This window comes from Tamandua tetradactyla, chromosome 7 (assembly GCF_023851605.1).
Source record: "Tamandua tetradactyla isolate mTamTet1 chromosome 7, mTamTet1.pri, whole genome shotgun sequence".
In the NCBI taxonomy this organism is placed as follows: Eukaryota; Metazoa; Chordata; class Mammalia; order Pilosa; family Myrmecophagidae; genus Tamandua; species Tamandua tetradactyla.
The window spans coordinates 138,217,555-138,424,464 of NC_135333.1; the positions used below are offsets into that span (position 1 = coordinate 138,217,555).

At 37.7% G+C, this 206,910-nt stretch overlaps 2 protein-coding genes, 2 long non-coding RNA genes, 1 other non-coding gene and 1 pseudogene across 12 annotated transcripts; 4 read left to right on the forward strand and 2 right to left on the reverse strand.

The window, feature by feature from the left end:
• Positions 1-1,300: 1,300 nt before the first annotated feature.
• On the reverse strand, positions 1,301-42,981 carry BEST3 (bestrophin 3). 2 transcript variants are annotated; one of them, XM_077111403.1, is made up of 10 exons: positions 42,794-42,981; positions 41,017-41,184; positions 37,590-37,684; positions 36,883-37,116; positions 24,633-24,787; positions 23,360-23,437; positions 23,097-23,249; positions 20,218-20,298; positions 18,819-18,970; positions 1,301-4,466 (listed from the first exon to the last, which is right to left on the reverse strand). In XM_077111403.1, the coding sequence occupies exons 2-10, from the start codon at positions 41,166-41,168 to the stop codon at positions 3,518-3,520; spliced, it is 2,049 nt and encodes a 682-aa protein (XP_076967518.1). In that variant the 5' UTR covers positions 41,169-41,184; positions 42,794-42,981; the 3' UTR covers positions 1,301-3,517. The 2 variants fall into 2 exon arrangements, with proteins under 2 accessions (XP_076967518.1, XP_076967519.1); XM_077111404.1 differs by lacking the exons at positions 23,097-23,249; positions 23,360-23,437.
• On the forward strand, positions 24,361-33,215 carry LOC143642694 (uncharacterized). The gene is made up of 3 exons (XR_013155795.1): positions 24,361-24,520; positions 26,291-26,347; positions 32,999-33,215. It is a non-coding gene; the product is annotated as an uncharacterized LOC143642694 (long non-coding RNA).
• Positions 42,982-66,220: 23,239 nt separating the features above from the next.
• On the forward strand, positions 66,221-66,323 carry LOC143642962 (U6 spliceosomal RNA). The gene has a single exon (XR_013156020.1). It is a non-coding gene; the product is annotated as a U6 spliceosomal RNA (small nuclear RNA).
• Positions 66,324-68,873: 2,550 nt separating this feature from the next.
• On the reverse strand, positions 68,874-78,856 carry LOC143642697 (uncharacterized). 2 transcript variants are annotated; one of them, XR_013155797.1, is made up of 2 exons: positions 78,620-78,856; positions 68,874-69,085 (listed from the first exon to the last, which is right to left on the reverse strand). It is a non-coding gene; the product is annotated as an uncharacterized LOC143642697 (long non-coding RNA). The 2 variants fall into 2 exon arrangements; XR_013155796.1 differs by having other exon boundaries at positions 78,282-78,856.
• Positions 78,841-163,357, forward strand: RAB3IP (RAB3A interacting protein). Of its 6 annotated transcripts, none has more exons than XM_077111406.1 (11): positions 78,841-79,019; positions 94,768-95,043; positions 95,783-96,041; positions 141,208-141,303; positions 149,172-149,249; positions 149,568-149,771; positions 153,722-153,850; positions 155,109-155,221; positions 160,565-160,664; positions 160,751-160,820; positions 163,120-163,357. In XM_077111406.1, the coding sequence occupies exons 2-11, from the start codon at positions 94,793-94,795 to the stop codon at positions 163,200-163,202; spliced, it is 1,383 nt and encodes a 460-aa protein (XP_076967521.1). In that variant the 5' UTR covers positions 78,841-79,019; positions 94,768-94,792; the 3' UTR covers positions 163,203-163,357. The 6 variants fall into 6 exon arrangements, with proteins under 6 accessions (XP_076967521.1, XP_076967520.1, XP_076967522.1 ...); XM_077111405.1 differs by lacking the exon at positions 78,841-79,019 and adding an exon at positions 79,168-79,836; XM_077111407.1 differs by lacking the exons at positions 78,841-79,019; positions 94,768-95,043 and adding an exon at positions 148,055-148,172 and having other exon boundaries at positions 95,910-96,041.
• A 5,193-nt stretch (positions 163,358-168,550) lies between these two features.
• On the forward strand, positions 168,551-171,487 carry LOC143642696 (splicing factor C9orf78 pseudogene; annotated as a pseudogene).
• The last annotated feature ends 35,423 nt before the right edge of the window (positions 171,488-206,910 follow it).

The following is a 206,910-nucleotide window of genomic DNA, read 5'->3' on the forward strand; positions in this document are numbered from 1 at the left end:
GAACAAAGTCCCTTTTCTGAAGCTCTTGCTGAATCCATGGGAACATCAAGCCCCAAGCATGCCTGTAATCCATGTGGTGCTGTCTGGGCTCCCAGCCTTTTCACATAAACTCTTTTAATACTCATACTTGCTCAGTGAAACAATCCAGAGAAGGCCCTATTTTATGGATAAGAGATTCAGAAGAACAAGGACTTGTTCAAGGTTTATGAACTTGAACAGCTAAGAACTTGAATGCTGGTCTTGTAGTATTAATTCCACTACATTACATGGCTACCTGGCCTCAGCTGGCTCTCAAGAGAGTTGATTTTATTATAAGATCTCAGAAAAATGATGGAGGATTGAATCAATTTTTCTGGAGAAGGAGGAATCTAGAAGGGAAAAATATTGAAAAGGAAGGGATATATATTTGACTCTTTTCTTTAAACTGATGATAAGTTTTACATTTCTATGTTCCTTTTTACAAAATATTTTCCACAGCTTTAGGCTGAAAGTGGATGCTGAAAGCCTGGAGTGGTGGAGGTGATGAGCCAAGAAGCAGATACAAGAACAAAGGAGGAGGAGAGAGCAAACTGCTTCATTCTGCTTGGGGCCAGTCATCCCTAAATTCTCGGACAACAGACATGAGGTTCATGGGCCTTTACCCAGATGAACTCTGGGTTCCCCCAGCTCTTCCAAAGGGAAGAGCAGAGGATACAACAAAAGTGACTTGGCCTCTTGGACTTGTGGGATTACTTGAATGCAGAGCTGAAACAAGTCTGCTCTTGGAATTGACAAGGCAAGCCATGGCTGGGCCACAGTGGCTCAGCAGGCAGAATTCTCACCTGCCATGCTGGAGACCTGGGTTCAATTCCCAGTGTCTACCTATGCAAAAAAAAAAAAAAAAAAAAAGCAAATCACTTAAAAAAGCAAAGCCACCAGACCCTGTGACCACTCATCAAGAGCTCAGGAGAATATAGGCTAGAATACAGACAATGAAATCAGGGAAATGAGAAGAAATCATTTTTTCTTTGGAATTCCCATTTACATTGGGTAAACATTAATTTTAGAATGAATAGAGAATTTCTTCATCTGCTCTGGGCAATTGCTGGTTCAAATTCATAGGTGAGTTCAACCACATGGGCTCAGTAAATGAGTCATTATTCAATTTTCAGAGCAAGGAGAAAATGGGAGGCAGACTTCAGATTTTGAGGAAATATTGAGGAAATTAGCTCTCTGGACAAAGGTGCAAAAGGAAGGGATATGCAGAGATAAATGAACAACCTCCTAGTCTTTCACAAAATGTATGATTGTATTTGTGCATACTTTGTCTCGTTGGATTTAGGAATAGAGATTATCTTTGAAAAGCTGCTAAGTAGAAACTTACTAGAATTTGAGCAACTGATGGAGCCAAAGACAAGAAATATAGGGACTTAAGTTGAAATACCCAAGGAAACAATACTAAGGCTAATGATTGGGAGAAGGTTAGGGTTGCCGTCCTCGGTGCCTTCCCAGGAGCTAAGAATATGGACCAACATAGAATACTATTAATACATAGCACTTGACTATTACATCATTCAATCCTTGAGGAAAGTCAGTAAAAGTAAATGTTACTGCTATTTTGCAGTAGAGATGATCCAGTTGGAGGTGAAGTCCTATGAAAATGTGCCTCCTAACATTTTATATCAGGTGGAATTGGGAGGGAAAGGGAAGATCCCTCCAATTTTCTTTGGTCATGAAGAATGAAGAGGACCATGACTGGGGCTCAAAAGTTGGAGCAAACCCTCCTCTATGAATGCATAAAAGCCACAGGGAGGCTTAAGCAAGCAGGACCCAGAGAGGCTGCCAAGGCTAGAGAGATTTAGCAGGAACCTGGAATTTGGACATGGCTCCCCTGGGGAAATCTTTGGAATTCTGGGTAAATTTCTGGAAGACTGAGGGCCTTATAAACCTGGGTTTGAAGCCTAGTTCTAGCGCATTTCCTGCTGATGTGATTTTAGGCTAATTACTTGACTTTTCCAAAGTTTCTATTTTCATCATTAAAAAAGATGGACATAGGGTTAGGGTGCACGGGTGGTTCAATGGTAGAATGCTCACCTTCCATGCAGGAGCCCAGGATTTGATTCCCATACCATGCACCAAATAAATAAATAAATAAAATGGAGGTAGGATAGGATTTCTGTGAGGATTAGTGAGATTATTTGTGAATCTGGAGCATGGTGAGCACTCAATGAATGGTAGCGATTATTATTATTTTATTTGATAAGTCATATATATTCAAGCTTCATCATATGACAGAGATATTGAGAGCAGCATTCATAAGACATGATTTCTAGACAAGGGAAGCCTCAAACTAAAAGCTTTCCCAAGGCTCCTTGGAGGGAGTTAGTCAATGTCCAATCTCCATCATGCAGTCCTGGACCCCCTTAATATTCCAGCTCCAGTGTCCTACCTCGTCCCAAACAACCTAGTAGACATAGTAACTGGTCCCACGTTGTAACATGATTGGGATTTTTGATTAAGAGTCCGAGTTAAACAAATTTAAGCCATGTTATCCTTTGGTTCCATAGCATTTGGTTATGTAAGTATCGTGCCCACTTGGCTTGTTTTCGCCAATGTTTAAGTCCAAAGACTGGAAGCAGAAAGAAATGGCAATGGCTGCCAAGGGTATGGTTTGATCTCTTCCACTTCCACTCCCCTTCCATGCAAGGCTGGAGGTGTGTGAAGTTGGATTTGCTGACATCTTTGATTTAGTCTGTGAGAGGCTTTGCAAATGCCGTATATTTTGAAAACTATAGCAAGAAGTAAGCAACATAGTTGGTAAGAGAAAAACAGTATAACCAGAACTTAACCTGAAGGTAGGACAGCTTACTCCCTAGAGAAGAAGCAAGACTAGGGAGAAGGGAAGGGAAAAAGGATGAGAGAATAAAGGGGGAAGAAAGAAAAATAAGGACCTGAATGTAGAGAAGGAAATTGAAGAAAGAGGACTCTTTCTCTTGCTGATGAACCTGAAAAATTAGGAAATGATAAATAATAATAGTTATTAAAGAAGGAGTGAGATAGTTAGGAAGCCCCAAAGAATCTTATTAGAGAGGGGCCTTTTAGACATTATCTAATCCATCTCTCTTATAGTGCAAGAAAAGAAGAAGCAGCACAAAGAAATAGAGAGTTTCTGTGGGGGGGGGGGGGGGTGGCCTCAGATTCCTTAGGCAAAACAAGGGGATTGGACAAGGATCTATGAGGTCCTCTCCAAAGCTAACAGTCTATGAGTTTATAAGTTATATACGCATTTTAAAGATTCCTTATTCGCTTAAGATATGGAACTGTGGTCTGTGTATCTTCTATGAGAACCACTTTGTGATGGATGATGAAAATATGTTTGATTGTCTCAGTTCTCATAAAGTTAGGAGCATAATGCCCTTCAAAGTTCTAAGTAGCTTATACAGTGTGATAGATGTATTTTTAAATTCTGTCTTCCTGAGCAGACCTCCAGGTATGCTCTGGGACCAGGACTGAACTTTTGGGAAAGTAAGAATCTAGTCTAGAACCAGGTCTTAGAACTTTCTGGCATTCCTCCAGGAGATTTCTCAGTTTGCTTGCTGCTGAACTCTAAGATATCTGTTTCCTTGGTGTCTAGGTTTTCCATCAAATACAGAATATCAGGGGAGACTTGAGAGTCAGCCACAATGTTGATTCCACTAGTCTCTGAAGATGTTTCTGTATCAAGTAAAAGAACAGGCTCAGGAATGGTGGGATCTGAATTTAGGCTTGTCAGGTTAGTGTCACTAGACTCCAGGAATCCTGGAAGGCTCCACTTTTTCGAGATGCTGTCATTATCATAAGAGTGTTTCTCAGAAGCAAAACTGGGTGTGCTTCCTTTAGCTTTGGCTGAAAGACTCCCGGGACTGGGGACCCTAGGAGGTGTCCCGTTTTCCAAGGAGGGCAGAATAGAGCCTGTGGGGTCCTCCTGCTCCTCAGTCCTGCTTGGCCGAACCCCAGTAAACTCATAGTTCAAGAGGGACTCAAGGGATTCACGCTGGAGGCCATCTGGATTGGACACTGGCACTTCGGCTGCTGTGATCAACACCTCAGGGACCTGTGGCATTTTGATGGGGGAAGCCTTTGTACTGGACTGTGGGGTCAGGCTCTGTAAAGTGCTTGCCCGGCTGGTTTCCCTGATCGTGGACAGGTTCCCCATGCTGGAATGCAGCTTGGGGCTCTCCTCCAGAGAGTAGGACTGTCTCCAGCTGGGTGAGGCACGGTGGGGGTTTCTCGGCACATCCAGAAGATCCCTAGCTGGGCTGAGGTCGCCCGGAGGGAAGAAGGTGGAGCTGTCGCTGGCCTGCCTCCCATAGGTTCTCCTCCTGGGGCTGGAGGGGTGTTCGTGGGCACTCAAGAACCTCTTCACTCTCCTTATCACGGAATGCCGATGGACTTGCTTCTCATAATCCCACAGCCACTCCTCTCCCGGGAAGTCAGACCCAGATTGCCTGAAACACACAGTGACAAAATATAGGCAAAGCAGCTCTAGGGGACTGCCTTAGAAGGTAGGATATCAAAGCTAAGAGACGAGTTTGGTATTTCCTCATTTAAGCTTTTGAAATGAAGGGGCAATTAAGGATTTGCGATAAAATATTTTTGGTCACAGAACTCTTTTACACTCTTAAAAATTATTGAGGACCTCAAAGAGATTTGTTTATGTGGGTTATATCTATTGATATTTACAGCATTAGAAATTATAACTGAGACATTTCAAAAACATAAGAATGTACAAGCACATTTTTCTTTAGCTGTTAAGTAATGACATCGCATATCATGTAGCTGCTGGAATACTCCACTGTACACTTATGAAAGAATGACAGTGAAAAAGGCAAATAACATTTTAGTGTTGTTAACCTTATGGACCCCCTGAAAGGGTCACCGGGAACCCCAGGGGTCCCCAGACCAAACTTTAAGAATCACTGATCTGGAGACTTTGACATTAAAAAGAAGAAAGATAGTGAATGCTTTTCTCCCTTGTTATAGGTGAAGTAAAGTCATATTTCCCCAGGATCCACAAACTCCCCCAAAGCAATGGATCATAGCTAGATTCAAAAGAGAATCAGCTGGTATTTGTTGACTATGTCATAGGGGCCACCTAAGCCCCTGACATGTATGAACTCATTCAATTATCACAGCAATTTTCTGAGTTGGTATTCTTCTTCTCACTTAACAGATGGGAAACTGAGCCCATTAAAGGGGCCTACACAGCTGGTGAAGGGCCAAACCAGGAGGTCTGATTTCAAACCCTTGTTTTTACTTACTATGAAATAACATCCACTACATAGGTGCTGAGTGATAAGCCAGACCCCAGGAGCAGAATAATGAAAATACAGTTCTTGTCCAGGGGAAACTTGGGAGTATTGACAAGAAAACAATTCTGGCCAATGCTTTGCATTTTTGTCTGCCCAACTACAATTAAGGAAGAAGAAATATGCACTTTGAGGAAAGAACATATTCATTGAGGCAGTGTGGACTCACGTTGTTATTGGGATCTACTTGTGATTAAGTTTCATGAATTTGCTGCTGCCAAGAATTTTCCCTGTTGAACTTTTAACATTTAAAGACCAAAAGATTTAATTCTGCCTTTTTAATCTCCTCATTAAGGCTGAAATAACGTGGATGATTGAGGCTATTTGGTAGTAAAGTCTACTCCTACCTCAGGTTACTGGTAGTCTCACATCTCTGTGAACTTACAGTCTTAATGAAGTTCAAAGAGCTACTTAAGCCTTGTGTTTAGACTACAAGTCCTTCTCAAGCTGGCTCTTGGTGCAACAGTGATCAGGTGATCACTGCCCAATGTTCATATTGACATGGTGGTGAGAAGACGCTTTCACTATGCCAGGTTCATTTTATGTGACATAAAGAAAAAGTTGGGACAGTATAATGGTGTAACCTGAAAGGGCAAAATAAGCAGCTTAATAAAACGCTCCTCCATGTTTATGAATAAAAGATGGATGATGGAGAGAAGTAACTGGCTACGTGTCATGGATGGAGTTCGATTACAGCCACGTGCCGTTATTCTAAACCCAGCAGTGCCCTTGGCTATCAGATAACCTTCTGGCCCACCCTCCACTGTGCAGGGCTCAGATTCTGTTACACTGACTTGACAAATGCAGACTCATGCTTCAGTGGACTCGGTGACCCTGCTTGTTGGATGTCATTAGGTCAAATCTCCAGCCACACTTTACAGGAATCCATTTAGTTAGGGAGGACTCAGGAGAAGGGACACACCCATTTGGATTGCCACGCTGGCTGTGCTCTGGGAATACAGAGTTGGCAATCTCTTTCTATGGAGCAGGTATCTGTCCTCCATCTGGGACTTTGAATATTTATTCGGCATTTGTTTACCTCCACTACTTCTTCTAAATCATACAAACTTGTAAGAAAGACAAACTACTGAAAATCCAGGAAAAAAATGTTTGTATTATTATTATTACTCCAAAACTTTGTGAATCTTAGGAAAAACGTTGTAACTATGCACCAGTGTGGTGGATCTGTACATCCAGTTGGGGCAAGAGGAAAAGGCCCTGCTTTACAGGCTGCAGAAATACTTAAGTTGGAAAGAGCAGACTGCAGAAAGGCTAGTGTTCTACTGATTCATTTCCTGAAATTCGGCAGGTCTGCTAATGAGACCTTGTTGCACCTTCCTGCATTGTGAGATTGTGGTGTGGACACATGAGATTTATCCATTTATTTGCCCAACTAAATTTATTGAGCATCTTCAGTGGACATTAAGAACTGTATAAGTCCTAAAGGAATTTATCATTCAAAAGGAAAGCTATGGTATGTACATCAAATTCTACATATGGGGAAAAGAAAGTTTTTGAGCCAGGCTCTGGTGCTGAGTAGGAATTAAATAAGTAGAGAAAGCTCGAGAATTCCAGGTGGAAGAAGTCACTTGAGCCAGTAAGGCAGCAGGAAAGCTTAGGATGTTTGTTGGGAAAGGCAAATACACGAATTTGTGCGGAATGCACAGAGCAGTGTCAGGCATAGGCTGTAAAGTAGCCTTATATTGTGTTTTGGAGGGCTTATATACCAGGTAAGGTGTTTGGACTTTATCTTGGAGGCAGTGGGAAGCTATGAATTGTCTTTGAGAAGGGCAGACACAATTAGAGTTGGGTCTTTCTGGTAGTAGGGCCAAGCTGAAGTGGAGGTGGGTGCTTCTACCAAACCTACCACCCATACATAGGATCCTTCATCAATGTACACCCATCAGAGATGAGGGCTGTACAGGTGCTCTCTCATGAAAGCTGGCACTCTGCCAAATTTGGGGAAGGTGATGGTCATCATAATCATCAGATGATGTACTCCTTCATTTGGGTAGGGGGATCAGACCAGACCTTACTCCATTACTTGGTAGCCTGTGGTTCTTGAGCAGGTCAACTAACCAATCTACAAACCAATCTCTTCATGTACAAATTGGGGATACTATCTATCTTTAAGGATGGCTTACAGGATTGAATGAGAGAAGGTACAAGGATGGAATCTTTCTGGCTATTACCAGTCATGGTACCCACATATGGTATTCTTGAATCCCTTCTCCTTGATCCTTGGGCAGCTAAAAGACGCTAGAGTAGAAAATAGTCACTCTTTTTCAATAAATTGCTAGAAAGATTGATGTGTGATTTGCCTATTTGGAAATCTCAAGCTACATGAAAAGCTGTGTTGATGAATTTTGTCACTCAGAGATGGTTTGGATAAGAAATGTCACTTGGGATCTTTATGCATCTTTTGTCAGAAACTGAGTCTTTGGAAGAGTGCTCCGAGAACTGTGACCTGGCGGGCACATAAAACTGGGGGGCAGTTTTATGTATCTCATGCTGATGTGATGAACAATGCCTTCCAGGTCTTTATAGCAAATGAAAGAGCAGTAGTAAAACTTCCCAGCATGATGAACTTAATGACCTTTCTTCTAAATGTTTCGGTGATGGATGATTTCATTACCAACACACAATGCCCACTCCTCTTTTCTCTGACAGTCATGGTTCCCAATATATCAGCAGAAACTGTGCTTCAAGAACAGAATGGTTTAAAGCTTATATCACACTGAATAGAATACCTAAAAAATATATTTCCCAACTGGGAGGTTTGGATGCAACTTTCAGGTCCTCTTACACTTACAGATCTTCCTTATTTGATTTTTAAAATAAACACTTAGTACAGGGGCAGCATGATCCTGAGGCCCAAATATAATGCCACATAAAATGTACAAAAACAGTTATATCAGAAATACGATATGATAGGACTTATGCCATCTGCTAGGTAAGCTTTCAAAAGCTATATCGTATGTTCTGAAACTCATTTGGACTTAGATGGGCAAGTAAATAGAGATAGGAGGTATCCATGGGAAGTACCATGCACCCAGAACTCTCTAGAAGATGAAATTTGAGAATTGCCTCAGTGGTGCTGAAAGTGATTTATTTTGAGAGCTTTCAGAGCCAGGAGAGCTGCTGCCCAGGCTGACACCAACTAGCTGTGTAACCTTATGAGACCCAACCTCTCTGTGACTTAGCAGCATACTTTGTAAAGTGGTGATTACAATGTTTGTTTAGCAGTTCAAGTACGGTAATATAGATGGTAAAGCTTTGAAGAGAAGAAAATACCAAAAGGATGCTATCAATGACTGACAAACTTTCAGAGGTGGCTTTCCAAATCATCAAGCCTCAAGCTTCAAAAGTGGCGTTTTAAAAATGATAATACACCTAGGATTTGCCTCTTAACAAGTAATACCTCAGAAGGGATGACAGCCATTTAAGGGTAAGACGAAGACACTGGGTTTAATAGAGAGGAAATAGGATGAGGAAAATCTGGGTTTTTAGAAGGCAGATAGGGCTGATCAGTCTCAGGAGTTTCTGAGACAGCACTGCACTGACTTTGTGGTTGAATATTAGGGGTTTTTTTTGCACCGCTTGCCAGAGATTACCAAACCCTGCAATGTACATTTACTGCCCAGTATAAATAATCAATACAGAAACATGGGAAAAATGAAAGTGAGAAAGGTTGTGCCACATATTGAGCTATTTTTGAAAGGTAGGAGAAGAGTAGACAGGAGAAAGAAGCAAGTTTGTCAGGCTAATCCAGCTGGCTGGTTATCATTGGGTCGAGAAGGAGCAAGAGTAGGTATTATTTCTGTATGTCAAACTGATGTCTGGATTGCAATGGGTTCTTGTTTTCATCTCAAGTTTTACAAAAACAATGTTCAAATGTTCACATATCTTTTGAGTGTCTATAAAGCCACCAATTTCATAGCATCCCTTCCCAGTAACAAATATTGGAGGGCCCGAGTAGCAGTGATTTCACTAAGGACTCCTTAAAAGATGTTGGGCCATGCAGGAGACCCAAGTTCAATTCCTGGCGCATGCACCTCCCCCCCAGAAATGTTTGGTCTGTTCAGGGCTGCAGAAGAGCCCCTTTCACTCCTGTTGCCATAACAAAGAAGACTCTGGAGACAGGACTGCCTAAGGTGTCAGCAACCTTTCAGACTTCCTTGGAGTGTGTCTCAAAGGGAAAGGTCAAAATAGCCCTGAGTACTTGAGATTTAATGCATTGATTTTCAAAGCAAACTTTTTGCAAAACAACCCCTGTTGTTGCCAGTGTGATTGGGTAAAAAAAACAAAAAAACAAAACTTCAGAAGACTGTTGTTTCTGAAGCTCTTTCTCTTTTCCATTTAAAGTAGTCTTTAACAACTTAAGTTCAAATCATAAAAGGTCATTTTCACTGAACTGAAATGAAGAATTTAGGAAAACTATACTTAATATGATGATTTCTACTTTTCATGACAGAGTTATTGTTTTCAAATTGCTAATGTACTCAAAGTCAGGCGACTACCTCAGAGGGAGCCAATAATTCGCCTGAAAATCTCTTGGGCTGAGGTGCATGTAGAGGGGCAATTATTGATGGGCAAAGCAAAATGTACTCTTCAAAACAGTCAGCGTTGAATGCTGTTATTTTTAACCTTTTGCACTGCAGAATCACCTTCAAAGCTGTAGCCAAGGATTTATAAGACAGGCAAGGTAATTCTCAAACTGAGGCACAGGGCTGAGGGGTTGAGAGGAAAATCCAGTGCGGCAGAAAGTCGAATCCACAATCTCTCCCCTCCACTCCTTCTCGGGTGCATAGTTTCAAGCTCCTGGCATATTGTGGGGGGAACCCTTAGTGCAGAAAGCTGCACCCAGACCTGCTGGCCCTCCCTCTGCTTCTCTGTGGCCAGATCTGATGGTGTGGATCAAAGACTGTGGCAATTTTGGCTTAAGAATTGTCCTGGTACACATTTTAAGGGGCATAGCCAGCCTCCTACTATCCCTGGTTATGCCCACCCAGCCCTTGCTGGATGATGCAAAAAAGAAATTGTGGCCCATAGTGGGGGTTCATACTTAATGTCCCCCTCATTCTTTTTAAAAATAATGTTGTATTTATCAGCATTTTGCTAGAAAAGGAGATTGAGCCATGTGTACCTCTGAGAAGTTTTAAAGGTGAAAACGGAATGCCGATGGTAATTCCACATTGGCATTTAAAAGAATCCCTGAGTAAATTCTAAAATTATGAATTTAATGTACCTTCCTCTCCTTGGAAGTTTCCATCTCTCCTTCCTTTATGGCATAGTAAATGAAAATCAATGTTCCAAGAATACCCTTTTGTTAAAGTTAGAGATTCAAAATTTGAGATATTTTTGGTTGCTTTTAACACAGCATGCACTAGTATACATCACACCATATATTTTCTTATAAAGCTAAAATATTTGAATGTAGTTGGCTAAGAAAATATTTCTGAATAAATCATCAATCTAGATAAGCATATTTAAACACATTTTGATACAGTTCTTGCTCAAATACATACTTTGCTATATTTGAACAAATATCACCTAGAATATATCTGACTTACTGTACAATCCTAAAAGCTTTGTGCACTCTAAATATATACACTCATAATTGCAAGAAAGCAACTGTATTATTACTATATCTTCTTAGAACTTTTGGAATAATGATAGATAAGTAGAAGTCATTATTCCAGCTAAGGGGTTAAAGTTTCACAGTACCAAAAAAATAAATTAAACTCTTGACTGAAAGGAGTTTATAAAATATTAATTTATTTTATAAAATTTGCATATTTCTCCTCTTTACTAAGTAGATTCTTAATTGACTTCATAGCCACAGTCCTCAAGACCTCTATGAATGTGAAGACACTTTGACATAGTTTTTGAGTCACAGCAGAAAAGCCCAATGAGACAGTGCTCTTTAAACGGGATTATAGTCAGAAGTTGAAAAGCCACAGGCTTGGCACATGGCTCTGAGAGGAGGACAGTTGGAGAAAGCTGTTCACCTCTAGTGACACATTTGAGAGATCATTTCTTGAGCAACTACAGAATTTCAAATTCTTTAGTGCTTAGGGACACATCGTTTTTTAGGCCCTTCCTATGCCCTGAGGGGGTTATTGCTGCTTTAGTTGGCTGTTTTGATTTTCAAGTCAAGATTAATGGTAGATATGAAACATCAGGTCTTTACTTCCCATGTGTTCCATTCCTCAGAGTCTTGAAAGTTTGTGTTAATGGCTAATCCCAAGTATTTAACAAATAATAAGAATTTGGAGATGACCCATAATGGTATACCCTGAAGACAAGCATTCTGTCTCAAGCCAGCTCTGGCAGGCTAGACCTGGACTTGGCTTGTTTGTTTGCTTGCTTGCTTTTCAATAATTTTTATTTTCAGCAACACTGGCTTGAATTTCAGTATTCTAGGCTTGTTTTGGTAAAGTCGTGTTTATCAAGCATGAGTTTTTACTATTGCCCCAAGAAGACCCATTTTCATTTTAGGGTTTGGGTGTGTTTTCTTTCCATGCCTCTCATGAACAACTCTTCTTTTGACTTCTTTTGACTCTGCTTTTAAAACAGCTGATCAGAGAGCATTCCATATTATGACAAAAGAACAAACGGAACAGATTCAACTGAAATGCTCTCTGGGATGATAATAGGAAAAAAGTTCAATAGGCAAGAATGTTTTCATTGCTCAGTTAACTCATAGGATGGCTTTTTAAGTGGCAGTATTGGCTCTACAATAATTATCACTATTTATTAAATGCTCAAGACTGGTGTATTTATGGAAGCATTGCTGGGTGCTCAGTTCAGATCTTCAACTGGTCTTTTTTCATTCAGTGCACTGATTTAAAGTTGATTTTTAACATGCACCACACAAAGATTGGGAGACGGAACTTTAGCATTGTTTTAATGTTACAACTTAAAGCCTGTCATTCTAAAACAGGAGCTTTTTTTTTGTTCTCAGATTGGACAGAGAAAGACTGGTCTCATTAAAACTTTCTTTGAATTGAGACATGATTATAATGAACGGTGGTGAGAACGTTGCTCCCTGCATCACTAGACGTCTCCCCAAGCCTGCAGTTTGCTGTCTTACACCCATCTCCACCTCTTCCCTCCGGCTCAGGCACTGAGGCCTGCCTTCTCATGACAGCCCCAGCCCCTTGCCATCACTCTCTGCCTCCTCCAGGACCTTGCTCTGTCAATCTCCCTTGCCCTGGTGTCTTCCCCGCTTCTTCTCCAGTGGGCGCTCCTTTCTGCCAGCCTTTTTTTCCCTCCTTCCTTTTTTCAGAGCAAGAAGAGTTATCCATTTATTTCTTTCTTACATGTGGCTTCATCCTATAAAGGATTTGGGGAGGCTTACAAAATTACACACAATGCAGTAATATGGTATAAAATGAGGCTAAAATAGTAGAGCTAAAATAAGGAACAACTATAAGATGAGACCAGAAGATACAATACCTTAAAAGACATGCCAAGAGCCCACAGAATTGCAAATCTGGTTTTGAGTTTCTCTTCAGACAAAATTATAAAATTCATAGTCCATAAAATGAGCTGTATTAGAGTGGCCCAGAAGAGGCAAAGCTGAGATAAATTTTTTCCTTGGTCCTCTGATAATGAAAGGGATGCTAAGTCATAGAGGGGACCATACTGCAGTAAATACCACAGGGAGTCTTAAAGGATCTGTTTGTACAAGACTGGGACACAACAGCAAAGTGGAATTCAGTATAAATGGTAAAATAATTCTAGGGAATGGTGCTAGGGTGGCGGGAGGAAGATTCCTCTTTGCATGCAATCATGCTCAAGATCCTCTCATCCTTATAAAACCAATATCCCAACACTGTAAAACAAAGCAAGTAAACAATATGCCATTACTCCCATCCAAAAACAAAAGCAAAAGCCTTCTTTGTTTCATTGTCCCTTGCTGAGTATTGTCTGGCCTATCTCCCTTCCCCTAATTCAGACTTCTCAAAACAGTGATTCATGGGGAAGAGATCAAGACTGCCAGTATAAACTTGAAAAAAAGTATTTTTTTTTATTATGTAAAAGGTAAAATACACACAAAAATAGAAAGAAAACTATAATAAGCCACCAATATACCCATCACCCAGTGACAGTTTATGAATTAAGGAATTATTGCATTTTTTTTTTTGGTTTTGTTTCTGCTTTTCAGGCATGCATGGTACTATGGTTGTATTTGCTTCATAATTGTCCAGTGGTTGGGGAGGGTAAGGATGGGTAGAGATGTGGATGAAGCAAGAATGGCCATGACTTGATAATGGAAGATGGATGATGGGTATATGAAGGTTTATTACAGTTTTCTCTCTATTTTTGTGTGTGCTTGAGCTTTCCTGTAATAAAAAGCATTTTTAAAAAAGTTTACACTATTCTCCTCTCCTTACCTCCCTATCACTTTTCAATCTAGTGTAATTTAGCTTCTGCCCCTACCTCTCTCACTTAAGTCTCCAATGACCTTCAAAATGCAAACTCTTACAGACAATTTTCAGACATTACCTTGAAACTGTACACCCTTTGCTTCTAGGACAGGGCATCCTCTGTATTTTCTTCCTGCATCTGTATTGACCATTTCTGCACTATTTCATGGTGTCCTTTTCCTCTGACTGTCCTTTAGGTGTATTCTACCCTTTGTCTTCTACTCATTTGATACTGTTCCTGGATACCCTCATCTATTCTTACAGTTCTAAACACCTCTAAATCGGTAACAGGTAGATGCATCTTGTATATTCACCACCTGCTGGCCAACGCCATGGGAATTGCCCTCAGATACCTTAAATTCAACAGGAGCAAAATGGAGCTCATTACCTTTCCCCTAGAGCAGCTCATACCCGTACACATCTATCATCCGTAGTTCATTACCATTCATCCAGTCATTCTTAATTCCTTCGTCCTGGACTCTGCCCTTCTGCCCCCTTCACTGTCTATATCCCTAGTAACGCCACCCGCGTTCAGACCCTTCGCCTCACCTGTCACACTATACCACTAGGCTGTTGGCTGGTCTCTCTGGCTGTAGTCTTATTCCCAGAAATCCATTTTCAGTCGGCTGTCAGGCTAACCTATCTAAAACACAAATGTGACTATCTTATTCAATAGCTTTGGATAAAGACTGAAGTACTTTACCCAGCTTATAAAACCCTCCATAATCTGCCCTTGCCTCATTTCTTGGCACTTCTGCTTTTCATACCACATCATTCCCTTGAATACACTATTTGTCATTCTTTTTGTCTTTGCTCAAATTGGCCTAGAATGTACTGTAGCTGAATATCTCCATTCCTATCTGTGTGTGTGCTCCTAACTCATTATTTTTAAAAAATTATTTAAATCAAAATAGAATTTTATCTTTTCTTATTTATATCATTGATATACCAAGGTCCATTTCTTTTTAGAGCAGCTGTAGGTTTACAGGAAAATAATGCAGAAAGTAGAGTTCCCATATATGCCACACATAGTTTTCCCTATTATTAACATTTTGCATTAGCTAACTCATTCTTTAAGATGCACACTGGAATCCAACTCCAAGAAGCCAGGTGAGGCTGAGTGTGTCTTCATCTCCACTGTGTTCCCAGAAGACTCTGAGAAGTTCTCTATTCCTTTATTTACTATGTTGTATTACTACTTGCCTTCCTCATCACATCTCTGAGCTTAAGAGCTTTTTTGTTTTGTTTTGCCTGCCTTTAGAATCTGGCACAGACTCTACCACACAGTAAGCCCTGAAGAAAATTTTAGCTGAATAAATGATTGACTACATCCCATATATGAAGGTACAAGAGAAAACAGGGTATTTTAAATTTGTACTTGAGATTAAAAAGGGGAAAATTTTACTTATTTTCAATAATGTGTTTTTGGGAAATGAGCTGAAAATGGGCCAATGTATTGATCATGTTTCTGAATATAGAGAACAAAGAAATTGTCTCTAAGGAATTTCCTTGTTACGTAGAAATGAATGGTGTGCTGATTGTGAAAGGGAATATGTGGCAGAGTAATTACTCAGGTTGCCCTTGGGTAGTTCTTTTGATAACTTATTGAAGGGCATTGCCTTGACTTTAGAATTTCTGGGTCATAGCAATTGTGACTACAAAACTGAAACGTTGGGTGAGCAACGGTGGCTCAATGGCAGAGTTCTCACCTGCTATGCTAGAGACGGGTGTTCGGTTCCTGGTGCCTGCCCATGTTAAAAAAAAAAAGTGAAACGTTGATATGAAAAGATAAGGGAAATTTGATCCCTGAATTAAATATGCTAGGAACATACACCCTAAACAGAATATGAAAGAAAAAAACATACTCATCCAGAAAAGGACTTTATATGCAGATCAAGCAGGAAGAACTTTTCTGAAACATTTGCTTTCTTACTAGATTGGCATCTGGTTTCCATGCCAATGTAAAGAGCTCACTCACTGGATTAGTCATTATCAACAAAACAAGAAAACTGTGTGATACAACAATCCTTACTTTTCCTTTGCAGAGAGCCTCAGTCAGATAGCTCACTTGACACTGACCTTGTATTTAGTTAGTGAACAATTCAATGCTTAAGGAATAGCTTTTATGATTTTGGAGGACATCTGTTGTTTTTGCCACCCAAACAAAACCAGTCACCCTTCCCCAGTAATAGTACCTAGTAACAGATGTTTCTTAAAGAATCCACTTGGTTGGTTGGGCTGACCACACTCCTTGGTCCAAAGATGGGCATAGAAACCAGTCTTGGTCAATGGAAATATTGCATCTATCATTGATAGTGATTCAACTGTCCTGAACCTGACAGTGGTTCAGGAGTGGGCAAGTTGGCCAAGCTTGTCCAATCACAGAAAATTAGACTCAAATCCAGTATTTTGGTTTTAAGGTTTGGAAACAAGATATACTTTTTTTTTTTGTAAGAGTTGCTGAGAATGTAGGCTGTAAGCCTGGAGTTTTAGGCTGCCATCTTGCCGTTTTGCCATTGGGAGGGGAGGCCTCCCTCAAAACTGAGCCAGGGTAGAGATAAGCCAGAGAGATGGAGAGACCACTAGTGAGTCCTACTGATATTCTCTGAGCCCTTAGATCCAGCCATGCCCCAAATTAGTCCAGTTTTTCACTGTGACCTATAAATCCCTTTTTGTTTAAGTTAGCTTGAGTTTGATTTTCTGACACAGGCAACCAGAAACATCTGATTCAGTATTACAATCCTGGGAAGAATTGATAGTAATGGGCCAAAGATGAATTCTTGTGAATGTTTGGTTTCCACAAGCCTATATTCCTCTAGTGATTTTTTTTTTCTGGATTGTGCAGCCCCCCTTTAGGACTCTGCATTCACACAGAAAGTCAAGATCAAGTGAGCTTTTATCTACTTGTTTCTCTCATTGATTAATTCTAACACAGTCCAGTTAAATATCTTACAAAAATTTCCCATAATGGACTCTGATCTTGACCTGTGTCTTTCCCATAAAGACAGTAAATAGGCCATCTTAATTAGAGGAGTTCTCTCTGATAACTGATCTTTTTATTTTTGCTGCATTCTTAAATACCATGTATCTTGATTTTCTCTTAGTTGTTTCATTTTCCATTCTCAATTTCTCATGTTAGTTTAATACAATATTCAACCTTTCTTTGCCTTTGACATCTAAAAAATAAGAGACCTGTACTAGTTGATAACAATAATAATGCTTTATAGCTACATAATACATTAAAATCTCAAGAGTGTTTTTATGTTTACAATTTCATTTAATCATCCCAATTGTCTTTTAAGGTAGGTATTCTTTGCAAAGTCTTTTAAATCACTAACTTCTATATTTATTTATTTAGAAATAGGAGAAACACATTTTAATATTTTATAAAGAACATGGACAATTATTTGGAGTGCAAAATTATAATAGGATAAAAATAAAGATCATGATAAAAATATTGAGGTCAAAAAGGAGTCATTTTCACCATCATGGAAAAACAACTAAATGAACATTAGAAATAGTGCATCCAAAGCGTTTGCAGTTTACACAGAGTCATCACAATGATTCCCTGACCCTATCAATGGTGCTTGTATCTTTTCTTTTACAAGGTAGATCTTCAAATTCTTTTCCTTAATAAATGGTGTGAGTAGGGAGGAGGATAAAGCATATTTAATTATCTAAAAATAAATTCTCAGAAGACCATTTTTCATTTTCAAAATTGAGATGGTTGCCAGATGTATGCGAAGCTCTTCCTTTGCAGAACACATCTTTTTTTTTTTTTTTTTGGAATCGAAAGGAAATTATATTTATGGAGACATAGGCTGGGGTAGTGATGAGTACACTGACCTGGAAGACGTCCTGCATGGAAGTGTTCAGTCTTAGAAGCATACCTAGAACAATTCTAGCCTGTAGTAGGCAACCTCCTCTAAACCATGAATTGAGAGTTACAAGGCAAATCTCTTAGCTCCTATATCTTTCTCATCGTTAGCACAACTCCTGAAATTCCACTTTCAATCATTCTTTCCTTTGGGTCTTAAAGGACTCCCAGCCTCAAAGGTAACTTTATTTAAGAGGGCCACATGCCATTATTTATGAGCATTTGGAGACTTCTGGCTAAGAGCAAAGCCTTGAAGGAGTGGGATTCAAGTTTAGGTATCCGGAGAACAGGGAAAGAGGGCAGAGTACTTCAGGAGGAAAGAAAGTTCACAAAAAGGCAATTACAGGACACTAACCCACTTCACAAATCTGCTTATAGCTGGCCTCAGGGAGCAAGGAGGCCCATCTTTGCCAGAAGTTATAAGAACATCTTACAAAAGTTTTCACTTTTTCTACAAAAAAAAAAATTTTTTTTGGTTCTTCTCATTTTTCTAAATTTGTCCATGCTCTTCTCTTTAAGTTACTTAGAAACTGCCTTCAGCAGATATACTTGAGCTACCCCCATATTCACACATTTCTCCAAAATAAAAAAAGTTATCATATTTAATGAAATTATTCAAAAACTTGTGCATAATTTACTTCAGGTCTCAGTCCATTTATTTAAGGCTCATAGAACATATGTCAAAAGTACCCAACAGAGACTGCCATATATTCTAAATGTAGTTAGACTGAATTAAAATCTTAGAGAAAATTTTTGATAAAATTTTTCCTGGTCCTCAAGATTAGCTTACTTCCAAATACTAACACAATGTCTGCATATGATATGTGCTCAGTAGTATATTTAATCATGGTCATTTATGCTTCAAACGGGGGCTGGGGGGAAGGATCATTTCAAAACTCTTGGAAAAGTTTGCCATAAGAATGGAAGAAAGGCGAAATGCAAATTATACCCAAAACACAAAAACAAACAAACAAAAAACACAAGTCATACCTAAACTAGAAATTACAATCTCTTTACTCACTAAGCCTATTAAAAAATGCCTAAGTTTTGAAAAACCTACCATTATAAGATAATAGTGGAGAGCTGTCATGAAAGTAACTTCAAGAGCAGGGCATAAAAAGATCAGAACAGTGATCAGCTTTTTTCCTAAATATTGAAGATTTAAAAAAATGGACTTACGCCATTTGAACTGTTGACCCCAGAAATGAGGGTATGCAATAGTCAGCAGCTGCCAGGGTGTATGGAGGCCGAGCAGCAGAATCGTCCCAGTAAATATCCTTCTGCATCTTGGGTAAGCTCATGTGCATTTCATCCACAGCTAAAAGAGAGACCTGAAATCATTGTTATATTGTTAGAATAATTCAGATGTGAATTGTGTAAAGGAAAAGAGTACGTCCCTGTGGGTGGATGGAACTTGGAATGGCATAGGATCCAGTCTAAATAAGTGAATAAACAAGTTGTTTTACTGCAGAAGAACCCTTGACCATGTGGGTAAATGGCTGTAAAACTACCCACACTTGGTTCAAGCCAAACGCCTCCAAGCAGAGCTGTGTCTTATCTGGAGGGAAGAGGCACATTTTCCTTCTTTGCTCAAAGTCTTTGCATTGTCTGGTGGCCACCTAGTGTAACCACAGAATGCCAGATGTTACAGGAAGGTAAAGATTCTCAATATCCATTCTGCTAACCCTATGAACACATTTATACTCCATTGCATTTCTTATGTACCCTGATATTTTGTTTGTTTGTTTTTTGCTTGGAAAAGCATTGCAACAAGCCTATACCAGTATACCAGTCTCCCCTCTTGACTTTGACAAACTGATGTGGAAATGTGTTGTGAATTCTCTGGGAATCCAAGTTTTACAAAGTGAGTGACCAAGGCATTCCTCTTCCCCCCTAATGAACGCACAGCATGCTCCCTGGTGAAATGTCTGAACCTCTTTAAGAGTTGAGTAAGGGCTCGAAACAAATAAACAAGGTGAAGGCCCCAGTGGTTCTCCAAGAGGAGAAGGCTCTGGGGAGAGTCTTGTTCAAACGGAAAGTGCCCTCACTCTGGTTCTTTGCGAAAAGCCTCTCTAGCATAGTACTTCAGGATAAGGGGTTGGGGACCATTTGGTACGATTTAGGTAGACCTGAAAACACAGGCAGGCTTGGCCCACGCTCCTGGTGCTCAGTTGCTGGACTGCTGACTGCAAGGATCAAAATGGTATGAGTTGGGAACTCACATCAGATTGAGTCCAGCTGCCGTTTTATGTCATTAACCTCTATGTGGCAATAGAAAATAGATTGAAGAATGAATTAAAATATTGCTCTGTACTGAGATGGAAGACTGGATAAAGGCCACAAAGAAAATTGTCCTGACAGTCTACTTCCATGGAACTAAATTTCACAGGAATTAGGATCCAAGATCTGAAGGGCTACAAAAGGATCTGAGACAGCATATTGAACAGCCAAATTTCTTTCATTTATTGCTAAAGCTCTGAAGTTCAGGGTCCTGAATTCACTGTCTGTTTAGATTTAAAACATCGTGAGTGATTTTTTTTTGTTTAATGCTTGCAAAGGAAAGAAAAGGTCCTCTAACCTGCAAATTTCTATCAATGCACCAGTTAGTTTCAAAGTCATCATCATCTTCTCCAAAAGGATTGATAAGCTGCTCAGCTACCTGTAGTTGAAAATATAGAATAAAGCTGTCATGAGTCTTATGAAGACTAAAAGGGAGATTGAAAACGAGTCCTGTTTCACTCTCTGCTTTCTTGTGTCAGAAACTGATAATTATCAGCAACTGGGAGTCAACTCTCAAACTACAAATAATGCACCCTTTGCAGGCAAGCTGTCCAAATGGATCTGTCTTTAACAGGTAAAAATGTAGACCCTATGCAGGAGAAGCCATGCACTGCCCAGGAGCCAAATTATTGCTTTTCCAGTATACATCAAGCCAATGATTTTTGAAGGAGCACCGATTACAAACACAGCGCTGTTCTAGGACTTTTAAGGGGGTACATAGTCTCTGCTCTCAGGGAATTTACAAGGACTCAGATGATGAGACAAAGTGTAAACATGGGGAAGGTTAAATAGCAAAGAAAGACTTAAATCATTGTTAAAGAAGATTATAGAAAGAGTTTTCACAATTACTGGACATACCTGCTAAATGAATGCCTCAGAGAGCTAGTAAGTCATAAAGCTGGAATTTGACTCATACTTATTCTTTCCTTAAAGGCTTTACTATTCAAGAGAAAGTTAGTTCTTCTGCTGGGAAAAGTGGATGTAGCTTCTTTACCACATATCTTCTAATATTTGGTCAGTATGAAATATTCTTACCATGTTCCTAAATTGAATAGTGTACTTGATAAAAGCTTTATATGCCAATTATGACTCACCTGTCATTCTTATTTTAGAATAATTCCCTTTGATTTTTATTATCTTGGTGTGTGTATGGGTGTGTGTATATGTGAATTTATATTGGGCCAGATGCAAAAACTTAAAAGTGCATGGAAATAAAGGCACCATCTGATTAGTTGAGTTTCTAGAGTCTGAGAAACTCAGACTAAGTAGAAAGTCCACTGTTTAAAACAGAGCTCATTTGGGGACTCAAGGCAAACCACTTAGAGCACTGGTTCTGGATCAAGGCTTCATATGAAAATCACTTCAGGAGTCATAAAACAAATGGCTGGGCCCCATCCCCTGAGAGATTCTGACTCGATTGTTGTGGGCTTAACCCAGGCATCAGTATTGTTTAAAATTCCCAGGAGATTTTAATGAGCAGCTAGGGTTGAGAACCACTGAACTAGAGGAGTGCATCTCCCTTATTATTGTCCTTTACAAATGGCAAAAACATTTTTAACCGGATGAAGGCAAGGCCTTGTGTCCCCAGTCAGCTGGCCTCACTGTGATAGCAGATATCCATGTCAAATTCCTTTTCTTGTCTGGTATTGCTTAAATTTGGGGAACCACTGGCTGGGTCCTGAAAATATTTTTGTTATATCCAGACTTTTACTTTAATGGGATCAGTCCCATAAGGTTAAGATGGTTTTTCTTTACGTTGAACGATTTAAAAATATCAGAATTGTCAAAATCAGACTACCGGGTAGAAATCGAGACACAATGTGTTGGTGCTGGAAAACACACTTAGGGTTAGCTACCTCTTAATGGAGTTAAGATGGTCTCTTTTCATATTTTGTCTTTTAAAAATATTTTATAAGTGAAAAGGATATTAATATTTTAGAAAGCATGTCATGAGGAAGGAGCCATTAATTGTTCCTTCCAGGCTGACTGAGAACCTCACACAAAGCAAAGAATAGAAGCTCAGCACAACTTGGAGGAAAAGACAGAATAATTGAGCATTTGGGCCAATTGTGGAGATTTTATGTTTATAAAGGCAGTATCTTCTTTTTCCTCTTACGAGAAATGAGAGCTATTAGTCTCTCTTGTGTGTTCTCTCTCCTAAATGGGTAAAAATAATTACGAATCACTGTCATCTGGTTAAAAATGTTTTTGCCATTTATAAAAGACATGCCTTTATATTTTGGAGCATAATTTGAAATGCCAACATATTTATTTTTCCTGGTTAAGATTCAAACCAATAAGAGTAAAGGCATCTGTAAGGAAAAGGCTGACCCAACCTGGCTGGTTAGAAGGTTTTATGAAATCTGTCTTCATACTGTCATTAAATTTCAAGTAATGAAGCCATTGTCTTTTTTTTTTTTCTGTCACATACTTCTCTTTCAGAAGTTCACAAAAAAATAAATAACACAATGGAAGGATCAGGCCTCTGCTATGCAAACACACAAATGGGGGTAAAGGGGTAATAGGAAGGAGGGTAGGTGGTAGTCAGTGGGGGTGGGAACAAATAAAATTCTACACTGATAATTGGACAGGCTGTTTTCACTACTCGGATCTGTTTTTAATTTCCTGACAAACCAAATGTCATCATAATCTTGGTGTTTCTGGTTTTGATCCTGATTAATGCTTTTCTCAGTCTCAGCTCTGGTTTGGAAAACGGGATGCATTTAATACGGTGTGACAGCTAGTAGAATTTCAGGAAGCTGCAAATAACACGGCTGAATGGGACCAAGATACAATATTAATGCTTAAGTCTGATATTCATTTTTGCTTTTACTCTGCCTAGCTGCTAATTGTGGTATTAAACATAAGTGCAAGGTACAGTGTGGTGCTTTAATTACATTGTTGTAATCCTAATGGGAGCTCACAAATGCTTTAAAAAAATCAATAAGCCACAAAAGTGTATCCTTGTAATCTCTTCGCATTAAAGAGCTACTCCGATTGTGGCGATACGGTACTTACTACATCCCTGTCATCTTAATGCCTGAGCTATTACACGTTAGAGCCACATTTGACTCACTTCTGAATGATTTGCTAGAGACTCAGTAAAGGAGGAGCATGGGGAGATAGGGAACGGGACAGATGACAGAGCGGGTCTTAGGCACCGAAACTGCTGGCTACCTTGAGCCATCCTGCATAGAAGAAGAACTGTAGGAGAGTAAAGATTGGAATGTAAAGATCTAAGTCATGCCCTGCGTAGCCTCTGGTGGGGTCCAAAAACTGGCGTCCAATGAGACACGCAAAGAAGAAGGTGTAGACGGCGAGAGTGACCACCTGGAAGACAGAGGAACCGGAGTGAGAACACAAGGCTGGCTGCCCACTGCAAGCTGGAGAGTCAAGGTGGGCAAGTGGAAATCAAAAATCAGGTGCAAAGTATTTGATACCTGGGTGTAAACCAGCGGAATCCCAACCCAGTCATAACCGAATAAGAGGCTGCACCAAGAACGATACCGGTTCATTTCCTAGTCCAGAAACAGATAAAGCACGATTTAATAAAAGGATGGGTGTGGTAATAGAGATTTACTGCAATTCAGAACGTGGGCCTGTCTTTTATGGATATGCCTGTAAAATGGTTGTGCTGACTGTAAGGTGGGTAAATTGGTTCTGAAGACGATTCCAAGATGAACAATCTGAATATGACAAGCAATGAACATTATTGAACGATGTTCAAAAGGATGAATACATTTGGACATATTTTAAAAATATTAAAATATGTCAGGACTTTATAGAAATATGTCCTGCTATCTCCGCAGTTTCTGACGTATATATTGGTTCAAAGAGGTGATGGAAAGGCAGTGGTTAATATTTTAAATAAGTCATTTCTAGGCATTTTAGTAAATAATGTGGAGAGCAAATTATATTTCTCTCTTTTTTAAATATGCTTAAATAGACCTTAGAAAAAAAGGTTTATATCATAAAACTTTTCCCCTACAAATGGAACTTTAGAATGCTTTTATTGACAGGAAATCTATCTCTGTTTGAAGGAGGGAGTATTGGGTTCATTGATTTCCCCCCTTATTGAACAGTTACTATCTAAGACTGGGGAGAATATAGTTCATGTTACTTTGGGAGCTATTTTAAAATCATTCATTCCTTTTGGCTAATCCAGGAAGAAAGCTGTGACGGCAGAAATATATCTGGACCTCACATAAATGCTTGAAGACCAATTTGGTTCTCAGATGAGTCCAGGGTTATTCCTTTTAGGGAAAATATCTGCATTTGCTGGAGTATCTGAAAAGCTGGATTGACCTCGGAATATTCTTGAATTAGGGAAAATGACTGGGGAGGCCTAGTTTTATTCCAGCTTTTACTAGGATCCTGGAGCAAGGGATGGCAAATACACAGCACATAGGTCATATCCTTCTTAGCCCTTGGCAGATACTGCAAGTTAATTGAAGAGCACTTTCCTACAGAGCTTATTACAAAGCACAGTTCTGTTTAAAACAGGGTTGCCGAGCAACTGCTGCCAACCGATCAGAGTTAAACCTTGTGAGCCATCTCTGTCCTGCAAAGTGGGGGATTCTGAGACCAGCTCCATCTTTCAGGTCATTTTGGAACAAGGGCTGAAAGAAGCAGACTCCTAGTCTCATCTGTTCTATGCAGGTCCCTCTTGGTCTCTAACTAGCATCTTTTCCTGATGGTTTATGAGGCACTTACAGTCATCAATGATTGCAGATCAACACTGTCTCTGATTCTACCTTCATTCCGGGCTTTGGCTGCGAGATTTCCGAACCATATGAATGGAACCCAATATTTCAGATGAGGGGATTTGAGGCGGTCAAATAATTTTCTTTCATCTGCTGTCATGAAACCTTTGCATAAAAGAAAAATAATGAAATTATACAGACTTAGTTTAGCACGAATACATTACTAATGCATTTAGTGCATACCATGTGAACAAATAATGGGGGGGGGGGATACTGAAGAAATATATAATAGAGGTTCCTGTCTTGACTAGTTTATACTTGTATTAGAGATAAGTTATCTGTCAATGCATAAGGCAATGCGTAGTCATGTGTGAAAATGCAAATTGGCAATCCCCGGCAGAGAGGGCCAGTAAGAAATAAGGAGACATTTAATGTGGACTAGAAAAGTTGGCGAAGTTTTTTTTTCTCCCTAGGTTTTGGTTTACTCATCTAAAATTGGGAACAATAGTATTTAGAATTGTTAGGATTAAAAGGATAAAATATGTTTATAAAGTGCTTCCCATAACGCTGAACACGGGAGTCACAGGACTTTTCGTCCTGATTTCTCTTTTAAGTCCTACTGAAGCAGTTTCTCTTCTCTGAAGGCTTTCTCGATTCCTCTCTTTCCCCTGAGATTTCTCCCTCTTAAGCTCCCATTGTGGTATTATCTCTTGGCTTATATTATAGTAATATTGTTTATAAATGTTTCCCCTATCAAGACTCTTTGGAGGGACAAAGAGCATAAATGTTTTCATAGTCTCCCAGCATTTTGCATATGCTTTAAATATGCTTCTTTAACGTAATATGCATGTGTATTAAATGTGCAGGATGTATGCTTGTCACTACCTGACCCTCAGTTTTCTCATCAGTATAAAAGAGAAATGAAAAGACCTATTTCACAGCGATGTGGTGGAATTACCTGAGATGATGAACATATATCAAGAGGTTAGCACAATGCTTAGCACATACTTAGTACTCAATAGGGCTAAGGCATAACATATTATGTTAAACTTGGACCATCCCTCACCCCTGCACCCACCAATGAAAGAGGAGATTTGTCAAAGAGGAGAAAAAGAATAAGATAACAGGTCTACTTAATAGACATTTATTGACTATCTACTATGTAACAGGGTTTATCCAGAAAAACAAACATTTTAACAGCTTACAGTTAACTCTTCACCTTTTAGTTTTCAAAAGTTGGAATCAGTCATTTAAATAGTATAAAAATCCAAAAGCATCAAAGGAATATTAACAGGCAAAGTACAGCTCATTTTCCCCAATATAGTGTTTATCCCTGGAGGAAATTACTATGACCAGTTTATTGTGCATCTTTCCAGATAAATCCCATGGATTTCCATATAGACACAGTTTAAAGAAAACATAAATGGCTTTGAACTACATACGTATCTGCCATTTGCATCTTTTTTCAATTATATCTTGGGGATCTTTTTCTATTGATATATACAAAGGAGCTGCATTCTTTTTTATGGCTGAATACTAGTCAATTGCATATCATATTTCATTTAGCAACCTCTTTTGACAAACATTTAAGTTGTTTTTAAGTTTTTGCTATTACAAATAATGCTGCCAAGACCATCCTTGATCTTTTCTTTTCTTTTGAGTAAGCAGGTAGAAAATTTAAGTACACGTGGAAGAAGGCATTCAGGCACTCTCGGAAGGAAAGAGGTGAGAGGCAAGAGGTCTATCCTCGATCTTTTAAAGTGGACTTTTAAATGATTAATATTAATTATGCATTCTGAATTAGAAGAAATTTAGAAATTCTTATTTCTAAAACTGATTTTTGTTAGCTATTAATTTGGAATTACTTCTGTCTCAGAAATACAAATATTTGCTCCTGAAATTCTGATGACATTCATATGAAAATCAACTTTTGACTTAATGTAACACCTTTTAGCTAATATATATATCCAATCAGTTTACAAATCTGAGTATTCTGTGTAAAGTAATCTCTCCTTGCTATGTAGTCTGAGTGTTGTAGGTTGAATTATGTACCCAACAAAAGATATTCTTAGTTTTAATCTGCTTTCCCGTGGGTGTGAGCTTCTTCATAAATAGGACATTTTGAAGATTTTTTGCATAGTTAAGGTGTGGCCAGCTGAATCGGGGTGAGCCTTCACCACCTTACTTTAGGCCTGTGCGTGCTTTGTGTCTTACTTGGGCCTTGTACAGAGAAGAAACCAGAAGCCAGAGATCAGAGAAGACCACATAGGAATAAGCCAGAGGCTAGTGGAAACCAAAAGAGCAACACAAGGAGAGAGAAAGATTGCCATGACGGGAGGCAGAGCTGCAAGGAACCCCAAAGCTTGTGTGGCAAGCCAGCACTAAAACACTGCAGACTTTGAAGAGAAAGCAAGCCTTCCAGCACCTGGATTTTGGACTTCTAGTCTTCCAGGGGGCCAATGAATTCCTGTTGCTTAAGTCAACCTGTTTTGTGGTATTTATTACAGCAGCCTGTCAGGCTAAGACACCAAGTTTTATTTAAGAGCATTGTTATAACAGAAACGATGTCAAAACACAAGTGGGATGTGTCCACCTTGAGACTCATGGACTCAAAGAGCTTTGGAGTGACCTAAATCTTTGACATGACCTAGGACAGTGTTTTTGGGAATAAGGTCCATGGACCACAGATATCTGAATCACCTGTCATACCTGTTAAACATGGAGAGAGCTGGAGTCCCACTCTGGCCAATTAAGTTAGACTCAATAGGGTAGGAGTTCTCGGCCTTGGTCTTTAGACTCTCCTGTGGGGACCTTTGGAAAATACTGGGCCTTATCCCCAGAGAGTGAGTCAATTGGTCTAGGATGAGGTCAGGATCCTTTTAAATCTTCCTGGGTGATTTAATGGAATTGGGTCCAGGCAGTTGCATATTCACAACTGTAGGAAAATTTGACATACAGCAATGTTTGAATATTGCTGCCCTACTGAATGAAGACCATTTGTTTAAGACTTGAAATAAACAGTTATAAATGCTAAGCCAATATTTAGCCACGGAAGACTGGTTTGAGAAGATAATACTTAGATTTTTTGTACTACCTCAGAAGGGTTCTGCCCATGCCTGGAGAATTGAGTTCTTCTCTAGGGAAAAATAAAACTGAGTCTACTATTTCCCTTCTTGTTTCTTAGTGCAATCTCAAAGTTGTTGCATGATCCACATCTGCTCTTTTTTTTTAAGATTTGCAGAATATGATTAAATCTTATTATCAGAAGTTAGTTAACTTGACAGTCTCGGCTTTATGCTTAAAGGTTTGCTACAGCTGTCTTTAATTGGAAGCCTCTTCTCTCATAAGTAATATCAATTTTCTAGTTGTTATATTTTTGGGATTTATAGTGCAATTTTAAAAAATGACCTCACTTATATCCTCGTTACAATCTCTGTCATTTGACCAAAAAAAAAAAAAAAACTGTATCTCTGGTTATTTTTCATTCAGGAATATAGATCAAATTGTGCTAGCAAGTCCTTTCTTGGCTTCTAAACAGAAAGCAAATACGCAGAATAATGGTTTAATTAATGCAAACACTACAGCAAGAGTTAAGTTCTCTTCTGCTTCATGGAGCATGGCCACTGATTGAAAGGGGACATGTAGAGTGAGAAAAGCTGGTGACTTTTAGTTTCCAACTCGAATTTATTGACTACTTTGCTGGGTGCTGTGAAAGATGATGGATCAGACATTCATGTGTCCTCAAAGAGGGTACAGCAGGAACAATTTTTGTTATTTTTCTATAAGGTCACATCTTATCCAAAGTAAACACACATTTGGAAATCAAGAACAGAACAATTGAAATAAAATTTCTAGATTGTTGGTCAAATAACTTACAGAGCATTTGTTATTAAATGGGATGTTATCTTTATCAGTACTTCAGGCCATTTTAACTAAAGACCACTGTTCTTTCTCAGAATATGGTCATTATCCTCATCTCTTAGACTGCATTAACCACAGGTATTGCTTTGTTAGTTTGGCGGTGGTATCAGTTGGCTGGTCCTCCCATCACTGTCTCCCTCCCTTGTCTGTCTCTATGCCATGCTCCCTCAGACCCTACCCACACACCTGGCACTGCCCTTTCATCCTGCTATTGCAGGAGTTTCTCTTGCTATCTATTTTTCTTCCGGTTGGCTCTGCTCTATTGAGTAATTTTCATAGTGCTTATCTCAAAGAACCTCCCTAATATTTCTAATCGGAGTAAAAAATATATTTAGGTATGTGTGTGTATATATATATATATATTTATTTGTATTTACTTGCAACTTGGGTTGTGGGTTCATGGAATAGGATCTGCTACATGAAGGCAAAATTTTATTGCACTCAAGCCTGTTGATCAAATCAAAGGACTAAGTCCTGATAAACAATATTCTTGTCATTGCAGATTTTGCCTGCTCTATAGTTGATCTATTTTTCCTCAGTACACTGAGGCAGATGTCTTTTGCCATTAAAGCAGAGCATGTAAGTGGGGGATCTACTGGCAGAAGAACTAAAATCCTTGCATCTCAAAACTTGGAGGCAAAACAGGCTTGTTGTCAGTTCTTTCTGAAAGAGAAAGTGGTGCCTTGAGATTCTGAGCCCTTCTCAGAGGGTTTAGATTTTTCAGGAAGATTGCAATGTTCCTGGCTCATTTTCATCTCTGTATTTCCCAAATGAATGGATTAAAGCTACCAACTTCAGCTATAGCTGTCCTTCAAATTCAATAGAAGAGATTCATCAATGGGGAAAACCAAGGAGAGGCAAAATGAAATTAAGGGATCAATGGTAACATGTTATGAAAGCATCGTACAGGCAGTATGTCAAACATTTTTTATCATAAACCACAACAAGAAATATGTTGCACATTGTGGTCTACCACACACTCACACACAGACACATTCACTCACTTACTCACATATACCCTCTACTGAAACTAAAATTTAACACAAGTATTGGTCCTTCTACATGATATGCTCTCTGATATGTTCTGTTCTAAGAATGAATGATATTTTCTATTCGATTCGATTCTCTCCTACCCTGTTCTATTAAAAAATGCTGGTTGAATGCCATTAAATGCCCACTAATGAGCTATTATCCACATTTTGAAAAGCCGAGAATAGGATACTGTTGAGTAAAATCAGCATCTGGGATAGTAGTGCTGAATAGCGACGAAGGGACTCCTTTATATTCCTGAGATGAATAAAATATCTGTTTTATTTAACAGCCATAATCTCATTCCTAAATGATACCCAATTTGGTAATTCACTGCTTTCTACACAATGACACATAAGAACTAACATATGCAAAATCAGCTCTCTTAGCTACTGGCCTGCCTGAGTGGCCCCTAGCTTCAACTGCCCTGGGTGAAGAGGTCTCAGGCAATTTACAGATGAAGTTGGAGGAGTCAATGCATGAGCCCCAGTGCAGTGGCTCTCACACTTTGCTACATATTAGAATCATCTGGGAAAACTTTAAAACGCCCCATACCCAAGTTGCACCTGATAACTATCAAAGCCTAATATCTGGGAGTGGGAATCAGACATCAGTATTTCAAAAAGACTCCCCACAATTCCTAGGGCACAGAATCACACAGCAATCTGGCCATTTCAGCATTCTTGGCCAGGGTCAAACATCCAGCTGTACTTCTGGGGAGCTTGTTTAAAATGTGCGTTCTGGGGTCTCTGCCCCAGAGATTTCATTCTACTGGCTGCCTGGGAATCTGCAACTTAAATAAGCATCATTGATAATTTAGTCAATGTGGCCCACAATCATACCTTAAAAAACACTGACTGGGTTAGCCTTGATTTAACTCCTAAAACAGAACTGAGGGGAACTTTCAAGCATTGTCCTACTGAGGCTGCCATTTGTGTCATTAATTTAAAGAGGCTGAGTTCCGCTGTATACTTTATTTCCTATGTAGAGAAGCATACATAGGTGAGTCAAGTTTCACTCACAGGATGAAATTCTATCTGTTCTGGGCTCATCATGTGAGACTAGGGGGGCAAATGACTCAGCCACTAAAGTTCAGCCAACAGAGAAAATACTGGCACAACCGCGAACACCACCATTCCCTTGATCATTTCTCCTGGATCATGAACCCCAGAGCCATGGAATGAGTAAGGAAAAACTTCAATAGAAGACCATCAGGGAGAAAGGCAGTGCTGTACAAAATTCATTTGATTTTACTTAGTGAGAGAAGACCATGGATTAAATTAACTAAATATGTCAGGAAACTTGAGTGGGACTTGCCTTCCAGCCTATGCATGTAAAGTCAGAACTTTTATCTCATGTACCACTCAACAATTGGGGGTTCTCTTGGTTGTATTGATGACCATTAATCATAAGTGCCACTAAAAATTCTGAAGGGTCTCATCAGACTTTATAGTCATAGAAGATGCTAAAAAAAACTTCATGTTAGGATTCCAGGCTTTGAGAAAAATAAAGGGTGCACTTTCCTCAAATTTTACCATCTTTCAGCTACTCATGGGCTGCCAAGCAGAGAAGGAAGATATCTAGTTTACAGAGGAAAAAAATACAATGTAGAAATGTGAAGTTGAGCTACAAATATATTTGTGTTTGCCTCTGAAAAGAGATTAATTATAAGAAAAGATTTGCAATAATTTTTACTGCTCTTTGAGGATGGGGATCACATCCATTCACGCTTACAGCTGGCTGTACTCTCAACACTCAGCACTGCGCCTGGTATATATTCACACTCAATGAATTTCTGTTGAGTGAGCAAGTGCATGACAGATTTAGCATCAGCTTTGAGAATGTCTCTTTTAGAGGAATGCATGTAATTTCTTGTTACCTATTCTTTGTGTCTTTGGTGAGTGATTTTGAAGAGAAGGGTCTTCTCTACCAGATCACTGTGGAACATTAGTGTCTTAATTTCCTAGGGCTGCAGCAACAAAATGCCAAAAACAGGATGACTTTAAACAACAGGAATTTATTGTCTCAAAGTTCTGGAAACTAGAAGTCCAAAATCAAGGTGTCAACAGGGCTTTGCTCTATCTGAAGTCTGTAGGGGAGAATCCTTCCTTCCCTTTTCTAGTTTCTGATGTTTGCTGGTACTCTTTGGCATTCCCTGGCTGTGGGTGCACCACACTGCCTCCTCCATCTTCACATGGCCATCTCCCAGATGCTTGTCTGCTGTCTCCTCTCCCCTTTGTAGAAGGATACTCGGCATATTGGGTTAGGGCCTGCTCTGATTCAGTTTGGCCTCATTTTAACTAATCACATCTTCAAAGACTATTTCCAAATAAGTTCCCATTCATGGAATTGGGCATTAAGATTTGAACACATCTTTTGGGGAGACACAATTCAATTCATAACAACTGGACAAAATGTATTGGTTCAATCAGATACCATAATATAAGCCCACAAGGAAGGCAGTCACTTGAATTGGTAAAGATCTGGAATTGTGCACCTGGCTTGGCTTGGAACGACTGATATCTTCCAGGAATGGCTGGGATTTTCCAGGGCAGGTTTGCAGCCAACAAGCAAAACAACAGAAACTATTTTGCAGCCTCCTGGGTAAATAACTGTTTGATAAACAGAGCAGTTCAGGAAATTTTTAGCATAACTGATATTATTTTGAATTCAATTGGTTGCTATAATTCCATGGTCATGTGAGCAGAATACAAAACTATTCTTTCAATTTGAGAAATTTAAGGTTGACATATTATAGCCCATAACATCAAGCGTGCATTTTGGTCCTTTCATTTCTAAGAATAATGAAACTTGACTGCCCAATTTAAAAGCAAGGACAGTCTAGGGACTGACAGGTGATTGACTTGGTTCATCCAGTCCCAATTAAGTGACTGCCCTATACTTCAGAAGGAGATACAGGTCTTAGTTCTCTCCACCCCCTCAACCATCTCCTTCTGGCCTTACATAGGCAACGGCCCTCCCTGAAGCAAGAAGGAGAAGAAATTGGAGGGAAACTCCCATTACCTCAAAGTCCATTGTTTCTCAGGCACCACCTGCCTCAGGGTCTCCAGGAGCTTATTAAACAACCTGATTCCTGGACCCTGTCCCAAACATACTCAATAAACTCTCTGGAGGTGGTACCCTGGAGTCTGTGTTTTTAGCAATGTTGATCTTAACTTCTAACACCCATGGAAATTTGACAACAAGTACTTTTCCTTACAGGTGGTTTTGTATAGGACAGTCAACTGATAAGAAATTTTATTATGCCCTCAGCATTCCCCCCTTCCTTTTCACGGATGCCTTGAGGGCCCCCCTGTGCTTTACCCGCCAGGTGCCTTGCCCTCGGGCAGAGCAGGTGACCTGGCTCTGGGCTCTAGAGATCTGCCAAACATTTTCTGTCCTCCCTGAACTTCCTGTTCTTCCCAGAAACCTTGGCACAGGCATAGGACAGACAGGGAGTGGCGGAGGCATGTGCTCAGTGGGAGAGCTTGGAAACTGTCCCCACGTGCAGAATCTCTGGGGCAGTCAGCCCTCTGCTGGGAAAAGCAGCAGGAATTTCGGCGAGTCAGCACTCCGCTTCCAAAGACACAGAGGTGTCTACATGTGGGGCAGCTAGGAGGGACCAGGCTTCTGAAGCCCCTCTCCCAGCTTAGAGGGTAGGGGCTTATAACCTTTGCTTGGTGCGGGACAAACATATTCTTGCAGGCACAAGCTGGTCTACTCTCCCTTTTATTGCCTTTCTAGAAAACACAGTGAAATGAAAGAGAGCAAAAGGGACCTTTTCACCACAATAATCAGTGGTGGCCCCAAAGGGCAGCTTTAGTATCCTCATATCTCCAACTTCTCTCCCTCCTCCAGCCACTCCAAAGAAGTAAACAAACAAATTTCAGTCAAAACAATGCTTGTTATGTCCAAGCAGCTCCAATTTATATCGCCTAGACAGTGTCCTCTTTTTCGACTACTGTCCTGAAGTCCTTCTTTGTAATTCTGAAGTTTCTAATATGGCTGTAACGTTGAACCTGTTCCCTTTCTTGGTTGCTGCTATTTTGTCATTTTTAATGAATTACTTGATGGTTGCCAGAGCCTTTTGCCCCAGAAGTGAATAAAAGGGGTTTCAAAAGTAAGCACCCCAGAAAAGAGTCATATCAGTATTTCTCAAACTTCAGTTTATAAAAACCCCACAAAAAACCTAACAACATTAAGAGCCTGTTTAAATGAAGCTTCTGTGTCAGTCTGTCTGAGGTGGGGCCCAGGAATCTGAATTTTAAATAAACAACTTAAGTTATTCAAAATGTAGATGTTCTCTGGGTTTATGAATCACACCTTAAGATAGAAGCTTAAATGAACACCAAGGAGTGAATGACTGATTTAAGATTCCCTTAGAATGGTGGTTGGAGTGCAGCTAATGCTTTGGAAAGGGAAAAGGCTAGATACAGGCAGATGAGATACATTTGCACAAATTTCCCAAGGAGCTATGTACCATGAAAAACTTGGTATCATAAAAAATATATCTAATGGAAACATAGCTTTCACAATGTGACTGTGATTGTGAAAACCTTGCATCTGATGCTCCTTTTATCTACCTTGTCAACAGACGAATAGAACATATGGAATAAAAATAAATAATGGGGGAACAAATGTTAGAATAAATTTAGTTTGAAATGCTAGTGATCAATGAAAGGGAGGGGTAAGGGGTCTGGTATGTATATATATTTTTTCTGTTTTTGTTTTATTTGTCTGAATAGATGCAAATGTTCCAAGAAATGATAATGATGATGAATATGCAACTATATGATGATATTGTGAGTTACTGACTATGTATGTAGAACGGAATGATCAAAATACGAATGTTTGCATTTGTTTGGTGTTTTTTGGTATTTAAAAAAATAAAATAAAATAAATTTAAAAAATATATATATATCTAATGGAAACAAAATCACGTCATTCTCCTAATTGCCGCACCATACCTATTTGCCCTGGAGACCTGAGCATAACTCGGTCCTCTTTGAGCTCATGCTTGACCAGAGGGCATGAAGGTTTCTCCATTGTCAGCCAACCTGGCTTGCTCCTGCTGTGCTTTTAATATGAAGGTGACGCTAAGAGGTTGAAATTTGCTTTGAGAATCAGGCCTGGAGTCCAATTCCTATCAGAATGTACTCCTTTCATTCCAAGGATGCGTCAAGACTAGAGAAATAGCACCTTTCTTCATCCAAGTAAACTAGCTCTCATTCCCAATTTGGAATGGGCCAAACCTTTCTTGTTTATTTCCAATGACACTAGCCCACAGAGATGGTAATTCTTATTGTACTTGATTCTTTAGACATTAGGATAAGAAAATTAAGAAGTAGCATTTATAATAACTTGGTTATTCTGAAGTAGTATTCAACCTTCAAATTTGGAAGGGAGCTGGCAGTTGACTTTTAAAAATTCCCCCCAGTTTTACATCATTGTACATCTGTGAATTGGCAGGCCATTCATTTCCTTCCACCTGAATCTTTAGCCAACACCTCATCACTCCTCACGTTATACTTCAGGTTGAATGGTGGGCTGAATTGTGTCTCCTTAAAAGACATGTTGCAGTCCTAATCCTCAGGACCTCAGGATGTGAAATAGGGTCATTACAGATGGAATTGGGCAAGTTAAAATGAGGTCATACTGGAATTGTGTGGAACCTTAACCCAGCATGACTGGTGTCCTCATAAGAAGGGGAGAAGAGACAGACAAACAGAGAACTTGGCCATGTGGTGGTGGAAGCAGAGACTGGAATGCCAAAGATTGTTGGCCACTGCCTGGAGCCAGGAGAAAGTCATGGAACAGTCTTCTCTACAGGTTTCTGAGGGAGCACAGCCCTACTGCCACGTTGATTTGAGACTTCTAACATTCAGAACTGTGAGACAACAAACATTTGTTATTTTAAGCCACCCAATAAGACAATCTCTAATTATATCACCAACATTCCTTCTTCCTGATTTCCACCTTGACTTCCAAAACCTCCAGGTCAAAGTAGATGGAGAAGACCCGGTCTGTCATATCAACAATGAGTCTTTAAAGTGTCTAAAGAACTATGTTATACTAGATGATTTCCTTAAGAATAGCAAGAACTCACCTAACACTAACAGGTGTCAGACTTTGCTCTAAACATTTTGCAACATTAATTCATTTAATCCTCACAACCAGCCTATATGATCACAACAGCCTTATAAGCCCATGCTACAGATGAGGAAACTGAGGCATATGGCCAGCAAACGGTGGAGTAAGAATTCTAACCCTTACTCTGTACTTTTAATTACTAAGCTTTATTGTCTGATTCAGAGAGCAAAACAAAACAAAGTGAAAAACCAATGAAAAAAAGCCTCTAAAAGCAAATAAGCAAACAAAAAAACTGAAGAAAGCCCTATACTTCACAAAATGGATTCTATTTACAAGAACATTTCAAAAAGGGAGATTGGATACAGCACCATAATTTGAGACTGTACTTAATATCAATCAGAATCATCTCATGGTTTTTCTATGGTCTTTACATTCATTATTAGTACATTGCCCCAAATTACCAGACCTCTTACAGCAACTCAGTCACAATAACTAAGATTTATTTAGCACGTGCCAAACATTATCTCATTTAATCCTCACCATATTGAAGGCTGGTTTAACAGCTTCTTTACTAAATATTAATATACCAAAGAGAACTGCCCTCTGTACATAATTTGCTCTTAGGATTTTGTATCCAGGAGCCCAGACAGAAAGCCTGCATTTACTTTGAGAAACGGGAGAGACAACAGATCCACAAGGATGCAGCTTTTTAAAGTGAAAATCCACATGGCTAGTTCCTACCAGAATCAATTTAGAGAGTGGGACAAGCATTAATTTAGGAGTTCCGAGCCTGAATTAAGTCTGGTTCTTGCACTTAGCTGTGTGACCCAGGGCGGGTCATAAGTTCTCTGAACCCATTTCTTACATATTTCATGGCTTTTTTGTTTTGTTTTTTAGTTCCAAAGGAAATAATATCAATGAAAGTAAATCAACTACAAAGTGCCAGAAAAATGTACGGCACAATGACAGATTATTTTAAATAAACCTGATTATTACTGTATTTACGCAAAGGCAACGTGATTGTCTCCTGCTTCTTCTCCTACCCCCTCAAGTCAGGAGCCATATCTTATCTTTGCCTCTTAAGATTGTTTCTGGCACATAGTAGGTAATCAATAAACGTTTCTTGAATGAATGAATAGATAGAAGGAAGTTTAAAAGGGGTTTGAAGGTCCTCATTTAAGTTGAGAAGAGCCAACGGGAGGAAAAGCCGCTCACAATACCTGCTTCCACCACGTGGTCCATTGTTGGAAACCTTTTGAACACGGCCGTGCTCACCGAGCGGAAGATGAGCAGGGACGTGAGATTGACATAGCGCATCAGCGTTCTTCTGAGCAGGCGCCCATACTCGTCGCTTCCGTGAACGCTGCTGGAAATAAGGAGCATCAGCCTGTCCGGCCAGGGCAGATTCACAAACTGGTTCCACCATCGGTTCACTACCAGAGTAACATAGAACCCTGCAGAACAACAGGAAGTTATAAACCAGTTGCTTTACAGCAGACGCGTCGTTGACACTGACACTTAGCAGAATTTTAGCCTTAACCTGTTTTTGTGTTTTTTTGTTTTGGATTCATACCTTATTATTTTGCCCTCCAGAAAAAAAAAGAAAAGAAAAGTAATCTGTGCCGGTCAATGCCATGGCACTCAGTGAGTGGGTATTAGCGCTCAAAGATGGACTGCAAAAATGGAGTTAGTGAAGAGAAAGCTTAATTTTATCCAATAGCAGATTATTACCTCAAACCTCAAACTTGTTTAGTGTTAATTTAGCGAAAGCAGCCCTGAAGGCAAACCTTATGGGTGATTCTTGTTCTATTGCAAGCAGTGGCTTTTCAGGCATGCCTCTCAACTTGGAAACACTCCCATGCAGTCATCGATGCCATCCTATCGGAGACAGCTGTGTGGCTGCATCCTGCGTGTGACCTATACTTACCAAGCACAAAGGTTACTGGAATTTGTTCAGCATATCTGTCACAGTAAATTGATAAGTTTTCAAAGTAACGTTTTTGGGCTCCTGTAAGTAAGAATCTGGAGCAAAAATAAAATGCACAGCCCTTTATGATATTATACTTCTGCACCTGCTTTGCAAGTGTCATTAAGTGCACACAATTAAGTACAAATAATCTTAGTTTTGTTTTTTTAATGAGCAATCTTTTTTTTTTCCTTTTTACCTGAGCTGATGTGTCTCAAAAGCTTTTTTAAGTGTTTGACGTTTCAAGTACTAAAGTTTTTAGTGCATGAATGTTATTGGCTATTAGGTAATGGGGTTTATTAACCATTTTATTTTTTAAATTTTATATATTTAAATTTTTATGTGATTGATGCAATGGGTTTGAAGCACAATATGTCATAAAAGAGTCCATTTTTCAATTTGTCAGAAATGCTTTTTAAAAAATGAATGTCCTGGCTAAGTGGGTTAGAGTTATTGTTAAGTAATTGTTAAATAATTAACTTGAATTTGACATCTTGATCTTACTTTCTTCTGAATACGCTACTTATCACATTTTTTTTTTTTTTTTTTTTATTAACATGGGCAGGCACCAGGAATCGAACACGGGTTCTCTGGCATGAAAGGCAAGCATTCTTACCTGCTGAGCCACCGTGGCCCGCCCATTAACATATTCTTGATTATATATTTTGTACTTCATGAGATATTGTAAGTGTTTAATTAAAAGCCCACATTTATTTTAAATATAAAATAAAGCAGATTTAACATTTAGAAATGAAAATTTTTTATTATTAAATTTTGTGGCTGTCTGAACACTTAAAGATCTGCCTTAACCTACCATTTTCTGGTATGGTTAAACATAAGCACATTTAATTGGACTACTGCTGATATTTATGTGTTAGAAAGAAGCTTCAGAATCAGAAGAAACGTCTCAGGGCATATTAATAATAATGACCAAAATACAGAAATAGAAAGAACCCTGATGAATTTGCGTAAATCAATGGATGCAGCTTCTCCAAGAGAGGAAAGATGCCCTTGGAAAGATCCATTATAAAATGTGTCAGAGGCCATTTGGGGCCATAGAATTTTGATATAAGAAGCAGATTGAGCAACCAATCAGATTGCAGATAAAGAACTTCTGGGAGCTGGTACTGAAAAAGAAGGTATTTGGGGGATGCGGGTACACTTGGAGTTCCTGCCCCAGCTTTGGAGGAGGTGTCAGCATTACTGAACTCAGAAAAAGCTGCCAAGAGAGGCACCAACTGTTTGCACCAGACTCTCAGGGTCATGCTGATAACAAGTTACAACTAGAATGGGTTCTGATGCTCAAATAGAAATAGTCAAAGAGGACTTACATGTGAAAAGCATGGAATTTAGAGTCAGACAAACTCAGGTTTGAACCTCAGACCTGTCACTTAGAGATTTTGGAAACAGCATATTTTAAATTTCTGAGACTCAGTTTTTTCATTTGTAAATAGGGATAGTAATAATACCTAACATCAGGGATGTTATAAGGATTGAACAATATGATACATATAAAACTTAACCACTTAACATTGCCTCATACCCAGTCAATAATTGCATGCTTGTTACTAATAATTGACCAAAGAAAAAATATTCAGCTAATAGATACAGAAATTTTAATAGCTAGGAAGTACTGCTGAGATTATTTTGTCAAGTACATTAAAAGATAGAAAAATATATAATTATATTAGTGAATTCTGGTTCTGCCTTATGATATTTGTCCATAGCAACTTTTTTTAAAATTTGGGGACATTAGTAAAGATGGGAATCAAACTATGTCTGTATTTTTTAACAGGTATGTTTTACTTTCTTGACAAATTCAGCCTATAGTTCTTGGTGCATTTTTCATCAAGATATGAGTCCAAGACCTATTTTAACAAGGTTTTATAGTTGGACTTTAAAAGAATGAAGGGTAATCTAATGATTATTGTTACGAATGTTTCGACTTTAGAAAAAAATTGTGCATAGCAATTTTGTGAGGTATAAGTATGATATTGGGGGCAAAGTACGAAGTCCTATAGAAAATTTCTGGCTACATTGCAATTATTTTAAGAGCTATACTATTCTAAGCAGCTAGTAGCAGCAGTAAATTCACATTAGTAAAAATAAACTAATAAGAAAATTATCCTGAAATATCATTGTGTCTCCCAACATTTCATATTCTGAAGACTTAGATGATACAAAATAAACTGTCCAAATAATATTATATTTCATAAGACTTCTGGAAAATTATTAGTGGTTTTTAATGAGAATTTCCCTATAAAAAATACTGTGCCAAAATATATATCAATATATACATTTATTTGGAGTGGTAGTTTTGTTGTGTTGCAAATTTTGTGCATATTTTCTCCTGATAAATTAATATTCAGCCTATTTTCCTCTTGATAAATTGATATTCAGCCATATAAATCAATACTCCTTTTCCTCCAAATGGGTCCTGTTGCTGCAAGGAAGAATGCAGGCGAGAACAATGATATACAAATTTGTTAATCTGTAGGCTGAAGAAAAATACACACTGATGTACAGAAAAAAAGTGGAAATGCAGCCTCAAAAATCTTTAGCTTTCCCTTTTCAAGTTTTAGCTTCCTCCAGAGAAGAAATATATGCAAACAATTTTTAATTAAAAAAAACTAATAAAGCTTCCCTTTTGCAATACTGATAAAATTTTATTGACTATAATCTTTAGTCATAAAAGTATTTCTCAGACATGATTTTGCTCAATTTTTTTGTCAATCTAACAGGCACAGATCGTGATGTTATAAAGAATAAGCACCCACCTTTGTGAACATAACATGCCCCTAACTTGGGAGCTATAAAGAAAATAAATTAGTCTTTGGGTCTCTTTTTAAGTTGAAGTACTGATAAGTTTGATGGATACTATCTCGAGTAAGAAGTTGTCATTCCGGGACAAAGAAAGGAGTGTTGCCTAACATACATCATTCACAAGTAGGTTAATTTCACAATGTGGTTCCTACAAGCTGTCAAATCATAAGTCCAAACTATGAGCAACATGGTTGAGAGAGGCACAAATAATTATTCAACCGTGGACTTAACCATCACGTAGTCAGGATCTAAGGAGAAATCTTCCATTTTGTGTCTGTAGCAACATTCTTGAAGCATGGCTACGACACAATGCTGACCAATTAACGTGAGGCTGGAATTAGGATCACCTGAACAAGATAGTTAGCATCTATTTAACATCCTATAAATGGTTAGGTGTGGATTAAAATACCCTGCCCCAAGGAGAAGACGACACCAGAGAGGTTCATGCAAAAAGAGGACTTTACGTAATACAAAAGTCAGTGGCAGCTAAAGAGTTCCGATTTTTGAGGCTGTTTTCTTCCATGATATGTGATGGTCATTTAAGGAGACATGCAAAGGAAAGTACCTGTATACCAAACTTATTGCTGTGTACAGAACAGCGAAAACAATAAATTCCCTGTACAATAGCTTGTAGATGCTGCCTCTCCACTTGAGGAGTAACCTATGAAATCCAAAAAAAGTCGCATTTGCTACTTTACTGGAGTAAGTGACAGTCATCTTGGATAGTTTTTTTCTAGAAAAGCAAGAAGACAAAACACGAGTAAAAAGTAATGTTTAAGATAGAGCATAAATCTGTACGTCAAAGGCAACTCAAGCCAATAACTGGTCAGCCATATCCCCTTAGCCTTTCTCAGGCAGAGAATCCCTTGGTTTGTATGATTTGGAAGTTGGATAGAACCTTCGTCTCAGTGCTGTATCTTTTCACAGAAAAGGGGAAGAAAGAAGACTCTGGGAGGAATAATATTAGACATTCTAAACTTGCCTTAATTGCAAAATATTTTTAGACCATATAGTCATAGTTCAATAGATACTTGAATGAATAAATGAGATAGGCAAAAGATGTTGTAATGTTGTCTATTATATCTTTTCTTAATCCGTGGAAGATTTAGGGTACTTAATATGCTATATTTGATGAATTCAAAAGCAGCTGCCAAAATTATTGTTTGGATCTCTATTTTCTAAAGTATTGTAAAGAGGTATTTCATTCTTGTATTTCCTAAGGGGGAAATTGCGATTTCTCTTAGAAATCAGAAGATATTGTCAGAAAGAATAAAACCCTTCTTGAGAATTTAATCAATGAGAATTTAGTCAATCACCTTTGGTGGTCTTAGTTGGATGTGGGTGTCTCTCTAGAGGAACCTGAGTGCTCAGGTCTGTGCACTTCAAAAGGTAGCCCAACTGTGAGCCACGGTGATATTAGGAAAGTTGTACTTTCCTGATGAAAAAAATCTCATGTAAAGTGTTTAAGGATGGCTCACTTTCAGTTTGGAACCAAGCAATCTGAGATTATTATTTAGGACTCTTTCTACGTTGGTCCATTCCATAGATGTGGGTAGGATGAAAAATGGACCCCAGCCTAGTTTCCAGTGAGTGCTCCAGAATTCCCATCACTTTTCATTGAGACATTTGACACTCACATTTTGAGATAGATGAGCCAAGCTAATACTTGCTTGAAAATCCTGTTCAACTACCCCCTAACATGAAGGATGTGCAGATGAAATGAGATTTCTTTGAAATCTTGGTTTCCTAAAGGACCCAGGAGGAGTCTTATAATACTTTAGGTAGAATTCTACTGAACCCAAGATTTAAAATTTATGGCAGGTTTCTGATATAAGATCGCCTACACGACACATTTTATCACAAACAAGAAAGTGCTCTGTCCTTATTCAGAGCTGGGAAACCAGTCCACCTATAATGTGCCCATTGTCCCTAATAAATGAAACTTTGGAGCTACATTTATAGTATTTCTTAGAATCCCCAAAATAGACTTCGACATTACTGATTTTAATTAAGAAACCAGGGCCTTTTGGCGTAAGAGGCATTATGAAATGATGGGACTCATGCCATATAAAACCAGTCTCATTTTTCCATCTCTTCCTTGTCTATTTGTCTAATTGAATTCAGCCAAAATTGAAAGAGGAGCATAATAAATTAATCCCATTTCATAATTTGTTCTCCTGGGCATAGTTTTTTTTTTTGTTGTTGTTGTTAAGCAAAAGTCCTCAAATAACTTTCCTTTCATTTACTAGTTCACCCTTCTACTTAAACTCTAATTAAAAGCTAGACTCACCTACAGTAGAGGTCAGAATTAAAATGCATAGGTTTACTCTTTGTGCACTGACCTATTTACGTGGTTTGGAGTATCCGACAGGGAAGAAAATCTTCAAAATTCAGACTCTCCCTGAAAGAAGTACCTTCAGGTCGGTGTTGCACTCTCAGTTTCACCCTTCAGTCATGCACAGTCAGATTTTCTTTCTGTTCTGTGTTCACTGAGTGGCCCCAGGGTGTGAGAAGTACAGGGGTTAAATGTTTTTCCACTTGCGGGGGCCTGTTTATGCCAATTTGCCCACTGATGACAGCCATAACCGGGAACTAGCAGAAGCAACAGCTGCTGCGGTTGTTTTTTTTCTAATCTATAATTATAACTCCACCTGCCATCCAAAATTACCCATTTGAATGAGAAGTCGGGTGTGACGTGAAGGCTCTTGGGCCATTTAAGCCCATGGTTTTCATTTTGACTCTACCACGGCATCAAGAAAGAAAGATACATTTTTCCCCTAAAGAATTCCGAAGAGCCTCCACCAGCTAAAAAAAAGGGAATTAGGACAGTCCTTTTGTGCTTAAAATGAAGAATAAATTCTTGTGAAGCCATAAACCAGGGCAGACAAGAATATAAACAGGATTTTCACTCATTTGAGAGGTAGTGAGAATGCTATTTTATTAAAAGCAACAAGTCTGTGTGTTTGAGTGTGCATGTGTCTGTGTGTGTGTGTGTTTTAGAAGAGAAGTATCATGTGATGGCTTGGTGTAGTGGGAAAATGACATACAGATTCATCATATTTGTCATCCTTACAGGGATGGCTAGGAAAATTTTTAAATTATTGAAAATATTTTCTCTTACTTTGACTATGCCTACATATTTTCTTTCTTAAAAGAGGGAGTTGATCAATGGTCTTTAAATAATGGAATAAATAATTTCAGGGTCAATTCCTGGGACCTATCCAACCTTCTTATGTAGCATGTGTATCAAGCATTGCACCTTAAGCTTAAAGAAAATGATTTCAGAAGACATATGTTTTGTGGAGAAAGATTTATAAAAAAATACTTATTTTAAAATAGAGAATATGTACATTTGAAAGTTTTTCTAAGGTATTCTTAAGTTTTATGTACATTTGCATGGTTTCTTTATTAGACTACAAGTATTGTAGAGCAAATACGGACTTGTAGGCATCTTCTTACCCCACTTCTGCTCACAGTTTCAGCACAGAGCCGAGTGTATAAAGGATGTTTAATACTTTTGTTGTTTGATTATCACCTTACTGTGACTATTAAATTTCTTTTAATATATTTGAGGGAATCTGCGAACATTAAAAATACACACACACACACACACACACACACACACACCATCCCACATTTTGTTTTTGGGTTGCCATGAAAAGTGATGGAGAGACCTGTTGTTGCATTTATTAAGTGTTCGCAAGACTAATCAATATTATCTGAATTAAGCTCAAATCTGAACCTTAATGCTTATAAAGTAGAAATGGGGTACTTTTAAAAATTCTCACTCCTCTCTTTCCTATCGGATGGGCAGTGGCTCTACAACTTGACACAATTCCCAGCGAACCTGAGTGCACAACTGGGTCCCCTGCCTTCCTGGAGGGCACTGTGTGCAGTGTTGGCTGCTCTCATTTTTAAGCCATGGTAATTATGTTCATTTCTTCTATCCAGCTGTTTTGAGGAGTGATTAATTAACGCTCGGAGATAAAATTCAAAATGCAAGTTAGTAAAAAATTATTAGATTGCATGAATAAACTCCTATTGTTGACTTCTGAATCTGGCGGTTATTTCTAAATTTGAATTTGAATTTGGTGAATTTCTAATATTCACCAATTAATGCATTGGAGGAGACAAGTCACTGTAGTTTGTTTCGAAATAGCCAACAAGCAACAAATTGTAAAGTTTATTATTCATGTGACTTTTTGAAGGAAACGTTAGTTTCTTGTATACAAATGGAAAGTTTTTTTTCCAGATTCTAGAAGTAGCATAAGCTTATTAAAAAATAGAAATAAAACAACATATAAAGAGCAAAGTGCTATCCTATCATCCCATCTCAGAGGGGTGTTAAACATTTGGATAAAGTTCACTTTTCCAGACTTTTGTAGAGAATATTTCAACTGTAATTAATAGCTAACCATGTAATGGACCCTTACACAAACTCAGGGCTCTATGAAATAAGTGTAGCAGTAGGATTTTCTTTTGTTGCCAAACATCAAGTCCTGATCAACACATTTGTCTTTGATTCCAGTAAACCTCCTGCATCAGGACAATTTGTAAGAAAGAACAAATGCTCATTTCATACCGGTATTCATATACAGGCCTCGAGATAAATCATCCTTTGTTCGTTGAGGGGACAGAAACAACAACAACAGCTTTAGGTAGCTGCTTCCACATTGTAAAAGAGAACCAGCTATTTTTAAAGCCTCATATTAATTTTTTTTTTTCTGCATGGGCAGGCACTGGGAACCGAACTCGGGTCTCCTGCATGGCAGGCGAGAACTCTGCCTGCTGAGCCACCGTGGCCCACCCCCTCACATTAATTTTTAATCGACTTACTCTATTTGATGTGAGAAATCTGTTGCCAAATTTCTTTCAAGTGCTTGGCTGAACGTAGTCAATGTGGGCAAAATTTTGCATTCATATACTAACCACAGACCAGAAATTGCTGTGTTTCTGGAGGATTCAATTCTGAATCCGAGAGTTTTAGACATTAATAAATGGGGAATGAGAATCATAAAAAGTTTTTGACCTTTTGATGGGCGTTGCAGAAAGGTGAGTCTGTGAGAAGGGTTTGTGTGACAGATTGGAGTGAGCAGGGACTGTATAGGAAGGGAATCAGTTTGAAGATTACGATGGTTGTTCTAGTATGAGCTGAGGTGGGAAGTGAGGTGAGTGGAGAACAAGGATGGTTAAGAGAGAGCCATGAGGGAACCTCACCAGTGGGAGGAGAGAAGGAGGAGGGACAGGAGGAGAGGAAGGAGAGGAGGAGAAGGTAAAAGAAATCTGATGTGCTTTTTCTTTTGTCCTTGTGAAAAACAAACGCTTCAGACCAGATACCCCAAATTTGTTCAGGTTACACAGTTTCTGTGGAGCACTGCAATATTTCGATATGTTTTTCCTTGTTTATTTATATGAATTACATTTAAAATTTTCCAAAATTTCCAAACCCAGCAAGCAACAACTCCTGATAAGTTTTATTTGATCCTGCAATGAACTGAGTATGATTAGCTGATCCTCAGTTTTTCTGTTAATTATTGCTGGCATGTATTCATTTTGCTATGTGTTGGGTCTCTCTAGAAAAAGGACAGTAGTCAGTGCCAAAGGTTTAAGAAAAATTAATGGAATAAAACTTTCAAATGAGAACTCAATTTTTTTCCGGATCAGAATAGCAGGGTTCAGTTGATTTGAGAGTCACTCAGTTACCTTTTCTCCTACAGGTAATATTTTTATTGGCACAGTTGGCTTGTAGACTTCTTGAGAACAGGGAATATGCCCTACTCTTCTTGTTTTTCCAATTTACTGGCTGCCATGATGGATGCAGTAACTGTATGGCAATTAACTGACCTGGATGTCACGGGGCTTTCTGATACAGTACATGAGGGTGACAGAGTTCTGTAAAAAAATCAAACCAAAGCTGGGTGGGGAACTTCAATTAATATTTTCTTTTTGATTTCAGGGAAGAAATAGCAATCTCCTAGCACTGGAAGGACCATTGAGTTTAATTACTGCTGATGCTTTAAACTCACAAGAGACTGGATATTTGAGGAGTCATCTTTACTTTCCTTGCATAGAATAGTTGCCATCTCAACAAAACAGAAATGCATTAGTTCAAATTCTGAAGGTTATTTTTTTTCTAATGAAACTTTGTTCTATTTTTGAGATGAAAGCTTAGTCTAGAGAATTATTACTACAGTGCTGGAAGTGTATCCTCTACCGAATAATCAATGACAGTTTTTAAATGGATTTTACCTCTTAGCTCAAATGCATTCCAGATCATTAAGGGAAAAAAAGTGCAACATAGAACCAAATAAAAGTTGGTTTAATTTCACAAGAAAAGTCATGCAAATCCCAGTATATTCATTCTAAACAGCTGTGAAATTCTGTTACTTCACCACCAAAAAGACAGAAGGAAATTCTCCTGGATATCTCATTACTGTTTGGGTAAAGGAGAGATATAGGCAAATAAGAAAACTCTAGGCATAAACACTTGGACAACTCTAAAACACCACTTCTGTGGTAAATGCATGTAGAAAAAATAGTTGGTTTTGGCTTTCTAATATAGTTGATTGAGTATTTCAACATCATTTTAGTTTCTTAAAAGAATAGTTCCTTAAAAGTGGTTACTGCCAGGGAGAGTAGTGAACTTAAGTAAAAGAGTGAGAGTGAGGGAGAAACTTCAGTTTTTGCTCCATATAATTTTATATTTAACAAATAGCCTTATTTTTATATTTAATCATATGTAATGAATATGCAATCATATGTTTGATGGTGACTTCCAGATTTCTATTTCCAGCCAAGATGTTGGTGACTTCCAGATTTTTATTTCCAGCCAAGATGTTTCACCCAAACTCCAGACCCATATGTGACAGCCTCAGACACATCTCAAACCCATGTGTTCACAACTGAACTCTTGACCTTTTCCCTGAAATACATTCCACCTGCAGCCTTTCCCATGTCAGTTCATGAAAATTCCTCTCTACCCAAATGCCAGAACATTGGCATTGTCCTCACCTCCTCTCCTTGTCTCATAGCACAGTTCCATTCTTCCAACAAATCCTGTGGACTCCAACTTCAGTTTATACTCAGAATCTCTGTCATCTCACACTCTCATCTTATCTCCCTGTCTCCACCACTCCTCATCCTCACCAACATCTTCTCTAGAATTACTCTAACAGCTTCCCTACAGGTCTCACTGCTTCTATATTTCCTCCCTCCAGGCTGTTCTAACAAAAGGAGACCGATCTTGCCAAAAGGTAAGGTAGGTAAGGTAAGGTAAGGTAGGGCAAGGTGCTCTTCCCCTTAAAGCCCCACAATGGTAAAAGCCTAAGACCTTAAATGGCCTGCATGTTCTTACATGATTTGCTCCCTGTTTCCTCTCTGGTCTCATTTCCTGTATCTCCACCTATGGACTTCCCTTCAGCCACTCTCTCCTTTCTTTCCTCAAACATGCCCATTCTGTTCCCATCATAGGACCTTGGCAATGACTGTTCCTGCCCTGAGCACTCTTCCTACAGATTTATGAGGGCTTGACTTCCTCACTTGTTTCAAGTCTTTGCTCAAATATCTTTTTTTTTACTGAATTTATTTTAACATTTGTGTCCCCTATTATTTATTTTTATTCCATATATTCTACTCGTCTGTTGACAAGGTAGATAAAAGGACCATCAGACACAAGGTTTTCACAATCACACAGTCACATTGTGAAAGCTATATCATTATACAATCATCATCAAGAAACATGGCTACTGGAACACAGCTCTACATTTTCATGCATTTCCCTCCAGCCTCTCCATTACATCTTGGATAACAAGGTGATTATCTACTTAATGCGCAAGAATAACCTCCAGGATAACCTCTCAATTCTGTTTGGAATCTCACAGCCATTGACACTTTGTCTCATTTCACTCTTCCCCCTTCTTGTCAAGAAGATTTTCTCAATCCCTTGATACTGGGTCTCAGCTCATTCTAGGATTTCTATTCCACGTTGCCAGGAAGGTCCACACCCCTGGGAGTCATGTCCCACGTAGACAGGGGGAGGGTGGTGAGTCTGCTTGCTGTGTTGGCTGGAGAAAGAGGCCACATCTGAGCAACAAAAGAGGTTCTCTTGGGGGTGACTCTTAGGCCTAATTTAAAGTAGGCTTGACCTAGTCTTTGTGGGGTTAAGTTTCCTGTGAACAAGTCCCAAGACTGGGGGCTCAGCCTATAGCTTTGGTTGTCCACACTGCTTGTGAGAATATCAATAATTCAACTTGGGGAGGTTGAATTTTCCCCCGTTCTCACCATTCCCTGAAGGGGACTTTGCAAATACTTTTCCACTCACTGATCAAATCATTCTGGGATTCATCGGGGCGTCACTCTGGACAAACCAATAAAATCTGATGTCCTATCCAAGTTTCCATGTACTTATGTTGTTCAGCCAACTATCTACATAAGTTATATTAGGAGATATAAATTTTGTACCAAATAAACATTTTTTGATTTAGTCTTACACATAAGTTGAAATTTTAAAATATTAATTACCATCTATTTTCAGCATCCTGTAGTAATGACATTCCTTTGTTCTTCCTCATGCAAAAACATTTTTAAATTTGTACATTTAGTCATTATCATTATACACTCTAGGCGTTTCTAGATTTAACCATCTCAATCTTTATCGTCTATCTTTCTTTGTGATTTCATTTATGCCCCCAGCCCTCCTCCCTCTATCATTCTCACATTCAGCTTCATTCAGTGTTTTAACATAATTGTATTACAGTTAGGTAGTGTTGTGCTGTCCATTTCTGAGTTTTTATATTCAGTCCTGTTGCACAATCTGTATCCCTTCAGCTCCAGTTGCCCAATATCTTACCCTATTTCTATGTCCTGATAGTCTCTGTTACCAACAAAATGTTCCAAGTTTATTCACTAATGTCAGTTCATATCAGTGAGACCATACAGTATTTGTCCTTTTGTTTTTGGCTAATCACACTCAGCATAATGTCCTTAAGGTCCATCCATGTTGTTACATACTTCATAACTTTATTCAGTCTTACAGCTGTATAATATTCCATTGTATGTATATGCCAAAGTTTGTTTAGCCACCCATCTATTGATGGACATTTTGGCTGTTTCCATCTCTTGGTAATTGTTAATAATGCTGCTATAAACATTGGTGTGCAAATATCCATTGTGTCCTTGCTGTCATGTCCTTTGAGTAGAGACAGCATATAGATGGGTCTTGTTTTTTAATCCATTCTGCCAGTCTATGTCTTTTGATTGGGGGAGTTTAATCCATTAACATTTAGTGTTATTACTGCATGGGTAGTACTTTCTTCTACTATTTTGCCTTCTGGATTTTATATGTCATATCTAATTTTCCTTCTTTTTACCTTTACTCATAGTCTTCCTTTCTACACTATTCTCCACACCTCTCTCTTCTGTCTTTTCGTATCTGTCTCTAGTGCTCCCTTTAGTATTTCTTGAAGAGCTGGTCTCTTGGTCACAAATTCTCTCAGTGATTTTTTTGTTTGTTTGTTTTTACAATATTTATTAAGATAACAAATTTATAAATTGAAAGATTCAGAGGCACATAGTTTAAAAGGCCAATATCATGGGAATAATGAAGTCAGCACAGGAAAGTAAGAAGATATGAACAGTTATAACCAATACAAGATTTTTTTTTAAAGCCACATATCCAATGAATGCATCATAGGAATCATCCTTCAAATTAACCATGATAAAAAAAAATTCTTTTCACCTACCAAGCCTAGAAAATTCTATTTACAGTGAACTGTCCTGCATTTCATCAGTATTGTTTATTATGGCCTCCTCTATTCTGCCATTTGAAGTACTGAAAACTTTATAGCTATTGTATTTACAAATGCACATAATATTTAGGTGGTGTTCTTTGTTGAGAACAACAGAAATTATAATTAAATCACAATACAAATGTTTTAGTGGTGAAAACACATTTTGTGGAGATAGATGTATGGGAAGAGGTGTATTTAGAATTACGTTGTTTCTGAAGGAATACTAGGCCAATAAGTCTGATAAAACTCAAGGTAGTCAGAAAACAGGTCTTTGTTGATGAAGAACTTAATTTATTTCTGTTTTAACTGGACACACTGGGCTTTCTTCAGTCAACTTTCACCACACTGTATATTTTGGTAACAAACCAAAAGAATGCAAAGAAGCCAATTGTACCTGACCAAGATTTTCAGATGGGCGTTTTCCTTCTGGCGCTTGACAAAAATCAAACACTGTATATTCATAAGGAAGAACAGATTCCACTGAGTCAAGCCTGTTCACAAACAGTTCTATTTCAGCCTGAAAACACTCACCCAATTGTGGAGAAGAAAAGACTTTTTTCATGATCTTGCAAGAACGGACGCTTAACCAAAACGTGGTAACTGGCCCCTCTCAGTGATTTTTTTGTCTGAAAATGTTTTAATTTCTCCCTCATTTTTGAAGGACAATTTTGCTGGATAAAGAAATTTTGGTTGGCAGTTTTTCTCTTTTAATAATTTAAATATATCATCCCACTGTCTTCTTGCCTCCATGGTTTCTGCTGAGAGATCTGTGCATAGTCTTATTGGGCTTCCCTTGTGCATGATGGATTGCTTTTCTCTTGCTGCTTTCAAGATCCTCTCTTTCTGTTTGACCTCTGACATTCTGATTAGTAAATGTCTTGGAGTATGTCTGTTTGGATCTATTCTCTTTGGGGTATGCTGTACTTCTTGGATCTATACTGTTAAGTCTTTCATAAGAGTTGGGAAATTTTCAGGGATAATTTCCTCCATTAGTTTTTCTCCTCCTTTTCCCTTCTCTTCTCCTTCTGGGACACCCACAACACATATATTCATGCACTTCATATTGTCTTTCAGTTCCCTGAGTCCCTGCTCATATTTTCCCATTTTTTCCCCCTATATTTTCTTTTTCTTGCCAGATTTCAGATGTTCCATCCTCCAGTTCAGAAATCCTATGTTCTGTCTCTCGAAATCTACCATTGTAGGTTTCCATTGTTTTTTTCATTTCTTCTACCGTGCCTTTCATTCCCATAAGTCCTGTGATTTGTTTTTTCAGACTTTTGATTTCTTCTTTTTGTTCATTCCTTGCCTTCTTTATATCCTCCCTCAATTCATTGATTTGGTTTTTGATGAGGTTTTCCATGTCTGTTCGTATATTCTGAATTAAATGTTTCAGCACCTGTATCTCATTTGAATTGTTGGTTTGTTCCTTTGACTGGGCTATATCTTCAATTTTCCTAGTGTGATTTGTTATTTTTTGCTGGTGTCTAGGCATTTAATTACCTTAATTAGTTTATTCTGGAGATTGTTTGCACTTCTTTTACCTAGGGTTTTCTTGCTGGATGAATTTGTTGTCTATCTGTTCTTTGACATTCAATTCAGCTTTATCTGGACCTCTAGCTTAAGTTTTGTTTAACAGAAGAGAATTTTTCAGTTCTTGTTTTCTTGTTTCTTGCCCTGCTTGTATGGTGCCTTTTTCCCCCCCCCATACTTAGGAGGGTCTACTTAGGTATTATAGACCACAGCCGGATTTTCCCAGACCAAACTGGCCTCCTATCAGGAGGAAAGAGTCACCTGCGTCGGTTTTCCCTGAGGGTGAGACCCAGCAGGTTGAAAGACTTTCCTGTGAAGTCTCTGGACTCTGTTTTTCTTATCTTGCCCAGTATGTGGTGCTTGTCTGCTTGCAGGTCCCACCAGCATAAAATGATGCAGTACCTTTAATTTTGGCTAGGGGTGTGGTGGAGACAGAGGAAAGGTTGTAGGCTGGTTTTAATGGCTTCAAATTACCAAGCCCTGGTATCGTAATTCCTTGAGAGAGGGATTCCACCTGAGTTGGGCTTCACCCCTCCCCTAGGGAAGGCATAGGCTCCAGACAAGCCCTCATACGAGTTTGTTTCTGCCTATACCTGGGGCAGTTGCAGCCTGAGGAGCCCTGCCACTATATCCAAAGGCAGTCACGCCTTTGTGGAAACACAGCCACAAAAACCTCTGTTTCCTTCTTTTTTTTTTTCCTTTTTCTGTCAGCCCTGCCCCCTTGGTGCTAGGGCAAAAATGAGCAACCTCCGCTTTGACCAGGTTCACCTGAGCTGGGGGTCTATTTTTAGTAGTCAGAATTTGTTAATTAATTCCACAATTGGTGTTTGGTTGGGCTCAGCTCCTGCTGCTGGCAAAGTCTCTTTCCTTTCCCCTCTTGGGAAGCAGCCTGTGGGGTAGGGGCGCCGGCCACCGCGGTTTGGGGAACTTACGGTTCTGGGGGACCCACAGCCGGACCAGCTAGTCCAGATTGGGGTACACTATGTGTTCAGTCACTGACGTGTCCCCAGGAGCTGTTCTGTACTGTGGCTGGTTATTTAGTAGTTGCTCTGGAGGATGAAATAAAATGCGCACATTGTTAAGCTGCCATTGGCCCAGAAGTGAGCAGTAATCTCAAATATCTTCCTAATGAGCCTGACCACCCTGCTTAAAATTGCATACCATGCCCCCCAGCCACCCTTCCTGCAGTATTTCTGATTCCCCCAGTCTGTTCTGCTTTTTCTTTTTATTCATACTTCTTTAATCTATATTATTTATTTCCTTTGAATATATTCTGTAATTTGCATCTTTATTGTGTTTATTGTCTCTTTCTCCCTACTAGAATGGAAGCTCCATGGTGACAGGGAGCCTTCTGGTTTTGCTTACTGATGTGAACAAAGTGTGTGTGTGTTCAAACCTTTTTTTTTTCAAATTTTAATGCAGTTTTACTGATATATATTATATATTCACATACCATGTAACCATCCAAAGTGTATAATCAATGGTTCACAATATCATCACAATTGACTTTTTTTCTTTTTTTGTGAAAAAATAGCATATTTTTCAAAGCACATCACAACAGTTAGTTGTAGAACAGATTTCAGAGTTTGGTAAGTGTCACAATTCGACAATTTTATGTTTTTACTACTAGCTGCTCCAAGACACTGGAGACTAAAAGAAATGTCAATATAATGATTCAATAATCAAACTCCTTTGTTAAACTCTACCTTCTCTATATAACTCTATCATCATTTTTTATCTTTCTCCTACTCTTTAGGGGTATTTGAGCTATGTCCATTCTAACTTTTTCATATTGGAAGGGGTTATCGATAATATGGGATGGGGGGTGGAAATAGTTGATGTTCTGGAGAGGCTGGTCCCTCTAGGTTTCAGGACTTATCTGGTCTAGGAGGTTGTAGGTTTCTGGAAAGTAAGCCTAGTGCATGAAACCTTTGTAAAATCTTGTATAACACCCTAGGTGTCCTTTAAATTTGGCAGGAATGGTTTTGGTTGGGATTTGGTAAACTATGATAGCTAGCAATGTCTAACTGAAGCTTGAGTAAAAGTGGCCCCCAGAGTAGCCTCTAGACTCTATTTGAACTCTCTCAGTCACTGATACCTTATTTGTTATGCTTCTTTTCACTGTTTTGGTCAGGATGGCATTGTCGATTTCATGGTGGCAGGACCAGGGTCATACCTGGGAGTCATCTCCCATGCTGTCAGGGAGACTTTCGCCCCTGGATGTCATTTCTCATGTAGTGGGGAGGGCAATGATTTCACTTACAGAGTTGGACTTACAGAGACAGAGGCCACATATGAGCAGCAAAGAGGTCCTCTGGAAGTAACTCTTTGGCATACTGTGTTAGTTTGCAAGCTGCTGGAATGTGATATACCAGAACTGGAACGGTTTTAAATAGTGGAATTTAATGTTACAAGTTACAGTTCTAATAAGCCCATGAAAGTGTCCAAATTAAGGCATTCCACTCAAGAAAGGCCGATGGGTCTGGAACAGATCTGTCAGCTGGGAAGACACTCTGGTCGATTGCTCTGGGCTCCGTTACTTTCAGCCTTTCTTCCTCTGAGGCTTCCTCACTTTGCTTCTCTGGGGCCTCTTTCATCTCTTGGCTTCCCTTGGCTCTCTCCAGGTTCTGGCTTGCTTGACATATCATGGCAACATCTGCAGGGCTCCAAGCTTCTCCAAACATCTGTGTTCTCCAAAGGTCAGCATCTGTGTCAGCTCTACTCTGAAGTTTCTGTCAGCTCTGTCGTTTCTGTGATTTCTGACTCTCCAAAATATTTCCTCTTTTAAAGGATTCCATTAAACTAACCAAGACCCATTTGGAATGGGTGGAGTCTCATCTCCATCTAATTAAAAGGCCATACCCACAATTGGATGTGTCATATCTTGTAGAGATAATCTGATCAAAGGTTTCCATCTATAGTATTGAATCAGGATTAAAACATGGCTTTTCTGGGATACGTAACACTTTCAAACAGCACACATACCTATAGGTAGGCTAAGTTTCTCTGCTACAAAATTAAGCTTCACGAGAGTAAGCCTCAAGATCAAGGGCTTGGCCGATTTATTTGGGTGTCCCTAATGTTTGACACAATATCAGGAGTTTCACCAATGGTAAAGTTCGATGGTTCCTTTTTTTTTCTCCCATCCCTCAAGGAAATTTGCCATTACTTTTTTATTTATCTGCTTAATATATTCTGCTATGTATCCAAGCATTACATTAAGCTATAAGGATTAAAGGCCCTCAATCGTTTTCAGGTTCCCTGTGTTTGGGTTGTTTAAATGATCTAGACAGGTTGAGTTAGATTATGTGCTACAGAAAATTTAGGTTCTGGATAAAATAAACTTTTCTTTCTTTGGTCTCATAGAGTAGGTAAAGTTAAAAAATATAGACAATGTCTTCCTTACCCCTATATTCTGAATTACCCTAATCTGAACCTGTTCAGCTTTGTTTATATCTCTAAATACCAGGTTATACGTATATAACAAAGCCTCTCAAAATCCAGAAATAACAATTACCGCTCCGGACTAAGTGTGACTGTTATAAGAATTTACAATCTAGGCCTGAATTTTCTTAGAAGTAATCAATGAGACCATACAATATTTGCTCTTTTGTTAATGGCTTATTTTGCCTCACCAAATATCCCACAGGTTCATTCACAATGTTACATGTCTTATAACTTCATTCCTTTTGGTAGCAGCACAATATTCGATCATATCTATACACCATCGTTTGCTTTTCTACTTCTATGTCAATGCCCCAAAGCCTTTCTATTTGAGGCATATTATCAGTTAGTAAGTGTCTTGAATAAATAGATATGAAGTTCTTTAGGTTCTGACCTTGCTCAGGCCAGGCTTCTGAGCCTTACCTTCTAGGCAGATGTCATCTCTCATGCAGTGGTCAAGGGCTGAGAACTTGGGGAGACAAGTGGCACAGTACACTACCCAGTAAGTGGTTTGAAGTGTTCATGATAAGAAAAATACCACCGTATGGGAAATTTTCAAATTACTTCAAAAACACACCATAGCTTACAGAAGCGTTTTGAGGGAAAACTGCTTTTGCTTTTATCTTGCTAATGTTTTGACACCTTGACAGTTTTGAATGTGATGACCCCTTATTGGGAGCCACAGGGGCTCCATCTGTTTTTTCAACATTCTAGGCAGCTCTTCCCCCCAGTGTCTACTACACTGCAAAGCCCCTGAGGCTCACGCTGTTACATGGCTTCCATTACTCTAAAACGGACAGCTATGACAACTGCAAACTTTCCTGATTTTAGTAAAACCCATAACTTTATTTTTAAGGCCAACTGACTTCTTCAAAGAGTAGATTTTATAGTACTGTAGGATCCAAAATATAGGGTATTCTCGTACCCTTTATTTATTTTCAGAGAAGCTTAATAACAGTTTGTTAGCCCTGCTGTATAATAAAAAGCAAATCTACGTTGTTATTTTTAAAAATTGATCAGAACATATAGAAAAGACAAATATAACAGCCCCTAAAGGTGCTTGACTAGTAATTAATGTTGAATGAACCAAAGAATAGTTCCAGAATCTTAAAAAAAAGACCAAAGAATAAAATCTGATCTCTTAATTTAGAATTAGAGTAATATATTATGTTTTTATTTTATATGATACAATGGAATACTTTTTAATGCAAACATCTTTTGCCACTTTACTTATTGTTTATTGCATTAAGCCTGGAGAATTAGTCAATAATTCTAGGTGACCATATTGTGACATCTATTTTTTAGGCATGCTGTTCTAATAATGAAATATATTTTGTGATTTTTAGCAGTAAGACAATTTCATAAATTTAAACTGTACCTCTCAGCTTCAGTAACTCTCTAAATCAGGAAAGTCCTATAGCTTCCCTGTTCTTGGAGTCTATGCTTGGGACTCCTGTCTCTCTGAAATGATGTTCCTTTCTTTATTTTATATGGTATAAAACCACTTGTCACAATTCTCATCAGTATGAGTTCATCTCAGCCCACAGCTAGGAAATATGGTATTTCAAGCTTTTCAATTTTACCTCCTACTTAACAACCAAATTGTGTAGCCACGCTCTCTCATACCCACATGTTCCTCATTCCTACCATCTAATCTTTGTTCGGTTCACCAACCTGGACTATTTCTTATTATTCTCTGTATAAATCCTCCAAGGCTTGGCTCAAGTCCCGTTTTTCTTTCTTTCCCCAACCACTGCAAAGTAAAGCAATCCTTCTGTGCTGGCTATCTCCCATTTGTCTCTCCAGAACCACACTTCACCCATATTTACCCTGTGCTGTGTTCCAGGAGGTTCTCTTGACCTGTGGGTTCTCATTGGGTTGGACTATTGCCATCAATGGCAGAAAACAAGAGAGTGATAAGAGAGAGGTTGGGGTATTTATTTCTGGGGCTCATTCCTTGCTGAGTCAGACAGGCTGAATACATTCCATGACTGAAAGAGACAGCTCCAGTCAGACAGACCTCTCCATACAGTTCTCTGTTTCCTGGTTCAAATAGCTGCTCTCTTCCTTAAATAAAGCTTTTTATCCAGTCTTTTAAAGATGGACATTTGATTTGTTTTCAATATTCTTCTATTAGGAGATAGCAATAAATAACTTGGTATATGTAATTTTTCCCTGGTCAGAGATCAAAGAATAGCTGTAATTGAAGTACTAAAAGGAGGAAGTTGGAAAGGTAGGAGGTGAAAGATTAGAAATAGAATATGAAATTAAGATTATGAAGTTATTGATAATGATAGCTCTCAAGCGTGGCCATATGGGTGAGTGAATGAGGCATGGGGGCGGACAAGGACATTTGAGTTGAACAATTCAAAAATGTGGAGACTAACATTTTGCAAGGGTCATCTAACATATATATTGAAATCACCAGGAGAGAGAAAGATGAGGAGCTAGGAGCTAAAGTCATTGAGAAACATGAGAGAATGACACAGGTGTCAATGGATGACAGCAAAAATAAAAATTATTTGGTGATTTAATTTGATAACGTGAGATTTTAAACTGGGGAACTTTAGGGATGGCTATGAGAAATGTCCGAAAGTGGCAATGATGAGCAATAGGGTGCCTTAGCCCATCCTGACCTAGGTATATGAGGACTGGGAGAAAAAAGAGCCACTTCTGAAGACGATTGCAGGAGAAGCAGCATCCCCCGGGGAGAGCTGGGTTTCTAGAGCAAGGCAATGAATGGACGAAAAGTTCAGAGGAGAGGAGGTGGATAGAGGGGATTTTGTTGATGATGGATGAATTCCAGAAGGCATGCTGGAAGGATTTCAGTAGTTAAATATACAATTTGACAAGCAGTCCTTTTGTGGATGTTTCCACAACTTTTTGTTGCCTAAAGTTCATCTTTTAGTAGTTTCCTTAAGAGGGGCTTGTTCTAGTATGCTAGCTGCCGGAATGCAACACACCAGAGACGGACTGTCTTTCAATAAAAGGGAATTTATTTAGTTAATGTATAGTTCTTCAGAAGAAAGGCAGCTAACTTTCAACTGAGGTTCTTTCTTATGTGGGAAGGCACAGGATCATCTCTGCTGGCCTTCTCTCCAGGCCTCTGCGTTCCAGCAACTTTCCCCAGGGTGATTCCTTTCTGCATCTCCAAAGGCCTGGGCTGGGCTGAGCTGCGAGTGTGAGATGAGGTATGCTGAGCTGCTTGGGCTGTGGTACGTTGAGCTCTCTCACTTAAGCACCAGCCAATTAAATCAAACATCGTTCATTGCAGCAAGCACACCTCCTAGCCGACTGCAGATGTAATCAGCAACAGATGAGGTTCACATGCCATCGGCTCATATCCGCAGCAATGTAAGTAGGCACCTCCACCTGGCCAAGTTGACACCCGAATCTAACTACCACAAGGCTGATAGGAACAATGTTACCTGAGTTTTTGCATATTTCAAACTCTTTATATTTCAAAAATAGTTTGACTAGGTAGAACGTTCCTGTGTCACACTTTCTCTATATGAGCATTTTATGTGTGTTGCTGTAATGTCTTGGAACGGATGCTACTGTGCAGAAATCTAAAGCCAGCTCGACAGGTCTCCCTCATAAGCGAGGCAATTGCTTAATTTTTATGTTTTACAGTTTACAGTGAAGGTGGGAGTAAGGGTGGGAAGAGGCTGATTTCATGAAGTACAATTTCACTTCTCTACTCTACTGTCTCATGAATAGATTGCTTCCAGAAAATGTGGCTTATCCATGTGATTCTTTGTGCAGACTTTTTTGTTCTGCCTTTCTGAATCAAACTTGGGGGACTTTTGTTTCCATCATGCCTTCGAGTTCTGATATTCTGTTTTGCAAATAAAGGTTATAGATTTGTAACTCGGAGTCTGAACCTCACTTTCAGGCATTATTCAGTACTATCTAGCTGGGTCTTCTTGCTGCTGAAATCTGTCTTTGTGCTACTTCTATCTATTTCCTCCCACCCAATTTCTGTTCAATCTTAGCTGCTTTTGGCGACTCCTACGCAAATTCTGGAGTCTGGGTAGTATACTAGTGTCTCAGTATGCAAAATAAAATTGAAATTAGGATTTTTGGATTTTGGGGTGTGGAGTGGTTTTATTCTTTTAGCTCTTGAATGATTTCCAAAGATAGAAAAATAAAATGTTGATATAAGTAGTCATGTTCACAGCAGAAACTCTCCCTAATTCTTTAAAATAATAATGTTCACATTTTAAAGGTAGTAGATCCCTAATCAAAAATTCATGTGTGTATGGTTGAATTCTCTATTGATGATTGTTTTAGACTGCTAGGTTGCTTAAAGCAGATACCATGAAATGGGTTGGCTTTAAACAATAGAAATTTACTAGCTTAAAATTAGAGTTCAGGACAATGTCCAAATCAAGACATCATCAGAGTAATGCTTTCTTCTTGAAGACCAGCTGCCCATGATCTTGGGCTCCTCTCCCACGTGGCAAGATAAATGATGGTGAAGGAGATTGCGACATACCCTAGGCCATATCTTAACTGAAGTAACCTCATGAAAACCTACTTTCAATAGGATTACACCTACAGGAATGGATTAGCAAGAACAAGATTTTCTGGGGTACATACAGTTTCAAACCACCACACTCTACCCTCTGGACCACAAAAAGACATGTTCTTTCTATCTGCAAAATATATTTATTCCATCACAATATCACAAAAGCCTTAAGTCATTTCAGTAGCAGTACTAAGTCCAGTCTCATCAAAATCAGTTTATAGGTGTGGTCTGTCATGGGTCATAATTTCCAAGTGTGTGGACCTGTGAAACTTAGAGAACAAGTTATCTGCTTCCTATATACAAAGGGTAGGCATAGGATAAACATTCCTATTCCCACAGGGAGAAATTAGAAGGAAAACGGAGGCCTTGGGACCCAAACAATTTGAAAAACCTGGAGGGCATATTTCATTAGATTTCAGTCTGAGAATCATCTATACAATGCTTTGTCCTCTGAGCCTGACAGAGTGGCATCTCCACCCTTTCTAAGTACTTGTGTAGTGGCCATGCTCTCCTCAAATACTGGCATGCTGCTTTCCCCAAATCCTGGGGTGAAGATTCCAATCTCGTGAAGCATTGGGATGGTGGCCAGTCTCTCCTCAATCCTCCAGACATCCAAGAAGACTGTGGTGATAACATTCATCCTAAACAACGAGGCGGAAGGCCTGCCCTCTTCAAGTGCCAGGCCACACTCGCCCTTTCTACACTCATGAGTGGGTTTGCTTTCTTGACCCAAGAAGATGTCTTTGGTCCAGACCTCAGCTTCCATGGTCCTGCCCTTGAAGTGATTTTTCCTTCAATCCATCCATTTTCTATTACTTTTAGTCCAGGCTGGCAGTATTTCCATTTAAATAGATCTTATAAAAAAATCTTCTTTGTTTTGCATATAGTCCTCAGAGATCAAAACCATCAGACAAAAGAACTGTTCACAAGTCTTTTCTGAATAACTGCATTTCCAATCCTGACTTGCACTAAGATGGCCGACTGGTTCTGTGTTCAGTTAGTCCCTCGCATGGAGTATTATTCTCTAATGACTTACTTTCCAGAAACTCTAAATTTTCCTAACCATCAATTTCTAGTTTCTTTGTATCCAGGAGTTCAATTCTCAGTTTATCCCTTTCCTCTCACATTTTACTATAAGCTTCAAGGAGAAACCAAGGCTGCACTTTGCACATTTAACTTCAAAATTTCTTCAGCTAAATATCCAACTTCATCGCTCTCAAATTCTGCCTATCTGACATCAGAACTCAAATTTTCCAAGTTTCCTGCCACTTTAAAACAAGGGTCATCTTTATTCCACTTTCTGATAATACATTCCTCATTTGTGTCTAAGGCCTCATTGGAAGTACCTTAAAGTGCCCATATTTCTACCCATAGTCTCTTCAAAGCAATCTGGGCCTTTTCTATAAGCACCTCACAATTCTTGCAGCCTCTACTTATTAAGCAATTCCAAAGCAGTTACCACATTTTTGGTATTTGCAATAGCAGCACCCCACTCCTGGTATCAATGCTGCATTTGTCAGAGTTCTCTAGGGAAACAGAGCCAAGAGGATAAATCTGTAAATATTATGAGATTTTTATAAAAATTATCTCTAGCTACTGTGAGGATGCACAAGTCCAAATTCCATAGGGCAGGTGTGCTGGTTTGAATCTGTGGTGGACTCCAGAAAAGCCATGCCCTTTAATCCTCATTCATTATTACTGGGTGGGAGCATTTTGATTGTTCCCATGGAGATGTGACCCACCCAATTGTGAGTGGTAACTTTTGATCAGATAGCTTCCATGGAGTTGTGACTTCACCCATTAATCCTTTAAAAGAGGAAACATTTTGGAGAGAGCACTTTTGTATAGCCATGAGAAAGACAGCAGATGCTGCCATGTTCGCCATGTGCCCTTCCAGCTGAGAGAGAAACGTTGAACATCATTGGCCTTCTTGAACCAAGGTATCTTTCTCTGGATGCCTTAAATTAGACATTTCCATAGACCTGTTTTAAATGGGACATTTTCTCAGCCTTAGAACTGTAAACTAGCAACTTATTCAATTTCCCTTATTAAAAGCCATTCCGTTTCTGGTACATTGCATTCAGGCAGCTAGCAAACTAGAACAGCAGGCTACGAGCTGGGAACTCTGGTGAAGGTTTTTGATGAATTTCCCAGGAGAAGCTGTCTGTCTGAAGTAGAGATGGAAATTCTCCCTTCTAAATCATCACTACTCCTTTTAAAGCCTCCAATTGACTGTGTAAGAAGACTCCTCTCATTGTTGAAGGCATTCTCCTCAGTTGATTGTAGATATAACTAGTCATAGATGCAATCAACTTACTGATGATTTAAGTCCACATATTGTCCACAATAACAATCAAGCCAGTGCTTGCTTAACCAAACAACTGGACACCATCACCTGGTCAAGTAGACACATGACCCCAATTATCACAATGATATTCAAAAGCTCTGAAATTTTAGAATACTATAAAAGGAATCCTTCAAAATTGGTTAATCAACTGTGTTAATAAAAATGCACAGTCTACCAAAATTAGGGGTGACATATCTCTTGACTAGCCTGTACTCAAAGTCTCTTAATTACAATATACTAGAAATTTCAGGACCCAAAAGACAGGACAATTAATCCTTTATATTATTCATTTACTCCTTATAACCTACCATGGTAAGCTATATTCTCACACTGCTTCTTGCTCTCTGCCTCAAAGGTCAGCTTCTGCAATGATCTAAATCATCTGGGCCTTGAGCTGGCATTGGTCAGCCAGATGCTGATTCCCTGCAGCCAAAAGTATCTGCTAGTCTGGCAGGAATTATTTCACCTGAGCTTGATGTTAGAGCATTTTCAGTCCTAAAAGATATTTAGCTAAGACAGGAACTCATTGATAAATATTGATTATGTCAATGATGAGAGGATTATGTATGAAACTGAGAAGTTCTGGAGAAGTCTGGACTGTATTCAAGAAGTGTATTCGTGAATTTCTACTCCAAATTTTTGCTTCTGATCAGCCTGGATTTCAGCAGTTTCATGAAAGAGAATCATGTAAACTGAAATTTAGGATAATTTTATGATTCATATGTTATTCATTTTTACTTCTCAGATCCTAGTTAAATTGTGTCTTTTTTGATAGGCACAGCTCCCTTTCAGGTCTGTGAAGTTAAATCCTCTTGCAACCAAGCTGCATAGACAGGAGAGCGACTTGGTAATTGAAAAACATCTTGAGGTTTACACATCAAAAGCAGCTGTAGAAACTTAAAATATGATTCATATCATCAAAATATATGTCTTCTGAAACTTGGACTTTATTTCTACTAAAATAGTACTGCAGCTCCTTGAAATCTACCATTCCATTAAGCTCAATGCATTTGCCATTATCTCATTTCTTGAGCCTGGTTTGAGTCTGAGATCTTCACTTCCTAATACAAAAGACTTCCCTTTATCCTGTGGTTTGAGCTCAGTATATTTAGATGTTTCATCAGAACAGCAAGGAAGGAGTCTCTTGGGCTTGTGAATGTTAAATAAATTGGGTCCCTCAGAGCCCTGAATCCTCAGAAGTCCCTGAGCTCAGAACATCTCTTCAACAAGTTTCTATAACGTAGCCCTCTGACTGCATCAAAATAAACCCAAGCTGCATACGTCGCTTTGTCTTTGTTTCAACTGATAATGGTTAAAGGGACAGGCATGAATTATACTCACAGTCAAGATAATTCCCATCTTCGCACCAGAAAAATAATTTTTATGGCAAAATTCAAATTACAAACTCTCCTGACGAATGATGCAAGAAGCATCAGACTTCTCTTTTGTCTTGAATTAGTATAGAAACATTTCCCACTTTTTCATTGCAGGCACCCCACATCTAGTAAACATTCATGTTGATACAAACTCTTAAATTACTCACTGGCAGGATGGCCTTACAAAGTTTCTGTGTTCTGGCTAATTAGGGCCAGTTAGATCTCCTACTGGATATTGCTGCTTTATAGCTCTTTCATTCTATACATATGAACTGTACTTCTTAAATTAAAAAAATATTTTTTACACGTTGTTTAAGTGTATGTGTATGACAATGGTTTTCAAATTTTTTTTTTCCAGCTGGAAGTTCAACATGTAAAGGAAATGAAAGCTACAAACATAAATTTGTAGTTAAAGGGGGCTGAGGATAAAGGAGTATGCTGCTGGCCCATGGTAGATAAAATCCTAAGCTTATCTGAAGCACATTTTGATGAATATCAATTTTGGCAAGTAGTCTATGGATAGTATGAAAAGATGTATTCTTATTCTCTCTTTCTTGTATATATATTTAAATATTTTTATTGTCAAACTTTAACAAACATATAAACATTCTTGACATACAAACATTCTATACATGGTTACAATCCATGACTCACAATATGATCACATAGTTGTGTATTCCTCACCATGATCATTTTTTTGAACATTTGCATCTCTCCAGCAAAAGAAATAAAAAAGAAAAAAGAAAAAACTCATACATATCATACCTCTTATCCCTCCCTCTCATTTTCTACTAGTATTCCAATTTACTCTATTTTAACATTTGTTTCCCTATTATTTATTTATTTTTATCCATATTCTTTCTTGTATATACTTATATAAATTCACAAATATAACGCATTTAATCTATCTTATTACTTTATTTAGGTCTTCTCTATCTTTACTTAGTGTGTGTGTGTGTCTGTGTGTGTGTTTTAGTTTCTTAGGTGCTCAGGCAAATACCATGAAATGGGTTGGGTTAAACAATGGGAATTTATTTGCTCATGGTTTGAAGCTGGGAATAAGTTCAAATCAAGGCATTATCAAAATGGTGCTTTCTTCCCAAAGACTGTGGCATTCTGTGGCAGGCTGCTGGCAATCTTTGGTCCTTAGCTTGTCACATGGTAATGCACATGGCAGCGTCTCCTGCATTCTTCCTTTTCTTCTGGGTTCCACTGATACTCAGCCTCTTGCTTCCTGTGGCTTTTTCTCACTCTGTCTTAATTTCATTCCATTTATAAAGGACTCCAGTAATAGGATTAAGACCCATTCTTATCAGGCCGGCCACACATGAACTGAAGTAACCTCACCGAAAGGTCCTATTTACAATGGATTCACACCCACAGGAATGGATTTAGATTTAAGAACATGTTTTTTTAATTAGAGAAGTTGTAGCACTATGGTTTTTAAACCACTGCAGTGTGCATGTGTGTGTGTGTGCCCTTGTCCTGTCCTGGGTGAGAGAGATAAATAAGCCATGTTTTCTACTCATTTTCTTTTAATTTGTTGTAGCTTTTGCCTTACGAATTTAACTGCTATCTTATGGATATTCATAAGTGTGAGATCCTAATTTTACAGTTCCCACTTTGTTATAAAGTGCCTGCCTTTGGCTCACTTAACAGTTTTTCCTTGAATTAAATTTTGCTTGATATACGATACTCGTTTTCAGGGCAGTGCGACGGTAGCTCAATGGCAGAATTCTTGTCTGCCATGTAGGGGATCCAGGTTTGATTCCCGTGCCTGCCTATGCAAAAAAAAAAAAAAAAAAAAAAAAAGATATTGGCTTTCATTCTGCTTAGCAAGCCTTTTATTTTGGCCTATCTTTATACCTTGTCCTTCCGAAATCACTTTGTTTTCAGTGTATCTTATGTGAATAGCATATACTGGGGTTTGTTTTGCTATCTTATCTGAAATATATTTTCAATTAATTGGTAAGCTTAATCTTTTTACATTTATTGAGTTAAAAGTTGTTTTATTATCTTTTTTGGTTATGCTTTCAATGTGTATTGCTTATTTAATTTTTTTCACTATATGGCCTATATATTCTCTGCATACGTGTCTTTTTGAATTTGGAGGGTATTTTTTTTTGTTCCAGTAGCTATCTTTATAAGTTACACTTAATCTTCTATTTTTTAGATATTATTTAAAGCAGTGAGCAGTACATTTCCTGCTCTTCCACTCCCAATCCCCTAATTATGTTATTTCTCTTAGTGTTTATTCTATTTATTTTTCTCTCAACCTCTATTATTTCATTGCTATATTATCAGAATTTATAATATTTACTTTCTGTTCTATGACTATTATTCTAACATTTGTTTTAGTCTTAGTTCTAGAGACATAGATTCAAAGATCACTGCCAGTTTCTTTTTCAGTTAAGTTTTTTTTTGTGTGTGTGGGCAGGCACAGGGAATCGAACCCAGGTCTCCCGCATGGCAGGCGAGAATTCTGCCACTGAGCCATCATTGCACCGCCCCAGTTTCTTTTTTTTTTTATTATTTCTAAATTCATCTCTTTGTTGGTTGAAGTTCATCTTCTATTAATGTCTTATAAAAGGGCTCATGAAAACCATAGTGCTACAACTTCTATAATTAAAAAAAAACAAACAAATAAAACCCCATATTGCTGGCTAATTCAGAAGTGTTTACCTATTATGTTTGTACTTGAACAAGTTTCACTGATACAAAATCCTTGGATTTAAAAATTCTTTGGATCATGCTTGCTTTGGCAGCACATATACTAAAATTGAAACGATACAGAGAAGATTAGCATAGGCCCTACACAAGGATGACACACAAATTCGTAAAGTGTTCCATATTTAAAAGAAAAAAAATTCTTTGGGTCACGTTTTAATTATTTTTGTTTATAAACATCCTGATCATTTTGCTCCATACCTAAAAGATTTTTTCATTATCTTAGAAATCCAGTAGCTTTATAAATGCTCTCAGTTTGACCTATTTTTTCTTCATTATGACCTTTTAATCTACAGATTTAGATTTTCTTTTCCCTCTGGAACATCTTTCAAAATATGGTACTTGTCTAAATATTTCTGTTCCAATATTTAGATTCTTTTTTTGATGATATATGTTGGATTTCTTTTGTTGTTATCCTATTTACATAATTTCCTCTCTAATTCTTTTAAATAATTTGTTTACTTCCATTAATTTTATTTGGTTTTCTCAATCTGGTATTCCATACCTCCTTTTAAAAAATGTGTTTTTGTTTTGCTTTGTTTTCCTTAACAAGTGTTTTTTCTACTTTTTGCCATTTTCAATGTTACCTTCGTTTTTGAGATAGTTTAATTTTTTTCTCCCACTTCTTTCAATTTATGTTTAAGTTCTTTTTGTGATTTTGCTGCATTTTTGAAAAATTGCATGTGAAGAGAGTGGAGAGTTGAGTTGATCATACCTAGCAGTTAATGCCACATTATCATAATTGATTCATCAAGGCCAGTTTCACTTATATATTTGTTCTTCTTATTCCTATTCCTATCCCTTCATTGACAGGCAACCATTCAGCTGTATTTGGTATGTATTTTCTTATTGGTATGTGTTTGGTAAAATGTGTATTGTTTTTATATGCACTTTTAAATATGCCTACATGTTTATATGTTTTTAAATATGCCTACATTAGATACATATATCTAAATCTGTTTTGTTTTTCACTTAGCACTGTGTTCATCCACATTGCTTTGTGGACCTCTAATTGGTAGTTTCTAATCGTGGCATTATATTCCATGATGTGGACCTGCCACTTTTTTACCTATTCATTCATCTGCTGAATGACCCTGCAATGAATTTCTTCATCCACTTCCCGTCTGAACTTGTATGGGAATTTCTTTGAGATATATACACGAGCAGAATTGCTGAGTTACAGAATATTCAGAAACTTAATTTACAAAGCTTACACAGCCCCTGGCAATGCGTATAGGGTCCTGTAGCCCTACATTTCCACCAACACTTGGCATGATCCCGCTTACTCATGAGTTTGAGCATCTGCATATGCTTATTAACTTTCTGGATTTTCTCTTCCATAAATTGTCTGATCCTCTGCCAATTTTTCAGGTGGTTTTTATGTTCTTTTCTTGTTGGTTTGAAGTGTTACCCCTATATGTTAGAAATCCATCTCTTGTCAGTTTATATACTGTAGACAGAGGGAAACAGGGTCCCTGAATGACCTTGTGGAGAAGAGTATAGACTGGCTAGACTGTTATATGAGAGAGAAATAAATGCTATTTCAGGTTACCATGCTGTGGGGTTTATTTATTCCAGCAGCTTGGTTTTTTTTTTGGAGTGCATGGTCCGGGAATTGAACCCACGTCTCCAGCCTGGCAGGGAAGAATTCTACCACTGAGCTATCCTTGTACTGCCCATTGTTCCAGCAGCTTAGTTTTAACTCTAATACATTCTCATACAAGCAAAGTATGGTTAAGAGAAATATTTAAAATGTCTCTTACAGGAAAAAGCAGTGAAAACATAAGTGGAATGCACACACATCGTGAAGGAGGGAGAAGGACTTTGCCAGCTTGTCTTATTATTGAACACACATATCAAAACATGAATGTCCTTTATGAGTTAGGATCTTTAATACTAAATACAACTGTTTCTGACTGCATTGTTACCACCCTATTCCAATATACTAGTATTTCTCAGCAGGATGATAGCAATTGCTTTCTACTTCATCGACTGCTTCCACTCCTGCCTCCTACATAACTACCAGACAGCTTCTCCTAAACTTTGCTCTGATCCCTCATCAAACCCTTGATGACTTCTCATTACACTTAGGATGCACCCAAGATCCTTACATGACTTATACATTGCTTATGAGTTATATTCATCTCCAAAAGGTGATGATTTAAACAAAGTAAGGGTTTTATTCATTTTTATTTGACAAGAAGTTTGGAATCATCTTTCTGCTCTGCTATTGCTACATGGCTTCTATTTTCAAGGAAGCATTATGATCACATTTTTTTGGAATGTAGATTTTGTATTTTAGAACAGATAAAATTTATCAGAGCCAAGCCTGGTTAACGCTATGTATGATACAAGTAGATGATACTGTTTTCAAAACGAGTTTGGAATTATCACGGACTCATTCCTTACCTTCTATTTGGTTGCAAATGGTTGAAAATCTCAATACAATCTAACTTAGAGAAATTTACTGGTTCCAGGCACAGCTGGATTCAGGAGGTCAATAAATGTCATCAGGACAAACACTGATTTTTCTATCTCTCAGGATTGCCTTCTCCGAATTAGTTACATTTTCAGGCAATTTCTTCATTGGGTGGCAAGAACACTGCTGGCAGCTTCAGACGTACCTTCTTAACAATTCTGGTAGAAAGAGAGATTCACTTTTCCCAACAATTTCCCAAGTCTCAGAATTGATTTTTATTGGTTTTGCTGGAATCATTTGCTTATCACTAAGCCAACTACAAAGGTAGGAGGATTCTCGATTGGTCAGGACTGGGTCACATGTTCAGTCCTGGAGTCAGGGCTGGAATTCAGTTCTACCTGAAACACATGGCCTGACCAAGGTGCTTTCCCAAGTAAAATCATCGTGCTGGTCTCAAAAGGTGAACTGGATCCTAGGGGGAGATAAGATATAGAGATAGTGAAAAATATCAATACACTATTTTCCAGCATCTAATATCTTGTCACAGTAGACAAATTCATCCTTTGAAATGTTTCCCTGTTCCTGTTCTGATAACAGTATAGCTCTTACTATCTCACACGTAGCATCCTATCTAATTTCCTTGCCTCTAGTCATTCCCTCCCCTACCAAACTTCTCCCCTCACTGCAAGTATATTTTTGGTATTGCTACCACACTAATCTTTCTAAAGCATTATTTTAATCATTTCTCTTTCTATCTTACAATCCTTCAGTGACTTTGTCCTGACTACCAAATTCCACATTTTGTAGTCTGGCATTTAAAATCTTCCACAACCTGGCTCCCACATATCATTCCAGGTTTATCTATCCCCCTGTCCTAGTTCCATGGACCAACTAATCTGCATCATGCACCATCACTGAACACACTGGATGTTATCCTGACAATGCCTTGCTGTGTTTTCTATGTTCTTCCCCATGACCATTATCTCTTATCCTAACTCTGGCCTCAAATGATGAACCAGAGATTGCTATCTCCAATATTTGTTCTTCTCTTCTAATTTAGTATTAGAAACTTTAATTTTTAGTTGAGCACATGGCCACTTGGTAGAGACTACACATTTCAACATCCCTGGCAGCTAAATTCTGACAAAAACAGTGAAAGTGCAGTAATGTGTACAACTTCTGCAAGTATCCTTAAATAGATGTGTTCTTTCGTGCCCCTACCTCTTTATTGCTGGATGGAATAAGGTGTGATAGCTGGAGTTTGAGCAGCTATTATGAACCAAATGGTGGAAGGTGCATGTTTAGGATTGTGAAGTCTTTGTCCCTACTGATAATAAAGTCACTACATCAACCCTGGACTGCCTATACTTATATGAGAGGAACAACATTTTGTTTCAAGGTACTGTACTTTGAGTTTTCTGTCATATATCCTAACTGCTATAGATGTCAATTCCTTGACAAAAAGGGATTGATTCTGATAATTATTGGGAAGCCAGTAATAGGAATCCGTTAAAAATATTTCAAGCAAAAAGGGGAAATAATTTCAAGAATACAAGGATGTCACAGAACCATGGACAAAGATGTAATTAAACCTCAGCAATGCACTGGAACCTGGAATTGAAATACTGTGGGGAGGTCAGGAAGTCCTTTCTTTGTGTCTTTTCTCTCTTTTTTCCTCTTGTTGCAGATTATTTACATGCCTAGCATAGAGAAGCAATGAATAAATATTTGTTTAAATGGATGTGTGTGTGTGTGTATGTATGTGTGTGTGAGAGAGAGAGAGGGAGAGAGAGAGAGATGGACGGATAGATGGATAGAGAGGAAGAGGGAGAGGAGGGAGGAAGTAACTGTAAAGCTAATTCCCCAAACATTTCTTTATGTATATATAACTTGTTAAAATGACTCTTTGGAAGGAAACCATACTTTATGAACTCCAAGCTCTTTTGCTACCTTTTCTCTCAGCTGTCCAATTTTTTCAGTTTCTTATTCCAAGAGCATAAAAGGAGCTTGAAATATGGTGTTGTCTGTGATAACTCTAATGAAAAACACTTTAGAGACAACTCTACTTTTGTATCGAGTTGCAGAATCAAGTTTTTATAGGAACGTAAGCACTGGCCCACAAGTAGCTATTTTTGCTGGATAAGAAAATTTTTGTACATTTTTCCCTGTAACCAGCTTTCCCCCGCCCTTTCCATTTGTCATTATTATTCACTGTCTGGGTTACTGCTTTCATCTAATTTTTTCCCATGGACTTTCAAAAAATTTTTATTCTATTACCATATACCTAACTGAACATTTCCTCTTTTAACCATATTCAGATAGATTTCTCAGTGCTGTTAATTATGTTGACATTATTGTGCTCTCATCACACCATCCATTACCAAAGCATTTTCAACATTCCAAAAAGGAAATAGAATTCTTTACATTTTAAGCCTTAACTCTCCATTCCTTATCCTCCCTCATCCTTGGTAATCTAAAGTTTAGATTCTGATTCTATGGGTTTGCTTATTCCAATTATATAATATCAGTGAGATCATACACTATTTGTCCTTTTGTGTCTGGCTTATTTCACTCAACATGATGTCTTCAAGGTTCATCCATGTTGTCACATGTATCAGAACTTCATTACTTTTCACAGCTGAATAATATCCCACTGTATGTATGTAGCACATTTGGTTTATCCATTCATCGGTTGATGGACACTTGGGTTGCTTCCATCTTTTGGCAATTGTGAATAATGCTGTGATGAACATTGGTGTGCAAGTGTCTGTTCAAGTCCCTTCTTTCAATACTTTTGGGTATATACCTAGAAGTGGGAGTGCTGGCTTATGTAGTAATTCTATACTCAACTTACTAAGGAACTGTCAAACTGAGCTTTCACCTTATTTTTGCCCTTGAGGGTTTCTTATGTCCTTGACAGCTCATTGATATGTTTGATAAGCTATTTTATGTGTTTTATACAGCACTTCAAGTTGTTTATGGTGGGAGAATCAACCAGATCTCTAGTCTGTCATGCTGCTAGACAAAGATGTCCAAACTACTTTTTAAGGAGTTTTAAATTCATTTGTTCGTAAGGTATTACCATGCATTCTGAAGACTATGACTCTAACTCTGGTGTGATCTAAGCTCTGCATATGTAAATATGAAGAATAATATCTGTCTACCTATATTAAATTATTTTTTGTACAGGAACTATGATATAATTAATATAAAATCAGGTTGAAACTAGAGAGTACCATGCAAATATACATTTTCCTAACTATGAAGATAAAACAGAGGCAAACAAGCAGTTAGAGTCATAACTAAGAGAAACACCTTAGAAAGGTTAGTTTAAGTTTAGATTTTTAAATCTTAGCAATCATCTTCTTTGCTTTCTGGCCCTAGGTATGGATGGGAAAGCCTTTAGATTTAAAAACTTCAATATAATTTTAATTTGTATCTGACATTAACTGTACAATTTACTTCATTGTCTAATAAAAGGGAAAGAAGGCAAAATCAAGCACACTACAAAATTTTTCTCCCTGTTTTTTTAAATTCTTTTTTATTTTTTTAACTTTTTTATTAATTAAAAAAATTAACAAACAAAACATTAAGATATCATTCCATTCTACATATACAATCAGTAATTCTTAATATCATCACATAGTTGCATATTCATCATTTCTTAGAACATTTGCATCGATTTAGAAAAAGAAATAAAAAGACAACAGAAAAAAATAAAACGATAACAGAGAAAAGATTATACATACCATATCCCGTACCCCTCGCTTTCATTTACCACTAGCATTTCAAATTAAATTTATTTTAACATTTCTTCCCCCTATTATTTATTTTTATTCCATATGTTCTACTCTTCTGTTGATATAGTAGCTAAAAGGAGCCAGCAGACACAAGGTTTTCACATCCATAGAGTCTCATTGTGAAAGCTATATCATTGTTCAGTCATCATCAAGAAACATGGCTACTGGAACACAGCTCTACATTTTCAGGCAGTTCCCTCCAGCCTCTCCGCTACATCTTGAACAACAAGGTGATATCTACTTAATGCATAAGAATAACCTCCAGGATAACCTCTCAGCTCTGTTTGGAATCTCTCAGCCATTGACACTTAGTCTCATTTCACTCTTCCGCCTTTGGTCGAGAAGGTTCTCTCAATCCCTTGATGTTAATTCTCAGCTCATTCTAGGGTTTTTCTCAGTCCCTTGATGCCGACTCTCAGCTCATTCCAGGATCTCTGTCCCACGTTGCCAGGAAGGTCCACATCCCTGGGAGTCATGTCCCATGCAGAGAGGGGGAGGGTGGTGAGACTGCTTGTCATGTTGGCTGGAGAGAGAGGGCACATCTGAGCAACCAAAGAGGCTCTCTTGGGGGTGACTCTTAGGCCTAAATTTTAAGTAGACTTGACCTATCCTTTGTGGGGTTAAGTTTCATATGAACAAACCCCAAGACTGGGGCTCAGCCTATAGCTTTGGTTGTCCATACTGCTTGTGAGAATATCAAGAATTCAACTTGGGGAAGTTAAATATCTCCCCACTCTCACCATTCCCCAAAGGGGGCTTGCAAATACTTTTCTAGTCACAGATCAAAACACTCTGGGATTCATCGGGGCATCACTCTGGACAAACCAACAAAATCTCATGTCCTACCTGAGATTCCAAGTACTTATGACGTTCAATCAAACTATCTACATGAATTATATTAGGAAATGCTCTAGTCAAAATATAAATTTTGTAACAAATAAACATTTTTTGCTTTAGTCTCACACATAAGGTGACATTTTAAAGTATTAATTATCATCTATTTTCAGCACCCTGCAATAATGACATTCCTTTGTTCTTCCTCATGCAAAAACATTTTTAAAATTTGTACATTGTACATTTCACTATTGTTATACACTCTAGGCATTCCTAGATTATACCATCTCGATCTTTACCATCTATCTTTCTTTCTGATCTCATTTATGTCCCCAGCCCTCCTCCCTCTATCATTCTCATATGCAGCTTCATTCAGTGTTTTAACATAATTGTATTACAGTTAGGTAATATTGTGCTGTCCGTTTCTGAGTTTTTATATTCAGTCCTGTTGCACAATCTGTATCCCTTCAGCTCCAATTACCCAATATCTCACCCTCTTTCTATCTCCTGATAGTCTCTGTTACCAAGGAGATATTCCAAGTTTACACTAATGTCAATTCATATCAGTGAGACCATACAGTATTTGTCCTTTTGTTTCTGGCTAATCACACTCAGCATAATGTCCTTAAGGTCCATTCATGTTGTTACATGCTTTATAACTTTATTCTGTCTTACAGCTGCATAATATTCCATCTTATGTAAATGCCACAGTTTGTTTAGTCAACTGTCTGTTGATGGACATTTTGGCTGTTTCCATCTCTTGGTAATTGTTAATAATGCTGCTATAAACATTGATGTGTAAATGTCCATTTGTGTCCTTGGCCTCGTGTCCTTTGAGTAGAGACAACATATAGATGGGTCCTGTTTTTAATCCATTCTGCCAGACTATGTCTTTTGATTGGAGAGTTTAATCCATTAACATTCAGTGTTATTTTACTACAATAGTAGTACTTTCTTCTACTATTTTGCCTTCTGGATTTTATATGTCATATCTAATTTTCCTTCTTTTTACCTTTACTCATAGTCTTCCTTTCTACACTCTTCTCCACACCTCTCTCTTCTGTCTTCGTATCTGTCTCTAGCATTCCCTTTAGTATTTCTTGCAGAGCTGGTCTCTTGGTCACAAATTCTCTCAGTGATTTTTTGTCTGAAAATGTTTTAATTTCTCCCTCATTTTTGAAGGACAGTTTTGCTGGATATAGGATTCTTGGTTGGCAGTTTTTCTCTTTTAATAATTTAAATATATTATCCCACTGTCTTCTCGCCTCCATGGTTTCTGCTGAGAGACCTGCGCATAGTCTTATTGGGCTTCCCTTGTATGTGATGGATTGCTTTTCTCTTGCTGCTTTCAAGATCCTCTCTTTCTCTTTGACCTCTGACATTCTGATTATTAAATGTCTTGGAGTATGTCTATTTGGATCTATTCTCTTTGGGGTACGCTGCACTTCTTGGATCTGTAATTTTAAGTCTTTCATAAGAGTTGGGGAATTTTCAGGGATAATTTCCTCCATTAGTTTTTCTTCTCTTTTTCCCTTCTCTTCTCCTTCTGGGACACCCACAACACGCATATTCATGCGCTTCATATTGTCTTTCAGTTCCCTGAGTCCCTGCTCATATTTTTCCATTTTTTCCCCTATAGTTTCTGTTTCTTGTCGGATTTCAGATGTTCTGTCCTTCAGTTTTGAAATCCTATGTTCTGTCTCTTGAAATCTACCATTGTAGGTTTCCATTGTTTTTTTTCATCTCTTCTACTGTGTCTTTCATTCCCATAAGTTTTGTGATTTGTTTTTACAGACTTTCAGTTTCTTCTTTTTGTTCATTCCTTGCCTTCTTTATATCCTCCCTCAATTCATTGATTTGGTTTTTGATGAGGTTTTCCATGTCTGTTTGTACATTCTGAATGAAATGTTTCAGCTCCTGTATCTCATTTGAATTGTTGGTTTGTTCCTTTGACTGGGCCATATATCCAATTCCTAGTGTGATTTGTTATTTTTTGCTGGCGTCTAGGCACTTAATTACCTTAATTAGTTTATCCTGGAGATTGCTTTCACTTCTTTTACCTAGGGTTTTCTTGCTGGATGAATTTGTTGTCTATCTGTTCTTTGGCATTCCATTCAGCTTTATCTGGACCTTTAGCTTAAGTTTTGTTTAACAGAGGAGAAATTTTCAGTTCTTCTTTTCTTGTTTCTTGCCCTGCTTGTGTGGTGCCTTCCCACCCCCACACACTTAGGAGGGTTTACTTAGATATTATAGACCCCAGCCAGATTTCCCCAGACAAAACTGGCCTCCTAACAGGAGGAAAGAGTCACCTGCATCAGTTTTCCCTGAGGGTGAGACCCAGCAGGTTGAAAGACTTTCCTGTGAAGTCTCTGGACTCTGTGGCACTTGTCTGATTGTGGGTCCCAGCAGCATAAGATGATGCGGTACCTTTAACTTTGGCAGACTCTCCCTGCTGGGGATGTGGTGGAGACAGAGGAGAGGTTGTAGGCTGGTTTTAATGGCTTCAAATTACCAAGCCCTGGTGTCTGAATTCCTTGATGGAGGAATTCCACCTGAGTTGGGCTTCACCCCTCCCCTGGGGAAGGCACAGGCTCCAGACAAGCCCCTAAAAGAGCTCACTTCTGCCTATGCCTAGGGCAGGTGCAGCCTGAAAAGTCCTGCCGCTGTATCCAGAGGCAGTTAAGCCTTTGTAGACACACAGCCACACAAACCTCTGTTTCCTTCTTTTTTTTCCCCCCTTTTTCTGTCAGTCCTGCCCCCTTGGCCCCAGGGCTAAAATGAGCAACCTCCGCTTTGATCAGGTTCACCTATGCTGGGGGCCTATTTTTAGTAGTCAGAATTTGTTAATTAGTTCCACAATTGGCGTTTAATTGTGCCCAGTCCCTGCTGCTGGTAAAGTCCTTTCCTTTCCCCTCTGGGAAGCGGCCTGCTGGGGAGGGGTGCTGGCTGCCGCAGCTTTGGGAACTCACGGTTTGGGGGGGTGCTCGCAGCCGGTCCAGCTGGTCCAGACTGGGGTACGCTGTGTGTCTGGTCACTGACATGGCCCCAGGAGCTGCTCTGTACTGTTTCTGGTTATTTAATAGCTGTTCTGGAGGACGAACTAAAATGCACACGTTGTTAAGCCGCCATCTTGACCCAGCAGTCCACCTCTCCCTGTTTTTAAAGGCAGTGAAGTGACTGTCCCTTTAATGCATGGGTAGGCAACCCAACTTAGGATCCTCACAACACTTCAGACACTTTGCTGATTGAGATTCAGAGTATCTCATATTTTGTAACATATCTTGGACTCTGTGCTGCAAAGACACTGAAGTGTTACTTTTGGGAACTGCACATATTACTCTTCTCATTCTCCAACTGTGCTAGTGTGCAACAGGTAAAGTATGTGAGAGGAAACATCTCTAATTACATTTCAAAGAGCAACGTGCATGGTAGGTGATTTGTAAATAGACCAACATAGAACACAGGCATGTGGGTATTGCTTACTATTTCCTGTAGACTCATAAATGCTTTTGGTCTTATGTAAAACATATCACAGGCCCTGCCCTCTAGATATTTATACACCAAAACAGCACACCCTGTATGTATGCATGTCATTCACTCTTTCTGCCTTTATGAGGCCAGTCCGACTGCATGACAAGCCTTGCAACTATTCTCAAGAAGCTCATAATCTCATTAAGAAATCAGACAAATAAAATTACAATTCTAGGTGATATGTGCTAGAAAGAAGTCAGATGGGGGCACAGAGTAAAAGCCCTAGTCTACCTGGGGTGGGGGTAAGAAAGGTGGATTAGGGCTGGTGACAGGCAACAGGGAAAGGTTCACGATAGAATTGAAGCTTGGGCTGAATAATTAAGGAAAACCAGGAATAGTCAGGTAAGGAAGAGGAAGGGAAACAGGACATAAGAGAAAGGAGTAGCATATGTAAAGGCAGGATGTATGAGAGTCAAGACTGGGGACCCAAGCAGTTTGCTTTATATTGAGATTAACCATATTCAGATAGATTTCTCAGTGCTGTTAATTATGTTGACATTATTGTGCTCTCATCACACCATCCATTACCAAAGCATTTGCAACATTCCAAAAGGAAATAGAATTCTTTACATTTTAAGTCTTAACTCTCCATTCCTTATCCTCCCTCATCCTCCCTCATCAGGGTACAAGGGAGGAATAGAACAGCTTGAGATGAGGTTGGGCACTGTCCAGTTCAACTATCGAAGGCTCTTATATGACACTTTACTACTAAATTTTTAACTTGCACTCTGGAAAAACAAGTACCATGAAGGGTGGATTTGAATATCACTCCATTTGTTACTAACATACGTGTCTCCCCGACTAGTTTTGAGCCCTTAGAGAGCAGGGACTGTTTCTAATGGATTCTCTGTCCCCCAAGCCTAGCAGTAGACACATATATGGAGCACAATAAATGTTTGATGAATGAATAACCAAGTATATGAAGTAAGAAAGAAGAGTTAGGAGTCCATTAATGAGGAAGGTCATATCCAGTGGTAGTGAATATGTGGTAGAGGGAAAAGATTTAAGAATTACGTGAGAATTAAAATGGGTAGGACTCGGTGATATGTTGGAGGTGGGGTATAAAAGAGTAAAAATGATGTTCAATGTTTCTGTTTGGATATAACTAGGTGGGTGGTAATAGTAATAATGCTATTAATTACAATTGCTAATATTCATTAGGCACTGTGTGTCATAAGTATTAAATCATTTAATCTCTCAGTGACTCAGTGAGGTAGGTACTCATGTCATCCCCATTTTACTGATGAGAAACCCGGGGCTCACAGAGATTAATTAACTTGCTTCAAGGTCACACAGCTAGTAGGTGGTAGATTCAAACCCATGAACTTTGATCCCAGTAAACATAACCTACTCTTCTTTTCCGACGCTAATGTGGTCAATGTATTCAATATGTGTATCACATAAAGTGCATGTATCTCTTTTACTAAGCATGGAGACATTTATTGTGATTGCCTTTTTGATCAGATTTTCTGGAGCTTGGTTCTGTAGTTTCCGTTTTCCTACCTGGAGGACTTAAAGTAGGGCAGAAGTTTGGCAAAACAGTTGACACAAAAGGTGAGAGAGGACAGATAAAGAACACTCTCGAATGCCCCTGCTCCTGCTGGAACGCTGGTTTCTATCGGCCCGCCCTCTTGCCCTCCCCTTCACGTTATAAGGTTATATATGGACACCTCTCCGCTACGGTTGGTTCTGGTAGTTCGCAACTCACAGCGAAGGTTCCCTTTTGGAGCCTGGCCAACCCAACACACTCAAAGTTAACCTAAGGCCGCCTCTTCCGACCCAAGAGATTCGGCTCGGCGCCGACTCACGCCGGTTCCCAGGGAAACCGCCAATGGAGGTACCTAGGGCCCGAGCAGAGGCACCTGCTACAAGCTCGGCCAAGTGCTATGAGCCATGGTTGGCGCCAGGGGGCGCAAAGCCTGGGTGCCCCTTCGGCCGCAAGCCGGCCCCGCCCTCAGCCAGGCCCCGCCTCCATGCCCCGCCTCCAGACTCCACCTTCCCTCAGCGGGGACTGGTCGCTCAGCGTTCTCGGCCGCGTTCTCGGCCGCGTTCCCGGCGCAGGCGCAGTCCCGCGCCCCCTCGGCGGCTCTCAGTGCAGCGCGCCCACCGCGGTGGAGTATAGCTACGTCGGCCCCTGGTCTTCCTCAGCCGCTCGCTACCTCGGGGCGCGCTTTCTGCGGCCCTGAGAGCGTCCCTGTGAGCGTCCCTGAGCGCGGGCAAAGGCCGCGGTACGTTCGTCAGGTGAGTGCGACCGCCGCAGGGAGAGGCCCGGGGCGCGGATGCTGGAGCACCACCCCCCTCAGCGCCCGCGCGCCCGCGTCCCGCGAGCCGGCTGGGAGGGGCGTCCATCGCAGGTGCAGGTGCCGGCGCGGCGGAGGGTGTGGCGCGCGGGGACCCGTGGCGGCGGAGGCGACCTCGGCGCCCTGGACAGCCAGTGGCCGCTGGTGGGCGTCGGACGACGTCGACCCAGATCCCCGGGGCCTCGTAGTCTCCTTCCCCCGCCCCCCGGGCTCGGGCGCGTTATTCATTAACTGCGCGGTCCCGAGCGCCCGGGGCCGTGAGATCCGAGCCTGGTTACCTGTCGGCGGGGGCTCCAGCGGCTCGGATCTGTGGACACGGGGTTGGGGAGTGGAAAGAGAGGTCCCGAACAAGTCAGAAGCACATCGCAACACGGGACTCGACGCGGAAGCTGGTGCGGAATGAAGCAGTGGCGATGGTCCAGGGGTTCTTCCATGCCTGAGTCTGAGTAAACGGCGTGCGAGGGAAGATGCCGAGGCATAGAGGTCACCCTCGGCAGGTTTCGGTGAAACCTGGTGGCAGAGAGCAGGCGCCGGGATTCGCGCTTAGGAGGCAGCTCAGCTTAGCCTGACTTTTGTTCGGGGAGTTGAGAAGAGCTGCACAGAAGTAATTACACTGCCCTTCCAGCGTTGACAACTCTTTCCGATCGCCCGGGGAACAGCGAGCTTAGTGGAGTCAAGGAGTTACATTAAGTGGAGTCGGCGTACGTGCAATTTCCAGTTCTTCTGTGATTCAAACAAAAATCTGTGATGGCTAAAGGGTAAGCTCTTAAAAGTGAAGAGCGCCGAATTAATACTCATTCCTAAGAGCCAGACTGTTCAGTTTTCGTGGAAAGGTAGCATATACCATGCCTACCCGTTTCACATTTTTACAAACACCCCCCTCCCCACGTCCCCAGCTCCTTTCTTTCATTGTCAGGAAAGAGTCATATAGTGTTTTGCCATGGAAATGATTACATAAGAAAGGGCGATAGGAGGGTTAAAACAACAAAAACATTCTATTTGTAAATCTGTTGAAAGTCCCAATTTCTGTTCCTTATCCTTATTTTTATTTTGTTGTTCATGCAGTTTTTTAAAAAAATGGTGAATGACAAACCAAGGAGAAAAGAGACAGAATAGGTTTTGGACCAATCATAGTAAATATTTAATACTGTAAAGTTTTCATTAGTTTTATGAGCCCTTGTTCTGGTAACATTTGTTATTTATTTACTAGTACTGTGCATTTTGATTAGGGACTTTTCACGTTTGGACAGATCTTCTAAATATGTGATCTAACTCTTAATCCCTTGTAGAATTTATAGAGATGAACTTGATGGTTACACAATTTTACTATAATAGTGCATTTCTTATTATTAGAAGAAAAGCTATTTTAATTTTTTTGTTTCTCATTATAGTAATGTTATATATTACTGTATACCTTTGTGAAATGAAGTGAATACATTTATTATAGCTCTCACTTTTGTGTTTGGCGAACAACTCATCTGTGGCGTTGAATACTTCTGTTGTTTCACCAGGATGGATATTTAATGTTTAGCTGCTTTGTGGAAAGGTTTCTAATTAGCTCCTGTTGTGCATTTTGAATTAACATAGATTTATATATATATATATATATATATATATGTATGTTTCCTTTACGATATTCTCTTCCTCTGATTTTGCTTACACTTTCAACCTCCCAGCACACACACAGACACTCCACAAATAGTTTTTAAAATGGAAAGATTCTTAGAACTCTATTTACCTCTCCCCACCCCCTTTTTTATGGTAGAACAAAAACTTGTAAGTTATAGTAGTTTTATATATCTTATAGTAGTTAGTGTACTTTCTTTTTTCTCCTAAGGAGGACTCACTGAAAAATGAATGGACTTACTGAACAAATCACCTGGACAAATGAAAAATTATGAGATCTGTTTTTAAGTTTTTGCTCCATCACTTACTATATGTTTGACCTTGATTAAGTCCTCTCTGAGCCAATTTTCCCCATTTGTGAATGGGAATGGCATTATGTTGGACCATATAAATTACCAATATTTGACTATTGTTGATCTACAAAAAGAAATGACATTTTCTTATGGTTCAAGCTAATGTGAACCTTATGATGGTGGCATGAGAATAAAATATGGAATGTAGGGAGGTGGGAGGAACCATCAATGTACAAGTCACTGCTTGTTGTGTTCAGTACCTTGACTTCTTTAGTCCTCATGCCTTCCTGGGATACAGGTGGTGTTTTTGCATTTTACAGATGAAGAATAGAAGACTCAAAGAAGTGAAGTAACTTGTCTGTATTTACTTAGTTGTCAGAGGCCAGAGAGCTGGGATTAAAAACTGGGAGTAACTGCTAAAAAATGGAACTTTTAATTCTCTTCCTCCTTCCGTTCCTGGTCTACGTCTTTTGCAGAGGAGCTCCAGAATTAAAGGAGGTACACCAATGAAAGGTGGTGTTATTTGTATTTTTGATTAAAAATTACCCCAGTTTCCAGAAGATGGTAAAACCACCACCACTACTTCTTTTATCCATTAATACTTAATCTACATGCCAGGTCCTGCTCTAAGCACTTTACATTATGATAACACTTATATTCTCATGACAATATAGGGAAAAAGTAATACTTTATCCCCATTTTATATTTGAGAAAATTGAGAAACTGAGAGGTTAAGTAGCTTGCCTAGGTCACACAATTAAATGGCAAGTCTAAATTAGAGCCACGCTACTTGTCTTCAGTGTCCATATTTTTAACCACTACACTCTACCACCTCTTCGTTTGTAGATTGTAATGCTGAAGGACTGTTTTTAATTTAGCTTTTATGAGATACTTAATATTGTGTATGTGTAATTATTAATGTGTCATGATGTCTTACTCACAGAAAATATATACTGAGCATCTACTTGGCAGGTCACAGTAGGGATTAAAGGAATGTATTTATAGAAACCTGGAGGGTAAGCCATATAATCAACTTCTTATCTTACTTTTATAAGTTCTTCAAAATTAAGAAAGCACTTTTAAGTAATTCCATGGTATATGTGTAATTCTAATTTTAATACATGCCAGATAAGACAAAGTGCTAGACTTGCTGGAGAGTGGGGAGGAAGGAAGGGAGAGTAGTAGGTAGAAATATTTATGTATTGAGGTAATGAGGCAAGGCTTTCAGGCTATTCTAAGGAAGTATACTTTTTCAACACTAAGCCTTTGTCTAATATAATTCTGGTTAAGATTGAGTTCAACAAATGGTAGTAAATTGATTACTGATGTTAAGAACATAAATGCACTTGATTGCCTAAAAAAATATCCGAGTGTTTTAAAACTTTTTTCTAGCTTGTTTTTCCTTCTCTGTACCACTATCCTTTGGCAGGTAGTACTTTTTTTTTTTCTTGTATGCTTCTGTAGCACCAAATTCATGCCTGTATTTTGCTATTTATAAGTTTTGACATTTATATTTATTTGTGTTTATTGACAAGGTAGTCTCTTCCTATATTCTACAAGTGCTTTGAAGGCAAGACTTAAGTCATGGTGCCCCATTTTATAGCTTTAGCATTGGGCCTGGTACCCAGTAGGTACAGTGTTATGTTTGGTGATGAATGGTTAGTGGAAGAGTGTTAGGATATACTGAAATTGTCTGACAGTAGAAATTGAAATGAGTGTTTAGAGAGAGAGTTGAGGGGATGAGTGGAAGGATGAGAGGGATACCTGAAACTAGTAGTGTTAACTTGCAATCTCTATTTTTCCCTTATGCTTCTCTCTCAATTTGTAACTGAATGAGGTTTTGTAAGCCTAACTTTTACATAGCTATGGTTAAAATAAACGGAAAAAGAATTCTTGTTTAGCTTAGACTATCAGAAACTTAACCTAAAGTTGAAAATGAAGTAGTTATAGCCATAAGCTAAGATTATTTAGATCAGAGGTATAAAGAGTGAAAATTATTGAAGTAGTTCAAGTTTGAGAGATCTGTTGCTTGTTGTAAACAACCACTTGCTTGTAGGACAATTGCTTTTACTTGTAAATATAGGCATAGTGCAAGTTCATGAAGTTACATGTAAGTATATAGATTGGTAGTCTAGTTTAAAGAAACTATTTAAGAATGTGAGAGTACCTTAGAAAGCATAAAGAGCCATGCAGACTTAGGACCAATTAAGCAAATGAATTATAATTTGATGTGTCTAGATACGGATAATAGTATTGATTATTTGCTTTGAAGTTACCTGGTTGACAGATGGGGATAAAGTATGGAACAACCACTAGAGTAAATTTCAGAAATAAATAAATAAGTATGGGTTAATTAATTTCCTGCTGGGAAGGGTATTGTATTTGAACTGTATACATCAAAAAGAGTCTGCTTTTCTTTCTTTCCGTTTATCTCATATAAATAAGTTTCCCTTATGATTTGTAAGACAAGCCCTTCAATGTGCTGATGATATTTTCCTTATCACTAATTCCTTCTTTCTTGAATCTTTATAAATATCATACATTTGTCTTTTGCTTTATAGTTTACAGAACATTTTTACATAAATAATTGTTTTCATTTTATTATATGTAGGAAGGGAAAATAATATATAATTCATATGTAGAAACAGAGACTCAAAGGGGTGAAGTGACTTGCTCAAAGTCACACAGTTGGTTAGTGGCAGTCTGGACTGGAAGGATTTTCTGAAGCTAGTCTGATAAAATGCTCAGGTTTCCTTAAACCTTAAAAATTTAGTTTCTCCAATTTTAATACTTTTTCTCAAGGAACTTATTATTTTGCCTCTATCTTTTTAAACAAGGATATCCTGGATTTGCTGCCTCCACTCTAAACAGCTTTGCCATTCATTCTTTCTCTAAAGTCGGAAAATTGTTTACTTATCCAATCAATACATAGTTCAGTGCCAGTTGAATATTTAGTTGACATGTATTCTTACATATACAAAATAAAGAAGCTTCCACCATAAAGAAAAATATGTTTGGAAAACTAATTTTTAAAATATTTCTGTTTCAAGAATCTAAATAAATGCAATATAGTATTAGTATATTGTAAGTTCTGAACATTTTCTGAAAATTGCTATTATAAGATTCTGCAAAAACAGACATCCCCAAATATATCAGGTTATCATGTGTTCTAGTGGAATCAGTAAGTAGAAATTAATTTGTGGTCTATTTTAATAAAAGTGAGAACTTTGTGTGTAGCTTGATTGGCCATTTGACTAACTTTTCACTTGGGTTATTTATAAAGTCACACTTAAAAAACATAGACTGCTTCTTAAAATGTATATATGACTTCTCAAATAACAACCAAAATGTTAGTTTGGAAATCTAATGTTGAAAATATGATGAAACTTAATGAGAAAATGATTTTATACATACATGCACACAGACCTGCACACATACATAAACCATTTTTAAAAATATTTTCCTCCTCTTTTTATATATATTTGTACAGATCTTGAACTGGTTCTTTTTTATTTTAAACTTTTTAATTATGGAGATTTCAAATAAAATAAATAAATGCAATAGTATAATGAACCTCAAAGTTTCCATCGTCTAGTCCCAGTATCAATCAACAGTGGTCAGTGCTGCCCCAACTACTTCTCCTGTTCTTGTATTATTAATTTTTTAATTGATAATCTTTTTGTTTATTTACTTTTTAACTTTTTTTATTGTGTAGTGTAACATAAATACAAAGCAAAGAAATAAAAAAGCAATAGTTTTCAAAGCACTCTTCAACAAGTAGTTACAGGACAGATCCCAGAGTTTGTCGTGGTCTGCCATACTATTCTCTCATATTTTCCCTTTTAGCTGCTCCAGAATATAGGAGCCTAGAGGGTTTAAATATATATATATGTTTTAACATGGGCAGGCACCGGGAATCGAACCGGGTCCTCTGGCAGGGCAGGCAAGCATTCTTGCCTGCTGAGCCACCATGGCCCGCCCTAAATATTTTTGATCATCACAACTGACTTTTTTCCTTCCTTTTTTTTGTGAAGAATAATATGTATACAAAAAAGTTACAAATTTCAAAGAACAGTACCACTATTGTTGTAGAACATATTTCGGAGTTTGACATGGGTTACAATTTCACAGTATTAGGTTTTTCCTTCTAGCTGCTGTATAATGCTGGAGACTAAAAGATATCAATTTAATGATTCAGCATTCATATTCATTTCTTAACTCTTGTCTTCTGTGTATAACTCCACCATCACCTTTGATCTTTGCATTCCTCTTTAGGGGTATTTGGACCATGGTGGTTCTAAATTTTTGATATTGGAAGGGTCTGTCACTAATATGGGGTAGGAAGATGGAACTATCTGATGTTCTAGAGAGGCTGGACTAGGTTTCAGTACTTATCTGGACCAGGGACCCATCTGGAGGTTGTAGGTTTCTGGAAAGTTACTCTAGTGCATGGAACCCTTAGGGACTCTTATAAATTGCCCTAAGTGTTCTTTAGGATTGGCTGGAATGGTCCTGGTTGTGGGTTGGCAGGTTATGATAGGTAGTAGCAAGGTCTACTTGAAGCTTGCATAACAGCAGCCTCTAGAGTAGCCTCTTGACTCTGTTTGAACTCTTTCTGCCACTAGTATTTTATTAATTACACTTCTTTTCCCCCTGTTGGTCAGAATGTAATTGTTGATCCCACCGTGCCAGGTCTGGATTCATCCCTGGGAATCATCTCCCATGTCGCCAGGGAGACTTTCACTCATGGATGTCATGTCCCATGTAGGGGGGAGGGCAATGATTTCACTTGCAGATGTTCTTGTATTAATTTGAGGCAAATGCATTGTGCAGTTTCATCTGTCAATAGATCAGTATGTATTTCTAAAAGAAGAGGGTAGTTAACAACTAAGAGACCATTATTACACACTTAAAAAATTAAAACTAATTCTTTAGTTTCAAATATTTGCACTTAAGAAAGATACTTAGGCATAATACCACTATAGTACTGTTAGGCATTTGTTTATTTAGACTTATAGGCGCTTTCTTTTCAAAGTCCTACTGAGTAATAAGGAACTGAATAATCAGCATTTTAAATCCCAATATAGCAGCAAGATAGTAAAGGAAGTGATGGTAGCAAAGAGAATAAGGGGGAAAAGAATAGAAAGGACGCAAGGCAAGACCATATGTCCATTTCAATAATAGTACATTTGAGAAACTTCAGTTTTTTCTTTCTGAAAATAAGACAAGGATTCAGAGAATAAATAGTATTCTCTTTGGATTGTTCATTTGTTATGGTTAGTATATGTAGGACTTGCCTTAGAGATTCTTTGTCTTGGTCTAACTTTTATTCCCCCCTAAACCTCCTCTCCTTTCCTCATTGATTTTATCTTCTTATTGTATCTTAGGTGTGATGTGGTGGAGTGATTACAGTGTTCGAGTCAGATAGATCAGGATTGTTCATTAGCTGTTTGATTTGACTAAACTGACTTTTCTGAGCCTTGGTTTCTATATCTATGAAAAAGGGATACCATTTTAAAAGGATGCCGTGAGGATTAATTAGATTAGTATGTGTGTATAAATGAAGCTTAAGGAATGTTTTTCATATATATATCTCACCCTCAATGCATGACCTTGGCATTAGATTAGACCCCCATAATCTCTTGACTTGCCTGTTGCAGTAACCTCTTAACCAGTTGCCTTTACTGTCATCTCTGTAGCCAAATATTTATTTCTTTGGGAGTCATTTTTTTAAAATGTACATCTCCATATCAGAGTCCATTTCTTCAGGATAAAATCAAAGCAACTTTTTCCACATTAAATCAGACTTTAATTGATCTGTCACATATCTGTCTCTCCAGCCTGATTTTTTTGTTACTCTTTTTTTCCTTTGTTTCATTAGTGCCCCCTACCCTCACTCCCTGGCTGTCCTATTTTATTTTTACTCTGCTCTGATGCTACATTACTTCCTGTATTGGAAATGATTAATTTTCCAAATTGTAGTGTCTTGAAGAATTTTAGTACATTCGGAATTCAGATTATTTGATTTTCAGATAAATTGATATTGGAAAAGATAAAAATTACAACTTTAAAATGCTTTTTCTAAAAATATTTTTACTTGCTAAGGTAAATCAAATAAAGGAATGTACTTTTGTAAAAAAATAGATTTTATTTGTCATTTTTGGACTACTGATAGAGTTCCTAGATTTCATTTAAGTTATGCATATCCATTTTATCCTTCTTCTTCAGATGTTTAGCTGAAAATATTTTACCAATAATTCATTTTAATTTCTTCAGTTATCCTAGGAATATCTTTTGTTTTCATTTAGAAAATACATTTAATTAGAAAAAATAATTTTCATAATTATTTCTCTAGATACTCATTAAATGAATTGTCAGTCCATGTGAAATGATTATCACCAGATCTGACAGCTAGTAAGCTTTCCATAAGTATTAGTTGCTGTTTCTATAGTGATTATACCGACTTCTAGAAAGAAAAAATAACATGAAATTCATTTAAAGATCAGGAACAAGTTGGTTTGATCAACTTTTTCCTGTGATTGGAAAATCAGCTTTATTATTTAGAGCTGAATAATAAAGTCAGCCAAACTGTGTCAGTAACTAACCCATAAGAATTTAATATGGTCATCCTTTTCATGTATTGGTAGTGATTCTTGACAAATTTCATTTATAAATTGGGATAATCTTCAATTGAAATTAGATTTTGCATCAGTCATTACTTGATGCAAAAAGTCCTCCTGGGACTTTTTGTTTTTTAAATATAGCTCTTTTAGAAAGCGATGAAAAGGATGAAGAGGATATGTCTCTGGATTCAGGGGATGAAATCTCACAAATAGAAGTATGCAGCAATTTTCATTCAGAAATATTGACGAAAGAGACAAAAGGATCAAGTGGAACAGATCAAAAAAGCAATATTCAAATTGAGTTGCATGTGTCTCTTGACATGCAAAAAAGTTTATTAGAAGATAAGACTTACCAAATTGATTCTGAAGAGCTAGAGCATCTATTGATATAGCATGCTCTGAAGGAGAGAACAGCAGTTCAGCTGAGCAAGATTCATATAGCACCTTTCAAGTTTATCACAGTCAAAGTCAATTAAATATGTCCCATCAATTTAGTCATTTTAATGTTCTCACTCATCAGACATTTTTGGGGACCCCATATGCCCTTTCATCAACTCAGTCTCAAGAAAGTGAAAATTACTTCTTATCTGCTTATACTCAAAGCTTGGATAGAGATACATCTCCATCTCCATTAAGTTGGGAAAAAGATGATTCTTCCAGGCCGTATTCTAAAGAGAAATAATTATAGTAACTTTTTTTTAATAGGTTGTTGTGGACTTTTTTTGTTTCTAAAAAATTGAAATAATTTATATTTCGTTCTCTAAACAAAAGGTTTCTTGTCCTTTCTTAAAATGTTTTTTTCTGTTATTTAAATCATGATGGCCTGTAACACTTCAAGCATCTGAAAATTGAAATAAATATATATATATTTTTAACATAAAAAAAAAGTCCTCCTGCTTGAAAATAGTGCTTTATTTACTCACATAAGAAACTTGAGTATGAAATAGATCTTATTATGTCGATTTTAAGGAGCAAAAGATTTTCAGACAGGTGTGATTAGCAACTCATTACCAGTTAAATTACATTTTATGGGAATTCCACCTGCTTGAAAAAGGGACTAAATTTAATCTTAAAATAATCTCTTTCAGAAGTGGTTTGAATTTAATGTTTAAATATATCCTCTAGAACAGAAACATTGTAGGTGGAGGCACTGCTTTGAAGTACTGTTCGAATGCTTTACGTGCTTTCTCTTTTAAGCTTCATCCTGTAAAACAGGAAACCTAGGCACAGATTTCCAAATAAGGGAACCTAGACACATGGTTGGTTCAATAAATGTAACCAGCAAGTGGCAGGAGTCAAATCTGCCTCCTTTGTCTTGTCTCTTTCGTTCATAGCCTGTGCACCAGTTTATGGGATTTTTGTATTTTCCATACTTATGGGACTTTTGTATTTTCCCTAAGTGCTTTGCTTTGATACCTTACATATGCCTGGAAGGACCTTCCCAGGGTCGTTTCTTTCTTTCATCTCCTACTTTTCCTTTGGTTATTTGCTTTCAGTTTACTTATTCTGGAAGCCCTTTGCCCCTGATTTATTTTGCCATCCTCTGTCTTAGTCTTTGCACCTTTTGTGGCATTTTATCATACTGTATCATTGTCTGTCAACTTGTCAGTTTTTCCCAATATATTGGAACTTTTTGGAGTCAGATGATTTTTCATCTAGCTCATAATAGCCCCTCAGTAAATAACTGTTGAAAGAATAGATGAAATACTGAGTTTACAGGAAAAATATGGTGGAAGTTGCAGTGATTGTGGAGTTTAATTCAGTATAAAGTGAAACATTTGAACATTTTACTTTGTTAGACAAATCTAACAATGAAGCAGCACAGCAATTCTAGCAGCAGTTGAATACAGATAATATAACGTGATGGTTAAGAGCTTGGGCTCTATAATCTGACAGACAGAGGTTTTAATTCTGGCTACTCTAAACTGCAGTTTCCTCAGCTGTAAATATAGTACTTGAACTATACTTCATATTTAGTAAACATTTAATAAATATTAGCTGATGTTTTAGTAAAGCATTTCCATCTATGTGTTTGGGGCTGTTCCCCAACTCCTCTCTTTCCTTTTGATTATTTTGAAGCAAATTCAAGTAATCTTGTAATTTCATCTATAAATACTTCACTGTATATTTCTAAAAAAATAGATTTTTTTTACATAATCACGGTATCATTATTGCCGCTAAAAGGTTAAAATTCTAAAGTAACATAAAATATCCAGTCAGCATTCAAATATCCTTGATTTTCTCCTAACATTTGCTTAGAGTAGCCAGGATTAAAACAGAAAACAGAACACACCAAAATTCATGGGATGGAGCTGTAAATTACATTAAAATTAAGAAGAATCTCAAATTATATAACCTTGATTTATTCTTTAAAGAACTAGAAAAATACCATCAAACTAAATACAAAGCTAACAGAAGGAAGGGAATAAAAAAGATTAGAGTAGAAATGAAAAAAAATAGACAATAGAAAAACAGTGGAGAGAATCCATGAAACCAAATGTTGGTTCTTTGAAAAGATCAACAAAATTGACAAACATTTAGGTAGACTAACAACAAAGAGAATACACATGTAACTAAAATCCGAAGTGTTAATGCCAACCTTGTAGAAAGACAAAGGATTATAAGAGAAAACTATGAACTGTTGCACACTAACAAATTGGGTAACCTAAATGACATGAACATATTCCTAGAAATGCACAAATTAATAAAACTGACTCAAGAAGAAATAAAAAATCTGAGTAAACCTGTAATGAGTAAGGGGATTGAATCCGTAATGAACCCCCCCCCCCCCAAGAAAGAGTTCTAGGACCAACCAAACATTTGAAGAATTAATACCAATCGTTCTCAGATTCTTCTAAAAAAAATTGAAGAGAAGGGGATACTTCCTAACTCATTCCTAACTCATTCTGTAAGGCTAGCATTAGCCTGATACCGAAGCCATATAAAAACAGGGCCAGAAAATTACAGACCAATTTTCCTTATGAATACAGTTAGAAAAATTCTCAACAAAATGCCAGCAAACCAAATTCGGCATATTAAAAGGATTATTCACCATGACCCTACTCTGCCATTTTCTATAACGTTACTTCTCAGTCAGCTTTGTACCTTATGGTTTTATTACCTATTGATAATTATTGCCTAGATCCATTATTTCATTAGGATTGCAAAGTAGTGATATGTTTAAAGCTATATTTGTTAGGTAGAGTTCTTTTAGAAAGAACCTTTCCTCATCAACTATTTGATTTCCAAAGTTCAGAATTATCAGAATAAAGGCTTGTTTTTTATTAACCACTTTTCAAAATTAAGGAATTGGTTCCCTAGCACTAGTCAGAGTGGGAACCAGTGAAGGTTTTGTTTTGCTTTGTTTTTAATATCCATATGAGCTCGTGGATTTAAACATATTTGTGCTTCAGATATTATTCTTTTTGGTGCTCATATCGTCCTGTCTTTGGTCACTGGGAGTCCTTTTGCTGTAACTCCAATAGTCAGTCTTTCGTAGCTTTCTTCCTCTTAGAACAAGGCATTCCAGGGTTGTTTTGTACATTCCCACTCAGGGCCTTTAATCAGCCATTTCCTCAAGGAGTCCCTGTTCTTTTTAGTAGGAAATGGGCACAATGGGTACTCACTGCTTCTGAGTGGGTCACTCACTGTTGCTAGGCCTTTTTAGTGGATAAAGATAGGAATTTTTTTTTAGTAAAAATTTTTTTCTGATGTTAATGGTTCAGACTTAGGGCTCCAGGGTTTTACTTCTTTGATTTCATGTATACATGCATACATATATATATATACACTGATGATCTTTTCTGGATGACATTAACATAATAACTTATTTTATCCTATTGTATGTAATTGTTTTAGAATATCAATATCAATGTTAGTACTAATATGATTACTGAAAGTAGTTTATGATTTTTTTCAGTTTCTCTTTTCTATAGAATATATTCCACTAGGGATATAGAGTCACACTGCCATGTATTAAAATAATTTGAAATATGTCCTTCTTGTGTGGTTAAACTACCAGCTGAGTATATGAGTTAGCTTCACTTGCCTTATTTTTAGGGATTTTCTTTTAAATTTAATTTTGTTTTAACATTTATATGGTTCCAAACTCTAATTCAGATCTTTAAAGCAAGATACATTCAGAGAAGTCTTACTTCCATGACTATCCCCTCTGCTCTGTTCTCTTCCTTCTCCTAAAGGTAATCATTTTAAAATTAATTTTTGACTTAATGTTCCATTAAAAATAGATAATACATATATATAGTGGTGGGAGTGGGGGTGGTGCATGGGCCAGGAATCAAACCTGTGTCTCCTGCATGGTAGGCAGGTGTGTATACATATAATTTAATATATATAGAATAAATCTGTATTTGCATTCCTTTTTCTTATATAAAATGTAGAATAGTATACAGTTATTTATCTTGTTCTTTTTTACTTATTCAATGTATTCTAAAGATCACTTTGTAGTTTGTAGTTGTATGTAGATATTAGTCATTTCTTTTCACAGCTATATAGTACTTCATCATGAAGATGTACTTTAGTTCATTCAGTTTTTTTTTTCTACATGGGCAGGCACCGGGAATCAAACCTGGGTCCTCTGGCATGGCAGGCAAGCGTTCTTGCCGCTGAGCCACCGTGGCCTGCCCCATTCAGTTTTTAATGTTACAGGTAATGCTTCTGGCCTTATGCATCTGTTTTTTCTTTTTTGTTTTGCTTGTTCATCTTTGGAATAGAGCCCTGAAGTGGGCATGTTGGGTCATAGGTTTAATAATAAGTATGTAAATTAGCTAGATGGTGCCAAGTTTTCCACAATAGGAGTATACCATCTTACATTTCCAGAAATATAAATGTTTTCATGCTCTGATATAGTAAACTTTCAAAGTATAGAAAGGTGAATTAGAAATATACATGTTAGAAGGTAGGTATCTTAAATGTTGTTTTAGTTTTTTGGCTGCTGAAACAAATACCATACAATAGATTGATTTAACAATAGAAATTGATTGGCTTATAGTTGTAGAGGCCAGAAAGCTTGCTTCCTCCTGGATTGTTATCTTCTGGCTGGCTGGTAATCTTTTGGGGTTTCTTGGCTTTTCTGTCACATGGTGACATCTCATCTCTTCTGGGTTCTGTTGATGTCAGCTTCTAGCTGCTCCCTGTGGCCTCTTTCCCCGTCTGACTATTGCTCTGTTTATAAAAGACTCTACTACTCTGAGTTGAAACCCAGCCTGATTCATTTGTGCCATACTTTAACTGAAGTGACATCTTAAAGAGATCTTATTTATAAGGGGGCTACATCCATCAGAATGTGGACCAAGACCAAGAACATGACCAGGCTGGTGTATGCAAGTCAACCTACCACAAATATGTAACTGATAAATTATCAAAAGTTAATAGAAACCTACTGCAAAGGTTTTCTACGTTAAAATGAATTGATTATCAAACTATGTTTGAGTGACATTTAACTATCCAGGATTAGATGTTTCATGTGTCTGTGTGTGTGTGTGTGTGTGTGTATGTGTGTGTGGTGAGGGTTATAAATAAAGAGCAAAAAAATATTCCCTGACATGAAAGAATAATGCATTAGTTTAATAGCATGTTGAACACTTTAAGTTCCTTATTAAAATGACCTTTCATTTGGCGCAAATGAATGTTTTGGGTGAAAAAATAAGGACTGGTTTCATTTTGAAGACTGAAATTGCTATTTGCTACAATAAAGAAAGTATTTATGTGAGTTTGAATTTTCACATTTGTAGATTTAATAGTGGTAGTTTTGATTGTCCATGTGTATCTTTGAAGGTCTGTGGCATGCAGAATTCTCTAATTTTGAAGAATATGTAAACATTTATTCAACTATTAAGTTTCTTCTCTCCGAGTTTTACCTGAAACCTTTGATTTTCTCTACTTGTTTTACATTGAATCCCTTTTATTAAGGCTCTAGGGAATTAATTAAAATTTTCATTTAGTGTAACAAATTGTTTTTGTATTTAGTGGAAGAAATTACTTCAGTGCTTGTGTTTGAGAAGGTGTCACTCAGAGTTATCAAAGTACGAGTATAAGTAGAAATAAAATTGGGAAGTTGGTTCAGATCATAGAGGTCCTTGAATGCCAGGCTAATAAGTTTGGACTTTATTCTGTAGATGGTAGGTCAGTGAAAGGTTTATAGGATTTCTTTTAACTTTTTAGATATTTGAAGTGAAAAAATCAGTGCTTTATAGTTTCCATACAACATTTGTAATGTAATTGAGTAGTCATGAAATGTTATTTGCATATAGAAAAACTGAAGCATATCTGTTAATGTGACTAGTTATGATAGCAGACGTTTATTGAGATCATACTGTGTGCCAGGTCCTTTATATGATTTGTCTCCCTTAATCCTCATGGCAACCCAGTGGAAGGAAGAACTATTATTATCCCAATTCTCATCCCATCAGAGGAGAAATTTAAAGCTTAGAGAAATGACTACATTATCCTGGATTAGATCCTAGTCCTATAAAGGACATTATTGGGACAGTAATTTGAATGCATGATATGGATGAGTTGGTAATATAGATCAATATCAATTTCCTGATGTTGAGATGGAGATTCTGTGGTTATTTGGGAGAATGTCCTTGTACTTCGGATATACCTGCTGAAGTATTAAGTGGTAACAGCATATTGTGTCTGAAATTTATTCTCCAATAGTTCAGAGGTGTTTAATAGTTGTGTAATCTGGGTGAAAAGTAAATAGGAGCTCTGCATATTTTATGTAAATTTGTAATGATTTCTAAAGAAAGTATCGACAAACTCAAATCACGTAACTAATGCAATAGTATAAACTGGAATAGTTAGTTGAATTCAAATCTGTCCTTTTTACCTTATTCAAACTAAGGTTTAAATTGTCAAGCAAATTTGTATTTATTCATTCCTCATACTTTAACAATGTTAGCTGTCACTTTTAGATTTCTTCTAAATCAAATTGTCTTTTGTAGTATTTATACTCTGAGGTTGCCCAATAAATGATAAATAATTGTAGATTTTTTTCTTTGCTAGCTCTTATAACTTAATAATGTACTATTAAACAAATTTTATCATTTATATATCTTAACTTGATCTGGCAAAAAAATGTCACCATCTAAAGAGAATTATCTATTTTTTTGTTTTAACATAGGTTATCTTATCATGAGGCTTTTGCTATGGCTAAAGACCCCTTGGAAGGCTTCCATGAAGTAAACCTTGCTTCACCCACTTCTCCAGACCTCCTGTGTGTGTCTGAATCAGAAACTCAAGAACAGACTACCTCACCAAGTGTCATCTACCGGCCACATCCTTCAGCTTTATGCTCTACTCCTATCCAGGCTAATGCATTAGATGTTTCTGACCTTCCTACACAACCTGTGTATTCATCCTCCAGACATTTAAATTGTGCAGAAATATCTAGTATAAGGTAGGAGATCATCAAAGCACTTATTTTGGTGTATTAAATTAAGAAAATGGACAGTTTTCTTTTTCACTTTATTTTAAATTTCATTTTTATAGAAAATGTGACAAATATAAGCTTCCCTATATAGAGCAATATGTGTTAATGTTCTAGAGCAAGAGTCAGCAATCTTTTTCTGTAAAAGACCAGATAGTAAATATTTTAGGCTTTGTGAGCCATACAGTCCCTGCTGCACCTACTCAGTTCTGCTGTTAGAATGCGAAAGCAGCCAAAGACAGTACATAAATGAATAAGAATGGCTGTATTCCAATAAAGCTTTATGGACATTGACTATCGAATTGCATATACTTTTCATGCCACAAAATACTGTTATTCTCTTGATATTTTTTGCAACCGTTTAAAAATATAAAACCATTCTTGGCTTTTGAGACTTGGAAAAACAGGTGGCAGGATGGATTTGGCTTAAAGGCCATAGTTTGCTGACTCCTGTTTCTTAGTAGCACTATTCAGTAAAATGTTTTGTGATGATGGAAATGTTCTATTTCTGTGGTGTTTTTAATATGGAAGTCATTAATCACATGCAGCTGTTGAGCACTTGAAATGTAGGTAGTATGATTGAGGACACACTATTGATTGAATATAGTGGCCACATATTGGACAGTACAATGTATATTCTGAAATGTATATTTCAGTTATATTTGAGCATATGTTGATGTTTTCTGAAAAATATTTCTCTCCTTTATAGCATCCATGTTACAGATCCAGCATCCTGTTCTACCTCTGGAGCTGCAGCTGGGTTAACTAAATTAACTACGAGAAAAGACAACTGTAATGCAGAGAGGGAGTTTTTACAGGGTGCTACAGTAACAGAAGCTTGTGATGGCAGTGATGATATTTTTGGATTGAGTACTGATAGTCTGTCCCGCTTACGAAGCCCATCTGTTTTGGAAGTCAGAGAAAAGGGCTACGAGAGATTAAAAGAAGAACTTGCAAAAGCTCAGAGGGTAAGAAGGAAAGGTATTTTGTTCTTCCATGTATTATATTCTAAATTAGTTTACCCATGAGGTAGAGCAACTCATAAATGAAATCAGTATAATCCTATACTTATCCTTCATATTTGCCCAACCTGAGCTCCTTTTGGGTAAACATTTAGGCATCTGTGAAACTGTCTGGGTAGTAGAGAAGCTGATTTAAGAGTACTAACTGGCAAAATGAGATTTTGATACTTTTCTTATACCCCCACATTGCCTGTTCCCTGAATTGAATTATCTGTAATACAGATAGTAGGTTATATTCCACATGAGGGCTTTTCCTTCCTTTACATATGGTCGACTGGATGGTCATTTACTTTAAGTCATTTCGTTTTGAAGAATTATTTTAGTAATATTACCTATGTTATTCAATTGGGTTTGAATATTTTCAGTATTTTAGCTTGAGGAATTTTCCTTACTTTGTAACCTATTCTGTTTTCCATTTGATCTTTAAAATTTCTACTATTTATATTCAAATTTGTGCCCACATCATATTCTTTTTCTGACACTTCAATTAAATTTTATTAATTTAATCCTAATTATTTTGTTTGTTACAGTTTTCTAGTTCTTAATTCCTTATGTAGACTCATCTGTTGTTTTGACTCTGGATTTATTTCTTTGTCTTTTTCAAACATTTGATAGACAGCTACAGGAACTATTTTATATGTAATTGCCCTGTCACTATAAATGTGAGGTTTAGGTCCTCAGTTTGTGATAATTTTTACCATAGCTGACACTACCAAATCACTAGTTTGTAAATCATAGCTCAGCCATTTGAATCCATCGTTAACTTTCATCTGTAGAATTGTGATAATAAATATTCAGGTGAATAAATCATGTAAAGTTCTTGTCTTACTGTTTGTCTCATAGTAGTACCCAAATGCTAGTTTCTGTTAAAACTATTATTAATAATATTTTGTCTTTCTTCTTACCTTCTGTGTTAATGCTTTTACATTGGTTCCATAGTAAGTACAGGCTGACTGACCTCTAGTTGAGGGTGGACTTACTACCTGATGATGATTTTATTCTATGGTGGCTTGGAGTTATGTACCCCAGGAAAACATGTTCTTGATCTTAATCTGTTCGTATGGGTATGAACTAATTGTAAATAGGACCTTTTGATGAGATTACTTCAGTTAAGGTGTGGCCTAACTGATTCAGGATGGATCTTAATCCTGTTATTGGAGGGCTTTTAGAGAAGGCCACAGAAAGAAGCCATGGAGAGCAGTCAGAAGCTGGAAGTCAACAGAATCTAAAAGAGAAAGGAGAAGACACTGCCATGTGCATTGCCATGTGATGGAAAAGCTAAGGATGGCTCGCCAGTCAGAAGATACTGACCCCAGAGGAAGCAAGCCTCCTGCTTCTGAAACTGAGCCAATAAATTCCTGTTGTTACGGCATCCTATTGTATGGTATTTGTTTTAGCAGCTAGGAAACCACTACAGTTTTTGGTACCGGAAAATGGGTGCTGCTATTACAAATACCTAAAAAACATGGAAACAACTGTCAAATTGAGTTATGAGTAGAGGCTGAAAGAGCTGTGAAACTGTGAGGCACTTTTATTTGCATAGGCAGGCACCAGGAATCAAACCTGGGTCTCTAGCATGGCAGGCAAGAACTCAGCCTGCTGAGCCACCATGGCTCACCCTCTCAGGCACTTTATAGAAAGAACCTAGGTTGTTTAAAAGGGATTGTCAGTAGAAATATGAATGTTAAAGTACCTCTGATGAGACCTTAGAAGGAAATTAATAAATGTGTTATTGGAAACTGGAGGAAAGGTGATTCTTGTTGTAAAGTAGCAGAGAACTTGGAGAAATCATATTCTGATGTCAGATGTAAGGCAGAACTTGAAGTGATGAACTTGGATGTTTCACTGAGATTTCTAAGATAAGGGTAGAAGATGCAGCCTGACTTCCTTGCACTTATAGTTAAATGTGAGAGGAAAAACATAGGCTGAGAACTGAATTCTTAAGCACAAAAAACCCCAGCAATTGATGATTTGAAAAAAATCTCAGGCTATCCAGGTATTGTACCCTGAGACTAGGGCCAGAAGTGGCTGTATAAGGGACCTCCATGAGCTTCTGGGAAGTGAACCTCCAGAGAACAGGATTTCATGTGAGGGTTTAACTGAACAGCACTTTGCTAAAGAGGGTGTGGTTGAACATGGATCCAACTATTTCACTGACATTCAGAATTGGAAATGCAATTATGCAGTAAATGTCTGTGGAAAGTTCTTTTGTATGATGATTGCACTCCCTGGAACTGTGTGGAAAGCCAATAAGAGTTTTGTGAAATTTCCATAAACAGAAGGAGTATCTGAAAGGGACAGAGAAGGGGGTGAATTAAAGGAAGAATGACTTCAAGGGCAGAAACATGGAAGCATTGGTCTAGATCAAGAAGATTTCCTCAGGCCAAGGGAGTGGACCCATGCACTTATGTAGAAATGGCAAGTCTAGGTCTGCCCCTGTGCTTGGAGGGGGGTGGCCTTGTGTCCCATCATTCAGGGTGAGTCAGTGAGTGCTGACCCTCCAAGTTTTGGAGATGGTGGGGCCTGTGCCCCTGCATTCACAGAAAGCTAAGCCACCATCAGTGCTTGGGGATGGTGGGACGTGTTCCAATCTGTCGAGGAAGAGCAGGCCCACAGTGCAAGCCCTTGGAAAGGATGGGGCTGCCACTTCAGGTCTGGAGGAGAAAATTTCAATCCATAGATGATTCTCAGACCTTGAAATCTGTTGGAATTTGCCCTACTTGGTTTTGGGCTTGTTAGGGACTAGAAAAAAGAATTACAAGCCTCAGGGACCCATGAAACTATAACAGAAGATTTAGCATCATGTCATTGGAGCCTTGGAAGGAAAGCAGAAAGAGGGTGGGGCTGAAAAAGTACCCAAAGAGATTATGTCTGAAAACGTTCCAAATTTGGCAAAAGACATAAACTTACAAATTAAAAAAGCTGGAAGCACCCCAAAGAGGATAAATCAAACTAAATCCACACCAAGATATATTATAAGTCAGAGTTCTGAAAACTAGAGAATGGAAACTTTGAAAGTAGCAAGAGAGAAATTACACTTTACTTGTAGGGAACAAATTAAAATGAAAGCAGATGTTTCACCAGAAACCATAGTGGCCAGAGAATAGTGGGACAACATTTTTAATGTACTGGGAGGGAAAAACCCTGTCTATCTAAAGTCTATATCCCGCAAAAATAATCTTCAAGATTGAAAGAGGGAACCAAAACATTTAAGATGAAGTAAAACTAACAGAATTTATTTCTAGCAGATCTACCCTTTAATAATAGCTTAAGAGTATTCTCTAAACAGAAAAGAAACAGTAAAAGGAGGAGTCTTAAAACATTAAGAGGGCAAAAAATCATTATAAGCAGAAGCAGGGGTATATACAATAGACTTTCTTTCTCTTGAATTTTTTAATATATGTATGAAGGTTGAAGCAAAAGCTGTGGCAATGAATGCATGTAATTGAAATACTTAAGACAATTAGAAATGGGGGCGAGGTAAACGGATGTAAAGAAAGATAAAATTGTATACTTCATTCAAACCGGTAAAAGGACACAAATAGACTATGATGTTATGTGTATATAAAGTAATGCCTAAAACAACCATTAAAGAAGCTGTATGAAGAACTATACTCTAGAAGCACTATAGTTAAATCAAAATGGAATTCTAAAAAATGTCAAATAACTCACAGTAGCACAGGAAAAAGAAAAAATGAAAAACAAAAAGAAAACAATTAAATGTCAGACATGAACCCTAATGTACCAGTAATTACATTAAATATAAATGGTCTAAGTATGCCAATTAAAAGACAGAGATTGATAGAGTGAATTAAAAAAAATTAACCCAACCACATGTTGGATATAGGTTTCAACTACTTTTGTAAACTTTAAAGTTAATGATATAGTCAGATTGAAAGTGAAAGAATGGATAAAGATCTGTCATGCAAACAATCAAAAGAAAATGATTGGGTATATTAATAGCAGATAAAGTAGGATTCAAAGCATTGAAAATTACCAGAGACAGAAAGTGACTTTATATAATGATGAAAGGATGAATCTACTAAGAAGACATAGCAGTCCTAAATGTATATGCAGAAAACAGAACTGCATAGTATGTGAAGCAAAAACTGAATTAAGGAGAACTAGATAAAACCACAAATGGAGGCTTCAGCACCTCTCTCTCAGCAATTTATACAACTACTAACAGAAAATCAGAAAGGATATAGAAAAAACAATACCATTAACCAATAGGTTTAGTTGATATTTATAGAATAATCCACCTTAAACACCAAGATAGACAATATTCTTGGCCATAACACAAATCAGGTTTAAAAGAAGATAAATATTTTAGTTATTTTTGCTCATATTATAAATATTATGGGTTCTCAATGCATTTTTCTGATTAAGTGAATCACTATGACCTTAATGGAATCAAACTAGAAGTTAGGGACAGGAAAGTAACGGAAAATCTCCAAATACTTGGAAACTAAATAATACATTTCTGTAATTCATGTATTGAAGAGTAATCTAAAGGGGTATGAAACGCACTGAGCTGAATGAAAATGAAATATATAACAACTTTGTGGGACATGGCAGAAGCAGTGCTTGAGGGAAATTTACAGCACTAAAGGCATACATTAGGAAAGAGGAAAAGTTTCAAATCAATAATCTAAGCTCCTATCTCAAGAATCTAGTAAAAGAAGAGCAAAATAAGTCCGAAACAAGAGAGAAGGAAGGAAATAATAAAGATAAGAAATGAAATATTAAATACAGAAAAACAGTAGAGAAAATGAGTGAAACAAAGGCTGGTTCTTTAAAAAGATCAATGAAATTGACATCTTCCAGCAAGACTGATAAAGAATTGGAAGATACAGACCAAAACAGAATGAAGCAGCATATGTTACAATAGATCCTGCAGACATCAGAAAGTAGTGTTAGGAAATACTATGAGCAATTCTAAATACATAAATTTGATAATGTAGATGAAATGGACAAATACCTAAAAAAAATCAAAACGCAAAAAATCCCAGCAGACTCAAAAATCATCCAATATGAAATAATCAATTTGAATAGCCCTATAAATGTTTTAAAAGCTGAATTTGTAATTTAAAAATTCCCCAAAAAAGAAATGTTCAGGGCCAGACAAATTCAGCATTCATTCATGATTAAAAACTTTAGAAAGTTGGAATTGTTTTCTATGGCTACTGTAAAAAATTACCACAAACTCCATGGCTTAAAACAATGCAAATTTATTTTCTTATAGTCTGTAGTTCAGAAGTATGAAGTGGGTCTCATTGGGGGAAAAATCAAGGTGTTGGCAGGGCCGTGTGCCTTTTTTGTGGCTCTAAAAGCAAGTCCATTCCTGCCCTTTCCATCTTCTAGAGCCTGCTTACATTTCTTGGCTTCTGGCCCTCCTTCCTCTGTCTTCAGGTCTAACAACAGGTAGAATTCTCACATTGCATCACTCTGGGCTCTTCTGCCTCCTTCTTCCACATTTAAGGGTCCTTGTGATTACATTGGGCCTGCCTACCTAATCCAGGATTATCTTTGATTAATCATAATGGCGTCTGTAACCTTAATCCCCCCCGCCCCCCTTTGTGATGTGAAAGTCAGGTTTGGGGGATGAAAATGTGGATATCTTTGAGGAGACATTATTCTGCCTCCCACAGACAGGAACTCTCTCAACTCAGTCAAGAGCATCTATAACAACCCAGCTCACATTATATGTAGTGATAAAAAACAAAGTTTTCCCCCTGAAATCAGGGACGTGGCAAGGCTATCTACTCTCATTACTCTTAGTCTATATGATGTTGGAAATTCTAGCCAGTTTAGTAAGGCAAGAAAAGGAAATAAAAGGCCTTCTGATTGGAAGGGGAAAAGAGAAATAAAGCTGTTTGCAGATGACATGATTGTCTATATCGAGAATCCCAAGGAATCTACTAAAACAAAACAAAACTCAAAATCCTTAACTAATAAATGAGTTCAGAAAGATTGCAGGATACAAGATAAACACATAAAATCACTTGTATTTTTATATGCTAGCACTTGGACATGTGGACACCATGTATTAAAATACAATGCTATTTATTGTACCTTTCCCTCTCCCCAGTGAAACAGATATAAACCCAACAAAATGTGCAGGATCTCTATGCTGAAAACAACAAAACACTGAGGAAAGAAATCAAGGATCTGAGTACATGGAGAAACCTACCATGTTTAGAGATGGGAAGACTCAACATATTGAAGATGTAAAATTTTCCCAAATTGATATACAGGTTTGCAGTTTCTAACAAAATCCCAGCAAGATTTTTTTGTTCGTGTAGGGAATATTCTAAAATTATATGGGAAGAATATCAAAGAAACTAAAATAGCTAACTATTTGGAAAAGAATAGAGTGGAAGGAATCAGTCTACCTGATTTCGAGACTGATCGCACAGTTATAGCAACCAAGACTGTGTGATACTGGCATAGGAATAGACACAGAAATCAGTAAAACATAACAGAATGCACAAATAGAACTAGGCAAGATATTCCTAACCGATTTTTTTTCCCTAACCGATTTTTAACAATAGTAAAAGCAATTCAGTCGAGGAAAGATTACATTTCTAACACGTGGGACTGAGCAATTAGATATCTATTGGCAAAGAAATGAACCTCACTTTTTAAGTATCACAGCTATACAAAAATTAATTCAACGTGGATTGCAGAGTTCAGTGTAAAATATAAAACTATAAAACTTTTAGGAAAAAATGTAGAAACCCCACAAAATATAGGTCCGGGCCAAAAGTTCTTAGATTTGACACCAAAAGCATGATCCATAAAAGGAAAGCTTGGTAAATTGGGCATCATCAGAATTAAAACCTTTTGCTCTTTGAACAACCCAGTTAAGAGAAAGACAAGTTACAGATTAGGGGGAAATATTTTTAAATTACATTTCTGAAAAATGTATGTAGAAAAATATATAAAGAAAATGTTTGTAAACTACATTTCTGAAAAATATATCAGAAATATATAAAGAATACACAAAACTCAACAGTGAAAAATATATATGATTTGAAATTGAAGTGACAGAGATACTTCACCAAAGAGGATAAGCAGACTGGCAAACAAGCACATAAAAAGATGTTCAGTGTCATTACCTGTTTTGGAAAATGCAAATTAAAACTACAGTGAGATAATGCTACACTCCTATGAGAAAGGCTAAAATGAAAACCAAATACGAGCAGGGAAGGCTGCACTGCCTTCTTACTTCCATTATTTCTCAAAAGAAGTCTACAGTTATCCTTCCTTTTTCTTCTATATGTGATGTGTCTTTTCTCTCTGGCTGCTTGTGGGATTCCTGTTTTTCACTGACTTTAAGCAATTTGATTATAATGTGACTTCGTGTAGTTTTCTACACCAATTCCTTTGGGATTTGTTGAGCTCTTGGTTCTGTATGTTACTGGTTTTATAAAATATGTGAAATTTCAGTCAGTGTTTCATCAAAAATTTTTGCCCTTCTCCCCAGTCTCTCCTCTCTTTTGGATACTCGTATTATGTGTGCATTAGGCAGCTTAAAATTGTCCCAAAGGTCCCTAGTGCTCTGTTCATATCTTTCAATCTTTTTTTTCTCACTCTGTTTTTTTGTGGATCGTTCCTTTGCTATGACCTCAGCATCACTATGTATATCCAGTTTGCTGATAATCTCACATGGTGTGTTTTTTCATCTTAAATGTAGTTTTTACCTCTAGAAGTTTGATTTGGTTCTTTTTTTTTTTTTACATGTTCCTTGCTCTGGTTAACATGTTCAGTCTTTCCTCTGGTTTCTTGAACATATGGAATACAGTTTTACTCTCTTCTGTATATACTAATTCTTTCACTTCACTGGGCAATAAACTGAGGGTGAATCATCTTATTTCTTTCCCATCTCTTTGGGTTTGCTTTATTTGTTGCCTAATATCCACTGTCTTGAAAACCATTATTTTATATCTTTGTCCAGTTTTTTAGTTGTGTCAGGCATAATGGCAAATCTGATCCCTGTTACTCTGTCTTGATTAGAAGTGAAAGTTCTGTTTATTTTTATTATTTGATTGTCTTCCCTGCCCCATACTTGTAACCTGCCATGCGAAAATCTGTACTTACATGCACTTGCTCGTGTAATTTTGGACTTCATATAAAGATTTGAGGTGTTTTTGCTTATGTTATATATATGATGGGCTTTCAATGTGTTTTTCTGATTAAATGAATATATACGTGTATAAGCATTTTCAATAGTGTATGAATAGATTAGAGTAATGCTAGCTGCCTATAAGAAATGCCAGGATTTTAGTGACCTCACCCAACAGAAGTTCTTTTCATTTGTTTAACAGTTCTAAGCATAGTTGATAGTTCCCTGTGAAAGAATTCAGGGATCTATTTCTTCTGTATTGTTATATGTGTCTAGCCATTAAGATGAAGGGAAAAAGAAAGCTTGAAGAAAGGATACCTGCTTCTAAAAAGCCTTGATATGAAAGTGGTGCAAGTAACTTCTGCTCACATTCCATTGGTATGAACCAATTTGATGCTGATACCTAGATGTAGATGGGTTGAGAAATGTAGTCCCTGGCTGAGGACCCACTTTCTACCAACATATTCCTACTCTGTATGTTCCTTTGAGGGGTGGAGGTCTCAAGGGTTGTTGGACAGCTTGTCATCTGTGTCACATGTACATTTTTTTAAAGCAAAAATAGGATAGATTTAGACTTTCAGTTTTTTAACTCTTCTCCTTTTATTTACGTTTCTTCTCACTTTATATATTGGACCTCTTTCAACATTGTTTTCAAATATAGGCATTTCATTATTTTGTAATGGTTATATAGTATTTTATTATGTGGATATGCTTGAAATTTAATCATTCCTTAGTTATAGACATTATTTTACATTTTTAATTTCACTGTGTTATCATAGTTTCTTAGGTATATCTTTTTGCAGCGTTCATTTGTATTAGGGGTGCCTCCTGTCTGGGATGGTCCATAATTTGATTCTTTTAAACATAGCAAGGCAAAAATCTGGGACCAACAAGAGATAAGACCAGAGGGTTATATTTATCTTCTGGGAATAAGCTCAGATCTAGCCTGGTTTACTTGAGTTCCATGATATAGCTAATTGTTAATTCCATCTATTTTTCAAGGGGAAAAGAATTGATATATGAAGTCATTGGATCCAGGAGGTGTCCATAAAAAATGGACTCACAGATCAAAGGGAATGCCTAAGTTTCTTTTTGTTAGAGGCATTCAATTTCTAGAGCTTTGCTATCTTGTTGATATCTGGTTATATATCCTTTCCTCATTCCTTTGCCAAAACTGAGTATTATATGACTTTAAGATTTTCCAGTAGATGAAATGGGTCTCATTCTCATTTTTTAAAACTTTGTTTTATCATGAAATATAACATAGATACAGAAAAGCAATAATTTCCCGAGTACATTTTAACAAGTAAATGCACAACAGATTTTAAAGTCTGGTATGAGTTATAGTTCCACGATTTTTCATTTTTTTCTTCTAGTTACTCCAAGAAACTGGGGACCAAAAGAAATACCAATATATTGATTTCAGCAGTCGTACTTATTTGTTAAATCCTGTCTTCTCTATTAGGCACTTCCTTCTCTTTTTTTTCTTTTTTGTGAAAAATAATATATATATATGTATATATATATATAATAGCAATAATTTTCAAAGTATATTGCAACAGTTAGTTGTAGAACAGATTTCAGAGTTTGATATGGGTTAACAATTCCACAATTTTAGGTTTTTATTTCTAGCTGCTCTGAGGTACTGAAGACTGAAAGAAATATCAGCACTCATACTCACTTGTTAAACTTGACCTTCTCTATGTAACTTTACCATCACCTTTGATCTTTCTCTCACTCTTTAGGGGTTTTTGCTCATTCTCATTTGAATTTCTTTTACAGCATCTTTTCTTACAGGTGCAGACCAAGTCATTTAGTGTCTGATATGAACAGTTTACTGAATGACTATCCTGTGTACTTGGGAGGGTTAATTATCTAAAAATATAAGGCATTATTATGTCTTAAAATATGGTCTGTACACTCCTATAGCAAGATCAAGTCAAGTTGTAAGTTTAAAAATGAATATTCAGGTACCAATACCTTTAAATAACTGTTTTATTAGTATTGCTAATGTTATGCCAATTAGATATGATTTTAACCAATGTGATCATTAATTTTCAGGTTCAGGGATGCCAAATGATGATGTAGTCATTCAGCTATTTGGCCTTCTATTGGTCATCATTGAAGAGCAATTTCTGGTGGAAGAGAGGCAGAAGTTAGACTTTAGAACATCCTTACTAAAATATAAGTTCCTAGAGTCTGCCCCCAGATCTGTTGAAACAGAACTATGTTGAGGTGTGGGTATAAAATAATACTTTTGACAAAATTTTTAATCTTTCTATAAGCGAAATGAAATGGCTTGGAAAATTAAATCCAGTGGAATAACTTGCAGCTAGAGACAGTTACTCAATGTATACTTAAAAAAATATCTGTGCTCATCTTGGTCCTACTAAGCCGAGCCAAAGATGTTTAAATATTTACTATATTCTTTTTTTGTTTTTATTAAAAAAAAATTTTTTTTGAAGTACACGTGGGGTTTCTTTTTTTTTCCAAAGTGGTTGTAACATTTTTTTTTAAAACTTGTTAAAAAAATTTTTTATTGTATAGTATATCATATATACAAAGCAAATAAAAAATTAAAAAGCAATAGTTTTTAAAGTACTCTTCAAAAAGTGATTATAGGATAGATCCCCAAGTTTGTCATGGGCTACCATACCATCCTCTCAGATTTTTCCTTCTAGCTCCTCCAGAATGTAAGAGGCTAGAGGGCTTAAATACTTTATCATCACAATTGACTTTTTTTGCTTCCCTTTTTGTGAACAGTAACATATATACAAAAAAGCTATAAATTTCTGAGCGCAGCACCACAGTTAGTTGTAGAACAGATTTCAGACTTTAACATGGGTTATAATTTCACAATTTTAGGTTTTTACTTCTAGCTCCTGTAGAATAGTGGAGACTAAAGGAGATATCAATTTAATGACTCAGCATTCACATTCATTTGGTAAGTCCTATCTTCTGTGTATAATTCCACCATCACCTTTGATCTTTCCATACCTCTCATTGGGATTGTTTGGGCTATGGCAATTCTAAATTTTTGATATTGGAAGGGTCTGTCACTACCATGGGGTAGGGAGATGGAACTATTTGATGTCCTGGAGAGGCTGGGCCCTCTAAACCTTTCAGGGCTAATCTGGACCAGGGACTCATCTGGAGGTTGTAAGTTTCTGGAAAATTACTCTAGTGCCTGGAACCCTTGGGGACTCTTATAAATTGCCCTAAGTGTTCTTTAGGATTGTCTGGAATAGTCCTGGTTGGGGGTTGGCAGGTTATGATAGGTAGCAAGGTCTATCTGAAGCTTGTATAAGAGCAGCCTCCAGAGTAGCCTCTCTCGACTCTATTTGAACTCTCTCTGCCACTGATACATTATTAATTATACTTCTTTTCCCCCATTTGGTCAGGAAGTAATTGTTTATCCCACAGTGCCAGGTCTGGATTCATCCCCAGGTTGCCAGGGAGACTTTCATCCCTGGATGTCATGTCCCACAGTAGCGGGGAGGACAGTGATTTCACTTGTAGAGTTGGGCTTAGGGAGACTGAGGCCACATCTGAGCAACAACAGAGGTCCTGCAGAAGTAACTGTTAGGCATGCCTGTAGATAGTCTAAACTTCTATGCTACCTACGTAAGCTTTGCAGGAGTGAGCTTCATGATCCAAGGGCATGGCCTATTAATTTGGGTATCCCTAAAGTTTGACACAGTATCAGGGAATTCCCTGATGGTAAGGTTTAATAGTTCCATAGTCTTTCTCCCCTCGCTCAGGGGACTTTGCCAATACTTTCTGATTATCTGGTTAATATGCTCTAGGATGTTTCCAGGCATTATAATAACCTATATAGGATTAAAGGACCTTTTTCTCATTGTGTGCTCTCTGTGTTTCAGTTGTTCAAATGAGCTATACAGATAGGTTGAGTTAGATTATGCACTACAGAAAATTTCAGTTCCAGATCAAATAAACATTTCTTCCATTGGTCTCAAAGAGTATGTATGGTTCTAAAATATAGACACTGTCTTCCTTACCCCTATGTTCTGAATTACTTTAATCCCAACCTGTTCGGCTTCATTCTTATCTCTAAATGTCAGGTTATGTATAGAAAACAACCTCTCACAATCCAGAAATATTAATCACCACTCCAGACTTAATGTGTCTGCTCTAAAAGCTTATAATCTAAGCCCCTGTTTTCTTATAAGCATTTTCTAAAGGTGACCATACCGTTGTTGTTGTTCTTTTGTTTTTGGCTTATTTTGTCTCACTGAATGTTCTACATGTTCATTCACATCGTTGCATGCCTCATGACATTGTGCCTTTTTGTAGTAACACAACCGTCATTCACAAGTATACACCATTGTTCACCATTCTGCTTCTCCGTTAGTGCCTCCTTCAGCCACCTGCATTTATCGGACGTCATGTAGAGGGCCCAAAGTCCACAGTCCATCAGCATTCTCAATTTTAGTTAATTTCATTGTTTCCAAAGAGACAGAAAACCAATAAACACAACGTCTCCAAATAGGAGATCTAAATCTCCTCTTGACTCTTATCCCTCACCATATTATTTACCTCTACTGTTGTTGTGGTAGTGCTGATGGTTTCCTTTTGAACATAGCTTATAGCATGCAATAACAGTTTTCCCCCTGTACCCTGGACTTAAGCACTGTTTATACAAGAATCATATCTTTGAAGTAATTCTTACAAGAACTCATTCATATTTCTAGTGTGAGTCGGTGGGACACGTAGGTCTGTACAACCCCTCTCAGTCTTGTTCATCTTCAATATGGTAATATTACTTCTAGACCCACTAGAGAATCACCTTCGCTCCTATCTATTCCCTTACATTGGAGTTCAACCTCATTAGCTAAAGGTTCACCTATCTCTAACTTCTATATATCTCTAAGTCCCCTGTATTCTGTATTTTAAGTCTCTGATGATACCTTTATGTTGGTCATAAAAGTGAAATCATACAGTATCTGTCCTTTTGTGTCTGGTTAATTTTGCTCAGCATTATGTCCTCAAGGCTCATCCATCTTGTCATGTGCTTCAGGACGTCATTTTATCTTACTGCTGCATAATATTCCATCATATGTATATATCATATTTTGTTGATCCACTCTTCTGTTGATGGGCATTTGGTTTGTTTCCATCTTTTAGCCACTGTGAATAATGCTGCTGTGAACATCGGTTTGCAAATGTCTGTTTGTGTCCTTGCTTTCCACTCTTCTGGGTATATACCAAGTCGTGCTATTGCTGGGTCATACGGCATCTTGATATTTAGTTTCTTAAGGAACCACCAAACAGTTTTCCATAGTGACTGAACCATTGTTCATTTCCACTAGCAGTGCATAAGTGTCCCAGTTTCTCCACATCCTCTCCAACATTTATAGTTTCCTGATGGTTTCATAGCAGCCATTCTTCTGGGTGTGAAATGGTATCTCATTGTAGTCTTGGTCTGCATTTCCTTTATAGCCAGTGAAAATGATCATCTCTTCATATGCATTTGAGCCGTCTGTATTTGCTCTTCAGAAAAATGCCTATTCATATCTTTAGCCCATTTTACATTTGGGTTGTTCTTTTGTTGTTGAGTTGTATGATTTCTTTGTAAATACAGGAAATCAAACCTTTTTCTCATAAGTGATTTCCAAGTATTTTCTCCCATTGAGTTGGCTACCTCTTCACCTTTTTGACAAAGTTTTTTTTTTATTAATTAAAGAAAAAAAAAAGAAATTAAGCCAACATTTAGAAATCATTCCATTCTACATATGCAATCAGTAATTCTTAATATCATCACATAGATGCATGATCATCATTTCTTAGTACATTTGCATCGATTTAGAAGAAGAACTAGCAAAACAACAGAAAAAGATATAGAATGTTAATATAGAGAAAAAAATAAAAATAATAATAATAGTACAAAAAAAAAAAACCTATAGCTCAGATGCAGCTTCATTCAGTGTTTTAACATGATTACTTTACAATTAGGTATTATTGTGCTGTCCATTTTTGAGTTTTTGTATCTAGTCCTGTTGCACAGTCTGTATCCCTTCAGCTCCAATCACCCATTATCTTACCCTGTTTCTAACTCCTGCTGGACTCTGTTACCAATGACATATTCCAAGTTTATTCTCGAATGTCGGTTCACATCAGTGGGACCATACAGTATTTGTCCTTTAGTTTTTGGCTAGACTCACTCAGGATAATGCTCTCTAGGTCCATCCATGTTATTACATGCTTCATAAGTTTAGTCTGTCGTAAAGCTGCATAATATTCCATCGTATGTATATACCACAGTTTGTTTAGCCACTCGTCTGTTGATGGACATTTTGGCTGTTTCAGTCTCTTTGCAATTATAAATAATGCTGCTATAAACATTGGTGTGCAAATGTCCGTTTGTGTCTTTGCCCTTAAGTCCTTTGAGTAGATACCCAGCAATGGTATTGCTGGGTCATATGGCAATTCTATATTCAGCTTTTTGAGGAACCGCCAAACTGCCTTCCACAGTGGTTGCACCATTTGACATTCCCACCAACAGTGGATAAGTGTGCCTCTTTCTCCGCATCCTCTCCAGCACTTGTCATTTTCTGTTTTGTTGATAATGGCCATTCTGGTGGGTGTGAGATGATATCTCATTGTGGTTTTTTTTTTTTTTTTTTTTTTTTTAAAGGAAAGACAGAGAGAAGGAAGGAAGGATAGAAGGAAGGAAGGAAGGAAGAAAGGGAAACATCTTTAAACATTTTCTTGTTTTATTATATTTTGTTTTTCCGTTTTTTGTTACATGGGCTGGGGCCGGGAATCGAACCGAGGTCCTCCGGCATAGCAGGCAAGCACTTTGCCCGCTGAGCCACCGCGGCCCGCCCTCATTGTGGTTTTGATTTGCATTTCTCTAATGGCCAGGGACGTTGAGCATCTCTTCATGTGCCTTTTGGCCATTTGTATTTCCTCTTCTGAGAGGTGTCTGTTCAAGTCTTTTTCCCATTTTATAATTGGGTTGGCTGTCTTTTTGTTGTTGAGTTGGACAATCGCTTTATAAATTCTGGATACTAGACCTTTATCTGATATGTCATTTCCAAATATTGTCTCCCATTGTGTAGGCTGTCTTTCTACTTTCTTGATGAAGTTCTTTGATGCACAAAAGTGTTTAATTTTGAGGAGCTTCCATTTATTTATTTCCTTCTTCAGTGCTCTTGCTTTAGGTTTAAGGTCCATAAAACCGCCTCCAATTGTAAGTTTCATAAGATATCTCCCTACATTTTCCTCTAACTGTTTTATGGTCTTAGACCTAATGTTTAGATCTTTGATCCATTTTGAGTTAACTTTTGTATAGGGTGTGAGATACGGATCTTCTTTCATTCTTTTGCATAAGGATATCCAGTTCTCTAGGCACCATTTATTGAAGAGACTGTTCTGTCCCAGGTGAGTTGGCTTGACTGCCTTATCAAAGATCAAATGTCCATAGATGAGAGGGTCTATATCTGAGCACTCTATTCGATTCCATTGGTCGATATATCTATCTTTATGCCAATACCATGCTGTTTTGACCACTGTGGCTTCATAATATGCCTTAAAGTCAGGCAGCGCGAGACCTCCAGCTTCGTTTTTTTTCCTCAAGATGCGTTTAGCAATTCGGGGCACCCTGCCCTTCCAGATAAATTTGCTTATTGTTTTTTCTATTTCTGAAAAATAAGTTGTTGGGATTTTGATTGGTGTTGCCTTGAATCTGTAGATCAATTTAGGTAGGATTGACATCTTAATTATATTTAGTCTTCCAATCCATGAACACGGTATGCCCTTCCATCTATTTAGGTCTTCTGTGATTTTTTTTAGCAGTTTTTTTGTAGTTTTCTTTATATAGGTTTTTTGTCTCTTTAGTTAAATTTATTCCTAGGTATTTTATTCTTTTAGTTGCAATTGTAAATGGGATTTGTTTCTTGATTTCCCCCTCAGCTTGTTCATTACTAGTGTATAGAAATGATACAGATTTTTGAATGTTGATCTTGTAACCTGCTACATTGCTGTGCTCATTTATTAGCTCTAGTAGTTTTGTTGTGGATTTTTCCGGGTTTTCGACGTATAGTATCATATCGTCTGCAAACAGTGATAGTTTTACTTCTTCCTTTCCAATTTTGATGCCTTGTATTTCTTTTTCTTGTCTAATTGCTCTGGCTAGAACCTCCAACACGATGTTGAATAATAGTGGTGATATTGGACATCCTTGTCTTGTTCCTGATCTTAGGGGGAAAGTTTTCAATTTTTCCCCATTGAGGATGATATTAGCTGTGGGTTTTTCATATATTCCCTCTATCATTTTAAGGAAGTTCCCTTGTATTCCTATCTTTTGAAGTGTTTTCAACAGGAAAGGATGTTGAATCTTGTCAAATGCCTTCTCTGCATCAATTGAGATGATCATGTGATTTTTCTGCTTTGATTTGTTGATATGGTGTATTACATTAATTGATTTTCTTATGTTGAACCATCCTTGCATACCTGGGATGAATCCTACTTGGTCATGATGTATAATTCTTTTAATGTGTTGTTGGATACGATTTGCTAGAATTTTATTGAGGATTTTTGCATCTATGTTCATTAGAGAGATTGGTCTATAGTTTTCTTTTTTTGTAATATCTTTGCCTGGTTTTGGTATGAGGGTAATGTTGGCTTCATAGAATGAATTAGGTAGTTTTCCCTCCACTTCGATTTTTTTGAAGAGTTTGAGGAGAGTTGGTACTAATTCTTTCTGGAATGTTTGATAGAATTCACATGTGAAGCCGTCTGGTCCTGGACTTTTCTTTTTAGGAAGCTTTTGAATGACTGATTCAATTTCTTTACTTGTGATTGGTTTGTTGAGGTCATCTATTTCTTCTTGAGTCAAAGTTGGTTGTTCATGTCTTTCCAGGAACCCGTCCATTTCATCTAAATTGTTGTATTTATTAGCATAAAGTTGTTCATAGTATCCTGTTATTACCTCCTTTATTTCTGTGAGGTCAGTAGTTATGTCTCCTCTTCCGTTTCTCATCTTATTTATTTGCATCCTCTCTCTTCTTCTTTTTGTCAATCTTGCCCATCAATCTTATTGATTTTCTCATAGAACCAACTTCTGGTCTTATTGATTTTCTCTATTGTTTTCATGTTTTCAATTTTATTTATTTCTGCTCTAATCTTTGTTATTTCTTTCCTTTTGCTTGCTTTGGGATTAGTTTGCTGTTCTTTCTCCAGTTCTTCCAAGTGGACAGTTAATTCCTGCATTTTTGCCTTTTCTTCTTTTCTGATATAGGCATTTAGGGCAATAAATTTCCCTCTTAGCACTGCCTTTGCTGCATCCCATAAGTTTTGATATGTTGTGTTTTCATTTTCATTCGCCTTGAGGTATTTACTAATTTCTCCTGCAATTTCTTCTTTGACCCACTCGTTGTTTAAGAGTGTGTTGTTGAGCCTCCACGTATTTGTGAATTTTCTGGCACTCCGCCTATTATTGATTTCCAACTTCATTCCTTTATGATCCGAGAAAGTGTTGTGTATGATTTCAATCTTTTTAAATTTGTTAAGACTTGCTTTGTGACCCAGCATATGGTCTATCTTTGAGAATGATCCATGAGCACTTGAGAAAAAGGTGTATCCTGCTGTTGTGGGATGTAATGTCCTATAAATGTCTGTTAAATCTAGCTCATTTATAGTAATATTCAGATTCTCTATTTCTGTATTGATCCTATGTCTAGATGTTCTGTCCATTGATGAGAGTGGTGAATTGAAATCTCCAACTATTATGGTATATGTGTCTATTTCCCTTTTCAGTGTTTGCAGGGTATTCCTCACGTATTTTGGGGCATTCTGGTTTGGTGCATAAATATTTATGATTGTTATGTCTTCTTGTTTAATTGTTCCTTTTATTAATAGATAGTGTCCTTCTTTGTCTCTTTTAACTGTTTTACATTTGAAGTCTAATTTGTTGGATATTAGTATAGCTACTCCTTCTCTTTTCTGGTTGTTATTTGCATGAAATATCTTTTCCCAACCTTTCACTTTCAACCTATGTTTATCTTTGGGTCTAAGATGTGTTTCCTGTAGACAGCATATAGAAGGATCCTGTTTTTTAATCCATTCTGCCAGTCTATGTCTTTTGATTGGGGGAATTCAGTCCATTAACATTTAGTGTTATTACTGTTTGGATAATATTTTCCTCTAACATTTTGCCTTTTGTATTATATATATCATATCTGATTTTCCTTCTCTTTACACTCTTCTCCATACCTCTCTCTTCTGTCTTTTTGTATCTGACTCTAGTGCTCCCTTTAGTATTTCTTGCAGAGCTGGTCTCTTGGTCACAAATTCTCTCAGTGACTTCTTGTCTGAGAATGTTTTAATTTCTCCCTCATTTCTGAAGGACAGTTTTGCTGGATATAGGGGTCTTGGTTGGCAGTTTTTCTCTTTTAGTAATTTAAATATATCATCCCACTGTCTTCTAGCTTCCATGGTTTCTGCTGAGAAATCTACATATAGTCTTATTGGGTTTCCCTTGTATGTGATAGATTGTTTTTCTCTTGCTGCTTTCAAGATCCTCTCTTTCTCTTTGACCTCTGACATTCTAACTAGTAAGTGTCTTGGAGAACGCCTGTTTGGGTCTATTCTCTTTGGGGTGTTCTGCACTTCTTGGATCTGTAATTTTAGGTCTTTCATAAGAGTTGGGAAATTTTCAGTGATAATTTCTTCCATTAGTTTTTCTCCTCCTTTTCCCTTCTCTTCTCCTTCTGGGACACCCACAACACGTATATTTGTGCGGTTCAAATTGTCCTTAAGTTCCCTGATCCCCTGTTCAAATTTTTCCATTCTTTTCCCGATAGTTTCTGTTTCTTTTTGGAATTCAGATGTTCCATCCTCCAAATCACTAATTCTATCTTCTGTCTCTTTAAATCTATCATTGTATGTATCCATTGTTTTTTCCATCTTTTCTACTTTATCCTTCACTTCCATAAGTTCTGTGATTTGTTTTTTCAGTTTTTCTGTTTCTTCTTTTTGTTCAGCCCATGTCTTCTTCATGTCCTACCTCAATTTATCGATTTCGTTTTTGAAGAGGTTTTCCATTTCTGTTCGTATATTCAGCATTAGTTGTCTCAGCTCCTGTATCTCATTTGAACTATTGGTTTGTTCTTTTGACTGGGCCATATTTTCAATTTTCTGAGCGTGACCCGTTATCTTCTGCTGGCGTCTGGGCATTTAGTCAGATTTCCTTGGGTGTTGGACCGAACAGGTTGAAAGATTTTTCTGTGAAATCTCTGGGTTCTGTTTTTCTTATCCTGCCCAGTAGGTGGCGCTCGTGGCACACGTTTGTCTGCGGGTACCTCCAGTAAAAAGTGCTGTGAGTCCTTTAACTTTGGAAAACTCTTGCCGTGGGGGAGGTTCGCACGCCGAAGCGGCTTGGAAGAGTGCCCGCTGGCCGGGGGATCCGAACACAGGGTGGGTTGCTGGCCGCCACAGCCTAGGAGAGCACCCATCCAAATCTCCTAGTCGGCCCGGGGCGCCAAGTGGCAGGAGGGCGCCAGCCGCCGTGGCCCGGGAGAGTGCACCGTTCCCAGCCGGACCGGGAAGTCACGTGTTTGGAAGGGACCCCGGTCACCGTTCTCCGCGCCCTGGGGATCTCCACTCCAATTCTCCCAGTGGGCCGGGGGGCCACGCGTGGGCGGGGCGCCAGCCGCTGCGGCTTGAGGGGACCACCTATCCAATTGTCCCAGCTGGCCCAGGAAGGAGGAAGGGAGGGACTCCGGCCACTTGCCGCCCCGGCCCGGGGAAGCCCGCGCCCCTCGGTGATCTCACCGGAGCGGGTTCTCTCAGCCAGTCAGCCGTTCCAGGATGGGGTACGCTGTCTTTTTTATCTCTTTCGTGGCTCTGGGACCTGTTCTGTATCGTTTCTACTCCCCTAGTAGCTGTTCTGGAGGAGGAATTAAGATCCGCGCGTCTTACTAAGCCGCCATCTTCTGTGGAAGTCAACAGAGAACTTTTAACAGCCCCAGTCCGAGGGCTCCCAGACCCAAGAAAACACTGTGACCTTTAGAACATCCAGATACTGAGACGTGCACTGACAGAAGCAGCTTCAAGGATAGAGGACTTCAAAGAGCCAGTTATGCAGTGGTAACTCTACAGACAGTCCTGGAGAGTGGGGTACCTTTCCCCAGGTACGTCCGCACAGCAGGCAGAACTTATTGCATCACCAGAGCTCTACATCTCTCAATGGACAAGGTGCTCCCGGTGGCTCGAAGCAGTCAAGAGCAGCGCCCAGCAGCAGCTCCTCTGGGGCCCATCTGAAATGGGGTTTGGGTGTGATACGTATCCTGGGCTTCTCCGGCCAGGAACCGTCGTGGTGGCTGGCAGTGCCCGCTTCCGCTCGCAACCGCGCACCAGATGAGCCCGGGCTCCTTGACAAAGTCTTTTGACATGTAGAAGCATTTGAGTTTGAGGAGTCCCCTTTTATCCATTTTTTCTTTTGTTGCTTGTGCTTTGGGTATAAAGTTTAGGAAGCTACCTCTTATTAGTAGGTCTTGAAGATGTTTCCCTATATTTTCTTCTAGAAGCTTTATGGTGCTAGTTCTTAGGTGTTTGAGCCACTTTGAGTTAATTTTTGTGTAGGCTGTAAGATAGGGGTCCTTTTTCATTCTCTTGTCTATTGATATCCAGTTCTTCCGTGCCCAATTATTGAAGAGACTGTTTTGTCCCAGTTCAGAGGATTTGGGGGCCTTGTCAAAATCAGTTGACCACAGATTTGGTGGTCTATTTCTACACTCTCATTTTGATTCCATTGGTCAATGCTTCTGTCTTTGTGCCAGTACCATGCTGTTTTGAGCACTGTGGCTTTATAATAGGTTTTAAAGGCAGGGAGGGTTAATCCTCTCACTTTGTTCTTTTCTTAGGATGCTTTTAGCTATTCAGGGTCTCTTTCCCTTCCAGATGAATTTGGTAGATAGCTTTTCCAAATCTTCAAAGTCAGTGTTAGAATTTTGATTGGTACTGGGTTGAATCTGTCAATCAATTTGGGGAGAATTGACATCTTAGGTATATTTAGCCTTCTTATCCATGAGCAGGGAATGTCTTTCCACCTATTTAGACCTCCTTTGATTTCTTTTAGCAATGTTATATAATTTTCTGTGTACAAGTCCTTTATGTCCCTAGTTAAGTTCATTCCTTAGTATTTGATTCATTTAGTTGCTATTTTGAATGGATTATTTTTCGTTACCTGACTCCTCATTTAGGTCATTGCTTGCGTATAGAAATGCTACTGATTTTTGCACATTAATTTTATATTCCACCACCTTTCTGAATTTGTTTATAGCTCAAGTAACTTTGCTGTAGATTTCTCAGGATCTTCCACGTATAGTTTCATATCATTTGCAAACAATGAGTTTTACTTCTTTTCTAATTTGGATGCCTTTTATTTCTTTATCCTACCCGATTGCTCTAGTTAGAACTTCTAGCACAATGTTGACTAATAGTGGTGACAGTGGACATTCTTGCCTTGTACCTGATCTTAGGGGGAAGGCTTTCAGTCTCTCTCTCCATTGAGTGTGATGCTCTCGGTTTTTCATATATTCCCATTATCATACTGAGGTACTTCCCTTTGATTGCTGTCTTTTGGAATGTTTTTATCAGAAAAGGATGCTGAATTTTGTTGAATGCTTTTTCAGCATCAGTCGAAATGATCATGTGATTTTTCCCGTTCTATTTGTTAATGTGCTGTTATTACATTAATTGATTTTCTTGTGTGGAACTATTATTGCATTCCTGGTATAAACCCCACTTGTTCACGGTGTATAATTCTTTTAATGTGTTGTTGGATTCGATTTGCTAATATTTTATTGAGAATTTTTGCATCTATGTTTATTAGGGAGATTGGCCTGCAGTTTTCCTTTCTTATAGCATCTTTACCTGATTTTGGTTTAAAATGATATTAGCTTCATAAAATGAGTTAGGTAGAGTTCCTTTTTCCTCAGTTTTTTGGAAATTTTGAGCAGAATTGGTGTTAGTTCTTTCTGGAATGTTTGATAAAATTCCCGTGATGCCATCTGGCCCTGGGCTCTTCTTTGTAGGAAGATTTTGATGACTGATTGAATCTCTTTACTTGTGATTGGTTTGTTGAGGTCTTCTATTTCTTCCTGAGTCAGTGAAGCTTGTTTGTGTGTCTCCAGGAATTTGTTCATTTTGTCTGAGTTGTCTAGTTTGTTGGCATATAGTTGTTCATAGTATCCTCTTATGATTTCTTTTATTTCTTCAGGGTCTGTGGTAACACACCTCTTCTGATTTCTGATTTATTTGCATCCTCTCTCTTTTTTTCTTTGTCAGTCTTGGTAGTGGCCCATCAATTTTATTGATTTCTCAAAGAATCAACTTTTGGTTCATTGATTCTTTTCCATTGTTCTTTGGTTGTCCCATTCATTTATTCTGCTTTAATATTTGTTATTTTTCTTCTCCTATTTGCTTTGGGGTTAGTTTGCTTTGTTTCTCAAGTTCCTCCTGGTTTGCTGTTAAGTCCTCAATTTTTGCTCTTTCTTGTTGTTTAATATAGGCATTTAAGGTAATAAATTTTCCTCTCAGCACAGCCTTTGCCTTATCCCATAAGTTCTGATAAGTTGTATTCTTATTTTCATTCATCTCCAGATAGCTGCTGATTTCTCTAGCAATTTCTTCTTTGGCCCACTGGTTGTTTAAGACTATGTTATTTACTCTCCATATGTTTGTGTATGTTCTCATTCTTTGGTGGTTATTGATATCCAGCTTCTTCCCATTGTGATCAGAGAAAGTGTTTTGAATAATTTCAGTATTTCTAAATTTGTGAAGACCTGTTTTGTGCCCCAGAATATGATCTATCCTGGAGAATGTTCCATGAGCACTAAAGAAGAATGTATAACCTTGTGCTTTGGGGTGCAATACCCTATATATGTCTGTTAGGTCTAATTCATTAAATATTACTGAACGTCTCTATTTCCTTGTTGATCTTCTGTCTTGTTGTTCTGTGTATAGAGGAGAGTGGTGTATTGAAGTCTCCTGCTATTATTGTTGAAACATCTATTGCTCCCTTCCGTTTTGTCAATGTCTGTCTCATGTACTTTGGAGCTCCTTGATTGGGAGCATAAAAATTTATGATTGTTACATCTTCTTGGTGAATTGACCCTTTAGTTAGTATACTGTGTCCTTTTTTGTCTCTTACAATGTCTTTACATTTAAAGTCTGTTTTGTCTGACATTACTATAGCTACTCCTGCTTTCTTTTGGTTTCACCTGCGGGAAAGATCTTTTCTATCCTTTCACCTTCAATCTATTGTGTTTAGGATGAGTCTCTTGTAAGCAGCATGTAGCTGGATTATGTTTCTTAATCCAGTCTGCCAATCTGTATCTTTCGATTGGTAAGTATAGTCCATTAACATTCAGAGTTATTACTGAAAAGGTGTTTCTTGATTCCACCATCTTATCCTTTTTATTTTATTTGTCAGGTCTGTATTGTGCTGGTTTGAAATGATGTATGTACCCTAGAAAAGCCATGTTTTAATCCTAATCCCATTTTGTTAAGGTATCCATTTCTTCTAATCCCTATTCAGTATTGCATGTTTGAAACTGTAATTAGATCATCTCCCTGGAGATGTGATTTAATCAAGTGGTTGTAAACTGGATTAGCTGGAGGCATGTCTCCACCCATTTGGGGGTGTCTTGATTAGTTTCTAAAGTCCTATAAAAGAGGAAACATTTTGGAGAATGAGAGAGATTTCTGAGAGAGCAGAGAATGACATAGCCACAAGAATCAGAGAGTCTACCAGCCAGTGACCTTTGGAGATTAAGAAGGAAAATGCCTCCCAGGGAGCTTCATGAAACAGGAAGCCAGGAGAGAAAGCTAACAGATGACACCATGTTCGCCATGTGCCCTTCCAGCTGAGAGAGAAGCCATGTGCCTTCTCACTTGAAAGAGAAACCCTGGACTTCATCAGCCTTTTTGAACCAAGGTATCTTTTCCATGGATGCCTTTGATCAGACATTTCTATAGACTTGTCTTAATTGGGACATTTTCTTGGCCTTAGAACTGTAAACTATTATTAAATTCCCCCTTTTAAAAGCCATTCCATTTCTGGTATATTGCATTCTGGCAGCTAGCAGACTAGAACATAGATATTCTTTTTCCTCTTTCTCTTTGTATTCTTTAAATTACTCTTCGTGGTATTCTTCAATTCTGTGCCCTCCTCCAGACCTCCCTGTCCTGTCTTTTTTTTCCCAGCGGGCAGAACTCCTTTTAAATATTTCTTATAGGGCCAGTCTCTTGTTAACAAATTCTTTCAGGACTTCTTTGTGAATGCTTTCATCTCTCCCTCAGTTTTAAAGGACAATTTGGCTGGGTATTGAATTCTTGCCTTGAAGTCTCTTTCACGATCTTGAATATATCATAACACTGCCTTCTCGCCTCCAGAGTGCTAGTTGAGTAGTCTGAACTCAGTCTTATTTGCTTTCCCTTGTATGTAGTAGATTGTTTTTCTCTTGCCGCTTTCAGGATTTTCTGCTTCTCTTCAACATTTGACACACTGATTAGTATGTGCCTTTGGGAAGGCCTATTTGGATTTATTCTATTTGGAGTTCTTTGGGTTTCTTTGATTTGTATATTTATGTCCTTTGTGAGGGTTGGGAAAATTTCCCCCATTATATCCTCAACTACTCTTCCTAGCCCTTTACTCCTCTCTTCTCCTTCTGGGACACCGGTGATTCTTATATTTGTGCACTTTGTCTTGTCTGTCATTTCCCTGAGTTTCCATTCAGTTTTTTCCATCTTTTTCGCCACTTGCTGTTTTGAGTCTTCAAAGTCTATTATCCTATTCTCTATATCACTTATTCTTTCTTCTGTCTCTTCAAATTTGGTGTTGTGTGTCTCTAGTATGTTTTTTATTAAGTCAACAGTCTTTAATCCCTGTAATTTCCACTATTTTTCTATTTATTCTTTCAAATTCCTCTTTATGCTCTTCTACTGTCTTCTTGATCTTCTTTATGTCATTTCCTATCTCACTTATTTTATTAAGTAGAGTTGTATGAACATCTTTGATTAGTTGTTCCAATGTCTGTGTCTACTCTGGTGTTTTAATTTGGTCATTAGACAGGGCTATATCTGTCTGCATTGTGATATGCTTAGTGATCTTCTACTGTTTTTATCGCATGTAGATATCTTGATTGATTAACTTTGGGAGTTGATTTCTTTCAGTAGTCCAAGGACTCGTGTTGGTGGGATGGTTGTACAGCATGGAGCAGGGCATGGGGTGGAGCACTCAGTATGGTGATTTGTTTCAGGGCAGATATGGGTGAAGGTTCAGGATGTTATGCTGGTGCTTATGAACGTGGGTGCCCAGCAACCAGGGAGGATGTAGCTGTGTGGCTGCACCAATCTGGGGGATGTAACCCTGGTGTGCACGGGTCTAAGGCCCCAGGGCCCTTTGTGCACATGCATAGAGCTGTCGCAGCAGGTCGGTGTTAAGCCTTCGTGGATTAGGAGTAGATATGACTCGGCTGTGCAGGTCAACACTTTCTCAGAGCTGGGAAGTGAGGCTGAGAGCTGTGCACATGTGCAGTTCTGGGACTGCTGTAACATGCAGTTCCCAGAGCTGAATGACATGATTGTCCAGAGTGATAATTATTGTTTCTGGATTTTGAGAAGCTGTTTTATATATGTGTAATCTGGTATTCAGAGAGAAGAGCAAAGCTGATCAGGTTGGGATTAAGGTAGTTCAGAGCACAGGGGCAAGGAAGACATTGTCAATATTTTAGAACCTCACCTAAAAGAAAGGTTTAACCTAAATTTTCTGTAGCACATAATCTAACACAACCTGTCTGGATAGCCCATTTAAACAATTGAAACACAGGGATCCCAGAATAAGAATGAGAGCCTTTAATCCTGAATAGCTTAATATAATGTCTAGATACATCCTAGAATATATTAAGCAGATAATCAAAAACTGTTGGCAAAGTCTCTTGAGGGATGGGAGAAAAAAATATGAAACTATTAAACTTTACCATCAGGGAATCCCCTGATACTGTGCAAACATTAGGGACACCCAAATAAATAAGCCAAAGCCCTTGATCTTGAGGCTCACTCTTGTGAAGCTTATGTAAGTAGCAGAGATGCTTAGCCTACCTGTAGGTATGCCTAAGAGTTACTTCTGGAGGACCTCTTTTGTTGCTCAGATGTGGCCTCACTCTAAGTTCAACTCTGTAAGTGAAATCATTGCCTTCCCCCCTATGTGGGACATGACATCCAGGGGTGAAAAGTTTCCTTGGTGGCATGGGAGTTGACTCCCAGGGATGAGTCTGGCCCTGGCATCATGGGATCAACAATTCTATCTTGACCCAACGTGGGAAAAGATGTGTCTGAAAGAGTTCAAATAGAGTCAAGAGACTCTGAATGTCACTCTTATGCAAACTTCAGTTGGACATTGTTACTTATTATAACTTTCCAACCCCCAACCAAAAACCATTCTTGCCAACCCTAAAGAACACCTAGGGCAATATGTAAGACTCTACAAAGGTTCCATGTACTAGGCTAACTTTACAGAAACCTACAACCTCCAGATGTATCCCTGGACCAGATAAGTTCTGAAACCTAGAGGGGCCAGCCTCTCCAGAACATCAGCTAGTTCCATCTCCCTTATTACTGGCAGCCCCTTCAAACATGAAGAAGTTAGAATGGGCATAGTCCAAATACCTCTGAAGAGTGGGAGAGAGATTGAAGGTGATGGTGAAGTTATACAGAGAAGGGTTTAACAAAAGAAAATGATTCCTGAATCATTATGTTGATATTTCTGTTAGTCACCAGTATCTTAGAGCAGCTAGAAGTAAAAACCTAAAATTGTGGAATTGAAACCCATACAAAACCCTGAAATCTGTTCTGCAACTAATTGTTGTACTGTGCTTTGAAATTTAATTGCTTATTTGTATATATGTTATTTTCACAAAAAAGAAAAAAAAGTGATAAAAGATATGTATATATATTCCTTCTAGCCTCCAGTGTTCTGGAGCACCTAGGAGGAAAAATCTGAGGTGATGGTATGGTAGCCCATAAAAAACTCTGGACTCTGTCCTGTAACTGCTTGTTGAAGAGTGCTTTGAAAACTAAAAAGAAAATAAAAGAAATAACCATTATAACTCCAGAATAGATGTAACTGCGATAAGAGCTTACAATCTAGGAACGTTTAGAATAGGCCTTCATCTGTTAACCTATTTTCTTGAATTCAATTCTCAGAGTTAGCACATTATAGTTAGTCCATATTAGTGAGACATTACAATTTTTGTCTTTTTGTTTCTGGCTTTTTTCACTCAATATCCTGTCCTCAAGTTTCTTTCACCTCATTGCGTGTCTCACAATTTCATTCCTTCTTGCAGCTGCTCACTAATCCATTGTATATATACACCACAGGAACGTTGTCTTTTCGAGAATCTCTTGTACATAAAGTACTGCTTTTCTCTTACTGTTTTCGGAATTCTCTTTATATTTGGCATTTGACATTCTGATTAGTATGTGTCTTTTTAGGTTTATTCTATTTGGAGTATGTTGTGCTTCTTGGACATGCTATATTTATGTTTTTCATAACATTTGAGAAATTTTCAGATGTTGTTTCCCCAAATACTCTTTCTGTCCCTTTCCCTTCCCTTACATTTCTAGGACACCCATTACGCATATGTTTGTGTACATTACGTTGTCAGTCATATCCCTGGGACACTGCTCAATATTTTCTATTTTCCCTATCTGTTTGTCTCACTGTATGATTTTGATTGTTTTGTCTTCTAGTTTCCTGATTCTTGTCGCTGTTCAAATCTGCTCTCATATGCTGCTAGTATATTTTTAATCTTTAATATTTTGCCTTTCATCCTCATAATTTCTGTTATTTTTTATATTTTCGAATCCTTCTTTATGCTCATACATTGACTTACAATATCCCTTAGCTCTTTTTTAACATTTTTTATTAATTAAAAAAAATTAACAAACAAAACATTAAGATATCATTCCATTCTACATATACAATCAGTAATTCTTAATATCATCACATAGTTGCATATTCATCATTTCTTAGAACATTTGCATCGATTTAGAAAAAGAAATAAAAAGACAACAGAAAAAGAAATAAAATGATAACAGAGAAAAAAAAGATTATACATACCATACCCCTTACCCCTCGCTTTCATTTACCACTAGCATTTCAAATTAAATTTATTTTAACATTTGTTCCCCCTATTATTTATTTTTATTCCATATGCTCTACTCTTCTGTTGATATAGTAGCTAAAAGGAGCCATCAGCCACAAGGTTTTCACATCCATAGAGTCTCATTGTGAAAGCTATATCGTTGTTCAGTCATCATCAAGAAACATGGCTACTGGAACACAGCTCTACATTTTCAGGCAGTTCCCTCCAGCCTCTCTGCTACATCTTGAACAACAAGGTGATATCTACTTAATGCATAAGAATAACCTCCAGGATAACCTCTCAACTCTGTTTGGAACCTCTCAGCTATTGACACTTAGTCTCATTTCACTCTTCCCCCTTTGGTCGAGAAGGTTCTCTCAATCCCTTGATGTTAATTCTCAGCTCATTCTAGGGTTTTTCTCAGTCCTCAGCTCATTCCAGGATCTCTGTCCCACGTTGCCAGGAAGGTCCACACCCCTGGTAGTCATGTCCCACGTAGAGAGGGGGAGGGTGGTGAGACTGCTCATCATGTTGGCTGGAGAGAGAGAGCACATCTGAGCAACAAAAGAGGCTCTCTTGGGGGTGACTCTTAGGCCTAAATTTTAAGTAGACTTGACCTATCCTTTGTGGGGTTAAGTTTCATATGAACAAACCCCAAGACTGGGGGCTTAGCCTATAGCTTTGGTTGTCCACACTGCTTGTGAGAATATCAAGAATTCAGCTTGGGGAAGTTGAATTTCTCCCCACTCTCACCATTCCCCGAATGGGGCTTGCAAATACTTTTCCAGTCAAAGATCAAATCACTCTGGGATTCATCGGGGCATCACTCTGGACAAACCAACAAAATCTCATGCCCTTCCTGAGATTCCAAGTACTTATGACATTCACTCAAACTATCTACATGAGTTATATTAGGAAATGCTCTAGTCAAAATATAAATTTTGTAACAAACATTTTTTGCTTTAGTCTCACACATAAGGTGACATTTTAAAGTATTAATTATCATCTATTTTCAGCACCCTGCAATAATGACATTCCTTTGTTCTTCCTCATGCAAAAACATTTTTAAAATTTGTACATTGTACATTTCAGTATTATTATGCAGTCTAGGCATTCCTAGATTATACCATCTCGATCTTTACCATCTATCTTTCTTTCTGATTTCATTTATGTCCCTGGCCCTCCTCCCTCTATCATTCTCACATGCAGCTTCATTCAGTGTTTTAACATAATTGTATTACAGTTAGGTAGTATTGTGCTGTCCATTTCTGAGTTTTTATATTCTGTCCTGTTGCACAATCTGTATTCCTTCAGTTCCAATAACCCAATATCTCACCCTATTTCTATCTCCTGATGTTACCAAGGAAATATTCGAAGTTTATTCACTAATGTCAGTTCATATCAGTGAGACCATACAGTATTTGTCCTTTTGTTTCTGGCTAATCACACTCAGCATAATGTCCTTAAGGTCCATTCATGTCGTCACATACTTCATAACTTTATTCTGTCTTACAGCTGCATAATATTCCATCTTATGTAAATGTCACAGTTTGTTTAGTCAACTGTCTGTTGATGGACATTTTGGCTGTTTCCATCTCTTGGTAATTGTTAATAATGCTGCTATAAACATTGATGTGTAAATGTCCATTTGTGTCCTTGGCCTCGTGTCCTTTGAGTAGAGACAGCATATAGACGGGTCCTGCCAGACTATGTCTTTTGATTGGGGAGTTTAATCCATTAACATTCAGTGTTATTACTGCATGGGTAATACTTTTTTCTACTATTTTGCCTTCCGGATTTTATATGTCATATCTAATTTTCCTTCTTTTTACCTTTACTCATAGTCTTCCTTTCTACACTCTTCTCCACACCTCTCTCTTCTGTCTTCGTATCTGTCTCTAGCGTTCCCTTTAGTATTTCTTGCAGAGCTGGTCTCTTGGTCACAAATTCTCTCAGTGATTTTTTGTCTGAAAATGTTTTAATTTCTCCCTCATTTTTGAAGGACAGTTTTGCTGGATATAGGATTCTTGGTTGGCAGTTTTTCTCTTTTAATAATTTAAATATATTATCCCACTGTCTTCTTGCCTCCATGGTTTCTGCTGAGAGATCTGAGCATAGTCTTATTGGGCTTCCCTTGTATGTAATGGATTGCTTTTCTCTTGCTGCTTTCAAGATCCTCTCTTTCTCTTTGACCTCTGACATTCTGATTATTAAATGTCTTGGAGTATGTCTGTTTGGATCTATTCTCTTTGGGGTACGCTGCACTTCTTGGATCTGTAATTTTAAGTCTTTCATAAGAGTTGGGAAATTTTCAGGGATAATTTCCTCCATTAGTTTTTCTTCTCCTTTTCCATTCTCTTCTCCTTCTGGGACACCCACAACACGTATATTCATGCGCTTCATATTGTCTTTCAATTCCCTGAGTCCCTGCTCATATTTTTCCATTTTTTTCCCTATAGTCTGTTTCTTGTCAGATTTCAGATGTTCCGTCCTCAGTTTTGAAATCCTATGTTCTGTCTCTCGAAATCTACCATTGTAGGTTTCCATTGTTTTTTTTCATCTCTTCTACTGTGTCTTTCATTCCCATAAGTTCTGTGATTTGTTTTTTCAAACTTTCGCTTTCTTCTTTTTGTTCATTCCTTGCCTTCTTTATATCCTCCCTCAATTCATTGATTTGGTTTTTGATGAGGTTTTCCATGTCTGTTCGTACATTCTGAATTAATTGTTTCAGTTCCTGTATGTCATTTGAATTGTTGGTTTGTTCCTTTGACTAGGCCATATCTTCAATTTTCCTAGTGTGATTTGTTGTTTTTTGCTGGCATCTAGGTATTTAATTACCTTAATTAGTTTATTCTGGAAATTGCTTTCACTTCTTTTATCTAGGGTTTTCTTGCTGGATGAATTTGTTGTCTATCTGTTCTTTGGCATTCCATTCAGCTTTATCTGGACCTCTAGCTTAAGTTTTGTTTAACAGAGGAGAATTTTTCAGTTCTTGTTTTCTTGTTTCTTGCCCTGCTTGTGTGGTGCCTCCCCCCCCCCCACCACCCACACACACACACTTAGGAGGGTCTACTTAGATATTATAGACCCCAGCCAGATTTTCCCAGACCAAACTGGCCTCCTATCAGGAGGAAAGAGTCACCTGCATCGGTTTTCCCTGAGGGTGAGACCGAGCAGGGTGAAAGACTTTCCTGTGAAGTCTCTGGACTCTGTTTTTCTTATCCTGCCCTGTGTGTGGTGCTTGTCTGACTGCAGGTCCCACCAGCATAAGATGATGCGGTACCTTTAACTTTGGCAGACTCTCCCTGCAGGGGCATGGTGGAGACAGAGGAGAGGTTGTAGGCTGGTTTTAATGGCTTCAAATTACCAAGCCCTGGTGTCTGAATTCCTTGATGGAGGGATTCCACCTGGGTGGGGCTTCACCCTTCCCCTGGGGAAGACACAGGCTCCAGATAAGCCCCCAAAAGAGCTCACTTCTGCCTATGCCTGGGGCAGTTGCAGCCTGAAAAGTCCTGCCACTGTATCCAGAGGCTGTCAAGCCTTTGTAGATACACAGCCACAAAAACCTCTGTTTCCTTCTTTTTTTTCCCTCCTTTTTCTGTCAATCCTGCTCCCTTGGTGCCGGAGCAAAAATGAGCAACCTTCACTTTGATCAGGTTCACCTAAGCTGGGGGCCTGTTTTTAGTAGTCAGAATTTGTTAATTGGTTCCACAATTGGCGTTTGATTGTGCCCAGTCCCTGCTGCTGGTAAAGTCCTTTCCTTTCCCCTTTGGGAAGCAGCCTGTGGGGGAGGGGTGCTGGCTGCCGCAGCTTTGGAAACTCACGGTTCTGGGGGGTGCTCACAGCCGGTCCAGCTGGTCCAGACTGGGGTACGCCATGTGTCTGGTCACTGACGTGGCCCCAGGAGCTGTTCTGTACTGTTTCTGGTTATTTAGTAGTTGTTCTGGAGGACGAACTAAAATGCATACGTTGTTAAGCCGCCATCTTGACCCGAAAGTTGCCAGCTAGTTTTTATGCATAGTTATCTTCCTCCTCCTCCTCTCTTCCTCCCCTGTCCTCCTCCCTCTCCTCATCCCTGTTATCCTCTCTCCCTTAGCTCTTTATCCATATTTTTCATCTCCTTGAAATTGTTTTAGTAGATTTGTTTGAACTTCTTTGATGAGTTGTTCCAAATTTTAGTGTCTCCTCCAAAGTTTTAATTTGTTCCCTTGTCTGAGCCATATCTTTCTGTTTCTTAGTATGGCTTGGAATCTTTTACTGATGCCTAGGCATCTGATTATCTTGATGTGTTAACTCTGAAGGTCAGTTTCTCCCTCTTATCTAGTGTTTTACTGTTAATTGTCTTTGTGTTAAGGCCCCTCTTTGATGCTTGCTCTGGTTTATTCTTGATCTTTAATATATTTAGCCTTTGTTTAGCACATCAGATTTTCTCAGCTCTTCTTCATCTCTTTCTTACCTTGTGTATGTGATATAATTTTTAAGATTGCTGGGGTTTTTTGATTGTTTTTACAATAGTTGCATCTCCAGGAGGAAGCTTCCTTTCTTTTGTTCCTTCTCCAGGAATCTTGATCTGTTCTGATATTTTTCTTTAGAAATTTCTCCCCAGTTCCTGTGTTTTGTTTAAATTCTCCCCCTTACTCTATGCCCTATTTTTCTTACACTTTTCAGTTCTAGGACCTTCCTGTCTTATAACAGTTAAGTTTAAATACCCCCCCACCCCCTTTTTTTCCCTCTCTGAGGCTTTTCTGTCTCTGGTTTTTTCTCTATTAGGTATTCTATTCTGGGGAGCCAGATGGGATCAATCCAGATAGGTGTGTCGTTCCAGAAAAGTCCATTTGTATTTGATAGTGTAGCCAACAGAAATTGGATTGAGTGAACATACAACTTGTCAGCTGTTCTACTATGGACTTCATCCCTCTCCTCCCCCTGTAGGCCCTTTTGTATGCAGCACTCCTCATTGGCTTTTGTTTCGCACTTGTTCTCTGAGACTTCGGTTCCTGTGCCTGTATAGCATGGAGTTCTAACTTGCTGTGTGAGTGCCTCTATAGTCTTGTGTTGGCAGTAGGAGGAACTCGGGCCACTGCCTCTGAGTAACTCCCAAGCTGAAAGGGACCTAGTAAGGGACACGGGAATGGACTTGTGGGTCTGAGATGGAAAATTCCTGTCCGATATTTTCCTTTTTCTTCAATTCAGCATTTGTAGAGTTCTTCTCCAGTCTCTATAGTCCTCCAGAGTTCTAAATAAGTGGGATTTGTCTTTTTTTTTTTTTGAAGCTGAATATCTGGGGAGGTTTTTTCAGGGGAAGCCTTGTATTGCCATGTTAATGATGTCACTCTCTATATACTTTTATTAAAAAACATTTCTTGAGTAATAAAATTTCTCACTGCATTGTACCATGCCTTGTAGTGGCCAAAAATAAATGAGATATGACCTTGTCCTCAGGTTAGCATTGGGGGAAAAGATATGTTTGCATATATCATGTTTCACTGATTCTGTGTCATACATTTTTCTTCCATTTCAACCTCTCTGGAATGAGTGTAAGTCTTAAAATGGCTGTCCAGCAGTAGTCATGATGGTTATCATTGAATGTGGTCATAGTTCTTGCTATTGAGTTGAATTACATGAATTGGGGTGAAATGTTTGTTGGTCTTAATTACTGGGTTTAGTATTTTCAGAATGATCTAACTATGATATGGCATTGAAGCAAAAAGGTACTGCTACATAAAAAGGCACAAAAAGAGAAGCATTATGAAAAGAGTTCTTAGAGCTATGAAATGGAAATTCTAAGTGAATAGAAAGCATTGTATCTTTTTTTTTTATTAATTAAAAAAAAATTAACTAACACAACATTAGAAATCAATCCATTCTACATATGCAATCAGTAATTCTTAATATCATCACATAGGTGTATGGTCATCATTTCTCAGTACATATGCATCGATTTAGAGAAAGAAATAGCACAACAACAGAAAAAGAAATAAAGTGATAACACAGAGAAAACACAAATAAAAATAAAAAGTACAAAAATATATAAGAGAAAGAAAAAAAAAAACAAAAAAAAACTATAGATCAGATGCAACTTCATTCAGCGTTCCAACATAATTACATTACAGTTAGGCAGTATTGTGCTGACCATTTTTTTTTTTTTTTTTTTTTTAGACATCATACCATTCTACATATGCAATCAGTAATTCTTAACATCATCACATAGATGCATGATCATCGTTTCTTAGTACATTTGCATCAGTTTACAAGAACTAGCAGTATAACAGAAAAAATATATAGAATGTTAATATAGAGAAAAAAAATAAAAGTAATAATAATAAGAACAAAACTAACAAAACAAAACAAGAACCTATCGCTCGGATGCAGCTTCGTTCAGTATTTTAACATGATTACTTTACAATTAGGTATTATTGTGCTGTCCATTTTTGAGTTTTTGTATCTAGTCCTATTGCACAGTCTGTATTCCATCAGCTCCAATTACCCATTATCTTACCCTGTTTCTAACTCCTGCTGAACTCTGTTACCAATGACATATTCCAAGTTTATTCTCGAGTGTCGATTCACATCATTGGGACCATACAGTATTTGTCCTTTAGTTTTTGGCTAGACTCACTCAGCATAATGTTCTCTAGGTCCATCCATGTTATTACATGCTTCATAAGTTTATCCTGCCTTAAAGCTGCATAATATTCCATCATATGTATATACCACAGTTTGTTTAGCCACTCGTCTGTTGATGGACATTTTGGCTGTTTCCATCTCTTTGCAATTGTAAATAACGCTGCTATAAACATTGGTGTGCAAATGTCTGTTTGAGTTTTTGCCCTTAATTCCTTTGAGTAGATTTCCAGCAATGGTATTGCTGGGTCGTATGGCAATTCTATATTCAGCTTTTTGAGGAACCGCCAAACTGCTTTCCACAGTGGTTGCACCATTTGGCATTCCCACCAACAGTGGATAAGTGTGCCTCTTTCACCGCATCCTCTCCAGCACTTGTCATTTTCTGTTTTGTTGATAATGGCCATTCTGGTGGGTGTGAGATGATATCTCATTGTGGTTTTGATTTGCATTTCTCTAATGGCCAGGGACATTGAGCATCTCTTCATGTGTCTTTTGGCCATTTGTATTTCCTCCTCTGAGAGGTGTCTATTCAAGTCTTTTTCCCATTTTGTAATTGGGTTGGCTATCTTTTTGTTGTTGAGTTGAACAATCTCTTTATAAATTCTGGATACTAGACCTTTATCTGATATGTCGTTTCCAAATATTGATTCCCATTGTGTAGGCTGTCTTTCTACTTTCTTGATGAAGTTCTTTGATGCACAAAAGTGTTTAATTTTGAGGAGTTCCCATTTATTTATTTCCTTCTTCAGTGCTCTTGCTTTAGGTGTAAGGTCCATAAAACCGCCTCCAATTGTAAGATTCATAAGATATCTCCCTACATTTTCCTCTAACTGTTCTATGGTCTTAGACCTAATGTTTAGATCTTTGATCCATTTTGAGTTAACTTTTGTGTAGGGTGTGAGATACCAGTCCTCTTTCATTCTTTTGCATAAGGATATCCAGTTCTCTAGGCACCATTTATTGAAGAGACTGTTCTGTCCCAGGTGAGTTGGCTTGACTGCCTTATCAAAGATCAAATGTCCATAGATGAGAGGGTCTATACCTGAGCACTCTATTCGATTCCATTGGTCGATATATCTATCTTTATGCCAATACCATGCTGTTTTGACCACTGTGGCTTCATAATATGCCTTAAAGTCAGGCAGTGCAAGACCTCCAGCTTCGTTTTTTTCCCTCAAGATGTTTTTAGCAATTCGGGGCACCCTGCCCTTCCAGATAAATTTGCTTATTGGTTTTTCTATTTCTGAAAAATATGTTGTTGGGATTTTGATTGGTATTGCATTGAATCTGTAAATCAATTTAGGTAGGATTGACATCTTAACTATATTTAGTCTTCCAATCCATGAACACGGTATGCCCTTCCATCTGTTTAGGTCTTCTGTGATTTCTTTTAGCAGTTTTTTGTAGTTTTCTTTATATAGGTTTTTTGTCTCTTTAGTTAAATTTATTCCTAGGTATTTTATTCTTTTAGTTGCAATTGTAAATGGGATTCGTTTCTTGATTTCCCCCTCCGCTTGTTCATTGCTAGTGTATAGAAATGCTACAGATTTTTGAATGTTGATCTTGTAACCTGCTACTTTGCTGTACTCATTTATTAGCTCTAGTAGTTTTTTGTGGATTTTTCCGGGTTTTCGACGTATATTATCATATCATCTGCAAACAGTGATAGTTTTACTTCTTCCTTTCCAATTTTGATGCCTTGTATTTCTTTTTCTTGTCTAATTGCTCTGGCTAGAACCTCCAACACAATGTTGAATAATAGTGGTGATAGTGGACATCCTTGTCTTGTTCCTGATCTTAGGGGGAACGTTTTCAATTTTTCCCCATTAAGGATGATATTAGCTGTGGGTTTTTCATATATTCCCTCTATCATTTTAAGGAAGTTCCCTTGTATTCCTATCCTTTGAAGTGTTTTCAACAGGAAAGGATGTTGAATCTTGTCAAATGCCTTCTCTGCATCAATTGAGATGATCATGTGATTTTTCTGCTTTGATTTGTTGATATGGTGTATTACTTTAATTGATTTTCTTATGTTGAACCATCCTTGCATACCTGGGATGAATCCTACTTGGTCATGATGTATAATTCTTTTAATGTGTTGTTGGATACGATTTGCTAGAATTTTATTGAGGATTTTTGCATCTATATTCATTAGAGAGATCGGCCTGTAGTTTTCTTTTTTTGTAATATCTTTGCCTGGTTTTGGTATGAGGGTAATGTTGGCGTCATAGAATGAATTAGGTAGTTTTCCCTCCACTTCGATTTTTTTGAAGAGTTTGAGGAGAATTGGTACTAATTCTTTCTGGAATGTTTGATAGAATTCACATGTGAAGCCGTCTGGTCCTGGACTTTTCTTTTTAGGAAGGTTTTTAATGACTGCTTCAATTTCTTTATTTGTGATTGGTTTGTTGAGGTCATCTATGTCTTCTTGAGTCAAAGTTGGTTGTTCATGTCTTTCCAGGAACCTGTCCATTTCCTCTAAATTGTTGTATTTATTAGCGTAAAGTTGTTCATAGTATCCTGTTATTACCTCCTTTATTTCTGTGAGGTCAGTAGTTATGTCTCCTCTTCCATTTCTGATCTTATTTATTTGCATCCTCTCTCTTCTTCTTTTTGTCAATCTTGCTAAGGGCCCATCAATCTTATTGATTTTCTCATAGAACCAACTTCTGGCCTTATTGATTTTCTCTATTGTTTTCATGTTTTCAATTTCATTTATTTGTGCTCTAATCTTTGTTATTTCTTTCCTTTTGCTTGCTTTGGGGTTAGCTTGCTGTTCTTTCTCCAGTTCTTCCAAATGGATAGTTAATTCCTGAATTTTTGCCTTTTCTTCTTTTCTGATATAGGCATTTAGCGCAATAAATTTCCCTCTTAGCACTGCCTTTGCTGCATCCTTTGCTTTGTTGTGTTTTCATTTTCATTCGCCTCGAGGTATTTGCTAATTTCTCTAGCAATTTCTTCTTTGACCCAGTCGTTGTTTAGGAGTGTGTTGTTGAGCCTCCACGTATTTGTGAATTTTCTGGCACTCTGCCTATTATTGATTTCCAACATCATTCCTTTATGGTCCGAGAAAGTGTTGTGTAAGATTTCAATCTTTTTAAATTTGTTAAGACTTGCTTTGTGACCCAGCATATGGTCTATCTTTGAGAATGATCCATGAGCACTTGAGAAAAAGGTGTATCCTGCTGTTGTGGGATGTAATGTCCTATAAATGTCTATTAAGTCTAGTTCATTTATAGTAATATTCAGATTCTCTATTTCTTTGTTGATCCTCTGTCTAGATGTTCTGTCCATTGATGAGAGTGGTGAGTTGAAGTCTCCAATTATTATGGTAGATGTGTCTATTTCCCTTTTCAGTGTTTGCAGTGTATTCCTCACGTATTTTGGGGCATTCTGGTTCGGTGCGTAAATATTTATGATTGTTATGTCTTCTTGTTTAATTGTTCCTTTTATTAGTATATAGTGTCCTTCTTTGTCTCTTTTAACTGTTTTACATTTGAAGTCTAATTTGTTGGATATTAGTATAGCCACTCCTGCTCTTTTCTGGTTGTTATTTGCAGGAAATATCTTTTCCCAACCTTTCACTTTCAACCTATGTTTATCTTTGGGTCTAAGATGTGTTTCCTGTAGACAGCATATAGAAGGATCCTGTTTTTTAATCCATTCTGCCAATCTATGTCTTTTGATTGGGGAATTCAGTCCATTGACATTTAGTGTTATTACTGTTTGGATAATATTTTCCTCTAACATTTTGCCTTTTGTATTATATATATCATATCTGATTTTCCTTCTTTCTACACTCTTTTCCATATCTCTCTCTTCTGTCTTTTTGTATCTGACTCTAGTGCTCCCTTTAGTATTTCTTGCAGAGCTGGTCTCTTGGTCACAAATTCTTTCAGTGACTTTTTGTCTGAGAATGTTTTAATTTCTCCCTCATTTTTGAAGGATAATTTTGCTGGATATAGGAGTCTTGGTTGGCAGTTTTTCTCTTTTAGTATTTTAAATATATCATCCCACTGTCTTCTAGCTTCCATGGTTTCTGCTGAGAAATCTACACATAGTCTTATTGGGTTTCCCTTGTATGTAATGGATTGTTTTTCTCTTGCTGCTTTCAAGCTCTTCTCTTTCTCTTTGACCTCTGACATTCTAACTAGTAAGTGTCTTGGAGAACGCCTATTTGGGTCTAATCTCTTTGGGGTGCGCTGCACTTCTTGGATCTGTAATTTTAGGTCTTTCATAAGAGTTGGGAAATTTTCAGTGATAATTTCTTCCATTAGTTTTTCTCCTCCTTTTCCCTTCTCTTCTCCTTCTGGGACACCCACAACACGTATATTTGTGCGGTTCATATTGTCCTTGAGTTCCCTGATCCCCTGTTCAAATTTTTCCATTCTTTTCCCTATAGTTTCTGTTTCTTTTTGGAATTCAGATGTTCCATCCTCCAAATCACTAATTCTATCTTCTGTCTCTTTAAATCTATCATTGTAGCTATGCATTATTTTTTCTATGTTTGCTACTTTATCCTTCACTTACATAAGTTCTGCGATTTGTTTTTTCAGTTTTTCTATTTGTTCTTTATGTTCAGCCCATGTCCTCTTCATGTCCTCCCTCAATTTATCGATTTCATTTTTGAAGAGGTTTTCCATTTCTGTTCGTATATTCAGCATTAGTTGTCTCAGTCTTGTGTCTCATTTGAGCTATTGGTTTGTTCCTTTGACTGAGCCATATTCTCAATCTTTTGAGCGTGGACAGTTATCTTCTGCTGCTGGTGTCTAGGCATTTATTCAGATTTCTCTTGGTGTTGGACCCACCAAGGTTGTAAGATTTTTCTGTGAAATCTCTGGGATCTGTTTTTCTTATCTTGCCCAGTACGTGGTGCACGTGGCACACGTTTGTCTCAAGTGTTTGGAATGGGTCTCCCCCAGTCACCGATCTCCGTGGCCTGGGGATTTTGGATCCAATTCTCTCCGTTGGTTCAGGGGCCGCGCGTGGTGGGGGCGTCAGCTGCCGCGGTTTGAGGGGACCCTGTGGCTCGTTGCGGGCCGCAGCGGGCCTGGGGGATTCCCCACCGGACCAGGAAGCCTCCCGTGGGGGGTGGCTACCACGGCTTGGATAGCCCTCCTATCCGAGACTCGTATCCGCGGACTCGAAGCAGAGACTCAAAGCCGCCTGCAAAAGAGGGGTGCCGCCTGCCTCGGCTTGGGAAACTTGCTTCTCCAATACTCTCAGCCTGCCCGGAAAGGAGGGAGGGAGTAGCTCGGACCACCGCAGCTGCCGCTGATCGGGAAATCACGCGCCGCTCGGGGGTCTCACCGCAGCCGAGTCTCACAGTTAGTCTAGCCAGCCCAGACTTTGGATAGCCCTCTGATCTGAGATTCGTAGCCGCGGACTCAAAGCCGAGACTCGAAGCCACCCGCAAAAGAAGGGCGCCGCCTGCCTCGGCTTGGGAAACTTGCTTCTCCGATACTCTCAGCCGGCCCGGGAAGGAGGGAGGGATTAGCTCGGACCGCCGCAGCTGCGGCTGCTCGGCAAATCACGCGCTGCTCGGGGGTCTCGCCGCAGCCAAGAGTCGCAGTCAGACTTGCCAGCCCAGACTTTGGATAGCCCTCTGATCCGAGACTCATAGCTGCGGACTCGAAGCCGAGACTCGAAGCCGCCCGCAAAAGTGTGGCGCCGGCCGCCTTGGCTGGGAAGCTTGTCTCTCCGAGTCTCTCAGCCAGCCCGGGAAGGAGGGAGGGATTAGCTCGGACCGCCGCAGCTGCGGCCGCTGGGGGGTGCGGCCGCTGGGGGGTCTCGCCGCAGCCAAGAGTCGCAGTCAGACTTGCCAGCCCAGACTTTGGATAGCCCTCTGATCCGAGACTCGTAGTCGCGGACTCGAAGCCGAGACTCGAAGCCGCCCGCAAAAGTGTGGCGCCGGCCGCCTTGGCTGGGAAGCTTGTCTCTCCGCGTCCCTCAGCCAGCCCGGAAAGGAGGGAGGGATTAGCTCGGACCGCCGCAGCTGCGGCTGCTCGGGAAATTGCCCGCCGCTCAGGGATCTCACTCACCGCAGCCGAGTTTCGCAGTCAGACTAACCAGCCCAGACTGGGTTACACTGTGTGTCCATTCCCTGCTGTAGCCCCGGGAGCTGTTCTGTACTGTTTCTGTTCACCTATTAGTTGATTTGGAGTCGGAGGAACTAAGACGCATGTACCTTACTAAGACGCCATCTTGGATCCCAGCATTGTATCTTAATGTTATTGAATGGCTTTACTTTCTCTTTTGGTGTAAAAATAATGGTTTGTCTTAAAAAATCAAGTCTTGGATTCAGCGAAATACACATGGTCAGTAGAGTCAGATACTTTGTGTTCTGAATCTTTTCCCATTTCTCTAGTACTACTGCTCTAAATCCTTATCTCTTTGCCTAAAATATTGCTCTAATGAACAAACTGTTTTCTCTGCCCCAGTCTATTTTTTTGCCTAGCCACACTGCCCACATTATTATGAATTGAAAACTTGATTTGTCCCTCTCCTGTTTAAAATCCTCTGGTGACTTTCATATGCCTTTGAGATAATGTCTTTAAAGTAACTCCGGTTTCTTAGCTTGACATCCAAGGTCTTTCAGAACTGGCTGTAAATCTGACTTTTTGACTTCAGCTTCTTGTGCTCACCCCCCTTCATTTAGCTACTATAAGACATTCAGCTTTATTCCCACCTTTACACTTTGCAAACTACTTTTTCTAGCATGCATACCACTATAGTCCTTAAATCTACTTGAAGACTTGCTTTACCTCCTCCCTGATTAGTCTGTGACTTAATGAAAATCACAGACCAAGATTCATCCCTTTTCTGTATCTTTAGCATGTAGATGAATGCCTTATGAATCGTTAACACAAAATTCAGGTTTGTTGAAACACTGGATTTTGAATAACTCTTATAATGTAAGGTACTGATAATGAAAAGTACAAATGAAGTTCTTAAATATTCACGGAAAGAATAAATTTTGCTGTATGTAGGTGGACTGAGTTTTATTTTAAAAGATAACAAATAAGTAGGTAAATGTTTATGGGGAAACATCCCAGATGGATAGGTCAAATTGCTGAATGAATGAGAAATGCATCAGACCAGTTAAAATTTAGCTTTAGAGAATGGATCAAGAGAGATCACTCTGAAAAGGGAAAATGAGCACATGCTATAAAGGGTCTTTAATATCAGGGTGAAGTTTATGTCAATTTGGTAGCTGGTAGGGAGCTATTCAGAAATGTTGCTTTCATGAATGATATATATTGTTCTAAGGGATTGGAGGCTTCTCAAGAGGAGTATATTGTATTTGATTTTTGTACCCTGAAGATTTACACAGTGCCTACCTAGTAGTAAATGTTAAAAGATTTGACTTAGTTTTCATACATAATTATAAAATTAGTGTTTGAAAGGACCTGTTATTAAATTTATGCACTTATAAATCAACACAAGAATAATTGATATCTTTATGATGCCTTTTTATTCAAGAACAAGTTGTATTAGTTTGTTAAGCTGCCAGATACAATATACCAGAAATGGAACAGCTTTTAAAAAGGGAATTTAATGAGTTATAAGTTTATAGTTCTAGGACCATAAATGTGTCCTAACCAAGGCATCCAGAGAAAAATACCTTGGCTCCATGAAGGGTGATCTGGGAAGGCACGTGGCTGATGTCTGCTGGTCCTTGTTCCTAGTTCCTTGCTTCCAGCTTCTGAGGCCAGTGGTTTCCTCTCGAAGCATCTGTGGGCATTCACTTAGGTGCTGTGGGACAGAACTCTGGATTTCATCTCTTAGCTTAGCATCTGCTGGCACCGGAGATCTCTTCAGGTTCTGACTATTTCTGTAAATCTTTGCTTACCACCCTGGCTATTTCTGTCTCAATCTCCTGACATCTGCATCGGCTCTCTCTGTCAGCTCTCAACTTTCTCCAAAATATTTCCTTTTTTTTTAAAGGATTCCAGTCAAATCATCAAGACCCACCTTGAATGGGTGAAGTCACATCTGCATGTAATCAAAAGGTCACACCCACAGTTGGGCATGTCATGGCTTCTTGGAGATAATCTAACCGAAAGTTTCTGTTCTACTGTATTGATTCAGGATTAAAAGAAATGGCTGCTCCCACAAGATTGGATCAGGATTAAAACATGGCTTTTCTGGGGTACATAATACTTTCAAATTCACACAGTAGTATATCTTCTCTTTTTTTAGATGTACTTTCATGTTTTTCAGTATTTTAAAGGTTTTATTGTGAATTGTAGTCTTAAGTATCATGATGTTTCTTTTGTCTTCTTTAAAGATTTTTGTCCTGCATTCTACCTAGTCTGATATCAACATTGAGATCCATGTTGTATTTTTGGTATACTTTTGCCTATCATTTCATTTTTATCTGTCTAAATAACTGTTTTAGGTATGTCTTATATAGAGCATAGATACAGATTTTGGTTTGTTAGCCAATCTGAAAATCATTTTCTATTAATAGGTGAGTTATAACCATTTACATTTGTTGATGGAAGTGCTGTTTGGGCTTGTTTCTGTCAGGGTATTAGCTTAATACCCTTAATACTTTAAGACACTGCCTTTGTTCCTTACTCTCAGCGGTACAAAGTATTAAATATTAGCTGGAAATAAAGGGTCACAACTTGCTGACAAATCAATTAGTATAAACCTAAATATACTTAAGACCATGGAGATTAACATTGAAGTTCAAAATTTGGTATATCTGTGTAGCCACTTCTGTTTCTCAGAGCTAATCCTTGTTCAAGAAGGTTCTCTCCTGTAGTTCAGTGTTTCTGAGAGCTTTGAAGTCCGTTATGAGCATTCCATTATGAGATAACTATATTTTGCTTTAGAATCTGTTTCCTTTGGAACCTTACTGTCATCCGCTCTCCCTTTACTATCTGAACCTTTTTCTTCATCGTTCCCATTCTGTTCAATTTCATTTCAGATTCCAAGAGCTTTTCCCTTAGGCTGATTGTCTGTCACTCTTGAAGTGACACTTTGCTGGATACTTCTGAGATTCTTGAGCATTTAGAGTTTCACCACACTGTTTGCTGCCTTTGCAGTGGCATATACAGTTTTTTTAGCTTACCTGCAAGTTGGGGCTTGTGAAAACTTTGTCTTTTTTTGCCATTTGTTCTCAGATTTGTCCTCTTAGTTTCCACCCCGGATAGAATCCTCTCCTTTGGGGTAGAGATTTTTGAGTTCTGAGGCTTACAGGATACCTTATTCATTAGTCCCCTTTTACTTTCTTGCACAGCTTCACTTCTGCACAGTGGCTAATCTTGCATTATTAGCAGTTTAACCACATCCCTTCATATTCTGAGATTTGTGGGGACTCTCTTCCACCTTAGTTCTATTGAAGATATAGTTGGGTTCTTCTGATATCCAGCTTGGTATATTTGGTTTTCAGAAGTTGTCCTTGGGAGATTCAAAAACTATGCTACCACCACATTTGCAGCATGACTCGCCCATTGTTTTATTAATGTAATTGTAGCTAATAATATAGGATTTTTAAAATCTCTTAAAATTGAAAGATTACTTTAGAGCTACTGCAAAATATAAAGTTGCATATTTTTAACATCCTAATAATGGAAAGTTTTTCATCTGTTTGTGACCAGTTGAGGAGTCATGCTTAATTGTAGGATGTGATTTTTATTATTCACTGTCTTCTTGATTTTAAATTCTGATATGCATCATTAACCTCTAGTAGCAACCTTAAGTGGGTCTAGTCTTCTGGTGGAAATTTTAGACTAATTGCAGTATGCTACATGATGTGGTCTATAAATAAACAATCTTAAATGAAAAAAATCACCGAACATTTATTGAAATTATATAAAAATAATTGAAGAAATTCCTTGCTTGATGCAAATAAATATAGTCAGATAAAAGTTAAGGAAAATAAGAATTAAGTAATTTTATAGTTCATTTCCATATATAATATATATTGCATATTTAATCTTTAGATTTTTTTTAAAGAAATGTGAAAAATTTAAATGTTAGTTGGAGTTGTTTTTCTTTTAGATTTGCTTGATTGTCTTCCACATAGCAAGTACTTGATAAAAATTTTTACTATGAATATTATGAGGGGTCAGTACTAATATTTCGTAATTTTATTACTAGAGATTATATAGTCTGCTAAATCTAACTTCAAACTATTGAAATTCAAAATAAAATTATCAATTTTTTATAGGAACTGAAGTTAAAAGATGAAGAATGTGAGAGGCTTTCTAAAGTACGAGATCAACTTGGACAGGAATTGGAGGAACTTACAGCTAGTCTGTTTGAGGTTGGTCTGTCTCTACAATCTTGGCAAGAGCAGCATCTTGATTCTTTACATATTGATAGAACTGTTTTTGGAAGGAATCTTGAAAAAGATATGCTTAGTTTCACATATGTTTATAAGCCCTCTACGCAAAAAAAAAAAAATAAATAAGAAATGTTGGGTCTCTAACTTAAAATGATGTAAAAAGAAAAAAATTATGAGCTACCATAATTAGGTTGTTTAAAAATGCATATACATGATAAGAAAGGAGGTAAATTTTAATTTTGATTTTGATCTTAGCAGGTATTAGGAACTACTTTAGACTAATTTTGTATGACTTCAGAGCAAAGAGGACAAAACCCTTTGAGGTGGTCATTTGATGTAGAATGATTTGAGAAATGTTAGAAGGCACACCTGTTTGTATATGTCTTCATCTCCAGGCTTCCACCAAGACTAAAATTTGTAGTCAACAAGAGCAGTATTTCTTAATAGTGGGCATTGTAGGACGTATAGCATCCTTGGTTTGGCCCAAAAAGTGCTTGTAGTCTGGCCCCGATCAAGATGGTGGAGTGAGATACTGCAGGACTCCATCTCCCCACAGAAACTTTGAACAACCAGCAAGAATTGGCAGAATCATCTTTCTAAAAGCTCCAGAAACAGTTCAAGGATATGGCAGTAACAGGGTGAGTGCTGAATCAAGAAAAATGCCACTTTAAAAGCAATAGTATCTTGTGGCCCCCAGGCTGGCCCCTCCCCCATCCTTCATTAGATTGTGCAAAGCTGGCCTGTGCTCCCAGTGTGGTTCCTGGTTCCAGATGCAAAGGGAGCAAAATAACCCTCATACACATATGGGGAGCATGTGTGTCTGGCCCAATCTATCTTTGATGACCTGAGGGACTCATGTCCCAGAATTTGCCCTGCTTATATATCAGAACACTGTGGGAGAGCAATCAAGTCATGCTCCAAGGGCAAGGATTGTTGGCTATTGACAGTGCAGTGTCTGGGACCATAAAGAGATTGTTTTGTAGGAAAGAAGGGACGTTAGTATCTTTGCAAAGGAGGGAGATTCCTGGGCCACAGTTGTACGCCCAAGACAAGATGCATGAACAGAAAGCTTCAGGGAGGCCCCTATGGTTTGATCTGAGCTCTTCATGAAACTCACTGTATGGATAAGTCCTGAAACACAGCACTTGAACAGTTCACTCTTCAAAGAAAGGAGAAAGTATTTTCTTTTTTTCCTTCTTCTTCTTTTTTTTTTCACTAGCTCCTGACATTCAAGAATAGCTCTCTCATATTACTAGCTGAACACAAACTTAAGAAACAGATAACCTCAGTCTAAGTTTCAGCAGTAACACATTAAAATATCAACTTTGTTAAGGTTTCAACAAGAGATTATAAAATATAAACTAACAGGAAGGTAATGGATCAGGCAAAAGAGGAGATTAAAATATTAGAAAACATAATGGGAGATTAGACCTGTGACATTCCAGGCAAAGACTTTTTAAAAATGGTCCTAAATGTGCTCACAGAGCTAAGGGAAAATGTGGACAAAGAACTAAAGAAAATCAGGCAAGGGATAGATGAACACAAAGAAAATCTCAGTAAAGAGATAGAAATTTAAAAAAGGAATCAGACAGGAATACTGGAGTTTAAGACATGATAACTGGAATGAAAAATTCCCTAGAGAGTTTCAACTGCAGATTGGAGCTGTCAGAAGAAACAGTGAACTTGAAGATAGACTATTGAAATCAACCAGTTTGAGGAGTAGAACAAGGAAAGAATGAAGAAATGTGAACAGAGCCTGAGGAACCCATAGGATACCATCAGGCATACCAATATATGCGTTGTGGGAGTCTAGAAGGACAAAAAGGGGGCAGAAAGAAATAATGGCTGAAAACTCCCCAGATGTAATGAAAGATAGGAGTATACACATAGCCAGGATGCTTAGTGAACCTCAAACAGAATAAACACAAATAGACCCACACTGTGACACGTTGTAGTCACACTGTTGAATGCCATAGATAAAAGAGAATTCTGAATGCCTCAAGGCAGAAGCAGCATGTCATGTACAAGGGGACCTCAATAAGACCAAGTGCCAGTTTCTCATTGGAACCTGTAGAGGCAACATGACTGTGGGAAGACATATTTAGAGTGCTAAAAGCCAAAAATTGCCAACCAAGAATTCAATATCTTTCAACACCGTTTTTCAAAAATGAGGAAGTAATACATTCCCAGTAAATAAAAGCGAAGAACTTTGTCATCGCTTAGACTGGCCTGACAAGAAATGTGAAAGAAATTCTGCAGGTTGAAAGGAATGGACATTAGACAATAAATTGAAGATCCGTGAAGAAATAAAGATCTCTGAAAAAGATAAGAACATGGGTAAGTATAAATACCATTACTATTGTATTTTTTATTTATAACTTCACTTTTTACTTCCTATGGAATCTAAAGGCAATGCATAAAGTGTAGTTATAAATCAATAGTTTTGGATTCATAATGTGTAAATATGTAATCTCTGACTAAAATGCTTAAAGTTAGAGGGATGGAGTGGTGTAGAAACGTAATTTACGTGTGCTTTTGAAGTTATTGGTTATGAAAGCAAACCAGATTGCTGTAGATTAAGGATGTTGTATTTAAATCCCATGGTAACCATGAAGAAAATATGAGAGACTGCAAACTCATAGAGACATATAGTAGAGTACAGGTTACCAGAGGTAGAGGGTAGAGGCAATGGGGCAAGTTAAACGCAGAGTGAGTGTAGGATTTCTGTTTTGGGTGGAGGAAAAGTTATAGTAATGGATGGTGGTGAAGGTACTGCAATATTGTGAATGTGATTAATTTCACTGAATGGTGTGGCTGGGAGGGGTTAGGATAGTAAGATTTATGTTGTGTATATGTTTCCACAATTAAAAAAGGAAAGAAAGAGAAGCTAATGAGATGATAATTAAATACAATATATGATACTGGATGGGATCTAAGACTGGAGGAGAAAATGCTCAAAAGAACATTAGAGAGTATTAGAATGTAGAATGTAAATTTTATACCCATGTTAAGGTGATTATGTAAGTGATATACTTGTTTTTAGGAAATGTTCACAGAAGTAGTACGTGTTCAAGGAGTATAATGTATGCAGCCTAGTCCCAGATGTTCAGAAGGTAGATGATAGCTTGATAGGATACAGGGGTCAAAATGGTAAAGATTGGTGGATCTGAATATTGGGGAGAAAGGGAGGTTATTTGAATTTCTTTGTATGGAGTTTGATTATTTTTGCATCTGCCCTGTAAATTTGAAATCATTTTAAAATAAAAAGTTAAAAAAAGTGCTAGTAGTATTCCCTCGTCATTTTGGTAACTTAGAAAATATCCCCAGACTGTGGGTGAGGGGTTAGGGAGGAAGGAAAGTATTTAGGAAACACTGTCATAGGGTATCTCCTTTGGGTTGACACCTTGAGCCTCCAGAAGTTCCTTGTCAAAAATTTTGATTCATTACTGGAATGGTTAATGTTGTTATCACTCACCAGTAATTTCTTTCTTTTCTCAAAAATTTGTTCTTAAAACTTTTAATGCAATTAGAAATTTTGGGGAAAAAAGGAAAAATTCCATTACCTTTTGTTTTTATTTATGCAATGTATGTTTCAGTTTTAGAGGCTATATCTATTTTCTTATGTGATTGGAATTTTAATGTACTTTGCATTATTTTCTTAAAATAGCATTTTTCATATTACTACATAGTCATTACAATTGTCATGATAGTTATAACCTATTAAGTGTGTTTTTCACAATTTTTATAAATTTTTATCATTACAGTCGCATTTCTGTGTGACTATCTTTAGACATGTAGACCTTTCCCCCTTAGCTCTACACCCCTCGTGCTTCCCTCTTTTTTGGAGTCATTTTCTTTTGTGAACATTTTAAATTAATTCACTTTTTTGCTTAGTTAGGCAATCACCAGAGATGAGAGAAAGATAAATTTAAAGGTGGGAAGAGTGAGAAATTAAAAATCTCTAACAGGACCTTGTAACTTGTTACATTTTGTACATTGAGGGTATACAGAAACATAAGATTTACCCCACTGCTCAAAATTGTTTGGTTAGAAGCAAATTTTATAAATAAAGAAACTGAGTAAGAAGGAAAATTTATTAAGCTATTATGTTGAAATTTTTATATGCTACCTGCCCGCACTTAACTTTAACCCTGCTTAGTTCCGTTCATTTGCACATGCTTGACTATTCTGTTAGGTGAAGTAGAAGGAGAACAAACAAAACAGAAATTTCTCCCTCTCTGTGGCAATCTTTGAAGTATCAGAAATGCAATTTGTGCAAATAACGACAAGGTAATCCTAAAAAACATGCTTCCAAAACAAGTAAATAACAATGACTAATAGCTATAACATTGTGTATGCTTTCTAGGAAAGAAAATACATTGATGAAAATATTATGAAGAAAGTTGTATTTAAACCAATTGTAAATTGTGAAAAAAAGTCCTAAAAGTTTTTCTGTGTTCCCATTTGTACCGTCATGATCTCAGTTTACCATTGTCTCATGAAATGATATTTTCGCTTGTGTTTTATGTATATGTGTATATGTACAGATATATAGTTTTTTTTTAAGATTTAAAGATTATTCTGAATAAAATCAATTTGCGTATTTCTGGTAAACTTAACCTGTAAATCCAAAATTTGGTTTGGGAGTTTATTATGTATGATGAAGCATCTGTAATATAATTATACTTTGTATGTAGCGAAGTTGAGACTTAAAAGAACTCAAAAGTTGTTTGTTATTCTTGTATCTCAGTTTTGCGATAATATAAAATGAAGTCACTTAAAAGAATCCTTTACAAAGTAATCTACATTTAACATGGAAAAGTATAGAAGATACGTAGCTGTAAGATACTTTTTGTGATTTTTTTTTCGTCAGCCAGTTTTAATAAATGCCTATTATATGCCTACTTTTCCCTCAACAGTGCTATGAGGCATATTGGGCAGATGTTTTCATTTTGCCTGTAAGGAAATGAGTTATAGAACGGTTAGGGAGCAATGCTGGAACTCAAAATCATGACCATGACTCTTGCTTTAAGTACTGTGAAAATAAGAAAAGGCACTTCTATTTGTCTCAAGCTACAGAAAAGGAGTTGCCCTTGAAGATTTTCTTTCACCATACATTCAAACTTAACAGTAAGTTCTTGTGACACTACCTTTGGAATATAAACCAAATCCATCTGCCTTTCTATTTTGATATTGCTAACACCATCTGTTAAGCCATCATAGTTTTTTCCTAGAGCAGTAGGTGCCAAACTTGTTGATGATGTACTTAATCAGTAAAAGAAAAATTTTACCATATACCTTCATTATGATGAAGATAACTAATATTTTTTAGCACAAAAAGAGAATTCCTTTTGTGCTAGGTACTTTCCTAAAGGTATGTATTATTGTAAGTTACATATAATAACAATGCGACAACAATAAAAATGCTTAAAATGTTTTAAAATAGTACAAAAATGTACAAAAGTACTCTCACTAAAATTTATTACCAACATTTAATGAGAGGAGCATGTTCTAATATGTTACTTGTTCTAGAAATCTTGTTTTAACAATTTAAGGTATGAAGGTCTGGTCTAAGTTTTGTGTCTTTTTTGAAAAATTAGAAGTAGTGGTTGTTGGTAATGCACAGATATATTAATCTTTTCCCCTGTATTAAATCATTATGCTACATTTTCAATTCCATTGAGCAGTTATATGAAGGTTTTCACAGCAATATCTCTAATGATGGGGCAAGAATTAAAAGAAGAATGCTTTGAAACATATGAGAATCACATGAAATTCTTATTTCAGTGACCATAAATAAAGTTTTTATTGAAAGAGCCATGCTTATTTGTTTACATATTTATTGTGTATGGCTACTTTCATATTGCAGTAGCAGAATTGAACAGTTATGATAGAGACCACATGGCCTGCAAAGCCAAAAATGCTCACTCTCTTGACTCTTCACAGAAAAGTTTGCTGACTCCTGGTAAGATGATACTTAAATCATTTTTAGCTTCAGAATGAAAGAGCAGTAGAAAAGTCTTCAAACAATTTTTACTACATATATTGATTTTTTTTGTCAGTTTGTACAATTCTCAGCATTGTTTTTATAGATATTACTTCTTTCCCAGTCTAGCTTTTTCTTTCCTTTTAGGTCGTCACTTATATAAATGTTAGAACTTTTCATCATACCTTTTGTCTCTCTGAGGGGAAAGTCAGCCTGAGTGCCAACTTACTTATTCTGAGTTTGCTTCTTTTCCTGGATCTTGGTCTTCTGATTCTTCACTGTTTTGTTAACTCTTTGATGCCTTCAAATACATTAACCAAAGATTTTGCCCAGCTTCTGGAACATTTGGTCTGAATGGTATAATCCATTCTTTAATGGAAGAAGAGTCCATATTTAAGCAAATAATCTCTCCATAGGATGTTAATTTTGCATTTAGAAGTTTAAATGTGACTTACCTTGAAGGGTCAAGTTACATATGTTTATTATTTTTAAAATATCTGCTATATAACTTCCTGTTGACAGCCACTTGCTACATAGAAAATTTCAGTAAATTTGGAAATTTTTATATATTTTTTAAAAGAAAAATGTTTAATTCATCCTAATTTTGACAGATGTTAGAGATTTTGTAATAAGCAATATAACTGTGTGTACAGATTTCCATGATGACTCTCTTTTCATTAGAAAGCATTGATAATGAAGATTCTCTTATTTAAACTAATGTAATCTATAAATTCACATTCATAGGTACACCAACTGCAGTTCATTGCAACACTGTAAAAACAAATGGACAAATGGAAGTGTCACTGTCAAACTCTATGATATAGAGAATTTCCACTCTTCCACTGAACAGTTGACAGACCTAGTAAGGATGACATTGTCAAAACATGTGTTAAATATCATTGAAGTTAATTTCCTTCCTTTCTTTATTCCTTCCAGTAAACTGTAAATTGAAATTCTAAAATATATGTTCTTAAATCCCAGAGGATTAAGTACCCTCCACATAACCATTCCAGTCTATCCTTAATCTCTATAGTTCCTTTTTCATACAGCAGAATAATCTTTTAAAAGGGAAAGGAGGATCGTTTCACTCTCTTCCTTAAAACACCTTAAGGCTCTGTTTTGCATTTAGAATAAAATCCAGACTTATTGCCTGGATATTTTACTTGGTTATTAGAATTTAAACAGATGAATGTAGCCTTCTTAAGAACATGTACCTTCTAAGTACACAGCACCTCATAGAAAGATGGCTTAAATAAATGTTTGATAAATATCAGATGAATGAAATGGAATGTAAAACCTAGGGTTTCATATTTGTGGTACTAAAGATCCTATTAAAGGATAAACTGATTTGGCCTTTTTAGATTGCTCTACACAGAATTGTCACTTAATATCATTTATGAATGTTTTTGTTGGAAGTTGTAAGGCTTCTCAGCTGAAATGCCTATTAACTGCAACATTATATATAGATGTTTGTACTTGCTTTTTTTACTTGGCTATTGTGTATGTCTTTCCTGTAACTGATACGTGAATATATATATATATTGGGACCAAATTACCAAAGCCTAACTGTGAAGGAATTGGCCTTGACATTTGGGTCATTATATATTTTTTATTAATCAGAATGGTTGAATACAACTTGGTTGCCTTAGTGATAATAGGTACTAAAGGAAGGTATCTATTCTAAACGCTGATAGTTTGTATCTGATGACAACTGCTGTTTCAGTAGTTGACATTAAATACTTATTTTCAAGCTAAACTCTGAAAGTATAATTTTGTTTTGATGGTAGATGTTTACTGAAAGTCTTTTGAAAACAAATGCTAAATACTTTGTTTCCAAAACTTGAGCTATTGACTTTTTCAGGAAGCTCATAAGATGGTGAGAGAAGCAAATGTCAAGCAGGCAACAGCAGAAAAACAGCTAAAAGAAGCACAAGGAAAAGTAAGTTTTAATAGTATAAAACTTTAAAAAATTAGCGATTACTGTTTTAAAAATAACATTTATTGGATCCCGATTATAAAAGTAGTACTTATTTTAGGAGAGTTGGAAATGACAGAAAAGTATTTTAAAAAATAGGTGATAGTACCTAGATATAATTAATAGTGAACATTTTTAGTGTCCCGTTATGTTAGAACCAAATAATAAAGGAAAACATAAAAATAAAACCAACTTGGTTTTGCTTTGTTTTTAAAATTGCTAGCATCTAGCTGCAACTATCGTAAAATGTTTTCATTGTGATTGTGTTGATTTCTTTTCAAGATTGATGTACTTCAAGCTGAAGTAGCCGCACTGAAGACACTTGTATTGTCCAGTTCTCCAACATCACCTACGCAAGAGCCTTTGCCAGGTGGAAAGACACCTTTTAAAAAGGGGCATACAAGAAATAAAAGTATGAGCAGTGCTATGAGTGGCAGTCATCAGGACCTCAGTGTGATACAGCCAATTGTAAAAGACTGCAAAGAGGTAACTCGTCAAGGACTGTCCCCCCTGACTCTATTGATACTTATTTATTTTCATCACTGAGGTATCAGTTATGATTTTTACCAGCAGAAATTTTAGTAGAAAATATACAATATTAAGATGGGGGAGGCTTTGTCTAGAGCTGGCTGCTTTCAGGGATTCTTCAATTCCATTTTCTACCTGGCTGACCTTGGAGTACCTCCTGGAAATTTGGTAAGTTTCTTAATCTTGATACTTTATTTAGGGAACGAACTGTTACATGTTACTTAAAGGAGAGTGGGTGGCTTAATTATCTGGCTAGTCAAAATTTGTTGCTAGTGTACTGTAACAAAATATGATTGTAAGAACTATGTGAAAGAGAATAGCACATTGCTTTTCATTAAATTTTGGGAGAAGTAGAATTTTATATCGGTAAGACTGTCCTAGAGTTCATTCAGTTATCTAAGGAACAAAAAATAGAAGTAATGATAACCTTATCATTTTAAAAGATAGAGGTCATAAAGATAACTGAGATATGGAGGTCTTTTAGGCTGTTTTGAATTTAAAAATTGAGTAGTTATATTTTTTTCACCTAATCATTGCACACTATAAGACAGCATGCTTTAATGGCATCATTTTCAAGAGGATTGATCAGTAATTCATGGAGCACTCCTCCTGTTTTTTCTAGAAGCTGTATTTTACATTGTTGAATCCATCTTTGTGTAGTATCATTAATCTTTAAGAAGCTGTTTGCTTGTTAAATTTTGCATGGAAAGGCCAGGAGTTTATTAAGCTGACTAACCAAAGTTGTTGGTTTTAATTTTTATTGAGTTGCATTTGTTTAGTTATAAACTAGTAAAAAGATGCTAGTAAGAGAGAAGCTCAGTACATGGTCAACTCTGAATGTGACAAAATCTGTAATTCACAATGGTTTTTGTTAAATATTTAAGAAACTTTTTTTTTAGGTAGAACTTCATTCTGATTTCTTTCAGTTTAAAGAACATTTTTAATTGCTTGGCACAGCTTGTGTTTTTGCTACAGTTTCTCAGCATCTATACTTATATACTTTTTTTCCCTGTAATTTACATCAGCAAAATTTAAATGCTTTCTCATGAAACATTTTAAAATTTACTTTTAGCTTATGAAATCCTTTGAAGTATGAATAGGCAGCATATAACTTCAAAATAATAAAAATTTTCTTCTTTCCTGGATATACATATACTGTGGTATTTGTGAAAAAACATGTCAAAAAGTCTTATTAGACAAAGGAATCATGTAATTTGACCTGTATGAGTCTTAGAAAAGTTATAACAGTCTAAATGAAAAATAAAACATGCCTATGTTTCTGTAGAAAACATGATGGGAACACTTAGTTATGATATCAGAGATATAATCTCTGTAAGCATTAAACAGAGTGCAGGTTTTGGGGATCAATTTGTTTAGATTTGAATTTTAATTCTTGTTGCTTTTCTCTCTTTTTTTAAAAGTACACACCTACAAAAATACACACCCTACCAGCACAGGACCTTCTGAAGTACACATACACAATTCATCTTTTTGAAGAGTGAGCCCTCTTTCTGTTGTCTGATTAACTCCTACACATTCTTCAAAACTCAGTTCATGTGTCACCTCCTTTAATCCTGATTTTTTCACCTGAAATCCCTGTCCTCCTTTAAGGTTGGCTCATACAGCACTTCCTTCCTCATTCCCCTAAGCTGAACAAATAATTTTTTTTTCTGAAATTTGTCATCTGTAATTTAATTGTTCTTTTTTCCCTTAATATGATAATGAGAGATACTCTAAAGTATGACTTTTGTCTTAAAAAAAAAAAAAACCACACAGCTCTCCATTGTTTAAAATGCAACCTAGAACTATACAATTTTAGAGTTTATAGGGACAGAATTAATAATCTTGTGTGGTTCTTACAATTTTTTTTTCAGAATTGAAAACTGAAGTATTGTATTAGCCACAAGAATCATTTTATGCATTCCTTGCACAGTTACTAGGTATAATTACCCACCCATCATTTTCTCAGATGATTATAATAAGGCAACATTTGATTAATTATACAACCTTTGCTGATAATATCAGAAAATGCTGAAGAGTTTCTAAAATGTAACTCTTAACCATTTTCCACCTATAAAGAATTATAAATCCATAAGTTACAGCTAATGTTTGTTAATTTAAAAATAATGTGCATACCTAGAAATAACTAAAATATCAAAATAACTTTTTTTTTTGGTTTAACTATTAAATAGCTATTGATTAGGTTAAGAAGAGTTTGTCCAGACTAATCCTTTGACTTTCAGAATCAAATTCTGCCTTAACCTCCATAGAATACTGAAAAATATTAGGTATTTCAATTAAAGATATTGCTGGCATATTTTCAATGTTGTAATTAGTGTTAGTTGTAAAAGCACTTATTTTTTATTAAGTTTTTATACAATTAGGGAATAAGTCTTTTTTTTCCTTAGTTGTGGATTACAGAATAATCATGCATAAAATACAGAATTTTCATATACTATCCTATTATTTATTTTATTTTGTTTTTCACCTGGGCAGGCACTGGGAATCGAACCTGGGTCTCTGGCATGGCAGGCGAGAACTCTGCCACTGAGCTGTTATTAACACCTTTCATTGGTGTGAAGCATGTTATAGTTGATGAAAGCACATTTTAATAATTGTGCTTTTAACTATAGTCTATGTCTTAATTGCTTTGTTGCTGTGTAACCTTCGGCAAGTTACATTATATCTTTTAGCCTCAGTTTCCTCATCTGTATAAAATGGGAATTATATCCATCTTGCACAGCTGTGAGCTTTGAATATTTATAATGTGTTTAGCATAGTTCTTAGCAATAATTCTTATTAAATGACTTAAATTACTGTCCTTAAACTAGAAGTTTTCCTTTAAAAATAGAGGTTTAAGTCCATTATTGTGTAAGCTTTACAAAGAATATAAATTGAAAGATGAAAGTATTGCTTCTCCGCTACTGTTCTTTACCCTTTCGCCTTTAGCTTTGATTGAATGAATTTATGGATTGGGATTTAAAAAATGCAAATTGAGATTGCCATCATACACCTTAAAAGAACGTTTATAGGAAACCCTGGATACATTCACCTTTTTGTTACTTTCATGTAAACTAGCTGTACTTCTGACTAAACTGTCCTAGAGGTTATAGCTGTAGTCAGTGTATTATTTATAGTGTATCCAGTGCTTCTGGACAAGAATGGCTTAAACCTGCGAGAAGATTAGAGAGAATACTCAGTTTTTCAGTGGATTGGGATAGGTGCAGCTTTATATCTTCAGGTGATATTGAACTGGGTGAGGGAATTTGAGAATCTGTAGGGAAGAATACTTAGGGAAAACGTGTTACTGGAGGAGTAAAGAGAAAGGTGTGAGAATCAGTATTTTGTTGTTGATAATTCAGACAGTTGTTACTGAATGTCAGTATTAAAAATATATATCTAAAACCCTTTAGGATAGTCAGTTTAGGGGCCTATATGTATACTTCTTTTAATCTTGCTGTTTATGCAATAAACATTTTGAAAATGCCTTTGGGTATTAGCAAAACAATTAATGTCATTTTTGACCCCAAACTGTTTTTCACAATTTAGTGATTCACAGTTCATTCAAACACTCTAATTAACTTGATTAAAAATTGCTTTTTGACTCTTTTCAAAAAAGACTTGTCATTTCTATATTCAGAATAATAGTCACATACGTCTTAAAAGGACATCCGGCCTTTTTGAGGGAATAGTATCGTTGGACATCCACAGTGGATACAACTGAAAAAGGGATGATTTTAGTCATTCAGGAGTATAAATTTGACATTTTTCTAAAAAAGAAATCGCTACCATGTACTGTAATCAACTGTCTAATTTTTCATGTTTTGGTTTTGTTTTTTTTTTAATAAAGTGGTTTTATGTTTTGTACTTAAAATTTTTTGCGTGTTTTCTTTTGGTTTGTTTGTTAGGCTGACTTATCTCTGTATAATGAATTCAGATCTTGGAAGGATGAACCCACAATGGACAGAACATGCCCTTTCTTAGACAAAATCTATCAGGAAGATATCTTTCCGTGTTTAACATTCTCAAAAAGCGAGGTAATTTATTTTTCATTCCAATAGGAGTATATTAGAATTGTTTCTGTACTTTTTACTAAATCATGTTATGTATTTTAATAGCTCTTACAAAAATCTGTTATAAAAATCAGTTCATGTAAAATGCCAGTTTTACTATTTTCTTCATTCCCTATTAGGATTATAATAATTTCTTAGCCTTAAATAACTGAGCATCTTTCCTCATTTGAGCAGAGGATCAGTTACACTGAAATGTGTGTTGGAGTTAAGTGTTAAATATGTAGTGTGGGTAGGGCTTAATTTTTATTCTTGTCCAGGAAAGTTCTGTGCACTCTATTAAAATCATTTAATGGCTTTATCTGTAAATTATTTAAAAAATCGTATTTAGTTTCTTTATCTTTGAAACAGGAAATATAATGCCTTCTTTGCCTTATGGCACAGCATTGTTATGAGGATCAAATGAAGTGAATTAAATAACTAAGAGAGCTTTTAAAAAATATAAGACATCTGATGTAAGGTCGTAATTTTAGAATATACTTACATTTAAAAAGTTTGTCTACAAATATCCTATAAATCAAAATTTAGAAGTTTAATCCTAGGAATCTTATGTTAAATTTTTGAGGGCTTAATTATAATATTACTTTTAAGGGGAAGATAGGATAAACTAAAATATTTTTGTCATGTAAATATGTTATTAATTATGGCTCTGTGCCCAGTTTTGGGCAGGCCATTCAGTATTAGTAATCTTTCCAGACTCTGAAGAAGTTATATTATTTGATCTATGATTTTATCAATACCATCTCTATCTGGGCATTTAATATTTGGTAATTCGGTTAATTCTTTTGTAAACTCACTCTTATGTGCATACAAGTACAAGTTCAGAAAACATATAACTAAAATAACTATGTTTTAGTATTATAAAGCATCAGTATCAAAGAGTATAGCACAAATTTAGCAAAATAAAGCATTTGGATGTTCATTTTGAAGGGGCATTAGCAGTGTAAGTTAATTGTGGGTAAGAAGTGGACAGAGACTGGATTAATGCCTTTAATCCTCTTCCAGGTAATGAGAAAAGTTATTTATCTATAGCTAAATTGCCTTTCATACTAATGTGTGGATTCTAAAAGTATTCAAACCAAGATTATGTTGTCTTATTGTTGCTGTTGACTTAGGCTGGAAACTTTGGAGAAGGATAATTTTTAAAATCAGTTTACCATAGAATATAATTTTGATTTTTTTCTGCAAGCATAGCATCTAATACTATTTATTTATTTTTTTTAAGTTGGCATCAGCTGTTCTGGAGGCTGTGGAAAACAATACTCTAAGCATTGAACCAGTAGGATTACAACCAATTCGATTTGTGAAAGCTTCTGCAGTTGAATGTGGAGGGCCAAAGTATGTCTTCGAATCCATTACTCATGAAAGATACTGCATTTTTAAATTTTTTGTGTTGTTATTAGTTTTTTTTTTATGTGGTTAAATTTCTTGTCAGTTTTCTTTTTGGAGTCCATGCATCCAAATGAAAAGTTCCTAGATAGTAGGGGATATAGCGTTTCAAACAGCATCAAAGAAGAGTCCTTTGAATTGTGAAAATATACACATGATATGTTGAGGATGGCTCTTTGGCCAGGGATTTCAGTCACTGGAACATGTGGAGTTTATGCTCTTTATCCTGTGGTAGGCTGGGCACCTACAGGCACTGGTGTGTGTGTCCCACACTCACTCATGACAGTCAGGGACTAGAAGCTAGAAGCATGTTTTTTTGTTCTGACCATGAATGGATCATGAAATCATTTAGTGGGTCATAAGCAGAATTTTGTGTGAGAGATATATATATAGATATCTCACATGTGTGTGTATGTGTATATATATATACATAGACATATAATAGCAGTATATGCTAGATTTCTGTGTAAAGAATTTCTTCCTGAGTATTGCCATAAAAAAATGGTTTGGAAGGACACTGAGTTAGACCAGATCTTTTCAAGCATGAAAATGGGATACCAAAAAACTTGATTAGTCCTTTCCTTTCATACTGTCCTTGTAGAGGACTTCCACTTTGGTAAATAATTTCTGTCTTCCTTCTGTGAGAGATATTTGGCCATTATAAACTTTCACAGATTAGAGTCTTACATTTTATAGCAGGGCAAGATTATTTCCATCCAATCCTGAGAGGAGTAGAGGCTCAAAATCACCAGTGCCTGTAACTTTTGGCATAGCTGAAGGTTTTGTGTTTGCTTCTGTTTAAAAAGTGACTCAAAAAGCTTTTGAGGAAAAGCTTTAGTTAGTGGTTAAGAACTTAATCAATACAGTGGGCTGAAAAACCTAAGAGAACTCATAGAGAGCTCATATTTGACCCTTGTTAGAGTCATTTTGAAGCCAAAAGAGGAAAGGACTGTAGATTGATAGCAACAAATCTTTGTTAAAATCTGTGCAGGAGTCTCCTGGTTTTTCCTGTTTCTCGTTATACATATTATATGCCCAGCAAGATTATAGAATACTGGTATTTGGGTGGCCATTTGTAGAAGATTACCTAGTCGCATATTTGCTCTGTGAACCATACACACACCTGGAGTTGGGTCTAGTTTTTTTTCTTTTCTAATGCAGTTTTATTGATACATATTCACATACCATATAATCATCCAAAGTATACAATAATGACTCACAGTATCATCATATAGTGGTACATTCAAAATACAAGCAGGGGTCCAATTTTATACTTACCCTGTGCCATACTTGCAGCACGGTGGCCTCTGAATTTTGGAGAGAAGATTTACATTCCTGAATTCTACCTGTTTAACAAACATCCAGGTGTTTTTATACTGAGTCTTCACCCCACTGAATGGGGAGTAAAATTTAGTAATAGTTTTTGTACTTTTAAGGTCTGTGTCATATCTTATTTTAAATACAGCATATCAGAGTTTTTATTGTAGAACATTAAACTTGTGCTTGCATTATATATCACACATATACATGTACAAAAATCAGATGATGGCAAATGACGATATCAGTTGAAATGAATTTACAGCATTTTAGCAAAATATAATTATATATTAGGTTTAAGAACAATTTACATGGTCAAAGGATAACATGCTATGGAAATGGAACCTGAAGCCAATGTGTTTGAAGTGTGCATTATATGAAAGATATTGTCCTCTTTTATGAAATGTAAAATATTAGCTCTAGCCAAGGTTCTTATGGAGTAGATTATTAAAGTAATTACTAACTGAATGGCACAGTACAATGGAATTTTAAGGAATACTAGATCATTCCAGTTGAGGAGATTTGATCTGGGTTTTTGAAGCATGAATGGAATTTGGACAAATGAAAAATAGCCTGTTCACTCAGTAGACAAGAGGAACACTACAAATTACTGAAGGCCAAGAAAACAAAATGTGTTCAGAGGATGGTGAGCTTATGGGGTAGGAAAGGAGATGTTCTAGTTTGCTAGCTGCCGGAATGCAATATAACAGAAATGGAATGGCTTTTAATAAGGGGAATTTAATAAATTGCTAGTTTACAGTTCTGAGGCCTAGATAATGTCCCAATTAAAACAAATCTTTAGGAATGTCCAATCAAAGACATCCATGGAAAGGTAGCTTGGTTCAAGAAGACCGATGAAATTCAGGATTTCTTTCTCAAGTGAGAAGGCACATAGCAAACACAGTCAGGGTTTCTCTGTCATCTGGAAAGATACACGCTGAACATGGCGGCATCTGCTAGCTTTCTCTCTTGGCTCCCTGTTTCATGAAGCTCCCGGGGAGACATTTTCCTTCTTCATCTCCAAAGGTCGCTGGCTGGTGGACTCTCTGCTTCTTGTGGCTATGTCGTTCTGTTCTCTCAGAATCTCTTGTGTTCTCCAAAATGTTTCCTCTTTTATAGGATTCCAGTAAACTAATCAAGACCCACCTGAATGGGGGGAGACATGCCTCCACCTAATCCAATTTAACAAACACTCTTGATTGAGTCACATCTCCAGGGGGGTGAGCTAATTATAGTCTCAAACACACAGTACTGAATAGGGATGAGAAGAAACGACTGCCTTTACAAAATGGGATTAGGATTAAAACATGGCTTTTCTAGGGGGACATACATCCTTTTAAACCAGCACAGGATAGATCTGACAAACCTTAAGAAAAAAGAATTAGATGGTTACTTTGGAGTGGGGTATGAGTAAAAGTAAAAGGCCTTAGAGGTGACCAACTAGAAGAATGATTTGAAATAATTTTGGAAATTCATAGGAAAGGCTGGGCTCTGGTTTTGTGAAGACCACGAGTCTAGGTTTAGACATGTTGACATCCCCAAGTGAAAATGTCAGAGATTTGAAATCTTCAGACTAGAGCCATAGAGATACTGAGGTGGTGTAGCATGTTAAAGAAGCATCTAGTTGGTGGTCAGAGGGTAGCACTGAATCCTAATTCAAGTAAAAATATTTTGGGTGTGATGAGTTTACAGCTGGCTTTAGAAATGAGATAATTTTAGAAACACTTATCTTTTTTTAAGTTGGCACTTAAGCAGAGAGAGCCCTTTCAAAATTAGACAAAATGTAGACAAATTGGTATATGTCTCTTTTCAGAAAAACTGTGTAAATTGTTTTTATCAGTTTATACTTTGTTCCCTTGTATAAATTATACCTTGGGAAGTTTCAAGGCCTTCTAGTACTTGTGTCTTAAATTTCTTGCTCTCCTTTTCCCCTCAAGCAAATAAGTAGCGCTTTTAAATAGTATAGACTGTTAAAAGAATTTGTTAATGAAGGAACATTGAGGCAAAATCTCTGTTAAAAGTTCTTTTGTAATTTAAAAGGCCACTCCCCAAATTATACTATTTTAAATATATATTTTTCATTTATTTTCTTAATAATGAGGTACATTTACATCATATTTCTTGTACCTATAAATATAGCTTAAATTTAATGTTTATTGAATGTATTTTTCTTTAGTATCTAATTTACCAAAATATTGTTGGCCACTTTATTTTATTTAGAGCTATGCTAATTTTACATTGACAGAGAGTGGTAATTGTGTTCAGCCAAGCTTCTAACTTAAGAAGGATGATATATCCAGCTCTTTCAAATCCAGCCTGATAGACAGGCCATCTGCATCCTATTGATTAATATGCTGGTTTGAAAGGATGTATGTCCCCTAGAAAAGCCATGTTTTAATCGAAATCCCATTTTACAAAGGCAGAATAATCCATATTCATATACAATATATACATATATATCCAATACATATGTTTGAATCTGTAATTAGATCATCTCCCTGGAGATATAATCCAATCAAGAGTGGATATTAAGCTGGATTAGGTGATGACATGTCTCCATGCATTTGGGTGGGTCTTGATAAGTTTCTGGAATCCTATAAAAGGAAACATTTTGGAGCATGAAGGAGATTCGGAAAGAGCAGAGAATGCTGCAGCACCACATAGCATAGAATCCATGAGCCAGCGACCTTTGGAGATGAAGGAAAATGTCTCCCTGGGAGCTTCATGAAACAGGAAGCCAAGAGAGAAAGTTAGCAGATGACACCGTGTTTGCCATGTGCCCTTCCAGCTGAGAGAGAAGCCCTGACTGTGTTTGCCATGTGCCTTCTTACTTGAGAGAGAAAACCTGAACTTCACCGGCCTTCTTGAACCAAGGTATCTTTCCCTGGATGTCTTTAATTGGACATTTCTATAAACTTGTTGTAATTGCGACATTTTCTCGGCCTTAGAACTGTAAACTAGCAACTTATTAAATACCCCTTTTTAAAAGCCATTGTTTCTGGTATATTGCATTCTGTCAGCTAGCAAACTAGAATAATCAATATGGTGACAGGTGGCCATCACGAAATCAGCAGTCATTGAATACTTGCTGAATGCTAGGTATGTTCTTGGTGCCAGCAATTCAAAAGTAAATAAGAAAAAGTCCCTGCCCTCAAAAAGCTTACAGCTTAATCCTAGCCAGAAAGCTCCTCCGCCTCTAATACCAAATTTTAGATTTTGTACTATGAAAATTGAAAGGATGATATATTTAAATGTAATGTATTCTTTATCTGCTTAAGATTCAGTGTTTTTGTAAGGTGGCTTATTCTTTTATAGTTCTTAGGCAGAGGTGCCACATTAAATGCATATAAACCAACCAAACAAAAAACACTCCATTTGGAGGCTTTTATCCTGTAATTTATCAATAACATGTTTTGAGACGAACAATTATCATTAGTTTTTTTTCAATGAAGAAATAAGTTGAAATCCTGATGGAAAGCTGTAAAGCATTCTCTGTCGTTTTGTATTCTCAACCTCATTGCTTAGAATTATATCTTGCAAAAAATGTAAGTCTCAATATTCTGTTTTCATAGTCAAACCAATAATGATTATAACAATTAGATACTAAAATAAGTATTAAGAATTATTTAGACAAATTCGGAGATATTTAGAACATCTAGTTATAGTTCTAGAACCATGGTTAATGTTATAGTATCGCTTATACTGTTTCTTAAGAATTATTTAGACACATTCAGAAGATATTTAAAACATCAGTTTATATTTCTAGAACAATGGTTGATGTAGTGGTGTTGCTTATAATGGAACATAAGCTCCACCCAGGCAGGAACTTTGTGTTGTTCATCGCTATAGCCTAGCCTCTAGAACAGTTTCTGATGCATATTCACTGTCTTAATGGAATGAATATACAGCGTGTATAGAATGTAGAGGCAAGTGCCTTTAGTAGTAAAAAAACTAAAAATTTTCATTATTTTACAGAAAATGTGCTCTCACTGGCCAGAGTAAGTCCTGTAAACACAGAATTAAATTAGGAGACTCAAGCAACTATTATTATATTTCTCCTTTTTGTAGGTACAGGGTAAGTAAGTTAACCATGAATTTTAATAAAGCTCACTTTGATATACGAGACTCTTGACCATTGATGATATTTTTCCGTTGGCCTAGATCACTTCTGTATGCAACTTTTTTACATATATTCGGTATATTCAACAGGGACTCGTGAAACAGCAGGATGGTGAGTGTTTTTAATTCGTTATAAATATTTATGTAAATAGTTTAGTAAAAAATCTAGACACAGGGTGGGCCATGGTGGCTCAACAGGCAGCAGTTCTCATCTGCCATGCCAGAGACCCAGGTTTGATTCCCGGTGCCTGCCTATGCAAAAAAAAAAAAAAAAAAAAAGTCTAGACACAGTAGTAATGTTCAAGTAAACTTTATTATTGGCACATTTATTTTGAATCCCTTTTATAACTAATAAATGGTTTGGAGAATTTGGAAACAAATATCTCTGTTTAAGAAAGTAAATTATTCAGTTCTTTTATTTGCCTCATTTTACTCTAATTGTGAATTTTAGGCAGGAGCAGTTTTAACTATTAAGGGGTATATGATAAACCAAATAATAAAGTGAGGACAATGTAGAGCTCATTGAATTTACTCTTTAAGAAATGAAAATGAACAAAATATGGAAGTGGTCAAATTTATTTTAATTGGTGGAAGCCATGAAGGACAATTTTTTTCTATATTTTCTACTTCCACATATGAATTAATAAAGCAGTCATGAATATAATTCTGAATGGAATAAAGATTACTGTATTATAAATCAGCAGAAACATGCAGATGATATATCCAGGAGAACCAACCTCATGCAAGTGTTTCAGTATTTTTAATATTATCTGATGGTTTTATAGCCAAATACCTTAAATAATAGGCATAAAAACCATTGGCCTCACGGTTCCCAAACAGTGTTTCTTGAGTACACGTGATTGTTTTAAGGCAGAAATAACGGATACTGGACTAAAGACAAGTCCATACCAATTTTGTGTTTGAAGTGGTAGGAACTTTGTGTATTTTTTTAGGCACTGAAAATATCTTAGGATTATATTCTTATGCTTAAAAACTAGAAGCTTCTTATCTTTCAAACAGGTAAACCAGGGAATCTTAATTTCTATGGAAAAATTAATCATGCTGATAAAAACTTAGTTTAGCCTTTTTCAAGCTCTGGTATATTGCAGACATATTGTTTAGAATCTCACATAATTGGATTTTAATGCTTAAAAGAATAGGGCTGCTCAGCATAAAACTCATCTTTAAACTGTATAATATCTTTTATAATAAAATTGAACTATTTTTGAATACAGACTGTTGGTCAGTAATATAATTTAAACTGCAGAACAGATGACTTAAATTGTCAGAAGTATTTTTCTTCATTTAAAATCAAACTTTTTTCTAAGAAAGACTAAAGATAAGTTACTTTGAGAATGAGAAGAACGTATCATGAATGATGGTGGGGGTGATAGTGATAAAAATGATAGCTTCTTTAGTTTCTATTGCTTTTCTACTCCATATGATGTGAGTTTGCAGCAGGTAAGTATTATTAATTTAAAAATCTGTTTATTTTCTGTGGCTGTGCCAAATAAGATTTAAGGCAGCTAAAATCTAAAGCAAGATTTTTTACCTTAGCACTATTGACAGTTTGAACTGGATAATTCTTTGTTGTGGAAGCTGTCTTGGACATTGTAGAGTGTTTAGTAGTGTTCCTTGTCTTTAAGTACTAATTGTCGGGAACACCCCAATATGACAGCCAAAAATTTTTTAAGACATTGCCAAATATCTTCTGGGGGCACAACCGCCCCTGGTTGAGAGCCACTGATCTACATGAATCTAATTATATTTCATATGAAGACATTTTCTTGTTTACCATGTACAGCCAAGTTTTTTTCCAATAATGTGGAGGCTTACAAAACTGTAGGTAATTGAAATTCACATATTGTCCTCTAATACTTTTATTTATAATTCAAGCCATACATACAACCTTTCCCTATTACTCATGAAGAATGTTGAGTTTTCTGAATTATCTTGTTTTCCTTTCTCCTGCTCACCTTCTGTTATTGTTAGTGAAGAGTGAAATGGGCAAGATATTGTAAAGTAGAGCAAGAAGACCCATGAGTTAGATAATGAACTCGTCAATTATTGAGCATTTAGTGTAATTATTTATGAAGGCAGTTGCATTGATATTTTTTCATACATTGAAATGCCTATACCTTTTCTTGGGCTAAAATACTAGTCATTGATTTATTTGACAAATAGTTATGACAAAACAGTGTGAAATTGCTTATTTATTGATGAAACTGGGATACTGACAAATACTTGGAAACGTCTTTGTGAAATATGTGTAGAGTATATACGCATCAGATGCATCATTAGGAAATGCTCAGTTGGCATTTCAGCTAATCATACATTTTCAGTGAAAGGTTAAAAATAATGAGATGGTGTTTCTTCTATGATTTACATATCTTTCTCTTCTATTTGTATAGTTGATCAGATGTTTTGGGAAGTTATGCAGTTGAGAAAAGAAATGTCATTGGCAAAGCTGGGATATTTCAAAGAGGAACTCTGATGCTCTGCCTGGGAATATGCATGAACCTTCTGAATACTGACAAATGGCTGAATATTTTTATGGTTACTTGATATTTATTTCCAAGGAGTGGGTCCAAGACTTTTTCCCCCTTTTGCAAATTACACCAAGAAATACTGTGATTTGTTTTAAATTGACCTTTGCTGTGTTTGCTTACTCTTTAGTTGACACACTATAAAGAAGAATTACAGGTATACTAGTGATTGTAATTTATAGTTGAAAGAAAAGTTAAATAAATAAACATTAGATTGAATGTGTTTTTGCTTTGTCTTCTAGCTCTGATTGCCAAATAAGGTCAGTTGAATTGTATTAAATAGTAGTTTTCAAACTGCACAGCAGTCTATGAGATGTAAGGAGGAAGACTTGAGTGGACAGGACACAGCTTCTATCCCTCCACTAGAATTGCTTGTATTTTTATCACCTTTATATCTTAGGCTTTGAAAAAGATTTTAGTTAAAGAAAGACTTCTGTAGCTAAAAAGTTTGAAGGTTACTATTTTAATCATTCTGCTGTCTGTAATTTAAGGAACCCCTTTAATATGGTAATTTATTAAATATAATAGATAGGCAGTAACATTTTATACCAGAGATGCATTCTTGATGTAATGTATTCATGATTTCTGTACATTGAGCACTATAGTGGGTATTAGAGAGATATAAAGGTAAATAATGGAGTTTGTATGCTCAGCGGGGTTTGAAGGTGTGTGGGTTGTAAGAGTGGCATATGCAAAGCATATACTGATCATAGAACTATTTGATCTGTAAGTTTCAAATTATAAAATTTTTATTATTAAAATTACTTATAAGAGTAAAAGAGGCTTATGGTAAAAATGTAGTGAGTGTGGTAGTTTGAAGCAGTATGTGCCCTAGAAAAGCTTGTTCTTAAATCTGAACCATCCCTGTGGGTATTACCCATTGTAAGTAGGACTTTTTGATGACGTTTCTTGAGTTAAGGTGTGATCCACCTCAATCAGAATGGGTCTTAATCCTATTACTGGAGTTATTTATAAGTGAAATTAAATTTAGATATAGAGAAAGCTAGAGAGAGCAGCCAGAAGCTGAACATCAGTGAAACCTGGAAGAGAGGGGAGAAACAAGGAGATGTCACCATGTGCCTTGCCATGTGACAAGCTAAGAATCAAAGATTGCCAGCCGCCAGCCCCAGAATGCCACAGCCTTCAGAAAGAATGTTTTGCCCTGAAGATGCTTTTATTTGGACTTTTTCTAAGTCTCATACTGTGAGCAAATACATCCCCCTCCCCTTTTTTTTAACACTACCCAGTTCGTGGTATTTGCTTTAGCAGCCCAGGAAAATAAAACAGTAAGTATAGACAAGTTAAAAGAAGAAATGTGAAACTATGTCCATCTCTCCATCTAGAGAAAGCCACTATTAATATTTTTGGAGAATAACCTTTTAGCTGACCTATTTACCTACCTATGACTATTTCTGCAACAAAAAGTAGACCTGTGTGCTGGTTTGAAAGGAAGTATGCCCCCTGAGAAAAGCCATGTTTTAATATATATCCCATTTCATAAAGGTAGAATAATCCCTATTCAATACTGTATATTTGAAACTGTAATGAGATCATCTCCCTGGTTGATGTGATTTAGTCAAGAGTGGTTGTTAAACTGGATTAAGGGATGACATGTCTCCACCCATTTGAGTGGCTCTTGATTAGTTTCTGAAGTCCTATAAAAGAGGAGAATGAGAGATTCAGAGAGATTCAGAGAGAGCAACACTATGAAGCAGAGAGTTCACCAGCCAGTGACCTTTGGAGATGAAGAAGGAAGACGCTTCCCGGGGAGCTTCATGAAACTGGAAGCCAGGAGAGAATGCTAGAAGATGATGCTGTATTTGTCATGTGCCCTTCCAGCTGAGAGAGAAGCTCTGACTGTGTTCGCCCCGTGCCTTCTCACTTGAGAGAGAAACCCTGAACTTCATTGGCCTTCTTGAACCAAGGTATCTTTCCCTGGATGCCTTTGATTGGACATTTCTTTAGACTTGTTTCAATTGGGACATTTTCTCAGCCTTAGAACTGTAAACTAGCAACTTATTAAATTCCCCTTTTAAAAAGCCATTCCATTTCTGGTATATTGCATTCCGGCAGCTAGCAAACCTGTTAACTTAAATATTAAATATTTTTCCCTGTTGATAAATCTACATCATCTTAATCACTGTATACTTTTGATTATAGAATTTTAATGCAATTTATTTTGGAGCTTAGTTTGTTTTCTTTCTTTTTAAATATCAGAATGCTGTGACAAGTATCCTTATATGTACCTGTTTGAAATTTGTTGGGTTATTTCCTTAATGTAGATACCTAGAAGTAAAATTGTTGGGTCAAGGTATATGTGTATTTTTAAAAATTTCATCTGCAGTGCTAACACCTTCCAGAAAAGTTGAACCAGTTTATATTCACGGCAGCAATGTATGAGACAGCTGGTTTTCTGAAAAGGCCATTTTAAAATTCTTAACTCAGAGTTTTGGTAAACTTTACCTGGAAGCACAAATCACCAGGCTGTCTGGAAGGCCACCAGCAAAAGGACTTGAGTATGGAATAGTATGGTTAAAACTACCATTACCATGCCGTGCTCAAGAATCTGAGTTTAAATATGAAAAGAACTTTGAAAATAGAATTTTATGCTCAGAGAGTTCTTCTAATGTGAGGGCATAATAAAGATATTCTCAGCATTCAAGGCTTCAGGAGATTTCCCACACAAGTGAATAACACTTTATATTTTTAATTAAAAAGAAAGTATTTAAATAAGAGGAATAAATCCAGGAGGTGCTACAAGAGATTTGAGAAGAGAAAAGAGAAAAAATACTTAGGGGAAAGTTTTTTGATGACTTAAAAAGAATAAGTAAAAAGTAAGATTGAATAACCCAGAATTAAAATTCTTTACAATACTAACACAATGGGAGAAAAGGCACAGCCAATATCAGAAATGAAAAAGGGTATGTCACTAGAGATACTGCAGATGTTAAACAGATAAAAAGAGGATATTATAAACAACATGCCAATAAATTTGAAAATTTATACAAAGCAAGAAAATTCCTAGAAAAATAATGTATTTTGACTAAGAAGAAATCAGAAGCCTGAGCCAGTACTGCTACTATTAATGAAAATAAAATAGTTTAAAATCTAGCCACAGAGAAAACTCTAGGCATAGTTTTCCCAAACTTTGAACAACAGGTTATTCTAATCTTATATAAATTCTTCCAGAAACTCGAGTAAGAAATCTCTCTTACATCAAAGTCAACATAGGATTATAGCCTTGATAGTAAAACCAGATAGGGACAAAGAAGAAAGGAAAATTATAGGCGTATGTGCTGGTTTGAAAAAATGATGTACCCTAGAAAAGCCATGCCTTAATTCTAATCCAATCTTGTAGAGGCAGGAAGCCTTTTCTTTTAAACTCTATTCAGCACTGTAGTTTGGAAGTTTGATTATATTATCTCCATGGAGATGCGGCTCGCCCAATTGTGGGTATTAATTAGAGGGAGATGTGACTCCACCCATTCTAGATGGGGTCTTGCTTAGTTGAAGCATTTTGGAGAAAACCTTAGAATGATGAGAGCCCCAAAGAGAGCCCACGCAGCCAGAGACCTTTGGAGATGAAGAAGGAAAACGCCCCTGGGGGGAGTTTCATGAAAAAAGAAGCCTGGAGAGAAAGCTAGCAGACATCACAATGTTTGCCATGTGCCTTTCCTGTTGAGAGACCCTGAACTTTATCAGCCTTTCTTGAGTGAAGGTAACCTCTTGCTTGTGCCTTAATTTGGAATTGTTATAGGCTTGCTTTAATTGGGACATTTTCATGGTCTTAGAACTGTGAACTAGCAGCTTAATAAATGCCCCCTTATAAAAGCCATTCCATTTCTGACATAAAACATACCAGCAGCTAGCAAACTAGAACAGTGTGTTTCACTCATGAATGTATATATGCAAAAGCAACCTAAATCTAACACACTGACCAAGTGGGATTTATCCCAGTAATACAGATGTATATTTTAAAATGTATAAATCTCATTTACCACATTTAAAAATTAAAAGAGAATAGGCATTTGCTCAGAAGATGCAGAAAAACATTTTATAAAATCCAACACCTATTAATGGTAACTGTTTTAAGTAATCTAGAAGTTGAAGGGTATCCCAACCTGATAAAGCGTATCTTAAAAAATCCTGTAACAAGCACCATTCTACACGAGGAAACATTAGAAGCAATCTCCTTAAAATCAGCAATGAAGCGAGGATGTTCACTGTCCTCACTTTTTTTCAACTTTGTACTAGAGATGTTAGCCTGAAAAAAAAAAAAAAGATAAAAATGTTCACAGAAATGGCATTATCTACATAGCAAATCCAAAAAAGTTTTCCATCAAGTTATTAAATATAATTGAAAAATTTATTAAAGTGGTTGAATATGGGATCAATATGGAATTGGGAGTGAGAAGCTTTAGAGCACTGTTCTCCACAGAAGGTGTGAACAATGAGCAAGAATTGGCAGACACATCCTTATCAAAGTTACAGAAAGCAGTTAAGGGACGGAAGTAACAGGGTGCATGTCAAATCAAGAAAAAGGCAACTTAAAAGTAGTAGGATCTTGTGGTGCCCTGGATGGTCTCTCTTCCATCCCTTCACTGGCTTGGTATAGAGCTGCCCACACTGTTAGTGCAGGTCTCTGGACTAGTTCCACAGTGAGCAGAGTAACTCTTAATGCACACAATGGAAGCATTTATGTCTGACTACCTGGTGGTAGTCTGAGGACTGCACCAGGACACACTTTGCAGGTTTGCTGTCTCAGAATTTATTCTTGTTTAGAAGGAAGCTCACAGAGTTCTCCTATAGAATGCTGTGAGGAAGTAATCAAGTCATGGCTGCCTGGGAAAAGGGATTGCTGGCTGTAGGACAGACAGTGCAGTGCTTGGGACCATGAGGAAACTATTTCATTGGGAAGAGGAGACATTCATATTCATGTAATGGAGGAGTCCCTAGGGTTACACATGCCCAAGACAAGATGCATACACAGAAGGATTCAGGGAGCCCCGGTGCTTTGGCTTAGAGCTATTGTTTAAAATTGTATGGATGAGTTATGGAGGAGAGCACTTGCACAGGTCAGTCTGCAAAGAAAAGAAAAGGTTTTTTTGTTGTTGTTGTTAGATCTTTGGCATTAAGGAAAGCCCTGTCATAATACTAACTGAATAGAAACTTAATACTAGCTGAATAGAAACTTAAGGAACAGACACCTCACAGTCTAAATTCTGGAGATAATACAATAAAATCTAAAAATATCCATGTTTGAGTAGCACAGGTGCTGGACTCTGGAGGGGCCCAGTGTGAGCATGACAGCCACCGGGCTAACTCGGAGTCAAGAGTCAGATGAGCAGGACCCAGAGGAAGTTTGGTTAAAACTGGAAGAGACCAAGAAGTGCAGAATTTGAGGAAGAGGCCCTACTGGTGGGAGAGAAGATATAGGAAGAGACTACTCTAGTAGATGGTTCCTTTCACATAAAGACGGGTGGTGTGGTGGACATGAAGAAACTGAAGGAAAGGGCAAAGATAAGATTAGTGAAGAGGAAGACCTCCACCTGGGGATGTCATTATCTGCAGATAACCAACCAAAGGGATAAGGAAGGATGCAAACATAATGAAGACATTGAGACAGCTTAAGAGAGGAAAGGATTGTGGAATAAAAGGAACAGAAAGTAAAGCTGAATAATGCAGAGGATTGTCTTTAGGAACTTCCAGAAATATCTGTGTTTCCTCAGCAAAGAAAACCAAGGAAAAGCGTTCCAACCAGATAGTAGCATCCCTGAGGTGGACCTTGGCATTGATGCTAAAATTAAAAATATCATTTTCATGGAAGATGAAAGGCCCATCTGCTGGCAGAGCAGCAGAACAAGAAGAAAGACAGTGAGACATCCTTCGTGCCCACTAATATGGCTGAAAATTATATGGAGCACAACTGATTTTATAACAAGCTCAATGCCCCCTTATGGGGAAACAAAGAGGAGCCCAAAGCCTGGTCTTTGAGAGTAGGTGACAGAGAAGCCACAGCCTGAGCAGTCCCCTCCTAACGGCAAGCATCCTGCAAACAAGAAGGCCACTGATGACTATCACTGAAAAATTCAAGAAAAGAACAGGTAGTACTGAAGGTAGCTGAAAAGAAGAAGTGAGGTATAGGGATGTAAATAATACCTTCCCCCACCCCTGAAAACAGGTTTCCTGGACAGATGCCTGTTGATTTTACTAGCAGACAGTTCTAGAAACAAACTCTTTTAGTCCTGCTGCTTATCTGCTGGATTTTCGAGCACTGAATTTGTAACTTTTTGAAACAAAACCATGGGCAGTTTCTTCCTATTTGGGGTCAAACTATTCTTGTGACTATTATTAAATCTTGTTTGTCAAAAAAAAAAAAAAACAAGTCCAAGTTTCAAGAAAAGATTATAAAACATATAAAGAAGCAGGAAGTGGTGGTCCAGGTAAAGGAGAAGATTAAAGCATTAGAAACCATCAATGAGGAGAATCAGATCTGGGACATACGAAAGACTTTTAAAAAAAATAATTCTACAAATACGCAAAGAGCTAAATGAAAATGTGGACAAAGAACTAAAGGAAGTCAGGAAAACAATAGAAGAACATAAAGATAATATCCATAGACAGAAATTATTAAAAGAAACCAAACAGAGCTGAAGACCACAGTGACAAAAATTTTTTCAGAGAACTTCAACAGCAGATTGGAGCTGACAAAAAAAATCAGTGAACTTGAAGAAAAGACAATTGAAATCAACCAGTCTAAGGAGCAAAACAAGGAAAGAATGAAGAAATATGAACAGAGCCTGAGGAACCTGTGAGAGTCCATCAAGCATATGAATATATACATAATGGGAGCCGTAAAAGGACAAGAAGGAAAAAGAGGGAGGGAGGGAGAGAAACGAAAGAAAGGAGCAGAGAGAATGGTCCAAGGAATAATCACTGAAAAATCCCCAAATTTAATAAAAGGAATATACACATCCAAGATGTTCAGTGAACTCCAAGTAGGATAAATCTGAATAAGACCTATACTGCAACATACAACAATCAAACTGTTAAATACCGAAGATAGAGAATTCTGAAAGCCACAATAGATAAGTAGCGTGTCATGTTCAAGGGAGCTTTAATAAGATTAAGTGTTGATTTCTTATTGGAAACCATGGAGTCAAGAAAGCAGTGGGATAACATATTTAAACTGCTGAAAGGCAAAAATTTCCAACCAAGAATTCCCTATCCGGCAGAAGATTATGACACGTCCAGGTAAGCAGAAGCTGAAGTACTTCACCACCACTAGACCGACCCTATAAGAAATGCTAAAGGGAACTTCCGGTAAGATGGCAGAACAGAGGCTGAGGTCACCCTGGCTCTGTGCAACAATAGGAGACGCGATAGAAAATAACTGGGACAGTGGTTTCAGGGTGCAAGTGATCATGAAGGTCTTCTACCCTGCAATGAGAGGCCCTGGACGTCTTCTACTAGAGAAATTGGGGTGGAGAGAATGGGGTGAATGTGCTTGGCATGATTCTCTGCCTACCCCACAGCTGGCTTGGGAAGATTTTCGTTTGATTTCATAGGTGGGGGTGCCCATGTCAAACTTAGAAGATAATACATGCTTTTTCTATGTGTGGATGCCATTTAGTTAAGGAGCCTATTCCTTGCCCTTGTGATACGTTACTGTCCGTGCCTTTTTTTTTTTTTTTGACAAGGACTTGGCATAGGTTGGGTGAGGGGTGTGGGGGGATTGGGGGGGCAGCCCATCTCCAGGGAGGAGGGGGAGACATGGAGTGTGCCAGTCCGACATCCAACCAGTGAAAGAGACCTGCTTGGGTCCTGGTGCTGCCCCCACCCCACCCCAGGAGCCTGAAGACCGCAGGTGTGTGCAGAAGGAGAGGTGAGGCTGAGGAAGCTGGCTGACCTAAACCCTGTGACTGGGCCTCCAGACATTTCTGGATAGGCTGTGGGCAGGTGAAGCTGAATTACCTTGTGCTGCAGACTGGTGTCATACTGGGGCAGGGAGTCTGGGGCCCAACTAGAGCCATAGGCCACAATGGAGAAGTCTCCGTTGGGGTGTGTGCGATCATACCCAACCCCAGAGTTGGTGGCTTTGGGCTTATGCCAGGGTCACCAGCCCTGGATGGAGTCCCATCGGGTTTTCACTTGATTGGGCCGGCACTTGTCATCAGAGTCATGTGGGCCTGAGGAGTGAGAGGGCTCAAGAGTGCCATCTGCTGTGGAGAAGCCTGACAAATTTGGGGCAACTAATTAAAGTTGTTCCTAATAATATAAAGGGTATCAAAAAGATACTAAAGGGGGTGCAAGTGTAGATCAGTGGACCTTCCAAGAGGCCTGCCATGTGGGAGACCCAGGTCTGATTCCCAGTCCATGCGCTTCCTAAACAAACAAGCAAACAAAAATTCAATAAATGGTGCTGCAGTAAGGGGATACTCAAATGGAAAAGGAATGATATTTGACCCCTGCCATACAGCATTAAAAGACAAAAGATACTAGAGGGGCATAAAAAAAATTTGAAAGAATAAATAGAAAAACATCAGACATCATGGAGATGAAAGGTACTGTAAACTGAATTAAAAACAGGGACAACAGTAGATTTCAAAAGACAGAAGAAGGAATAAGCAAATTAGAGATACGACAAATGAACTTGAATATTCAAAAGAATGTTCAAGAAAATGGCAAGAAAGATGGAAAAAATGCAACTTGAGTTCAGGCAAATTATAGACAACATAAGCATAAAAATGTTTAGGAATTATTGTCCCAGAGGGTGAAGAGAAGAGTAAAGAAATAGGAGGGCTAATTGAAGATATAATGGGGGAAAACTTTCCAATCCTTATAAAAGACGAATGTATCCAAACCAAATAGGCCCAATGAATTCCAAATAGAATAAATCCAAATAGGCTTACACCAAGACAAATACTTATCAGAATGTCAAATCCTGAGAGAAGCAAAAAGTCTTGAAAGCAGCAAGAGAAAGATTTATTACATATAGGGAAACTGTAAATCTGAGCTCAGTCTATTCAACAGACACCAGGGAGGTGAGAAGGTGGTGGTATGATTTCATTATGATTGTGAACGAGAAAGACCTCCAGCCAAAAATTCTTTACTCTGCAAAATTGTCCTGCAAAATTGACAGACTAAAATCTTTACAAACACCTGCTGCAAGAATTTGCCAACAAGAGACCTATTGTAGGACCTATTTCCTACAAGAAATATTAAAGGGAGCTCTGTTGACTGAAAAAAAAAAGTTAGACGGAGGTCTGGAGGAGAGTACAAAATTGAAGAGTATTATCAAGGGTAACTTAAAGGATAGAAAGTGAGAGAGGGAAAAGACTATATAGATCTGACAAATGGAAACTATAGGATAAGATGTCATTTAGAATTTTAAAATTCTTAAATATTTAGAATTTAAGAAACTAGTAACCGAATTTGTAGATATTGGATGAGATGCTAGACTTAACTGCTTTCACAGTAATAATTTTGAATGTTAATGGACTAAACTCATTGATTAAAATACAGATTGACAAAACAAATTAAATAATAAAATCAAACTATATGCTGCTTACAAGAGACTTTCTTTGACCCAAGGCTATAAACAGATTAAAAGTGAAAGGATGGAAATAGATGTCCTATGTAAGCTGTAACCAAAAGAAAGCACAAGTAGCTATGGTAATATTAGATAGAATAAATTTTAAATGTTATGATATCATAAGAGATAAGATTTTTACATGTTAATTGTAAAAATATTTGTATCTTTATATTTTCCTGAAGTAAAAAAATTGAAAATGTTCAGTAACATAGGTCATTACTATAGCAAAGTTGATGTTTCTAATAACTTTCTACTTGAAATTTTGAGAATGTACAGTTCTGATAGCTAATCAAATGGTATTTGAGTTAGTATTTAATATTTAGGATTCAAGAAACTCTATCTGTATTTCTAGATTTTTTCCTTGTTTGCATTAATTTTAAATTGGTTTATGAAACTTACTGTACAAACACAGGCTTTACAATGATTATGTTTTATTTAATATGCCCATGGATAAGCTAACCAAGATATCCATTTTTGGTGGTTTGCTTTCATATATTAATGGTAGAAACATTTGTATCTTTGTATTTTCCTGAAATTGAAAACTTGAAAATGTTCAGTAACATAGGTCATTATTATAGCAAAGTTGATATTTGTAATAACTTTCTACTTGATATTTTGAGGATGTTCACAGTTTTGAAAGCTAATCAAATGGTATTTAAGTTAGCATTAGATATTCAGAATTTAAGAAACTGATATCTGTATTTGTAGATATTGGATAAAGTGTTGGACCCAAGAACTGCTTTTACAGTAATAATTTTGAATGTTAATGGACTAAACTCACTAAAAACATAGATTGGCAGGACGGATTAAATAATATGGTCTTTTTGCTGCTCACAAGAGATTTATCTTAGACCCAAGGATACATACAAACTGATTGAAAGTGAAAGGATGAAAATAGATGTTCTATGCAAGCTGTAATTAAAAAAAGCACAAATAGCTATAGCAATATTAAAATAGATTTAAAATGTTATATCATGAGATAAGATTTTTATATGTTAATTGCAAAAACATTTGTATCTTTATATTTTCCTGAAATAAAAACATGAAAAGGTTCATAGATCATTACTGTAGCAAAGTTGATGTTTCTAGTAACTTTCTACTTGATATTTTGATGTACACAGTTTTGTTTTGTTTTGTTTTGTTTTTTTACATGGGCAGGCTCCTAGAATCAAACCCATGTCTCCTGCATGGCAGACGAGAACTCTGCCACTGAGCCACAATTGCCCACTGAAGAATCTACACAGTTTTGATAGCTAATCATATTGTATCTAAGTTAGTGTTTAATATTTACAATTCAAGAAACTCTGATATCTGTATTTCTATACTTTTTCCTTGTTCGCCCTAATTTTAAATTGGTTTATGAGACTTACTGTACAAACACAGGCTTTACAGTGATTATATGCTATTTAAATTGCCAAAAACCAAAACAAATAAAACCAACAACGGAAAAAGAAATGCCGAAAGGAACTCTGCAAGTTGAAAGGAACAGATACTAGACAATAGATTGAGACTGCATGAAGAAATAAAGATCCCCAGAAGGGAGTGCCATGGACAAATGTAAATGTTAGTAGTATTGTATTTTTGGTTTGTAATTCCACTTTTTACTTCCTGTAGTAAATGGAACTATAAAAGTCAACTGCCATAAACCATAAATCAGTGGTTGTGTGCTCATAATGTATAAATATGTAATTCAGGATAATCATATAAAGGTGGAGAGATGGAGGGGGATAGGCACAAAGTTTGTAGTCTGTTGAAGTTAAGTTGGTATCAATGCAAATGCGATAGTTAGAGATTTTGGACGTTAAGTATAAGCCCATGGTAACCACAAAGAAAATACCAGAGAATAAGCAAACTCAAGAGACAAATAGTAGAGTACTGGTTGGGTGTGTGTATATATGTGTGCGTGCACATGCAGAATGAGGAGTAAATGCAGAATTCACTGCTGTGAAGTAAATGTTATAGTATGGATGGTGGTGCCGGTAATGCAGTATTGTGAATATGATTAATTTCACTAAATGGTATGGTTGGGAGGGGTTAGGATAAGATTTATGTTGTATATATGTTAACATAATTAGAGAAAAGAAAGAAAGAAAAACTATAGAGATAATGACAGCTAAATGCAATACATGATAGTGGGAGGGATCTAAAGATGGAGGAGAAAAGGTACAAATATATGTATGGTTTATACTTTTAAATGCCAGTCAAAAATAATTAGAAAATAGAATTTTAAAAAAGACATCATGTACAATTGTAAAATCCATCTCTAAAGTATTTAAGAATAAATCTATCCAAAGATGTGCCTGACCTACCTACAGAAAGAGAAAATTTTACTAAAAGACCTTGAAGAGGACGAGAATGATTCCATGTTCATGAGTAGAAAGACAGTATAAAAAAGATGTCAGTTTTCTCCAAATTAATTACAGATTCAGTATATCCCTAAACTACATCCCAACATTTCTCCTGGAATCTGGCATTGACAAACTGATTTGAAATTTTTGTGGCAGGGTAAAGTAAAAAGAATGATGAAGGAGAGAGTGCCAAGATGGCAGCTTAGTGAGTTGTTAGATTTGGTTGGTCTTCTAGAACAGCTACTAAATAGCCAGGAACAGTACAAAAAAAAAAAAAAATGCTGGGGCCATGTTAGTAACTGGACACACAGCATACCCCAGTCTGGACCAGCTGGCAAGCCCCCCCAGAACCGTGAGTTCCCCAAGCCTTGGTGGCCAGCACCCCTCCCCCACAGGCTGCTTCCCAGAGGGGAAAGGAAAGGGACTTTACCAGCACAGGGGCTGAGTGCAACTAAGCTTCAATTGTGGAATTAATTCACAAATTCTGACTACTAAAAATAGGCCCCTAGCTCAGCTGAACCTGGTCAAAGTAGAGGTTGCTGATTTTTGCCCTGGCACTGAGGGGGCAGGGCTGATGGAAAAAGAAAAAAAAAAAACAGATTTTTTTGATTGGATAGCACATAATACTTGAAAAGGTCTGGGACCTGAAGGAAAGGAGAGGGCACATAGGATCTGAAGGTACACAAAGCAACATACCAACTTATGCTCTTGATTGGCAAACTTGTGGAACAAGAGTCCTGCTCTGAGAAGGATTTTTCTCTTTCATTTTTGAGGCTGTGCTTCTACAAAGGCTTGACTGCCTTTGGATACAGCGGCAGGGCTTCTCAGGCTGCAACTGCCCCAGGCATAGGCAGAAACAAGCTTGTTTGAGAGCTTGTCTTGGAGCCTGTGCCTTCCCCAGGGGAAGAGTGGGGCGCAGCTCAGGTGGATTCCCTCCCTCAAGGAATTCAGGCCCCAGGGTTTGGAAATTTGAAGCGATTAAAGCCAGCCTACAACCTCTCCTCTGTCTCCACCATGCCCCCAGCAGGGAGAGTCTGCTGAAGTTAAAGGTACCGCCATCACCTTATATGGGTGGGACCCACAGGCACACAAGTGCCATATACTGGGCAGGATAGGAAAAGCACAGAGTCCAGAGACTTCACAGAAAAGTCTTCAACCTGCTGGGTCTCACCCTCAGGGAAAACTGATGCAGGTGACTCTTTCCTGATGACAGGAGGCCAGTTTGGTCTGGGAAAATCTGGCTTGGGTTTATAATATCTAAGTAGACCACCTAAGGTGGGGGGGTGGGGGTGGGGGTGGCACCATACAGGCAGGGCAAGAAACAAGAAAAAAAGAACTGAAAAATTCTCTCTTAAACAAAACCTAAGCTAGTGGTCCAGGATAAGCTGAACTGAATGTCAAAAAACAGACAACAAAGTCATCCAGTAAGAAAATCCTAGGTAAAAGAAGTGAAAACAATCTCCAGAGTAAACTAATTAAAGTAATTAAATGCCTAGACACCAGCAAAAAATAACACATCATACTAGGAAAATTGAAGATATGGCCCAGTCAAAAGAACAAACCAACAATTCAGATGAGATACAGGAGTTGAAACAATTAATTCAGAATGTTTGAACAGACATGGAAAGCCTCATCAAAAATCAAATCAATGAATTGAGGGAGGATATAAGGAAGGCAAGGAATGAACAAAAAGAAGAAATCAAAAGTCTGAAAAAACAAATCACAGAACTTATGGGAATGAAAGGTATAGTAGAAGAGATGAAAAAAAACAATGGAAACCTACAATGTCAGATTTCAAGAGGCATTAGTGAACTGAAGGACAGAACATCTGAAATTCGACAAGCAAAAGAAAATATAGGGAAAAGAATGGGAAAATATGAGCAGGGGCTCTGGGAATTAAATGACAACATGAAGCTCAAGAATATACGTGTTGTAGGTGTCCCAGAAGGAGAAGAGAATGGAAAAAGAGGAGAAAAACTACTGAGGAAATTATCACTGAAAATTTCCCAATACTTATGAAAGACTTAAAATTAACAGATCCAAGAAGTGCAGCATATACCAAACAGTATAGATCCAAATAGACGTACTCCAAGACACTTACTAATCAGAATGTCAGATTCAAGGAGAAAGAGGGAATCTTGAAAGCAGCAAGAGAAAAGCAATCCAGCACATACAAGGGAAGCCCAATAAGACTATGCATAGATTTCTTAGCAGAAACCATGGAGGTGAGAAGGCAGTGGGATGATACATTTAAATTACTAAAAGAGAAAAACTGCCAACCAAGAATTCTATATCCAGCAAAATTGTCCTTCAAAAATGAGGGAGAAATTAAAACGTTTTCAGGCAAAAAAAATCACTGAGAGAATTTGTGACCAAGAGACCGGCTCTGCAAGAAATACTAAAGGGAGCACTAGAGGCAGATACAAAAAGACAAGAGAGAGAGGTGTGGTGAAGAGTGTAGAAAAGAAGACTATCAGTAAAGGTAAAAAGAAGAAAAATTAGATATGACATATAAAATCCAAAAGGCAAAATGGTACTACCCGTACAATAATAACACTGAATGTTAATGGATTAAACTCCCCAATCAAAAGACATAGACTGACAGAATGGATTAAAAAACAGGACTCATCTGTATGCTGTCTGCGGGAAATGCATTTTAGACCTAAGAATAAACATAGGTTGGAAGTGAAAGATTGGGAAAAGGTATTTCATGCAAATAGCAATCAGAAAAGAGGAGTAGCTATACTAATATCCAGCAAATTAGACTTCAAATTAAAACAGTTAAAAGAAACAAAGAAGAACACTATATATTAATAAAAGGAACAATTCAACAAGAAGACATAACGATCATAAATATTTATTAACTGAGCCAGAATGCTCCAAAATACATGAGGCAAACACTGAAAAGAGAAATAGACACCTCTACCATAATAGTTGGAGACTTCAATTCCCCACTCTCATCAATGGATGGAACATCTAGGCAGAGGATCAATAAAGAAACAGAATTTAAATAATACAATAAATGAGCTAGACTTAACAGAACATTTATAGAACATCACACCCCACAACAGCAGGATACACCTTTTTCTCAAGGGCTCATGGATCATTCTCAGGGATAGACCATATGCTGGGTGACAAAGCAAGTCTCAATAAATTTTAAAAGATTGAAATCATACAAAACACTTTCTCAGATCATAAAGGAATGAAGTTGGAATTTGTAATATCTATCCTAGAGGGCCGGATAATTCACAAATATAGAGGCTTAATAACACACTCTTAAACAACCACTGGGTCAAGAAAGAAATTACAAGAGAAATCAGTAAATATCTCGAGGCAAATGAAAATGAAAACACAAAATATCAAAACTTATGGGATGCAGCAAAGGCGGTGCTTAGAGGGAAATTTATTGCCCTAAATGCCTGTATCAAAAAAGAAAGGGTAAAAATCGAGGAATTAACTGTCCGCTTGGAAGAAGTAGAGAAAGAACAGCAAACTAACCCCAAAGCAATCAAAAGGAAAGAAATGATGAAGATTAGAGCAGAAATAAATGGAATTGAGAACATGAAAACAATTGAGAAAATCAACAAAACCAGAAGTTGGTTCTATGAGAAAATCAATAAGATTAATGGATTCTTAGTAAGGGTGACAAAAAGAAGAAGAGGATGCAAATAAATAAAATTAGAAATGGAAGGGGAGATATAACCACTGACCCCACAGAAATAAGGGAAGTAATGAGAGGATTCTATGAACAACTTAATGCTAATAAATATGATAATGTAGATGAAATGGATAACTTTCTAGAAAGGCATGAACAACCAACATTGACTCGAGAAGAAACAGACGACTCAACAAACCAATCACAAGAAAAGAAATTGAATCAGTCATTAAGGAGCTCCCCAAAAAGAAAAGTCCAGGTCTAGATGGCTTCACATGTGAATTTTACCGAATGTTCCAGAAAGAATTAGTACCAATTCTGCTCAAACTCCTCAAAAAAGTTGAAGAGGATGGAAAGTTATCTGACTCATTCTATGAAGCCAACATCACCCTCAAACCAAAGCCAAAGATATTACAAAGAAAATAAAACTGCAGACCAATCTCTCTAATGAATAGAGATGCAAAAATCCTCAACAAAATTCTAGCAAATAGAATCCAGCAGCACATTAAAAGAATTATACACCATGACCAAGTAGGATTCATCCCAGGTATGCAAGGATGGTTCAACATAAGAAAATCAATTAATGTAATACACCATATCAAAAATCAAAGCAGAAAAACCACATGATCATCTCGATTGATACAGAAAAGTCATTTGACAAAATTCAATTATCATTTCTTGTTGAAAACACTTCAAAGGATAAGAATAGAAGGGAACTTCCTCAAAATGATAAAGGGAATATATGAAAACCCACAGCTAACATCATTCTTAATGGGAGAAAACTGAAAACTTTCCCCCTAAGATCAGGAACACCACAAGGATGTCCACTATCACCACTGTTATTCAACATTAAGTTGGAAGTTCTAGCCAGAGCAATTAGACAAGAAAAAGAAATACAAGACATCAAAATTGGAAAGGAAGAAGTAAAACTCTCACTGTTTGCAGATGATATGATACTATATGTTGAAAACCCTGAAAACTCTATACTAGAGCTAATAAATGACTACAGCAAAGTGGCAGGTTACAAGATCAACACTCAAAAATCTGTAGTGTTTCTATACACTAGTAATGAACAGTCTGAGGGGGAAATCAAGAAAAAAAATTCCAGTTACAATTGCAACCAAAGGAGTAAAATACTTAGTAATACATTTAACTAAAGAGACAAAAGACCTATACAAAGGAAATTACAAGAAATTGTTAAAAGAAATCACAGAAGATCTAAATGAATGGAAGGGCATACTGTATTCATGGATTGGAAGACTAAATATAGTTAAGATGTCAATTCTACCTAAATTGATTTACAGATTCAATGCAATACCAATTAAAATCCCAAAAGCTTACTTTTCAGAAATTGAAAAACCAATCAAATTTATGTGGAAGGGCAGGGTGCCCTGAATAGCTGAAAGTATTGTGAGGAAAAAAAATGAAATTGGAGGTCTCACACTATCTGACTTTAAGGCGTATTATGAAGCTACAGTGGTCAAAGCAGTGTGGTATGTAAAAAGATAGATATACTGACCAATGGAATAGAATAGAGTGTTCAGATATAGACCCACTCATCTATGGACAATTGATGTTTGATAACACAGTCAAGCCAAGCCACCTGGGACAGAACAGCCTCTTCAATAAATGGTGCCTAGAGAACTGTCTCTTCAATAAATGGTGCCTAGAGAACTGGATATCCATATGCAAAAGAATGAAAGAGGATACATATCTCACACCCTATACAAAAATTAACTCAAAATGGATCAAAGACCTAAACATTAGATCTAAGACCATAAAACTGTTAGAAGAAAATATAGGGAAATAGCTTATAAATCTTATTTATAGGAGGTGGTTTCTTAGACCTTACATCCAAAGCACAGGCATTGAAGAAATAAATAAATGGGAACTCCTCAAAATTAAACACTTTTGTGCCTCAAAGAACTTCATCAGGAAAGTGAAAGGACAGCCTACACAATGGGTAAACAATATTTGGAAAGGATATATCAGATAATGTTCTAGTATCCAGAATATATAAAGAGATTGTTCAACTCAACAACAAAAAGGCAGACAACCCAAATACAAAATGGACAAAAGCCTTGACAGACACTTCTCAGAAGAGGAAATACAAATGGCCAAAAGGCACATGAAAAGATGTTCAACTTCCCTGGCTGTTAGGGAAATGCAAATTAAAACCATAATGAGATATCATCTCACACCCGCCAGAATGGCCATTATCAATAAAACAGAAAATGACAAATGCTGGAGAGGATGTGGAGAAAGAGGCACACTTATTCACTGTTGGTGGAAATGTTAAATGTTACAATCGCTGTGGAAGGCAGTTTGGCAGTTCCTCAGGAAGCTAAATGTAGAATTGCCATATGACCCGGCAATACATTGTTGGGTATCTACTCAGAGGGGGCAAGGACACAAACAGACATTTGCACACCAATGTTTATAGCAGCGTTATTTATAGTTGCAAAGAGATAGAAACCGCCAAAATGTCCATCAGCAGACAAGTGGCCAAACAAACTGTGGTATATACATACGATGGAATATTATGCAGCTGTAGGACAGAATAAAGTTATGAAGTTTGTAACATTATGGATGGACCTTAAGGACATTATGCTGAGTGAGATTAGCCAGAAACAAAAGGACAAATACTGTACGGTCTCACTGATATGAACTGACATTAGTGAATAAACTTGGATAATTTCATTGGTAACAGAGACCATCAGGAGGTGGAAATAGGATAAAATATTGGGTAATTGGAGCTGAAGGGATACAGACTGTGCAACAGGACTGATTGTAAAAACTCAGAAATGGATAGCACAGCACTACCTAACTGTAATACAGTTAGGTTCAAACACTGAATGAAGCTGAATGTGAGAATGATGGAGGAGGGCTGGGAGCACAAATGAAATCAGAAAGAAAGATAGACAATAAAGACTGAGATGGTATAATCTAGGAATGCCTAGAGTGTATAATGATAGTGACTAAATGTACAAATTTTAAAAACGTTTTTACATGAGGAAGAACAAAGGAATATCATTACTGCAGGGTGTTGAAAATAGATAAATATTAATATTTAAAATTTTTAACTTATGCGTGAGACTAAAGCAAAAAAATGTTTATTTGGTACAAAATTTATGTTTTGACTAGTGCATTTCCTAATATAACATATGTAGACAGCTTATTTGAGCACCATAAGTACATGGAACCTTGAGTAGGACATGAGATTTTGTTGGTTTGTCCAGAGTGATGCCCAGATAAATCCCAGAGTGATTTGAACAGTGAATAAAAAAGTATTCACCTTCAGGGAATGGTGAGAAAGGGGGAAAATTCAACTTCCCCAAGTTGAATTTTTCATATTCTCACTAGCAGTGGGGATACCCAAAGCAATAGGCTGAGCCCCCAGTCTTGGAGTTTGTTCATATGAAACTTAACCCCACAAAGGGTAGGTCAAGCCTACTTAAAATTAGGCCTAAGAGTCACCCCCAAGAGAACCTCTTTTGTTGCTCAGATGTGGCCTCTCTCTCCAGCCAACACAACAAGCAAACTCACTGCCCTCCCCTATCTACATGGGACATGACTCCCAGGGGTGTGGACCTTTCTGGCAACATGGGACAGAAACCCTAGAATGAGCTGAGACTCAGCATCAAGGGATTGAGAAAAACTTCTCAACCAAAAGGGGGAAGAGTGAAATAGGACAAAATAAAGTGTCAATGGCTGAGAGATTTCAGAGTTGAGAGCTTATCCTGGGGTTTATTCTTACACATTAAATAGCTTTCACCTTGTTAGTCAAGATGTAATGGAGAGGCTGGAGGGAAGTGCCTGAAAAATGTAGCGCTGTGTTCCAGTAGCCATGTTTCTTGAAGATGATTGTATAATGATATAACTCTCACAATGTGAATGTGTGATTATGAAAACCTTGTGTCTGATGCTCCTTTTATCTACCTTATCAAAAGACAAGTAAAATATATGGAATAAAAAGAAATAAGGGGGGAAGAAATGTTTAAATTAATTTAGTTTGAAATGCTAATGATCAATAAAATGGAGGGTTAAGGGGTATGGTATGTATGAATTTTTTCTGTTTTTGTATTTCTTTTTCTGAATTAATGCAAATGTTCTAAGAAATTATGATGATGATTAATATGCAACTATGTGATGATATTGTGAATTACTGATTATATATGTAGAACAGAATGATCATAAGTTAAGAATGTTTGTATTAGTTTGTTATATATATTTTTTAAATTTAAAAATTAATAAAAAAAGAAAAAAAGAATGACGAAGGCACTTCTGAAAAAAAGGAAAAATAACTTCTCTGACTAGGACTGTTTTGAGCCTGAGGTATTTAAGACAGTGATGATATTACTGTAGAAATAGGCAAAAAGGCATAAGGAGCACATTAACTCCAAATCTGACCACATATTTGAAAATTTCATGGAATACCATAGAAGTATTGAAAGTGTATTAGTTAGGGTTCTCTAGAGAAACAGAACCAATGAGAAGTATTTGTAAATATAAAATTTATAAAAGTGTTTCACGTAACTGTGGGAACGTAGAGTCCAAAATCTGTAGGGCAGGCTGTGAAGCTGACGATTCTGATGGAGGGTCTGGACGAACTCCACAGGAGAGCCTCGTTGGCTGAGGCAGGAAGAAAGCCTGTCTCTTCTGAATCCTCCTTAAAAGGCTTCCAGTGATTAGATTAAGCATCACTCATTGCAGAAGACACTCCCCTTGGCTGATTACAAATGGATAAGGCATTCTGTAAGCCCATGAATGGTAGTTTTGGCAGAAGCATTGCATGCAGGGAAAGCAAACCCATATCCAGAGTATGTGTCTATTCCAGTTAGAACAAATTGCTGCTCCTTCCACGAAGGGAGTGGTCCAGTGTAATCAACCTGCCACCATGTAGCCAGCTGGTCACCTCAGGAATGATGCCATAGAGGGTGCTGAGTGTGGGTCTCTGCTGCTGGCAGATTGGGCACTCAACAATAGCTGTAGCCAGGTCAGCCTTGGTGAGTGGAAGTCCATGTTGCTGAACCCATGCATAACCTCTATCCCTACCACCATGACCACTTTGTTCATGAGCCTGTTGGGCAATGAGAGAAGTTGCTGGGGAAAGAGACTGACTGGTATCTGCAAAACAGGTCACCTTATCCACTTGATTATTAAAACCTTCCTCTGCTGAAGTTACCCTCTGGTGCACATTCACATAGGACACAAATATCTTCATGTTCTTGGCCCACTCAGAAAGGTCTATCCACATACTTCTTCCCCAGAATTCTTTGTCACCAATTTGCCAATTATGGTCTTTCCAAGTCCCTGGCCATCCAGCCAAACCATTAGCAACAGCCCATGAGTCAGTATACAAACACACCTCTGACCAGTTCTCCTGCCAAGCAAAATGAATAACCAGGTGCACTGCTTGAAGTTCTGCCCACTGGGAGAATTTCCCCTCACCACTGTCCTTCAAGGACACCCCAGAAAGGGGTTGGGTTGCTGCAGCTGTCCACTTTCAGGTGGTACCTGCATATTGTGCTGAGCCATCTGTAAACCAGGCCCGAGTTTTCTCTTCCTCAGTCAGTTCACTGTAAGGAACTCCCCAAGAGGCCATAGCTCTGGTCTTGGAAAGAGAAGGTAACGTAGCAGGATTGGAGACCATGGGTATTTGGACCATTTCCTCATGTCACTTGTGCCTTCAGGACCTGTTCTGGTCCTATCTCATATATACCATTTCCATTTTATGATACAGTGCTACTAGGCACGCTCAACTTTAAGGCTGGGTGGATCGGACAATGCCCACCTCATGCTAGGCATCTCAGGTCTCATGGTAATTTGGTGGCCTAAGGTTAGCCATTCAGTCTCTACTAAGGCCCAGTAGCAGGCCAAAAGCTGTTTCTCAAAAGGAGAACAGTTATCTGCAGCAGATGGTAAGGCTTTGCTCCAAAATCCTAAGGGTCTGCATTGTGATTCTCCTTTAGGGACCTGTCAAAGGCTCCAAACAGCATCTCTATTTGCCACTGATACTTCCAACACCATTGGATCTGCTGGATCATATGGTCAAAGTGAGAGAGCAGCTTGTACAGTAGCCTGTACCTGTCACAGAGCCTCCTCTTGTTCATGTCCCCACTCAAAATTAGCAGCTTTTCTGGTCACTCGATAAATGGGCTGAAGTAGCATACCCAAATGAGGAATATGTTGTCGCCAAAATCCAAAGAGACCAACTAGGTGTTGTGCCTGTTTTTTGGTTGTAGGAGGGGCCAGCTGCAGCAACTTATCCTTCATCTTAGAAGGAATATCTCAACATGCCCCACACCACTGGACACCTAGAAATTTCACTGAGGTGGAAGTCTCCTGTATTTTTATTGGATTTATCTCCCATCCTCTGACATTGAAATGCCTTACCAGTAGGACTAGAGTAGTTGCTACTTCTTGCTCACTAGGTCTAATCAACATGATATCATCAATATCATGGACCAGTGTGATGTCTTGTGGGAGGGAGAAACGATCACATTCCCTGTAGACAAGATTATGACATAGGGCTGGAAAGTTGATATACCCCTGAGTTAGGACAGTGAAAATATATTGCTGACCTTGCCAGCTGAAAGCAAACTGTTTTTGGTGGTCCTTACTAACAGCTAATAAGAAAAAAGCATTGGCCAGATCAATAGCTGCATACTAGGTACAGGGGATGTATTGATTTGCTCAATGATACCACATCCAGAACAGCAGCTGCAATTTGTGTTACCACCTGGTTGAGCTTATGATAATCCACTGTCATCCTCCAAGACCCATCTGTTTTCTGCACAGGCTAAACAGGAGAGTTGAATGGGAATGTGGTGGGAATCAGCACCCCTGCATCCTTCAAGTTCTTAAGAGTGGCAGTAATCTCTGCAATCCCTCCAGGAATCTGGTATTGCTTCTGATTTACTATTTTGCTATGTAGAGGCAGTTTTAGTGGCTTCCCTTGGCCTTCCCCACCATAATAACCCTCACCACACGGGTTAGAGAGCCAATGTGGGGATTCTGCTAGTTGCTCAGTATGTCTATTCCAATTATACATTCTGGAACTGGGGAAATAACTACAGGATGCATCCGGAGACACTCTGGACCCACTCTGCAATGGACCTGAGCTAAAACTCCATTGATCACCTGGCCTCCATTAGCCCGCACTCTGACTGGTGGACCAAAGTGACGTTTTGGGTTCCCTGGAATTAATATCACTTCTGAACCAGTGTCTAATAATCCCCAAAATATCTGATCATTTCCTTTTCCCCCATGCAGTTATCCTGGTAAAAGGCCATCAGTCTCCTTGGGGAAGGCTTGGAGGAAGATTAACAGTATAGATTTGTGGCAGTATAACAAGGTTCTCACCCAAAGGGACCTGGCCTCCCCTTCATTCAAGGGGCTCTGGGTCTGTAAACTGTCTCAAGTCTTGAAATTGATTAAGGGACTGTGACTCTGTGTTTTTGTAATTCAGGTTAGACTTCTGTTCACTTGACCTAGAACTCCTTTGTTTACAAAAGATACAGCTCAAACAAGAATTTAGTAGACTGCCCATCAATTGTATTTCTAGGTACCCCATGATTTACTAGCCAATGCTAGTAAATCTCTGCAAATCAGATTATTTTGACTCCTGCTTTGAGTTTGCTGTCTATTATCCTATTATGTCTTTGGCAATTAAGTGCTGCCACCTGGCTTCTGCCAACTCAGGATCCAGTCATCCCCATTGTGTTTAAGGATTCAGCTCAGTGACAGCAGTTCCCACAGTAATATCTCACCTACAGAGAAGCACAACTACAGAGCTCTTCAGGGATGATGGCGCTAGTCTCACAAATTTATTTCTCACTGTTCTGGTAAAAGGTGCATCCTCCAGACATTCCTGGTGTGTCAGAGCAGGCTTTGCATGATAAACCACGCTAACATTCCAGTCTCTCTAAGCCTCTGGATCCCCTCATCTACATTATACCAGGGCAGTTCTGGCATTTCAACCTCAGGTAATGTCAGCCACCTTTTGATCCATGTTTCAACCAACCATCCAAACAAACTGTTAATGCCTTTTCTAACAACTCTAGCTATAACACTGAATGCAGAATAACTGCTTAGTGGGCCCATATCAATAAATTCAGCCTGATCCAGCCTTATATTCCTCCCACCATTATCCCACACCCTTAAAATCCATTGCCACACATATTCCCTTGTTTTCTGTCTATATAAATTGGAAAACTCACACAGTTCTTTTGGAGTATAACGTACCTCCTTATGTGTGATACTTTGTACCTCACCTTTAGGGGCTGTTGGGACTTTAGTCTAGTTATAGGTCTGGAAGAAATGAGGGGTGGTGGGGGTGGATCATGGAAATAATTTGAAATATCTCCCAAGCCATTTTCTTCAGGGCATTCATTTGCAGTTTCATTTGGTGAAACCGGATTAATCACTCTAGGGCTAATCCCTTCAAGTGGAGGTTGGGTGGCCAACTCCTCAAGGCAGGCTGGAGATGGGGTGGCTATGTTCTCAGGGCAGTCTATTACAGTGTTATCTAGAGAAGACTCAGCATGACCTAGGGTTTCAACCTCTCCTCCAACATCATTATCAATCCAAATGTCACCATCCCATTTTTCAGGGTCCCACTTCTTTCCAATCAATGCCCTCACTTTAATAGCAGACACCATGCAAGATTGAGATTTCAGTACACATGTAAAGTTGCTACTCTAACAATAAGATTCTGAGACTGATTTTCAGAGATCTCAAGTCTACACCTACACGAAATAAAATTTTCCTTCGGGACCCTCAGAGAAACTTCTGTATCTGTCAGATGGTGCTTAAGCATCTCGTTTGAAGCCTTAAGCCCATCCCCTTCACTCATTAATGTATCCAGTGTATCTAACAACAACCAACCAACATCTCTACACCTCCTATTTCCACAAAACTCCATAAAGGTGTCAAAAAACATTATCCCCTAGAGCCTGGCTTTGTACAAGCAAAGTTTATGAAGAATCTACTGGTGATCTTTTGACTATTTCTTTTGTCAACTCACTCCATGGATTGACAGTGTTATTCTGATTATTGGAATCAGAATCCTTAGTGCCTTTGAGTCCATTCAGAGTAGAAAACCACTCATTAAAACCCATTTTAAAGATTCAGTTTCTTAAGAACCACTCCCTGTACCAAGTTGTATTAATTAAGGTTCTCTAGAGAAACAGAATCAACAGGAAATATTCATAAATATAAAATTTATAAAACTGTCCCAAGTAAACATGGGAACATAGAATCCAAAATCTGTAGGGCAGGCTGTGAAGCTGATGATTCCGTTGGAGGGTCTGGATGAACTCCACAGGAGAGGCTCGCTGGCCAAAGCAGGAAGAGCCTGTCTTTTCTGAATCCTCCTTAAAAGGCTCTGGTGATTAGATTAAGTATCACTCACTGCAGAAGACACTCCCCTTGGCTGATTACAAGTGGAATCAGCTGTGGATACAGCCAACGTGATCATGATTTAATTTTATGAAATGTCCTCATTGCAACAGACAGGCCAGCACTAGCCCAACCAAACAGGTACCACCACTTGGCCAAGTTGACAAATGAACCTGACCATGACAGTAGGCCAATGGCAGAACTATTCATTAAAGGCTGCTGACAATAAAGAAAAGAAAAGATGAAATTGCATCTCTCCCTCACACCATTTACAAGAAAATCTTTGAGGCCAAGAAATATCCAAATAAACCATCATCAAGGTGATGCTTTCTTCCTGAAGATTGGCTGCTGCCATTCCTGGGCTTCTCTGCCATATGGCAAGGCACATGGTGGCATCTGCTAGTTTCTCCCTTCCAAGTTTCCTTGTTTTCAGCTTCTTGCTCCTGTGGCTTTTCTTTCTTTATAGTCATCCCATTTATAAAGGATTACAGTAAGAAAATTAAGACTTGCCCTGGTCCATGCCTTAACTGAAGTCACCTCATGAAAACCAACTTCCAGTAAGTATACACCTACAGGAATGGATTAGTAAGAACAAGATTTTCTGGGGTACATACAGTTCCAAACTACCATACTCCATCCTCTGGACCCCCCCAAAGACATGTTCTTTCTATATGCAAAGTATGTTTATTCTAAATGCAGAATCATAATATTTCAAAAGTTGTAAGTCATTTCAGTAACAGTACCAAGTACAAAGTCTCATGAAAATTGCTTATAGATGTGGTCTGTCCTGGGGCACAATTCCCCTTAGTCTGTGGACCTGTGAAACTTAGAGGAAAAATTATCTGCTTCCTATATACAAAGGAAGAACAGACATACAATAAATATTCCAATTCCCATAGGGAAAATTTAAAAGGAAAATGGGCCATGGGTCCCAAACAGTTTGAAACCCTGCATTGTCATGCAATTATTCCAACAGCTGCATTTCCAATCCTGACTTGCACTAAAATGGCTGGTTGTTTCCATGTTCAGTTAATCCCTCACATGGAGTACTATTCTCTGGGGACTTGCTTTCTAGAAGCTCAGAATTTTCCAAATCATCAATTTCTGGTTTCTTTGTACACAGGAGTTTAGTTCTCAGCTTATTTGTTTCTTCTCACATTTTAATGTAAGCTGCAAGGAGAAACCAGGCTGCACTTTGCACATTTAGTTTCAAAATCTCCTCAGCTAAATACACAACTTCATCACTCTCAAATTCTACCTCCCATCTGACATCAGAACTCAATTTTTCCAAGTTCTCTGCCACTTTAAAACAGGGTCTTCTTTCTTCCACTTTCTAATAACACAAAACATCATTTCTAAGTCCTCATTGAAAGTACCTGTAGTGTCCATATTTCTGGCAACAGTCTCTCCAGAGGAATTTGGGCCTTTTCTATAAGCACTTCACAGTTCTTCCAACCTCCTACCCATTAATCAATTCCAAATCAGTTTCCAAATTTTTTATATTTGCAACAGCATCCTCTCATGGAACCAAATATCTGTTTTAGTTTCCTGGGCTGCTCAAGCAAATACCATGAAATGGGTTGGTCTAAACAATGGGAATTTATTAGCTTGCAGTTTGGGGCCAGGAAAATGTCAAAATCAAGGCATCATCAAGGCAATGCTTTATTCCTAAGGACTGGCTGCTGGTGATCCTTAGCTCCTCTGCCACGTGGCAAGGCACATGGTGGTGTCTCCTGGTCTTTCCCTTCTCTTCCAGGTTTCACTGATTTAAACTTTTTGCTTCTCTCTCCTCTCTCTCTCCCTCTGTATTCATTCCACTTATAAAAGACTCCAGTAAGAGGATTAAGACTCATTCTAAACAAGGTGAGTCACACCTTAACTGAAATATTTGCACAAAAGGTCCTACATACAGTGGATCCACACCCCCAGGAATGGATTAAGAACATGTTTCCTGGGATACAAGCAGCTTTAAATCATCACAAGTGATAACAGAAAATTGGAGAGGAAGGTAGGTGTCAGACCATGTAGAGCTTGGTAAACCAGTTGCTTAAACAAAAGTCTAGGGCTTATTCTTGGTTCTTTTATTTCTGTCATATATACCACCTGTGCCCCACCACGTCCAATCCATCTGCAAGTCCCATCAACTCTATCTCCAAAACATACCCCAAATCTGTCCATTTCCCTCCAAGTGAACTCCTAACAGCAGCCCAAGCCACCATTGTCTTTCACCTGGACTTCTGCAATAGTCTTGTCTCTGATGTTCTTATTCCCACTCCTGACCTCCTCCAATCACTGACACAGCAGCCCACATGATCTTTTTAAAACAAGAATCAGATAATGTCACTTCTCTACTTGAAGTCCTTTTATGGCTTCCCATTGCAGTTCGAAGAATAACATTCAAACTCAGCAGAAGATTTTCATCAAGTTTCCATTAGTGGTAGTTAACAGAGAAATAATTTTAAAAATCATCTTTAAAAACAATTCATGAATCTTTTTAAAACTAAAAAACATTGTAATACCATGGAAGAGGATCAAATTTTCCAAAATGCAAAGAATGGAAACTCTTCCTAAAGGACAACCTCTCAAGGAAGTATAAATTCACACACAATCTACTTCAAGAGGAAGGACTGTGGTATGAGTACTAGAATCCTAGAGCTATAAATCATGGATGGTCTCAAAAGGGGAGATAGGGTTTCATGGCCACATCTCCAACTTCAACCACATCCCAGCTTTAACAACATGCCCATAATTAGGCGCAGCAGCTCACCTTTTATCTCTATATTGGGTTCTCAGGATATACCAATGCCAAAATAAACCAAAACCACAACTAAATTAGATTACTATTCAAAAGAATGAATCTCCATCAAATCTGTGAAAACTGGGGATGTAAATAGAATCGGGAAAGGTTAGAGGTGAGGGGGATAAACTTCCACTTAAATCCCAGTTGTCGTCACTGAATTGTGCCCTCAGCTGAGTGCTTCTGGATTAATTGATTAATACAAATATATATTCCAATCCTTACAACAATTTTCTTCTAAGTTTTCTTTCCTCAGATCTCACTGATTGTTAGACATTGGCTTCTAACCCAGAGGTTGCAATCTGAAGGCCTGCAGATTGTGTTGTTTTACGTGTCCTATGTGGCCTCGACAATATGTTGGTTTATCTTTGTTCATTTGTTTATTTTACCTCATTTTAAAACAAGTTAGTTGCCAACATTTAAAAATAAGATTTAAAATTAAAGTTTGGACATTCGCCAGAAGGAAAGTTCTCAAGCCTGTTGGTGATTCCTGTGCTCCGCTCAGGAGAAATGCCCCAACGCTCCAGCTTTTGACTGGCACTGAGACGGACTGAAGAGCAGCGGCTCTCCAACCACCACCGTGCCTTCACCGGCTCCTCTGCCACCGTCCTCGACAGCCTTACCATCCTCACCTTTCCTCCTCCAGAACAGCTACTAGGGGAGTAGAAATGATACAGAACAGCTCCCAGAGCCACGACAGAGATCAAAAAGACAGTGTACCCCATCCTGGAACGGCTAACTGGCTGGGAGAACCCGCTCCGGTGAGATCGCCGAGGAACGCGGGCTTCCCCGGGCGGGGCGGCAAGTGGCCGGAGTCCCTCCCCTCCTCCTTCCCGGGCCAGCTGGCAGAATTGGGCAGGCGGTCCCCTCAAGCCGCGGCAGCTGGTGCCCCCACCACACGCAGCCCCCTGGACCAACTGAGAGAATTGGATCGGAAATCCCCAGGCCGCGGAGAACGGTGACCGGGGGGTCCCTTCCAAACACGTGACTCCCCGGTCCGGCTGGGAACGGTGCACTCTCCCGGGCCACGGCGGCTGGCGCCCTCCCACCACGCTTGGCACCCCGGGCCGACTAGGAAATTTGGACGGGTGCTCTCCTGGGCTGCGGCGGCCAGCGATCCTCCCCGTGTTCAGACCCCCGGGCCGGCTGGCACTCTTCCAAGCCGCTTCGGCTGGCGAACCTCCCCCACAGCGAGAGTTTTCCAAAGTCAAAGGACCCACAGCACCTTTTACTGGTGGGACCCACAGACAAACGTGTGCCACGAGCGCCACCTACTGGGCAGGTTAAGAAAAACAGAACCCAGAGATTTCACAGAAAAATCTTTCAACCTGTTGGGTCTGACACCCAGGGAAATCTGATTAAATGCCCAGACACCAGCAGAAGATAATGGATCATGCTCAGAAAATTGAACATATGACCCAGTCAAAGGAACAAACCAATAGTTCAAATGAGATACAGGAGCTGAGACAACTAATGCTGAATATACGAACAGAAATGGAAAACCTCTTCAAAAACGAAATCGATAAATTGAGGGAGGACATGAAGAAGACATGGGCTGAACAAAAAGAAGAAATAGAAAAACTGAAAAAACAAATCACAGAACTTATGGAAGTGAAGGATAAAGTAGAAAAGATGGAAAAAACAATGGATACCTGCAATGATAGATTTAAAGAGACAGAAGATAGAATTAGTGATTTGGAGGATGGAACATCTGAATTCCAAAAAGAAACAGAAACTATCAGGAAAAGAATGGAAAAATTTGAACAGGGTATCAGGGAACTCAAGGACAATATGAAGCGCACAAATATATGTGTTGTGGGTGTCCCAGAAGGAGAAGAGAAGGGAAAGGAGGAGAAAAACTAATGGAAGAAATTATCACTGAAAATTTCCCAACTCTTATGAAAGACCTAAAATTACAGATCCAAGAAGTGCAGCACACCCCAAAGAGAATAGACCCAAATAGGCGTTCTCCAAGACACTTACTAGTTAGAATGTCAGAGGTCAAAGAGAAAGAGAGGATCTTGAAAGCAGCAAGAGAAAAACAATCCATCACATACAAGGGAAACCCAATAAGACTATGTGTAGATTTCTCAGCAGAAACCATGGAAGCTAGAAGACAGTGGGATGATATATTTAAATTACTAAAAGAGAAAAACTGCCAACCAAGACTCCTATATCCAGCAAAATTGTCCTTCAGAAATGAGGGAGAAATTAAAACATTCTCAGACAAGAAGTCACTGAGAGAATTTGTGACCAAGAGACCAGCTCTGCAAGAAATACTAAAGGGAGCACTAGAGTCAGATACGAAAAGACAAAAGAGAGAGGTATGGAGAAGAGTGTAGAAAGAAGGAAAGTCAGATATGATATATATAATACAAAAGGCAAAATGTTAGAGGAAAATATTATCCAAAGAGTAATAACACTAAATGTTAATGGACTGAATTCCCCAATCAAAAGACATAGACTGGCAGAATGGATTAAAATTAAAGTTTGCATTTCCGGCTTCTCTTTAAAAACTGGCTATGTTGACAACACTGAGCTGGTTTTCTTGAATGGTAACTACTGATCGAGTTGAGTGACTACACCCTTTGGGTGGCTATACCCTTTAGCAGGGCATGTGCTCTCAGGTTTGCTCTGTGCCCCACCATCCCTGACTGTCTACCTGACACCAAGGCTAGGAGTCCTTTACCAGTTATCGCTATGCTTGCATGCTTGGATTTTGCTTATTTTGGCCCACTTTCCTCACTTATCTGCCTGGCCTTATAAGTATTTGAGCCTGGAATCCCAATGCTAAACTTAATGACTCAGTCCGTTAAATGGAATCTGATTTCTTTCTCTATGACATTTATCATCCCCCTTTTCATTCAATACTCTGCTACTGAGAAGGAAATCTCTGGGTGAATTGCTGGATAGGACCCAGAAGCATCATTTAGCAGTGGCTATAGTGTAATGATAAACTTCCAACTGCCTCCTGATAACTTGTCTTGAAGCTTCCCTTGTAGTCTAGATTTAGCCATAGTCTACATGTTTTAGACATTTTAGCCATATTTTATCTAAAGGCATATAAATCCTTTTTAAAATCACATTTGTCTTCTTTCTTGCTCCCCATATGTAATCAGTAGCTGGCTTCTCTTGCTCCAATCTTACTACAAGTTTTATTACTATATCCTGGATTCTGGCTGTAGCTTCTTAGCTGGTCTAACTTTAGTTTGCCCTACAGCTGTCTTTCTGAGTTATCATGCCCCATACCCACTCAAATAGAAGCAATTAATAGATACACTAAGTGAATAGGCATGGAATAAAATTCAGATTTAGCCTAACATTCAAAATCTATCACAATCTTTCTTCAACCTATCTTCCAATCCTTTCTTGCACTGTAATAGTTTTTCACCCATTGCACTGGTCTCTGTGGCTGTGCTTATTCCCCTCCAAGAAAAGCCTCATATTTTAAAAAGATATACCCACTTATTTTGTCTCTTCAAATCCCAGCTAGCTCTTTATGATACCTTCCCAGATCCTCCCATATTAAATTAATTATTGTGTGGGATCATTTTGGTTTGTACAGGTTAGTGTGATGCCCTGATACATCCCAGGGCATAATGAGTGATATATCCTGGGAATACATAATCTGGGATATATTCCTCAGCTTTTATCAGAGCCTGCCTTGAGTTATAGTTACTTGTATTTTCCTTATGCTCTAGATTTGAGCTTGTGGAGACCAAGACCGTTACTTACTAATCTTTGTATTTCCTGCGCCCAGCAGAGAGCCTACACAAGTGGAATTAAAACAAATTAAAAAATTCATTCCTTTAAGGAGCTTAATGACTTGTTCTTATAGAGCTGATGCCCATGTGACTTTCATAATATGCTTCTAAATCTCTTTTCTTTATTTTCCAACTTAAATTTTGTCAGTATGCACACTGTCAAGGAACAGATTATATGTGTGAGGTTTTTTCTATGCAATTTTATTGAGATGTATGCATATACCATAAGGTCATCCAAAGTGTATGATCAGTGGTTTACAGTATCATCATATAGTTGTGTATTCATCACAATAGATTTTTGAGCATTTTTATTACTCAAAAAAATACATATAAGTAAAAATTAAAATTAAAGGGTGGGCCACGGTGGCTCAGCAGGTAAAAATGCTTGCCTGTCATGCCAGAGGACCCAGGTTTGATTCCCAGTGCCTGCCCATATAAAAACAAAAACAAAAATTAAAATTAAAAAGAACAGCCAAAACATCCCTGTTAGGTTGGGGGAACAGGGAAGGTCACCATGACTCGAGCTGTGTAAAACGTGCCACCCCTTCTAGACGTCACCTAACCCCCTTGCTTAAAAACCACCCTCACCAGGACCCAGGGGACGAACTCACAACTCCCTACCTTGGGCTCTGTGAGCTCTGCCTGGCAGTGCAGGAATAAACTCGCTCACTCTAAGATTTCTTGGTCTGCCTCTTCTCTCTTTTGCCTCCAAAACCTTTCAATCCCATGCCCCTTAACCCCCTTTTATTTATTTATTTATTGTCTTTATTTTTTTTACTCATCTGTCCATACACTGGATAAAGGAAGTGTCAACAAGGTTTACACAATCACACGGTCACACCATAAAGGCTATATAGTTATTAATCATCTTCAATAATCAAGGCTACTGGATACAGCTCAACAGTTTTCTTCTAGCTATTCTAATCCAGTAAAAACTAAAAAGGAATATATATATATTGCATTAGAATAGCCTCCAGAATGACCTCTTAATTATTTGAAATCTCTCAGTCACTGAAACTTTATTTTGTTTCATTTCTTGTCCTCCTTTTGGCCAAGAAGGATTTCTCAGTCCTGAGATGCTGGGTCCAGGATCATCCCTGGGAATTGTGTCCATGTTACCAGGGAAATTTACACCCCTGGGAATCATGCCTAGTGGAATGGCAGTGAGTTTATCTGCTGAGTTGGCTTACAGAGAGGCCACAAATGAACAACAAAAGAGGTTCTCTGGGGTTGACAGGCACAATTTTAAGTAGGTTTAGCCTGCCCCTTACAGGAATAGGTTTCATACTTAGCCTATTAAATTGGTAGTCTTCAATGCTTGCAATTATATTAGGTCTTCCCCAGGTGGGGAAGTTTAATATCTCCTCAATTCCCCCAGTCCCTCAAGTGGACTTGGCAAATACTTTTCTATCTTCTGCCCAGATTACCCTGGGATGTATTAGGGCATCACACTAACCTGTACAAACCAAAAAGATCTCAGTGTTCAAGTTCCATGTAATTATGGTGCTCAAATAATTTGCTAATTTGGTAGCAAATTAGTGTGCTACCAAAAATATAAATTTTGCACCAAATAAACATCTCTTTCTTTGGTTTCACACAGAAGTTTTAAAACTTATTTACCTTTGTCCTAACCAGATTCGTGTCATTCATATCTCTCATTGAAGTTTGATCTCTTTTTCAGCTTTTTAAATAGTTGCTGTATGAGGTAATACTGACTTTCATAGCTGCAGAACACTAATACTGAGTCTCAGGTATCACACAGATGCCCAAAGTTCCAAGGAATGACCAGGTTATACTCAAAGAACTCAGCATCTCAAAATTTAGAAATAGCCATTACACAAAGTTGAGAGGCAAGCAACAAGATGAATGAACATTGGGAACATTATGTGGTGCAAAAAAAGCCAGAAACAAAAAAGCAAGTATTGTAGGATCTCTTTTAGAAAATACTTAAAATAAAATTGGAGTCTAGATTGTAAGCTCTTAAAGCAGTCAAATTTAGTCCAGAGCTGTAAATGTTGTTTCTAGATTTTGAGATACTGTATTATATATGTAAAACCTGGTACTTCCCTGGAACTTTGGGTACCTGTGTGATCCCTAAGACTCAGAGCTGGAGTTCTGTAGCTCTGAAAGTCAACAAGCATTGCTACAGACAACAACTGTTAAAGAAACCAAAAGAAGAGAGATCAGGCCTCCATTAGAGATAAGAATGAAGCCGATCTGGTCAGGACTAAGGTAAAACAGAATACAGGCTAAAGAATGATATTATCTGTATTTTAGGACTTCACCTACTGTATGAGACCAAAGGAAGACAGGTGTATTTTGTCCAAAACCTGAATTTTCTGTAGTGCATAATCTAATTCAACCTGTCTGGACCGTTCATTAAAACAACCCAAACACATGGAGCCCAGAAGGAGAATGAGGGCTTATAATTCTGTATAGCTTAATGTAATACCTGGATACATTCCAGAGTACGTTAGATAATTTAAAAATTCTAGCAAAGTCCCTTGAGGGACTGGAGAAGAAATATGGAATTATTAAACTTTCCACCAGGGAAACTCCTGATACTATTTCAAACATTAGGGACTCCCAAGTCAACAGGCCAAGCCATTGATCTTGAAGCTTACTCTTATGAAACTTATTTCTGTAGTGGAGAAGCTAAACCTATGTATAGGATACCTAAGAATAACTTCCAGAGAACCTCTTTTTTGATGCTAAGATGTGGTCTCTCTCTTTCTCTGTCTCTAAGCCCAACTCTGCAAGGAAAATCATTACCTTCTCCCTAGGACATGAAATCCATGGATGTGAATCTCCCTGGCAATGTGGGATATGACTCCTAGGGATGAGCCTGGCCCTGGTACTGTAGGATTGACAGTTCGTTTCTGACCGAAAGGGGAAAAGAAATGTAACAAAATAAGGTATCAGTGGCTAAGAGATCAGAGAGTTCCAATAGATTCAAGAAGCTATTCTAGAAGCTATTTGTATTAATCAGAGCTCTCTAGAGAAACAGAGCCAACAGCAGATATCTGTCCGTGACTTCTCACTCAGCTCAGGGTCTCCAGCCGGGAAGGGAGACAAAAAGGAGAGAGAGAGATAGACGCAGACAGACTAACCTTGGTGAAGACACGAGTCCGGAACACGCAGCGGTTGTGAGTACAAATCTTTACTGGGGTTAAGCAAGCTTTCTCTAATACTGGCTCCACACGGGGGAAGACACCCCACGGGGGAACAACCTCTATGCGACCGTCAGGTACGGCTCCTTGTGGGTTATTCTCCCCACCTCATCCGGGTAACATCTTATATACATAATCGGGGTCCAATGGGCTGACGCCACGTATACAGTGGTGATAGGTGGGCACGGTTGGCGGATATGTACGTCATACACGGAAGCAGGATGTGAGCGCCATCTTGGCTCACTCGATGGGCGGGGGGAACTCTAGAGCAGGCTGCAGCGTGTCCACTAGGCCTGATCCGGGAGGCGGCTCTCCACAGATATCCATAAATGTGAGATTTCTAAAGGTGTCTATAAATACAAGAGTCCAAAATCTGTATGGCAAGCTGTGAAATTGGCATCTCAGTGAAGGGTCTGGATGAACCCCACAGAAGAAGCTCACTGGCTGAAGAAGCAGTGAAAAAGTCTCTCTTCTCCCTTAAAAGTCTTTTATTGATCTGATTATCTCATTCTGGGAGGCCCGCCTTAGTTGATTACAGATGTAATCAGCCACAGATGCAACAACTAACTAAGATTTAATATATCAGCCTTTTGATTTATCAGCTGACCATGAAATATCCTTGCAGCAACAGTCAGGCCAGTGCTTGCCTGACCAGACAACTGGGCATAATCACTTGGCCAAGTTGGCCCCAGAATATATCACGTTACTCTTATGCAAGTTTTAGCTAGATATTGCTAATTGCCATGGTTTGCCAAATCCCAACCAACATCATTCCTGTCAACCTTAAAGAATACCGAGGGCTCTATCTGAGATCCTACAAAAGTTGCATGCACTAAGTTTACTTTTCAGGAATTTAAAATCTTTAGATGGTTCCCAGACAAGATAAGTCCTGAAACCCAGAGGTACCAGTATCTCTAAGAAGATGATGGAACATCATTCAGTTCCATCCCCCAATCCCATATTGTTAACACCCTTTACAGCAAGAAAAAATTAGATAGGTATAATCCAAATATCCCTAAATATTGGGAGAAGGATCAAAGGAGAAGGAGGAGTTATAACAGAGAAGATAGGATTTAACAAATGATTATGACTACTGAATCATTACATTGATATTTCTTTTTTGTCTTCAGTGTCTTGGAGCAGCTAGAAGGAAATATCTGAAACTGTGGAACTGTAACCCATACCAAACTTGAAATCTGTTCTGTAACTACTTGAAATCTGTTTTGTAACTACTTGTTAAAATTTACTTTGAAATTTATTGCTTTTTGGTATATATGTTAAATTTCAGAATAAACTATGTTTAAAAAAAAGAAATATTAAATTGCAGGAATAGAAGTGACCACTGTAAGGGCTTACAATCTATGAATATTTACAATAAGGCTTCCCCTGTAATCTATGCTTAGGGATTCAATTCTCAGTTTGCATATTATAGTTAGTCCATATGAGTGAGGCATTATAATGTTTGTCTTTTTGTTTCTGTCTTTTTTCACTCAACATACTATCCTCAAGAACCATTCACCTAATTGCATGCTTCATATCTTCATTTCTTCTTGCAGCTGTTCAATATCCCATTGTATGTATACACCACAGTTTGCTCTTCCATTCATCAGTTGATATACCTTAGGCCACCTCCATCCATTGCAAATCATGAATATTGCCTCTATAAACACCGGTGTGCCAATGTCCCTGCTTTCAGTTCTTCCAAGTATGTGCTGAATATCAGGGTTGCAAGATCATATGGCAACCCTATGCTTAGCCTCCTGTATTACCACCACACTTTGTCCTCCAGAGAGGTGGCACCATTCTACTTCCCTCACAACAGTGAATTGGTACGTCTCTCCACATTTTATATAGCACTTTATCTTTGCTTATTTTTTAAACTTTTTTATTCACACCCAAGTCCATCTTAAGTAAACAATCAGTGGTTCCTGATATAATCACATAGTTATGAATTTACCACCACAACCTATATGAGGAAATTTCTATTTCTTCCACAAAGAAAAGATGAAGAGAAAAAAAGAATAAAAAATAAAGAAATAAAAAAGAGAATCAACAACAGCAACACCAAGAATCCTATACCCCTCCCTTATAACTCTTTCTTATTGACATTTAAGTTTGGTATATTGCCTTTGTTACATTTACTGAAAGTATATTACAGTGTTACTGTTAACTGTAGACCCTAGTTTGCATCGATTGTATTTTTTTCATATACCATTCTGTTTTCAATACCTTGTCATGCTGACGTTCATTTGTTCTCCCTCATGTAAAAAACATTCTATATTTGTACATTTAATCACCATCATTGACCACTCTAGGTTTTGCTAAGCTATACAGTTCCAGCCTTTATCTTCTATCTTTCCTTCTGGTGTCATACGTGCCCCTAGCCTTCCTCTTTCAACCATACTCACAATCATCTTTGTTCAGTGTACTTAAAATATTGTGCTACCATCAGATAGTACTGTGCTATCCATTTCTGGATCTTTATAATCAGTCATGTCGAATATTCTATACAATTTCAGCATCAAATGCCCAATCTATACCCTCTTTCTGTCTCCTGATAACCTGTGTTCTGAACTTTTAACTCTCAAAATTTGCTCATTAATATTAGTTCATATCAGTGAGACCACTCATTATTTGTCCTCTTATGTCTGGCTAATATCACTCAATGCAATGTCCTCAAAGCTCATCCATGTTGTTACATGCTCCATGACTTTATTCTGTCTTACCACTGTGTAATATTCCATTATATGTATATACCATAATTTGTTTATCTACTCATCCATTGACAGACATTGGGGCTGTTTTCATCTCTTGGCAATCATGAATAATGCCACCATAAGCACTGGTGTACTAATGTCCATTTGTGTCCCTACCTTCAGTTCCTCCAAATATATACCTAGTGTGGGATTGCTGGATCATATGGCAATTCTAAATTTAGCTAGTTGAGGAACCACCAAACTGCTGTCCAGAGTGCTCTACATTCCCACCAACAATGAATAAGTGTGATGCCATCTCCATGTCCTCTCCAGCACTTGTAATTTTCTTTTCTTTCTTTTTTTTTATAATGACCATTATGGCAGGTGTGAGATAGTATCTCATTATGGTTTTTATTTGCATTTCCCTATCAGCCAGTGAAATTGAGCATCTTTTTGTTTTTGTTTGTTTGTTTGTTTGGCATGGGCAGGCTCTTGGAATTGAGCCTGGGTCTCTCGCATGGCAGGCAAAAATTCTGCCACTGAGCTCCTGTTGCACTGCCTTTTTCATATGTTTTGAACCATTTGAACTTCCTCTTTGGAAAAGCGTCTTTTTGTTGTTGAGTTGTAGGATCTCTTTATATATTCTGGATATTAAACTCTTATCTGATAGGTGGTTTCTAAATATTGTCTCCCATTGTGTATGCTACCTTTTTACTTTTCTGATAATGTCCTTTGATGCACAAAAGTGTTAAATTTTGAGGAGAATCCATTTATCTGTTTCTTCTTTCGTTGCTCACACTTTGGTGTAAGGTCTAGGAAACCACCTCCCATCAACCAAATCGTTAAGCTATTTCCCTACATTTTCTTCTAAAAGTTTTATCTTCTTACCTCTAATATTTAGGTCTTTGATCCATTTTGAGTTAATTTTTGTATAAGGTGAAATATTGGTCCTTTTTCATTCTTTTATGGTTATATCTATATATTGAGGTTTCCAAACACCATTTATTGAAGATGTTACTCAGTCCCAGTTGAATTGGCTTGACTGCCTTATCAAAGATCAATTATTCACAGAGGAGAGGGTCTATTTGCGAACACTCAATTTGATTCCATTGACTAATATATCAATCTTTATTCCAGTACAACGCTGTTTTGACCACTGTAGCTTCATAATATGCTTTAAAGTCAGGTAATGTGAGACTTCCCATTTCATTCTTTTTTCTCAAGATATTTTTAGCTATTTGGGGCACACTTCCCTTCCAAATAAATTTAGTTATTGGTTTTTCTATTTCTGCAAAATAAGTTATTAGGATTTTAATTTGTATTGCATTGACTCAATAATCAATTTGGGTAGAATCAACATCTTAACTATATTTAGTCTTCCAATCTATGAACACAGTATATCCTTACATTTATTTAGGTCTTTAAAATTTTTTTAGCAATTTCTTGTAGTTTCCTGTGTATAGGTCTTTTGTGCCTTGGTTAAATTTATTCCTAAATATTTTATTCTTTTGGTTGATATTGTAAATGGAATTTTTTTTCTTGATTTCCTCCTCAGATTGCTCACTGCTAGTATATAGAAACACTAATGATTTTTGCATGTTGATCTTCTACCCTGCCACTTTGCTGCATTCATTTATTAGCTCTAGTAGCTTTACTGTAGATTTTTTTTTGGATTTTCTACATATGTATAGAATCATGTCATCTGCATCAGTGAGAGTTTTGCTTCTTCCTTTCCAATTTGGATGCCTTTTATTTCTTTTTCTTGCCTAATTTCTCTAGCCAGAACATCCAGCACAATGTTGAGTAACAGTGGTGATGGGGGCATCCTTGTTTTGTTCCTGATTTTAGTGGGAATGCTTTCAGTTTTTCTCCATCAAGTTTGATGTTACCTGTGGGTTTTTCATATATTCCCTTTATCATGTTGTAGATATGATAATCCTATCTTTGAAGTGTTTCTAATCCTATGCTTTGAAGTGTTTTCATGAAGAAAGGATGTTGAATTTTGTCCAATGCTTTTTCTGCATCAATTGAGATGAAAGTGTGGTTTTGATTTATTCATGTGGTGTGTCATGGTCAGGTTCATGTGTCAACTTGGCCAGGTGGTGTTACCTGTTCATCTGGTTGGACAAGTGTTGGCCTGTCTGTTGCTATGAGGACATTTCATGGAATTAAATCATGATCACATCGACTGCATGCACAGCTGATTCCATTTGTAATCAGCCAAGGGGAGTGTCTTCTACTATGAGTGATGTTTAATCTAATCAGTGGAAGGCTTTGAAGGAGGATTCAGAAAATGGTGTAATATATTAATTTATTTTCTTGTGTTGAACCAGCTTTACATACCTGGAATAAATCACACTTAGTTATGGTTTGTAATTCTTTTAATGCACTGCTGGATTTGATTTGCAGGTATTTTGTTGAGGAGTTTTGCATCTATATTCTTTAAAAATATTGGTCTGTAATTTTCTTCTCTTGTAATATCTTTGTCTGGCTTTGATATTAGGGTGATGCTGGCTTCCTAGAATGAGTTAGGAAGCTTTCCATCCTCTTCAATTTTTTTTTTTGAAGAGTTTGAGCAGGATTGGAACTAATTTTTTTCTGAATTCTTGCTAAAATTCACATGTGAAGCTATCTAGTCCTGGATTTTCTTTTCTTTTTTTGGGGGGGGTGACTGATTCAGTCTCTTTATTTGTGATTCATTTGTTGAGGTCATTTTTTTCTTCTCAAGTCAATGCTGGTTGTTCATGCTTTTCTAGGAAGTTGTCCATTTCATCTATGTCCCCGATAATATCCTCTCATCATCTCCTTTAATTCTGCAGGGTCAGTAGTTTTGACCCCTCTCCCATTTCTGATTTTATTTATTTGGACCTTTTTTTCTCTCTCCTTTTTTTGTCAGCCTAGCTAAGTGTTCATTAGTTTTATGGATTTTTGTCAAAGAACCAACTTCTGGTTTTGTTAATTCTAATGTTTTCATGTTCTCAATTTTATTTATTTATGCTCTAATCCTTGTTATTTCTTGCCTTCTGTTTGCTTTGAATTAGTTTCCTGTACTTTCTTTAATTCCCCCAGGTAAGCAGTTAATTCCTTGATTTTTGCTCTGTCTTTTTTAATATAGCCATTTAGGGCAATAAATTTCCTTCCCAGTGCTGCCTTTGATGCATCCCATAAATTTTTGATATATTGTGTTTTCATTTTCATTTGTCTCAAGATATTTACTGATTTCTCTTGTAATTCTTCTCTGACCCACTGGTTGTTTAAGAGCATGTTGTTTAGCCTCCATATATTTGTGAATTTTCTGGCCTTTTGCCTGTTATTGCTTTCCAGCTTCATTCCATTGTGATCTGAGAAAGTGTTTTGTATAACTTCACCCTTTTAAAATTTATTGAATTTGCTTTGTGACCCAACAGATGGTCTATTCTGGAGAATGATCCATGGGCACTTGAGAAAAAAATGTATCTGGTTGTTGTGTAAATGTCTGTTAAGTCTGGTTCATTTATTGTACTATTCAACATCTCTGTTTCCTTATTGATCCTTTGTCTAGTTGTTCTATCCATTGATGAGAGTGGTGTATTGATGTCTCCAAGTATTTTGTAGAGGTGTCTACTACTTCTTTCAGTGTTGTCAGTGTGTATTTTGGGGCACTCTGGCTCACTGCCTAAATATATATGATAGTTATATTTTCTTGATGAATTGTCCCTTTTATTAATACATAGTGTCCTTCTTTGTCTCTCTATTTTTTTTGCATGGACAGGCACTGGGAATTGAACCTGGGTCTCTGGCATAGCAGACAAGAACTCTGACTGCTGAGCCACCATGGCCCACCCCTTTGTCTCTTTTAATTGTTTTACATTTGATGTCTAATTTATATGGTATTAGTATAGCTACCCCCACTCTTTTCTGGTTGTTGTTTGAGTGAAATATCTTTGCCAACCTTTCACTTTCAACTTATTTTTGTCCTTGGGTCTAAAGTGAGCGTTTTTTGGGTAGCATATAGATGGGTTCTGTTTTTTAATCCCTTCTTCCAGTCTATGTCTTTTTATTGGGGAGTTTAATCCATTAACATTTAATGTTATTATTGTAAAGGCAGTACTTTCTTCTATCATTTTGTTTTCTGTATTTTATATGTCATGTCTTATTTTTTTTATCTCTCTTTTTACCCTTCCTGATAGTCTTCATTTCTATACTCTTCTCCAAACCTCTCTCTCCTGTTTTTCCCTATCTGCCCATAGTGCTCCCTTTAGTATTTCTTGTAAAGCAGGTCTCTTGTTCATAAGCTCTTTCAGTGTCTGCCTGTCTGAAAATATTTTAAGCTCTCGCCCATTTTATTTTATTTTATTTTTGAGCATGGGCAGGCTCTGGAAAATGAACCTGGGTCTCCAGCATGGCAGGAGAGAATTCTGCCATTGAACCACTTTTGCACCACCTCTCTCATTTTTGAAGGACAGTTTTGCCAGATATAGAATTCTTGGTTGGCAGTTTTTCTCTTTCAGTATCTTAAATATTTCATATCACAGCCTTCTTGCCTCCATGGTTTCTGCTAAGAAATCTACACATAATCTTATTGATCTCCCCCTGTATGTGATGGATTGCTTTTTCCTTGTTGCTTTCAGAATTCTTTGTCTTTTACATTTGACAATCTGATTAGTAAGTATTTTGGAGTAGGTCTATTTGGATCTATTCTGTTTGCAGTATGCTGTGCTTCTTGGATCTATAGTTTTATGTCTTTTATAAAAGATGGGAAATATTCAGTGGTTATTTCCTTCAATTTTCTTTCTGCCCCCTTTCCATTCTCTTCTCCTTTTGGGACACCCATGACATGTACTTTCATGTCATCATTAAATTCCCTGAGACCTTTCTCATATTTTTCCATTTTTTCCGTATCTGTTCTTTTGCATGTAGGATATCAGATATGCTGTCTTCTAGTTCATTAGTCTTTTCTTCTGCCTCATCAAATCTGTTGTTGTGGGTCTCCACTGTGTTTTCATCTCTTTTATTGTGCCTTTATTCTCATAAGTTCTGCTATTTGTTTCTCCAAACTTTCAAGTTCTCTTTTATGTTCATCCAATGTCTTCTTTATATCTTTCATCTCTTTTGCTATATCTTCCCTCAACTCATTAATTTGATTTTTGATGTGATTTATAATGTTTGTTTGAACATCTTTAATTAGTTGTTTCAACTCCTGTATCTCACTTGAAATTTTAGTTTGTTCCTTTGGGTATATATTTGTTTTCACTAGTATGACTTGTAATTTTTTGCTGGGTGTCTAAGTATCTGATTTCCCTTATTAGTTTACTCTAGAGGCCATTTTCACACTTTTACCTAGGATTTTCTTGTTGGTTGGCTTTGTTCTTTATCTGTTCTTTGACATTTATTTCAATTTATTCTAGACTTCTAGCATAGCTTCTCTTTAACTGATCAGCATTTTTCAGCTCTTTTTTCTGATTCTTGCCCTGCCTATATGGAACCTTTTTTTTTTTAGGAGGCTCTCCCCAGATATGATCAATCCAAATCAGATTTTCCAAGACCAGACAGGCCTAGGTCTCAGGTGGAGGGTATAATCAGTATCAAGTCTCATTTAGGATGAGACCCAGTAGGTTATCAGACTTTCCTGTGAAGCCTCTAGAGTCTATCCTCCCCAACAGGTGGCCTTTGTCAGCCCGCAGCTCCCCGCTGGCCTAATGTGATGCCATGCCTTTAATTCTCAGCAGACCCTATCCCTGTCAGAGTTGTGGTTGAGACAGAGGCTGAGGTGGAATGCAAGCTTAAGCTATTTCTGTTTGCCAGACCCTGGGGTCTGAATTCTTTGAAGGAAGGCCACCACTTGAGCTAGCCCTGCCCCTCCCCCTTTTCTTGAGGAAGGTACATTCTTTAGATAATTGCTCTTTAGAGAATTATCTTTCCCAATTGGCTGGTTACTTTGTCTCTCAGACCTAGCTTAACTCCACCCTTATCTAGGTCCTGCTGACAATTGAAAATGCCTGAGGCTTTCTCTATTGAGCTGCTAGAACAGTTTACAAATTTTTTAAAAAAGGAAAAAATATCCCTTGTCAGAGCCAGGTCCCAGCCCCCAGGATTGCCAGTCATGAACCAGAGTTCATACCTAGCTTTTTGTGCCCCCCCTGCTTGGGGCACTGTCCCTTTCCAGTACTCTGAGCTCAACTGATTCCAAAGGCCTCCATTTTTATTCTTTTTATTTTTATTTTTTTTCCATCAGCCCTGCCTCCTCTGT

Bases quoted from the DNA above. Each gene is read 5' to 3' on its own strand.
- RAB3IP (XM_077111405.1), top strand. The intron at 149,250-149,567 runs GTAAGTTTTAAT...TTTCTTTTCAAG, and splicing joins TAAAAGAAGCACAAGGAAAA to ATTGATGTACTTCAAGCTGA. The intron at 155,222-160,564 runs GTATGTCTTCGA...ATTATTTTACAG, and splicing joins GTTGAATGTGGAGGGCCAAA to AAAATGTGCTCTCACTGGCC.
- BEST3 (XM_077111403.1), bottom strand. From the start codon at position 41,168: ATGACTGTCACTTACTCCAGTAAAGTAGCAAATGCGACTTTTTTTGGA. The intron at 37,685-41,016 runs GTACTTTCCTTT...TTTTTGCTCCAG, and splicing joins GCAATAAGTTTGGTATACAG to ATTCTTACTTACAGGAGCCC. The intron at 4,467-18,818 runs GTAAGTCCATTT...TGTGTGTTTCAG, and splicing joins GGGTCAACAGTTCAAATGGC to GCAATCTGGGTCTGACTTCC.